Consider the following 288,358-nt stretch of genomic DNA (forward strand, 5'->3'; position numbering starts at 1 on the left):
TTGCTTGTAAGTAGAATGTACTTTAAAATGATGCATGAGAGAGAGAGAGAGAGAGAGAGAGAGAGAGAGAGAGAAATGACAGTAAGTTGTATCTTTTACATGGTTCAAATGACTGAATTTTGTTATATGTTTATCAATGTGCATTTCTGCATTCTAATAGTGTTATTTTCTGTTTTTCCTTGGGAATACTATGTATTGTCGGTTTGAGGAATATATTGGGAATCTTCTGCTTTTCTTGTACTTATAGCTGTAATCAAGGATCAAATTAGAATTTTATGGAATCATGGTCGGAAACATGGGCAAATACGGAAATAAGGCTAAAAAGAAAAGAGAAAGAGAAGGATATGCATGCACAAGTTATGATATATGTGTTGTCAATGCATAAATGCAGAACATGCTTGCATGTATATCTGTGCTACTTTAAGTATAATATACTGCTTATCTAATATGGGTTTTTCTTTATTTTATTTTATTTAAAGGAAAAATTGAAAGAGAAAAAACCTGCTCTTACTGAGTCACTTGCACAAACTCTTCAAGCATTGCACAAGTCTGGCTGCTTAAGTCTTGTGGACATTGTTGAAGGTAATTGTCATTTTCTTTTAAATATTTTACTCTTCATGTTAATCTGTTTTGCACATAAGAAATCTCCATCTTTTCTCCGTCTGTTTTTATTGTCCTTCTTTATTGTGTATGCGCTTCTACCACTTGAGGTCACTCCACATTTCACTGTTGTATTTTGGTTGGTTGACTTCCGCAAAAGCCACTTCCATCTTCCCTGCTGGCGATGAATTTTATTTTGATTCCTTTCTTTTCCATTTACAGCTAGTTCTGAGATATTATTGATTTCTGCTCTTGTTTTGTGTACATGTAGATTTATGATGCAAAATGCATTGTACTTTAAAGTTGTAGTCTGGGTGGAATATTTGATCTTGAATGTTGCACTGTTTATTGCAGATGTTAAGACAGCTGTAAAAAACAAAGTTCCTCTTGTCCGCTCGTTAACTTTGAACTGGGTAACATTTTGTATTGAAACAAGTAACAAGGCCGTTATTTTGAAGGTGCATAAGGATTATGTCCCTATCTGTATGGAGGTAGTGCATTCTTCCCATATGGCCTCATTGATATATTGTTTCTCTGGTCTGAGTAAATTGACATTAGTTCTGTTATTTCTTTGTGATTGGTTCTGTTGCTGCCCTTGATTTATGTGCTGCGCTTAGTCTTAATCAACATGTTGGTTTTGTCACCCTCAGTTTGTTAACTGCATTATATAACTTAAAGGTGAAGAAATATATAGTGCTTGCACTATTCTCTAAATCATGGCGTGCAGGGTGAGCTTTGGTGGCATAAATAGAATGTGTTAATTGGTCATTCTGCTTGTGATTCGGTGGGCTATAATGTTCTTATGCATGTGTTTGTCCTAATTATGCCTCTTAAAATAAGTTCTGTCTATTCAAACTCTCCATTAGTTCTTCCTTTGGTTGTCAAATGGTTTTACTTGTATCCTATTTAAAAACTTTATACGTCATTGTTATTAAGGAAAATACAACAGAAAACAGGTTAACCATGTAAAATTGGAAGTTATTTCGATGACTTTTGTGGAAGTCTAACTCTGCTTGTTTATCCACAAAGTGTGGCCACCATTTTATAATAGCTTAGGGAGGGAACTCTTATCCATTGAAGGTCCTACTGTTCATCCTCCTCCAGAATCTGAAAAATAGATATTAAATTCAACGCATTTTTTCATTTTATATAGGAGTTTTTGTCCTTCCAATCTTACAATTTATTATCAGTCAATTTTGCAGCCACTAAGAACTTATTTTCCTAGCTCTTTGAAGTTTGAATTGTATAGATATATTGTTGTGCAAATGTATATTTGCTTAACTACTGCAACTATTACATCATGTTCTATATTCTTCACGGAGCTGATTGACATAAATAAATTGGATCCGCTGTAGAGCCTTAATGATGGGACTCCTGACGTGAGGGATTCAGCATTTTCTGCTTTGGCAGCAATTGCTAAGGTAGCACTTCATTTTGCCTTAGATAGTTATAGTGCATCAAATTAAGTTACTGCTGTTTTAATTTGCATATCACTTTCTTTGTTAGTCGGTTGGCATGAGGCCTTTGGAGAGGTCATTGGAGAAACTTGATGATGTTAGAAGAAAGAAGTTGTCTGAAATGATAGGGGGTTCAGGAGGGAATGCGTCAGGTGGCACAAGCTCAGGTTTGTTAATATTTCCAATATGCACCTTGTGATGACTGATCAGAATTCTCACTTTGATGTACTTATCTTTGTCCCTTATGTTATGATGCACCAGCTACAGTTCAAGCTGTTAGTGGGAGCGTGTCTTCTACAGAGGTGGGTTTGTGCTTACTTTCTAACTAACAATTTTTGCTCCTGATTTGGCAGTTGAATTATCTTTGTTATCCATTAAATGTTATTGAATTACATAATAACTTGGAAAATCTTATAACATATGTGCCTTCAGAAAGTCTGCTTTTCTTGCCTCTATTTCAACATGTGTAGCACTATTTTGGCAATAGTTGCCTCTTAACTGAGGTGGTTTGATATTATGAGTGATGAGACTTTTATCCTTTTCCTATATCTTTCTGTCCAAATTTTTGTTTTGTTATCCTGTTGAGCTTTCTGCATGGAGGGTTTATTATTCCCTAAATTCTACTTCACGCTCCTGAAATTTAAAATTTCAAAAATCAGAATTTAGTTGATGGCCAGTGAGAATGAGAATGTTGGAGCATGTCATTAAGTGTTGGCTTTATACTGTTCCTTGCTTTTGTTGCATTCTTAAGATTTGTGTTTTAGCTGCATTTAAATGATCATAGATTTTATTTGTATTTTTGTTGGATGTATATTTTGCAGGCATCAGAAGGATCATTTGTTAGAAGGTCAGCAGCAAGCATGCTTTCTGGGAAGAAGCCCCTTCCGGCAGCTGTAAGTGTTCTTTCCTTTACTCTTGATTGGTCTGGAATATTCTACCATTTGAGATTGTTACATGTTCCTCTTTATTGTACTGTTTCTTATCAGCCTGCTAACAAAAAAGGAGGACCTACTAAATCAGGCACCAACAAGAAAGGAGATGGGGCTGGGAGGACTGAAACTTCAAAAGCAATTGAACCACCTGAAGATGTTGAGGTTAAATACAATACTGATCGCATGTTGTTCATGTATATTGTCATTTGTACCAGGAGCTTCTTGATTATCAACATATTTACCGCCTTGTTTGTTTGGCTATTTGCAGCCAGCAGAAATGAGTCTTGAAGAGATTGAAAGTAGATTAGGCTCTCTTATACAAGCAGAAACTGTTTCTCAACTAAAAAGCACTGTGTGGAAAGAGAGGCTTGAAGGTAGGCCCCTATCTTTCTTCTAACTAGCAACTTGCTGATAGTATAAGAAATCTAATAATGTTTTTCTTTGAATCTTGAAACGGTCACGTACTTTCCCTTTGATATAGTCTGAACATTTCATGTAGTTATTTCCTCTCAAACTCAAAGGTGAAGGTTGCTAGTTTTTATTCTTTCTGATGACATTTGTGGTTTGTGCAAGTGAGACGTGAACCACAAATGTACAGATCTCTTGTTTTAATTTCAGAATTATATTGAAATGTGTTATTTGTAGGATGCAGACTAGTGTTGTAGATTGGTATTCTAATGTTTTGAGTGTGCCCCTCACTAACTTAAAATTAATGATTCTGGTCTTCTTTTATCATGCACTTGTGTGCATTTTGATATTACTTACGAGGCTGAAAGATGGTTTTCCCTAAAAGGTTTATGTATCTGTAAATTGCCTTTGGCCTTTTTGCATCTTGTAGCTGAACACCTCTTATTTATGTGGTGCTAAGCGTATTTGGTTAGTACCTTTATATGCAAATTGCTATATTTAACTTTCAGTGGTTCCTCAAATTACATAGATAAGAATTGATTGTTACTCCCTCCTGATGGAAAATCAAAATTGCTTTATATGAGATGATAAATTTGCTTTGAATAATTATAGTCATTTGTATGTCGGGACATTGATCATTTACAATGATGATTTGTGTGCAAGAACTATATGCATCTGAAGGTAAGTGCAAATGAATATAAATACTATAAGGACGTAAGGATTTGAACCCTGGTTTTCAGTTTGTAATCTTGGGAAGTGCAACTTACTGTTTGCAAGCTAGAGGTCTCACTGCTGAGTGTGTTTTGGTTCTCTAGGTTTTCTCAAGTTGTGGCTTTAATATCATTCATGAAAATGATTAATTACTTTTGCCCTCGGTTTTATCTTTTTAAGAATATTTGTGCGCACAATTGCTTATGAGTCAAGCCTGATTTGCACTGTCGATTAGAGAAAGATTTTAAAAAACGTAGTGTCATGAATCTATAATTTTGAAGATAGCATCATGCAACCATAATTCTGAACTCAGCATTATGTTTTGGGAGATGATATGAGGGAGAGGCTTGCGCCTTTGTGATTTCAAGGTTACAGGTCCAGAAAATGGAAACATCTTTGAAATTTTAGTGGAGGCTTTATACATTGAACCCTTTCTGGAACTATTGTGGGGTAGATTTAACCTTCTTTCATCTTAGATAGACTTGTTGATGGGCCTAGGGACCCTCCTTCAGTGGCCTTCAAAATTTTTGGGCTTGCACATGTTTGTTTCGCTTGCGCTAGATCTTTGCTGACCAAAAATTAGCTGGGCTTGGGAATGCATTTTCTTAAGGCCCTACTAAGCTTGGCATTCCTGAAAGATATAAATTTTAAAAATATATTTATTTTCTTTTTTGTTACTGGTGCAAAAATATTCAATTTTTCATGCTAAATTAACCCTCTTACTATCGACAGTTTCTTGTCATGAGAATGACTCTATCAATGTCATTTATTATTTTCATGTAAAAAAGTGAATGAATTAAGTCTGGGTTTGATTTTTTCACGGTTTCACTATATTGCCATAGAAGTAATTACCTATTTTATAGGTTAGCTTTCTAGTTTGAATTTAGTTTAATTTTCCAAACAATGGAATAGTGGTTACTACTGTAGTTACAATCATTTATGTATTTGTATTCTTGGGTATTTTGCAGCTATATCCTCCTTGAAACAACAAGTTGAAGGACTTCAGGGCCTCGATCAGTCTGTGGAGATTTTGATTCGTTTACTTTGTGCAATTCCTGGTTGGAATGAGAAAAATGTTCAGGTTTTTGAAGTTTTGATGTTTCTATATGAACGTGTTGTCAGTCTGTTCATCTTTAACAGTGTTTAATGCCCATAAATTTGAATAAAAATGCAGGTTCAGCAACAAATGATAGAAGTTATTACTTACCTAGCTTCAACTGCAACGAAATTTCCAAAGAAATGTGTGGTGCTTTGCCTTCCGGGTGAGTGAGATTTTGGATGTTTATTCTGTAATTTTGAATCATCACTAGAGCTAGAGTTTATAAAGATTTGTATCTTCGGTATTCACTTATTAGTTCAATTTGAATTTTCCCGTGCTTCTTAGACTGGAGATCTTTTTCGTCTTGGCTTTAGCTTAATGGGATTTCTCATTCGTATTTGACAGGTACTAGTGAACGGGTAGCGGATATTAAAACCCGAGCTCATGCCATGAAGTGCCTTACCACTTTCTGTGAGGCTGTAGGTCCAGGATTTATTTTTGAGAGAGTAAGTATACATGCAGCTTTTCGTACATTTGTCTGTTTGGCTAGAGCTAGGTGCATGCCTCAAACATCTGCTTTTTGAGCCTGTACATGGTGCATTGACTTAAGCTGATGCTGGAAATTCTCTATTTGCATTTTCTTACTTGGTCTTTGTTAATATGTAAGGTCTCTTTTGTTGTAGCTTTACAAGATCATGAAAGAGCACAAGAATCCTAAGGTTCTTAGTGAGGGAACATTATGGATGGTTACAGCAGTCGAGGATTTTGGTGTTTCACTTCTGAAGCTTAAGGTTTTTCCAGCTCTTCCTTAAATGTGTTTCCATTTCTTCGTTTGTGCCTATAATTTTGCACAATATGTTGCTTTTTTCGGGCCAATAACTTGTGTTAAGTGATTCATGAATTGCTGTTTTACAGGATTTAATTGATTTCTGTAAAGATATTGGGTTGCAGTCAAGTGTGGCTGCAAGCAGAAATGCCACCATTAAGCTTCTAGGTGCTTTGCATAAATATGTTGGTCCAGGTGAGTGGTCATTTTATCTGGAACTTTCTTCCTTCCTCATATTCATATTACTTATAATTTTTATTTACCTTTCATTTTTCTTCCTGCAGATATTAAAGGGTTTCTTTCTGATGTTAAACCTGCATTGCTTAGTGCACTTGATGCTGAGTATGACAAAAATCCTTTTGAGGTAATGCAAGCTAATTATCATATTTATTTTTTACATCTATTTTTTAAATTTTGGTATATTTTATTTATCACATTTGTATCTGCCTTTTCAGGGTGCTTCTGCTGCTCCAAAGAAAACAGTTAGGGCTTCAGAATCAATGAGTTCTGTTTCTGCTGGTGGGTTGGACAGTCTGCCACGCGAAGATGTTAGCGGAAAAGTAACACCTACTCTGCTGAAGAGCATGGAAAGTCCTGATTGGAAGGTCAGCTATCAGCATGTGAAGCAAGGCTTTAACCATTGTGTTTTTGCTGTTGATCTGCGTATTGTGATTGATGTGTGAAACTCAATTTACAATATCATTTTCTCTATTATTTCTCCATATCGCAGGTTCGTTTGGAGTCAATTGAAGCTGTAAATAAAATTATTGAAGAGGCTAATAAACGCATTCAGCCAACTGGAACTGGTGTGGCTTCTTTTTTAAGTTTTATTATTACTTTAGATTTTATTCCAAAGTGTTTGGGAATTGTAGATCTGTAAATAAAGACATAAAAGCTATTTTGTCATGATGACCTTTTCCTTTGTTTATTGCCAACTCTGGTTTGATTATCAGGTGAGTTGTTCGGTGCTCTGAGAGGACGTTTGTATGACAGCAATAAAAATTTAGTCATGGCAACTTTGACCACCATTGGCGGTGTTGCATCTGCTATGGGACCAGCCGTTGAGAAGTCAAGCAAGGTTTATTATAGACCTATTATAAGCAATTTTTGAACTTTGTTTTTTATCTGTTTTCCTGTAGAAAGCTGAAACTCTGGATTTTTTTTCCTTGCAGGGCATTCTCGCAGATATTTTGAAGTGTCTTGGTGACAATAAGAAACATATGAGAGAGTGTGCTTTGACTACTATAGATTCTTGGTTAGCTGCTGTTCATCTAGATAAAATGGTATCTCATTGCCCTATCTTAATTTTGAATGAATTTATTATCTTGGTGCAAGTTCTAATGACTATTTCCTTGTTTTAGATCCCGTATATTGCAACAGCGTTGATTGATGCTAAGCTTGGTGCTGAAGGGCGTAAGGATCTATTTGATTGGTTGTCAAGGCAACTTTCTGGATTAAGTGATTTTTCTGATGCTGTACATCTGTTGAAACCAGCTGGCTCTGCTATGACGGTAACTTTTGTTTAGTTATTGTTTAAAATTTTCTAACCCAATTAATTTGAGATTGAAACATAATCTAGTTGTCCTGGACTTTTCTGAGTTAGACATGCTTGGGCTTAGGCAACAGTTGTGCTCATATATGGGGTGTGTTGGGAAATCCTTGTGTTCTACCCCATTATTTTTATTGAGTTTTGAGCTCTAATGCAACAGTAAGAGGTTGCATTAAATTTAACGGGAAGGGTTCTAACTGCCATTGTGTACATCTGATACTTATCACAGCCTGTAATGCAGCAAGCTTATGCATGCACTAGGACAACCTTTTTCTAATATTTTTCAGACTCAATTATCATCACTTTTAACTTGCTCTGATATTCTTTTAGGACAAATCATCAGATGTTCGAAAAGCGGCTGAAGCTTGCATCACGGAGGTCTTGAGGGTTTCTGGTCAAGAAACAGTATGTATACTACAATCATTTCCCATTCTTTTGAGATAATTTGAAATATGAACCTTTCCTGTATTTACACTGGCTTTGCAGGTTGAGAAGAATTTAAAAGATCTTCATGGACCAGCCTTAGCTCTAGTTCTTGAAAGAGTGAAACCTTATGGTGCATTTCAAGGTGTGGTCTTAGTAACTGGGATGACTCTTTTATGTTTATCTGTGCGTTTCCTCCAGTCCATAATTCTTTTGTTAAATTTACTCTTATCAGAATCATTCGACTCTGCTAAAACAATTTCCATGGGGCCAACATCCAAAACAAATGCAAAGGTTGGAAAATCTGCTACCAATGGTGTTCCAAAGCATGCAAATAGAATCACGTCTTCGGTGTGTATCTTCAATTAGATTTATATATTTTCTGAAACTTACTGAGGAAACTAATCACAATTTTCGTGACTTCATCAGAGAGCCATACCAACAAAAGGCTCAAGGTCAGAGCCGATGATGTCTGTCCAGGATAGAGCTGTTCAGTCTCAAGCTCTGTTGAATGTTAAAGACTCCAACAAGGTATTTTCTGTATAAGAGACTGAAACTTTCACTAGAAGTAAAATAGATTGGTTGACAACTGCATTTCCACATCGTATTCTCAGGAGGATAGGGAGAGAATGGTAGTCCGCAGGTTTAAGTTTGAAGAGTTACGGATAGAACAGATTCAAGATCTTGAGGTTTGTGTTTCCAAGTGTGCTTGCATTAATTTTTTATGGATTTTTTTTTTTTACCTTGTCCTGATAGTTTCTATAATATGCCTTGTTTGCAGAATGATATGATGAAATATTTCAGAGAGGATTTACACAGGCGGCTCTTAAGTGCAGATTTTAAAAAACAAGTTGATGGGCTTGAGATGCTACAGAAGGTGCTCAGCAGTTTTCTTGGCTACTGAAACCTTTTTATTGACGTTTTGATGACTTTTCATGTTTGAATTTGTTTTCTTCCCTACAGGCGCTTCCATCCATTGCCAAGGAACTGATTGAAGTTCTGGATATTCTTCTGAGGTGGTTCGTTTTGCAGTTTTGTAAATCCAACACAACTTGTCTGTTGAAGGTATTGCATCATTCGTTGCTACTGTTTATGAATTTGACACTTTATAAGATGAGAATATCTGTCCCTGTGGAATATACAGGTACTGGAATTTCTTCCTGAACTTTTTGACATGCTGCGGGATGAAGCCTACACATTGACTGAATCAGAAGCAGCTATTTTTCTTCCGTGCTTGATAGAAAAGGTTCTTTGTTAAACTTGCTGGCTTGAATTTTGATTCACATGTGAATATCAAATTATTACTGTTTGCCACAAGTTCATGCAAGATGTTTTAGATTTAGCTTGTATCTTTCATTTTTTGAGTTTTGCAAAGGATAGCAGAGTTATTAAACTGCACCTCCGTTTGCTGTTTGTCTATGCTGATGTGAATATTCTTTTTCAATTATCAATTCACTAGTTTGTTTACTTTGCTTCAGTTGGGGCATAATATTGAGAAAGTACGAGAAAAAATGCGTGAGCTTACTAAACAGATTGTCCATGCATATTCTGCATCAAAAACTTTTCCATATATTTTGGAGGGCTTGCGCTCTAAAAACAACCGTACACGAATAGAGTCTGCGGATCTTGTTGGATTCTTGATCGATCATCATGTCGCCGAGGTGCCATTTTGGGGCTTTCCTCCCCCTCTTTTAGTTACCCCAACCACAGCTTTCTCTTTCTCTCTCTTTTTAAATCTTTTCTCCTTGCTTACTTCATACTGAGCTTCCACTTAAATATATCCGTGTACTCTGTTTTTTCCTACAGATTAGTGGACAACTAAAATCCCTGCAAATTGTTGCAAGCTTGACAGCAGAGCGGGATGGTGAAACTAGGAAAGCTGCTTTAAACACACTTGCTACTGGCTACAAGATTCTTGGTATGTGATAATGGTGGTGAGCTGTTTGTGGGGCTGCTAATTTTTATTTTTTGGGCATCATGTTATCTGTATGTGTTTTTAATTGTTTGTGCATGATTTTCTGTAAGCTGCACAATTTTGCTTGCTTGAACTTGAGTTATGTATTGTTGATATTTGTTAATGTTCCATAAGTAATGTCCCCTTTACTCTTTGGAGATGATCTTCAAATTGTTTGTTTCTTAGCAATTTGTCTTAGCTTTCATTGAGTACTTCTTTTTCTTACCAGGTGAGGACATTTGGCGATATGTTGGAAAGCTTACAGATGCTCAGAAAAGCATGTTAGATGATAGATTTAAGTGGAAGGTCAGTATGAAGTTCTGCTATGTTACTTCTCTGTTTATATGCATTGAGCATAACAATCCTTTATTGGCAGGTACGAGAGATGGAAAAGAGAAAGGAAGGGCGGCCAGGTGACTCTAGAGCTGCTTTGAGACGCTCTGTCAGGGAAAATGGGTGTGTAATTTCTTGTGCTACTTGCTTTGGATTTTATTTTGAAGAACAAACTCGTGCTATTTTTGTCTTTCCACTGTATGTTTAATATTTCATGGTTGCTTAGATCATACTTGTAAATGGATGGTTTGCCTGGAACATTCTTAATATATTAGGTGTCATCTCAATTATCAGAAAATAAATTTATACTGGTCATTGTCAATGGATTAGGAGAATTGGTTAATATCTTGAGCTATTCTATACTTGGGGCATAAAGTATCATGCAAATTCCATTCATTTTTAAAATGTCACTAAGATTTCGGAACCCTGTAATATTGACATAGTAACACTTATATTAGGACATCTTGAGCCTTCTGTATTATATGACAGAACTTCTTTTGCTTCATTCAAATTTCTTTCCTTGGTATGAATGAGGCATCCTGTTCTCCCTGCATTATTTTGGTGTGACAGTGACATTGGACTCCAATGATTGGAGTACCATAGGGTCCATATCTGCTACTTATACAGTTGTATCCAAGCCAATCTAAACTGCTAGTTATTGTTATTGGTTTTAAAGCTAGATAGGCTTTTATAGTTTGTCCTTGTTCCTTATTTTGTATATATCCTGTGTATAAGAGGCAGTACCTTTCTCTAGGCGTGGGCAGGTTATGTGTTAAGATTACTTCATTACAGATGAACAAAAGATGTTTATACTGCCAATATATTTGTGAATTTATGCTTCTCAATACTAAGTTCTTCCTCTATGCCTATCAGGTTTGATTTAGCAGAACAAAGTGGGGAAGTATCACAATCTGTTTCTGGCCCAACATTTTTGAGGTATCATTGATTGTATAAGTTTTAAGTTGATAAGATACGCTTGCATACTTATAAATTTTGTTCGCTATTCTTCAAATTACCTATACTGCTACTCATGCCCAGGAAAAACTATAGTCCACATGAGCTTCACATGGATAGACAGATAATGCCTCATGCAGTGACTAGTGTCAGTGGGCCCACTGATTGGAATGAAGCTTTAGATATCATTTCCTTTGGTTCCCCAGAGCAGGTTTTTATTTTTTCTAATTTTGACCCTTTCTAGTTTTTAGTGAATCTACAGTTTTGGTCTGTTGTCCTTAAATGACATTAATTTTCCTGGTTATATGCATCTAAAGTTGGTGGTCAGAAACTGACAAGTGAGACGAGAACGATTTTCCTAGATATTGGAGAAGTTGAGGATTCTATGTTTGTTTTCCAAACTGCTCTGAATTTGATAATGACTCAACCTGTATTTGGCTTCATTATTTGGTGTGCATGTTTATAGCCTCATGCTTTTCTATATGCGTTTACTAGTGTCTAGAAGGTATAATCAAGTTAATATGATCTTAAATTTACATATCTATCAGCAATATTTTTATCCAGAGCATTTCTTTTTTCTCGCACCACTTTAACATAGCACTACATCTTTTAATTCTTTATAAGCCTTAAAACTCTCCTTGTGTTGTCTCATTTTTTGTTTTTTCTTGGGTGGAGGGGGCCATGTTATTTTCTCTTTTATTTGTGTATTACTTTTATGCATTGAGGTTCTTAATCATATAGAATTTCCACTTTGCAGTCGGTTGAAGGAATGAAAGTTGTGTGCCATGAGTTGGCACAGGCCACTGGGGATCCAGAAGGCAGTGCTATGGATGAGCTCGTGAAAGATGCTGATAGACTTGTTTCGTGCTTGGCGAGCAAGGCAAGGACTCTTTTTTTATTGATAAATTCTCCTTGATTTTCATTACTGACCTGTTCTTTCTGGCATTAGCATGTCTTCACCAATCCTCATGTTTCTCCAACGAACAGGTAGCCAAGACTTTTGACTTCAGCTTGACTGGAGCTTCATCAAGATCCTGCAAATACGTCCTTAACACACTCATGCAGGTGCTTGACTGCCTTAACATGTTGCCTTGTGCTTTTTCTGTTTTTTCTTCCCTGAATATTAGTGGATCTCCATAGTTGTTTTTGTAGAAAGAGAGTGGAGAGCAGGTGATCCTTGAGAAGGGTGATTTGTAATTACTCCAGAGAATTGATATCTCCTCTTGCTCATTTCTTATTGTGAATTGCTGGAATTTTTGTTTCACCAAGTAATTAATTGGCTTTGCTGCAGACATTTCAAAATAAGAGACTTGCTCATGCTGTCAAAGAGAGCACTCTTGATAGTCTAATAACAGAGCTTCTACTCTGGCTATTGGATGAAAGGGTTCCCCATATGGATGATGGTAGCCAACTGCTAAAAGCATTAAATGTCTTAATGCTTAAGATTCTGGTGATGGTTTTATATGAGATGCTTCTGTTTTCTTTTAAAATTATCATGTGTTTTACACTATTGTTAACAGGCGGTTGTACGTACAGGATAATGCTGATAGAACTTCGTCCTTTGTTGTCCTGATTAATCTCCTACGTCCAGTGGATCCTTCAAGATGGCCTTCATCTGCATCAAGTGAGACATTTGCTATTAGAAATCAGAAGTTCTCTGATCTTGTTGTCAAATGCCTAATAAAACTCACAAAGGTAATATTAATTGCTTCTTTCTTCCTTGTCTACTTAGTTTTAGGACTTCGTCGATTAATCAAGCAAAATTCAAACTTGTAGCACAAATAAAAAAGTTTGTGCTTATTCAAATGGTCTAAGAACTATGTTTTAATCTGATTTGAGTGAAGTGGTCTGGTTGATTGAAAGAGGGATATGTATTACCATCCATGGCAAGTCTAGTGGTGGACTGTATAAGTTGAGGATTTCGTTGATTGTCCAGGAACTGGTTATGCGGGCTCTTTTTTGTCTATAGGGAAGTGATTATTATGCTGACAACATAGTAAGCTGGGACATACATGCCCTAGTGGCCAGTAAATTCAGGAAACTCATCATGAGTTACTTGTGTTCATGCCAATTGATGTTGCATCTGTATCCTGTAGTTGTCTTTAAGTTTCCAGTTTACTTGAACTTAAACAATGATGGGCACTAGATGTTGGTTCTTGTTACCACTGTGATTTGACTATGGAAGGATATTTCAACCTGACTCAATACTCTTTAATGTCTATCTGTTGTTTGCAACCCTTAAAATATTAGGCATCCCGGCTTATCTCTACTGGATGGAAAAGTCGTGTCAATTTTTATTTTTTTTTGTCATTCTTTACTTGTGTCAGATATCATGTATGAATTTTGATGGTGCAGGTTCTTCAAAGCACTATATATGACGTTGATCTTGACCGCATCCTTCAAAGCATCCATATATATCTGCAGGAATTGGGGATGGAAGAAATTAGAAGAAGGTATAATGATCTGTGTGGCTCGCTTTCTCCACTTGTAAATGCATTAATCTAATCCATCTTTCTTTGTTGACCTGCTTTCTTCTGGTCTTTCCTTGACCCAAGTGAATTGCCTGTTACATTTATTTGCTTTTCTGTGTTAAGAGCTGGCGCGGATGACAAGCCATTGCGCATGGTGAAAACTGTTCTACATGAACTTGTTAAGCTTCGTGGAGCTGCAATAAAGGGCCACCTTTCTATGGTTCCTATAGACATGAAACCTCAGCCAATTATTCTTGCCTACATCGATCTTAATCTTGAGGTAATGAGTTAGCCTATGCAATTTCCTGCAGTTGCTGTATTTTGGCTGTCAATTACGCTGCTTATTTCCAATGGTTTGCAGACTTTAGCTGCCGCAAGAATGTTGACCTCAACAGGGCCTGTGGGCCAAACTCACTGGGGTGATTCTACAGCCAACAATCCATCATCTGCCACACATTCTGCTGATGCCCAGTTGAAGGTATTTTTTGGTAGTTTCATCTCTTAAGACAGTCTAGTCATCGTTGATCAAATGATTCTGTTCATGACATCTGTTTGTTTTTGTTTCCCGTGTCAATAATTTTCATTGCATTTTATACTACATACAGCAAGAGCTCGCTGCCATATTTAAAAAAATTGGTGACAAGCAAACATGTACAATTGGCCTATATGAACTATATCGCATCACACAGCTATACCCCAAGGTAAGTAGTTGATTTTGCGATTTTGGTGGACTTGCTACTGTTTATGTTAGGTAGAGATTGTTAGCGGCTTGCAATGAGAAGCGCTTTGTGCTTTCTCAACTTTTGCAGATGTTTGGATTATATTTTTTATTTTAATTTTTAATTTTTTATAATTTTAAAATTATAGGTTGATATATTTGCTCAGCTCCAAAATGCTAGTGAGGCTTTCCGCACTTATATTAGAGATGGTTTGGCACAGGTTAGTGTTGGGCTAATGTCTTTCTTTTTTTTTTTTATATTGAAGAACATATTCACTTAAATGTGCATTTTGCCTTACTTGCAGATGGAGAAAAATGCCGCTGCTGGCAGGACACCTTCTAGTTTGCCGATGTCAACCCCTCCACCATCTGCTCTTACTGCATCCTCCCCAGAATATGCACCTCTTTCTCCTGTTCATACAAACTCCATAAATGATGCAAAATCAATGAACACGAAATCCGAGCCAGCAAACTTTCATCTACCTCCTGCTTATTCTGAAGACAACAGAACTGTTAACACCATTACTTCAAGAGGTCTCATATCAGAGAATTCTTTGGCAGACCAAAGAAATGAGAAATTTTTAAGTGGAGGTAATGATAGTAGTACTGATTTTGCCTTTTGCTTTTTTTTTTTTTTTTCTTTTCCTTGTGTTTTGCATTAAACCTGAGAAGCGATTGTTTGGAAAAATGCAGTAACAACAGGAACATTAGATGCTATTAGAGAAAGGATGAAGAGTATGCAGTTAGCTGCTGCGGCTGGGAATCCAGATTCGGGAAATAGGCCATTAACAATTGTGAACGATAATTTGAGCAATGGACTCTCTGGTCAGGTTCCTCGTGCACCAGACTCTGTTGGTTTTGAAAATCCTGTACAGGGAGGGGTTCTTCCTATGGATGAGAAGGCATTATCCGGTCTCCAGGCGCGGATGGAGAGACTAAAAAGTGGTGCTATTGATTCTCTGTAGATTAAAACTGGAGGTAGCGCCATATACTCGGCATCTTTTATTAGGAGCATCTTGTATGATCCTGATCATGTAAATGGAGCGCAAATTACATTGTGATCAAAATGAGTTTAGTGTCGATACAGATATCATCTACAACCATCATTCTACACTGGAATGAGTTCCAGTTCCAGGCTCATTTTCCTCCTCTGATGTGAAATGAGTCCTGAAGAAACTTGCACTATCTAGCGATGTGCCAAATGATTCAGTGTGCTAGATTGCTTGTAGGCTTTTGTATATTATAGGCTGTTTTTGGCAGATGTGCAATTCCTTTTTAAGTTAATACAACTGTAAACAGATGTCAGGAGATTTGTTGTATACAAATGGGGGATTCGTGCATAAAAATGTTAAATGCTGTATCTCAGTATTCGCATCGAATCCAATTTTGCACAAGTTGTCAATGATCTTTGTGTACTTTCTTAATATGTTCAGAAAGTAATGCTTTTCCATTCTCGAGTCTGGAAATTTAGATTCGGCATTAGGTTAGAGTGGGATGATCCTGGTATTAATTTCCAGGAAAGAATAAGAATAAAGTTGAAACCCTGCCAAATTTCTAGCAAGCGTGTCAAATTTGGTTCGGTCTCTAGTTGCAGAAAGCCTTGCTATTTAGAGAAGCCCTCGTTTTGGCAATCATATGTGGTGTTGAAAAAGATCATTTTGTGGTCGGAATTACAGCAAGCCACTATCATGTTGGAAAGGGAACTCAATTCTCGGTCTTTTCGGGAAGTTGAAGCTGCTGTTGATAGCATATGGTTCCTGGCATCAAGAATGGTCCGTCTCAGTTCTGTAATAATCCTGATAAGCTTCTCTGTTGTTTCCAATTGTAATCCTGCTCTGGTGCATAGGAGGAGACCAAGGTCGGTTTTGAATGCAATTGGAATTTTCTGGACGGTGCAATTGGTTATGAAGATGGATAAAACTACGGCCTGGCAACCATGCATGGGTTTTGTTTAATTTATTTAACTGGCATATTAAGAATTTCCTATACAAAGAAAAATATAGATATATATTTATTTTTAATTATTACTTTAAAGAAAAATTTCTACTCTATTTTTCATTAACTAACATAAATATCAACACATAATTAATTTTCACTTTTTGAATTAATTATAAAAATATTTTTAAGTTCTAATATCAACATATTTTAGGTTTAAATTTCAAAAATTATAAATGAGCTTGTAAAATATATTAAAACACTTATTAAGAATATTTTAATAAAAGAATAGTTAAAAATAATAATATAATTTTCAGAAAGAATAAATTAAAAATAACTTGTCTAAAATTGGGGGAAGACAAGATTTTAATGAGAAATGTGAATAATGTTGAGTGCACTTTGATGCTTTTGTGATGGACAATAATTATGCCCCACACCAATCCATAATCAACGCAAATGAAAACAGGCTCCTCATTTAATGCTTTTGCTTCCTTTCATTGCCTACCCATTCCATTTATTGCCTCATTTTTTTTCAAAAGAAGTTTTTTCCCAGTCAAATTAAACGCCAAAGGTAACCCTCTTAAAACGACATCTCATATTAAATGAAACCGACTCTACGTGGCACTTAAGTTTAAGAAACATTTATTGCATTTTGGGGTTGTCCATTTCTTTTCCCATATATTTTCTTTTTAAATTTCAAACTACTTTATTTTGAGAGGACAAAATAAAAATAGAAACAAAGTAGTAATAAATAATGGATGTGGACAATGGCTTATTAAATGCAGGAGTGACTTGGCTACGACGTCCTGATATCAGCTTTGCAACGAAGACATACAGTTTGATAGAGACAGGTAAAAACTGACAGCAATTTAGAAATTCCACGTAATTTATTTATAAGATTTTGCAATTATTTATTGTATTTTTAATTAGTAATAATAATTTAAATATTACTACTATGAGTACCTACAATTTTAGGGAACCGTGAGTTCCTACATTTTAGGTTTCTTTGAATATTCTCAATTTCTTGTCATGTGCACGGCTAGTTGGTTCTTTGAATATTACAATTACTTTTTTTTAGGTAAAGTCTAAAAAAAGGAAATTTAATGGAAGCATAGCTATGGGCAAATGATACTTTTTGCGTTGTGGGTTTACAACAAGGTTTAGGAAAAAGAAAAATGCACGTGTCACTTTTTTTCATTATTTTAAATAAAAAAATTCGAACTAAAGAATATAAAAGAAATAGTTTAGTTAATTGCAAAAATTGATTGAATAATATTTTTTGGTTAAGCAAAAAATTTGATAAAAAATATTAAGGTAATTGATTTTTCAATCAATTGGCGGAAATTTTGAATTTATTTTTAAATTATATAAATAAATTAATTGAATAGAATTTCAAAAAAATCAGCGACCATAATTCTTGGATAGGGGTATTATTTTATAAACCATTTTAGTCATTAAATGAAATAAAGTCGTTTGAAATAAAAAAGAATCTAAAATATCATACTGGAAAAGTAAAATTGAGCGATTGGTCCTTAAAGGTAACATCTTTAATTACAAAAGTTATAATAACACTTGGTAATATGGTTGGTGAAATGTTCAAAGTTTGGTATCAATTAAAATAAGTGAATTTAATTATAAGAACGAAAAGATAAAATCTGATTCAATCTATTTAAATATGTATAAAATTTAGGAAGGATTATATTACGTAGTATTTTTTTTTTAATGTAAAATGAGACATGTGGTTATAAATAGTGACAAAAATATATTTTACCATTAAAAAGTTTTAATTGCCAAGAATTTAGCTATTTTTATAACAATCATCATTATATTTCTCATATTTGATAATATGGATTTAGAACTAAACTTTATTGTTTCACTGTTAAATCGATATCATCGAACTAATGATTTTTTAAAAATAATTTAGTAGTCAAATATTAAAATTAGAAGTTATTAAACTCGAAACTCACATTATCAAACACATACAATATGGTAATGGTGGCCAATCGGTATAAATGTGTTTGGATTCTTACAAATCAAAACTTTTTAACGGTGAGATACTTTTTTCGTTATAATTTATAATCACATGAATATTTTTTTTTAAAAGATCTAATTATAAGTCAAATAATGAATTTTACACTATTTAATAATTTTATTCAATTATTTTTAAATTTTAAAATAAATATATATATTTTAATTTATTTTTAAAAATATTTCTTTATAACAATTTTTAAAATTTTATAATAGAAAAATGATGTGGCAAGTCAATTTTACTTATTAACATAAAAATATCAGTGAGTCAATAAAAAATTTATTACATTTAGATGTAAAATATATAATTGAGCACGCATATGTGAAATTTTTAATGATCATATTATTAAGTCTGATAAATTATTTTTACAGATTTATAATTGTTATTTTTAGTAAACATAATTGACTTCACACGTCATTTCTTTTATTTTTAGATTTTAAAACTCGAAAGGTGTTTTTGAAAATAAATTAAAAGAATAAGTATTTATTTTAAAATTTTAAAATAATTAAATAAAATTATTAAAAATATAAAATATAAAATATAATTTATAATTAAATTTTTTAAAAAGACTATAAATTAAAAATTATCAAATAATAAAATTATAATACATTTTTATGTGATCATTCTTTTATAGAATCATAAATTAATTTTTATTTATGGTTTAGGTGGAGAAAATTAAAATAAAAACAAAGCAATGAATTTGGATGTTGACGTGGCTTTTATTAATAGAAGGGCTGGGGCTGTCAGCGTTGGAATGAAAATAGGCTCACGGGGGTGTACGGTAACATTTCGGCTTTTATTGCCCATTTGTCATTTTTCTTCTTTTATGGATCAATTGTTTAGGATTGAGACCCGCACATAATATAGATATTGTTTAAAATTTTAGAATATATATTAATTAATTTTAATATTATATTTTTTAACAGTTTTATCTAATTATTTTAAAATTTTAGAATAAATAATTTCTATTTTTAACTTATTTTTAAAAATATTTATTAATAACAATTTAAATTTTATAATAAATAACATGATAAATTAATTTTGCTTACTAATATAAAAATTATTAAATTAATAAAAAATTTATTATTATTTAAATATAAAATATGTACAAAAATGTACATATATAATTTTTTAATAGTCATATTATTAAGTCTAAGATAAATTATTGTTGTTGATTTATCATTATTATTTTTTTGGTAAACACATTTGACTTTTTATATCTTTTTTAACTATAAAATCTCTAAAATTATTATCAAAAATATTTTTAAAAATAAATTAAAAGAATAAATATTTATCTTAAAATTTTAAAATAATTAGATAAAATTATTAAAAAAAATATAATTCAGAATTTAATTTATAATTAGGCCTATATAAATTGATATTACCAGTATAATTGATACTATTATTTTCTAGAATTAAAAATTTATTATATAATTAAAAATTAATTTATTATTGAATATAATATTAACAATATAATTTAAAATGTTATTTTCTAGAATTAGAATTATTATTTAATTAGAGAACTATTTATTAGTTAATATAATATTAAAATATAATTAATATGTTATTTTTTAAAATTAGAGCCAATATTTAATTAAAGATGTAAGTTATTCATCAATAAATTAATACAAAAATATAAAATCACACATAAATTTGAATCTCATATGTTAAGAATAAGTATACATGTCAATACAAAAATCTTATGTATAAAAAATTAAGCATACATGTCAAAAAAATTTAAATCATTATTGAATATAATATTAAAAATATAATTTAAGATGTTATTTTCATGAATTAGAATTATTATCTAATTAAAAAACTATTTATTAGTTAATCTAATATTAAATTATAATTAATATATTATTTTTTAGAATTAGAGTCAATATTTCTTAATTAAATACTAATTTTAATTCTAAAAAATAGTATATTCATTATATTTTAATATTATGTTAATTAATAAATAGTTTTTAAATTTATTAAATTTTTTTAATTAAATAATGATATTAATTCTATTATAAAAATAATATATTAATTATATTTTAATTTTATATTAACTAATAGATAGTTTTCTAATCGGATAATGATATTAATTTCATTCTAAAAGATAACATATTAATTATATTTTATTATTATATTAACTAATAAATTAATTTTTAATTAGACAATGATTCTAATTTTAGAAAATAGCATCTTAAATTATATTTTAATATTATATTTAATAATAAATCAATTTTTAATTATATAATAAAATTCTAATCCTAAAAATAGTAGTATCAATTATAATATTAAATTATATGATACTAAAATTATAAATATTTTCAAAATTATTTTATATTATTATATTAATAAAATCTTAAAAATAGTTAGTTTGCTATTATTTTTTAAGATATTATAAATTAATATTAAATATTATAAATTTTATTAAAATGTATAACTTAATTTTATGATCGAAATAATAATAACGGTTGTACCACACATAGATAAACGACTCAGTTTATTGATAATTTACCAACTATATTTTATCAATTTACTAATCATTAATCGACAATTTGCTTCCATAAGATTAACAATTCACCTACAGTTTTGATATAATCGGTAATTTTACCAAAATTATCGTTAATAAATTGTTTTTCCTCCAAAAAACTATAATAACTTATTAACAACATGTAATAATTTACTGTTTTTATGTGCAAGTTATTGCCCCTCCAAATTTTTTCACAAAATATCAAGAATTAGCGAACAATTTATCGATAAAATTATTTTCAGTAACTACGATGATTTTACATTCCGTCCGTAAAAAACGGAACCAGGGGTACAAGTCTGACAGATGTTTCATCTGCAAACGGAAGGGACATTATGCAAAAAATTGTCCCAGGAGTCCAGAAAAGTCAGCAAAGATGATACAACAAGTTAGCATGTCCTTATCTCTTGCAGACTCTTTTGAAGAGGAAATAGAGTCCCTACTTTCAGAACAAGAAGATCTTACCCCAGAAAGCTTATTTGGGTTAGAAATGGAGTTCTCAGACTCCACAAAATCTTCACAAGAATCTTCTTCAGATTCAGACGATGGTGAAATACCAATCTTGATGATTGGTCTGCATGAAGAGAGTCAGAAGAATATTCGGAAGATGCAATACAATATCCTCTCTCCAACCCTATTATCTTCCTTCTTTGTTTCTCCTCCACCTCCGAAACTTTTCAATTTACTACAAAACCTCCTCCAGTCCATATATTCCCATACGGATACTATCCTCGGAAATACTCCAAGCTGTTCGGTAATAGCTTTCTTTGACCTTTGGAGCTCAAAGAAGCATGATGAACCCAATGGTTCTCCCATCGGAGTATTGGAAGCCCCATGATCAGTTCTTCAGGCGGTCAAACCTTCAAAACCACTCGATCACAAGAGCGGAAGATCGGAATTGATTCTTTCCCCGATTGCGTTGTATGGACGCACATCATTGGTTCAGATCTTCCAAGCAAGTTTTCCTCAAGCAAGTTTCTCTAAGAAAACTCCTCTCTCTTCTATACTCTCTTATGGCTTTCTAACTTCCTCATTTCTCTTCTCTTGATCCAATGGCAATGTTCTAATAGTTGCTACGATCTATTTCGGTGTAATCCAAAAGAGCTAACTCATTAATTTAAAGATCGAAAGAGTAGAAAGACCCATGGCTTGTCTTAGCGAGGATCTGTCCATGCTTTGAGTTCTGACGTGAGGATTATGCCATGAATAGCCGGTATTCATGGCATAATCATCCTCGCCATGGGTCTTTCTACTCTTTGGATCTTTAGGTGGTTTTGTTGCAAGCCTTTTGGACAATCAAGTCCCTTTGAGACAACCTTTTGAATAATTCCTGTTGATCACAGTCTCTTAATGGAAGAGAGTGTGAATTGCCAGATTTCTCCAAGTGTAATAGAGGTGGTAGTCTCTTTGTAGCCATGATCATATTGTTAACCTCGGGTTGTATTTCATCCTGGCGGAGAGGTGATGAAGGTATACTTTAGTGTATCATCACCATCATGTCCTCCAATGACATAGTAGAGCTTGGACATAGCGGAATAGTGTTTTTCCGGATCCTTCATCTTGAATGAACGGCATTTCGATCAAAAACTCTTGTTTACTGTCTTATGACAAGGTCATAACTTCAAGGAACTGGTTATGGAGGATCGTTCTGCTGATGGAGTCGTGAGTGACAAATTGAAGCCTAGTGTATTCAGTCGAGACCGAAACCAATCTCTTAAGCTTCCGGTAAACCTTGTGACAAATTCGGCAAGGACTTTTTTGAGTGTGGCCCCTTCAAGGGTCATCTGAAGATCAATCCATGCCAAGAATTCAGAAAGCTTCCAAATGGGAGCCGAGAGCTGTTCATGGCATAATCCTCATGCTGTAAACTCAAAGCATGGACAGATCCTCAAGTTAAGACACAAGCGGCCTCTTGCCATGGGGGTCTTTCTACTCTTTTGGATCTTTAAATTAGCTGAGTTAGCTCTTTTGGATTACACCAGAAATATATCATAGCAACTATTAGAACATTGCCATTGGATCAAGAGAAGAGAAATGAGGAAGTTAGAAAGCCATAAGAGAGTATAGAAGAGAGAGGAGTTTTCTTAGAGAAACTTGCTTGAGGAAAACTTGCTTGATCCTTATTCTCAAAGATCTCTCCTTATATAGAGTGGAGAGTCGGTAGAAAATATCCAAAGGTTAGTGGATATCCCACTAAGACTAATAATACAGCACTATCAAACAAAAGTTAGTGGATATCCCACTAAGACTAATAATCTGACGCTATCAAACAAAGGTTAGTGGATATCCCACTAAGACTAATAATACAGCACTATCAAAGCACTATCAAACAAAGGTTAGTGGATATCCCACTAAGACTAATAATACACTCCTCTTACATAATAAGGACAAACAATAATATAAAAGAGTGGCCGACAGTTGTATGTGGTCAGAAGACGTCATTATATGAGTCATCATCCATTGGTACGGGAGTCTTGCATGAGGGCTTCTTCGCGTACCACTGGTTAAGGTAGGGTCGTCCAGAGGAGTTGGAAGATCAGAGAAACAGAAATGTTCAATGGATTGTTCAGTTGATTGATGTCCATTGAAGGTGCAGACTAATGGTGTAGACACATTAGCTGTCCTTAATTCATTCCTGTACTGCAGGGCCCGTTTTAGTTCTTCTGTGATTGGTGGAGGAGCAAGGTGTAAAGGACTATTAAGTGTTCTCCAATAGTGACAGATATTTTGAGTTGCATAGGTGTCTTCTGATAGTCGGAGATAGGGCCTGTGTAATTAGACAGGTGTGGAATGGCCTCTCGAACATAATTCAGGATTCCAAGGAACTGTTGAATTTGTTTTGCTGATAAATTTTCTTCCGGAAAATTATCAAGTTCCTTTGTCAGGTGGGGACCATATGTGTACTGGCCATTCTTGAAATGCATTCCAAGAAATTCAATTTCTCGTTGGCCAATAAAGCTCTTCTTTTCAGATAGCATAATGCCATATTTTTGGATGATGGCAAGGAACTGTTGTAACAGTTGGTGATGGTCCTCTGCTGTTTCTGAAAATAGAAGGATGTCGTCGATATAGATCAAAGAAGAGTAAAGGATAGGCCCAAAAATCTCAATCATTGTCTTCTGGAATTGAGATGGGGCCGTCTTGAGCCCAAAAGGCATAACAGTCCACTGGTATTGGGCATTAGGGATACAAAATGCAGTTTTGTATCTCTCTGTGGGCTGGATACCGAGTTGCCAAAAGCCTGCCTTTAGGTCAAATTTGGAATAGTACTGGGCCTTTTGGATGTGGACCTTGAGATTTGAGATTCGAGGGAGAGGATATTGTATTGCATCTTCCAGAATATTCTTCTGACTCTCTTCATGCAGACCAATCATCAAGATTGGTATTTCACCATCGTCTGAATCTGAAGAAGATTCTTGTGAAGATTCTGTGGAGTCTGAGAACTCCATTTCTAACCCAAATAAGCTTTCTGGGGTAAGATCTTCTTGTTCTGAAAGTAGGGACTCTATTTCCTCTTCAAAAGAGTCTGCAAGAGATAAGGACATGCTAACTTGTTGTATCATCTTTGCTGACTTTTCTGGACTCCTGGGACAATTTTTTGCATAATGTCCCTTCCGTTTGCAGATGAAACATCCGGACTTGTAGCCGGTTCCGCTTTTACGGAAGTATTTGAATCTCTTTGGGTTCTTTTCCCGAACTTCCGGTTCTTTCGCGTGTATTTCGGAAATGATGTCCGGATTTCTTCTTGTGATTTGTATACGGTTGGCGGCTTTGCACTTGATCTTTAGGTGGTTTTTGTTGCAAGCCTTTTGGACAATCAAGTCCCTTTGAGACAACCTTTTGAATAATTCCTGTTGATCACGGTCTCTTAATGGAAGAGAGTGTGAATTGCCAGATTTCTCCAAGTGTAATAGAGGTGGTAGTCTCTTTGTAGCCGTAATCATATTGTTAACCTCGGGTTGTATTTTATCCTGGCGGAGAGGTGATGAAGGTATACTTTAGTGTATCATCACCATCATGTCCTCCAAATGACATAGTAGAGCTTGGACATAGCGGAATAGTGTTTTTCCGGATCCTTCATCTTGAATGAGCGGCATTTCGATCAAAAAACTCTTGTTTACCGTCTTATGACAAGGTCATAACTTCCAAGGAAACTGGTTATAGAGGATCGCTGCGATGGAGTCGGTGAGTGACAAATTGAAGCCTAGTGTATTCGGTGGGGCCGAAACCAATCTCTTAAGCCTTAGGTAAACCTTATGACAAATTCGGCAAGGACTTTTTTTGAGTGTGGCCCTTCAAGGGTCATCCGAAGATCAATCCATGCCAAGAATTGAAGCTTATCCTTCCATTTTGATGGTGGCAAGTCATCAAAAGTGAACCAAGGTCCTGCGCTGGTTTTGGCCTTGGGTTTGGAGCTCCGGTGGGAGCAAAGAATGACCGAGCATCTTCATCTTCAGTTCTACTATACGGGTGGGATCGATGGCGAAGTGTTCATGAGAATTTCGGTGATGTCCACCATCTCCGAATTGTCCAAAGAAGATTCTGAATCATCTGGTGATGAGAGATTGCTCTGGAAATTTGTCTTTAGGTGCTAGAGGAGGAGAGGTTTTCTTTCTTTGGGTTTCCGAGTTTTTTGGGTAAAGGTGAGAGAATGTGCCAAAGGGGCTGATAAAGGGTTTCTTGTGGTTGTTCGGTTGTGAAAGAAAAGGGAAAGAAGAAAAGTATGAAGGAGTAATAGCCGGGTGAGGTTGAAGGCTGGCGATATGAATGTTGGAATTGTAGCAGACTGGTCTTTCCTGAGATCATTTTCAATTTGATCTATTTGCTTTTTCAGCCGGGAAATCTCCTTTTGCTTTTGCATGAAAGAGGGGGTAATTGGTACGAGGTATCCGGAGTTCTTTGTCCGGAGCTTGATACTTTCTTTGTGGGGATGAGTACAGTTGCAAGACTTCTTGTGAAAAAGTATCCAGCTTGTGATCCATATTTTGAACCAAGTGCAGTGCTTGATCCAGTTTGCCATCTATCTTCTTCAAGTAAGTGTTTTGGACAATAGAATTAGATGTCGCGATTGAGAACTTCTTGAGGGGGGTGTCGGTTCTAGGTTTCCAGAAGGTGAAATCCGTGTAGGAAGGATTTCAGATCTTTTGTTCTCTGTTTTTCCCAAGGGAGGGAAATCCTCTGGTTGTAACATGAAACATTCTTGAACCAAGGGTTGTCTGATTGTGGAGATGAAGTAGGTTCAAAAGTTCGTGGCGTTGTTATACTGGCCCAACGTTTTGTACCTCCGTACAAAGCGGGCGGGTACCGGTTTCGACCTATAAACCTTTGGATCTGACTCAATCTTCATTCTGCAAGTTGCAGAAGGGGGTTTGCCATATTCAATGTTGAGCTGTGCCATAATTTCTTTGAACTCATCATAAGAAACGTCAATGACCGTTTTCCTTCTCCCGGCAAGAAACTCAATTGCCTCGTCGAACATTGGCGTTGGCTTTTTATTCTTTTCCGGGAACCATCCGGATCCCGATCATCCGGCTTAGGATGAATCTCCGAACAAGAAGTATCCGAGAGCGTCTTTTGGATTCTTATGCCGAAAAGGTTCGGATAATCTATGTCATCATGACATAGGCATTCGCTTGCACATTTGGGCTACATCCCGGACAAAGTGTCCTCTGACTTGTCGGCATAAATCCGGTTGCCGGATGCTTGAAAGGAGTGAATAGGGACCTTCTCCCTAGGCCGTGATCTTGGTTGTATCATTGATGCTTGGAAAATTGATGGTGCCGAGGAAGATTCCTCAGTTCTTGTAAAGATCGTCTTATGATCCCATCCTTTTGCTGTATAAATAGGGGATCTGTGGCTTGAACTGGTTTTGATTGAGATGCCTGGAGCTTCTCATAATTTGTTACCCACTCAATAGGAATTAGTTTACGTAGGTCTTCCTTTTCAAGCTGTCGAGGAGCTTGAACTATTGTAGGGGTTTGACCAGAATCAGCCATGATGTACAAAGCATCTGATGAGGCTTGAAAGCCTGGGATCTGCAGGTTAAGTGCATGATCCTGCAATCGATAAACGATCTGATGATGAAGAGTCGCTGAGAGAGCATTTTCAACTTGACTAGCTCCGTGATTTGGACTTGTACTTTCAAGGCGTTGGATAGATAAGGATCACTTAGAGAGAGGTTAAAGTTTGGGAAGAAAGTCAAAACAACACTACCAGTGTTGAGTGTTGTGACTATTGTCCCAATCACTGCATGCTCGTACTTGAGGTAACGAGTGTCCAAAAGCGACATCCGTCTTTGTAACAGGCAATCCCATCCTTCCATGATAGGAAAGGACAAGTCTCACGACTCGAGATGGAGATGAGAATAGCCTTACTTCCGCCATTGTTCTATGAAAGAAGTGGGGATTTCTAAAGTAACATACCGCTCTTGAGAAGTAGCGATGAAGTGAACAACGAGAAAGTGAGGAGGATTGAACATATTCTTTTATGGTGAGGGGTTTTTTGTGGATGATTTGGTTAAAGGCTTTTCTGACAAAATTTTGTTTCTTGAATATGTTGTAAGGGTTGATGATAGGTACTAGAGTATCTTCTATCTGTACGTTATCAGGAATATGAGAGATCTCAACAAGATGATCTATCTTGTTAGATATAGTTTTCTTACAAGAGGGAGATAATTGAAGGGTAGAAGTATGCGAGGTAATCTCGGTTGACATGGTGTTTAGGGTTTCTCTTCTTCTATCACCAAGGCTCTGATACCAAATGGGAGCCGAGAGCTGTTCATGGCATAATCCTCATGCTGTAAACTCAAAGCATGGACAGATCCTCAAGTTAAGACACAAGCGGCCTCTTGCCATGGGGGTCTTTCTACTCTTTTGGATCTTTAAATTAGCTGAGTTATTATTAGTCTTAGTGTGATATCCACTAACCTTTGTTTGATAGTGCTGTATTATTAGTCTTAGTGGGATATCCACTAAGACTAATAATATGTTTGGAGATTCATCCTAAGCCAGATGATCGGGATCCAGATGGTTCCCAGAAAAAGAATAAAAAGCCACTGCCAATGTTCGACGAGGCAATTGAGTTTCTTGTCAGAGAAGGAAAAACGGTCATTGACGTTTCTTATGATGAGTTCAAAGAAATTATGGCACAGCTCAACATTGAATATGGCAAACCCCCTTCTGCAACTTGCGAATGGAGATTCGAGTCGATCCGAGGTTTATAGGTCGGAAACACGGTACCCGTCCGTTTTGTACGGGAGGTACAAAACGTTGGGCCAGTATAACAACGCCACGAACTTTTGAACCTACTTCATCTCCACAATCGACAACCCTTGGTTCAAGAATGTTTCATGTTACAACCGGAGGATTTCCCTCCCTTGGGAAAAGCAGAGAACAAAAGATCCGAAATCCTTCCTACACGGATTTCACCTTCGAAACCTAGAACCACGACACCCCCAAGAAGTTCTCAACTGGCGGACATCTAATTCTATTGTCCAAAACACTTACTTGAAGAAGATAGATGGCAAACTGGATCAAGCACTGCACTTGGTTCAAAATATGGATCACAAGCTGGATACTTTTTCACAAGAAGTCTTGCAACTGTACTCATCCCTGTCAGCAAAGTATCAAGCTCTGGACAAAGAACTCCGGATACCTCAGCCAATTACCCCCTCTTTCATGCAAAAGCAAAAGGAGATTTCCCGGCTGAAAAAGCAAATAGATCAAATTGAAAATGATCTCAGGAAAGACCAGTCTGCTACAATTCCAACATTCATATCAGCAGCTTCAACCTCATCGGCTATTACTCCTTCATACTTTTCTTCTTTCCCTTTTCTTTCACAATCCAACCCAACTTCTTCTTTCCAGACTACCCTTGGTGTTTGATTTACCACTTATCCCCTGAACATCCAAAGCATGAAAGTGAGTTATGGTTTCTATGGTGCCTATCTACAGTCTGTCATCATGCTATAGAGGTGCCTATTATGAATCTCTTACACTTCTTCAATAATGAAACTAACTCGGGGTCTTATCCATGGAGATTCCTTACCTGGTTCAAAACTCCATACCAATGGACAGGAGATCTCCTTAAACTTATTCATGGGCACCAGTTATTCTCAGACAATAATTCCAGAGCTTCGGAATACCATGCTATTTTCATATTACACAGGCCCTATCTCCGACTATCAGAAGACACCTATGTAACTCAAAATATCTGTCACTATTGGAGAACACTTAATAGTCTTAGTGGATGATGACTCATATAATGACGTCTTCTGACCACATACAACTGTCGGCCACTCTTTTATATTATTGTTTGTCCTTATTATGTAAGAGGAGTGTATTATTAGTCTTAGTGGGATATCCACTAACCTTTGTTTGATAGTGCTGTATTATTAGTCTTAGTGGGATATCCACTAACTTTTGTTTGATAGTGCTGTATTATTAGTCTTAGTGGGATATTCACTAACCTTTGTATATTTTCTACCGACTCTCCACTCTATATAAGGAGAGATCTTTGAGAATAAGGATCAAGCAAGTTTTCCTCAAGCAAGTTTCTCTAAGAAAACTCCTCTCTCTTCTATACTCTCTTATGGCTTTCTAACTTCCTCATTTCTCTTCTCTTGATCCAATGGCAATGTTCTAATAGTTGCTACGATCTATTTCTGGTGTAATCCAAAAGAGCTAACTCGGTAATTTAAAGATCCAAAGAGTAGAAAGACCCCCATGGCAAGAGGCCGCTTGTGTCTTAACTTGAGGATCATCCATGCTTTGAGTTTGACATGAGGATTATGCCATGAGCGACTCTCGGCTCCCATTTCCGAAATACACGCTGAAGAACCGGATGGATGATCCTCGAGTTAAGACACAAGCGGCCTCTTGCCATGGGGGTCTTTCTACTCTTTTGGATCTTTAAATTAGCTGAGTTAGCTCTTTTGGATTACACCAGAAATAGATCGTAGCAACTATTAGAACATTGCCATTGGATCAAGAGAAGAGAAATGAGGAAGTTAGAAAGCCATAAGAGAGTATAGAAGAGAGAGACAGAAACTTGCTTGAGGAAAACTTGCTTGATCCTTATTCTCAAAGATCTCTCCTTATATAGAGTGGAGAGTCGGTAGAAAATATACAAAGGTTAGTGGATATCCCACTAAGACTAATAATACAGCACTATCAAACAAAAGTTAGTGGATATCCCACTAAGACTAATAATACAGCACTATCAAACAAAGGTTAGTGGATATCCCACTAAGACTAATAATACAGCACTATCAAAGCACTATCAAACAAAGGTTAGTGGATATCCCACTAAGACTAATAATACACTCCTCTTACATAATAAGGACAAACAATAATATAAAAGAGTGGCCGACAGTTGTATGTGGTCAGAAGACGTCAATATATGAGTCATCATCCATTGGCTGGGAGTCTTGCATGAGGGCTTCTTGCTGTGCCCTGGTTAAGGTAGGGTCGTCCAGAGGAGTTGGAAGATCAGAGAAACAGAAATGTTCAATGGATTGTTCAGTTGATTGATGTCCATTGAAGGTGCAGACTAATGGTGTAGACACATTAGCTGTCCTTAATTCATTCCCTGCATCGCAGGGCCCGTTTTAGTTCTTCTGTGATTGGTGGAGGAGCAAGGTGTAAAGGACTATTAAGTGTTCTCCAATAGTGACAGATATTTTGAGTTGCATAGGTGTCTTCTGATAGTCGGAGATAGGGCCTGTGTAATATGAAAATAGCATGGTATTCCGAAGCTCTGGAATTATTGTCTGAGAATAACTGGTGCCCATGAATAAGTTTAAGGAGATCTCCTGTCCATTGGTATGGAGTTTTGAACCAGGTAAGGAATCTCCATGGATAAGACCCCGAGTTAGTTTCATTATTGAAGAAGTGTAAGAGATTCATAATAGGCACCTCTATAGCATGATGATCGTAGATAGGCACCATAGAAACCATAACTCACTTTCATGCTTTGGATGTTCAGGGGATAAGTGGTAAATCAAACACCAAGGGTAGTCTGGAAAGAAGAAGTTGGGTTGGATTGGGAGTGAGAAGATTTGTTGAAAAGTTGCCAAATAATGGAACATCATGTTTCGGGCAAAGTCTGTGACTTGTTTGGTTGTAAGGTTGTTGGGAAGGTCTGGTGGTGAAGGAGGTTGCAGGTTGGATCTGGAGGATGAGGAGGCCATAAAGATTATGGGAAGATTTATTGTAGAGGTGAGAAGAACTATAGGCTGATTCTGAGGCTTAGAAAGTCTGGATAAGAAATCCGGGATTAGGTTTCTTATCCCTTTTATATGCTCAACCTTAAAGTCATACCTCACGAACCATGATTTTAATCGCAATAGTTGGGGCTCGAGGCAAGGTCTTCCGGTTGGATTCAAGAATCTTGGGAAGGAAGAGTTGTCCATCCGAACCGGAAGTGCTTTGTCCAATCGGGAAGAATTCAAACTTTTTATCCCGTGCACTGACGCGAATTTCCTTGTAGGTTGTGTGATAATGTTTTTCCCAAGAGGAAAACTGACCCGATGCATATCCACAGTTGTTCTTTGTCGTGGAGCTTTTCTAGGAGGATGGCCCCCCATGCATAGTCAGGATGCATCTGTTTGGAGAATAAGTTCTCACTGACGGGATTGTAAGAGGTGGCGGATTGTGGGCCGAGCTCTTTTAATTTTGACAGACTGTTGTTTGTTCCGCTCCCCATGGAGGAGGGTTCTTCTTGAGCATCTTTGAGAGGTGGCACGTGTAACTAGACAGTGTGGAATGGCCTCTCGAACATAATTCAGGGATTCCAAGGAACTGTTGAATTTGTTTCTTCGATAAATTTTCTTAGGAAAATTATCAAGTTCCTTTGTCAGTGGGGACCATATGTGTCTTGGCCATTCTTGAAATGCATTCAGAAATTCAATTTCTCGTTGGCCAATAAAGCTCTTCTTTCGGATAGCATAATGCCATATTTTTGGATGATGGCAAGGAAACTGTATGATTGGTGATGGTCCTCTCTGCTTCTAAAAATAGAAGGATGTCGTCGATATAGATCAAAGAAGAGTAAAGGATAGGCCCAAAATCTCAATCATTGTCTTCCCGGAATTGAGATGGGGCCGTCTTGAGCCCAAAAGGCATATGATCGGTATTGGGCATTAGGGATACAAAATGCGTTTTGTATCTCTCTGGATACCGAGTTGCCAAAAGCCCGCCTTTAGGTCAAATTTGGAATAGCATCGGGCCTTTTGGATGTGGACCTTGAGATTTGAGATTCGAGGGAGAGGGAATTTGTTGTCTTGAAGGAAATGGTTTAAGGGTTTGTAGTCTATGACAAGCCTCTTCTTTCCTCGGATTCTTTCAGACCTTTTCTCCACATAAAAGGCTTGGCAAGCCCATTGTGAAGTAGTGGGCTCAATTAAACCTTCGTGATGTCGGGCATTCCGATCGGGCAAGGGCTAGGTCTCATGGGAGACATTCCCATGTGTGTGGCTTTAGTAGGGTTAATGTCTTCATTAAGTTTGAAGGGGAGGCCGATATAGAATTGTGGATTTTTCCACGGAGGAAGATGATGTTGGAAATGTGAATGGGATTACGGGCCAGGCTGAAGGAATTTTTACGTGTATGAAAGGAATGGAGGAATAGTATTTCACGAAATGATTTGAAGTTTCGATGTATGGCCAAACTGTCTCTTGAACTTTATACCTGTTGGAAGGATTTGGAGCTTTTGAGCTTGGTGATAAACATCAAATCCTATCAGAATATCCTTGCTTGGAAGATCTGAACCAATGATGTGCGTCCATACAACGCAATCAGGAAAGAACTGAATTCCGATCTTCTGTCTTGTGATCAGAGTGGTTTTGAAGGTTTGACCGTTGACTGCCCTGAAGAACTGATCATGGGGCTTCCAATACTCTGATGGGAGAACCATTGGGTTCATCATGCTTCTTTGAGCTCCAGTGTCAAAGAAAGCTATTACTGGAACAGGCTTGGAGTATTTCAAGGATAGTATCTGTATGGGAATATATGGGACTGGAGGAGGTTTTGTAGTAAATTGAAAAGTTTCAGGAGGTGGAGGAGAAACAAAGAAGGAAGATAATAGGGTTGGAGAGAGAGGATATTGTATTGCATCTTCCAGAATATTCTTCTGACTCTCTTCATGCAGACCAATCATCAAGATTGGTATTTCACCATCGTCTGAATCTGAAGAAGATTCTTGTGAAGATTCTGTGGAGTCTGAGAACTCCATTTCTAACCCAAATAAGCTTTCTGGGGTAAGATCTTCTTGTTCTGAAAGTAGGGACTCTATTTCCTCTTCAAAAGAGTCTGCAAGAGATAAGGACATGCTAACTTGTTGTATCATCTTTGCTGACTTTTCTGGACTCCTGGGACAATTTTTTGCATAATGTCCCTTCCGTTTGCAGATGAAACATCTGTCAGACTTGTACCCCTGGTTCCGTTTTTTACGGAAGTATTTGAATCTCTTTGGGTTCTTTTCCCGAACTTCCTTGCCGTGTATTTCCGGAAATGATGTCCGGATTTCTTCTTGTGATTTGTACAGACGCAGTTGGCGGCTTTGCACTTGATCTTTAGGTGGTTTTTGTTGCAAGCCTTTTGGACAATCAAGTCCCTTTGAGACAACCTTTTGAATAATTCCTGTTGATCACACAGTCTCTTAATGGAAGAGAGTGTGAATTGCCAGATTTCTCCAAGTGTAATAGAGGTGGTAGTCTCTTTGTAGCATGAATCATATTGTTAACCTCAGGTTGTATTTTATCTGGCAGAGAGGTGATGAAGGTATACTTTAGTGTATCATCACCATCATGTCCTCCAATGACATAGTAGAGCTTGGACATAGCAGAATAGTGTTTTTCCAGATCCTTCATCTTGAATGAACAGCATTTTCGATCAAAAAACTCTTGTTTCTGTTGTCTTATGACAAGGTCATAACTTCCAAGGAACTGGTTATGGAGGATCGTTACTGCTGCTGATGGAGTCGGCAGAGTGACAAATTGAAGCCTAGTGTATTCAGGCTGAGACTGAAACCAATCTCTTAAGCTTCCGGTAAACCTTGTGACAAATTCGGCAAGGACTTTTTTGAGTGTGGCCCCTTCAAGGGTCATCTGAAGATCAATCCATGCCAAGAATTCAGAAAGCTTATCCTTCCATTTTGATGGTGGCAAGTCATCAAAAGTGAACCAAGGTCCTCAAAACTCCATACCAATGGACAGGAGATCTCCTTAAACTTATTCATGGGCACCAGTTATTCTCAGACAATAATTCCAGAGCTTCGGAATACCATGCTATTTTCATATTACACAGGCCCTATCTCCGACTATCAGAAGACACCTATGCAACTCAAAATATCTGTCACTATTGGAGAACACTTAATAGTCCTTTACACCTTGCTCCTCCACCAATCACAGAAGAACTAAAACGGGCCCTGCAGATGCAGGGAATGAATTAAGGACGGTAATGTGTCTACACCATTAGTCCGCACCTTCAATGGACATCAATCAACCGAACAATCCATTGAACATTTCGCTTTCTCCGATCTTCCAACTCCTCCGGACGACCCTACCTTAACCAGTAAGAAGCCCTCATGCAAGACTCCCGACCAATGGATGATGACTCATATAATGACGTCTTCTGACCACATACAACTGTCGGCCACTCTTTTATATTATTGTTTGTCCTTATTATGTAAGAGGAGTGTATTATTAGTCTTAGTGGGATATCCACTAACCTTTGTTTGATAGTGCTTTGATAGTGCTGTATTATTAGTCTTAGTGGGATATCCACTAACCTTTGTTTGATAGTGCTGTATTATTAGTCTTAGTGGGATATCCACTAACTTTTGTTTGATAGTGCTGTATTATTAGTCTTAGTGGGATATCCACTAACCTTTGTATATTTTCTACCGACTCTCCACTCTATATAAGGAGAGATCTTTGAGAATAAGGATCAAGCAAGTTTTCCTCAAGCAAGTTTCTCTAAGAAAACTCCTCTCACTTCTATACTCTCTTATGGCTTTCTAACTTCCTCATTTCTCTTCTCTTGATCCAATGGCAATGTTCTAATAGTTGCTACGATCTATTTCTGGTGTAATCCAAAAGAGCTAACTCAGCTAATTTAAAGATCCAAAAGAGTAGAAAGACCCCCATGGCAAGAAGCCGCTTGTGTCTTAACTTGAGGATCTGTCCATGCTTTGAGTTTACAGCATGAGGATTATGCCATGAACAGCTTTATTTATACAAATTCTTATTCGACACGCTCTAAATTAACTTTAGATATATATAAAAAAAAAATTATCATATTCTTTTAACTCAATTATCATAATTTATAGAAATTAGAAGTGAAACAATGGGTTTTAACATTTAAGGGCATCCTACTTGTAAACTAACAAAAAGATTGGCCATTAAAAGAAAAGGAGAAAATAGGGAATAAGATTGGTACGTACATACAAATTCCAATGCCAAAGCATAAATGAATTAATAATATATCAAAGTCATATGCTATATCATATACATCCAAGGATAAATAAATATGAAGTCACATGCTATTTCATATACATCCAAAACTCAAGCTTCTAATAAATGCATACTTACTAATTTCTATTGACTACACCACTAAGTTTTGTGAACCCATAAACAATCATCACGCTCCCCCACATATATCTCCTAACATTGACCTCCCCTCAATGAAAAAATAAAATAAAATAAGATATTTTTTTTATTCACAAAATCAAAATAATGGCTAGAAAATAGAAAAACAAAAGTATAATATAATAATTGTCTATTTTGCAATTAAACTTAAGAAAACAATAATCTCTTGGTAAAATCAAAGTGATGCATTGAGGTCAATCCGGGGCTTCTTCAGTGATAATAATGGAGATGGAACAATAGAGTTGCAGCGAGGGCATTTAGGGTTTGTCTTCAATGTCATCACATACATCAAGCAGCCAGGGCATGCAGCAGCAAACATCCCACTACTACTAGAACACTTGTTCTTTACTTTCTCACCACCTCCACTATCATAATTTTCTTCTTCTTCTTCTTTTTCTTTGTGTTCCTCTTCTTCTTGTGAGGGTAATGATGGTGAGTGATGTCTCTTCTTGATTATGGTTTCTTTTTCTGCTCTTTTTAGAGCAAATCTCACCTTATCAAGGGTGCAAACACTTTGGCAATGATCATTAGATGGTACGAGCTTTAATTCTAGCCTGCTTTCTTCCAAGAATTTCAATGGTAGAGAGTCTTTCTCTTGGGTTTTCCTATTTTTATAGCTCTTGTTGTCAAGTGACGATGATGATGATAACGGTGAATTTGGAGAGTTGCATCTTTGTGAGTATATCATCTCTGTCTGCACAATCCATTCATTTTCAGTTAATTACTCTTAAATTAAATACAACTATTCTATATTTAACACTTATTTTATGTAAAAAGAAATATAATGTATACACTCAAATTAAAAAAAGAAAAGATTATACATATTATGAAGTGGGCGGCCTATTACCCTTTTCATAAATTATAAAATATAAAATATATACATAAAGTAATTCTTCTTGACAAACAAATTTATTAAACATGGATATTAACATTTTAATATAGAACTCCAACAAAATAAATTAAGTGATAATTAATAACGAAACTCAGGTATTCTATCAAACTATTGGTGACACAGATGCTACTTTATCAATTGTCATGTATATATATTTTAAATTTAATACTTAAATTACCAATGAAGAATTCTATTCCTTAGTGGTCTTCAAAATTCTTTAAAAAATAAATAATGATGAAGTGAGTCTTGTAATAATAATATTGATGAAGTGAAACTTTTCTTACAAAACATTTGATGATTAAAAGCCTAACCTATATGTTAAAGAACAAGAAATTTCTTTTAATGCAGTTTTTACCAGAAAAATAAAGGTTTTAAGATAAAAATCAGCATAGCAGAAGATTAAGAAACAGAAAAAAGAAAAGGATATTCAGTTGCTTTGTACAAAATATACCAAGTTATTAGTTATCTTTAATTTATCTTATAAAGAAAAGCAAGAACAAGGAGGGAAAAGAAAAGAAAGAAAGACTGACCTTCAAATCAAGAGACATTTGGAGGTGGTGGAAATCCTTGAGATCCAAATCTCTATTGTTCCTAACTTTAGAAAACTGTCCAAGCAAGTCCCTTGTTATCAGAATTTCTGATGGGTTGCCGCCACCACCACCACCTCCACCACCACTCTTCACCATTGAACTCACTTCTGCTGCCATTTCTGACCCAAAACCTTTTCAAACCTTCTTTCTCTCTTTTCCCTTTTAATTATTGTAAGATAGAGAGATGGAAAGGTTATTATGAAAGAGAGAGAGAGATAGAGAGAGAGAAGGCAATAAATAGAGAGATGGCTGAATCAAACAAGCAAGTCTATTTAGAAAAATGGAAATGAGAAAGGATAAAAGAAAGAAAATAAAAACAAAAAACAATTTAATGATGAAATGATGAGTGCTATTACTATAATACCACTACAATGTTAATACTTTCAATTGGATTTTTCTATGATGTCATGGTATCTAATGCCTTCTTGTTTTGATGTTATCTTTTGGCTACTTGGGCTCCTAGAATTGAATTGGTTATAATCTTCAATTTCTAAATTATTCTTTTAATAGAATATATTTTATAATTTAATCTCTCATATGTTTAAATTTTATTTAGATTATTACATGCCATACATAAACATATTAAATAAAGAAAAATAATAAAAAGCGTTCTAGAATTATAAAAATATTTAAATATTTATTAGTTAAATTATATAAAAAATTAACGTTTTAAATGAAACACTCAAAGAATCAATTTTAATTAAATATTGAAAGCACCCTTTAATAATAATTGTATGATAAAATCTTTGATAAAATATATCTTTTCTCTGATAAATTAAAAAGTATTTCTAATAATAATTTTAAAAAATATTTAAATATGAAAATAAAAATTATGTAAATTCAAATAGTTTATTTGTATTTTCTACAAATATTAATAATTTTAATTTTTTATTTTATTTTCAACTTTGGTCAACACAAAATAGAATTAAAATATTAATTAATAAAATATTTAACAGTTTATAGTATATATTCAATTCAAAATAAAAATAAACTTTAATTATAAAAAATAAATTAATTTCTTACTTTATATTTAAAAAATAAATCATGTACTGAAATTCTATTTTATGATATAAATTATTTAGAATAGAAATTCAATATTTATATATAAATAATATATTAAAAGATATTAGTAGAAAGAAATAAATAGAAAAAAAAGGAGAAAATAGGGAATTGAAAAAGAAACAATGAATAATAATAATAATAATGAGTTGATGGTGGTGGGGATGAGAGAGGCAGAAGGTGATGGTCATTAGACGTGAAGATGAAAGAATGAAGAAATTGGAGACATGTCATTAATTGCATGCATTAATTGATTTTTGTACTCTTTTTATTTTTATAAGCTTTTGCCATTATTATTATTATTAGGTAACTTTGGTCTTGGTTCCACGTCTCTCTCTCTCTCCCCCTTCTATTCTTCACTCACTCCCCCACTGCTCTGTGCGTGTGGTTTCAGTGGGTCAAATCTCCGCGCATGTATGTAACACAACAGCATTTCTCATTATTATTGATATTTGCAAATTTGTTGCCTACTCCACCTCATTAATTACAACTTTTTTTTTTTTAATGTTATTTTGAAATTTCTCCTTTTGTAAAAAAAAAAAAAAGAAGAAAAAACTGATTCTCTCTCTTTTTATTTATTAAACCTTTTTTAGAATTTATTATTTATATTTTTCAATTAATTTTTAACTATTAATAGAATTATTACCGTTCGATTAAGATATTAGCATGCTTGAGCTAAAACTCGCGAAGCATGAGGGTTTGACCCTTCTTAACTTTTGTTTAACAATATATGCGGTAAAATATATTTTAGACTTAGATATACTGTGTATTATGTATCTAATGTTCAATACGCAACGTGACTGTTTTCATTTAAATGAGAAAACTAAATTTTAATACACATGTGTGAGAGAGAGTTTTAATTCAAATATAATGCTCTACTTGTATTGCTGATTTAAAACGTAATCGCAAATTACTTCCAGTTGTTTGGCTCGATTTTTTCTATTCTCAATTCTCTATCATTCAGAACTTTAAATTAGATTCTATAAGTTGTTATTTTTCATTTTTTTTATTTTTTATTCTCTGTTGTATAATATTGTTGTTTTTCATTTTTTTTCTTTTTGGTATATGATACATAAATTATGTATATATGTAGATTTTGAAAATTTATTTTTAATAAATTGAACTTCTTCCTTCTTTCTCCATACTTCAGACATTTAAATCAGATTCTACAAGCTTTAATCATTCTTTTAAAATATGATTTCATCATTATGTTTATTAAGAATATGATAACAGTTTTATTGCTGGAAAATAATAAGTTCATTATGTAGAAAATTGAGATTCATTATATAGAATATTAAAGTTCATTATGTATGAATTACAGGTTCATCATTTTATTCATAATTTTGATAACAATTTTATCTTTGAAATTGAATATATACATTTTGTAGCATATTGAGGTTGATTATATATGAACTATAGGTTTATCAGTTTATTCATAATTTTGGTAACAATTTTATTTTTGAAATGGAATAGATTTATTTTATAACACGTTGAGGCTGACAGAATATGAACTATAGTTTCATCATGTTGTTCATAATTTTAATAACAGATTTATTTTTAAAATAGAATAGATTCATTTTGTGATATAATGAACCTTATATTATTAACAGATAAATATAGAAGTTTTAAGTAATAAACATGATATATGTGCATAAAAATAAATCAGTATTTATGGATTATAATGAACATGTTCATTATCTACAAATAACATGTTTATTAAAATATAATTTGAGATTCATCAAATTCATAATACAATTTTATAGTTTATAGATTCGATATTCATAATTTATAATTAATAGGTTCATCATCTACTAGAAATAGATTCATATATATAATATAAATTCATTAATCATATTGTATAATCAAAAAGTTTATCGTACATATATAAAATTTTTTAGAAGAATATTTTTATAAAAAAAATTAATATATTTATAAATAACAAAATCTATATCAAATATTGATTTTTCAATTATAAACTTTAGTTTCATAAGATTTAAACTATAAGTTATTTAATATCTTTTTCACTATTTTTGCAAGCAATTTATATGATTATATTGAAATGCTATTTCAGATGAATATGAATATATCTACAAAATAATGATATCTATAAAAATTTTAAAACTTGAAAGATTAAAATTGAAAGACAAAAAAATTTTAAAGATTGTAATTTTAAGAATAGGAGAGTATATGTAAAACAAAAATGCAGGAAAAAGTAAGTGTATATAAAACAAAAATTGGAGAAAGAAATAAAAGTTGATTTTTTAGTATTTGAGAAGACAATCGTGTATTTTGGTTGAAGTAAAAAATTGTATATTGAGCATATGATTCTTTTTTATTTTGATTGTGGGTAAAAATCTTCAATTAAGCTCATTTTTCTTTAAAAACACGGGGACTACACGTGTTAATGGTCCCATGTATATAATGATAGATATATTTAGATCTAGGATATAAAAATTCAATATATGTAGTATACGCCCAAGTGACAAGAAAAGAGGTCCGAATCAACAAGTAGATATATTTTACCTAAAATACTCCTTTTACCAAGATTTAAGAATAAGATTTTTCTCGGTTTACACTTCTTTGAGATTTGAGAGCTTCTCTGTCTAAGTTATACTACATCCTCACTGCACACCTTTCTTCTCTCACATGTCACTTAAGCTACCCTATTATGGGCTATCATTATATAAATACATGTTCTCATACAGTATTTTTCTCTATCCTAGTGTATTCTATATAATGAAGGAGTAGGCTAAAGACACTCACCAAATACCCTACACAAACTAGATCACCCAACCAACTCGATCATCTATATAAATATACATCTTTTCCTCAATTGTAGGTTTAATTTGTGGATTAATGTCTTTAGATGATGTACTTTTAGTGTTTTGTAGTTTCATTTTGCAAGATTACTCTTTTCTAGCTTTAGGGCAGACTTGAAAATGTGGCTTTATCTACCTTTCGAGCTTGTCGAAGTCTTGTGGGAGTCTGTCACCTGCGAGTGTAAACAAGAGAGCGAAAAAGTTTTTAGAGTTCTAGTGGAGGGAAGACGATAATCATTCTTGTTTAGATTATTTATCACAATTGATGTGTTTCTCTAAAACCAGAAAATGGGTGGTGGCTTTTGATGGTGTGCCAAGCTTTTTCTATTGATTATATTTGCTTTTAAAAACTGTATTTTACTAGTTTAAACCTTGCTTTTCTCATGACATGGCTTGAGTTTTAGGAGTACTTTAAAGATTGGTTGCTAAAGGAAAAAATGGATGGTGATTTCTGATCTCTCATATTGATGGTGCTCTTGTGAAAAGAGAATTATGGTCTTGGCGACATGGATATTTTTTAAGGATCAAAATGTAATTTTATAATGTTAGCAGGCTTTGATTTTTCATGTATGTTTTTGGATCATGTTCTTTATGGCCAGGCTATGGGCTAATCCTTTTCTTTTATATCTTGTGTTTTTAGTGAAGGAAAAAGGTCATAGGAAAGGAAAAATATCAGAAATATTTATTTATTTTATTAAATTTATATTATTTTTTATATTTTTCATTTATGCTGTATTAAAATATAATCTTTTTTTTAAAATTTAAAATTTTAATTGTTTTTTAATTTTTTTAGTTGTTCTTTTAGATAAAAAAAATCGAAAAATAACAAAGAATAACAAAAAATAACTAAAAAATAAGTACACCATAAAATTAAAAAAAAATTAAAAGAATATAATTTTTAAAAAAAATATTTTATATAATAAAAACGATATTTTACTAACTTTAGGGTAATCTTAAAACTCTAAGAAACTAGAAAGACCCAACATAAATTCTGTCCCAATTGGCAAACATGATCCAGCAACAACATATCGTTAAGCCCATAGTAAATAATAAAGTATCTAAATGATAGAGTTAATTTTTATCTTATTAGAATAAAATATTAAAATATTTTGGAGAATAAGTATACTGACATACTTTATACTATTTTTTTTGTAATTAAAGTATTTAGGAGTTGAAGGCATTTTTTTTAATTATTCAATTTATTATATATTTTAGTTTCCTATAAATAAGAAATTATTGAAAATTGATAAATTATTTTTAATTTTTAGTATATTATTTTATTAATTTTAAATAAATTTAATGTTGATATCAAATTAATTAATTATTAATATTCTTAAACACTATAATTGAATTATGCTAATAACGAAAAATCATAGCAAGTAAAAGTATAACTAATTATTTTTTGTTATAAATAGATATGTAATGTTGTTAAAATTAACATATCGTTTCAATTCTTATACAACTAAAAATATTTATGGAAATTTAATATGAAATAACTTTGTTATATTTAATTAAAAAATCATTCAATTTGATATTTAATATATAAGTTTGAGGATCATATTAAACTTGTTTTAATGATTGAATTGAACTGAATAACATGAAAAACTAAATAAGGGATAATAGTAGTAATAGAATAAAACTCAAGAATGTAATTATTCAATTTTCAATAAGAGGGATGAAATTGCTAATATGGTAAAACTTCGAGGGAGAAAAATATAATTTGCTCTTGTAATCCTAACAGAAGACCGCATTCTAACTGCAACTTCTCATATAACAATGTCTGGGTATATATACACAATACACTTCTTTTGAGGGGAAAAGGTGTAAGTTTTACCCTTAAAAATAGCCTCTCTTTTAGTTTTATTTTTTTTATTTTTTTTATTTTTTATGTGTGATGCTGTCCGTGTAAGATATTAATGACTCATGTAATTATAATAAAATATCACTGATTAAACTCTATTGGTTAATTAAACGTTGTGAATTGAATATTTATGATGATAAAGGTTATGACACGAAAGGTTGTAACCATCCGTGCTTTGATGGAAAGTTACCATTAGTCTATAAATAATATTTGGTCATCTCTTTACATATATCATAAAAAATTATAGTAAATACAAAAACTAAAAGATTAGAGTATCCATTAATAAGATAAGAAGAAAAGGGAGAGAAATCATACTCTATTAAACATGGATCAATGTATGTTTTCTTCTTTCTATTTAATGGTGAAAAACATAAAATTCTAGATCAATAGGATATTATAGTTTACTGTCCAATGAACAAAACAAGAAAATGAAAAGAAAATTTATTCTTTAGATAAATTTACGAAAATATGAAAGTATTCTATGCTCATTGCTGTTCGTCTCAAGAAATTTTTTGCATAATCCTTGTCTGATTTGTAAAAGGTCTGCTATGCATTATTATCATGCAAACAATTTTTTTTTTTATCCCTTTGATTTTGATTAGCTTGCTAAAGTTGCTAACTGGGTGCACAAGTAACCCAATCCAAATCTTATTTTGTGGCAGTGACTTGAGAGATTTTTCATCATTGCATGAGATTCACATCCAAGTTAAACGCCTCTCCTATCAGAATTGATAATCCTGAAACTTCAATGCTACCAAACTGTCCATTTCTGTCCAAGCTAGTCTCCACAACAGGGTGCTTGCCACTCAACTTGTATCCCTTTGTAATGTGAACCTGATGTGCTTTCAATTTCCGGGCCTTTGCCAACCCAATGAAAGTTACCTTATTGATGATCCATTTCTGGCTCAAAGCGAAACTTCCATTCTCAATTTCTGATGAAACAAATAGAGAATTCCCTCTACTTCCACCATAAAATCGGAGGAAACTCCATTTCCCTCCAAGTTCGCCCATCCCCACATCCTCTCCACCATCCAAGAACAATTCACCAGAACTATTGCATCCATTGCTGCTCACAACAACCAGGAGCTCGAATGGCGTCTTTCGAGCAGCTTCTGTTGTCATCGCTTCCCCTTGCATTGCCAGAATATTACCTTCTTTGACATGCACATTAATCTCGTCAGCTGGTGCATCGAGTGTCACGTACTTTCCTGGGCTTGAGCTTACAGAATTAGAGTAATTGAACAGACTGAACCAGTTTCCTTTAGGGAAGTATGCATCAACCGATGATTCTCCTCCCTCGAGCACTGGCGAAACCATCACACCCTTACCAATCAGAAATTGGAAACTGATCTCGTAAGTGTTGACATCTTCAGGGAATGAGAAGAAAAGGGGCCTTGCTATAGGTGTTCCTCTGGTATGTGCCTCGTACATTAGTGTGTAGAAGTATGGAAGTAACCGATAACGCAGCCCCAGCACTTTCCTTGCAGTTGCAGCAACTGAATCCCATAGATAAAGCTCTTGACGAATACTGAATTTATCCGAGTGATCTCTTGCAAAGGGATAAAATGCACCCAACTGCAAGAATTTTGGCATAGTTCAAAGATCAGTTATGTACAGCTTTAGTATATGCATAGCTAGAATTTGAACCCCTGACTTTCTGCTCTCACACACGACACATTCTTTTGACGAGATATAATATTTTTACCTGAATCCAACGACGGCAGAGTTCTTCACTAGTATTCCCAGAAAAACCACATATGTCAGCACCAACCATTGATATGCCAAAGAGTCCAAAGTTCAGCATGGTGGGAATGGTGTTGGCCAAATCAACCCATGTGGAGGCAATGTCTCCAGTCCAGTGAGCTGTGTACTTGCCAGAGCTTACAAAAGTGGATCTACTAAGCACAAAAGCCCTCTTGCCAGTCACATCTATTAGAGCATCATGTGTTGCTCTAGCTTCTAGCAGTCCATATAAGTTGTGGACATCATATTCTGTAATGCTGCCAAAATGTAGACATGTTGCTGGTGTTGTCTTATTGTTAATCGGCCTTTGGTTCCCTGCATTGTTAATCTTGTAAGGGGGATCATCAAGGGTAGAGGATGGAGTTGGTGGTGAAGTTATGAAATTGGAAATCTCATTCATGTCAATCCAAAGACCATCTACAGGAACAATGTCTCTGAACCTTTTGATCTCATCTCTCCAGAAGGTGTTGGTGTCAGGTTTTAGAAAATCAGGAAAGTAGACAGGTCCTGGCCAAACTTCTCCCAAGTAAGGCACACCATCACGTTTAATAAAGACATCGGCTTCCATCCCTCTGGTATAGGTTCCATAGCTATCATTCAGACTGATACCTGTGGAAGAAAGCATCATAAGATTTCATGACGGGGTTTTACTTCAGTACTTACCTGGGAAATTAAGGCTTATGCTTATGGTTACTCACCAGGATCAATAATGACGACGTATCTTTGACCATTCTGATGAAGCTTGTCAACAAATTGTTTCATTTGATCGGCAGGAAAGTTGACAGGATCAAAAGTGAAATCCTTATATGCGTCCATGTAATCAATATCAGTCCACATAACTTCAAGAGGGATACCAGCTTTTTCATAGCCAGCAACCACTGACTCAACATCTGAAAGGTTCTTGTAACCATATCGGCACTGGTGAAACCCTTTATACCAGAAACAAGAGGAGATAAATTAGAAAACAACAAGAAAGAGGAAAAATTTAACATTTAAAAAAAAAGAAAAAATTTAACATATGTACATTCCATAAGTGATAGATCATATAGCCCAGTAAGCCTGATTTACCAACTATAGATTCAGAATTGCCCATTACATATTGAAATGTTAGTAATAAGACTAGCATGGATGTCGGTGATTCCCGCCTGAATAAAATAACTGTACCGAAAAATATCATAACCGAAATAACTAAAATTTTTTATAACCAAATTGAACTGATCCGAGTCTTTTTACTATTATAGTATGGTACTAGTTTTTTAGTAAAAACTGTACCATAACCGTACTAGAATCGATCCGTCTTGTACTGATCTGGACCAAACTGTAGAACTGAATTTTTTACATATATTTATTAATAATTATTTACATTATATAAATAATACCTATTAAAAATAACTATAATATTATAAAATACTTTGTACTCTAAAAAAATATATTTTATATTTATCATTTTATATAATTCAAGCAATTATTATCGGAACAAGATAATTAAGGACTAATTATATATGGGTGAGGTTGTAGGGAGCTCAGAAAAATCTGCATATGATAGTGAGTCAAGTGATACGGAAACAAAAAAAGAGATTGATGAGTTCTTTCTAGAGGAAGAAGCGCAACAAAATTTGTCTAAGAAATCTGAATTGGATAGGTACTTTGAAGAATTTGCAGAAAAACTCACCACTGATTTCAATATCTTAGCATAGTGGAAAGTGAATTCAGTAAGGTATCTTATCTTATCCAAAGTTGCACGCGATGTATTAGCTATCTTAATTTCAACACTGGCCTTTGAATCTGTATTTAGTACTGGAATACGAACTTTAAGTCAATATAGAAGTTTTTTACTTCATACAACAGCGGAGGTCTTCATTTGTTGTCAAGATTGGCTTAAAAGTTCAAATAAGTCTATCCAGCTAGAAAAATCACTAGAGGAGATTGGAAACATAGAGTCGGGTAACATTTCTTTACTTCCTATGTTGATGTTGTTAAGTTTTATTAATGTAATTTTTTATTTTATTGCAAAAATTATTTAAAATCTTGAAATTGATGAGTCCCTTATACCAAGATTAAATGTGGAGTGCTGATTTTGAGAATAGGTAATAACATTTCTTTGCTAAATTTATGTATAGTATATATGTTATATTAATTTAATTTTGGTTAAAATTAAGTTATAAGAAAATGCTAGTTCATTTTATTAGCTAATTTATTTATTTTTTAATTGTTAGGGCGTGTACTAGTGTTGTTGCTATTCTTCTCTTGTGGAACTGATGTTTTTTTTTTGAATTTGGAGTTATTATATTACCGTTCTAAATTGCAGTTTATACTCTTTAGAGCTTCTATAATGTTTTGGACTTGTATTTTAATGCTACATAAAGTTTGTAAATTTATTTATTTTAATAATCGACATCTGCAAAATATTTTTATGCTAGCATTAACATATATTTTAATGGTTTGTATTTGAATATTGAATGAATAATTATACTTATAAGTGACTGAATTGCAAAACAGATTATGCAAGAATGTGATCACAATTCTAATTCAGATTTTCATACTACTTTCTTTAGGTTGGTAATCGTATTTTCTCTAAATATATTTGATTAAAAATGAGATTTAAAATTACGTTTTTTAAATTTCTTAGAATCGAAATAGCACCGAACCGATTGTATTTAACCGTAAAAATTGATACAATACAGTACGGATCCATTTATTTTTGGTATAATACTGGTACCTTCAATTTTAAAAGAACTGAGATTTGGTATGGTACTGATGATTTATAGATAACCGAATTGGACCGACTCGTGCTCAACCCTAGTTAGTAAGAACAATTTCAATATCTACAAAATTACCAGTAATTACCAACTTAAAGCTAATTTTAAGAAAAAGAGGTGGGTTTCGAACTCGAGTCGTTATATAAATTTATTTAGAGCTTTTTTGATTTAAGCGTTCGACGATCAAGACCAGGCTATATAGATTTACTTAAAGCTTTTGATTCGGTATTTCACAATAGTGTCACCAAAATTTAACTTATGAAAACCTGTATCCAGTTAAAGCAATAAAATAAATTGAAATTCCACTGTAGGCTATTAGTAGTGAAAAAGCAGTTAACATTTAACTTTTTTTTTTTTTACTTCAGATAAAAAATGGCCCTAAATTGAAAATATTCAACAAACATATATGGGGCCTGCACCATTATTCATTTTTAATAAGTTTATCATTATTGAGATAAATTATTATCTAAAAGTTTAGTTTGAAAAGTAATTGTACAACCATTGTTAAAACAAATATATAAGTATCAATTACAGCTAAACATGTGAAATGGGACAATGAGGATTTGCAATATAATAAATACAATAAAACAACGTAGTAATTATAAATTTCGAGAGTTTTTTTTATCAAATTTTGGTATATACATATAATTGAAATGTCAAATATATAGATCATTATTTGGTGTCACATGATACCGGTGTCATAAAATTTTGATCTCTAATAAAATGTAAGATTAATATTTTTTTTTCTTAATAACTTATATAATCGGTAGAGTAAAATATAAAAATAGCTGAATTTTTCATATAATATTATTTGTAATTGATAAAAATATCAATTTATTATTTTATTAGTAAATTTTTATCCAATAGTTATAATTAAATCTAATAAATTTAATAGTTTAAAATATATATAATACTGATGACATGTGACACTAAATCAATTATTCAAATATATTATTAGAAAGTTGGTGTAGTTAATTCATTGCAAGAGTTTTCATTGAGGATCTTATTATATTAAATTTGATATAACTCACTTGCATAGTGTGCTCATTTGAGTTTACTTTATATTTACACTCTTTTTTCCTTTGTGGGATTTTATCTTATTAAGTTTTCTTCACCAAAGGTCTATTAATGAGGCAAACTATGGGTGAGAACTTTTATTTGATCATCTTTAATGAAACCCTTTTTTCTCAAAAGAAAAATACCTGAGTCCTATATTCTGGGAAGAATTTTAAATTGCCTACCTTGTATTAACCATTTTCAACAAAGTTATTACGAGCACAAGTTATAATTGCATTCATGTTAGTGGGTCATATTTGTGGTATTAAAATATAAGCATGGTATAATTTGGTTCAATCTAAACAAAATTTACTAAGTTAATTCTTTGAAAACTATAAACACAAATGTATGTATCATTTAATTTTTATTAATTAAGTAATTCGTGTGGTAATATATTTCCGTTTTTTATTCATTAAATAAATAAATATTTATTTATAAATAATTAAGAGTATAGATAAATAACTTTTTAAAAATACAACATTTTATAAATGCTCAAAAGATTATCTTAATACCAAAAATTTAATAACTTAATATTTTTTATGTCTAAAATAAATATCACATACAAAATTTTATTTTATATATATCTAATAGGCTAAAGTGTCAATTTGCATCCTAAATTGGAGTCAATAGATAATTCACCCAATTTTTTATTTTCTGGCTAATTTATCCAGCTATTTGGCAAAAGTGGCTAATTCACTTTAAGCAAAGTATTTAATTTACAAAAAAAAAAAAATTCAAACTGATCCTTAAACTTCACATTAAATGTCAAGTTATATAAAAAAATAATATTTTTACTGAGTTATACAAAATTTACTTTTAACATATTTTAATTCTAATATCTAATATAAATAATTAAATAATATTCTTTATTAAAAGTTTGTAATTAAATAATATTACTAAATCACATATAATTATGCTTTTATAAAATTAGAATAAAATATTATATTGTAGCAATATTCTTAATTTCTAATGAAAATAATTTAATAATAATTTTAGTCTCAGACTTGGTCCAAATTTTTAAAACTTGATCGGGTGAGGACACTATATTTGATTTAATACTTCTAAAATTACTTAATTTATTATGATAATACTTATTCAAATATTTTATTAAAATCTTAATATTTATTATTTATTAAATTTACTTAATTATTTTTATTTTTTACTACAATTATTAATTATCTTATTAGTAATTATTAATTTTTATTAGATATTCAAATCAAATTATATAAATTAAGTAAATTTACTCTAACTCAATTAAATAATATTTATATAGAATTTGATACTTATTATAGTTTAAAAGCTAAATTGAATTTTATGCAATTAAAAATTTTAATTGGTGTAATGGGTCACTCTTAATAACTTGCCTCCAAGTTTAGGGGCCAGATGAATCCTTTACCATATATTATACCAAAAGAGGACTTAATTTTTAAAAGCATAATGAGGTCAAAATCCAAATGCATATAATTTGTATTATATAATGGTTTAGGATAAGATTAGTGTTAAATATTATATAAATATTACCCTAAATTTCAAGTGCGTACGCAATGTGCCTATTATATGGCCTCCAAAAAACTATGGTCTAAAACAAGAATAATATGTAGGGACAAAGAAGACTTACCAAATGACCAGTAAGGCATAGGCGCAGGCCGACCAATGAGCTCTGTGTACTGTTGTATAACCATATCCGGAGACGGCCCACCAAAAATATACAGATCAATAACACCCCCGATTATCTTGTAACTTATCCTGTCGCCGCCGTAAACTACATCCATCCCGTTACTGTTCATCACCAGAACACCGTGGCTGCTCCCCGCCGGCATTCTCCCGTCCCCTGACGGTGATCGGACGTCCAAGAAAAACGGGTGGGAACCATAGAGATTAACATCCTGGACAGAACTTCCAATGTCAGCATTCCACAAAGTCAACGTCTGATTAGGCTGCAGCCTGAAAGAGCTCTTTGTGTGCTCCCCAATTCCATAAAGGTTAGACCTGTCTTTGGGGAGCGAAGAAGAGAGCTGTAGATATTGATCCTTAAAGACCAAGAACGTGCCGGGATCCCCCGTGTCCGGCGACGCGTCGAAAAGTACGTCCCCGTTGGATTTCCGGGACACGGAGAAGCCGAAAGGCGTCGTGCTGTGGAGGGTGAAAACGAGGTCTGATGTGGGGGTGGAGAGGATTCTGTTTTCGTACAAGGCACGGTGGGTCGCCGGAGATTCTTCGACAGAAAGGGTTTTCAGGGTGGAAGGATGGGTTGGACGGGGAATGATATCTTGTGGGATCTCCCATCTCTGTGTTTTGGAATCTGTTATTCTGATTCTGAGACGTTCTTTTGTTTCAAAGCTGCATTACCAGAAAAAAAGACCAATCAAGATTAGACACATGACCCAACTGTAGATATTTTTCATATATAAATATATGTACCTGGCCAAAAGATTGAGACTTTGAATATCAGTTCCATAAATAGAGGAATTCCTGATAAGGCTAAGATCAGCTTTCAAAGACTTGTCTGGTAGATTAATAGTAACAGAGTCAATTGTGTAGCCATGCCCAACAGCTTCATATTCTTGTCCACTCAATAATGGAATCCAGTAAGAGAGAAACAAGATGGGGAAGAGGAGAAGTAGGAGATGGTGAGAGTAAGATAGTGTTGGCTTAATGTTGTGCCTTACCATTTCTGTGAATCTTTTAGGTAAGGAAATTAGTAGCAGACTGGTAGTGGGTATGCCTCTATTCATAGAAAAGAAAATTGTAATGACTATGAAAGTCCAACTTTTAAAATTGACCTTCTTAGGCCCACAATCCTTTTTGTTTCACCTTTGATTTTTAGATTCTTGGTTTGTTGTTAGTCCTATCTTATGCAAGTGAAACATTTAAATCTTAGGACATGATGATAAAATATGATTCAAACAAAATAAAATATAAAGAAATGGTTTCTTTTTAAAATTTCAGAAATGATTTATTTTAACATAGTTTATGCTTTTTATTAATATATAATTTATGTTTGAGATAGAAAAAGAGTAAATGTGATATAATTAATCAATGCTCTATTTTGAAATTTATTTATTATTATTATAAGTACTTTGATTTATAAATTTTTAGAGGGCGAGTAATTAGTCGATTCGGTTCAAATAAATAAATATTATATATATATATATATATATATATAAACGTAGCAAAAACACATTCTTAGTATTACGGATAAATTAAATTCTTAATACTAATTTATAATTAACAAAATAACGTAAATAAAGACTTTAACCCAAATTATGATTTTTATTATATATGTGTAGGTTAGATTTGCTATTTGACATTATTTCGGACTCCATAACATTTTGTTGTTGTTATCAATAGTCTTATATTTATATAACAACTCACTTGCATCTTGTAATGCAATAATTTGATCATTCTAATATCAACCTTTAGATGGATTTAAGGGGTTATATATATAATACTTGTGAATGAGTCTTCTAGTGTTCTTATTTTCATTTCTAGATTATATTTTAAAGTGTTATATGTAGATGGTAATTACTTTATAATAATTATATTTAGTTAATTGAATAAATATATTATATTTTTCAAAAAAGTATTAAAATAAAAAAAATTAACAATATATACAATATATTAATATAAAATTAATTTAAAAATTTTATGCATTTTATTAGAATAAAAATTTAGCTATAACTTATTCTAACAAATTTAATTATATCAAATTTTAACTAATTTTGTTTTAATTAATATATATAAGTCTATAAATAGATAATACAAAATTCAAATGAACAGAATATAACTAATTTAAAATAAGCATAGGGATTCGCATGTCAGAATTGGCGGCTGATTGCAGAATATATGAGAAAATAATATAAGAAAAGAAAAACCGAACTAAACCGAGAAAAGAACACTCTTGGCCCAAAAAAAGGCTCATTTGGTCATTCTGTAACTAGACTGGTAACACCATCTGGCATCATCCCCACCACATGAATTCCCAAAAGGAAGAATCAAAGCATGATTAGCCATCCGATGTCCTCAGCTATAAACACGTGCAATCACAAGAGAAAAAAATAATAAAATATTATTTTTCTATTTTTATACAATTTTAATTGTTTTTATTTCTTTCATTATTTTTAATAAACTAAAAAATAACTACACTATTATTAAATATTATTAATTTTAAAATATCCTTCAGGCCTCTTACCAAATCAAGTGTAATTATTGATCTTTCTAAAACAAGTATAAGGGGTCATGTTTACTTGAGAAAAGTATACACATTGAAGACAATAAAATGAAATAAAAAGGGTTGTATACTCCCTCGAAATTATAGTTTAGGGTCTAAAAATTTAGTTTTAAGTATTTTAGTAAATGGGTATGAAAACTTTTATTTAAGAATTAAATAAATTTAAATTTTTATAAAAATTATGAACGTGTCTATTATACTCTTTATTTAAATTTATTATTTATAAAATTCGAACAAATATAAATTTTTAATATAAAAAATTAAACTTCTTAATTTTTATATATTTTTTCTGTTTTACTAAAGAAATGCCTATATTTACTATTATCGTCGGCTTATTCAAACTACCATCAATACCATTACTATTAATTTCATTATTTTTAGTTAAAATTTAGATTTATTTAGTTTTTAAAATAAAAGTTATGAGTCTATTTATTAAAATAATTAAAATTGGACTCATTTAGCCTTTAAGTACAAGTTCGAGGAGGTGTTTGATCATTTCTTCCGATAAAATGTTATTTAGATCCATAAATAAGCTGAGAATTAAGTTCAAGAAGAAAGGGGAAAGGAAAAGGTAAAAAAAACAGGACGAAAATGAGTGCAAATAAATACTTTCGGTTAAAGGAATACAAAATTCAGGAAATAAGACTAAAAGTACTTGATTTAAAAATATAGATCTAAAAAAGCCTTATTTTGGGAAAAGAAAAATTCAGAGCTTCAAATGAGCATTTGGTTTTTAAAAATGTTAAAAATATATTGAACTTTTAAAAATATATGAGTGTGTCTATCATAATATTTATTTAAATTAATCAAATAAAATAAAATTCAAATGAATATAAATTTTAATATAAAAAATTAAATTTTTTTACTCGTTACATTTTTTAAATTTTTTCTATTTTACTAAAAAAATATCTATACTTTACTACCATCATCGATTTTATCAAACCATCATTAACAATATTGTCATCAATTTTATCATTTTTAGTTAAAACTTGGATTTATTTGGTCTTTAAATAAAATTTATAAATTTATTTATTAAAATAACTGAAATTGGACTCATTTAGCACCGAGATAGAAATTCGAGGAGGTATTTAAACTTTTTTCCCAATAAAATGTTACTTAGATCCAGAAATAAGCTGGTAATTAAGTTCAAGAAGAAGGGGAAAAAAAGAAAAAAAAAGAAAAAGAAAAAGAAGAGGACGAAAATGAGTGCAAATAGATCCTTTCAGTTAAAGGAACACAAAGATCAGGAAATAAGACTAAAAGTATTTGATTTTAAAATATAGATTTTAAAAGAGAAATTTACATTTTATGTCTTTTTTTTTACGATTTTTTTTAATTAACATTTATACGCTTTCCCACGATGACCATATGACTATTAGTGAATATTAGGTCATATTTTATTCAACAAATCATAATATTATTAAATATTATTAATAAGAGTTTTAATTAAACCCATGAACTACAATCTATGGAAATATTTTTATTTTTAAGTCATTACAAAATGTCTAAGATATTTAAAAATAGATGTCTTTTTACTTACTTACGTTTTACTCTCTTGATTTACTTTTTTTATATTTTTTATATTTTTGTTTATAAAGAAAAGAGAACAAATAATTTTTAAATCAAAAAATAAATAAAAATAGTTGGAGAGGAAAGCCGATAGGAATAGGAGTCCACTTGTATTGTCTATTAACGGAGATGTGCATGGTCTAAATCAGACAAATATAGAGATTTTTTTTCCAAAAAAGCTTTTTAATATCCATTAATAAAATATTTTTTATAAAAACTAAAATAAAGTTCAAATTTTTATTTATTTATTTTTTATTTAAAAGTTATTTGCTCATTTTTTAATAAATAAAAATAGAGATACTAATTAAAATACTAATTCATTTTAAGGAGAATTTTTAATTATTGTTATTAGACAAGAGATTCATAATGTTAGATTTGAATAATTATTTAATGGTGGAGTTAAGTGAATGAGCGCAGAGTAGAGCATGTTATTTAATGATTAAATTTCGATCCAAATAATATCAAAATGATTCAATCATTTGATAGATTAGAGCTTAGCATTTATAAATTAATTTTATTTTTTGTCCTTTAGTAATATGGGAGTTTCATACTACGTATTAAGTGATGATTTAATTTTTCTACTCAGTAGTCATTTAAATTGTCATTCTTCCTTTAAAATATGATATTAATTTGAAATATAGATATACTATCGTACCAAGCTATTGAGATTGGATAGCCATTCAAAGAAGAAAGCCAAGAAATTAAGGAACTAAACATCTATCTTAATAGAAAGTTGAAAAATTATAAATCAGGTCAATGTAGAATTTACTAATGGAATAGGACTTAATTCTTATCAATCTCAAAATGACTAAAACTAACCACTTAACTAATTAAATTTTTAATATTAATAAATTTCAAGATTCTAGTAGTGTTATTTGAATTTTTTTTTAATAACATAAAATCTCTAACACATAGTGATTTAAAGAGTCATATCTACTAATTAATTTGGTCATGACTATGAAAGCACTAAGCAAATAACCATAAAATTAACTTTATACCACTCCTTTATATTTTAAATATTAATTTGATCAAATAAATCTAAATAAATTAATTATAAAATTATTATCATAATTTAATACAAATCATATTTAAAATGATTTTTTAATAACACAAAATTATATATAGAATATGCAAATGAAAATAATGATATTACTAAATTAATCCACATCGAATTTGTTATTTATTTATTTTTAAAATTAAGTCCTGTAAATATAGTAAGTTGAAAAGATTTAGAATATTATATAGTATATATATATATATATATTTAGTTATTGTTAAGATGATATGATTTATGTTTGGTTGATTTTTTTTATCTATAAAAATTATCTTCAATTTCTATCCTCAAATTAATTTTGTTATTCTTTTGATCTCTACTTTAATTCTTTTATCGTTAAAAATAATATTTTTATTGGATCCATAACCGAAATAAGAAGAAATTTATTGTCCATATTTGTTTCAATTTTAATTTTATTCATTGATTTTTATTTATCTTTTATTTATTTAATATTATTTTTGTAACTGAATATTTTTTTTAATTTTTGGTTGATGTTTGATTGATGTGTGATTGATATTATGCCTTGTATGATTGATGTTTAATTGATGCTTGATTGATTTCCAGATCTATAAAGAATTATCTTTAAATTTTTTTTAAAACCTTTTAGATTTTGGTCTTTATAAAATGTTCAACTTTATTTAAATTTTATGTAAAATAAATTATTTTGGTTGATGTTTTGTTACTCTTCAGATTTATAAGGATTTATCTTCAATTTCTTTTACTTTTATTGTTATTTACTTGTTGAATAAGTTCTAAAATATTAGTTTTTTTTTTTCTAGAAAAAATTATGTTTCAGTGTTGAAAAATATTTTAGTAATTGAGTTTCAAGTTCATATTATTAATTTTCATCCTTTTTAAATAATAATAATAATAATTTCTATTTTGAAGTTGAAAGAAAAAAAAAAGAAAAAAATATTAATATAAATGAAGTAAAAGTACATAGTGGAAACAATTACTTTTTCCTTTAATTTAAAAAATTAATTTTCTTGCAATAAAAAGATGCATGTGGTAAGCAAATACATGAATAATTAAACAAATATATTTGCTTATAAAAAATAAAGATATCTAGAATAAAAAGAAAATATATATGTATAATAAAAAAATAAAAGTAATATATGAATAATTAAGCAAATATTTTCTTTATAAAAGATAAAAAAACTCTAAAACAAAAAGAAAATACATATATAGTTTTAAAAAAGAAACTCGTACCTTATAGTCATATTCATCGTTTTTTTTTTATAATTTCTTCATAAATTGAAAAAATGTATAGTAATATCATATTCTTGCAAAAGAAAATTTATAGGAATTTTTGTGAGTTTATGCTGTTAGAGGTATAAATCTTAGTTAATTAGTTGATGTAAAAAAATAAAAGAAGAAATTAGACTCACATAAGAATATCAACTCTAAAATAAAAATAAAAGCAATTATTTGTAAATTCAAAAAAAAAATCATTAATTATGTCCCATTTTCATGATTTTATTTCTGTTGGATGTAAAGAGACATTGTGAAAAATGAATCACATCACAAATTGACATTGAGAAAACAGAAGGCCTATTTTTGCAACAGTTTTCACATAAAATTGAATTTTTGTAATTTTTTGTGAGGTAAAAATGTAATAATTGTTGTAAAAGGGATATTTCTATAAAGAATCCTATAAAATATCATACATATGGATTAAAGGTTTATTCCAGGGGAATAGTAGCCTCTGCTTGAGATATTTCTAAACAATGAGCAAATCTTGTCAACAGGGCATAATGCTACAGCAATGAACAAGCTTGAATAAATCACATTTTTTACCTTTTTTTTTTTACACTCTACAGTTTTATTTTATTAAGTCTTTATATTTTTATTTTTGATTTATTATAATTTTAATAAAAACAAAAATAAAATATAATGGCTTAATAAATAAAATAAAAAGTCAAAGATTAAAAAATATATTTTGCCAATATTACATTTGTAAGTTTATATTGTATAGCTAACAACCACCATGATTGGAGCCTGGTGGCCAAGGCATTTGTGCCCCGGGATCGAGACTCACCTCTTCCTCCTTTTAAAAAGATATTATAATTATTAAAAAGAAAGCTGACAGGTTGACCAATCGTGCATTATTGACTCAAGAAGGTGTTCAAGGCTCAATAATAATAGAAAAAGTTTCATAAGAAACATACATATGTGAGAAAATGAAAATTTTCAGTAGTCCACTACATATTTAGGAGTAACCCTGGAGTAATGCACAGACGGAAATAGAGTGTTGTGATGGTTTAGGCCTCTTACTTTGTAAATGGGCTATATGCCCTCATCTCACTCAAAAGAGTTTAATGAGAAAGAAGAGCTCTTGAGTAGATTCAAAACGTTCCTTTAAAATTAGGGTTATTTACATAGATATTTTCTTTTTTAAGTATCTATTCCATTTTTACCTCCTAACAAAAAGCTAACAAAAATATGTTTTTTCAAAGAATGGCAATTATAAATTTACACTCAAATCAATACATACTTAAAAAAAGAATATTTTACTACTCCATTTTTTAAAGAACTGTAACATCTTTTCTTCCATCGTATATTAGAAATATCGACAACGCCATCTCCTCACTTCATAAATTTTCAGAAAATAACAGAAACAACTGCAACAGTCCTCCTTCAATCTGTAAAAGCTCCACCTTCGTCCTGTAACAGTAAAATCAATGTAAAAGCTCAATCTTCATCATGTAACAGTAGAATCAATGTAAAAGCTCTATTTTCTAAAAACTTCATCTCAATATAACATGAACTGATCCTCCTTTCATTTTTTCGACAAAATATTCTGCTATATAAATCTGAAAAATCAACTATACATAGATCTCAAGATTCATTCAGAACAAGATATTAAAAGATAATTATTTTCAATTGAACAATCAATAGAAAAAAATAATTTACGGATCTAGTTTATTAAATATATAGAGAAAAATAATATTGTACAACATAATATAATGATTATGAAAAAAATCTAAAAGAAAGAGAAAAAAAGTCTGATTTTGTTATTTATTTATTAGGTGTAGATATTAAGTCAATGACTTGTTTATTAAATACTAAGTTAATAAGGTATTCTGAATTTTTCTCTTAGGCCTACTCTTAGATTAGACTGCCTAAGAAGATTCAGACTCGAAAATTCTACTAAAAATTCGGCAAAATCTACTCTAAAATATGGACGTTTACCCCCGTATAACGGGTCCCGAACCTGCTAGAAACATTTCGAATATTTTGCAATTAATTAACAAGAGTCAGGCCACCAAAACTGCATTATTTTTCTTCGAATCCGTAACACCATAGATCACAATTAATTACAGACAGTCCGACATAATATTTATTTCACTACTACATCTACCACAAAATAGAGTCTAATCCTACTAATTAATTTATAATATTTATATCTAAGTCATAATTAATTAAATCTAATTAAATTAAATTATCTATAATTGATAATTAATAGCAACAATATTCTCTAAAATTATTAAGGTCCAAATAAAATTATACTGTGCTAAAAATCTGAAATCCTGCGTGTCCAGAAAACACCGGGATTCAAAAGCCGGTACTGCCAACGGTGTCGAATTTTAAATCTGGAAGCGTCCACGTGAAGCTTGAATTGCAGGGGGTCCAAAAATGCAAATGCTTTGGCCGAAAGCTCGCCGGAAGCACCGGATCGAGGCCGAAAAGTCTCGACTCCAGCAAGGCTGCACACTGCTGCCAACGGGGGAAGCTCGGCTCAGGAATTTTTGATGGTGGGGAGCTTTCGGCCAAAGCATTTGCATGCCACCTCACCAATCCTACCGATAATTCTAAGGGTTCCATGCAATAAGGGGCTAACTCGCCTTTTTTACCAAACCGCATCACTTTTTGCATAAGAGACGCCTTAAGAATACATACTCGCCAATACAAAATCTCCACGTGCTCCCACTTTGGGTTCGCATAATTCCTCTTCTTTCTGAAAGTTGTCTTCAGCTGCTCGCTGGGCAAAAAGGAATCTTCTATGAAATGAATGATTCGGACCAACTCCGGTCCTGCCAAAATTCAATTAGCCAAATTATTTTTTAATGACATGACATCCACATCACATCATTCACGTCACATCATCCATCTGGTTGCAATAATCGATACAAAACCATGCCATCCTGACACAAAATTTCTCATCGACTGAAATCTAGAAGGTCTCCTCTATATAATCCAACATGGAGCCTACTGCGGCACATATTCATTCTCACAGCAACTCAGCTTGTCATCTAGAGAATCCCAAGTTAATACGATTTACTTTGAAAGACTTATTTATTTACTTTATAATCATCATTGATAAAAATTATTATTATCCTTTATAAAATCGTAAAATCTCTAGTCATTTTTCTTTATATAAGACTTTACAATATTGCGCACCAGGGTGATGATACCCCCTATCACCAAGGGTTGTATGCACGATATATAATGCATGTCCTAAAAATGAGTCATGGAATTGTGCATGCCTAACAATGAAATGCCATAATGAGCTCTCGCGGAACTAGGTGCAATATTGTATTTGAAAACACGTTGTTTTATATAGAAAAATAAATAGTGTTCGCTTAAGTTTCTCTGGATTCCGAGTGTCTGAAAAATACGCCATTCTTATGCTTCTTACAACCACAAAACTCAATCATATATGCTCTGACCTCTGCTCGATATTCCACTTACTAACTTCGGCTTTACTCATTAAGGCGATACTTGATACGATGGCGAGACCCTTTATAACACGACTGCAACTACACTCAGGCAGTTTATTTTTATATTTACCTTTTACTATCTACATCAGATTCATACCGGTACGCACGCGGTCCTGATGCAAATCATCAGGTGGCATGTTCTACTACCGTCTCATCCCGAATATAACCATTAATTAATTAAATAAATAAATAAAATCTTAATTCATTTAATCAGAGTTGCATGTAAAACTCTAGCATGACACACATGTGAAGCAGATATATGACTTTAACTTACAGTTCTGACAACCTCCTAACCCTGCTCCGATGCCTCGGGTGGGGCGAGCCGAACTGACAGATTTATCTAATTACAAGAATAATTCCATCAGAAAAAGTAAAACATTTAATAAATAATCCTAGGACTTCTAGAATTTACTGTCTAAGAATTTTCAACTTGGGTAAATTCTCGAAAATTTGACAAAACCTCCCTAAATACAGATGTTACCCTCGTAAAACGGGTCCAGAACCTGCGAGAAAATACTTCAAATATATCAACAATTTATTTAACAGGAGTCGGGTCACCGAGACTTCATTATTTTTTCCGACTCTGCCACACATCACAAATCACGACTATTGGCAGATGGTCCGACTATTTTTCTAATGCTCAACACAATAAATAAACACATAAATTTTCTCAACAAACTCTAAAATCTATGGGCTAGAAAATTACCGAGACGCTAGATTACTCAGTCGACTCGCCTCCAGCCGCTGGAGTTCGACCGACGATCCGAATGCGCCTATGGACTCGAAACAACGCGTTGATGATGAATCCAGTTTCTGATCTTTTGGTCCGACCCTCAATCATCCGAAGAAATTACAGACAATCTCGGCTATCGATTTTCAAATGGAGTCTGATCGCCACGAAACCGGTGCCATTGAAAAGCTTGAGCTGAGGAGAGTCCAAAAATGCCCTCCGATCATCCATCCCTCGCCGGAACTCACGGGAAAAAAAGCCTAAAATTCCGGCTGCCTTCACCTCGCCAGAACTCCTTCCTCCGGCCACCAAAACCGACGCCGCTACTCCCAAAAGGAAGCTCTCAACTCACCAATCAAAAAGAGACCAACCCCGCCGCCATCGGTTCTTTGGGAATGCCGAACGGTACCGCCCTTTCTTTTTCTTGCATCTTCGCCGACGTTGTCGCCCTGCCGCCACTTTGCTCGCCCCGACGGCTTGCCATGGACACTGCACTTTCTTCTCCTCCTTTCTCTCTCCTCTCGATTCTCTTCTTTCAACTTTTTAATTACTAACAATCTCACCCTGTAAATTTCTAATTAATCCTCCAAATTTACTTTAGCTTTTGAATTAAGCTCCTATTTAATTTAGGCCAAATTAAGATTATTGAAAATATATAATTACTACTTATTTACCCTTACTTTTAAAAGTAAAATTACCAAAATGCCCTTACTGACACATTTAATTATAAAAATACCAACCATATAAATTTTCATTTAAAACCCTAATTTAAAGTAATTATATTTTTAATCCTTATTCCAAAATTAATTGTCAATTTAATCCTAACACTTAATTAAAATTTGCTATTCCCTAATTTATAAAAATATTATTGACTAATTATTTCATAACTTTCAAATATAGAATTTAATTTATATACTCATATAGGAACACAATTAAATGACCAAAAACATTATTTATTGCTAAAAAATTTGCTTAATCAATTTATTGAAAATCAAACTAATTAGATATAGAAAAATAACTCTCTTATTTTTATCTAGTATTGAAATTCTATTTTAAATCATCCCAATTCAAAATAAAGTAATATTAATTTAAACAAAAATTTATTATTATTAAAAGAAAATTCTGGGTATTACACTTAAATCTAGGTATCGGATTTATTTTATATTAGCATTTTAAAGTGAACAGATTTATGAGGCGAGTAGGAGGAAGGTACCCAAGAAAGGAGGTACGTTGGTACCCGAGCGGGAAGTACTCTGGTACCTTAGCTGTTTTATCTTCATATGTAAGACCAAATCAGAGTCCTAAATTATTACCTAAATCTAGGTGTCAGATTTATTTTTATATTAGCATTTTAAAGTGAACATAGATATGAGGGGGGTGGGAAGCTTACATTGATAAGCTTTGTTCATTTTATGTTAGACAAATGTGGGGTGATCACTCATAAATCCTAAGTTGATTTTAATCCCTCAGACATGCGTGGTAAAAGCCTATAAAACCAACATAAATAGAAGAGCCTATAAAACCAACATAAATAGAAGAGGAGAGGAGAAAAGTTCCAGAAAGGGATTAAGGAAATTGGGACGATTAAGGGAAATTAATTACAACCATGGCTTAAAAAAGCCTCAAAACAAATTAAATAAATAATTAACTAAACTAATCTTAAAAGTCTAAAGAAAAACGCTTAGAATTTCTAAACCGGATAACTAAAATCTTTCACTATGAAAAAATTTAGATTAATAAAGGAAATTAACAAATAAAAGTACAAATAATCAAACAAATTTATAAAATAAAGGAAATTAGAAAAATAAATTAAAAACAAGATTAAATATAAAAAATAATAATATTAAAGCTATTGGAAGTGAGATATCTGCAAATATGGGTGAGATTCAAAAACTTTTTATTTAATTTAAAGACTATATAAGAACTATATGCACTTAAGATACAAAGATATATATAATATATATATATATATATATATATATATATATATATATATATATATATATGCACCTATTCTTACAGAAAGTTTTTTCTAAGAAAAACCTTTACATAATAAAAACTATCAAGAACTAGAGTTTAAAGAAAAAAAAGAAAAAGCGCTTAACAAAGAATTACTTAAAATGAAAAAAGAAATATAAAAGATGCAACAACTAACTAGAAAAATATTTGCTATAATTCAAGGTCTTAATTTAGAGATGCATTAACCAGATGAATCTGTAGCTGAGAACTTGTATTTTTCAGAGAAGAGAGTTTCTATCTTACCTTAGTAGGTTGTTGTTTAGGTTGTTCTTTTCTTTTTTCTCTTAACCTTATTCTGTTTCACATTTTTCCTGAGAATGTTATATTTAAGTCAATAAACAAAAATGGAAAACATTTTAAAGATGGTGGGAAGTTACAAATGACTGCATAAGCATAAAAAAAGAATTAGGTAGATATCATACTTCTTAATCTTTGGAAGGAACCTATCCCAGTTCTCGTTTTGAAGTGTCGGATCCTTTTCAAGCTATTCTTCATCACGAGAATCTGCAAGAGAGGAAAGTCAAAACAGAGGAAGAGAGTTAGCTTTTCGTGAAAAAGCAGAAAAGAAAGAGATCTTGTATAACCTTGATATGGTATACTTGATGCAGTTTATTCTGGATGCAATCTTCCACAATCTTTCTGACTTCAATTTCAAGGATGATATAAATAAAAATCCAAACATGATTGATTTAGCTTGAGTATCAAAATTACAAGGATTGTCAATTTACATGTATAGCAGCTTGTCAAAATCTGAAGTGCCTGCATCCAATAAATGGTTAAAGATAAGCCAGTGAAGGTTCCATATGCTCCCTCCTCTGAGGGTTCCATTTCCAGGTTGGAGAGGGGATTGGAATAGCTGGGGTTGGGAAAAAAATACATAAAACTAAGAAATTGCACAAATCTTCGAAGTGGAAGAATTTGGACCCACAAGATGCTGCCTTCTTTTAACAAATCTCTCCTGCGAGCAATTCTAGAAATATCTTATGCCACTCGCTCTTGAAGACTTAACTTTCAAGTTATTTGCAAACAGCAGATAATAAAGATATACATTTCAGGCTTGTTTCTAAAGAATGATTGAAGGAAAAAAAAGTTCACTATAACTAAACAAGTACAGACGCTTGAAAATTATAGAAGACTTAAAAGAATATGATAATAGAATTGATCACTTAAATAAGGAAAATATACTTGAAGCAGTAAATGAATATCTTCTTGCGGACCAATTTGCCAATCTTGATAATGTCGCATTGCATCTCATTATGCAGGATTTTGATTGCCTATTAATTGTCACATCAAGTAACACAATTTTTGAAAAAAAAAATAAAACCACCATATAAAAGAAGGTACAAGATTAATAAAAGTGGTACTCTTTCAGAGCAGATTTCACCATTGGCCACACTTCTTGCAAGTATTTTTTCTGTTTAGTTACCAAACAGAAAAATATAGAAGTGCTATATTCAAACAACCAGAAAGGAATAAAAGGGAAAACAATTAGTTACCAAATCGATCGAGCTGTGCGTTCCCGAGTTGGTGGCTTAAATACAATGTGTGATCATCAACATGCTATACCAAGAGTTGTTGCTGGCGTCGACAGATCTTAGAAGCTGGAGTTCCAGGTGTTCTGACTGTCATCTTTCTATTACAATTTGCACTTGTCCTCTGATTGAGACCAAATAAAAGTACAGAGATATTGCCTCTCACAGGAGAGAGGCTATGGAATTAGTGTTTTGTCTCTAATCTCGGTGTAGAAATGCATCACATAACTTAATGAAGATACTAAAGGAAACTAAAAATCAATTTTGATGAGCAATAACAGAAGTAGATAAGCAATCGATACATCGGCTCAAATAAAGAAATCAATCAATCATAATCTGTTTTCAATCGCAAGAAAATCTAAGAAGAAAAAAGAAAGAAACAGCCTCTAATGTAACAAAACAGCACCAAAAGAAAAGCTAAAGAAAAAGAAAAAGGGTAATAACAGACAGACAGAATTATTTCGTAAGTATAACCTGCCATTTCAATTTACACAAGGAAAGATCATGAAACACAATGTTTCCTTCAATTTATAACCATTTTAGGCTTCGACCTTCCTTAAGGAAATAAACTCAATAAACAAAAACAATATTCACAGAAATCTCAAGATAATAAGAACAATGCAAATCTATGCAGCAAGCTTGTCAAACAGAATCACAGAGAGAGAGGGAGGAGTGTTTAGAAGAGAGAAAAGAGAGGGAATGGCTTCAAATGATTTTGCAGGTATTTTTAAAGAGAATTGTCTATCGAAAGAAAACGGGCAACTAATAGCTTTTGAATTTATGATCCCTAACGGCTAGTTTTTTTTGTTTTTATTTCAAGGGAGAAGGTGCATTTTTGCCCTTGACCATTAGATTAGCCCCTAAACTACTTTTGGGCACAAACTATCAAAAATCTATTATTGACATCTCTTTCTTCCAACCTTTCTTTTTCTTCTAAATTAGAAAAAACATATTTAATAACAGAGAATACCAAAATTTTGCGGCATGTTTGGTGCAACTTTACTTGAGTCATCCGAGAAGAAAAGAAGGCATTTGAGTACAAAGGAGGCCTGTACGACAGATAGAAAATATTTTGAGCAACATCAATTTGGAAACTGAAATCAGTAGAGCACCAATAAAACAAAAACAATCATCCAATGAAGTAAAACGATAACAATTCAGTAGAAGCGCTAATTTGGCAAATATTTGGTGTTTATCTTAATTCAGTAGAGTCGCATCATCCTCACGATCTTAGGGAAATCAATTCAATAAACAAAAATAATAAGAACGATGCAGATCTATGCAACAAGCTTGTCAAACAGAATCAGAGAGAAAGAGGGAGGAGTGTTTTAGAGAGAGAGAGAGAGAGAGAGAGACAGGGGGGAGGAGTGTTTAGAAGAAGAGAGAAAAGAGAGAGAATCGCTTCGATTGATTTTGCAGGTATTTTTGAAGAGATTTGTTTGTCTTTCTCTTTAATGAAAGAAAAGGAAAATTAATAGCATTTGAATTTGTGAGCCCTAACGGCTAGATTTTTTTGCTACGTTTTATTTCCCATTCGAATAGCTTGTCGTTAGCGTGTGTTTTGTGCTGTGACCAATAGGATTTAAATATTGTGAGGCCTAACGGCCCAACCAACCTTGGCATGGTGATCCTTTTTCCCCTTATAAGCAAAACCATGAGATGCAAAATCTATTCGAGGTAGGCAAGTTCGTTTATGTTTCACAATCGCATTTTCTTTTTATTTTTTTACAAATTATTTTTGGTAGCTTTTAAGCATCAATAATCTAAAAAAACAAAAATGAAAAGCATAAATTATTTCACATATTTAACCAAAACGCATTTAATTATGATTACAAGTCATTAACTGTTTTATAGCGATATTTTGAATGTAACGAAAAACTGTAAATTTGATGAAGTGAGCAAAAAATAGTTAAAAAGTATAAATGATAGCTATGTCACTTATATCTATTTGGTATCTCAACTAAATAATCATAAAAAAATAGTAATTTAAGTAACTATTAATAAATCAGGCAATGATACATTTATATTTTTCGGTCATTTTGTGTTGATGCAGCAACCAGATTTTTTATATAGCTTTCACATTCCCACCGACCTATACATAATTGATCATAATAAACTTAAAAATTATAATCTTCCAAACACAAAATTGCAAGGCATGAGTTCAAAGTAGAGCAACTAAGAAAATGTTCAACATCTAGGCAGGATTAGTTGTGATTATTGAGTTGAAGTACGAAATGGATATAATATTTATAATTATAGTAGCATTTATGTATTTTGCCCGCAAAATACTAATGGTTGATTATTGTATATTTATTTCAGAACAAATGAGTCCTATTTCTCCTGTACACACAATTTGCTAAAGAATATATGTATGCATATCTTTTTGGACCAATTCATAATCAATACATAACGTACTTTCAGAAGCTGCAGATGTTGACTTGCATCTGCTCGAAGAGAGGGTACATTGATGAGGAACAGTTCTGCTAGCTTAAACAATTCTCTGACAATCTTATTCTTAGGATATTCTAAAGGAAAAGCACGGAGCGTTTCTGATCATTAGTATACACCACAAGGTGCCCTTTCTCAATCAGATTTGATATGCTACAAGCATTCGCATCTGGACTCCCAACAGTTCTTAGTATTGGGATTTTTTTTTTCGCTCAACAGCTAGCTTCTGCCATTTCCTTGCCAATATGAGAAGCTTCTTTGCAACATGTTTGATTTTACAAACACTAGGGTATTGAGATGCTCAATGACTGCCCAATAGGAAGTGGGGAGGGTGTGGCCAAAAGGCCTGCATATTCTTGTCTCTCTCTAATGAGGGATTAAAGATTTTAATGATTGATTAATTCTTAATGTAAAAGGAGATACTCTTCTTTACATAATTCAAGAAACATCTCATTGTTAAGATACACCAATGGAACCACAAATTAGACAACAAAATGACCCTTATCGGCAAGCAATGTAAATTCTCTTCGTGTTCCTTGCTAAACCAATCATTATGTTAGTAGCTATTGCAAAAAAAGGTTGAGTAGGAATGCTCCATGCATTTTTCATTACAGACATAACCAATTCAAGAATTTATCCTTTTCCCCTCTCATCAATGTTTGGAACGCTAGACAAGAAACAAGTGACAAGCAAATTAAACACTAACCGTAAGCCTGAGTGAAATAATCTTGTACTGCACCTCAAACAACAAAACAAGAAAAGAAGTGTACAATCTTGTAATGCAGCTCAAAAACAAAAGTGTACAATCTCGTACTAGAGTAGCTTGGTTGAGCACAAAAGAGAAAGCAGAGGAAATCTCAAGAGTTACGTTGTTTTATGAAAAAATAACAAAAATACCTCTGTATTTTTATGTTTTGACATTGTTACAATCTAGTTTTACTTTTATACGTTATTTTTTTTCTTTCACTTCTCTGTCGTTTTTGTTGTGCTCAATTTAAAAAGAAAGTTGGTTTTAAAAGGCACTTGTCTTGCATGTGACATTGTCCAGAGTTATGTAGAGCATAGGTTTTCATTGATATTTGGTTTATGTGTAACGTGTTTGGTTATCTTCAATTTCTTTTCTTGAAGAAGATAGAAAATATTAAAAATTAATTTTTTTTGAAAATATATATTATAAATAAAAAATAAATTGAAATTAATAAAAACTTAATTAGATTTTCAGCAAATTCATTATTGGCATCACTAAACAATATGTAGAACAATGGACATACCCTAACGAAACAAGACTAATTTCAAAAAATTGTTATTAATATTATTAGTATATAGTTATTACTATATATAAATATAAAACATAATAATTTTAGAATGATAATAATACATTTTTATCTTTTCACAATAAATAAATAAGACTCTAGTGAAACTCATTTTTATGTCATCAACATTCTTCAATTATTTGATATATTGGCATATCATGGGAATTCAAGGATACATTTGATAAATTACGTATATATATATATATATATATATATATATATATATATATATATATATATATTATTGGACTCATATATCTTATGTTAGTGTAACTAAATTGCAATGTTTTCTTCTTCTTTTTTCTAATAATTTATTTTGGTTTATCTATGTTGTATTTTCTTTACGAAATTATTTATTTGATATAATAAATATAATTATATTTATTTTTCTAGTAAAATTTTCATATTTTATTTATACTATCATCTTTATTATTTTTATATTTCCTTAATTTTTTTTAATATGGATCATATGATATGAAATAATATTTTCAAAGTCTTCAACCTACTTTGTAATTAAAGTGTTTTGATTAAAACAAAATCTTTTCCTTATTTTATTAAAAATATTTGATACACTTACTCTTACTTTTTAATAATGGCTACTTTTAATTCTGTCAAAAAATAATAATAATCATAAAGTAAAGAATTTAAAAAGGAAGGTTTAATATCATAAATATAAAACTAAATGTGAGAAATTTTTATATAATTCTGTTGATAATTCAACTTTTCTTTGGAGAAAATAATATTTCAATTTTAATAGAAATTCTTTTCGATTTGTCCTTAGGATAACCTAGGAACTAGAGCGTATAATTAACACAAAAAATAATGGCAATACGATATTTTAATTATTAGGAATTTTTTAAATTTTTTTAATATATATTTACAATTAATTTAGAGTGTGGTTGATAGAATCTTTATAGATGACAAAGCATTATTTAAAAATGTACATTCAAAATTCTAACTCGAAACCTTAGCTAAATTAGAAGTCACATTTATTATTTAATCTATTTGACTTTGAATGAAATTTTTAGCATTTGAGCTTGCTTGGAAGCCTATTTACAGTCAAAGAGTCTGAAGAGAAAAAAAATTACTAAAGGACTATTTGGATTAGAAGAAAATGCCCATTAGAAGAAACTATGATATTAAGGTGAAAACACAAGATCATTAATCAGTAGCCTCATTTTTCAGAAAAATAGAATCATCCAACAACACTGCTTTTGTTTTCTTATCTTCAACAACATTGGAACTTAAGATGATCCCTTGTCTAAATTCCATCTCCGTTCTTTTATTTGCTTTTTTTTTAGTTATTGACGTTTTTTTTATTTGCTGTTTTTTTAGTTATTGTTAAAAGTTAATTATATAAATTAATATTATATCAAAACTTACATTAAATAGTCTTTTTATATATTTATAACATAACTTAATCTTTTCATACATTAACTTAAGATTTTATATATCAAAATAAGTACGTTGTCAAAATATAGTAACACATGTCAAAAAGTTTTTATATTTTAAAATTTTTTATGTATATTAATTGACATAATTGTTAATTTTTTTTCTATTGCTCCGAAAAAACTAAGAATCGATATATTTTTGACAAATGGTAAAATAAATTATTTATTAAAATTAATATAATATAATTTTTAAAACATAAAAATTGTTGAAATATATTAGAAATATCGACAACGCCACCTCCTCACTTCATAAATTTTCAGAAAAGAACAGAAACAGCTGCAACAGTCCTCCTTCAACCTGTAAAAGCTCCATCTTCGTACTGTAACAGTAGAATCAATGTAAAAGCTCCATTTTCTAAAAACTTCATCTCAATAAATTGATCCTCCTTTCATTTCTTCGACAAAATGTTCTGCTACATAAATCAGGAAAATCAACTATACATAGATCTCAAAATTCATTCAGAACAAGATATATTATAGGTAATTATTTTCAATTTGACTCAATAGAAAAAAAAAATAATTTACGAATAAATATATAGAGAAAAATAATATTGTACAACATAGTATAATGATTATGAAAAAAATCTAAAAGAAAGAGAAAAAAAAATCTGATTTTGTTATTTATTTATTAGGTGTAGATATTAAGTCAATGACTTGTTTATTAAATATTTTAAATATCTATCTTAGAAAAATATTTATTAAATATAATAATAATTTGTTGAATGATATATATATGGAGGCTTGCTAGTTTTCATACAATACATTGGTGAATGGAATCAAAATATGAATTACATCAATTTTGATATAATATGAATGATACTCACAAAAGAAAGTGACTGCAATAATTTAATACAAATACTATTAAATCAATTGAGGATCAACCAAACATTAACCAGACTAGAAATCAAGTATTAAATCCAAGAGCACATATCCGCCTCTCAAAATAGAAGACAACTAAACACGACTATTCTACAATGAGCTCAAAAAGACAAAACCAGATTGCACAAAATATTCTTTGTGCATAACAGTTTTGAATCAAGAAAAGAAAAACAACTTCTTCGATTCAGCCTTTACATTCCCAAAACAGAAATATAGCGACAAATGAAGTAGGTCTATCAGGATAAAAAATAGTAATAGAAAGAAGATCAACAAATGGAGAACATATAGAGTATTTCAGATGTACTTGAACATGCTATTTTAATAAGCAAGAAAGTGGCATAAGAGGAAGAAGTAGAAAGCAAGAGTCAAGAAGTATATGTGATATCAAACATAAGGTATTCAGAAATAAAAAAAAGTTTAGGTATACAAAGACAAACTCACTCTCCAAATAGTAATCAGCTTCTATGGTCTTAACAACCACTTCTAATATTTTTTACAATGCTTGGATGACAATTGCAAATGAAAATTAAGAGCTTTAAAAATGAAAAGATAACAATATTGTGATTTGAAAGCTAAAAAATACACATATATGTCTATTAGAAATAAGACATAGCGATCAAAGATAAACAACTATAAAAAATCATTAAAAATTGCATAAAAATAAAAATATCTCCGCATCAAAATGGTCTATACTTCTTAAGATATAATAAGGGAAATGAAAGATGATTACGGTACATTTGTAAATTACTTAAAATATTAGGGATCAAAGGAAAAAAATTAGAAAAAATGAGAGAAAAACCAGAAAAATCTTATGGGATGTTGCCGAGCTACTTGTTCATGATAAAAAAAATCAAATCCCAATTCAATTGTGGAGCTACAAACGGAAGAAAATCTCACATTCTTATATGTATTCATGACATTTCAAGCTTCAATAAAAGAATGAATTTGATGTATACCAAAAATAATAGTAGACAGAACTTTCCTCAAATTTACCTATGGAGGAACACTTCTTTCAACAAGCACACAAAACGCAAATGGTAAAATATTTTCTCTAGCATTTTGAATAGTAGATTCTGAAAATTATGCATTTTGAGAGTGAATTTTCAGAAATTGAAGGAGACATCTAGGGTGAGAAATGATATGTGTATTGTAATCGGATAGACATGAAAGCATCAAAACAGCAACACAAAAGGTTTATCCGGAAGTAAGCCATGTGATATGCATATTTCATTTGAATAATAATCTCAAAACAAATATTTCTTTACAACAGCAAAGGTATACTGTCACACCCCTATTACATGCTAACCAACAGACATTAGCCAGGTAGCATACAAGCATCGTAGACTATATACTATATGTAGATAGGTCAATATGCAGATTGTTAAGAATCAAGGCACAAGGTTATTAACATATAAACATATGATTATACTTAAATATCATTTAACAAGTATTCAAAATATCTTTTTATGCCTTACAAGGAACACTTCCATATACATTACATAACTGCATACAAAATGCATCAGGAGGAGACTCCACAAAACTGGCCCAACCTGAAAGAACTGCTAAAAGCTAGACTTCGGATACAACCAACAGATGCACTACTATTTACAAACCTGAAAAAAAAATTTTGTAGAGGGGTGAGCCTCCAGCTCAGTAAATAAATAATCAACATAATCTATATCACATACACTTAATACAATTTTCACCCAATCATATAACTTACCATGATTCATAATTTAGGCATAAATTCGTACCATTTTACTCAATTCATTACAACCATCATAAAAAAAAAATACAATTCAGCAATTATGGTTAGTTCGCATGGCTTGTGGATCCCTTTTAATGTGCTGCTCCGCCTCATCCTCACCTATCGCACACGTAAGCTGCTTCGCCTCATCCTCACATTACACACTTTTATAGCCTCTCTAGGCTTTAGCCTCCCAAGGCTTTATATATATATATCACATGCACATACGCACTTAACATCACAATTCAATCATTTCACTTATATCATATTGAAGCTATAACAATTGTTCCATCCAACACCAATCATTTCCATCTCATTCATTCAAACATAACACAATATTAAGCAAACACAACCATTCGAGGAAAATTTGATTAAATATATTAATATAGCAAATATTAACTATTTACTTACTCAAAATACATTTATTCCTTCAGCATAGAAGAACCTTCTTTCTCCACAACTTCCTTTCCAGGCCTTTGAGTTCCTATTAATACATTCATCAATTTTTATTTCATGCATATTCCAAATATTCATGTAAATGCTAGTTCTAATGCATTACATGATCATCCCCTCTCTAATACATGATCATCCCCTCTCTAAGAATCTCAATTACTGTTTTAATATCATATAAACATGTTCCATCTAGCTATATACTAATTTAACTCAAATTAACATCAAATAAATTGCATAAAACTAATCTCCAACATCTCTGTTTTCTAGATAGAATTTAGTACCAAAGTATATTTATTGTTGGGCAAAATTGGCTTAATACAAAAGTCTCGTATTAAATAGACATATACTTTTATGTGTCTAGTTTCATCTGCAAAAAGAATTACTCAATTCCAACTTTTATAGATTTAATTATTCCTAATCTGTTCGCTCAATTTAAGCAATGAAAACGGCAAAAATAGCAAAATCACAAAACCACAAAGTTATACAGGAATCTTCAAAATTTCCATAGACACCAATTAAGCTTAATTTGGACTTATATAACGCAGGTTATACCCAAAATACAGAACATCAAGGTTGCTGGAATTTTGACAGTTTTCTTTCTTGACATACTTAAACTTAAATCAAGCTTAATCCCTATGCAATCATTCAATACTCTACTAATTCATGATAATCAGACCTTTAATTAATCAATGAAAGCATCAATTGAAGTTTTTCCAATTTATAATCAAAAACCCTAATGACAAATTAATAATACTCAAGTAACAACTCATCAATTTCAGCTTTTGGGTTGCTAATATGCTAAAATCCTTTAGCTTTAGCTTGGCTCCTTCAATAGTTGGTAAAAAATTCTATTTTAATCTTAAGTTCTTCTAGGTATTTCACTTCTCTCTTTCTTATTCCAGATTTTGAGTTTTTGGCCATATACGAATTTTAGAGAAATGAGAGGTAAAATGAGCTTGCTCATGATTCCAATTTCCAAGATTCATCTCTCAATGCCACTACCTACTTAAACTAGTTTTATCATCCTAAATTAATTCTTACTAACCATACATAGGTACTAACTTTTAATTGTGTCTTTTAAGTCCAATCTATTTATCGAACCTTCAACTATTGGTTCAATTAAGTCTTAAGGCATCGAGTATAGCAAACATGAAAATCAAATGTAAAAATAATAATAATATTAAAATAACAGTAAATATGATAGCAACAATTATATCATTAATTATTACTATTGAGATTTTTTTTCGCTCAACAGCTAGCTTCTGCCATTTCCTTGCCAATATGAGAAGCTTCTTTGCAACATGTTTGATTTTACAAACACTAGGGTATTGAAATGCTCAATGACTGCCCAACAGGAAGTGGGGAGGCTGTGGCCAAAAGGCCTGCATATTCTTGTCTCTCTCCAATGAGGGATTAAAGATTTTAATGATTGATCAATTCTTAATGTAAAAGGAGATACTCTTCTTTAGATAATTCAAGAAACATCTCATTGATAGGATACACGAATGGAACCACAAATTAGACAACAAAATGACCCTTATCAGCAAGCAGTGTAATTCTCTTCGTGTTCCTTGCTAAACCAATCATTCTGTTAGTTGCTATTGCAAAAAAGGTTGAGTAGGAACGCTCCATGCATTTCCAATTGCAGACATAACCAATTCAAGAATTTATCCTTCTCCCCTCTCATTAATGTTTGGAACGCTAGACAAGAAACAAGTGACAAGCAAATTAAACACTAACCGTGAGCCTAAGTGAGATAATCTTGTACTGCAGCTTAAACAACAAAACACGAAAAGAAGTGCACAATCTTATAATGTAGCTCAAAAACAAAAGTGTACAATCTCGTACTAGAGTAATTGAGGAAATCTCAAGAGTTACGTTGTTTTATGAAAAAATAACAAAAAATATCTCTGTATTTTTATGTTTTGACATTGTTACATTCTAGTTTTACTTTTATACGTTTTTTTTTCTTTCTCTTCTCTGTCATTTTTGTTGTGCTCAATTTAAAAAGAAGATTGGTTTTAGAAGGCACTTGTCTTGCATGTGATATTGTCCAGAGTTATGCGGAGCTTAGGTTTTCATTAATATATGTGTAACGTGTCTGGTTATCTTTAATTTCTTTTCTTGAACTGTTATTTATATGCTGAAGAAGATAGAAAATATTAAAAATTAATTTTTTTGAAAATATATATTATAAATAAGAAAATAAACAAAAATTATTGAGAACTCAATTAAATTTTCAGCAAATTCATTATTGGCATCACCAAACAATATGTAGGATAAATATTCATCAAATAAAAATAATGGATATACCATAAGAAAAAAAGACTAATTTCAAAAAATTGTTATTAATATTATTAATATATAGTTATTACTATATATAAATATAAAACATAATGATTTTAAAATGATAATAATATTTACTCATTTACATTTTTATTTTTCACAATAAATAAATAAGATTCTAGTGAACTCATTTTTATATCATCAACATTCTTTAATTATTTGATATATTGGCATACCAATTCAAGGTTACATTTGATAAATTGAAAATCATAACCCTAGAAAAAGAAATAGAAGGAAGACAATCAAAACCACCATAGAACTAAGTTTGATTCTGAATCATTCTTCCATACTCCCCATTAAATTAAAAAGAAAAGAAATTGCTAATATATGTGTTGGTGTGCATCTGCATTACTTATAATGAAGTCATGCTTTTGCTTGAACCTATTAGCATCAAGAATTAGGGTACTATTATTGCCACACTCTGTTGTATTTATAAGATTAAACTATTTTTTTTGAAATGAAAAGACAACTTTATTCATCAATAAAAAGAAATTATTGGACTCATATATCTTATGTTAGTGTAACTCAATTGCAATATTTTCTTCTTTTTTTTTTTTTTTTGTAATAATTTATTTTGGTTTATCTATATTATATTTTATTTACAAAAATTATTTATTTGATATAATAAATAATAATTATATTTATTTTTTCTAGTAAAATTTTCGTATTTAATTTATACTATCCTCTTTTATTATTTTTATATTTCTTTAATTTTCTTAATAGGGATCATATGATATGAAATAATATTTTTTAACGTTTTCAACCTATTTTGTAAGTTAACGTGTTTTGATTAAAATAAAAAAAATTCCTTATTTTATTAAAAATATTTTATAAAGTTACTCTTACTTTTTAACAGTGGTTACTTTTGATGATTGTGTCAAAAAGAACTCAATGGCTACTTTTTATAGACATTTACGAATTATTAAGAGGACTAACAAATAAAAGCTCTATGAATAATAATCATAAAGTAAAAATTTTAAAAGGAAGGTTTAATATCACAAATATAAAACTAAGCGTGAGAAATTTTTATATGATTCTGTTGAGGATTCGACTTTTATTTGGAGAAAATAATATTTTAAATTTAATAGAAGTTCTTTTCGATTTGGCCTTAAGATAACCTCAGAACTAGAGGGTAGAAATAATGACAATACGATCTTTTAATTATTTAAAATTTGTAAATTTTTTTTACTATACATTTACAATTAATTTAGAGCGTGGCTGGTAGAATCTTTATAGATGACAAAGCATTATTTAAAAATGTACATTCAAAATTCTAACTCGAATATAACTATAGATATGGATGTAATTGTCGCACTACGTTATGAATTCAATTCATATATTTATTTTAATGAATGAAAAACCCTTAAATCTTGAAATATATTATATAATGAGACGAGATATGAAATGCTAAAGAAACAAGAATTAAAGATAAATAAACCAGAGCAATAACAAATAAAAACCATATATTGAAAGATCAACATACATGAAAGAAGTATTTCTTTGGTTTGATTTAAAGTTTGGCATATTTATTAGGGCCTTTAGAACGAAGCTGCTGCTGGCCAGAAGAGCCATGACTGCCGAATGCTAGAATTTCTCAAGAAGCTTTTTCAAGAAGACTTTATGAGTATCAACTGAGTCGGGAAGAAACAGATTTATAGGCAAAAAGGTCTCTTACAACTTGAATATTATTATAGTTTTTTTTAATATATATGGTCAACACAATTTTAATTGGTCCAATCTCTTTTTCGGGTATATGCATTTTCAACTCAGAATAAATATTCAATTTTCACGTGGCTAATATTTAATTGCATTTTAGAGGTACTAAACACTTGATCAATTATAATAATAATTTCTTACTTTTGATACATTTCAGCCCTAAATGAAGCCATAAAAAGTATTTTCTTTTGAGAATAAAAAGTCTTTAGATTTAAATCTTTTCTTATCTATTAGGTAAATTTTTATTTTTATAGCAAACATAAATCTTATGTTGTGTAGTCCACAGTGTTGACCCTCTTTTTTTGAAATATTCCTTCCTTGTATTAAAAACATCCCGGATTAGCTTGTTATAATGAAGGGATTAATAAGTTAATTTTTTCAAGAACTTGCTGCCAAAATTATGTCTGTTCACCATATAACAACCATATCATGTAAGATTTGTGATTCATGTGCGACTGGGGACTAAAATCAAGAGTCCAATTATATGGACATATGATCTAGTCAACTGGGGCAATTCTATGGGTATATGAGCTACAGATGGAAGAAAATCTCACATTATTAAATGTATTCATGACACTTCAAGCTTCAATAAAAGAATGACTTTGATGTATACCAAGAATAATAGTAGATGGAACTTTCATCAAATTTACCTATGGAGGAACACTTCTCTCAACATGCGCACAAAACGCAAATGGTAAAATATTTTCTCTAGCATCTTGCATAGTAGATTCTGAAAATTATACATTTTGAGAGTGATTTTTCAGAAATTGAAGGAGACATCTAGGGTGAGAAATGATATGTGTATTGTAATTGGATAGACATGAAAGCATCAAAACTACAAAAGGTTTATTCGGAAGTAAGCCATGTGCTATGCATATTTCATTTTAATAATAATCTCAAAACAAATTTTCAACAGAAGTACAAAGAATTTCAAAATTTTTTTCTTCACAACAGCAAAAGCATACACAATAGAAAGCTTTGAATATCACATGTCCAAGATAGACAAGGTAGATAGATGTATAAGACCTTATCTAGAAAATGTCGGCTACCATAAGTGGAGAAGAACACACAACATCAACAATAGACACACAATTTTGATAACAAATATAGCTGAATTAATGAGTACAAAAAATAGAGGAGTAAGTCACACAAATTGAGATTTAGCAAAGTCTACTTTCACAAGGTTGACAAAGAGAGCAAAAGAAACACTCAATGAAAATTACATACACTCTTTGAAAATGAAGGTCAGACTTACAAACTCTAAATTATTCATAATATTAAATTATATATTAGTATATCCTGATTATATTTTTGGTTTACTTTAATTATATGTTACTATTTAAATACAGAATTGATAACTAGAAAAATAAAACACACAATCTGCAACATCAATTCATAAAAACTAAAAATTGTATATTTGAATAAATTAGAAATAAGTTATAAATAAATAATTGTTTAATAAAAAACTTATGAATAAAAATGCATTAAAAATAATCTACAAAATTAATTTATACATTTAGATTACATATACTATATGTTTTATAAAATATCATGTAGATTTAGATCTCATACATTTAGATTTCATATATTATATATATATTATAAATTACATGTATGAACAACTTAGAATTCATAAATTTAAATTCAAAACATTTAGATTTCATGTATGTTGTTTTACATAAATTTTTCTATTTTATAAAATCAAGTAAAAGAAAAGAAATTTAACATAAATCTACACTATGATTATAGATCACAAAATCAACAAATGAACTGTACACAATATATAAATATGAGAAGGCATGTACAGTAAACCTAATAATAGAAATATGTATATGTAAGAAATCTTAAATTGACCAAATACCATATGCCAATATGTTATAACAATATTTAAGAAAATGCATTAAGAGCCATATGCTGTTTGCTCAAAATACTTCATAAAAGAGATGTTACTAAAAACATATGAAATAAGTAATAGAAAAAATTACATCAATATGCTATTGAAAAAAAATTCTTCAGTATATATCCAGTATAAATAAGAAGTAATAGAAAATCACATCAATATGCTGTTGGAAAAAATATTCTTCAGTATACGTGAAGTATATATCTAGTATACATGAACGATATTTACAATATAAATAATAAATAAATAATATAAAAAAATATAAACATACAAATATAAGAAGTGAATGAAATTAAGCTTTATGAAAATCCATTTCAACTCCAAGACTCGAAAGAAACTAAGTATTTTTACATCATATATCTTTTTTCTAAAAAAATAAAATAATAAAGTCAATTATAGAAATAACAAAAAAATATATAAAACACAAAAGAATGAGAAGAAATTACTTGTTCTTCTTTTTCATTCCAGCATTCAACCATAAATTAAATTCAACTTGCTTACTAAAATTAGAAAAAATAAACAGTTTATCATTAAATGAATAAAGGCCACACATCACCAACTTAGGACTTTTTTTAGCATTTCCACCTTCGGAAGAACCGAACTCAATAAAAAAAGGTGACTTAACTACAAAACTAAGTTTAATATGCTTTTAGAATCAACTGATATATTAACACCAGAGCTTGAATTAATAGTACTATAATGTAAAATCAAAAACCTGCAAAAAAAAAAAAAAAACAGATCCAACAATCAACTCAAAATATACAACAAAAAACACAAAATCAGCTTACCTTAACAGCCTTCGTAGCATTGGCAAGTGTTTTTTCAAAAACTTTTGGATCAATATCGTCAAAAGAAGATCCAGAACTAATTTCAAATTTCATATAATTCTTATAAAATAAATTAAAATAAATTAAAATTAAACAGAAATAAATAAAAGATAATAAAAAATATTAAATATATTTATCAACACCAATATCTTCTACAACTTCATCTCCAACATCATGAGTACCACCACTAGTATCTATTATACCAGCATTATTATTGCTTGTACCAACATTACTACTACCACATGTACCAACATCAACTTTATCATCACCCATATTGTACTCCTCATACACAATCATTCATAAGTCTCTATTTGGATGCTAACAAACATTCCATAATTTGTTAGAGACCAAAATCAAACATAATATATTAGATACACTACCGCGGACAGTTTAGAATTTTAAATAATTTAAAATGAAAAGTAAAAATTAATTGCAATAGTCCCGAAGGATGGAGAACCTAAGTATCACCTAAAAAATTCAAAATTGAGATGTCAGCCTCGAGAGTGAGTTAAAATCATATAATCCTATAACAGTTACAGTCTCCTCAATAAAATATTTATTAAATCAGAATAACATATCATATTATATTAAAACATGTGTCATGCCATAATTTAGAAAAATATAATTTAAATATTTATGGGACGAGTGCCTCAGCCCTAACCCCAATACTAGTAGTCTTTCGACTCTCTTATTCTAGCATGAGAGCGAAGCTCAACCAAGGTCCTTAAATCCAGCATGGACACTTGATTCCCAAATAAGTCGGCGCCCAGAGAGCAACATTCGACCAGGAACCTTCCTCTGGCAGTCAAATTCTCACAGCCTAGAGAGTTATACTCGACTAGAGCTAAACCCAAAAATAACCTTTTACTACCTCTCTCCGATTAATACCGATAAATGTTCTACTGTCGTCTCATCCTGATGTCATAATCATAGCATCAATTAAAATTATAAATAAAATATAATAAGCAAATATAATTTATTCAATTAACATATTAGGAATTAATATTTAATAGCATCGAGCATAACAAACATGAAAATTAGATGTAATAATAATAATATAATATTAAAATAATAGTAAATATGATAGTAACAATAATATTATTAATTATTATTATTAATCAATTAACAATGCATATTTAGCTTAGACATAATGTAAAGACAGTTGATTATATATGACTTTAATTCACAGTTCTGCCGCATTCTGCAGTCTGCTCCTATGCCTCGGATGGAGCTCGCTCGATGGATGGGTTATATATTCATGAAAATACTGAGTTAATAAAGTATTCTTAATTTTTTCCTAGACTCCTATATTAGACTGCCTAAAAAGATTCAGACTCGAAAATTCTACTAAAAATTTGGCAGAACCTCTTCTAAAATATGGACGTTTACCGGTCCCGAACCTGCTAGAAACACTTCGAATATTTTATAATTAATTAATAGGAGTCCGGCCACCAAAACTGCATTATTTTTTTCCGACACCGTAACACTACATATCACAATTTATTACAGACAGTCCGACATAATATTTATTTCACAACTGCATTATTTCACAACTACATCTATAATTGATAATTAGCAACAATATTCTCTAAAATTATAAAATTATATCATAATTTTAAGGTCCAAATAAAATTATACCGAGCCGAAAATCTGAAATCCTGCGCGTCCAGAAAACACCGGGATCCAAAAGCAAAGCTCGACCAACGACCTTTACTCCGAAAACTCACTCTACTTAGCTCAGAGAGTTAAACTCGACTAGGGCAAGTCCTAAATTTATATTTTTATATTTACCTTCTACAATTTACTGTGTAAGAATTTTCGACTTGGATAAATTCTATCGAAAAATTGACAGGAACCTCCCTAAACACGGACGTTACCCTCGTCGTAAAACGGGTCCAGAACCTGCCAGAAAATACTTCAAATATTTCAACAATTTATTTAACGAGAGTCGGGTCACCAAGACCTCATTATTTTTTCCGACTCTGCCACACATCACAAATCACGACTATTGGCAGACGCTCCGGCAATTTATATTTTAATTAACAAATCTTCACAATATTTTTCTAATGCTTGAATATAATAAATAATTATACACATAAATTTTCTCAACAAACTCTAAAATCTACGGGCTAGAAAATTACCGAGACGCTTGATCACTCAGTCGACTCGCCTCCAGCCGCCGGAGTTCGATCGACGATCCGAATGAGCCTACGGACTCAAAACAATGCGTTGATGATGATTTCAGCTTTTGATCTTTCGATCTGACCCCCGATCATCCGGAGAAATTACAGACAATCTCGGCTATCGATTTTCAAACGGAGTCTGATCTCCATGAAATTAGTGCCACTAAAAAGCTTAAGCTGAGGAGAGTCCGGAAATGCGATCCGATCATCCATCCCTCGCCGAAACTCATAGGAAAAGCCTAAAATTTCGGCTGCCTTCACCTCGCCAGAACTCCTTCCTCCGGCCACCAAAACCGACGCCGCTACTCCCAAAAGGAAGCTCTCAACTCACCGATAAAAAGAGACCAACCCGCCGCCATCTACTGGAATGCCCGAACTGCCCTTCTCTTTCTTGCATCGTTGTCGCATTGCCGCTTCCGCTTTGCTTTGCCGACGCAGGGCGCCCGATGGCCCCGCCATGACTCGCACCTTCTCCTCCTCCTTCTCTCTCTCCTCTCGATTCCCTTCCTTCCCCTTTTCTTTTCTTTCTTTCCTTATCGATATTTAGCCCCTCAAGTTTTCTTCTTTTCCATTTAGTCCTTTAACTTTTTAATTACTAACAATCTCGCCTAGTAAATTTTTGATTAATCCTCCAATTTTACTTTAGCTTTTTGATTAAGCCCCTAACTATTTAATTTAGGCCAAATTAAGATTATTAAAAATATAGAATTAAATATAGAATTACTACTTAATTACCCTTGCTTTTAAAAGTGATATTACCAAAATGTCCTTACCGACACATTTAATTATAAAAATACCAACCATATAAATTTCATTTAAAACCCCAATTTAAAGCAATTATATTTTTAATCCTTATTCCAAAATTAATTGTCAATTTAATCCTAACACTTAATTAAAATTTGCTATTCCCTAATAAATTCTTTTATAAAAATATTATTTACTAATTCTTTCATAACTTTTAAATATAGAATTTAATTTATATACTCATATAGGAAAAAATTAAATGACCAAAAAAACATTATTTATTGCCCAAAAAATTTGCTTAATTAATTTCTTGAAAATTAAATTAATTAGATATAGAATAATAACTCTCTTATTTTTATCAAGTATTGAAATTCTATTTTAAATCATCCCAATTAAAAATAAAGTAATATTAATTTAAATAGAAATTCGTTATTAATTATTACTAATATTATTATTATTATTAAAAGAAAATTCTCGGTATACACCTAAATCTAGGTGTCAAATTTATTTTATATTAGCATTTTAAAAGTGAACACAGATATAAAGCGTGTAGGAGGAAGATACCTAAGAAATGAGGTACGTTGGTACCCAAAATCAATCCTAACGGGAGATACTTTGGTACCTTAGCTATTTATCTTCACATGTAAGACCAAATTTGAGTCCTACATTATTACCTAAATTTAGGTGTCGGATTTATTTTTATATTAGCATTTTAAAGTGAATACAAAATATTAGGCGTGGGGTGATCACTCATAAATCGTAAGTTGATTTTAATTCCTTAGACATGCGTGGTAAAAGCCTATAAAACCAACATACATAGAAGAGGAGAGGAGAAAAGTTCCAGAAAAGGGATTAAGGAAATTGGGACGATTAAGGGAAATTAATTACAACCATGGCTTAAAAAAGCCTCAAAACAAATTAAATAAATAATTAACTAAATTAATCCTAAAAGTCTAAAGAAAACCGCTTAGAGTTTCTAAACTGGATAACTAAATCCTGTCACTATGAAAAAATTTAGATTAAAAAGGAAATTAACAAATAAAAGTACAAATAATCAAGCAAATTATAAAATAAAAGAAATTAAAAAATAAAATTAAAAAAAAAGATTAAATATAAAAAATAATAATATTAAAGCTATTGAAAGTGAGATATATGCAATATATGGGATATGCAATATATGGATGAGATACAAAGATATATATATGCACCTATTCTTAGAGAAAGTTTTTTTAAGAAAAACCTTTACATAATAAAAACTATCAAGAACGAGAGTTTAAAGAAGAAAAAAAGCGCTTAACAAAGAAAAATAAGTATATTACTTAAAAAATGAAAAAAAGAAATATAAAATATGCAACAACTAACAAGAAAAATATTTGCAATAATTCAAGGCCTAATTTAGATATGCATTAACCAGATGAATCTGTAGCTGAGAATTTGTATTTTTCAGAGAACAGAGTTTCTACCTTACCTTAGTAGGTTGTTGTTTAAGTGGGACTATTGCGTATGGTTTCTTTTCTTTCCTCTTAACCTTATTCTGTTTCACATTTTTCCTGAGAATGTTATATTTAAGTCAATAAACAAAAATGGAAAACATTTTAAAGATCAGGAAGTTACAAATGCCTGTATAAGCATAAAAAAAAATTAGGTAGATATCATACTTCTTAATCTTTGGAAGGAACCTACCCCAGTTCTCGTTTTGAAGTGGCGGATCCGTTTCAAGCTCACGAGAATCTGCAAGAGAGGAAAGTCAAAAGAGAGGAAGAGAGTTAGCTTTTCGTGAAAAACCAGAAAAAAAAGATCTTGTATTACCTTGATATACCATACTTGATGCAGTTTATTCTGGATTTGCAATCTTCCACAATCTTTCTGACTTGTTTTAAAACCCTTTAAACGAAGCCATAGCAGCCACAATGTTTCCCTATTCAATTTCAAGGATGATATAAATAAAAATCCAAACAAGATTGATTTAGCTTGAGTATCAAAATTACAAGGATTGTCAATTAACATGTAGCAGCTTGTCATAATCTCACTTGCCTGCATCCAATAAATGGTTAAAGATAAGCCAGTGAAGCTTCCATGTGCTCCCTCCTCTCAGGGTTCCATTTTCCAGGTGGGAGAGGGGATTGGAATAGCTGGGGTTGGGAAAAAAATACATAAAACTAAGAAATTGCACAAATCTTCAAAGTGGAAGAATTTGGACCCACAAAATGCTGCCTTAACAAATCTCTCCTGCGGGCAATACTAGAAATATCTTATGCCACTCGCTCTTGAAGACTTAACTATCAAGTTATTTGCAAACAGCAGATAATAAAGATATACATTTCAGGCTAGTTTCTAAAGAATGATTGAAGGAAAAAAAAGTTCACTATAACTAAACAAGTACAGACGCTTGAAAATTATAGAAGACTTAAAAGAATATGATAATAGAATTGATAACTTAAATAAGGAAAATATACTTGAAGCAGTAAATGAATATCTTCTTGCGGACCAATTTGCCAATCTTGATAATGTCGCATTGCATCTCATTATGCAGGATTTTGATTGCCTATTAATTGTCACATCAAGTAACACAATTTTTGAAAAAAAAAATAATGAAACCACCATATAAAAGAAGGTACAAGATTAATAAAAGTGGTACTCTTTCAGAGCAGATTTCACCATTGGCCACACTTCTTGCAAGTATTTTTTCTGTTTAGTTACCAAACAGAAAAATATAGAAGTGCTATATTCAAACAACCAGAAAGGAATAAAAGGGAAAACAATTAGTTACCAAATCGATCGAGCTGTGCGTTCCCGAGTTGGTGGCTTAAATACAATGTGTGATCATCAACATGCTATACCAAGAGTTGTTGCTGGCGTCGACAGATCTTAGAAGCTGGAGTTCCAGGTGTTCTGACTGTCATCTTTCTATTACAATTTGCACTTGTCCTCTGATTGAGACCAAATAAAAGTACAGAGATATTGCCTCTCACAGGAGAGAGGCTATGGAATTAGTGTTTTGTCTCTAATCTCGGTGTAGAAATGCATCACATAACTTAATGAAGATACTAAAGGAAACTAAAAATCAATTTTGATGAGCAATAACAGAAGTAGATAAGCAATCGATACATCGGCTCAAATAAAGAAATCAATCAATCATAATCTGTTTTCAATCGCAAGAAAATCTAAGAAGAAAAAAGAAAGAAACAGCCTCTAATGTAACAAAACAGCACCAAAAGAAAAGCTAAAGAAAAAGAAAAAGGGTAATAACAGACAGACAGAATTATTTCGTAAGTATAACCTGCCATTTCAATTTACACAAGGAAAGATCATGAAACACAATGTTTCCTTCAATTTATAACCATTTTAGGCTTCGACCTTCCTTAAGGAAATAAACTCAATAAACAAAAACAATATTCACAGAAATCTCAAGATAATAAGAACAATGCAAATCTATGCAGCAAGCTTGTCAAACAGAATCACAGAGAGAGAGGGAGGAGTGTTTAGAAGAGAGAAAAGAGAGGGAATGGCTTCAAATGATTTTGCAGGTATTTTTAAAGAGAATTGTCTATCGAAAGAAAACGGGCAACTAATAGCTTTTGAATTTATGATCCCTAACGGCTAGTTTTTTTTGTTTTTATTTCAAGGGAGAAGGTGCATTTTTGCCCTTGACCATTAGATTAGCCCCTAAACTACTTTTGGGCACAAACTATCAAAAATCTATTATTGACATCTCTTTCTTCCAACCTTTCTTTTTCTTCTAAATTAGAAAAAACATATTTAATAACAGAGAATACCAAAATTTTGCGGCATGTTTGGTGCAACTTTTACTTGAGTCATCCGAGAAGAAAAGAAGGCATTTGAGTACAAAGGAGGCCTGTACGACAGATAGAAAATATTTTGAGCAACATCAATTTGGAAACTGAAATCAGTAGAGCACCAATAAAACAAAAACAATCATCCAATGAAGTAAAACGATAACAATTCAGTAGAAGCGCTAATTTGGCAAATATTTGGTGTTTATCTTAATTCAGTAGAGTCGCATCATCCTCACGATCTTAGGGAAATCAATTCAATAAACAAAAATAATAAGAACGATGCAGATCTATGCAACAAGCTTGTCAAACAGAATCAGAGAGAAAGAGGGAGGAGTGTTTTAGAGAGAGAGAGAGAGAGAGAGAGACAGGGGGGAGGAGTGTTTAGAAGAAGAGAGAAAAGAGAGAGAATCGCTTCGATTGATTTTGCAGGTATTTTTGAAGAGATTTGTTTGTCTTTCTCTTTAATGAAAGAAAAAGGAAAATTAATAGCATTTGAATTTGTGAGCCCTAACGGCTAGATTTTTTTGCTACGTTTTATTTCCCATTCGAATAGCTTGTCGTTAGCGTGTGTTTTGTGCTGTGACCAATAGGATTTAAATATTGTGAGGCCTAACGGCCCAACCAACCTTGGCATGGTGATCCTTTTTCCCCTTATAAGCAAAACCATGAGATGCAAAATCTATTCGAGGTAGGCAAGTTCGTTTATGTTTCACAATCGCATTTTCTTTTTATTTTTTTACAAATTATTTTTGGTAGCTTTTAAGCATCAATAATCTAAAAAAACAAAAATGAAAAGCATAAATTATTTCACATATTTAACCAAAACGCATTTAATTATGATTACAAGTCATTAACTGTTTTATAGCAGTATATTTTGAATGTAACGAAAAACTGTAAATTTGATGAAGTGAGCAAAAAATAGTTAAAAAGTATAAATGATAGCTATGTCACTTATATCTATTTGGTATCTCAACTAAATAATCATAAAAAAATAGTAATTTAAGTAACTATTAATAAATCAGGCAATGATACATTTATATTTTTCGGTCATTTTGTGTTGATGCAGCAACCAGATTTTTTATATAGCTTTCACGTTCCCACCGACCTATACATAATTGATCATAATAAACTTAAAAATTATAATCTTCCAAACACAAAATTGCAAGGCATGAGTTCAAAGTAGAGCAACTAAGAAAATGTTCAACATCTAGGCAGGATTAGTTGTGATTATTGAGTTGAAGTACGAAATGGATATAATATTTATAATTATAGTAGCATTTATGTATTTTGCCCTTAAAAATACTAATGGTTGATTATTGTATATTTATTTCAGAACAAATGAGTCCTATTTCTCCTGTACACACAATTTGCTAAAGAATATATGTATGCATATCTTTTTGGACCAATTCATAATCAATACATAACGTACTTTCAGAAGCTGCAGATGTTGACTTGCATCTGCTCGAAGAGAGGGTACATTGATGAGGAACAGTTCTGCTAGCTTAAACAATTCTCTGACAATCTTATTCTTAGGATATTCTAAAGGAAAAGCACGGAGCGTTTCTGATCATTAGTATACACCACAAGGTGCCCTTTCTCAACTGTATTTGATATGCTACAGCATTCTGCATCTGGACTCCCAACAGTTCTTAGTATTGGGATTTTTTTTTTCGCTCAACAGCTAGCTTCTGCCATTTCCTTGCCAATATGAGAAGCTTCTTTGCAACATGTTTGATTTTACAAACACTAGGGTATTGAGATGCTCAATGACTGCCCAATAGGAAGTGGGGAGGGTGTGGCCAAAAGGCCTGCATATTCTTGTCTCTCTCTAATGAGGGATTAAAGATTTTAATGATTGATTAATTCTTAATGTAAAAGGAGATACTCTTCTTTACATAATTCAAGAAACATCTCATTGTTAAGATACACCAATGGAACCACAAATTAGACAACAAAATGACCCTTATCAGCAAGCAATGTAAATTCTCTTCGTGTTCCTTGCTAAACCAATCATTATGTTAGTAGCTATTGCAAAAAAAGGTTGAGTAGGAATGCTCCATGCATTTTTCATTACAGACATAACCAATTCAAGAATTTATCCTTTTCCCCTCTCATCAATGTTTGGAACGCTAGACAAGAAACAAGTGACAAGCAAATTAAACACTAACCGTAAGCCTGAGTGAAATAATCTTGTACTGCACCTCAAACAACAAAACAAGAAAAGAAGTGTACAATCTTGTAATGCAGCTCAAAAACAAAAGTGTACAATCTCGTACTAGAGTAGCTTGGTTGAGCACAAAAGAGAAAGCAGAGGAAATCTCAAGAGTTACGTTGTTTTATGAAAAAATAACAAAAATACCTCTGTATTTTTATGTTTTGACATTGTTACAATCTAGTTTTACTTTTATACGTTATTTTTTTTCTTTCACTTCTCTGTCGTTTTTGTTGTGCTCAATTTAAAAAGAAAGTTGGTTTTAAAAGGCACTTGTCTTGCATGTGACATTGTCCAGAGTTATGTAGAGCATAGGTTTTCATTGATATTTGGTTTATGTGTAACGTGTTTGGTTATCTTCAATTTCTTTTCTTGAAGAAGATAGAAAATATTAAAAATTAATTTTTTTTGAAAATATATATTATAAATAAAAAATAAATTGAAATTAATAAAAACTTAATTAGATTTTCAGCAAATTCATTATTGGCATCACTAAACAATATGTAGAACAATGGACATACCCTAACGAAACAAGACTAATTTCAAAAAATTGTTATTAATATTATTAGTATATAGTTATTACTATATATAAATATAAAACATAATAATTTTAGAATGATAATAATACATTTTTATCTTTTCACAATAAATAAATAAGACTCTAGTGAAACTCATTTTTATGTCAATATATATATATATATATATATATATATATATATATATATATATATATAAATATATATATATATATATATATATATTATTGGACTCATATATCTTATGTTAGTGTAACTAAATTGCAATGTTTTCTTCTTCTTTTTTTCTAATAATTTATTTTGGTTTATCTATGTTGTATTTTCTTTACGAAAATTATTTATTTGATATAATAAATATAATTATATTTATTTTTTCTAGTAAAATTTTCATATTTTATTTATACTATCATCTTTATTATTTTTATATTTCCTTAATTTTTTTTAATATGGATCATATGATATGAAATAATATTTTTCAAAGTCTTCAACCTACTTTGTAATTAAAGTGTTTTGATTAAAACAAAATCTTTTCCTTATTTTATTAAAAATATTTGATACACTTACTCTTACTTTTTAATAATGGCTACTTTTAATTCTGTCAAAAAATAATAATAATCATAAAGTAAAGAATTTAAAAAGGAAGGTTTAATATCATAAATATAAAACTAAATGTGAGAAATTTTTATATAATTCTGTTGATAATTCAACTTTTCTTTGGAGAAAATAATATTTCAATTTTAATAGAAATTCTTTTCGATTTGTCCTTAGGATAACCTAGGAACTAGAGCGTATAATTAACACAAAAAATAATGGCAATACGATATTTTAATTATTAGGAATTTTTTAAATTTTTTTAATATATATTTACAATTAATTTAGAGTGTGGTTGATAGAATCTTTATAGATGACAAAGCATTATTTAAAAATGTACATTCAAAATTCTAACTCGAAACCTTAGCTAAATTAGAAGTCACATTTATTATTTAATCTATTTGACTTTGAATGAAATTTTTAGCATTTGAGCTTGCTTGGAAGCCTATTTACAGTCAAAGAGTCTGAAGAGAAAAAAAATTACTAAAGGACTATTTGGATTAGAAGAAAATGCCCATTAGAAGAAACTATGATATTAAGGTGAAAACACAAGATCATTAATCAGTAGCCTCATTTTTCAGAAAAATAGAATCATCCAACAAAACTGCTTTTGTTTTCTTATCTTTAATAACATTGGAACTTAAGATGATCTCTTGTCTAAATTCCATGCTCCTAGTAATTGTCTTAACCCTATTGATTTGCACAGGAATGCTTCCAGAGCTGGGTTTTGGGCGCGGTCATGTAGCACAATTTCTGATACAGTAGAAAAGAGAAAATTTAAACAAAAAAACTGATATTAAGGATTGATGATAGGTAAATCTCTGCTTATTCAATATAAAATGATAAAAATAATACAGATGCTATTTCTTTTTCTTTTTCCTTCTTGAGTTATGGAGGTTGTACAAACTTTAGACTGAAAAAGAATACATATTAGTTCACTAATAGAAGCTTTGGCATGTCACTGATTAGGTTTAAATAGTTCATTATGCATAAGCATGGACAGTAGACATATTTTGAGCAAGAAATTGTGAGATTGCAAAAGTATTTGTGTAACGCCCATGTCTGATATGGATGTAACTGTCGCATTATGTTATGAATTCAATTCATATATTTGTTTTAATAAATGAAAAACCCTTAAATCTTGAAATATATTATATAATGAGACGAGATATGAAATGCTAAAGAAACGAGAATAAAAGATAAATAAACCAGAGCAATAACAAATAAAAGCCATATACTGAAAGATCAACATATACGAAAGTAGCATTTCTTTGGTTTGATTTAAAGTTTGGCATATTGATTATTAGGGCCTTTGGAACGAAGCTGTTGTCGCCCAGAAGAGCCATGACTGTCGAATGCTAAAATTTCTTAAGAAGCTGAGCTTTTCGAAGAACACTTTATGAGTATCAACTGAGTCGGGAAGAAACAGATTTATAGACAAATAGGTCTCTTACAACTTGAATATTATTATAGTTTTTTTTTAATATATATGGTCAACACAATTTTAATTGGTCCAGTCTCTTTTTCGCGTATATACATTTTCAACGCAGAATAAATATTCAATTTTTACGTGGCTTATATTTAATTGCATTTTGGAGGTACTAAATACTTGATCAATTATAATAATAATCTCTTCCTTTTGATACATTTCACCCTAAATGAAGCGACAAAAAGTTTTTTTTTTTTAGAGCAAAAAGTCTTTAGATTTAAATTTTTTCTTATTTATTAGGTAAATTTTTATTTTTATAATGAATATAAATCTTCTATTGTGTAGTCCACAGTATTAACCCTCTTTTTTTGAAATATTCCTTCCTTGTATTAAAAAATATTTTTTATACTGATTAGCCTGTTATAATAAAGGGATTAATAACTTAATTTTTTCAAGAACTTGCTGCCAAAATTATGCCTGCTCACCATATGACAATCATATCGTGTAAGATTTGTGATTCATGTGCAACTGCAGATTAAAATCAAGAGTCCAATTCTATGGTCATATTACCTAGTCAATTGGGGCAAATTATTAGGTGGTTCGCAGACTACTGTGTACCACGTGATAAAGGGACCTTAGTACGTGTGGAGAAAAATGTCTCGGCTTTTTTCATTTGCTATTTTTTTAATTATTGATAAAAGTTAATTATAAAAATTAATATTATATCAAAACTTACAGTAAAATTTTTTTTGTATATTTATAATATTTCTCTTAATCTTTTCATACATTAACTTAAGATTTTATGTGTCGAAATAAGTACGCGTATCAATATAAAAATTTTATATATCAAAATATAGTAACACATGTCAAAAAAATTTCATGTTTTAGTTAATCGACATAATTGTTAATATTTTTTTTTTATTTTCTCTATTACTCAGAAAAGATTAAGAATCGATATATTTTAGACAAATGGTAAAATAAATTATTTATTAAAATTAATATAATACAATTTTAAGAAGTCTTCATATACTAAAATTTTATATTATAAGTAAATGAAACTAAACTTTTTCTAACAGATTTAACTAATTACGAATTTCATCAATATATAACTAATAGTTCTATGACCAAAAGTGTTGTGTTTTTATGGACATCAATATTTATTATTCATAGGCCAATATTTATTATTAATTGTAATGAGATTTATTTTTTATTCCGTCATATTTTAGATGTTCATTATTTTAATGAAGAATGTTCATCATTTATGATCTGCATGTTTATTAATTTATTCTTATTAATTCAATAGTTATAGCTTTATATATGTTTTTTATATCACTGTGAAATATTATTTTCAGATGAAAATGATATTGATTTCTTATGCATTGTTTTTATGATGAATATTATAATTTTTTTTATGATTCACATAAGCATTCATAATTTATATGCATAATATTCAATAGTTTGTTAATAGATATTCATCATTGATGAACATTATTTTCATTAATTGATTCAAAAGGACATATATAATGTAGACATAATACAAATTGTTAGTAAATAAAATAAAACATCAAACTAAAATTATACTACAAATATTTATATGGGGTATAAATATTTTTTCAACAAAATAAAATTCAAATAATGAATACTTAACGTTTAAACATTGAACATTCAATACACATATAATGAATTTCAGTTCGGATTTAATAAATATAAATTATTATTCTCAGATATAACAACTCATCAACTAGAATGCCAATTGATAGATAACTCCCAATTAGAGATATTTGAACCCAAATCCTCTGTTGAATCTATTTTAAACGGTTTGAAGTCAATATTTTGTCAAACGTCTTTGTTTCAAATCTAATTATTACTACCTCTTTGAACTCGCTAAAATTTCCTTTTCTTTTTTGGTAAATAGAAATGAGAACTAGTATTAAGAGGGGCCCAAGGCCCAAGGCCTAAAAAGAGTACTAAAGAAATACAACATGAGTTTAGTAATTAAACAAAATGCATAATACCCAAAAGGGTAAAAGTTTGCCCGCATAAAGTCTTCCAAACCAACAAACATGGGCTTATTATTCCACAATAGCCACGGCCCATAGGCTTGGAAAGACATAGAAAATTACCATAATACCCTGACCTGAAAACCTCCCTTCCAAAGGTCTCCAACGTCATCTTCATGTGTTTCAAACACATTCTGTGCATTATTTTCATCATTTGATTCCTTTTTCTTTTGTTGTTTTTTTGTCTTCCTCATCACCTAGTATAAAAACTCCTTATTAGTTCATATATGATGCAAACCTTCTTTGGAAGAGAAGATTACTCGCCAAGATCGATACTTATAAGGTTTGCCAAAAGATATTTGCGGAACTATCACCCTTATTTATAAAGAAATAAGATCAATAGCTACAATGGGATGAACTTAATTAATCTTAGAAACTAATAAGTTAATAGAATTAAATTAAGGTAGAAGTGAAATCAAAACCTAAACAATAAGCTTTAATCTCAAGAACACTTAAAGAATCTCTTTAAGCAAAAATAAGGTTTTCTATTCAATCAAAAATCTATTTTATGCTTCTGCAGAATTATATAACTCTATTTATAGAGTTTAAATAATCCTAATCCTAGAATGACTAGGATATGCAGCCAAGACTCCTAAATAAACAAAACTTGAAATACAAGAGTAGCAAACTCCTATTTTGACTTGCACTTGTTAAAAGAAGACTCCTATTTTGATTTGGATTTTGACTTTGAATATTCAACCTTGGACTTGGGCTTTACGTTTGGGCTTGGATTCAACATAAATAAGATATGATCTTCATGTCTTCACGTTGGGCTTTAATCCATGAATGAAATACAATTAATCAAAGTTGAATCTCGGTAGGACTCCTAATTGGATTAGGATTCCTAATGGAAATAGGATTCCTTTTGTCGCTTGAACTCTTGATGTCATCAGGACTCCTTGTTGGATTAGGATCTTTAGTAGAATTAGAATTCTTTGTTAAAGTAGGATTCCTTGTGCTACATGGGTTCTCATCAATATATGTCATTGCAGGCAGAAGTAAATGAGAGGAATGGCATACTTATAGGCAGTTTTTCCCTCCTCTGTTGTTGCCTTGTAGAAGCACCAATACCATGAAACCTCTTGTTGTGGCCCTTAGCACCACAAACTGTGCATGTCATCATAAAGCCCTTCTTGGTGACCTTGCCATTTTTTATCAAATCCTCCATCTCATCTTCCTCTAACCTTCTCTTTTTAGCAGGTCTGCGTTTTCTAGGTTTGATTGGTTGGAGGGGTAAGACTGGTGAGGCAGTTGCCTTGGGCCAAAATTCCTTACTGGTTGTTGGGTTAAGCAAATGGCTATAGCATTTTAGGTATGTTTCAACCTTGTAGTAGTCATGTATATAAAATTCAGGGTTTTCATTATTATACCAAATTTCACATACAGCATGACAACAAGGTATTCCAATTAGATCCCACCTCCTACATGTGCATGTCATTTCTTATTTATCAACTATAAACTGTCCCCCTGGGCCAACCACTTGAAACCTCTCACCTATAGACCACTCTGTTGTAAACATCCAGCAAAATTTTTTGGACTTCTCTAGTTTTTTCAAGATCTTAGGGAAGTAAGCAGATGCCACTCTTTTCATAGCATCCTTGTTCTTATGTATCATCTTCATTAATTTTTTTCTTATAACCTCATTCATAGCTATCACACCCTTGGTTCTAGCATCTAAGATAAAATTGTTAAAACACTCACATAAGTTGTTTAACAACATGTCACACTTAGCATTAGTCCTAAAATGAGATCTAGACCAGTGATGAGGAGGGATGCTATTCATGTAGTTATGTCCTTGATGTGATGCTGATGCAAACTTCTCTATTATCATTTGAAATATTTGGACATAACTTGCCCTAGCAGCATCCAACACAAGTTCTTTTAACCCTAGACTATTAAATTTCTTTTTAAAATTATTATGCACATGTCTAACACAAAACCTATGTTCAAAATTAGGAAATAGTTTTTCGATGGCAAGAATAAGACCTTATTCCAAAATAACAACACACAATTAATACTATTATGCCAATCAGTCATGAAAATATATGAAGGAATAGAAAAGGAAATTGTGAAGAGTATTTACCTTCTGCCTGTCAGTCATGAACACCCAATGATAACTGTTTGTTATCCCCAAATCTTCAGCCAGCAGCTCCAAAAACCATTTCCAGTATTGCTTGTTTTTAACACGCCATGCCACTAGATAGATGCAGTCATTTGCATCTAAAGCAACAGCTGTGAGAAGCTGTCCTTCAAATACTTTCAGCCAACACCCATCCAAAGATATGAAAGGCCTACAAAAACTTAAATCCTTCCCTCAATGCAACAAAGCACACATACATATTGTTAAAAACACCTTCATTTTCTAATCAAAAACTATTGTGCTTCCTAGATTACTTCTCAACAGTTCTAGCTTATAATCATGAAGTCTAGAAAGTTGTTCTGTCTCATCACCATTGATAAATCTCAAAGCAGCATTTCTTGCTCTCCATGCTTTAAGTCTGAATACATCAACACCACAGTCTTCTATTACAGCTTGTATGATCCCTTGAATTGCCCAACTAGGATCAGCTATGAACCTTTCAACATAATGTTAAGCTATCCACTTTGCATTAACATGCCTATTGTACGCCTCTCTTAAACATGTGTGAGTGAAAGAAGCTGACTTGATCTGCACTATTTGTTTGTCTGTGTTCATCAGGTAAGCCCAAATGAAGAACTGACATCTTTTCTTGCATTTAGCCTTGCATTTCTGCCTTGTATTTGGACCAAATATTACTTGGTTTCTACTTTTGATTGATGAGCTCTTAACAACATCCTTGAATTGTTTGAAGGAACTGAATAGCATTCCAATCTTGAAGTTGAGATTCGCCATGTCAGTCTCCTCATTAAACACAGGCCACATGTGCTTTCTTGAATCTGCATCACTGTCTTCAGATGAGGAGCATGACAACAGCTCATCTGATGGAGCATATATTGTGGCATCTGTTTCTTCAGATAACTTCTCAGTAGGTTGCCTAGCAGTTCTAGAACCAGATGGTTTGTCCCTCTCAAGCTCCTTATCAACAAACTTATCAAACATGGCATCATCATTAACATCTTCATCCCTCAAGTCATAATCAGAATCCACAAACTTACTGTCCTCTGAATCTGCATCACTATTCTCCTCCTTATAGCTGTCATCATCCATATTTTTCACAGCCTCATCCCCAACTTCTTCCCCATCTTCTTCCCCAGCTTCTTCCCTAGCTTCTTCTATTCTTTCAAACTTATCCCTATTAAATATATGCATCAATTTACAATCCTCCACATATATTGCCATTTCTAAAGTATCACTATCAGTTTCAAGGCTTCTCAATCCATCATTCATACTCTTTGTAGGATCCTTCCACATAATAATCTTTGTTTCAGGTTTCATTCCTAGCTCTCTAGCCATTGAATCTATTTCTATCTTAGACATCTTATCTAAACTACAAAAATCAACAGCTCCTATATCCCATAGCTTAGGGTGACCTCTATCATCAACTCCATAATCATGCCAATACAAACTGAAGTACTCAAAATTAGGCACTGCAAAATAAATTAATTAAACAAACCTTAACTACTTTAAGAAAAGCAGTATTAATAAATATCATCAACATTCAACCAATAAAAAGGATTTAGAGAAAACCCTAGCCCCCTGTATTATTAACTTCCAAAGAAATGCAGCATGCATTACGCATTCAAAGATGCAAATTTAAAATGGATAGAACTTCAGTTCTTTTAATAACCACAGAATAACTACAGGCGTGCTTTTACTTACAGTATACTGGTGGGTCTTCGGCTTTCTTCCTTACTCGCCAGTCAAGTGTCATTGCTTCCCAATCTCGCAATATGCAGCTACAGTTCTATAAAGAAACTATGAAGTAGAAGGTCAGAGACTAGAGGCTCGAAGAGTGTTGACAATGGAGGTAGAAATAGAACGGTTTAGGTTGATTTGTGAGGTAAAGTGGTTACTGTTGGGTTAGCTTATAGGAGGAAAACAATTTGTCTCAATTATTTAGCTCAATATCTCTTAATTTGTTAATTGTTGACTTGGATAAAGTAAATGACTCCGCAACAGATGTGGCAAGTGGTGTGTGGTCCTTTATAAATCCGGCGACCACATCAGCAAATAACTGCAGGATTCCTCATTGGTACTGGCGGAAGAAACAGAAATAATAGGAGGGGTACCAAAAAGAAATAAATTGAAGGTTTTGTACCAATTGAATATAAATGACTAAGGTTTGGTACCAGCGGGACATTTAACCCACAAAAAACACAAACGAAACAACTAAGATCAACATAAAACCTAATCAAACCAATAACAAACACTAGATAAACATACACAAACACATAAGAACAAAAAATAAAGGAGATTGGAGCGAGTTTCCGGTGACAAGAACCACTAGAAACTAACCCTAGAGGAAAACCCAATCTAGGGACTGCATATGATAACTTTGTAAAGAGAGAAAAAGCTCCTGGAGAGTATGTCAGACGACAAGTTTTTTTAAACTCGCCAAAATTTGTTTCTATTTTATATTATAAATATTTTATATGTTTAGATAGATAATAAATATCGCACTTGATAAATAATTATTCATATTAATAATATTTGAATAATAGAGAGAACATCTATTTACCGAAGAAAACAAATGAATATGATAAGTTTTTATTGAATAATATAAAATAAAAAGACAAGTATTTATAGTAAATCAGAAGTAAAAAAAAAAAAAACACCAATGAGGAAAAAGAGAGAGGAGAGGTATTTGCATTTATAATTTAATTTGTATTTTTCTGACACATATATTTCCAAAGGATATTTAATAGGTTCAGAAAAACTTTGTTTCTTGTCAAAATTACCCTATATTGATTAGGGAAACTACCATTTTTATTATTTTCCTAAAATATCCAATTTCTAATTGAAAAATATTTCTTATGATATTATACGAATTCTTTTAATAAAATAAATTCCTATGATATTTACAAATCATTTTAGTTAAATTACAATTTTTTTTTTTTTTTGCACCTAGAGCAGCTTAAATTATAAGTGCCTTTACTCTTGAAAAAGGGATAAATAGGGATTAATTACTTTCTATTTTGCTATAGAAGTGTACATAATTTGATGTATTTGAAGATCATCATCATCATTTTTCGTCCAAATTTGCATTGGGCTTAACAGATGTTCAAAATTAACAGTTGGGTTCTCTGTAGGATGAGTTAGTGCTCAGAATTGTTGAACTATGGAGTCATTGCAAATCTGAAAAGCACTAGTATTATGAAGTTATTGTCAATATTTTCGATCCTAACTAATAACCGATATAATCCTACATTAACCATTTGCAATCTTAGGTTTGCTTTGGATGTTTGATCCTGAATGCTCCTGGCAAAAATATACATGTTTTAAAAGAAAATGCGTGCCAAAGATACCTGAAGCTCAATAGTTTTCACCCTTCATATTCCAACTGTGTGACTCTGAAATCAGACCAATACAAGAATTTTTATCCAATTTCCATGGATGGACCTATGTTCTTGTACAATACAATGGATGTAGCATCACAGATATATAAATATGTCTAATCCAGTCAAATTTAACATACTTATCTTAGGTCTGCAAAAACTTTCCAGGAAATGGGAACAGCTCTTTCTTGGCTGTTCAATTACTTGCAATCTATTTCTTAGAGACCTACTGATATATTTAACAGAAAGAAACTAATTAAGTCAAAATACAAACTTCAACTAAGATCAGTTCTAGAAAATTTTATTCTAAGCAAAGGGAGGAGCTTATCTACAAATTGGGCTTGTTTATACCACAAATCCAGGGCACTTTCAGAATTGCATTCCGAGATCCAACTTGAACTCCTTTCCTACTGGTAATGACAGTCCTGTTATTTTAACAGTTCGAAAATGTTCACTGCTCTCTGTGTAAGCCTCTGGAACTGACGCTTCACTCAAATTTGATCCTTCTGTTATGTCTATCTTATGTGATTTCACATCCTGAGCCTTCTCCAATCCTATGAAGGTCACCATATCTATTATCAGATTCTGACTCAATGCATATCTTCCATTCTTAACCTTTGATTTAAGCGACACAGTGTCCCCTTCTTTTTCACATTTGAATCTGACAAACGTCCAATCCTTTCCCCTTGCCATCTCCAATTCATCTTCACTATCTAAGTATAGCTCCCCGGTAGTCTGCCCATTGCTGTTGACAGCCACCAAGAGATGGAATGGCGTCTTTCGAGCAACTTGGGTTGTCATTGCTTCCCCTTGCATAGCCAAAATAGTACCTTCCTTTACATGAACTTGGGGACAATCAGCTGGTGCATCAAGCAGGACATACCTCCCTGATTTCACACTGATCGAGTCGGAGTAGTTAAAGAGGCTAAACCAGTTCCCTTTAGGGAAGTATACGTCCATTGCAATCACATTTGCCTCTACTATTGGTGATACCATCACACCCTTTCCAATCAAGAACTGTGAATTGATCTCATAAGTGTCGACATCTTCAGGGAATGAGAAGAGAAGAGGCCTTGCTATGGGCGTTCCTTTTGCGTGCGCCTCGAACATTAACGTATAGAAGTATGGAAGTAGTCGGTAGCGAAGACCAAGAACCTTCCTAGCCGATGCAGCAACTGAGTCCCACAGATAGAGCTCCTGACGGATAGATTTTACGTTCGAGTGATCTCTTGCAAACGGATAAAAAGCACCTACCTGCATTTGCACAATTCCTTGTTAACAATTGCTTACATTCACAAGACAGAACTGAATTATACAAGTGAAATTGAAGTAGTTGCATTTTACCTGAATCCAACGGCGGCAGAGTTCTTCAGTAGTATTACCCGTAAAACCGCAGATATCAGCACCAACCATTGGTATTCCAAAAAGTCCGAAGTTCAGAATGGATGGAATTGAGTTAGCTAAATCATCCCAAGTGGAGGCAACGTCTCCTGTCCAGTGAGCTGCATACATTCCAGAACTTACAAAAGTAGATCTAGTGAGTACAAATGGCCTTTTACCAGTCATTCTAATCAAGGCCTCATGAGTTGTTCTGGATTCCAACAGTCCATACAGGTTATGGACATCATATTCTGTAACATTACCATAATGTAGACATGTTGTTGGAATCGTCTTATTATTAAGTGGCCTCTGGCATCCTGCATTGTTAATCTGGTAAGGAGGATTATCAAGAGTAGAAAGTGGAGTAGGGTCAGAAGTATTGAAGTTGGATAGCTCATTCATGTCAAGCCAAATTCCATCAGTATGTAGAATATCTCGAAATCTCTTGATTGCTGCATGCCAAAAAAAATTTGTTCTTGGGTTCAAAAAGTCAGGGAAGTAGACTGATCCAGGCCAAACTTCTCCCAGGTAAGGAACACCATCACGTTGAATGTATATGTCAGCTTTTAACCCTCTAATATATGTCTCATAGGTATTATTAACACCAATACCTTTGGAAAAGAAAAAAAGAACAAAATAAATAATTCAGATACATTGTCTTTATATTGCATCAGGAAATTTTAAAGGTCCTGCAATTAAGATGCAGACATTTGACCATGAACTGCCATTACTGGAAGAGTATCAGCTCAAAGGACCTTCGGGTTTAACTGGGACTTACCAGGATCAACAATAACCACATACTTCTGACCATTCCTGTGAAGATTGTTAACAAGATTTTGCATTCGTTTCACAGGAAAATTAGTGGGATCAAGAGTGAAATCCTTGTATGCATCCATGTAATCAATATCTGACCACATCACTTCAAGAGGAATGCCATGTCTTGCATAGCCATCAACCACTTCCTCAATGTCAGCAGTGTTCTTGTACCCATATCGACATTGGTGAAATCCTTCACAGGGAAAACAGAGAAAAGGGTGAAGATATAAGGAAATAGACATTAAAAAGGTCTCGAGCTACGTATTGTACTAATCATTAACATAATTCTACTATCACTTCGAAGTAAGGAAATTCGTGCATTGAAAACTATGGTACTTACCAAATGACCAATAAGGCATAGGTGTAGGCCTACCAATAAGCCTTGTGTACTGTTCTATCACCATGGCTGGCGAGGGTCCAGAGAAAAAATATAAGTCAATAACACCACCTATGACCTTGAAAGTAATCCTATCATCTCCATAAACCACGTCCATTCCATTGCTGTTCAGCAGTAAAACCCCATTAGTTGATCCTGCAGGCACTCTGCCATCGTCAGAGGGTGATCGGACATCCATATAGAATGGGTGGGATCCATAAAGATTTTGATCCTTAACTGAACTTGCAATGTCAGCATTCCACAAAGTCAGGGTCTGATTAGGCTTTAATTTAAAGGTACTCTTTGTGTGCTCTCCAAGGCCATAGAGGTTAGACCTATTCTGAGGAAGTGAAGATGTAAGTTGGATATACTGGTCCTTAAAGACCAGCAAAGTGCTTGGATCTCCAGATTCCGCAGGGGATGCATCAAAGAGAACATCGCCAGTGGATTTGCGGGTAATGGAGAAGCCAAAAGGGTCAGTGTCGTGGAGGGTGAAAACAAGGTCTGAGCTGGGGTTGGAGAGGACCAAGTTTGTAACTGAGGGAGGGTGTCTCTGTCCCATTAACCTGTGATGGTGGTACATGTGGCGGTGAATGATTTCTTTCGGGATTTCCCATCTCTTGTTATCAGAATCTGAAATTCGGACTCGGAGACGATCCTTTGTTTCGAAGCTGCATCAGAATTTGAGCATGTAAATGCATCAATCACTTGTAAAACAATAGCAGAAATATCATTTTGACAGACTACTGATTAACAACGGCAACGGCAACAAGAAGAAGGAAGTCCTGTTGAGTATCATATCAAAAAGGAGAAAAAAAAAAACAATAAAAGGGAATTCAATGAACATGAATATCTAACTGATAATTGATGGTTTAACTATAATCACAACAATAACAAGAACAATGATCACGAATATCTTACTGGTATAACTACAATCACAACAATAACAAGAATTACTGGTGCACTATAATCATAACAATAACAAAACTATAATGATATTGAATGTCTTACTAACAATAAATATGATCGCAACAAACAAACAAAGAATTGCAAAAGTTGCAAAAGAGAAAATAGAAAAACAATGAACAAGAACATACCTGGCAAAAAGATTAAGATTCTGAATATCAGGTCCATAAACAGAAGAGCTCTTGATCAGGGTAAGCTCAGCTGCCAATGACTTGCCTGGTAGATTATCAGTAACATAATCAACCCTGTAACCGTAGCCGACTGGTTGATCGAGTTGGGCATATAATGACAGAGGAATTAAGCAAAGGAGGACAGAGATAAAGAAGAAGGAGCGACTGAATATCGCCATAACTGTGAAGTTATGAAGATATTAAAGAACTTATCTCTTTTATATCCTAAAAGAAACAACACAGAATAGAACTGCTCTTGCAAAACTCCACGAGAAATGCGACTACATTTTAGCTGCACACTTTATATTGCTATAGGATTTTCTTGTTATGTAGAATACTGACTTCTTTAGATTCTTATAAGGTATTATCGGAATATGTATAATTAATTATATTTAACTAGTATATATATATTTTAATTTTACTTGCGTCTTTAATATAAGATATTTTTATTTTCTTTTTTATTATTTTTGTTTTTTTCTAAAAAGATAACATTTGATCATAATATATAATGAAATTCATGTAAATAATAAAGTGTGTAATTATTTATCCTGTTTTGATTTGCCATACTAACTTTATAATTGCAATATTATATTTGTAATTATTAAATTATTATTCAACAATATGTATCAGATTTATATAATGTACGAGGCACGTATTTAAATCTTCATAAAACGAACAACTATCATGCTTAAGTGACATGTTCAAAACTTGGTAATGCTTAAGTCTAAATTATGTTTCTGGTCAACGTATAAAGGCTAGGATCCGTTTGAAGATAAATAAATAAAAAATGAGACAAAAACAGAGTTTGTGCAGTGTTTTTTTTTTTATATCAAAAACATCTTCTTCTTTTTTTAATCTTTTATCTCTTAATGTAATTCATTATAAATTAAGAAATGATATTTTTTTTATGTTTATTCTTGTATGAGAGTGTTAATTCATACATTTTTATAATTATTTATAACCAAATTTAGTACTAAAAATTAATATCTTTATCGAGAAATCCTATTTAATTGTTATTAAATTTTGGAACTCGTAGACTTTTGGCCCATTATTGAATTCTTTACCTATAAATAAAAAAATTGTTAATGATGCTATAAATGAGAATGCAAGTTGGTCCAAAAGCAGCTATGGTATTTTCTAAGAAATTACAGCATATTTTAATAAAGCGAGAAAAAAAGTATATAAATGAAGAAAAAAGAAAAAAAAAAAAAAAAGGTATGGATATTGAAGCATACTTTTATGATGTAGAAGTCAGCAATGTGTACTCACGGGACGTAGAGTTAATTGACGACCAAATTAAGAATAAAGAATATATTAAACTTATAAATTTAAAAATATCTTTTTAAGAATAGAACACAGACAAAATCATACATAAATAGATAGGCAGCAACTAGCTAGTCTACCTCAACACTCCAATTAATCAATTAATAGATTTGCGCAGATAGATAGCTAGCAACTAATCAATCTATGTCGATACCACTCCAACAATTAAATATCAAAATAAAATAGATTTAAAGTCTATAAACCTTATTCTTAGAATAGAATAACAATCTTTAGTCTTTAGTCTTTAATTTTCCAGTACTCTCTCCGTCTTTCACTATTCTTTGGTTATCAATTACATTCCTATAAGTCTTTTGATAATGGTAATTAATTTCTCAAGCTTTTTAATTACGGTAATTTAATTACTAGTTCATGAAAATGGCTAAAAATTACTACAAACAATAATAATATATTATTATTATTATGGTTATTGTTATTATTATTACAATTTTAACCATGTTGTTTCAAGATGTCGTTATTATTTGCATAACTTTTATATAATTTTAATAATCAATTAATTTGAGAATTAAATTTAATTAAATTAAAAATACAATATACAATATACTAAGTTAATAATATGTAATTTAAAACTAAAATGAAATTTGAATGAAAAGTAAAATTATATAATAATTTATAAAGAAAAAGTACACAAAAAAACCTGGTAATTATGGGCTTTTTCACTTAAGTTTTGTTGTCATACTAAAGTTTGCGACTTCGTTTCTCTTTCACTTCAGTATTCTTCCAGCTAATATTGTTAATTTTTATGTTATAATATTAGTAAATATTTATTTTTTCTCTAATAGAGTCATTTTTAAAGTAATTTGTTATCGAATTGATTAATGAGATACTCTTAAATATATTATAAATTTATCTGAAATTTTATTTTATATTGTTTCTTGTAAAACTAAAAAATATATTAATTTTATGAGTCATAAGTTCACTATAATTGGTTGTATGATAATCACTTAGTAAAAAAATTTATTATTAAATTTCATATTTTTATTGATATAAAATCATAGAATTTTAGTGATATTATCAAGGGGGCACTAGAGTAGAAAGAAAATAAAACTATAAATTTTTTTTTAAAAGTAAAAGTCACATAATCATACCTTACTTCTTGTGCTTTTTTTTTATTTTATAATATAAAAAAATATAAAAAATGATGAAAGTAATATATATTTATTCTGATTTCGATTTTGGACTCAGAACTAAATGGGTCTTAAATTAATAATAAGAATAAAATTTATGGTACATGGGGTAAGAATTTATCTCGGATGCTTGAAAATCAAAGAAACAAGTTAAGTTGGATTTAAAAAAATTTACATTTTAAATACGATATAGGTGTTTAGGTGAATTCAATTTCACAATTTCAATTTGTGGTCTAGCAATAGTATGACTCTGTTGAAATTCGAATTACCCAAAACGGAAAATCATAAGTTGAAAGAATAGAAAAGCAATTAAAATATAGTTCAATTTTAATGGATAAATATTAATTTGTTAAGAACCTAATCAATTCCTGGACATAATTGAAATAACTTTTCAATTCAGGTATTATAATGTAAAAGTCAGAAAAGCTAAGTATGGGCTTTCTAATGAAAAATTTAAATTATTAGTACAAGGGCATTATGGTAAATGAAGAGAATCATAACGGCTAGTTAGACTAGTGTCTAGTACCGTTGGATATGTGAGAAACCCAGAGCACGCTCCCCGAAGTATGCTATCACCCCGCACACACATGCTCACTCTCCTTTTGATTTCTCATTGCTAAAGCAGAAAAATAGAAAGAAATTCTCTTTTAAGATCTTAGATAAGTAAAAAATTCCACCTTTTTTTTCTTTTTTACTTGCCATATACAGAATTTGGGTTTTTCAAGTGATTTCTCAATTCAGAGGGCACAGCTGAAGTGGGTTTTGTTTTCTTTTCACCACCATGAACATGAACATATTCAAGAAGAAAACTTCTCCTAAAGGTATCAACTTTACTGTTTTCACTGTTTGGTTAATACCCATTTTAATTTTCTTGTGAAATGAGTAGGTAATTGGGGTTTTGCTCTATTTTAAGTCTAATACTTATTAAAATCGTCTACATTGGTTCTTGATCTCCAATGTCGTTCTGCGTGTGCTTCTAGTTTTTGAAAAACTAGCATAACCATGAGTTTTCTTTGGCCAGAAAGTATTCACCTTTTGGTTTGTTAGCTCAATTTGATTGGCTTTACTTTTGTTTCTTTTTCTTTTCCTTGTTTGGGTAGAAATCTTTTTTCTTTTTTTTTTTTTTGAAATTTTTGCTTAGTTCTGGTTTTGCAAATTAAGTTGGTTTTGCAAAATTCTTGAATGGCTGTTGTTGTTATTTGACAGATGCTCTCAGGACCAGCAAGAGAGAAATGGCTGTTGCCACCAGAGGTATGCATCTCCTTTTGATTGAAATTATGCTTTCTCAGTGCTCTGGCAATTTGGCAACTCTAGATGAATGAAATATCAAATATAGAGGCTCAAAGTTGAGTTAATTTTAATTTCTACGTACTCAACAAATGTCAATGTTAGGATAGTCCAACTTTTGCATTTCAAAATCATTTCGAACTCAGAGATAGGCAATCCATCACTTGAAAACTTTATTTATTTTTATAGATGTATTCTATATAATAAAATGTCACTATATTTTAAGAATCATAAGACTTGGACATCATGACTAGGATCTAAAATTGCAGCTCCAATAGTATGACGCTTAATTTTATAGCTCTCCTCGTCTTGGTTTTGAATTCATTTCTCCCCCCGACTATCCAACATAAATAAGTACATTGGATCGATCTGTCATTAGACAGGTACTTGAAACATAGAGAATCATTTCTGAAATTTGGAATATTATGGATATTTTGTTTCTTTTTTTCTAAAAGTACAGATAATGATCAGTTGTAATGAGCCTCCAACTTTCAAGACTTGCTGTACACTTGAAGAAGAAAAAAGAAACATAATTTGTTACTGGCAGGTTCCTCTCTTCTGCCCTTGAATTTTGTTCAAGACGCTATGGATCACTAGATCATGTTTCTTGAGGAAATGCAGGCAAACCTGGAAATTAGTATTCACATTCTTGGACGGCCTTCAAAACAAGCAGAGTGTTTTGAACTAGCTTTAGGAGTATCTTTTTGAGATTTATAAGAGAGAAATTAAGCAAAGAAACAATTCCACACAAATTAAAGCTTTCTGAACCTTGCAGTGCTGCTGATTATGTTTTTTTTCCTCTTTCCTCTTTTGTGTTATAGGTATTGAACGTGAAATTGCATCTCTTCAACTAGAGGTATGTTACTCTTACCGTTGTGTTAGATCTATTCAGTTGGCCATCTTAATTTGTTAACTTTACTCTCTTATGCAATTCAGGAAAAGAAATTAGTGGCAGAGATCAAGCAAACAGCTAAAACTGGAAATGAGGCAAGTTTATATCTTTTTCCCTGAAGTAGTGACCTGTGGATTTAGTCTTAACCTAGTTGAAATTATGAAAAAAGGGATATGGTCACTGTTCATTATTGACTTACCAGTTATTATCAATCTTGACTACTGTACATTTTTCACTTTTATTTGGCATTAGTCTTCTTTCTTTATTCAGGATATGCAGCTGTTTAAGGCATTTAACTTCCATTTCCAGAAGAAGTCTGGCTCTTAATATGGGCTAGTTATAAATAAAAATAGTCACATTGCATTCCTGCAAATCTTTATTATGGAATCGACCATACTAAGAATCATAATATATTAGAACCTCTCTATAGTTATACTTTATGTGGAAATAACCTCTATACAGTTATAAAAAGTTTTCATCCAAATATGAGCTAGTTATAAATAAGACAAACTCTATTATAATAATTATATTCTTTTAGATTCTGCCTTAGAAAAATTTGCCTCCACATTGTAATAATTCTATGTATATTTCTAGAAGCATATGCTACGCTAAATTAAAGATTTAAAATAAAATAAAATAAAATAATTATGTAAAATAGTTTGGTATAACGATTTATTTTTTATAGTTGTTACCACATCTTTGAACTTGCGGTTACATAATAACTCTCTAGCATGGGCACCTTTTTGTTGAATCAAAGTATTTTTGAAATTGTATTTATCTTTTTTCTTGATGTAACATTTACTTTTTGAAATTTTGTCTATCCATTTTCTTAACATATATACTTGATTTGGCATGCTCTATAATTTGTTATACTAAAATAGTGCATATTTTACCTTTACATTGCTTGTAATAAGGATATTTACCTTCAACAGGGTACAATTTTCTAAATTTGTTATCTTTAGATACCTTTTTGGACCTATTACCAACAATAGATAGCAATTAAAAATGTGTATCCATTTTTTATAATATTTTTCATGGATCAAATTTATCATGGCAATTCTTCAAAATATAAATTGTGTCTTCAAAATGAAATCTGAGAAGTGAGATTTTGACCGAGGGTTTTACATAATCTTCTTCTGTCCAAAGATTGATTCATCAAAATAACGAGCCACCATTGATCTCAACACATCTGAGATTGCCAAATTTTTGGTGGTTCCTCTATTCATTACTTTTCCTTCTTTTTATTGTTGGATATCTCGTTTGTACACATATTCTTTTTGTTTCTCGAGCCTATATAATGTGAGTAACGGATAGAGTTCAAGGAGGTCAAATATTAATTTTTAACTTTAGCATAGCAATAAATTTAGTTTGGTCCAAGAGTATGGAGAAGTTGTATTGTATGGATTGATATTTTCTTGTTACGCACTAACCTTGATATTTAAATGGTTATGAGGGTGACAATTTTTGCAATTACAATTTCAAATATCAACTGGAATGACGCGACAAAAGTTATACCCTTTTATGGGTTTATCCAGTTTCAACCATAAATGACCTGTATAAATGTGGAATAAATCAAGGGAAAATAAAACATGACGATTGTCATTGTAGAGTTATGGGAATATATTGGTTTGTGTTAAAATTACAAAAATCATGCTTCAATGAGCTTAGACAGTGTTAAATTGCAGTCTATGCATGGATGATGCAAAATTTTTGCTTTATATTGAATGAAGTGTTTCTTCACTTTTTTGGTAATCTATTTTCTGCATTCATTTGTGTAGGCTGCTACTAAAATCTTAGCACGACAACTGGTTCGGCTACGGCAACAAATAACAAACTTACAGGGTAGTCGTGCCCAAATCAGAGGTGTAGCTACTCATACACAGGTTGTTTTCTGTCATCAAATCTAATTGATGATGTTCTATAATTTGTATTTGTAAGTTTCTAACCATGCATGGTTTTCAGGCTCTATACGCCAGTACTTCAATTTCTACAGGGATGAAAGGTGCAACTAAGGCAATGGTAGCAATGAACAAGGTCTTAAACTTAAGTTTGCTAAATGTATTGTTATTTTTATTATTCATCTCCTGCTTATGAGATAGATCACTGAATCAATATGCACTGCTTGAATTTTGTTACCTGGTCCAGCCCCTTTAAGAAATGTTAGAAATGATATACGAAAAGTTACATAATTTTTAAATCATTAATTCTTAAACAATTCCTTGGCTGACGGAATTTTGTCATTAAGGTGTCCATATTTTTACTTCAGATTATACTTGTAGTAGTATATTTCCTAATGATTATAAGACCAATTCTTGCCTGACAGCGTTTGTCATTAAGGAGTTCATGTTTGTATTCAGATTGTACTTGTAGTAGTGTAATTCCTAATGTTGATAGATGAATATAAACTTATTGTTAGTCTTTAGATGAGTAATGTTGTCATCTAATATTACTGTGTGCCTAGGTCGTAGCACATACGTCAGAGTGTTGGTTGAGCTTTTTCTTTATTTCCCTCTCAAATGTGTTTAAGCATTCGAATTATGTTTAGGTATTTTTCGCTATTGACTAATTCTTATATCACTTTCTAACCTTCTGTTACAGCAAATGGCTCCTACAAAACAAGTTAAAGTAATAAAAGAATTCCAGAAGCAGTCAGCACAATTGGACATGACGGTAATACTCTTTTCTTTATATGATATTTCCGCTCTCCTTGGTATCTCTTTGGTCAATTCTTACATGTCTTTCTGCAATATATTTCTTGCATCAAAAGGCTAGGCCAGTACATAATAATTGATGCACAGAGACTCAATCTGCTTTAGTTTATCAAGTCCCACCAACACAAGATGAAGACTGCCAATGAATTAGTTGGAAGAATCTAATGTGTTGCTGACTTCATTGCTGAATTTATTCTAATGTATTTGGGATATTTTATGTCCTGCTATACTTTTTCTCAGATTGAGATGATGTCGGAGGCTATCGATGAAACTTTAGACAAAGATGAGGCTGAAGAGGAAACAGAGGAACTTACTAACCAGGTGAGACATTGTCAGCCTCATGTTACTTACCTTTTAGATTAAGGTATTGCTCCTAATGTATCTCTAATTTACATGAACCTGATTTAGGTGCTTGATGAGATTGGCGTTGACATTGCATCTCAGGTACTCATAAAGAATTTGACCATCTTAAATGATTCATATATTCTTTTAATAACCACAACCTACAATTGTGTAATTCTGATTTTATTTTCCTTGACAGTTATCTTCAGCTCCAAAGGGCCGAATTGCATCAAAGAATGCTCCTAATGTTGTTAAAAGGTATATCTAACCCTTAACTTGAAGCATGGTCCATTACTAAAGTATGTTAGTGTTAGTGAATAGTCTAGGTTGTTGCAAGGTATGCAGTGATTATATGTTTTGAGGTGAGTTCCATTATCAACCTTGTCACATAAAAAAACACCGAAATGAATCTCTTTTCTGGGAAATGGAAAGAGGAAAAACAAGCATCACTTTCTGTACAAGCACAAGAAAAAGAAAATGTTGTCCTTTTGCTACAGACTAACATGCTTTGAACTTTTTGAGTGTAAATGTTGTTGCATTTCCTTCTATCTACACTTGGATAGAATGCCAATTTTAAAATGCTTGTACAAGTCTCGCATCTGATGCTGTTGTTTTCGCTATTTATCAATATGCAGTTGCTAAAATATCTATAAGTCTACTACCATAAAATATTCTTGACAAATTGATGTTCACGAGCATATGCATCATATATGCTGGAACTGTTGCAGAATTTTGGATTTTCGAATCTTTTAGCTAGTAACATTGGACTTACTTTTCTTATTTCAGAATTTTTTCAACAGATTTTTCTAGAGCCTTGGATATATATAATCTGAATGTGACAGAAGTCATCTGTAAAATCATTAGCAATGTTTCTTCTTAAATTTGTTGGGGGAGGGTTTAAATTTTGGAAGCACTAGTAAAACTTGGTTCCTGATGAGTTTTACTGTACCTTGAATGCAGTGCTGAATCTCCTGATGTTGAGGATCTTGAGAAAAGGTTGGCTTCCCTCCGACGCATCTGATCTAGAAAAGCATGGTGGTCACACCTGTGCAGCACAATCTAATTCCATGTAAATTTCCCTACAAAAGAATGGCATGCATGCTTGCAAGAAGTAGAATTACATTACTAGGATCACCATTATATGTTCTAGCTATATATTATATATAAAAATGACTGAATTACTGTATCTTTGACAATAACAAGTGCTATAAATGAGATCACTATGCCACACTTGGCTCATTTTCTTAATTGTGTTGAAGTTATCTGTAAGGCCTTTTTTCTTCCTTCCTTTTGAAAGACAGTATGGAAATTTTACATAAACATAGTTTCAGTAAGGATCCATATTATGAATTATGTTAAAACAGTTCAGATTGAGTGTACCTTTGTTCAAGATATTATTATGGAGTGCGTGTAGGTAGGGGACCAACCAACTGTGGCTACATTGAAAATGATCTCACTCTATTTTTGGGTTAATTTGTATAGAATCTGATAGTTAAAAGATATGTGCATTTACTGGCACACTTGCATAGCATCATTTCTACTTTGGTATTTTGAACTATTTCTTTTGAAGTGCAAGTTGGAGCAGAAATGAACTTGTGCATGGGCCACAGATTCTTCATTCAAAATGTTCATATTTATTGTACAAAAGTATATAAAATTATCAAAAAAATAAAATATTCAGGTTGGAAGTTAAATGTATCTAGATATTAAATTGAAAGTGTCTATTGGATTAAATCAAATGACTAATAAATACAAATTCAGATACATAAATATATATTTAATCTAATTGATATATTTATTAAATTTAAAAAAATTATAATAAAATATAAAATATTTATTCTCAAATCGAATCCATATTCTTGGGCTCACTAAAAAGCAGCCGAGTGAGCTCAGAACCAAGAGAAAGAAAAAAACAAAAGAAGTCTTCCTTGGTTGACACACACAAAGAGGAATCAAAAACCATACCATAGGCTGAATGCTGATGCTGACTGTTGAATAATATTAATGTTTTTCTCTGTCTGAAAAACATTTAAAAGAAATTCTAAAACACATCTTTTTCAAACTTGAGGACTTCTTCTAGAACTTCTACCATTTCTTTTTACCACAGTAAAGTTATTTGATTAATGAAAAGTATATAAAATTTCTCCAAGTTTATAATTATTGCCATTTATTTTTGTTTTTAAATTAATTCTTTTATTCACATACATACACAATAATATTAATTATTATTTTTAGAAGGTATTTTAATATAATATTCTTTATTTATTATTAATATTATTTTAGTAATATATGTTGGTATTAGATTAAATATGTTACTTTTAACTATAGTTAAAAGTTAATTTACTAGTTGGTATCATATTAAAAATAAAATTAAATATTATTTGTGAAATTGAAATTATTATTAAAAATATAATTAATTACTAAGATTAGATCGGTAGTAAATAAATTATTAATTATAGATACTAGATTGTTAAATTATCAATTTTTATATTTTATAGATGATATTTATAAATTTATAATATTTATTAAAAAATTAAACCGTTAAAAGAAAATTTGTTAAATTTTATACAAAATTGGTGAAAGAATATCAATAAAAAACGAACACTAGATTTAATATAAAATAACGAGTTGAAACAGAAAAAGAAAAAAAAAAAAAGGAAATTTCGACTGAGTTTATCCGATCTGGCTGACAGAGACAAAAGGTTAAAAGGAAAATTCCTCTAACTATACTTTATTTAATTATATACACCTGATGTACGTATATATAAATATATGTATATGTTTATATATGTATATACCTGGTACATCTATAAAAACCTCTTAATTTCATTTCATTATTTTTTGACCCAAAATCAAAGACATCAATATTTTTTTAATCAAATTATCATAAATTCGGGTCCTAATCTAAACCTCCACCGGATCTCCTTGTTTTCGTCACATATCAAAGTCTTCTTCTTGTTTACAAATCCATTGGTTTAATCAATCCTTCCTCTGTTGTTGTTGTTGTTGAAGCATCTCTTTTCTTGATTTTCAAGAATCGAATTTTCTTTCTTAAGGCAGAATTGGTCAGTTGTTCTTATCTTTTAATTGTCCTTTTCTTTTAACAAGAAGGAAGATTTAATTTGTGTTTTTGAGCGTTATCTGACGTTTAATTATTGATAATTTTTATTTTTATTTTCATTTTGGATTACAGGAGTTTTGGCTCTTTCCATCTCGATTCCTCCTGTTAAAAGCGTTACTAGGTGATTGTGTTTCTTCGTCTATTATTCCAGGTGATAAACTATTTTCCAATTTCTTTTCTTTTTTTTGGTAAAATTATTATTTCTTTTCCTTTTTTCTTTTTTTTTTTTTTCTTTTTTTTGCTTTTAGGAGTTTTCGATATTGACTACTATAAATCTTAATATATTTGTGAATCGGTTTGGAATAAATCATTTGCAGTAATCTTTTTGTTTTTTGTTTTTTTTAAATAATTGAATTCTAGCGCCTATTTCTTCCCAAACCTCAGAACTGAGTAAATAGAATTTGGTTGAGTTGGTGGTCTTTGAACAATATGAGATGGATTGGTTGAATTAGATTGTAAGAAACACGTTTTGGTTTCATGTGGACAAACATTGGTTGAACATTTGAAGCAGAAATGGTTTTGGGTAATTCTACTGGATTGGTCGCCTTATGTTGAGTGATTTCATATTGCAGCCATGCAGGGACAGATTATGTGTAATGGATGCAGGAGCATTCTTCTTTACCCGAGAGGAGCACCAAATGTCTGTTGTGCATTATGTAGTACAATTACTGCTGCCCCTCCTCCAGGTATTCTACTTTCCCAAAGAAACTTATTTAACCCTTTTACATTGTGTTTTTTGTTTTGCCAGCTTTTGTTAGGTTTGCTTTCGTTTCTTAATTGTGGGTGCCATCCTTTTGTTTTTCCTCACATTATTTTGTGGAAATTTGATTAGTGAAAATGCTGAAAGTAATTGATTGGGATCGAAGAATTGATTTTCCTGATTATGCTGCTAGTATATGAAGTTTCATTTGCAACAATTCAATTGGCGATTATCTACATTTCTTAGTTTTGTATGAGATAGAGAAATTTGTATACTCTTTTCTGAGTTAAGTATTCTAAGTTTACAAATGGGGAGAACAACCAATTTGTACCATCTGACATCATCATAGAGTCGTGGATTCTAAAGTTATTTTATTATTACATGCCAGTAGTCATGGATGATTAGTCCAGATCAAGTGCCACTTCCCTAACTTCGGTTTGTATGCTTTGTTTTTTTTTAATAGAAATTGGCCTCTCTCATAAAAAATGTATTTTCAACCATGTTCAGTTCCTTCTTTACCAGGCTTTGTTAAAGTAGAACGGGAAAGCATATGAGAATTGGTTACTACTTGAAACTGGAAATCTACTGAGGAGGTTGTGCAAGTGATGCTTATCATTCTCATAGTTTAATGATTGTAAAATATGCTTAAGAAAAAAATTTCTTCTTTTATGATTTAACTTGCTATAAAATTCTTATTGTAGCATTTGTTGATTTGTGGAAATGCACTAGCAAAATAGGTTTCTTTGGCAATTATTGCCAATATAATACAAGTAAAAGAAACATTTCTAGATTAACAATGGGCCCAGAATTTATGATTTTTTATTAAACAACTTGGCAAGCATAGCAGGGGCTGGCTTCTCAGTTTGCCTAGTTGGTAGCGTTCTGTCAGTTATAATTTTTGTTTGTCAACTGTACTCGTTAATAGATGTAAACTATAAAGCACTGCCCATATGCTATGTTGGACATCTGCATCCTAGGGACAATTAGTTCTCTGTGAATATTTAAATTATTGCATTGTAATCGATATATGAACATCGACCTGAACATTCCATGTGAAATATGCTTTCTAAAATGGCTGTGGCCTTAACTCTCTTGAGGGGAAGTATTCAAAACTAATTCTTCAAATCTGTGTCAGGTAGATAACTTTAGAACCTTAATTTAATATGTATATAGTATTATGACATAAAACCATATTTTGATTTTCTAAGTTTGCAAGATTTTCCTGCAGGGATGGAAATGGCTCAACTCATATGTGGAGGTTGCAGGACATTGCTAATGTATACACGTGGGGCAACAAGTGTGAGATGCTCCTGCTGTCACACAGTGAACCTTGCGCCAGGTATATCTAAAAGCTAAACAGTAAATGAAAATAGTTCTATTTATCTCTTGACTGGCTTAGTTTAAGTTTGCTTTCTTACTAATTTTATCTGCTTTATAATAAATGAAATAATTTTGGGCCTTAGAGTTTGTGTAGTGAAAGAGTATAGGATGGTAATTGCTTCGGAAGAGGTCAATTGCCCTTGGTTTGATAGCAACAAGGTCTCAGTGGTACTTTTCCTTGGCTTAACTAGCTAACTACTGAAAAGTGCAAAATCAGAACGATCAGTTGGATGTTAAGCCATCCAACTTCATTGGCTATACTCTGGAATTTAACTGTAGAAGAGTCTATGTTCTTTTTCTTAGATGAGGTTACACATGGTGATCAATCTATTTCCTAAAGATCTCTTATTTATTTACTTGAAAACATATTCCTAGTTTTAAGAGATAATTATGTTTTAGTCTATCTGTTTCCATTATCTCTCTCTCTCTCTCTCTCTCTCTACTCTGTGTGGATGTTTCTGATTATGAAAAAGATAATTTCTATTGTTATTTCCTCCTAAACATTTTGCAGAACTTTTGAACCATTTTGAGTTAGGGAATTGCTGTTTCTAAATGGCCTTTTGTAGAATTTAGTGCATTTTTTATCTTTAATAGTCTCATCCTTAGATCCCTTTTAGATTCTCCTTTCTATGTGGAAACTGGGAGCTTGTTGAGTAGATTTCTTCGTGACTAAATTACTAAATGACACAAGCTTTTTGAAGATGGCTGTGATGCAATATTTCTTTGCATCTGTTTTACTGATCTATATCTATCCATTTGGCACCGTTATATTTCCAGATTGCATATTAAAGTGTAATAAGAAAAACTCTTTTATTTTCTTTTGGGGATTATACTAATTTGTTTTATCTTGCTTTTTGGCTATTTATGCAAAAGTGTCTGGCCAGGCTGCTCATATCAACTGTAGAAATTGCCGTACAACACTTGTGTATCCATATGGGGCTCCATCTGTTAAGTGTGCTCTCTGCCACTATGTGACCAACGTTAGTGTAAGTATAAATTGTACTAAGGATTAAGTTCTTACTGTACTTTGTATGTATACTCGAGCTTTGAATTTATCTTCAATTACAGCTCAGGTATTATAAATGTTATCTTGACATAAGTTTCTATTTCCTTACGTATAGACTTCATACTCCAATTTGAAATAGGAATAATAGGAAATTTTATTGTATGACAATGATCTTGCCCTTGCTTATATATATGAACTCATTCACGTCAGTGGAGTACTTAATGCTTCAAATACATGCTTGCTCATTTATAGAAATCTGCAGCCGAGTCATCATTCCTAGATAATTGGACATAAATTTCTTTTGTCCCACTGTTGAGGAATTTGAACTCTTAGATCTGCCTATATGGGATAAGCTAGTGAAATAGTTACAGATCATGAACTGAATTCAATCCCTCATTACTTGTAAACTTTAATTGGTAAAACTTTTGTGGTTTTACTTTTAGACAAACCCTGTAGTTAGTTTTCCTGTGTCTAGATATCTTGCATGGTTAATCTTGACAGTGCCTACAGATTTTCAGTAATATGGATGAGACTGTTATATTTCAACAAAATCGTTACTCTTATTGCAATTAACATTAGTTTCTCAAAAGTCAGAATGGAAAAACTGTTTCTGGAGCATGAGTAGAATTCAACTTAGAAAACTGAGCTATTGGCATGTTGCTTTTCCTTATGAAAAATATTAACCTTAGGGCGATGATTTGGCCTTTAGGGCTGTACGTGGGTCAGGTCAGATGGGTTGTACCTGACTGCCAGACCAAACTGATTACATTGGTTCTGTTTAATGGATTTTTTTTAATAAATGGGAAATTCAGAATTCTCAGGGATGGAAATGAGGGGCTGTCTGCAAAACCTGGATTTAATCAGATAAAATTTTTGTAGGTTCATTGATCAGTGCTTAACAGAAGAACTTTATAAGTTTCCAAAAATTCAAGATACCAGGCTTTTCAAGTTTAAAAACACATTTCTTTTCTCAAGAAGAAAATTCAACTGATTAATTGATGTCAAATCTATTTCATGAAAATAAGCGGAGAAGGAAAATGCTTTGAGATCAAGTGGAGTTAAATTCAAAATAAAAAAACAAATATAAATGAATTTTAGAAATAGAATAAAAAAATTTGATCTCCACAGCATCTTGTTTGGTTTCATCTGTTTCTTTAGTGTTTTGATCTATTATTATTGGTCTAGTACCTTCTTAATGCTTGTTGTTTTGGGTATATAGATAAACAGATATATAGATTGAAGTTTTAGCAAAAAAGAGGAAAAACAAAAAGAAGAGGAAGTGAATGGATTGAAGTGTAGCAGAGTAGGCACTAAGACACAGGGTTTTCACTTGAATGAGGCTGGATAAGAATGTGAAAGTAGGGCTTCCAAGGCTATAAGCTGTATGTCAATATGTAGGTATAAAACGATAGTCTTTAACAAATTAAACATATATGGGTCAGTTCGGGTTTAAATGAACTGCGCAACCTTAAATCTGAACTTAAACTGAAAAATTTCAGGTTAATGTCAATCTAGTCCACAACCTGTCCAATTTGACTAAAAATCATAATGTTTGGGTCAATTTTACTCCGGTCCATCGGTTTCAACGGTTTGAACTAGTTTTTGTGTACCCCTAGTAGGCAATATGGATGGACATTCTTCAATGAAGCGAAACTGGATTATTTTCATTTTCATTATCCGCTTTTCAAGAAATTATGTGATGCTTATCTTATGCTTGTATGATGAATGCTTAAAACATTTATGCCATACATCTGGCCTTCCCAGTGCCTGCAATGTGAGTGGCTTCCTACACTGGAATCTCTTCCCTTCCCATATAAAATTTGCTAGATCATTATATTTAACTGCTTTCTCTTTATTTCTTAGGGAAATGGTTTAATATCTTATGTTTTATCATTTCGCATGTCCATTTTATATATGCACTTTCTGTTTGTGATGAAGTGTTGGCTGTTGTCCTTGTGTCAACAGAAGCATCTCTATTTTCATTACTTTTTTATCATCAAGTCATCTGTCAGTACTGATTGTCCTGTTCTTGTCTGTCCTATATTCTACATGTTGCAGATGGGTAATGTGAGGGTTGCGCTCCCAACGAATAGACCTAACGGTACAACTGGAATGACACCATCTACTTCAACAGTGAGTAATCGAACTTTGCTAAACTTGCCTAGTGATGTATTTTGGTCTGTTTTGACCTATCTGGTGCTTACTAATTTTATTATTCTACTTATCATGTCATTCTAGCAGTCGACATCCCAATCTCAAACTCAAACTGTTGTTGTGGAAAACCCTATGTCTGTGGATGAAAGTGGAAAACTGGTAAAAATTTGATTATTTCTGTAGACATTCTTTTTTTCATGTATGCCTATCATTCATTTGCAATATAAAACATGCGGTAACAAGATACCTGAATGTTGCAGGTGAGCAATGTCGTCGTCGGTATCACAAATAAAAAATGATGCGGTGAGATTTCGAGATCTTACTGTCTATATGATAGGAAACAATCACGGGGATGGATATGGAAATTGATTGTGCATATTATCTCAGAGATAGCTATAATTAACATTGAATTTATAGGACTACTGCAAATATATGAGCTCTTGGAGATATTTGAAGTGTGGATGTACATTGTGTGGAAGGGAAGTGGAATGGGCATAGTTTCCAGTCCACTCGATTGCCAAACTGGACTGTTGTTTTGGGCATCTTTTTTTCTTTTTGTTTTCTCTTATACCAGAGAATTGTGCTTATCTTCTGAAAACACAATTATATATTTGAACATGCCATTTTTCTAACACAAAACAGTTGTGAGGCGATATTAATCCCGTTCAGGGTAATATTATATTATATTTTCATTCCTTTCCAATTTTTTCAGTATTTTTTGTACCACAGAAATTAGGAATAGAGAATCTATATCAAGGAAATGTCTAACTGTTGGAATAAAGATATCCATTGTTATGGGATTTGATACATTACGGTCAATTTCATTGATAAATTAGGTGAATGCACGGAAAGAAAGGGATTCGAACCCTCGGTAAACAAAAGCTTACATAGTAGTTCCAATGCTACGTCTTGAATCACTCAGCCATCTCTCCTGCATAATGATTATGGCCCTGAACCCGACTGAATTGGTTGAATAGGTATGGTGGTTGTTCTGTAATGTTCTTAACCTCTCTAGGAGCATCCTTGATGATGATTCGGTATACAGGCACCTAGCTATTCTCTTTTCCGATCTTTCTTTCTTAACTGAACTTCCGTGAGGAATCTCACTACGACCTTCCTCGTATCTGGATACCTAGATATGCATTGGCATTTTTATTTTAAGAGTGTCATCTTAAGAAATATTTAAATATAAATAATTTTAAAAATTTATTTAATTCTAATTGTTTATATTATATTTTTCTTTGCGAGTGTTAATGGTTTAAAATTTTCTTTTCTTTCATTTCTTTTAAAAAATTTATTAATAGAAGTAGAAAAAGGTTTGTTGCATATTTATTAATATTAAATAAACAGTATGGAGAGCTAAATTAACTTGTTTTAATTTTATATTTAAAAGACAAAAAGAGTATTGGAATCTTAAATTTGACATTTTGATGTTGTAATATGTTAATTGTGGTACTTTGCACTGTTGTTTATTTCTGGTTTTTGTTTCTAAGATCATTTATATTGGAGCAGTAAACATATGATGAAGAGCTCTTGGTCAGATGTACAATATTCATATTTTTGATTTATGATCTGCCATCAGTATTTTCCTTTTGTATGTTTACACTAAACAGATAAACATAATTTGTGATTTTAATTGTCTTCTAGTCTATTTTTGCATACAAACAAAAAGAAAATCTGGGTATAATTGAATTTAGCATTGGCACTTGGAACTTGAAATCAGTTAATTTGGATTAAGGCTTTAGTTCAAAGGGATGTTTTTGGGGAATATGTCCCCTCAAGTGCACTATGACATTGTCTTTGGTATTGTGAAATTCATAAATTTATTTATAAATTACTATTGTTTTTATGTTTGGTTTAAATAAAAATTTATGTAAAATTGTTTTATTAAATTCTTAAAATTGGTTATAATCAAATCGAATTTTATTAAATTTTTGCAGAAATTCCAAATAATTCTAAATGTATAAAATTATTTTTTGTTATGAAAAAATTACTTTCGATTTAAATATACTTTTTCTTTTTTATATATTCATAATAATTAATTATTTTTTAGTAAATTTTAACCAAATATTAATCGAAATTTATTTCTAAAAAAAATAAAATTTTTGTATTAATTTTCTAATTCAAATTTATCCCTTTGAAATTTGATTACTTGTCAAAACTTCTGTCACAAACACCGTTCATATTGTGGTCCAGCTATTCCCATTGTGCAAATTACATCTTCTTTTAAATAAAAATATTTTCTTAACTTAAATATATAATTTTTTAATTTTGCAAAGTACATATAATAGTCTATTGGTATTGATTTCTTGAACTAATGGCATTCAAATTTGGACAAACAAAACATGAGCTAATGAGCTTACAAATTCATGCCATTGGTTGCTATATTTCAAAGTGGTTTGACGGTTGGCCAAAATCAAGTAACCAAAGATTAACAAAGAATAAATATACATTTGATTATATTTAATATTGATTTATGATCTAATTCAACCTTTTAATTGAAACTAATAAAAAATCCAAATTAAAAGAAATGAGCATTCCTAATTGAAGGTAATCAAAACAGAAAAACTAAAATTAAAACTAATTAATTAGGTGAAAATCCCACATCTTTTTTTTTTTTTTTCTCATTTGGTTTAAGTATATGGAATGTTAAATTATTTCTCCAACAAGGTTTGATGAATCTTAGGTTAAAGTAGCCAGGATAAGTGTGTATACATATATAAGATAAATTTGTTTGTCAATGGTAAGTGATGATTAACATTGCTTCAGCAAAAGAAAAAGGAGAAAGAAAAGCCTTAAATTTTCTTATCCACCATACCAATAAGAGAAAAATAGAAAATTTGATGGTTAGACCACCCAAAGAAACTCTCATGGCTTATTAGACTTGATAAATGATTTTGGTTCATCCATTTTACTAGCTCATGCTAAATTTATATATATATATATATATATATATATATATATATAGGCATCATCACCTTGATCTATTTATCTTTTTGTCACTTTCTTTTGTGTACTTGTTCATGGCTCTAGTAAATGCAGAAAAACCTGAGGTTGGGTCATCCCCCTCTAGCTTGGGGCCAAGGAATAAGAGTTGGGTCCTTTTGATGTTAAGATTTGTTGCATTTTTAGCCACAGCAGCTGCAACAATTGTGATGGCAGCCAACAGGGAAACCAAAACCTTTGTTGTTGCCACCATTGGGAGTACTCCAATTAAAGCCACTGTCACTGCCAAGTTTCAGCATACCCCTGCATTTGTGTAAGTGTTTTCCTTAATTTCCTTTTATCTTTTCTATAAACACATTGGTATTGATCATGTGAGCATATTTTGTTTTATTAACCTCAAATAGCATGAAAACATAGTTTCTTTATGTTCCATGGCTTAGTTGCCAAAAAGAAATATCTTGGACTATATATTTTCTTATCAAATGGAGCAAAGTAGTTTTGAAATTTTAAATTTTTATATTTTAATATTAATTTCAGTTTTAGCATTCAGTAAAACTATTCGTTAAATTTATTGACATATCATGAATTTTGGCAACAATAGAAAAAAGCTGAGTTAACATTAGAACTGTTGATTTATTCTATTACTAAAATATTATTATTTAAGCACATAAAATTATTTTTATTTTCTAACTTTAGAGTTTTATCAACATTTTAGTAATAGGAGTGTTAATCGTTTTTTGATTATTTTATCACTAGAGTTCACATCAATTGAAATTAATATAAAAATATGATACTTAAATTTTTTAAAATTTAAAAATTACACGCTAAATTTAATAACAAGTCGCAAAAAGTACAGAAATATTTTTGGCAATTAAACCTTAAATATTTAATAAACTCCTATAATTTCTTAGAAAATAACTTGTTATGTTTAGAAAAATAAATAAAATAAACAGTAAATATCTCCCACCCTGTTCAAGCAGAATAACCCTTTCAAATTATAAAGATGTCCTCACTAGTAAATGTTAATTTCCATTAGCAGAATTAATCACAATAAAAAAAAAAATCATATACAAAATTTAAGGATGATTAAAAATAATGTCCCAATTTGTAATTGCTAATCTTTTGCAGCAGAGGGTTTGAATTATTATAATAATGGTGCAGTAATGGATGATGATGCAGGTTCTTTGTAATAGCAAATGGAATGGGCAGTATCCATAACTTGGTGATGATTGCAGGGGACACATTTGTACGGAAGTTTGATTATAAAGGACTCCGTTGGGTCACAGTTGCCATTTTAGATATGGTAATCAATCAAATCCTACCCTTAAACCACATCATCATCATCATCATCATTTTTCACCATTAATTGAACTCTGGATTGGGAGAAATTCCCTGTATGATTCAGTTCATCAAGCAGCACTGTGCTGCATTGTATATAATTATTACTTTCAGATATGATATGTTGCTTTTTACGACTGGCCTTACCGGTCGGTTTGAATCCGGAATCGGACCGGTCAAAATTGAATCAAAAATGGTTTAAATTGGTATGGAATTGGTTTAAATCCGGTTCTTTTTCAGTTGAAATTGGAACCGTTGATTTCACCCCGTAAAAAAGTTATTTATAAATTTTTACTTTATAAATATTTAATTTATTTATTACTTTTTACTATATACATATATAATTTATCTATTATCTCTCTGACATTATAATTATTTATTATAATTATTGGATTAGTTTGGCTTAATTACCTCATATATAAAAAGCGATTTACGCCAATTCCATATTATCATAGAACTGTAAACAGGCGGCTCCGGTTCACGAACCGTGGCCAAGCCTAGTTGCATTTATACTGAGTTAATATCATTGATTAGATCATTTTGCGAACTGAGTTCGATTAAAACGGGAGAAAGTTAATTTTTTGATCTCTAATACTGAGAGCTGGGTCATGCAGTTGACAGCGGCACTGATATCAGGAGGGGTGAACGCAGCAGTTTTCATGGCAGAGTTGGGGAAGAATGGGAATTCACATGCAAAGTGGAATAAGATTTGTGACAGATTTGGAAGCTTCTGTGACCATGGTGGTGCTGCTATCATTGCTTCCTTCATTGGCCTTCTTCTCATGCTGGTTATTAGTATTATTTCCATCATTAAGCTTCTTAAACCAAAATCACCCCTTGTTGATTCTCATGTATTAGCCCCTTAATTAATCAAATATTCTCTTACAGCACTCTCAGTTCATGTGCTTAATTATGCTGTGATGTAATTCTTGGACTTTGTTTAGGGTTTGTAAGTTTTTATTGACAGCTTAATTATAATGTCACCAAAAGTTTTACATGTGTGGAGGATTTGTGGTCAAACAATATTTTCTATTGGCTTAGTGCTCCAAGTGGCTCAAATAAAGTGTAGGAATATAAAAATAACAGCATATGATAACTGAAATAAAAGAAACTCAAAGCCAAAGGTTAAACCCATTTAAAAAAATAATAATACCATTGCTCAAAATTTGAAAAAAATATACATATATATTTAGATTTTCAAAACTTATGAAATTGTAATAAAAATATAATATTTAATAATTATGATTTAGTGTTATCTAATCTATTTGTTAATCTATATTTAATATTTTTCAATTAGTTTTAGAGAGGTGTATTCAATGAAGAGAATTAAAGACTCTGATTGAAATTTAAAAGTTAGTATTCAATAGTAACTTTTAAAAAACTTTATATAAGTAATCGGCATTTAATATCGAATTTTAAAATTTTTTAAAAAGTCTATGGAAATTATAAAGTATTTAATTATAAATTTATGTAAAGTCTATAAGTTAGTATTTAAAGAGTTATTGACTTTTATAGATATATATTTTTAATGAAATTTTATATATATTATGAATAAAATTTTTTAAATTTTTTTTTTATTTCTTTTTAGAGTTTCAATAGATATTTTTTTTTTTAAAAATTCAACTTTCTTCTTCTTAAGTTTTCTTGCATTTACTAATAACACTTAAAAGCTATCCATTTTAAAAAGTAAAAAATTAGATGAAACTTAAAAATTAAAAAATTATTTATAGATAATACTTTCTCATACTTATAAATGCAAAAAGAAAGAATAATTAATTACAATTTTTTACTTTAATTTTAAGAGGGACTCTCATAAGAAAATATAAATTCTAGATAAAGAGTCTATAGTGATTTTTGAATAATTGTTTTGAGCAAACAATCCCATCATAGACTTTTAAATTTTATTAGAAAAGTAATTTGAATAATTATTTTTATTGGTAAACGTGATTATTATTAGTTTAGATATTTATCAAATACGTAATGAATAAAATATAATAGATATGACTTGAATTTAGTAATAGAAATGACTTTAATATTTGTGGAGGCCTTTGCCAAGTCACTAACAATAAGATTTTTTAATTTTCAAAATAAAAAATTAAAAAATATATTAAATATCAAATAATAAACTTACTAAAAAGAGGTACAACTCATGAGAACTAAAGAAAATTCTTATGTCACTATGGTATTGATCTGTAGCAGAAAGAAAGGAAAAGGTATTATGAGGTTGTTTTTAAGAAATATTTTGAAATTTTTTTGGAAGAATATGAATTAATTAACAGTAAAATAAATAATTATAATAATTTTCTTTTAAAAAAAGGAACAAAAAATTATGTAATAATACTATTATTTAGGAAAAGATAACAACACTAATAGAGTTAATTACAATATTATTACCACTAGTTCGTATAGTATGTTGATGTATTTGATTTTCGATTTTAATTTTGTAAACTAATTTTACCATATCTTTATTTTATATATATTTTATTAAATTATATTTTTTAAATTTTTGTATATTTTCTTTCTCAATTTTAATTCAAATTTTTTTTTTAAAAATTTTTATACTATAATGTATATGGAAATTTTATAAATGAAGGTCTTCCTAATTGAGGGTTCCTAGGCAATTGTTTTAGTGGCCTATTCCATTGGGCCGCTCCTATTTGGTGGTTTAATTATAGATTATTGTTTTGGTGAAAAAATAGTATTTATATTGTGAGGTAAAAAATTTAAAAATAAATATAAATTTAACATATAACAAAAAAATAAAATCTGTTGTTTTGTATATGAAATTGCAGATATATGTGAAATAATGTTCATAGTAAACACATAAAAATAGAATTGATTAATTTAATTTTTAAATAATTTAATAATAAAAAATAATAGTATGTAAAAATCAATAAAAATTAATAAATTTTATTTAAATTCATGAATGTAAAAGTCATTAAAATACTTGAACTCTTTAAAATAATTCGCTTGAAAAAAGTCTATAAAAGTATTTAAGAATCTTAATTAATACATTCCTTTATCTCTCTCTAAAATTTAGATTTTTATGAGTCTTATAATAATTACTCGTTTAACATATAAATTATATCAGTTTTTTCTATTATCATATTTTAAATTTAGAATGATTATTTTTTAATTTTTTTAAAAACTCTTATGTATTACTCTATGATACTTCACTCATCGATCGCTTTTGCTTAATTATTAAAAATAAGTCAAATGTAAATAGTAAATATTATAAATATAAAAATGATTTTGGTCACTTTAATTTCTTTTGATTAATATAATCTTTGTAGTCAATAAATGACCCAAACCATGTTTAGGAAGTTTGTCTTTACTTCTTAAAAATTTATGTCAATCTTAAGAAGTTGACTAACAAGGTTGACAATTGAATGCATTTGAACTTTAGTAAGAAGATATGTCTTTCTCAAAGAGTGTTAATATTATGAAAGCTTAATTGCTAAATAGATTATACTTACCCTTCATTTTATTATTCTTAATTATTTATTTTATCATTCTTGAAAGTTTGTAAAATAAATAAATAAATAAATAAAACAAGTAAAAATCATTTTTAAAATTTGTAAAATAAATTCGAGAGTTTTTAGAGAGTTTTAGTGTTTAAAATATTCTCAATCCAGAGCTCAACAAGAAAATCCCATTAGAGAATAGATCAATACGAGGACATTAGAATTTGGCTAGGGGTTTTTTTAAATTAGTCCTTTATGTATTTTTTTTTTCAGAAAATGTATAATCAAGTTGCAAACTAAATTTTCTTAAAATATGAATCTTTTATTTATAATCTCTAGTGGACTTGTGCTAGCTGGACGAACTTCTCCTAATAAATATAATATCTCCTTAACTTGTAAGTATTTAAAATAAAAAGAAATATATAAAAAAAATAAAAACTTATATACTTACTATAAATTTTTTCTTTTAACTTATTATATTTTATATAAATTAATTTTATATGCATTGCGAGTAGGGCCGTAAATAGCTCGATTTAATAAAAAAAAGTTTACAAAATTATTCATTAAATTAATGGAGGTGAGTTCGAACTTCTCAGAATTTGATTTGTTAGATCGCGAGCTTATTTAGGAGCACGAGCTCGGTTTATTTAGAGAGCTTGCAGATGGATTTATATGATCAGGATCGTCTAATATCTCACATTTAAATTCAAATTAATTTTACTTTAAAATTTAAAATTACATAAATATTATATATTGCATGTATAACTGTAATATTTATTTTATAATAATAATAAATATTAAAAATATTTAACAAGCTTGAATTTTTTTTCATTATATAACTATTCAATAACTCGTTCAATATAATAAATGAGTAATTTATGAATGAGTTCGAGTCACTTATAAGCTCAATAATTTTCGAACGAGCTGAACTCAAACTTTTACTATAATAAACCGAATTAAGCTCAACTTGAACTTATCAAATTTATATCATTACAACTATTATAAAATATATAAATTTAATTCACTTTTTAAGTCAACCATATAAAATTATACAATTAACTATTAATAAAAAGTAATAGTAAATACGAGTTCAGTAGAAATAAAATAGCTAAATTTCAAAGGCAATTGATTTAGTCAATATAAATTTATCCTTTACTTATATAAGAAGATTAAATTTAATTCCAAAATTATGTTATATATGCATATAAACAATTCAGAATTATTATTTTAAATAAAATACGAAAAACTAATTAAAATTCCACATAAGATAAAAGGAAAGGCGCGCATGCTTTAAAAAAAAAAAAAAAAAAAAAAAAAAGGGAACCGAGGTTCATACTGATTTCCGTTAAAAACAGCGTGCGTTCGCTCGCTCCTCTCTTCTTATTCTTTCCATCCGGAGTTTCCTGACTCGCTCACTGGATCCCACACTCCTCACTTTCTCTCTCTTAAAATTAACGACTTTCTCTCTCTCTCTGAGATCCATCCAACCAAATCAACTCCCTCTGTCCTTATCTCTCTCTTCTTTCTAAGATAGTAGTATTTTATTTCTTTTCTTACTCTTTATTTTCTTTTCCTTTTATTATTTACTATAAATACTCAAAATATTAACTAATATAATTACATAAATTTATTTTTTCCCATTAAGCATCTTTCTAATTTCCAATAGCAAGCAAGGTATTTCCTTTAAAACCCTTTTTTTTATCAATAATATTAATCAAATTCATTCCCCAATTTCACCTTTATTTCCTATCAATTCTACTATTTTGGGTTTTTTTTTTTTAATATTTTACTGTTTATTTAGGTGAAAAATATTAAATAGTAAGTCAATTTAGTTTGTTTTATTATTATTATTTGAATTGATCTTTTTGACTTGGCAATGGGAGTTGAAGAAGAAAAAGAATTTAATAGATGGGTAGTTATATATAAATATATAGAACTTTGAATATATTTAGTTTCCCATTTATGTCATGAGAATATAGGAAGTTTTCTTTGCAGAGAAGGAGAAGGAAACTGAGGATAAAAATTGAATCTTTCTGTGATTTCCTTATTTTAGTAAAAAAAGGATTTCGAGGATTAAGTCAGGTCTTTTTTTTTTTTTCTTTTTTAAATCTTTGTTTTTATTTAATTAATAAATAAAAACTGGAAATTGATTTTCTGCATTCATTTAGTTAGTTAGGTCAGAGATTGATGGGTTATTTTTGCAGGTAATAAAAAATTCGTTCTTTCTTTTTTCTTTATCACAACACAGCTACAATGGAACAGTTTAAATCGATTCCAGAATCCCATATCAAGGAGGTTAGAATTTTCTTTTCTCTCTTCTTTTTCTTTGGTTTTTGGATTCTCGTCGTTTTTTCAGTCTTTATTTGCTTTGCATGCTTATGTGGTCAGTCATTGATTGATTGATCAAAGTTTTGTTTTTGATATATAACCCTATGATCATATCTTGTTTCTTTGCTGGATAGAATTGGTTTGCTTTCATGGGAATATATATGTATATATATACGTAGAATTGGGTGTTTATGGTGATGATTAAAAACATGGCTCATAGGGTTAGAAATTATTTGAGGGAGATGCAAAGATATTTTATTTTATTTACTTTTCAATCAGCCTTCTGTCATTGGCTGCTAGTTTTCAATACCACATTATTGGGATTGAAGATTTGTGTTTGTTGTATTCTGATTAGAGCATAAAGTTAATATCTTAGCCCATTTTCCTTGTAAAAAGTTGGATTACTCTCTCCTTAGGGTTCGTGGAGAAATAAATAATTCTGATTCTGCTGATGAAAATTTGAGTTTTCATGGACGTGGTAATATAACGATGGCTTACCACTATCTCAACAATGTGCACATGTTAGTAGAGGGAATAACTAACTATGATGTTGGGCACACTTTCAGTGAATTTCATCATGTATCCCTCAACTGGCCAGTGGCTTATTAAATTTTCTGTTCTGCAATTAACAAGTGAAACTTTAGATTAACTATGTTGCAATTAATTCATCTTGTGCTAGAGTGGCTGTACTATAGGAAATACAAACTGGTTTATTAGTGCTCTAGTTGGCTAATTCTGCATATAATTATTTGTCATGTAGTGGTGACAAGAATCTACCTCTATAACATGCTTGAAATTCAATCTGTTATTGTTAATATAAATGAGTGCTCTGAACTTCACAATTCAAACCTTAATATTTAATTGCTGTTAAGCATATGGCAATGGATTATGAAGGTGGTTATATGATCCGATTCATGATTTTGCAAATTCTCCTGCCCAGTTTGTTTGGATAGACCATCAACTATTATAGTTTACTCTTCCATCTTCTCTTCTCTTTTCTACTTACTTCCACTTGTTTCTGTGTCTAAATTGTTTCTGCAATCTTTTCCAGTTGCTATTTTGTTATTTTTCTCCTGGCACTACATGTTGTAAACAATAGCGGTGTTGCATACCATGATGTGTGCTATTGGAACATGGCCAAGCATATGAATTTGAAATTCAGTGTAATTATGTAATAAAGGGCATTTTGCAGGATCTATCTTTTAAGCATTCTCCAAAAAGTGACAACATACATGAGGGTTCAGGGAGTCCACGAAATAGAAAGGTACAATATGTTGATGAAATTTTCAAAATTGAGTTGCTGGGCTGTGCAGTAGTATGCCGTAAAGAAAAAGAATGTCAGAGGGGAGGAACTCATTAAGATCTCTCCATTGTATTTAAACCTTCCATTACTGGAGTAAAAATAAAAAATGGATAGAGTTTGGTAATATTTGATAATTTTTAAAAAATCATAATACAAATTATTGCAAATTGATCTTTCACGGAATTTTAAAATAAATATACCTAATGTAATCTTATAAGATATCAAGTTTTGAGATGGTACCATGAGTATGACTGGAAGGCAAGTTTTCATGAGATATTTGGTTCCCAGATTGTGCATAATTAGCTTTAGCCTTCTTCTGGTCAAATCTAAATACAGGACCAACAATCCCTTAAATTGCTCTGTAATATTTAATTTTATTTTAACTCCTGATGTTCTATAAATATCATCGTCAATTTGTTTCAGGTAATAGCCAGATGGAATCCAATTGAAGCTTGCAGACCTAGCATTGATGAAGCACCAGTATTTTATCCTACAGTTGAGGTATTTCTTTTGTCAAACATGCAGATATTAAATATCATATGCTATGGCAGTACTAATACCTGTTTCCGTTTTCTTTTTTCTCATTTATGACATATATGATGCTGCATTTCTTTAGGAATTTGAGGACACACTTGGTTATATATCAAATATACGTGCAAAAGCAGAGCCATTCGGTATATGTCGAATTGTCCCTCCACTTTCATGGAGGCCACCTTGTCGTCTTAAGGAGAAAGATATATGGGAAAATGCTAAATTTTCTACACGAATTCAGCAAGTTGACTTGCTTCAAAACAGGGAACCCATGAGAAAGAAATTTCGAAGCCGGAAGCGAAAAAGGAGGCGGCATTCAAAAATGGGAGCATCCAGGAGACGTGCCACTTCTTGTTCAGAAGCAAATGCTGCTTCTGAGGCTGATGAGAAATTTGGTTTCCAATCAGGATCAGACTTCACACTTGAGGAATTTCAGAAATATGCTGATCACTTTAAAGCATGTTACTTTGGAGTGATGGACTCAATGGAGGATGTAAAGCCTGGGATTGAACATCAGAAATTGGAACCCTCTGTGGAGGAAATTGAGGGTGAATACTGGCGGATTATTGAGCAGCCGACAGACGAGGTTGAGGTATTGTGGAAAGTTTTTTCCAATATCCTTATATGATTTCTGAGCTTTTTTAGTCAATATTCTGTCATGTATCATGGTTTATACTCTAAATATTGCAGGTATACTATGGAGCTGATTTGGAAACAGGAACCTTCGGAAGTGGGTTTCCTAAGGCTTCATCGATGGCGATTGAAGGTGATTCAGATCAGTATTTTGATTCTGGTTGGAACTTAAACAATCTCCCACGCCTGCCAGGTTCTGTGCTATGTTTTGAAGAAAGTGATATCTCAGGAGTTCTAGTTCCTTGGCTGTATGTTGGAATGTGCTTATCATCATTTTGTTGGGTAGGCCATCGCAACTGCTAATTTTGAACCCCCACGAGAATATAATAATGAATAAGAGAGAATTTTTTTTGAGTTTTAATCTTTGATTGGCTTCAACACTACAAAAGGCGCACATATTTTTTTTTAAATATTTTCATTCTTTTAAGCTTCCATCTCCTTTTAAGATCACGATCAATGTTAGTTAAAATTTTTTGGGACCTCTGTAGACTGTTGTCCCCTTCCCCAAGGGGCTTTTCTGGAACACAGAGAACTCAAATAGTGGTTATGCAAATGAAGCTAGCAAATAAGGACTTTTCCCTGAAAGAATTTCAGGAGAAGTTCTGGAAATGGACCTTTACCTATCTAATAGGAAAAGATGTCAAGTCTTTCTTTTTCCTATTTACGATGGTTAAAACAATTTACTATTACTACCTCTTGGCTGGGGCCACCAGCTAAAGATTTAAATGAAACTTGTTTTAGGCATAAGTTTTATAGTTTGGTAAACAATTAGGACTTTTCCGCATCTATTATGTTAGTTTGTGCAGTTAGCCATGGTTAGATATTCATGTAAGCATTCATATATGCTCTTCTATGTATAATCTATAAGGCAAAGCACCTAGATAAATGTTATACTCTTCTTTTTTTCTCTTTTTTTTTTCCTTCATAATGTTTATTTATTTCTTGAAATTTCAAGGCCACTATTTTACTAATGCTTTTTCCTGTCTAACTGCTTTTGGAACAGCATGTTGAGGACCATCACCTATATTCACTAAATTACTTACACTGGGGCGAGCCAAAGATATGGTATGGAGTACCTGGAAGCCATGCTGCCAATTTGGAGAATGCAATGAAAAAGCATTTACCTGATTTATTTGAAGAACAGCCTGATTTACTCCATGAACTGGTAAGAAGATGAGTGGTTTTTTATATTATTATGCTTGGATCTAAAGAAAAGATGTTTAACTCAGAATTGGATTATTTTAATTTTCTTACAAATATCATGGGGTCTGGGTTGCTCAGGGGTTTGGGGTTGGTGAACTGAAGGGATGAGGTGGGACAAAATTCAGCTACTTTCCTATTCACTGAAGGGACGCCATTCCATAATAGCCATTAGATTGCATGTCCTTATCTCAAAGTCAAGCTCACCATTTTTAATATATTTTTGCTTCTATGTCTATTGAAAAATGAAGTTTCGGCAGCATCAACACTGACACTGATCAGTTATGGGTATATGAATCAGGAGTTCTAGGTAACGTGGTTTTGGGAAGATGATTAATTACAAAAAAAAAAAAGATAAATAGTTAGATGGGTGTTTAGATATTTCTATCAGTAGTTTTGCAAATATATATTTTCATTTTCTTCTGCTCTTTAGCCAAATGAAATTGTTGTGCTGTTGTCCTGATAAAGCATGGATGGCAGATTATACTAGAAAGTATAATTGTGTTTCCTTGATCATCTAGTCAATCATTTTACATCATTATGAGAAGGCACCTGGTGCATCTTGACACTGTTCTAATATGTAAATTGTAAATGGACTTTGTTTATTTTATCAAGTGTTCACCTTTATGATTGTGTTGGTCGGTTTTCAGTTGTCAGTTGTCACTTCTTCATATAAAAGTACTGCATTATGAAATCATTTGGTCTCTTTTATTTTTATTTTGTACTCTATCTTGCTGTTGTATATCATTGGTGGTTTCATCTTCTTGGGCAGGTAACTCAACTATCTCCTTCTGTTCTAAAAGCTGAGGGTGTACCAGTATACCGAGTTGTCCAGCACTCTGGGGAGTTTGTTCTTACTTTCCCCAGGGCGTACCACTCTGGCTTCAACTGTGGCTTCAACTGTGCAGAAGCGGTTAATGTAGCTCCTGTTGATTGGTTAGCGCATGGGCAATATGCAGTTGAGCTCTACAATAAGCAGCATCGAAAGACATCGATATCCCATGACAAGCTACTACTGGGATCAGCTCAGGAAGCAGTTCAGGCCCTTTGGGAGCTATTACATCTTGGAAAGGAAACTCCTGGAAATTTGAGGTGGAGAAATGTCTGTGGAAAGGATGGGCTACTTACCCAAGCAGTAAAGGTGCCTCTCTCTTCTCTCTCTCTCTCTCTCTCTCTCTCTCTCTCTCTCTCTCTCTCTCTCCTCCGAATTTGCACACCTTCACATGTTTACGTGCAGTATCTGGATCAACATTTACTTGAGCATTATTTACAAGACTAATTTCTTTTATGATTATTTTTAACAGACAAGGGTACAGATGGAGGAGGAAAGATTGCAGAACCTTCCAACTCATTTAAAATTGCAAAAGATGGAAAAAGACTTTGATTTGGGTAATGAGAGAGAGTGTTTCATGTGCTTCTATGACTTACACTTGTCAGCTGCCAGCTGCAAGTGCTGCCCTGAACAATTTGCGTGCCTTAAACATGCAAAGGATTTTTGTTCATGTGAAAATGACGAGAGTTATGTCCTTGTCCATTATACGGTAGATGAATTAAATAGACTAGTTGAAGCACTGGAGGGAAGTTTGGATGCTATAAAAGTGTGGATTTCTAAAGAATTTAGATTGGTTTCTGAGGCTGACAATGGTGCTCATGAATGTAAGGTGGAACAGAAGTGTGATTTGTTCCAAAACAACTATTGTGAGCAGAGTGAAAGTCCGTCTTGTTCCCCAAGAACAGAGGAATTACTGGGTACCAATATCTCTTGTTCAAATAGTCAAGTTTCTTCAGAAGTGACACAGTCCAATAGCCATGATCACATCTTTAACAATGATGCTATGATCCTGAAGAATAAACCTGTGGTCAAGAAAGAGAGTTGCATTGATTTGAATCTTGATTTTATGTCCGTTGATCATGAAAATGAGTCTTTCGATGCATCTAATAGCTCTGGTAACAAAGTTAGATCAGATGTAGAGACAAATAAGTCGAGAGGTAAGCAAGATAATGTCAGCAATTCAGACACAGCAAAAGGAAAAGATTTACCACAAGTTGATCGTGATTGTAATTCATCAGAATTGCATGAATTATCAAATGAAGACCACCCTTCATCATATTCACCACTTGTGGGGGATACTTGTGGATGTAGTAAAAAGTTGTTTGGAGTTGATCTTTCTGTTCCACTGTCTTCAGTGGTTCAATCAGAAAGCCTTGAAACAAGAACAATCAATAGTTCACATGTCAGACTATCCATAACTGACCTAGTTAACCTATCCTATAACTTTGGTTCATTTGTTGAACCTATAAATTTTGGTTCTATTATGCTTGGAAAGCTTTGGTGCAGTAAGCAGGTCATATTCCCCAAAGGTATGTTACTATTTCTTGTATTTCTTTCTGAATTCTCTTTGTTTTATGTACTTTCTTTTTATGCATCAGAGACTGGGGTCCTATTATTTACAATTTCAGTTGATGTTGCAGGATTTAGAAGTCGAGTTCAATTCTTGAGCGTGCTTGATCCCAGGAAATCTTGTAGCTATATTTCAGAAATTGTGGATGCTGGACTCCTTGGCCCTCTTTTTAAGGTGAGTTTTTCCCCAAAATAGGGTGTCTTAATGCAATTGCTTATAGGCTTTAAATGGCAATATAGAGTTTGAATATTAAATGTGCAGTCCTATTTGGAGCTCTGTTTGAGCTCAGTTTAGGCTCTACTTACCAATTTAAACAGCAGCCCGCATGCTTTATTATCTTGTACTGCTCATGAGCATTCAATTCTTGCTTATTTTCTATTTGTTATATTTGGTGTTTGGAATTACCATCTAACTATGATAAAACTAAAGAATTGAAGACACCTGTTACCCTGAACTAGAATGTGTAACATAAACATCACAGCCATTGAACTGTACAAGTTTTCAAGTGGACTTTTATGTTCAGCAAGTAACAATAAACAGTAGCTCTTGCCTTCATAAACCTATTGACTACACATAAATATGGAGCTTCTTTTTGAAATAGTCAGACTGCATATTGAACTCAGGTTGGTTAAGCTAATGAAGGATCTTGAAGGAAGGTTCTTGGTTGGTGTTGTGAACAATCTCTACTAGCTTTGGTTGAATCAAAGCCTATGCAGTTTCCAGTTTGAAATCATGTTGTATGGCTGTGTTTGTACTGTAGCTTAGATATAATACTATTCTATATCTTGTTTCATTGATGAAAAGACAGATCGGTGCTTGAATAGTTCAATTTATTATCGTCTGAGTTTTAAATTGTTTTTGGATTTTAGGTATCTTTGGAAGAATACCCAAGTGAAACATTTACAAATGTTTCAGCAGAGAAGTGCTGGGAAATGGTGCTGCAACGACTGAATGAGGAAATCATGCGAAGGAACACCCTAGGAGAAAGAGGTCTGCCTCCTGTGCTGCCTTTGCAAAGTATTAATGGGCTTCAAATGTTCGGGTTTTCCACATCACCCATTCTTCAGGTAAAGCTACCTTGCTGTCTACATGCTTAAAATCACATTAAGCGTCTGCTTTGCTGTAGAGATTTTAAGTAACGACAACCACACAAGTTAATTTATTTATTACAGAGTTTGCAATACCATGCTTCTTACTTTTGGTGGGTGCTTGTGTAGGCTCAATGGAACTCGATCACCTGAAACTTGCTATTGTGCAACATAAGACCTAATAACCATGTATTATTAATGAAGCTCTTAAAATCTGTTGATTGTTAAAAGCTGAATGCATTACCTATTTTATGTGAAGGGGCAACAATCAAAAGATATGTTCTTTTCCACTTGAGTTGCATTTACCGACTCCGCAAAAGAAATTAGAAAAAGAAGAGCATGTATGTAACTATGTATAGTCTTTCAGATTCTGAATATCCTAGACGCAGGCCTATACTTCATCTGTTTCCCATACACTATGCACTGAGGAAATAGAATGAATACTTCATCCCCTTATGCACATCTTATCCATGTTAGGTGATCACATCTTGTGCATGATGAAAAATCATTCACTTGCGCTTATAGGGTAAATAAACCATGATGAAAAATCATTCACTGTAGCATCTAAATATGAACTTTTTCAGGCTATTGAGGCTCTTGATTCGAATCATCAGTCTGTGGACTACTGGAAAAATAGGCTTGTAAATTTGAGCACCACAAGTGAAGTCAAGCAATCCCTGATTGGACTGGGTTGCAATCCCGTAGACCCAGAGGATAAAATTGGCAATAATGTGATGACAAAATATCCAGACAATCTAAATGCACAAGGTCATTCAGATGAAGAAGAAGAAGTGCAGCACATTGTGCGAGGACTATTCAAGAAAGCGAATTCCGAAGAGCTAAAAATAATGCGTAAGGTTTTGTGCAGCGATACACAAAGTGCTGAACGGAGAGCTGCATTAACAACATTGATGGAGGAGATCCAGAAAACAAGTAGATAAATAAAACAGATAACAGTAGGTCTCACCATTCTTTTTCAATTTTTTTTCTTTCTAAATCATTGAGGGTAGCATTGGCTAATTTTCTCAGTTTTTAGGCCCATTCTTTCAAAGATTCATAACAGGACAGAGGTCCTGGGCATTAGATGTGAACAAAAGTTTGCAGCATGCCTACTCACTACATTGATAGAGAATCTTGGTTTGCTGATGGTCTTAGCTTATAATAGAAAGGATAGATGTATACTTTAGGAACAGTTTACTAACACTTATGAAATATATGTTAGTAATTAGTCTTGATTCATTTATGAGTTTGATCCTCAGCTCTAATTTTTTTTCTTTCTTTATTTTGTATTCTGCTATTATTTACCCTTTTGGATGTTCGTTTACATACCCAGAGAAAAAGAAAAAAAAAAAAAACAGAAGCAAGTTGGAAATCAACGAGGAAAAAAATTTAAAGAGAGAATGAAGAAAAAGATAAAAAAAGAAATATTCTGTGATGATTTTCTCTGAATCCAAACAATAACTGTTTTAATATCCATATAATGGAGATGAATATTAATTGATAATAAACTAAAGCCACCACCATATAACTTGTACAAGCAGTATAGCAGAAGATTGGTCCAAAACTATATCAAACCATAAGAAAATATCATTTGAATTCAGAAACAAATTTTTCTATTCCATATTTCAACTTCACACACAACCCATTAACAACAAGAATATTATTTCCTGATTGCACATCAGTAAACCTAAGGCAATACAAAATGTTTATGAACAGAAACTGATAGTGGAATTAATCTGAAAATTTTTAAGTACAACCAAAAAAGAATTTACAACAAAGGGTGCTCTAATACAAGATGATATGGCCTAATCCAAGGAAACAAAATACCCATCCAAGATTCACCATCACCATCATCTCAACCTTGATTTTCTACTAAGACCCATCAATGTCGGAGACTCAATCTTTGACACAAAAACAGCACAAAACACCAGAAAAGCAAAAAACCCATCCAAGATTCACCATCAGCATCAACAATCAAGATTGATTATTTGAATCTTTGGCACTAAAAAAGCACAAAACACCACCAAGGAAACAGTCCAAGAAATCTCAACGCACAAGCAATTAGCAGTATTAGATTCATTGTGATCGCTAATCAACTCCCCCTTAGGCACAAACATACCAGGCGGTGGCCTAGCCAAGACTTCAGGCTGAGAAGGTTTAGGGTAAGCATCACCATAGACAGAGTAATCAAGAAGAGTAGCAATGCCATGAACAGCAATAGTATCACTACTAAAAAGATCAGGATGAGAAAGAAGAGAGTCATCAAGGGTAAAGTTGGAGATCGAATTATTAGTAATGAGTATGGACTTGAAGGAGAGTAATGTAGGAAGGCGAGAAGACAGATTGAATTGACAAAGATCAGAGAAAGAGAGGCGTTGAGGGACAATATGGTAAGGGAAAATGAAAGGGTCAATGGTGATGGTGGTGGCGATTGGAGATGGAGAGTCATCGGCGGGAATGAAAAGGGTGGCGGAGAGAGGGAGAGTTGCTGCGTCTGCAACGGAGAGAATGTTCACCCAGCTGTTGAAATCTCCTGCGCCGATTAGTGCATCAATTATGTTGTTGAGCTGCTGTTGCCGGTGGAATTTTGGGGGTGGCGCTAGTGGCAGTAAAGGAATGGTGGTGGTAGTGGTGTTGGGTGGTGGGAGAGGAGTAGCGGTGGGGGAAAGGGCTGGAGTGAGGGTGGCGGTGCTGGTAGTACGGAGGAGGAGGAGGAGGAAAAGAGAGAGTAGTTGTTGACACATGAGAAAGAAAGATTTTCTTGAAATGGGGTTTCCTTGATTTTGTTTTGTTTTGGCTTTTGCTTCCAATAGAGTAACATAATACATATAGACTGAGATGGAGAGAGAAGTGTCTCCGATGCATAACTAACTCTTCCCGCCTAAACACTATGAAGAAGACGAAAGGCCTATTTTTGTAATTAAAAAGAATATGAGTGGTATTTCTATATGATTATTTTAGCAGCTTTTCTTTTTTTTTATTATTTTTAATTTCCTTCTCTTAAGATTAAAATACAGACCATAAAGAGCTGAGGAAGTGTATCGCCTGAACCAAATGTATCCCTCCAGTGGTATTTCTCCTCTTTATTTCCAAATTTTTGGCATATTATTCATCATCATTTTAAAATTCATACTTTCATTATAACATAATATGTAAAATTATCTCTAAGGGTATGTTTAGTTAAGCTATTGTTGATAGCTAATTAATATCTGTGTTTGGTAAAATCACTTTTAATTACTGTTGTTTATATGTTTAATTACTAATATAAGTAGCAACTAATTATTTTTTACTTTTAAATATTTTTATACATTAATAATAAGTAATATATAACCTATTATTAATATATAAAAACCATCTTTTTAATTTTTTTTTTTGTAGCAATCCTGATTCAAGAAAAAAATGAAAATAAAAAAATAATAAGAAAATATTAAGTGAAATAATTAAAAGATATATATAATATAATAATTTATTTTAAAATATCTTAGAGTAATCATTTTTATATTATTTTTCTTGCATTTAGAAAAAATTATTCTAGAAAAAAATTAAGAGCTGTAGTAAACAGAAGAGATGTGATTTTTACAGTTTTTTTTTTTAAGTTTAGGGTCTTAAAAATAATTATAAAAAAAAATGATTTGATGATTATGTTTAAATTAATAGAGTTATTCACAAAAGCTCCAATTGGGGGCTGATATATAAATTACGGGCTCATCTCCAATAGCTATATCAAACACCTTTTTAATTTCCAATAACTACGTCAAACACCCTTTAAGAATAGCTAATTGTCTAAGTTAATCGTGCCAGATATCATTTCTAAAGCTCATAGTACCATCACTACTAGTAGATTAATAACATACAATGCCATGGTTGGATCTCACATGAAATTAGACATGAGTAAAATGGGTTTCGTCGATTCTTGGATTGACCTTGTTATGCGATGTGCTACAACTGTCTTATTCCATTTTAATTAATGGTACCCCTGTTCCATCCTTTTCTTCTGAAGAGGTCTCCTGCAGGGAGACCCTCTCTCCCCTTAAAAGGGTCCGGCAGCCGAACTAAATGGAGACATTCACAGTTTCAAAGTGGCAAGACATGCACCTGCAATTCCTCATTTATTTTTTTATTTTTTTGCAGATGACAGTATCTTGTTCATCAGGGCAACTAGACAAGGAGAGAAAATAGCTTAAATCTTGCGCAATTATGGAGATGCTTCTGGGCGGAAAATCAACTTGGAGAAGTCGGAAATGTTAACTAGCAGAAAAATGTTGTAGAACACCTCAAGGAGCAAATCAAACAGTGACTGGGGGTGAAAGCAATGAATAAGCATAAAAAACATCTTAAGACTACCTACATTAATGGTAAATTATTATACATGTACTGCTAGCCTAAGCCTGTGAATACACTATTATTACTTTCTTATTGTTTACTTATTTATTTACTTGACTTTGTACTTTATCTTCTTTTTTTTATATAATTTTCTGTTCAGTGTTACTTAGTGAAATAAGAAAAATAGTCTAGTACTTCAGAAGGGATATTACTATGAATAACTCTATAATTCAGCTGAATTTTAAAACTTACATGAATTTTATGATATTATATATTGTTGTTATTATTATGCACATAACATAACAGCCACCAGCAAGAGGAGATTCTTTAGATTGATTTAAAAAGAAAAAGGAAATTCTGAGCATATATATATACATGAAATCCTAACCAATGTATCCCTCCGCCAACTCTAAGCTAACATTTATTTATATTAGCTTCCTTGTTCTTAAAAATACATGATCATGAAATGTACACAAACTTTACAAATCGGATCCACTGAAAGGACAATAATAACACACTGAACATCAGATTAAATTGAATTATAATATGCTTTTATACATATGATGTTCTATACCAGGCAAAGACCCACAAATTTAATAAAAGAAAGTGTGTTAACAAGTAACAAACCTCTACTGGATGGGAAAATCATGTGAGGTCATTCTCATCCAATGGTTCTTCTTCATCTTTCGCAGCATCGGTCTTGAATGCGTTGATATCTCCAGTTGGTAACTTTCTTGCAAGCTTAATGATCTGCAGCCAAATTATTCAAGTCAAACAATGCACTATCAATTACTCATACAGCAGCAGTAAGTGAGTTTATCATATCATTACATGACAGTCTAATACCTATTCTAAATGTCATCTAATCCAGTGGAAATCAGCATAGATTATGTACGGGGAACCACTAAGTTTAACAAGTCGCTAACGACATTAAATGAAATGGGAACTTGACTCTCTTGTAAGCTCAGTTGTGGTGAATACATGCTATGAAGTGAAACACACTAGTGAGGTATGAGGTGACGTTTGGAGCTGCAATTTCCCCAAACTCTAACATAAACAGCCAAGGCAATCTGGACATTTCTCCTATTTTGGAGAGGCACTCTGCCAGAGTAAGTACAATAACTTTATGGGAAAACAAACTGGTAGCTTATGTCATAAAAGCTCTAGCTCAAAAAAGCAGAGAGATGGATCTAAATATGATACAGCTTGGGAGGTGGGAGGTGGAAATTAGTAAAGGTTCCAAGAAAAAGAAACAAAATAGTCCAGATATTAGGTAATATTTAGCTTAACAGAAGGAGGAGCATCTTATACTAGATAAATTCCCTATAGATACATGATTAAACCCCCAAGTATTCAAATCAAGGCTGATGCATTTCATAAATTGATAAGAGTCGAGAGAAACTAAAGGATTTACCACATTGTCAAGATGTGAAATAGTGCTAGACTGAACAAGACGTTTGATTTCTTCAATGTCACCCTCTCTATAAGCAGAAAGCAATTTACTAACACTGCGATTCTGGTCACTGCTCAAAAAAGCATCAATCCTGCACGAACCAAAAGGCAGTATGTCAAATCGTTAGAAACTTTGTATACATAATGTAAAAAGAAAAAGGAGTAGTAATCCTCAGACATCTCAATTAATGTACAGAGACCAAGAGAAAGGATCTAATATGTAAGCACCCAACGTGAAATTTTGGCACAAATTAAACCATCTTTAGCCATGAAGGGGAAATTAAGCTTTAAACATCAAGGGAAAATATCCATAACTGGATCCTTGATCCTTCATTTTCGTCTAACTTTGGTGGAAAAGGGATTTGGACATGTTTGCTGCAAAGACATGTATATTGGACTAAATACATCATTTTCTTAGCGAAATGTATTAAGCCAACAAAAGTAACAGGTTTAAAATCTCTTATGCCAACTGTCTCCACCTTCTCAGAAACCAAGGCAACAAAGTTACAAGAATAATAGATTTCAACCCCTATGATAACTCTCCCTATATTCTTAGGGCCATGAATGGAGAAGCATCTACACTTTCCACAAGTCTATCCATATTATGAGATTCTGTAAAAGTATTCATGCCCATTAGCTTTTAAATAGTACAGCATATATATGAGCCAACTGTGGAGCATTTTCTCTAGGCACCTTATTATTTGTTGGATAATGTCAAATTGGTTATCCTGTAGTTTGGTATGGAAATGTGTAATATAAAGGTTTCTGCAGCAAAAGCTCACCAAGCAACATTAAGTGAATAGAGATGCAAAGATGCTGCTGGAGAGATAATGCTATAAACTTAAGAATGAAACTATAGGAAAAAATTAAATTTTGAAGTTTTTTTTTAGTAATTAGAGACACTGAAGGTATAACATGAAGGTGTTTCAGCAAGCATAAAAGTGTTAACTTTTTGGCACGAGTTCCGTATAACCATTTGCCTCTTGAAGGGACTATTTCATAGGCTCTAAAGGTATCCCCACGAGTAGAAATAAGCAGATATTTAAGTGCATTAAAATTACTTACTGTGAGCAATCATTGTAACACTGTTCTGCTTGCTTGAAATCATGAGCATAAAGATAAACGATGATCGCACTAAGATATGCCTGAAATAGAAAACATATTGGAAGATATTGATGTATGGCTGCAAAACTCATAATCAAACAAATAAAGCATAGTAATTGGAAGAAGTTGATTGGAATATAGTATACAAAAGAAAGTATCGCAGTTTGGGAGTTTGAGAATCAAATTGGAAGACAAGAAAAACAAAATGAACAGAAAACAAAAGGTGAACTTATCAGATAGAAAGGGAATACAAAACAAAAAGAAAATTAAAGATAGACTGGTAGAAGTCAACCTTGCACTGGCTGTTGGTGGCATTGCAATTACTAGCTGCTACACCCAGTCTCAACAAGATAGCTGCAGCATCTGTATACCTATAGGCATTGACACCATAATTAACTCTTATTCATTTAAGTTTCACTGCAAAAACATGAGAGCGACATGAACTGCCAGAAGTTATGCCATTGTCATCCGTTTCTAGAGGAATCATAAAACCAAAAATAGGAAATTATATATATACAATGTAAAAAGCAAACAGGATAGTATCAACACTTCAACCTCATCAAGGCATGGTTCCACAAATTTGCCTTGGTATGTGCATAGGTACCAAGAGAACAAAAATTAGAGAGCACAACTTAAGTGGAGGCAGAAAAGGTCTAAATTATTATCACAGAGAAGCATAGCACTTCTCCTTAGAATTAAAAAATTACCTCATTTGTCTTATTTCAACTATAAAAACCACTTCAAACTTTTGACCAACTACGCCTTATATAGCCAGTGTATTTGGTGAATCTCAATAACTGGGGAATAAAACTAGAGTAGCCACTCAAAATCTACATGGTAGTACCATGCAAAGGGATTTCTTTCCCCACTCTAAATTGTGTGCTAAGATAAGTTTCCATAAATGGATAGAAGTAAGGAATTAGCATAAAACCATTGTTTTCAAAGTTGTTCCAGTAGGTTCTTTTTCCAGATTCCTTCTCTTTTTCACGTTAACATATCTCTAATTCGTTTTATGTTTTAAATCTAGATATTTCGTATAGAACTCGAAATTGGATCTAAGATTTACAAAGTATGTAAGAGAAAAATGCCCTAAAAGTGACCCTGTATTTCCACCTGTTTTAACGTAAGGAATGTTTTTCAGTTGTGATCCAGTAAGGGACAACAGGGAATCAGCAAACAGCAAATATGGCAATCAGAGGTTAATTGTAAATGAGCAGAGCATCCATCACAATTAGTGCAAGGCAAGCAACCAGGATATCTAACTAAAACAAGGTATTGTGTGACCCATAACCTGATGCCAAATGCAGGGTTATAACAGTGTGCATATAGAAATACTAAGAAAATCACTACTTATATTCACAAAGCCTCTTTTGTAATTATTAACTTTTACCATGAGGACCTATAAAAACTTAGTGCAGTCAGTTGTGTTTCACTTCTAGGGAAAATGTAAGCCTTACTTCTCAAGTTTTATGTATACACTAGCAGCAGCACGGTATAGATCAAAGGCCATTTGTTCTTTGCCATCCTCTTCAAGAATAACACAAGAATCAGTATACAATTGAACAGCAGCATCTGGCACAGCATCTTCTAGAGCACTGCAATAGGGAGAAAAAAATGTATATCAATTAGGTTCCAAAATAATTTAGTTTTGCATGCAACTTAAATCTGAACTTTGTGTAATAATATTCCAGTAGCTATACTTATACTTCAAGTTCACACCATAAGAAGAACGCAGCAAAATAAGTATGAGCACAATACAACAACAATAACAACTACAACTACTACTAGTAGTGTTTTTGAAACAAAAATATAAACTATGTGTTTACCGAGCACCCTTTGCTAGAGCATCTGATGCAGGTTGTGACCTCCCACACTCAATGTACAGCTCAGATGCCTTTTTATAAAGATCAGCAACTTCATTCCAGTTGCGCAGTTCCTTTGCTAGAGCAGCCGCAGATTCCATATGCTTAGCAGCATCCCAGGGGCTAAGAACTCATAAAGGATATAACAAGAGGCAAAATCATGTACACACAAAACAAAATTTTAAAACAGTATTAATATATAAGCCATCACGATCAAAAAAACAAATTAACAAATAAATAATTCAGGATACGAAGAGAGTATCTCCTGTCCTTTAGAAGCCTTCTCGAATGCTTCTTTAGCTTTCTCATACTTCTTGGCAAGCCTAAAGCCATTAGCTACAATAAAACCAGCACTAATGAAGAAATCCTCCGAATATACGATTCTTATTTATTAACTTCTACTTTGTGGAGAATTTAAAACGAATGGCTGCCATTATGTTGATCCTATGAAAACCTAATCACAAAGCTTGAGAAACGGGCAAAGAAATCACTAACCAGCTTGCTCGTACAAAAGAGTAGCACTTTTCCAATCAGCACTCCACCTTGTAAGACTGAGTTTTGTTCTAAGGGAAAAAAGGAAAACAAGTATAACGATTACGGCATTGTTTGGGATAACTCATATAAAAGAAATTCGACCCATTCAATTATAATTTTAAGAAAAGAAAAAAAAAAAAGGAGATCATGTCAGTTGAAGCATGATTTCATTTCTTACAAAATGCAGGGGAAAAAGAATTTGAAATCTAGCAAATATAAAGACAGTTCCTGATCTAAAAACTAAACGAAGAAGACCCTGTTGCGTCTTTGTAAAGCTTTCATGTACTAAAATGTTATTCAATTATAGAGATTGGACGATCGTTGACATATGGAATAAACAGACAGACAGAGAGAAAGGGGCTCACAGTTTATCGGCCTTAGCAATCAACTTATCGGGATCGGAAGATGACATCTGTGTTTCGGTGTTTCTTTTTTCGTTTTTTTTCTTTCTCTTTTTTAATTTTGGGCTGTAAGTAGAGAAGGTGAAGCGTAGGCGAAGCAAGGGGCTGTTACTGCTGGATTTGGTTGTGTTGGTTTCGTGTTTGTCGTTGATCTTTGATTCTCATCCAACGGTCTTTACGCTTTCTCGTCTAAAGGAAGCAAGCAAATTACTTCTTTCGCTTTTCTTGTTATTAATTCTTTAAAAAATTCTATATTTAGATTAGTTTTTTCTTTATCGTAATTAAAGAAATATCTCAATTTTTTTTTTTAAAAGCATTACCTAACCTCAACACTTGAGTTGGACAATAAATAAAATATTCTTTAATAATTGATAATAAATAAATAAATTGAAATTAAATAGTTTAAATTTTATTGAAAATTTGAATTTAAAATTTAGAAAGTAAGTAATTATTTGATGGATAATAAATCTCAACCGTTGAATTTGAATGCAAAAATTAAAATTATACAAACATAATTTATCAATTTTAGGTTGAACATGTAAGAATTTTGATCCTAAATAAACTATCATACTCTCCTGTATAATAACTAAAGAATTACGAATGTATTAATGATTCTATCCTTTTATATTAGATCTATTTAAATCTCAGGCCATATTAAATTTGAGCTGAATTTAGCTGAATTTGAGATTTGGAAGTCTTAATTTGAATCTAGTATAATCTAATTATGCAAATTTAGAATTTAAAATAAGTTTACTCCATCCTTAAAAATATATAACTTTCTTTATATGTAATTTTATGAATAGATTAGACTTATTGATTGGCTTTTAAAAAATAATTTTTTAAATTCGTTCAAAATATAATCGAGTACGAATTAATTTAAAATAAAAAATATTTATATATTCAAAATAAACTATCCTAGCTCACAATCAGGATTATAAGACTATTAATGTGGTAAAAAAAAACTAAATAATGTGGTAAAATCTAAGGAGAAAAGGTGTAACTTGCTCATAGTGAAAACATTGGTCAAACACACCCTAAGCCATACTAAAAGATAGAAGTAGTAGTAGTAAAAGCTTAGGTAATAGTATTCCAAATCAAGCCAACCAATGCCTTTGGCTCATAAAAATTAGACCCAAAACAATTAGGTTTATAGTAGAACTCCCATGCAAACCATCAACACTACTAACCACCACCCTCCCACCCAACCACTCTCTCATTTCTTCACCTATATATGCACACATTCCTCTCTATTCACCATATATCATACCTTTAACCATAACCCGTTTCACCATTTCATGTATTAAAAGGTCTTAACCAATCTAACAAAACTATGGCTCCCAAAATCACCCACTTACTTAGTACCTTGGCTCTGTTTTTCCTCTGCAGCTACACTAACTCTTGCTTAGCCTCCCGCGCCTTGTTACCTGACATGGAAAACCCATCAGCAGCTATACAGTTTGGAGTGGATCCGCCTTCTCTTCTCAAGCCAACTTTTCCAGCACCGGGAACTACACAAACGCCGCCGTTTTCCTCCCTGCTCCCTACGCTTCCATCTTTGCAGCTCCCACTGATGACTCCTCCTCCTCCTTCTCCTTCTAGCCCATTTCCAGCCAGTCCTTCGCCGCCGGCTAATCCAGTTTTGGCCCACTTTCCTCCGATGACATTCCCGTTTCCTCGCTTGTTGCCTTTACCTAAGTTTCCTCCGTTCCCGTTCATCCCTACCATGCCTTCTGCTCCTTCACTTCCCACTGTTCCTTCCGGCTTCGTTTCTTCACCAAATGAAGGAGGAGAAGAAGGCAGCCCTTAAAGTTAATGCTGCCAAATAATTAATATATAGTCTCTATTATATGATCATTTATGTACTAGCTAGTTAATGAAATAATTTTATGATCAGTCTTCAGTTTCATATATATGAGCAATTTGAAGGTGGCAGGCAATAGAGTGAGTTATGAAAATGACGGTTCGGTTTGTTAAAATCCATAAAATTTATAAAATTTATTTATAAATCTAAAATTTATATGCTTTAAATGAAAGTTAATATAAAATTTTACATAATTAAATTTATATGAAATCAATTATAGCTAAATTAAATTTTAATAAAATAGATAGTTTTTAAATGAATTATATATTAATAAATTAATATATTCTATGACACCAAAATATCAATTTTAATTTAATTATTTCTATTTTGTTTTTTTTGTCGTATCTATTTCTGAAACGAAATAGGTTCTTTTATGCAGAATTGTACAAGTTCTCATGAATGTACTACAATTTCTTGAAATATGTTGCTGCCTCCTTAATTATTTATTTAAAATTAATTATAATTTGGTAAGAAAATTGATAATTACCTAATAATTAATTAGATGGTTAATCGAGGCGATACTTGTATATACCATAAGGAACAAATTACACTAAAGTATGCATTGAGATAATTGCACAACTATATTATGAGAGATGCCTGAGTTCGAGTTTTGACTTTTTTTAAAATATTAATATAAATGGTTATTTTTTAATTAATCTTATTTAATTATTCAATTTTAATGGTGATTGACATATAGCAAAATTTATATTTGTCAATTCTTATAATATGAATAAAATAGAATAAAATAGGAATAAGGTTTAATTTGACCTTCGAATTTTGTAATCAGATTCAATTTAGTCTTTTTTTTTTTTTTGCGATATGTTTAATCCCTAAACTTTTTGAATAAGTTTAATATAACTCTTTTTTAAAAGAGTGAAATCCACGCGCTGTAGTCTTATTTGACTATCCAACTTTTAACACCGACTCAATTTGGACACTTAACTTTTTATGCGGCTCAATTTAACCTGTTAAAAAATAATTTGAATTATAATAAATTTAATTGAATTTATATATTAAATATTTCTTATATATTTTAAGTTGATAAAGAGGTGGCAATGGTGTGATAGTATTGAATGAAAATTTTATCTATACTTTCATTTTTTAGTGATAATACTAGTAAGTTTAATTTTTTAGTGATAATGCTAGTAAATTTTTATTTACCAAGTGTTATTTATAGTGATGAAAAATATTGTTGGCGATAATGAATTAGTTTTGGTATTTTATTAGTTTTGTGATAATTTTAAAAAAATTTATATATTTTTTAATTTTAACTTAGAGAAAGAATAAATTTTAATTTAGTGATTCAATTTGTGACTGGAATTTAATTTGGCCATAATTGAGAAATTCAGAAGTTAAATTGGCCATAAAAGTAAAAAAGTGGTCAAATGTAAAACTGGAGGGCGAAATTGGATTTGATTCTAATAAAATATAAATATAATTAAAATTAAATGATAAAAATAAAATGAATTAAGGTTTTATAACAAAATAAAACTAAAATGTAAATTTGAATAACCATCTTATTTATGATCTACCTACGACATTGACAGACAAGAAAGACATGCTTTCATTACAAAGAGAGAGCAGCATTACAGTTGTTATTACTGATATTCTTATTCTCATCCTTTGTGTTTGTTAAGATCGATGCTGAAGATAATTAAGGGTGTAAGGATTAAAAAGAAGATTTTATTTATGGAGAAGCAGGTGTGTAAGGGAAAGGGAAAGGGAGGGGAGAGAAGGGGAAAGGAGGAAAAGGGAAGTTAGGGAATGGTGGAATGTTAGGGAAAGGTGGGAAGTTAGGAAGTGGAGGAAGGTCAAATGGAGGTGGGAATTGGAATGGTCCAATTGGAGGAAATTGTGGGAATGGTGGAATTGGTAGTATCTTCATATCTCCTGTGCTGCTACCTTCTTCTTCTTCAGGGCTCATCTTGCTGCTCTTCACTGTATCAAACTTCTGATCCATCTTTCCTCCTAAATTGTCTTCTTTCTCCTTCTCTGTTTTCTCAAGTGGGCGAGCATCAGTTCTTGGAGCAAGACTGGTGACCAGAATCAAGCTTAACATGATGATTACAAGGTTCAAGACCATCTTTGAGGACATCTTGGAAGTCATGTCTCTACAGCTAAATTTTCTTATTCTTTCTTTCTTTCTGAAATCATGCCCATGGCCGCATTGCTTGGGAGGGCTTGTGTGTATATATATATATATATATATATAAAGAGGATAAGCAAAATTGACGTATGTAGTCATTGGGAAGAGCAAATGATTACTAAATGTGAAGGTAATTTAATGAGAAAATTGGAAGGAGTGCCAAATTTTAAGCAAGCTCCTTGTAATCGATTTCAGCCAGTCAGTCCCCTTCACCTAAAATGCTGTGAGTCATCAGAAAGCTTGTGTATACAGTCATCAGAAAGCTTGTGTATACACGACAAGTAGAGATTGTGCATGCATGATGTCTCTAACCTTCTAGACTCTAATGCTAGAGTTTTGCTTATTTCACATGCATATACTCTTATGCTACAGTTTTGCTTATTTCACATGCATATAGAGTATCCATGGGAATGGTAACAGGAGTGTTGGTATTCGACGCCGAACCTGGTTAAAAGTAAAATTAATTTGTATTTAAATTTAGTATATATATTAAAATTAATAAAAAAATAACATATATGTATAAGTATTTTATATTTTAGTATTGATTCTATCATTTAAAATTAACGAATATGTAACGTGGGAATATACATCTAGTCTGTATAAAAGATTTTCTTGCTCGAATATATTTTAAATTTATTTAAAAAATTAATTTCATTATTTGGACTCATTTCAAATTTAATTAAAACTATCTCTATATTATTTAAATCCGTCCAAATTCTATTATATTTTATATTTATGAATATATTTTATAGATACTAATTAGATAATAAGTACTTTATCTACTAAAAATTCATCTATATAAATAAATTTGATAACAAAATAAGTACTCATTCAATAAACTCATTTAATGTATAAATATTAAGAACTCAAAAGATAAAAATTAAATTAATAAAGAAACTATTATAATAAAAACAAAAATACTAATTAGATAAAAAAAATTAACAAAATCTAAATCAATCAAATAAAAATTAAATACAAATAAAAAATATATATTTTCAAATTCTATCCAAACCCATCATAGATATTAAAAATTAAATATTTATTGATTATGATTATATACTTTTCAAAACGGTCCCGAATATCAAAAATTAAATCTGAACGCATTTATAAATTTAATTATATAGGGTCGGAAACCTAAACTATCCGTCTTGCTATCCCTTAATTATACAAGCCTTGTGGTGCTTTCCATTAAATAGGCACACATCGCAAACTATTTCAGACAAGAGGATAATGCAGAACTAGCTCTGGAACCTTTTATCATTAAGCAGAAAGCACTTCAAATCTTTGAAATCTAAATCTAAAACTAGCAAACTGAAATGGAATTATGCCATGAAATAATTAACAATTATAAGAAAAAGAATTAAGAGAATCAGAAAATCTACAAGACTGTAATGCATTTATACCAGCTTGTTCTAGTCATCAAGTTTGCATGAAAATTCTTTGGAAAATAATAAATTAATAATGGTTTCAAATGGTAAGGCTTAAACTAAATACACAAGCATTATATTGAACATTACATGATTTGAGAAACAGAGAGAAGCCGTAAAGATTATTAATAAATACTATCTACATCACAAATGCTTTGGCATTTACATGATAATGAATGAAAAAATTGGTTAATACATCTCACAAGCAAAAAGGAGCAATTACAGAATACACACAACAAAAGCCAGGTTATGAAACACATAAGAAAACAAAGACAGATAAGTAAAAAAGAAAAAGGGTTTCTCAATCCTCAGCTGTTACTGGTATTGTATGAGATTTTAAGAATTACTGCTAATGGAATGTTGAGAATATGACCTTGACTTCCAAAAAGTCCAATCCTTCCAAAGCTGGTAACAGAGCTGTTCATAGTTGCATTGATCATTATATTCAGGACCTGTTTCTCCCCACTGCATATAGAGAAGTGTGTTGGGGCTACCTTTACAGACACCCCATAAGGAGCACTCCATCCAACACTGTACGTCTCGTTGCCGGCAATATTGGTTATCGTTCTTTGAACTGTTCTAGACTGATCTAATTTTGAAATTGTGATTGAAGGCAAGTTCAGGTCAGCACCATTGATAGTTGTATTATAATCCCAACAACTTTGGCCTGTGTAGTTGAAGACAACAGGAGCAGATCCATTGATGCCGCAGAGAAATGACATATAGTCATCATAACCTGCAAAAAGCTAGAATATTACGCATCTACTTTATAATTTAGTTAATAGTTCGCAGAATGGAGGGAACAAAACCAGACAAATTTTGCAATAATGTTGATGTTTTCTCTTTTCTTTTGAGCACATTCTACTATGGCACTCAGCAGTCGCGACTTGGTTAACTTGAATATTCCATGTTAGATTCTTTCTTCTATCCATCCTAAAAGTTTGAATTATTTTCATACGTCTTCATTTCCAAGGTAAATGCATAGCAAACCAAGTAACTTTGTTTGAGAACAAACTATATCAGTTATTCTCAATATTGATTTCTCATTGAACAACTGACTTACTGGAATCAAGAATAAGTCCTGGATCCAGAGCCGCTGTTGCATTCACAAAACCACTGCCCATATCGAATGGAGTTGCTGGAGACATATTCTGATCTGGGTTGGCATAAGCACGTTGAGCCATTATTGGCCCACCATTGTTATCAAATAAAGAAGCCGTAGTGGAGAGTGCAGAGGCTATCGCTGAAGGACTGAAACTGGGGAATTTCTGCTTAATTAGTGCAGCAAACCCAGCAACATGAGGAGCAGCCATGCTTGTCCCAGACATCATTGCAAAGTTTTCACCTAGAGGAGATTAAGTTCATAGTGTCAGGTAGGTGTCGCATGTTATTTAAACCTTAGAGATGTATTTGCTGTTTGTATTTGTACCTTGGAATTCTACTGAGTCAGTGCCAAGAGAACTCCAAGCAGCCCATATAAAATTTCCAGGAGCTACCAGGTTAGGTTTCAAAATGTCGGCATTATCAAGAAAACTGTCTTCTGGATCTGGTCCTCTAGCAGAGTAATACATAATTGCCGGAGCAGAATTACAGTAGTTGGCTTTCAGTCCACCTGAAATGCTGGCAACTGCCCCAAATCTAAGGATTTTCTTCGTGAGTTCATCTCTCTCCAAAGAAGAATTGTAGTACTTGAGTAAAACCTGCCACAATTTATGAAAGCATTAATTAGTTTTCTCCTAGCACGTGTGTTACAAGTCTCTGTATATATATGCACATGCATGAGAGATAGAGGGAGGAACAGAGAATTCACTCCTGAATGCATGATTAGACCCAAAGATCTGAAATTGCACATAGGTTACTAACAAAAAGCCTCTAACAGCCCGAATTTACAGGATCTTCACCTTCGAATCATCAGGGGATGCAATTATGATGCCAGGCATCCTCATTGGAGTTGGATTAAGCCGATAACCAATCACAAAAGGATCCATATAGAACACAACACCAGTAGCACTAAGGTTTTTGGCTGTTTCAAAGGCTTGTTTGATGGTGGAAAGGCCAAGAACAAATCGAATTGAATAACTGCATATCAAGAGGTTTCCTTGGACCAGATCCTGATTGAAGTTACTGGAGTCTTGGCATTCACCCACATACATATCAGTGGCAGCTGTTGTGGCATTATTCAAAGCATGCATTGCTGATATCAGCGTGTACATTGTATCCTTAGCTGTTCCCGCTGAAGGAAAACAAAGAAAGTTAGTCTATCACCCTATAGCATTAAGTACAGAACTACTCAAGACTAGACAGGTAACAGAGTGATCAATGGGAACAATGATGATTAGAATCGGGGTCTCCTTCAAGCAATGCAGAAGAGTGCGGCAAATCATAAGGTCTAAATTATAGTAAGACCATGCTCTAAATTCAAATGAATATAGGAGGAGATGGGCCACATTTTCTGCATAGATATGGTAGAACAGAATAATATTTCACAATAGATAACAGTAAGACTTTTAAATTTAAAGTTGAACTGATACACAAAGAAGAGTAAGACTTAGGTGGGGACATATTCCTACAGTAGGTAAGTATTTCCCACAAACAAACTACGGAAATAGAAATCCTGTTGTGTTTAAAAAACCTATACAATTTTCTATTTCATATTAATAAAACATAAAGCTCTATGAACAACTGTGCTGAATCTTCACTTACAATACATGATTGACTACTGTGGTTTCTGTAAAATCTCTCAAGTAAGTTGCAGATCAAAATATTCAACATGCCAGGTATTCATTTTGTACTTCTCATCAAGAAAACCAACATCCAAAATATTGTTTTGAGCAATTATTGATAATTCTAGTTGCTACTCAACAGATTCAAGATCGCAAGTTTGATTTAATACCAAATGCTATTTACTGAAAATATTTATGTGGTTAAGATCACTTCCCACATTTTTTTACTTTCTTTTGGTGTTTTTGGTTATACTTTCTATTGTACATATATAGTATCAAGAACCTCAGTTTCATCACATCATCAGTATAAGAAAAATCAAGAAGAGATAAAGCAGTGCTTCAGATGATAAACTTACGTGCAAGTCCAACACCAGGAATGGTTAAATTGTTGCCAAGCACTATAGAGTTGGTGTAAACTCTGTCATGAGAAGCAGCTCCAACAGTGAAGATCCAAGGACTGAAGGAGGACACACTCTTGGGCGATGGTCCAGTATTGCCTGCTGCTTGCACAACAAAAATGCCAGCCTTCACAGCTGAGAGCAAAGCCATGTCTATGGGATTGAAAAATGTTGCAAGACCAGGAGGACGTCTGTTGGGAGTAATTGATAAACTTATGATGTCAACACCATCTTGAGCTGCCTGCAAAAGCACAATAACCACAGGTATTAGAAATAGCGTCCATTTAGGCTGATATGTCAAAGCAGGAGTCTGATCTCCATAAACTAAACATTGGTTTCTCAGCATAAATAGTATTGGTGATGAGTGTGAATTAAATACTAGCACGTTGAAGAAGAAGTGAAATAAAATAAACACTGAATAACTTGTGGAAAAATTTAAGAGGTCGGATTTATTCTGCCATCATCATTTTTAAAATTTAGAAAAGCAGAATGCAGCATGGCCCTATAATAAGAAATTGGTAGTGCTGAAGATGTGTTGACAACTTATTCTTTTCTTTATCTAATAATCTAGAGTAATCTAGAGCGTGCCAAGTAGGACCCTTGCAGGTAGTAAAACACTACCTCAAGAGTTTTAATGCAGTTGCACACTTAAGACTTGAACCCGAGACCTTAGTTAAGCTAAAAGAGACCTTATTATATTATCTACACGCTCTTGGGTACAACTTGTTCCACTCTCAAACCATACTGGGTAAACCAAAGAGAAGAGGCAAAGAATGGTTTGTAATGCTCAAACTTGTCAAAATGAGAGTAAGGTAAGGTAAGGTAATGTTTTATAAAATAAATGAAGGTTTTAGAAGGTAATATAGAGTTTTTTAAACTATAATTTCCTTAATTCATTGATTTGGTGGGTTTGATATTTGAAGGGTTTTGAAGGTTTTAAGAACCTCCAAGAACCCTACCTCCCAAATAATATTTATTTCCCAAACAAGGGTGAAGAATCCAAAACTTTATAAAACCTTAAAGAATATTAAAAATCCTCCATCCAAACAAGCTGTAAGGAAGCACTGAGCTAAGCATATGGTAACAAGAATGCTATCAAAAAGAAAGATATTCACAACCAGCTAGGTGGCACAGAAATTTTTGAATGGGCTATGTTTCCATGTTAAACATGTTATTGACATTGAAACTCTTTAGAATAGAAACTTTTGGACATCTCTTCTAAAATTTTAACAAAAGAAACATTTTTCTATTAGTTTTCATTTGTTTTTCAAAACTTTGAGAACTTTTTAAAGGAAATTTTCTTGTTTATTTAGATTTCTTACTTTGAGAAGGACTTTTTTCTATTTGTTTGACTTCCTATTTAGAGACGATTCTCAACTTTTTCCTACTTATATGATTTTCCTTTTATATTAATATTCATGTTTCTTGATTGTTTTATATTTAAGTCTTTTTATATAAATTTTAATTTTTTCATTTATTTTTTTAAAATCTAGCAAATATCAATTCGTATTTTAGTTGGCAAGTGTTTATCATATGACAAAATAGTCAATTAATTTTCATGGTTTTAAATTTTAGTTTTTCATAAATAATTATTGTTTATTTAATTATTGTATCCCCATGTTCTGTCGCATTTCCACTTTACATTTATGTGCAAGCTTGATAAACAGTACCACAGAAATTCATCAAATGCCGCTATGGTTCTAGACCTCTTTGCTTCTGGAAACTGGATATAATCAATGTAACATAAAAGAGGTCCACAAAAACAGACCAATTATAAGTTACCTGGTCTATTGCAGCAACAACATCTGCTGCAAAGCCTCCAAAACTCTTGTACAATGCCTTGTATACAGCAATACTGTAAAAGATAGCTTGCAGTTAGTGCACAAGAACCATTGTTGCAGGTAGTGACATTATGAAGATAAAATTAAAATATATGGAGTTCAGAGAAATAAAATTAAAATGTGAATATCAAGTACTAATAGTTCTTAGGAAACCATTGTTTCCTTTCCTTGGTAGTCAGAATACCTAATAGTTCTCTGCAGCAGAAAATTTATCAGAGCAGATGTTTTAGAGAATCTACAACAGAGAATTTACTATAAGACTATCTATTCCCTCCTGAAGTAATTCCATGCCATAAGCACAAGAGGACATGTATTACAAAATTATCTTTTCATCCTGGATTCTTTTCAGCTTAATCAACAAATTAAAATATTTATAGCAAATCAACCTTTGATATCAAGCAAGCATCAAGAAGCATCATAATTGACTGAGCAATCATCTTCTCTACTCTAAATGTTAAATGTCACATTTCATTTTGCACTTTGTGACCCTTTCAAATTGTTTATAAAAGTTAATAATAACTCTATATTACCTATGCAATAATTCTTTCTGGAATCAATCAGTTTATCATTTGGGTTCTCTGCTAAAACCTTAGCAAGACGTAGTTCGCATAAAAATAAAAGTCACTGTTAGAATGGAGCTTTGATTTTGCAATGATAGAAGTTTCAAGGAAAGCTCTATGTCTATTCCAACAAAAGCTCGTCTATTTTATATTTTCTTCTTCCATAACTTCACATGAAATTCCAGCGACTTAATTTTTGGATTAGGCTAATAATGAATGTTATGATGGATCAGACCATTGTGTTATTTTGCTCTATATTCCACTAAAATGTTCTTCCAATGATCAAGCATTGCAACATAATAATAATGCAGCCTACCAGAATGCTAATGTGAGCTGATATATTTTGTGTATTACTTCCACTAGAAAGTCTTGTTATATATCTTATGCATGCATTTATAGAAACCAAATGATAATAGCAACAAAGGATTACTGTGAACGAGGAGCCATCCCACTCGCATTTCCAAAGTGATGTCCTGCAACAATTACCGGAATGCCATGGTTTCCTGCAGCAACAGAGGCCGTATGCCTGTAAATAAGGGGAAGAATCATTAGCTGCATTTGGAAGAATTGGTTGAAGATTGATGTTATGATGCATAAGTGGAAACTACATAAGTTGGACACCAATCATCGTACTGATTCTTTATATCCTCACGAAGTAACTAGGCAACAAGTGGTTCATCCTGAGCATTCAGTAATTAATAGAGAACAACCTCTTGCAATCACAACATTGGTATCATTCTGCCTCATGAGAACAAGCTTTACCCTTTTGCTTAGCCTTAAAATAGTCTGGTATCCAAAACAAGTTCTTGAAAATCTTGAAAATCAAGAGATGGATCATCAAGCTTTTAGATGGATCATTAAGCTTCTAGATGGATCATCAGTCTTTCTATATTAAATTCATTGTTCTTGCAATGCAACCTATGTCAGTTAATATCGTCAAAATTTTAAAGAATCAGAAAACACTAAGAAACCAGACAAGCCTACCAATTTAGAGTCGTGCTTTTGAATAATTCGTGGAGGACAAAGGAGAAAAATAATGCTATCAAGTTTGTAACGATGATATATGAACACATGCACAAATATGATAACTGAACACCTAGAATAAATATATTGCACAAACTTACGTTCCATGTCCATCACCATCAAAAGGAGAAGCATAATCCTGAGTTGAATTGAAAATTCCCCTGGTGATAGCAGATGCTGCAAAATGACGTGCCGCAATAAGCTTCCTATTGCATGAACCAGAAGGGAAGTCTCGAGTAACCTCACAAACACCAGAAAAATGACCAGGAACTGGATATGAGTGCTCGGATACATCATCAGCAAAGCTCGGGTGAGTGGGATCAACACCAGTATCAACAAAGCCAATCACAATTCCTTCACCAGCAGTTTCATATCCACCTTCTTTGACCCATGCCCCTTTTGGAAGACCCAAGAACTGTGGAGTGTGGGTAGTTGCCGTTCTAACGGAGAAATCCAGAACCACATTTGCCACTTCTCTCCTCCTCAAAAGCTTGTCTGCCTTCAATTTTGATCAGGATAACAAAACTTACTATTAAAACAAAATAAGTTTTTCTTTATAAGGACAGACCTTTTGCTCTCATACTCTGTTTGCAGGAAAATTTGAGATGCAAGGAAGCAACTACGTAAAGAAGCATAAAACTCTTTTTTTAGTTGTATTTTAAAATTATACAGGTTCTGTTGTCGAGAAACTACACTAAGAAAAAGGAAAAAAAAAAAGAAAAGAAAAGAAAAAGAAATATTTGTAATGAAAGCACTGCCAACATATTTAGTGGCACAGTTACGGTCATAGCATGATAGTGAATTATGATGCCTAATATACCTGTTGTGGGGTCACAAGAACAGCAAATCCATTGATCAAGTAGTGATAACTGTACAGCTTCAGATATTTCTCCCCTCTCAGTACCCTCCTCAATATTGAATCATGAACGCGAGATATATATGAACCAGAGTTCCCGTGGGAACTTGAATTGCTCCTAAAAGAGAAAAAGAATGATCAAAAGCTTAACTTTTCAAGTGTCATTAGCTTAGCCATCTTCCTAAAAGGACCAAAAGTTAAACTTCAGTGGCAGTGTGAAGCATAATCGTACTGTTAGGTGATATTATGGATGAATAATACAGAAATACAAATCAAAATTGTAATAATAAACAAGCAATAATACCACCAATTGACACAGTGGTCAACTACGAATGTGGGGGAAAAGTTAAAAAGACAAATAATAACCCAAAAAATAAGAGAGAGGAGAGAGAGAGAGAGAGAGAGAGAGAGAGAAATAAAAATTTAGTTAGAAAAATTAGTAAGACATGAGAAATACAAACTTCCCTAATTTCCAGGCAATGTGCAAACAAAACTCCCAAAGAACCAAACAAGAGGACCCCATGAAAGATGTAACTTTTAACGGTCAATTACAATAAAATTCCACTTCAGCATTTTCCTAGTTCTTTTATTAGGAACATAAGCAATAGAACATGAGGAGGGAAAAAGAAATAAGAGGAGAAAGCACAAAACTCATTATATACATCACAATCACAAGAAAAATTATCCAAAGTTTCTTCACAATTGCAGTAAACAAGAAAACAACATAAAAAGCACAGCAATTTAATAAAGCAAAACACAGAGAGCAACATATTCAAGTAACTAGAAACAAGGAAATCACTTAAAAATGAAAGGAAAGATGTTCTTACCTTGATCTGTGCATTCTATTTCGTCTACCGGAAGGACTATGCCTGAACACATTAGTTTCTTTTCTAAGCTCTCCATCAAAGTAATGAGCAACTGGAGCTTGTTTAAGAGTAACAATGTAAACAGCTGCAGTTGCACTATCAGAATTATTATTCTGACATGAAACACCCACAATAATCCCCAAGCAAAAAACAACCATCAATTGCACCAAGTAAATCCTCTCCATTACAGAACAACTGAACTGGGAGCTGACTCGACGAAACCCAGAAACCAGAAACCCACAAAAATGAAGAAGGATACGATCTTTGCTTTGTTTTAACTCATTAACAGCAACTCATAAGCTCCACTTTCATAAAAAAAAAGCACCAGCCTTTTTCTCTAACCCAGAACCAGAAATGCAGAGAAACTTCAAACTAAGAACAGCTTCTTTGTTCTAGTGAAGTTTGCCCATTAAGCTTCCACTGAAAAAACAATGTGAAATTGGCAGAGAAAACGGAGCTGGGGTTTTAGTGGAGAGAAAGCAGAAAGTACCCTTTTGTTAACTTTTGAGAGAGAGAGAGGAGCAGATAATTTATAGCTGGATTATAGTATAAGGAAAAATAAAAAAGAATCTGCAACTTTCTTGGGCGCTGCGAATATGAACGTTTAGTTAAATAAAAGAAAAGCTAAAAATCACAGTATATAAGAGAAAATATGAACGTTTTCTTTTTGTTTTTTTTCCTTTTCTTGACTGTTGGGTCCTTTTTTTGTGTCCATTTGTGTGAATAATTTTATTTCCCTTTTATTCATTATATTTTTGCTTATTTTTCAGAATATTATTATCCATAAATTAAGCTAACATCTAATGTTTGCTAATATAGAACTGAAAATTTATAAATAGTGACCCTTTTTAGCATGAAACTTTCTTTCTTATGAAAAATTATATCCCATGTTCATAGATACTGTCATCATAGGTAATATCCCATGATAATGATATTCTTATTAATTTATTAATTCTACCACATCTATAGTTATAGTTTTATTAGAACAATAAATATAGTTAATATATTATAATAAAGATTTTCAACTCGACCTCGGATATTAAGCATCTAACTATAAGATTAAGGTTGAAGAATACTAATTACTACTGATATAATAAATAAATAAAACCTATTACATCAGCAATTAATTCTAATTATGAATAATAAAATAACAAACTAAGATTAAAAAGAAAGAAAATGGTGGGGGCATGAACGAAAATGATTGAAGATGTTTAGTTGATTTTGGCCCTCTTTTTGTTTTTTGTTGGAAATTAGTGTGGGTATTGCATCCCCAACGTTCTAATTTTGTAAGGTACCCGTGACCCAATTTTCCTTCTGTCTCTGAAGGCTGTAATCTGTTGTACTATTAGACAAATTTTAGTAAGTAAACAAAAAAAACAGGAATGTTTCTAGATTATTGTGGGGGGGACTCTCTTCTCTTAGTGGTGGAAAAGGCCACACTTTCTTGCCTTAAGTGCGCATGAGGTAGTCGACAATCCGGTAAAATCATTATAACCAAAAACATGATGATGAATTGGTGGTGTTTGTTTGCTTATAGCCCTAATCTAAGTGTTGTATTATAGATTAATTTTTTTTATTGCAAATTAGAAATCGGTTGGTATTCTTATTTATAAGAATTATAGGACCATTAAAGACTCGGTTGATATTTTTATTTTATAAAGATTACGATTATGTTAGAGATTAAATTTTTTGGTTGTTTTATCCATCGTTTTTTTTTATTATTTTCGTAATAAAAAGATATATGTATATATAAAAAAGTATTTGTATTTATCATGCGGTTCACAAGATTCATTAAAATAAAAAAAATTAATATTATATAATAAAATTATCAAATTTATATTTTAATGAAATATATAAGATTAATTTATTCGTTAATTGAGGTGATATTCGTATAATAGAAACATGATGTTTCAGATTCGAAACTTCAATTTCATTTTTAGTAATTAAAAGAAAATTCATTAGGAGTATGGCTGAAATATGAATCTACTATTAGGGGAGGACATAAAAAGAAATAAAACTCTTTATTTTCCTGTTTAAAAATATCAAATTAGTCGAGACTAATTAGTATTTAAAATTTAAAATTTTAATCAAACTAATTAACTAATTGAATTAGTCGGTTGATTGGCTTAATCGATTGGATTAATTTATTCAAAATAAAAACAGAAAATTAATCGATCGATGAATTATTAATCTGATTTATTTTGAAACTTAACTCATTAATACCAATAAATAGGAAAATGAACACTCACATTCTTACAACATCAAAGAATATTAATAACAGAGCAGATCTAACTTTAGAAAGTGGAATAGCACACTAGTGACTTACTTCTTCAGAAGAATCTCCACCAAAAAGATGGGTGATGATATCATGTGGATGTGAGTGAGTGGGCATGGTTTCCTTTCCTTTTCTTTTCTCTTTTATGTTGGCTTTGTCAAAGTGGTAGTGGGGTGGCTCATTTCCTCTCATGCCATCATTTCTCAAACTGTTGCTAATAAAATATAGTCGTTAGTGAGACTGGCATGCAACTTTTGAAGTCTCAATTAAAAACAAAGTAATTTTCACAGCCCTGATCTAGTCTTTTTTTTTTTATTATTATTAATTAATATTTTATTGCTCGTAAAAATTTTATTTAATATTATTTTAAATTAATTTTAAATATTACCTCCCTATTCATTAACACTTTTGTTTTTGTATTATTCATTACTATTTCCATACATTTCCATGTGACTTTCTCTGTCTGTCCTTTGACAATTCTGTTGCTTAAGAAATCAACCCGTTAGAGGCCAATTTCTTTTCTTGTTTCTTGGTTTGACAATTTTCAGTTATTTGACATGAGAAGAGACATGTTAGATTTTAGTGACATCATATTTAAGAAAATAAATATAGAAATTGTTATTAAATTGCTTGATGAAGCTGAGAAAAGATTAATATGCTAAACTAAGTTGATGTTGATGGGCCTCAAATATACTAAACTAAGCAGATTAAACTCAAAACTTTCATTTTTCAATAATAATCTCTCAAATATTGATAATCATTATTATTAATATAAAGTGTTTAGTAAATATATTTATAAAATTATTATTTATATATTTAATAATTGATGTATATATTAGTCAAATACTCTGAAAATATTTTATTTATTACATTCTATTTCTTTTTTTAAACTTTATAAAATCTTAATTCGGTCAAAAAATTAGATCAATATGTGTGGATGACGATGATAATAATAATAATAATAATAGCTTATAATATTTAAAGTTTTTTAAATTTAATAACCCAAATCTTACTTTGTTATAATGTTTGTGATATAATTCTTTTAAAACTTTTATATGTTATAAGTAAAGCATCAAATGTTAAGTAATTTTATAAATTTGATAATCATTAATTAAATATATATACTTTCTTGATATTTATTAATCATAGGAGATGTTTATAAAAAATAAAAAGATAAAGAAATTGAGTATAATATCATATGAGATTTATATCTTATAATAAATTTAAAAAGGCTTAATGTTCAAAAATTTCATATTTCTATGACATTTAACAATTTTGACTGAATTGAAAAATTATTAACAATTTTAACTAATTTTTAATTTTTATCAAAATTAAGGAAATAAGTCAAGACTTCCAAAAATCGCATTGGTTTAAAATTTTTAACCTTTTAAAAGTAAACATAAAATAATATTATTTCTTATTTAGTTTAGTGATAAGCATATAATTCTTAATAAGGCTGCAAGTTTAAATTCTAAATTTTACATATTTTTCATATAATTGTACATCAGGTCGAGCTATAGACTTAAACCGATGATATATACATATCTGAACACGTTTTCATCTCTCACCTCTTCAATCATTTGCATCAAATAAAAAATAAAGTCCCAATCCAAATTAATAATGGTAGAGGAAGGATTCAAGCACCAAACTTTCTCATGTGATTGCAGAATTTCCTCCATGCATACCATGTCTCCATGAATGCCCCCCAGGACATGAAGGAAATGGAAATCACAGATTTTGTATAAGAAAATTCATGAGGAAGTGGCTCTAGAATGGTGATAAAGTAAGAGCAAATCCCAAAATACTACAGATTATTGGCTAAGTGTCAGGAGGAAGAGAGAAACATTAAATCTAGTTACGTATTAAAATATTTTATAATTTAGTATTAGATTATTAATAATATATCGGTTTAGTATATGAATAGGAACATGCACTAAATCTAAATAAAAGAATTAATTTTATATTTTTACAGTTTTTAAAAGTTTTTAGGCTTTGTATTTAGTTTTTGGAATAAAATAATTATTTCTATTTCTAAACAAATTATAATCAAATGTTGGTGATAATGGATGGGTGGTCGTTGTTGGTGGATGATGGCGGTGGTGGCAATGACACTAGTGGGGATGGGCGGTGAGCGGTGGTTGATGAGTGTTGGTGGTAAGGCCCCGGGTGGGGCAAAATACATAATAAAAAATAGAACAAAAGATAGACAATTAAAAAAATATGTCATGTTTTAAAATATAAAATGATCATTCTTTAATTTATTATGACATAGATATTTCATAAAATTAGAAAATAATAATATTGTAAATAATTATTTTCTATTAAAATTTGAACCAGATTTTGAAATATTACTTTAAATGAAATAATTATATGATATTACTTTGCAATTGCTTGAATTAAATATAGTCTTAAGACTCTGTTGAAGCATGAACCATATATTAGACGCCGGATTTTTTTTTATAATTACAAATTTTATTTAATTTCAAATATATGATTATAATTTTTCTTATATATATATAATATAATAATATTAATTTTTAAAATTTAAATCTTTTTGACATGTGTATTTAATTTTTGATGCATAAAATTATTGTCTTGACATATGTATTTATTTTTGACACATAAAATTTAAACATGTGTATAATTTTATAATTTTTTCTATTAATTTATTGATTAATAAGTTACTCTCCTAATTAAACACCTATTCTAATCCTAAGAAATAACATATTAATAATAAATTAATTTTCTAATTAGATAATAATTAATTTTCTAATTAGATAATAATTATTCTAAAAAATATATTTAATTATATTTTAAATATTATATTAACTAATAAATTAATTTATTAATTAGATAATAATTTTTAATTATAGAATAATATTTTTAAATATTATATTATAATTTTTAATTCTAAAAAATAATAACATGAATTATATGATATATTAATTTACATAATATTAGAATTAGTAAATAAATATTTTAAAATAATATTTATATTGTTATATTAATAGAATTAAAAAATATTTAAAATATTTAAATATAATTAGTTTATTATTATTTTTAAAATATTATAATTAAACATTAAAAAATTATTAAATTATATTTTATAATTTTAATTTTATAATCGAAATACGAGTAAATAATTAATTATTACTAAATATTAAAAGTGACTCGTATTCATTTTAATAATTTAATATTAGTAATACGTGACACTCGAATAATCCGAAAGAGGTGGCAAGTAGGATAGAGAAAACACAACATGAAACCTACGGCTAAAGAAAAGGGTGACTGCAATACATATCCATTTTTAAACCAAGAGAAAGGGATAAACATATATAAAGGAAACAGGAGGGAAAACAAGGATCAAACAAATGGCATCGTCCTCATTAATGCCAACACTTGCATACTCTATTTCTCCTACTAATTTCAAGGGAATTACTTCAACCCCAAATCCATGGAAATTCAGAAGAATTTCTTTCCCCATTATTCGAGCAAACAGTACACTTGCTGACAGCTCTTCTCTCCTATATGCAGCCAAGCATACTGTATGAAATGATTCCCCAATTCTATACTTAGTTTATTTCTTTTTTAATGTATCCTTGTAATTCTCTGCTCATTTTGTTTGCTTTCATGGTTTCTTATAATACCCATTGCCGGTTTTCCCTTCTTACCTACACTTGGGAGATGTGAATGCATTTTAAGTGGAGATTAAGTAGGTTATTGATGTTTTTTCTTTTTTTTTTGGATTTTACAATTGGGCTTTGTTGGGATTTCGGTTAAGCTAATGGGTTTCAAACTGAAAGAAGAGAAGTACTAAGAAAGCTAAGGTGATTGTGATACCTAATCAACAATGTATTGAACTGCAATGCACCATGTAATGGCCATTTGATTGAAACAGTATAAATTGTTGGAAAATTAATTCAATCATGTGCTGACTTAGTCTCTCTGTTAAATTTTTCCCAACATAATTTTCTTGTAATCAGAATTGCTTTCCACACATGTATTTGTTATTTTCCTGGAAGAAGTTCTAAAACATAAATTAGTGTTTTATTTGCCGAGGTTGTCAAAATCTTATTACATAGCTCATGTTAAACTAAAAATACTACGAGATTATGATTGCGTAATCTACATTAATACTTGGCATTTCATTATAATGGAGAAGAAGAAAGAACATACAAGAAGGATATTTACGTCCTAGTCATATCAGAATTAATTATCATTTCTATGTGAGATTCAAGCATTATTACATTCATCAAGTTGATGAAATTTATTTGCCATCCATTTTTCTCATGTTATTTGCTTTAACTTCTAAATATATGTGGTTATTGGTGGTGGTTAATCACTTGAATATTCATTTGCAACTCGATTTTCTAGGTTGATACACACATAAAAAGTGGCATGGTTATTGGATTAGGGTCTGGACACGCTTCTGGTATGGCTATACAGTATTTGGGTCGGCAACTTCGTATTGGTGTTTTAAAAGATATTGTAGGCATACCCATGTGAGTTTATATTCTCCCTTACCATCATTAGAGATGATTCTTTTCTTTATCTTATCATCTGCCATGTCTTTTTTTTTTTTTTTTCCATTCAGGTTAGTTGTGTGCCACTTGATTTATTTGTATGACCTTCCAAGACATGGTTAAAGAACAGGAAACAAAGCCCATCCTTTTAGACTTGTCTGACTTTGCAAGTTTTGTTTTTCTTCTGCCTATGAATTACACTTAAACTCTCATATGTGCTAGTTTTTCTGTAGTCCTTTGCCTTCAGTCTTTATCTATGCTCACATTTAGGATTGTGCTCTTGTACTTCTGCGGCAATAATCTTTCAATATCCTTTTCATTATTCTTTCCATTTCTACTTCTAAATGTATGCGTTGCTTTCACTTCCTTCCAGGTCAATAGCAAGTGCAAGTGAAGCAGCAAAGGCAGGCATTCGTTTGGACCAATACCAAGATGGTTCTCAAGTGTGCTTACATTCTAATTGTGTTTTTAAGTTTCTTGCATTTCAGTATACAAGTTCCGGATGCTTTTGCATGTTCATATAACATGCAGAAAATGCTGAAGCAAAAGCTAGATTGAACAGGAGGAAATCAGAACTATCTAGAATCAGATAGATTGATTAGTCAGAAGTTGGAATGAAGAGACAAAATCTGTTGAAAAGTGAGAAGAATGGAAATCTATGGGAGCATTTATTGCACTAGTTTTAAGGATACGATTAGAATTTCTTATTTCTTGCATGATTTTGAACAAAGTTTGTTGACCCTTGCCACTATTTACTTTAAGTTGCTATTCTGTAGATTGATTTTGCATTTGACGATGCTGATGTTCTGGAAGAAGACACACTAATTGCAGTCGTTGGTCGCCAAAAAATGCAAGGTGAGGAGTCATTCATCCAAGAGAAGGTGAGTTTGTTGTTGTATTTCCCGCTTCCATGGAGTTTTAGAAAATTAAATCATTGCTTGGAGATTTTCAGAACCATATATGTGCATATATTTGATAGTCGATGTTTTTATTATAGAACATTCTGCATTGTTTCCTAAAATTTTCTCCCAATATGAAACACTCACCAAAAGCATTTCCTCTTTTCATATTCTCTTGCAGTCAATTCTAAATGCAGCCAGTAGGCATGTTTTCATGATCTCAGAAAAGCAGTATAAAAGCCGTCTAGATGGTTCCATACCAGTTTTAATTCAACCCGTAAGCAACTGAATTTAAATCAAAATCTTAGACTGCCAGAACAAGATTGATAATCGGATTAACTGAATTCGTTTTCTTTCAGCTGAGCTGGATGGAAACTGCAGAACAGATAGATGATTTGTTTTTAGGTGATGCAGAGGTATGAATATCAGAGCATGCATCACTGTGGTTAATATTTAACACTGATTCACTTTAATTACGAAAGTAAAAAATCTCTTGTATGATTGAAATCATGATACTGAGCTCCATAAAAAACTATATTGTCTCAAAATGAAAGCCTTGTATGCAAAGACCTGACTGAGGAATCTTGTTTTCTTACTTGAGTGTCAAATTAATGTTTAATATCATGAAAAAAATATGATTTGATTACTTAAATGAGCAGCAACATCTTGGCCCTCTAGTGCAATACAACAGAGACTGTTATTTGGATGGGATCTTGAGTAGGGAAAGAACCTCAATAGAAATATTTCTAGTCCTAAATAACTTTTAGTGAATTGCTGCTCTGTGAACTCAAATTAGTTCCTTGACTACTTGCCTGCTATTGACAGCCTTATATTTGACAAAAGGATGTGGAGTTTTGTGATTCAATTATTTATTTGAATTCTAACCTGCCCTTTTTCTCATGCTTTGGCATTCTGGTTTATTATCAAAGATATGGAGAAGACCTTCTATAGGGCAAGCAGGTCCGCTTGGAGGTGACTTCCCTCTTGTTACTAGAGAAGGTCACAATGTTCTTGATGTCATCTTTACGTCTCCAATACAAAGTCTTGGTAGGTTTAAGGAACTTGATTCTTTCTTATATAAATCTGTTTTTTTCTTTTTCCCCTTTCCTTACTTCAATTTTTTTATTCACTTGTCTGGGGTTTAAGATAACTTTTTCATGGCTCTCATAATTGTGGTTGCAGCTGAAGTGGCTGAAAGCCTTGACAAAGTTGATGGGGTTGTGGATCATGGAATCATTTCCAAGTTCCCGTTAGTCTCCTAGCTTCTTTGAAATCCCTAGTGTTTATATCTCTGTGTGTTTGAATTTCTTGTTTCTTGATATAAATTATATAATACATCAAGTTCTAAAATAATAGGCAGAAGGGTGGACTTTTGAATTTAGGAGTATTTGTGAAGTTGGAACTGCGATGATCATGATAATATTGGCATTAACAATATGAAAAGTTAAAATGTAGTATGTGTCTTCTATGAAAGTTGCTTGAGAAATGGTGGATTTTGACATAGAGATTGAATACTGAAAGCTTCTCTTATATGCCACATACTTGTTGGGTAACTTAAATTCTGTTAATACGGTGCCTAAACCAAAAAGAAAAGAAAAAAAAGAAAGAAAAAAGAGTTTTGTAATAAGTTTGTGCTTGTCTGTGTGGAAGGAGATGGTCCTCTCCACCTTTTCATTTGAGCTGATGGTTGGTTACCCTAATATGGCGGCTTGCTGATCCTAGATAATGTTCCAGTACTACTATATGCAAAGTCGAATTATGGTATTAAATGACTTTGATACACATGCCCAGTATATTCCTGTAGCTTCAGAATTATAGTTTGGGCATCCTTGAAACAGTACAATTTGCTCTAGTTTTTGATGAAATATTCTAGAAAAGTCAATCTTAAGTTCTATCCTACCCTTTACTAATTCTGCTTGCTGAGACCATACTCAAAACTCAAACCTGCACACTTGCATTTAATGGTTAAGCATTGTGGCTTGATTAATTTCTGTGCATGAACCTAGTGGAGAAAGCCGCCTTACTGATTCTATTTTGAACCGCATTCTTTGTTCTAGCTATGCTGTCATCAAAAAAAAATTTGAACTTCATGTACCAACAATTCGAGTAGTTGTTAAAAATCAAATATTGCAACATTGATAGATGCCAACAGAATCGAAAACAGTGCAGGAAAGTATGAAATTGCCTGCGATTGATGACATCACAAAGCTATATGAACTAGAATGTTAGAATTTAATTAGAAAAGGAATATATACTAGGTGGAAACATGCATTTGGAAATTCTTAGAGCTTTATGTACAGATATGAAGCTGAATATAGTCGTATTACTCTTGTAGACGGATGCATTTATGTATAGATATGAAGCTGAACACAATATCACATTGTTCACAAGCAAAATCATGTCATGACCCATGAATAACTTAATTTTTCATCTTGTTTGCAAAAGAGAACCTCTGGATACCTCATATCTGCTGTCAAGTTATCAGTTTGTGTGTATAAACAGTACAAACTGTTTTATTCTTTCTCCAAGAAGGCTTCAAATTACTGATACACTTTCTACCTTCTTGTTTGTTTCTTTTTTCTTTTTTTAATTTTGGTTATTGAACCACAGATGCAGTGCAGTGATTGCTTCTGATAGTGGGCTATACATTGTAAATAATCCCTCAACAGATGCAGAGACGGTTGTCTTGTGAGTGATGTTTCTGGTATTGTTCCTGTACACAACCCATCCTTTTGTGAAGATTAATACCGAGTAAAGAAGAAAGAAAGATAATTAGAGTTAAAAGATGTAAATTTATGGCTTTTTTTTTTCTTTCTTTTCCTGTGTGACTTATCACTGATATGTAACAGTATATCGGTTTGCAGTTGAATTAATTAAACCAGTCCTGAATTTTCTGTGTCATAATTTGGAATCTTCAACTTCTGGCGGTATCCTCCAGTTTAGTATGAGTTTGGTTTAAGAAGACATAGCCTTGGGATTAAACCTGCAAGTAAACTTCTATTGGTACAAGGATATGGATGTCTGATAAGGAAACATGTCTGATATGGATTCCACTCAGTCCAGCAGCTGTGGCTAGCATTTCACAACTTGAAAACTCGGTGTAAAGTAATAGGAAAAATAATAAAAATATCCATATTTTCTTTTATCAAAATTACAATATTTTTTTAATTTTTATTGTATTAAAATATTAAAAATATGATTTTTAATTTTTTTACAAACCGGTTTTGGTTAATTTTTATTTTTTCTTTAGATATATCATTTTTACTATGTAATTTTTTTTTTTAAAAATATCTTTTTTGTTCTTTTTTAAATTTATGGTGTGATTGTTTTTTAGTTGTTTTTCGATGGTTTTGTAGTTGTTTTTCGGCTGTTACAAACAACGGAAAAACAATTGAAAAATAATCACATCATAAATTAAAAAAAATAAAAAAATAGTATTTTTATTTTAAAAATTCACATAGTAAAAATGATATTTTTTTATTGATTTTAAACTATTATAAAAAGTTCCCAAATTAATAAACTACTCACAACTACTATGTTATAGCTTAATTGATGTGGGGTTCTACATACTCTCCCATATATATCACGCAAAAATTTCAAAATAGACTACATTTTAGTAGCGTACATGTTTAGATTGCTCGCTGAAACTCTTTAAAATTTTTCAGATATTATAAATTTTGAAAATCTTTGCAAATAAGTTTTCTATTTAATTAAATTTTATTTTTTACTTTGAGAAAGATAATATAATTTCTTATTATATTAATATTCTAATTTTAAATTATTTTATATTTAAAAGTTTCTTTGTATCTATGTTTTATTTAATGTAGAAAGTGCAAGATTAATTAAGTTGATAGATAATGTTACATATATGTGTCCTAAAGGAGCTTCATACACAAAAGGCATACAACCAGCAAAAAAATCCCTATATATGTGTATATATTTGGTAGTCAATGTTTTTATTATAGAACACTCTGCATTATTTCATAAGATTTTCTCCCAAGTGAAACACTCACAAAACTAACCAAAAAGTTTTCTCTTTTCATATTCTTTTGTGCTCGATTCTAAATGCAACCAACCAAAGATCACGAGTTTAAATCTTTAAATTGCATTTATCGTGCTCTAACATACATGTTTTAAAATGCTAGACAAATAGATGATATATTTTTAGGTGATTGTAGGGGTACTAAAAGACGACAATGTAGCTTAAGTTGTTAATTGGGCGATGCTTTTCGTGTTGGTAGATTTAGAGATGTTGTTACTTAATTCGTATGTGGTTTAGGGCCTTTACCCTCTTTACATTATAAAAAGAAAAAGAAAAAACCGACAATGTAGTTATATTAAAACTCTTGAAATAGTGTTTTGCCATTTATAAAAATTATATTCAGTACACTCGAGATTATCTCTAGATATATGTATAAAAGAAAAGATGTCAATGCATTATGGCTACTCAAATATTTATTAATTACCATTTGTGCATCGGAATGGCTCTTTATGGATTGAATAAGTCAACCATAAAGCCACTAGTCGAGTCCTTATTATTAACCAAAATAGATATACAAAACCTCCATGAAAATATAAAAGAATTTTCGAACTAATTAAAGTCATGTGCAAGTTTTTTCACTCATGAAGCAGCAGCAGGCAGGGGCGGAATACTCTGCTCATTCTTGAAGAAGTTATCTGGATCCACTCTCTTCTTCACTTCTGTCAGTCTCCTGAAGTTGTTCCTGAAATACTTATGCCCATAAACCTCAGCTTCCTCAAAGTTTGTCAGGTTGCTTGGATTGCTACCAATGTCAAGATCTCTGTAGTTTAGAAATGCCTCTCTTGGGTCCTTGCTTACGTACGGAGCCATTGAGTCGTACATTTCTCTTGCCAAGCTAATGTGACGGTTGCTCGCCTCTGTCCCTTCCTGGAACCACAACGTGAAGTACTGAATCTTGAACAGGTATCCAGCCCTGTGAGGAAATGGAGTGCTTGTGTCTGGAATCTCACTCATTCTTCCTCCGTATAGATTCCACTGCATCACCATCCCTTCTGTCTTCAGGAACATCTTCCATATCTTCTCCAAATCTTTCTTTGAGATTACGTCTTTCACGTAGTCTGATTTGCTTTTGAAAAACAGTTCTGCCGGGATGGTTCTATTGAGTAAAACCTCAGGAGGTGACTCAATCGGAAGATTGGTCCAGAACATTGTGGACTGAAGCCAACTCACTTGCTTGCAGTCTTCTTGCTTTAAACCCAATTCAGGAAACTTCTTATTCATCAAGGTGAGGAGCTTGCTGGTTTGTCCTAAGAATTGGCCGATGAAAGTTACTCTAACAGTCTTCTTCTCTGTCGCGTTTCTTGGATTCTGAACTTCTGGTTGTGCCCTTATGAAGAGTTCTTTATCTATTTTTTTAGCAACTTGTTGCCATTTATAAACAATACCAGTAGCACCTTGTTCCAAGGTTCTTTGCACTGAGAATATAGTCACTTTAGCCGGGACTCGTACTAATTTGATCTTCCAAGAAAGGATGACTCCGAAACTTGCACCGCCACCTCCTCTAATCGCCCAGAACAAATCCTCTCCCATAGATTTTCTGTCAAGGATATTGCCATTGACATCTACTATCTGCGCATCAATGATGTGGTCAACAGAAAGGCCATACTTTCTCATCATGGTCCCATATCCTCCTCCACTAAAGTGACCGCCGGCTCCAAGAGTAAGGCAGATTCCTGCCGGAAAGGCGTGAACTTTGCTTTTCTTGGCAATCTTGTAGTAAAGTTCACCGAGAATTGCCCCAGCCTGAACCCATGCAGTCTCAGAAGCAATATCGATATCTATAGATCGGAGATTGAACATGTCAAGAATGACAAAAGGAACGTCTGACATATAAGAAAGGCCTTCAAAATCATGGCCACCACTTCGGATCCTCAATTGCATGCCATGATACTTTGCACAAACAACAGTCGCCTGGACATGGGATTCATGCAGTGCTGTTACAATAGCAAGTGGTTTGGTGGTGGAAGGAGTTAAGAATCTGCGGTTTTTGATGTAAGCCTGTAAAACAGATTGGAAAGAAGAATTGTTTGGTGTGTAGATGGCTTCAAGAATTGGTTTAGAAGGTTCAACATGATTAGGAAGGCATTGTAGAAAGTTGTCAAGAACTTGATTAGAGGTTGCTAGTGATGAAAATAGCAACGCAACTAGTATTGCAAATAATGTCTGTGTTAGAGACATTTTCAAAGAGAGATTTCTAATTAATATGTGATGTAAATAACTAGCTGATTTCATGGCCATATTTATACAAGGAAAGAAGAGAAGAGGATAATGAAACTGCTAAGAAACAGGTACAAGAATCGTCTTTAGACTATGAACTACCTCTTGCCCATATCGGTTCAAGTACCCGTACCGGACTGGTCAAATTTGAAATCAAACTCGAAGGGGCTTTAAATTAAGAGGGCCGATTTAAGATTAATTTCTCTCGATTGGAACCAAAACTGTTGATTTTAAAATAAAAAAAAAAAATTCCGATTTAGAAATCAGAATCCTAAAACAAAATCTACTAATTTCAATTAGCTTAAAATTGTTACTTTTCAGGAGCCATAAAACCGTGAACCGCCGGTTTTTAAACTAAAAACTCGTATCTATAAAACCGTGAACCGTCGGTTTCTAAACCAAAACCTCGGATTGATATACGTGGCAGGTCTATCGTTTTTTTTTTTTTTTTGGAGGGGGATGGCTGGTCTATCATGAAGTCACAAATTTGAATCCTAGTCGGAGTTATTTAATGAAAAAAAATCTGTTGTTTCTGTCAGTCACTGTGAGGAAACAAATCATGGTCACATGGCACTTTTGATCCACTACAGTAACTACGAAAGCCGCCGTTGAGTATTTTATATTATTCTCAACACCTAAATATGGTTTTTATTGTGATTATTATAATATTTATGCATATTTTTTTAGTGTTCTTGACGATTTAAAAAATAATTATAAATTTTGTCTATTTTGAAGACGTAGTTATTTGTTGACTTGTTGAATGAATGACTACGGCTAAACTCAACTTTTTGCATACTTTTGTTGCCACTTGTTGATTGGACCAGTGCAGTTCTAAATGAAATAATAATAATAAAACTAGTCAATTATTACAATATTTAATTATTTTTTGAGAAAAAAGAATTAAATAAAAAGAAATTTAACGTCACAACATTCATACTCATATGCGGCTTTTTTAGACTTCTATACTTTTTAAGTTTAGTTCATTTAAAATAATAAATTGACCTTTTCAAATAATAATAATTAGAAATAATATAATATATGATAATAGATTGACTATTATTTTATAGCTGCTTAAAGCTGTTTTTCCAGCTTAAAGTTATTATTTTTTATACTATTTTAATTTAGTGTTAAAATGATTTTAGACTAAATTTATTAGTCTTTTTTTTTTTTGAAAATCTAATTTAGATAAAGTGAGGGCTCTTTGGACTTGTGTTATGATTGATGTTTATAATTTTTATTGATCAACTTGTGTTCATAATTTATAATTATATTTTTTTAATTTTTAATTATAAATATAAAATTATTAATTTTAATATTTTATTACCATTATTAAATTTTAAAAATCAAAATATTATTATATATAATAATAAAAAATGGTTAGAATTTAAATTTTGTGAGGTAAAATGTTATATACCTTAAAATATAAATATATACTAAAATATGATCAAGTCTTATATTTTTATGGAAAGATTGAATCATTACTAAATTTATTTTAATATCTAATATTTCATTATAAAAATATTAATATATTATTAAAAGATAAATTTAGTATTGTAATTAAAAAAGATATACTGAAAAAACAAAAATAAAAATTAAAAATACAATAGTAAATTATTAATAAAAAATAAAGAAATGAGATATCATAAAAAGAAAACTTGTGTTTATGTAGTGTAATTAAAACAAAACATAAAAAAGTTTATATGTATGTTAAGTGCTTAATGAATTGTGAACTCATATATATAATATAATAATTTTAATTGTATATTGAAAATTTAAATTCAAAATTTTTAATTAAATTAAAAAAATTTATTATCTCATCTATACGTTTTTAGATTCTTATCTTTTTTCAATAAAAAAGACTTGTAGCCTTCTCGCTGTTAAAAAAGAAAAAAAGTAATGATCTCAAATTTTACATAAGATATTTAATTACTTATTACCGCACTAACTATATATATATATATATATAGTTATAATAATTAATAACAATAATTTATTATATTAACATTATATTATACAAACCTATTGCACAATATTGGGATGATTAAAATTTGATAAAAATAGATTTTTATGAAGCAGCATACATCTTAAAGTTCATAATCAATGGGAGCTCCACTGTGGTCTTAATTCATTCACATACCTTCTAATTGATATATTGTTTCAAAGTTTTCAAGGTCATGAAGCCACTATTTTTGAACTCTTTTTTCTTTCTTTTCTTTTTATTTCCTTTATATAATATATATATATATAAATATGAGTTCTTCCATTTATACATGGATAACATTGACTTTGGATTTGAAGAAAACTATGGCCAGTTTTTCTCCTGTTTGATAAATTCAACGAACCAACCAATTTCTAGAAATTATTCTTCTTGGCTTATTAGTAAGTTCCAAAATTGTATTTATATGGCCAGTCTTAATTGAATTGAGAAAATAAGCTTTACTTAACTTTAGTTATTACTAAAAAATTAAGCTTACTCAAATTGTCAAAACTGATATGCAATTTTATAGAAATTATTATAAAGATATGATCACCTATAACGTCATCTATATATTCAATTAATAAAATAAAAAAATATTTTTTTAAAAAAATTTAGAAATTATATATATAATTAATTTGATCATTATTAAAAAGATATTAAAATGTTTGTATAATTTTGTAGAGAATGATAAAGAAATAAGTATGTAGATCATTCATCTTTCTTGCTAGAATTAGCAAAATTTTACTTTCATACAACAAATCCTAGTGACTTCATTTTCTTTTTTATGATGGTTTCAGTCACAAGGGAGGAATACTTTGTTCATTTTTGAAGAAATTATCAGGATCCACCCTTTTCTTTACACCAGTCAGCCTTAAGAAATTACCCTTGAAATACTTGCTACCATAAACTTCAGCTTCCTCAAAACTGGTAAGATTGCTGGGATTACTCCCAATATCAAGATCCCTGTAGTTGAGAAATGCCTCTCTTGGGTCTTTAGTCACATATGGAGCCGTTGTTTGGTACATTTTTCTTGACAAGTTTATGTAATAGTTGGAGGCTTCTGATCCTTCTTCATACCAGTATGTGAAGTAGTGAATCTTAAACAGGTAACCTTCTCTGTGAGGAAATGGAGTTTCGGTGTTTGAAATCTCACTCATTCTTCCCCCATAAGGATTCCATTGCATGCACATTTTCTCCACTTTGAGTAACATCTTCCATATGTTCTTCAATCCTTCCTTAGAAATTACCATCTTTACATAATCTGATTTGCCTTTGATAGATACTTGTGCTTGTAAAGTCCTATTCAGTAAAACATCAATGGATGTTCCTTTAGGGAATTGTGCCCAGAACAGTGTAGACTCTACCCAACTCACTTCATTGCAGTCTTTTTCCTGTAAACCCAATTCAGGAAAGCTGAGATTCATCAAGGAAAGAAGCTTGTCTCTTCGTCCTAAGAATAGGCCGACGAAAGAGGCTGTAATCGTCTTCTCATCCTGTCGGACAGTGCTGTTTGTAACCTGGGAGTTTATTCTGATGAAAAGTTCTTTATCTAGCTTGCTGGCAACTTGTTGCCACCGGTAAACAATATCAGTAGCACCTTCTTCCAGGGTCCTGTCGACTTGAAAGACAGTGACTCTGGCAGGGATTTGAACTAATTTGATCTTCCACGAAAGAATAACACCAAAGCTTGCTCCCCCACCTCCTCTGATCGCCCAAAACAAATCTTCTCCCATGGAATCTCTGGTTAGTATATTACCACGGACATCGACCAATCGAGCATCAATGACGTTATCAACTGAAAGACCATATTTTCTCATCATGTTCCCATAACCTCCTCCGCTAACATAACCTCCGAGACCCACAGTCGGGCAAACTCCACCAGGAAAAGCATGGGTTTTGCTTGCGTTGGCTATGTGATAGTAAAGTTCACCCAGAGTGGCCCCGGCTTGAACCCAAGCGGTCTCATTAGCAATATCTATGTTGATAGTTCGGAGATTGAACATGTCAAGAATGACAAAAGGGACACTAGACTGATAAGAAAGACCTTCAAAATCATGGCCACCACTCCGGATCCTGATTTGCAGACCGTGAGACTTTGCACAAATTACAGTTGCTTGGACATGGGACTCATGCTTGGCAGCTATGATAGCAAGTGGATTTAGTGTTGCAGAGGACAAAAATCTGCGGTTTCTAACTAAAGCTTGAAGTACGCACTGAAAAGATAAGTCTTTAGGTGTATAGATGGCTTCAGAGATTGGTATGGAGTGATGGATATGGTTAGGGAGGCATTGTAAGAAGGCATCAAGAACTGGGGCACTTGATACTGCTGAAACTGGAAGCAAGACAAGTAAAAGTAACTTTAGAACTTTCATTTTTTAAGGTGGATTTATTTTTCTATTGTTGTTCTTCTTATATATATACATCAACTTAGAACATTTGATTACTTAAATTTGTAACCTCGCAGCAGTGAAGATTGGAAAGGATTTTCATACCATAAAAGAAACCTTACAAGTATTGTGACCCACCTATTTATACATAGAAAGAGATCTCAGGTCATGACCTAAATTATACCGGATAACTGCACTATACGTATAATATTGCGATGAATATGTATATATTTAGAAAGAGATATCTAATTATAGAGAAATTCATAGATAGATTTAGTCTACCCGGTTATTCACAAACTAAATTAATTGTTGGTTATCATGTGATTTTATTTATTAATTGTTATATTTTTAATTTGTTGGATTTTAATAATGAATTGTTGATGCTAATAAATAAACCAACCAATGAAAATGCCACAATTAATAAATAAAACCACATGTTATAATGAAATTGATTTAGCTTATAGATGACACGGTAGACTGAATCTATCTAAGAATTTCTTTTAATTACGATGTAAATTCTATTGATAATACTTATCTACACTGTATACACTACAATGACAAAAATGGCTTAATATTGAACATGCTGCAAGATACCTCTTATTTCATCCAACTATCAAATGAATATAAATGGAAAGAATGAATAAAAAATATATATGGGAAGATATTATGTCCTAAATTAGCAATAAGGAGACTCTTATTTTGGCTTGTATATACACCATAATTAATAGGAGAGTAACATGTATGTATGTGTGTTTTATATTTTGATATTGTATTGATTTACATATACTTTATTTTTTAAAACTAATGAATATGTGTCAATTATCTATCGGTTTGGTATAAATAGAGACATACACCAAGCCTTTAAAAATATATAAATATTTTTTAATAAAAAAGTCTATTGGCGTGAAAAAATCTAAATTTCTAACTTTTCATAAAATTGAGCAATCTTTTTAATTTTAAAAATAAATTAAAACTGAAATTTTTTGACAAATTTAGCTAAGTAGTCATAATTAAATGACATATCACATACGAATTTGTAGTAGTTTAAAAAAAATATAAAATATTATTTTACATATCATTGATAAATTAATTAATTTCTTTTTTACTCAATACAATCATCATAAATAGTTATGATAAGAAAGCTAAAAAAATATTAAACAAATATATATTCATAAGCTGATAATATATCTTTACAAATCTAAATTAATATTTTTATTTGTCCAAGTAGAATAATCTAAGAATTTAACAGAGAATATACCATGATGAGCTAGACAACAATTTTTTTTGGATATAATCTTATAGTTATCAACTTAGTATGCATCTAGATATCCCAGTAATCTCTTTGCATTTTAAACTACATAATAAGGCTAGTTATCCCCTTGCACTCGTCATAAAAGTGAAAAGCACCTAGTGCAAATGAGAGAATTCGAATTCAAAACCGCTCACTCCCAAAAGTAAACGCTCTTACCACTTGAGTTAGGTACTGATAACCGAGTATCATAAGCCAACCTGTCCCACCCTAAAAAGGCGGGATTGACCAGAGATTGATATCCACTATGACCGGAACTCTAAAAGAATGTATTTTAAGAAGATTCTAATCATAGAATTCGAACCAATCTAGAACTCTGAAGATGAACAAGAGTATAAATCCCAATACGATTAGGACAGCCTACAAATATGGAGTTCTCTCCTAAATGGACCAGAAGACCTTCAAAGTCTATATAAGGAATGGGGATATCTCACTTATAGGTACATGTAATCTTACACACTTATACACTTTAGTCACTCTTACATAAATTACTGACTTTATTATCAAACTGAGTGGCCGGACAACCTCATTCGACGCTTTCTAACATTTTCTTGTAGGTAGTTTGGAGATTGAGGTCAGCCTTGTTCCAGCCAATCGGGTTATTATTTGGTGCTGTCTATGGGAAATTTTGTGCAAATGCTTTATTTTCCTACCTAACCAAGTAAATAACAACCAATCAAGGTCGGAGTGGAAATGTTCATCCACCAGAAACTATAAATGGAGCTAGCAATTCCCCGGCTGGACCACAATTTCCTTCGTAGATCAGTCAATCACCTTTAGGTCCGCTTGGACCTGTCATCCCGACCTCCCAACCTTGGAGGAGAAATCTTTTCAATAACTTCACACTAGAGCAAATTTTCAGTGGAAATTACACTTGGAGAGGTCCACTTCCAATTGAAAATCTTTCGGTTGCTTGGCAGAGGGAGATGGAACAAAGGCTGCCAGCACCTTTGTCTCAAGCTCTGATCTTCGCTTTGCCTGTCACGCCTCATACCCAACCTCCGGCCCCAGGTCTTCCTCAAAGTCCTTAGCAGCCATCACTAGAGGATGTTGTCACTATGTATAATCAACAGGTGGAAGAGATGAAAAGGTATTATGAAAGTATTTTGGCTCAGACAACTGCAAGGCAATCTACGCCAGTAAGTACCAGCCATACTCCTACAACAACTGAGCATGTCATAAGCATTGGCCTACCACCGACCATACAGATCTTGAGAATGACGAATACTCAGACCAAGGATAACAGATCTCGAAAGAGAAACAACCGAGTTAGAGATATATAAGAGAAGAGTTCTAGTTCTCAAATCCATGATTCTGCATAGATTGAGAATACTATCAATAAGAGAATTAATGATGCTCTGAAGAAGTATCGTGCGGGAAGGATAATGAGAGAGGTGGTCATCTCTAAGGGCAACGCTTTATGCCTGAGCATCTTGGTAGAACATTTTCGTGAGAAATTGAGGCTGTCGCCTTTGGATTCTTATGATGATTTGGGAGATCCACTAGGCCATGTTAATAACTTTAGTATTAAAATGAGATTATATAATGTATCAAATCCTATAAGGTGCAAGATCTTTCCCACAATCCTGAAAGAAAACGCTCAAAAGTGTTATCGGAGCTTGCCGGATGGCTCCATATATGATTGTGCTATGCTTGCTGAACTATTCAAAGCTCAATTCATTACTAGCTTTCCTCCGAAGAAGAGGTAAAGTGATATGAAGAAGTACATCTAGAGGCGTGATGAGAGTTTGAAGGATTTTGTGGAAAGATTCAACAAAGAAGCTGTCTAGGTCGAAAAGCTCAACTAGGATACAACTATTAATGTGATGACCGACAATACCTATATGAACAAGTTCAAGGACTCGCCAACAGTTGACCTACCAAAGTCATATGCCGAGCTCATGGACTGAGCTCACAGTTTTATCAGACTGGATGAAGATCACATAGTGGGAAGGAGATCCGAGTATGATAATAGTTCAAGAGGCAAATATGACCACCCTAAGCAGGGGTCTAGATATGATATAAGGAAGAGTGACTAAAGAAGCAAAAGTGAAAAATAATTTTTTCTTTTGAACATGTCAAAGACCAATATCTTAATGTGGGTTTAGAAGAATGAGGGTGATATTAGATGTCTGAACCCTATGAGGGAGTAGACCGCAGACGCGAGAAACAAGAACAAGTTCTGTAATTTCTATGATGGTTATGGTCACGATACCGAGGACTACATTCATCTTAAAAGGGTGATTGAAAGGTTAATTAAGATAGGCCATCTTAAAAGGTTAATTAAGAGGTTCATTATTGGGGGAGAAGGTCGATCTAGTAGAAGTAGAGGTTTTGGGGGATCCAAAGGATCAAGGGGTAGAGATCAGGAGAGGCCCCCAGAAAAGAGACGGGGAGAGATGAGATGTGAACGTGACCTTTGGCAGCGCTATGTTTGTTGCTAAAAGCTCCAAAAGAAAGAGGGGCCAGGTTATGATGGCCGAGCATGAGAAGCTGCCGGATATAGACTTCTCAGAAAAAGATGGAGAAGGGATTGAGATGCCTTAATAAGACGCCTTAGTAATCTCCGGATTCATTGAGAACTACTATGTAAGGATGCTGTTTATTGATCACGAAGTACAGTCAACATAATGACTCTAGAATGCTACAAGGCCATTGGTGGAGGAGTAATGAATCTGAAACCTTGCACGACACCACTTCTGGGCTTAGGTAGCCAACCAATGCAATCTTTAGGAATTACGGAGTTAACTGTGGAGCTCGGATAGGAAACTAAAAAAGCATACAGAATAAAAGGGCTAACTAAAAAGTGGCAAATTTCGTTCATGATAATCGACATCCCATTTGCATACAATATAGTCTTTGGACGACCTATGCTGATGGAAGCCAAAGCAGCTACGAGCATTCATTATTTAAAGCTAAAAATACCAACTTTCAAAGGGGTAATAACTGTGTTTGGCAATCAAAAGATGGCGAGAGAATGTTACCTTAGTGGGTTAAAGGGATTATGTCAAGCACTCCTTGTAAAAGCTTCATTACATCCAAATGAAGAAGGTACAACAAAGACAGAACCAATGAGGGAATTAAGAAAATTAAGTTTGGGAGGAGAGCCAGAGAAATCGATCCAAATTGGCACTGAACTATCGAAACAAATAACTCAAGGTATAGAGCAAGTGCTTATAGAGAAAAAGCACATGTTCGCCAGGTCGCCCTCCAAGATAGTTGGTGTAGATCCGAGCATCATCTATCATCAGTTGAATGTGAACTTGATCTCCAAGCCTGTCAAGTAGAAGAAGAGAAGTTTTGCTGCTGAAAGGCAGATCGCCATATTGGAGGAAGTTAATAAACTGCAAAAGGCAGGATTTTTTTCATTAGGCTAGTAATGTATCCACATTGTGTAGCAAATATAGTATTAGTAAAGAAGCCAAACAGAAAATGACGAATGTATGTAGACTTCACAGATCTAAACAAGGCTTGCTTAAAGGGTAGCTATCCTCTGTCCAATATTGATGAGTTGGTGGACTCCACTAGCGGCTATGAGGTTTACAGTTTCGTTGACGTTGCTTAGGGGTATCATCAGATTAAAATGTTCAAGTCAAATGAGGATAAGACTTTTTTGTTATAGATATTGGCACCTTTTGCTACAGGGTTATGTCTTTCGGTCTAAAAAATGCTGGAGCGACATACCAAAGGTTGGTAAACAATATGTTTAAAGACCAGATCGGTAAATCTGTGGAGGTGTATATAGACGACATGATCATCAAGTCGGCAAGGGCCGAGGATTATGCTAGAGATTTAAAAGAAGCATTCAACATCCTAAAGAGTTACCAACTTAAACTAATTCTCGAGAAGTGTACTTTTGGTGTCAAAGCTGGAAAATTCTTAAGATTTATGATCTCACAAAGGGGTATAGAAGCTAATTCCGAGAAAATAAAGGCGATCATAAAAATGAGGCCACCGAGCAACATCAATAAGGTGCAAAAGTTAAATAGCAAAATAATGCTTTTAGTCGTCTCTTGTTTGGCATAGAGATGTTTGTCATTCTTTAAAATTTTAAAGAATGTTAAGAATTTTGAATGGATATAGAAATTCCAGAAGGCTTTTAATGAAATGAAAATGTTCTTAAGCTGCCCACCCCTACACAGTAGACTGCTGAATGTGGAGACTCTTTATTTATATCTGGCAGCAACAAAGGAAACGATAGCCTCCGTCCTTATTAGAGAAGACGATGGCAAAGCAAAGCTGATATACTACACGAGTAAGATTTTGAGAGGGGCAGAGATTAGATACCCTATGATTGAGAAGCATATTATCACGACCCAATCTGTGGACCCGTGACCAACACTAGGGAATGGGTAGGTTTAAGGTCACCAAAACCCGTAGTAAGCCTGATTAATCGACAATTCAAATATACATACTATTAAACCAGCCCAATTGTGATTTTTTTTGGCAAAAAATATTAAACATGAAAAAACCGGTATTTTTAACACTAAATTAGCTAAGAATATATATCTTTTTTATTTTTAGAAATAGAATATAAGCATACATAATAAATTTTTCAGGTGACAGTTAGATTCTCTGTCATCCTTCGCTTGACAGCCCAACTTTCTTCTCCTTCGGGCTTATTGTAATTAATTTTTACTTTTATATTTTGAATTATTTAAAATTCTAAACTCTCCTCAGTATTGTACTTGGCATATCATGTTTAGATTTGGTCTTTAATAAGTCATGGAATGTTGCTAGTATCCAGTTGGAGATTTGAGCCTGTTAGCCTCGAGAGTGAGTTTAAATCATATAATCCTATAATAAATACAGTCTCCTCAATAAAATATTTATTTAATTAGAATAATATATCATATTATATTAAGACATGTTTCATGCCATAACTTAGAAAAATACAATTTAAATATTTATGGGACGAATGCCTCAGGAAAATCCTAACCCTAATACTAGCAGCCTTTCGCCTTACTTATTCCAATATGTCTGGTGCCTAGAGAGCGAAGCTCAACTAAGGTCCTTAAATCCAGCATAGTCATTTGATTACTAGATAAGCCGACGCCTAGAGAGCAACACTCAACTAGGGACCTTCCTCCGACAATCAAACTTCCACAGCCTAGAGAGTTATACTCGACTAGGGCAAAACCCAAAAATAACCTTTTACTAAATGTCTCTGATTAATACCAATGTACACACGGTCCTCATACAACCCATCAGGTGGCATGTTCTACTGCCACCTCATCCCGAAATTACAATCATAGAATCAACAATAATTATAAATAGTATAAATCGTAAGCAAACATAAATTATTCAATATCATATTAAGAATCAAAGTTGAATAGCCTCGAGTGGAGCAAACATGCAATTTATTTGTAATAATAATAATAATAATAATATTAATGATATTGATAATAACGAAAATAAATTTACTAATAATAATATTAACAATATCCATAATAATTATTAGTCAAATAAAATTACTAATAATAACAACAATAATAATCATAATAAGTATTAATCAATTAACATTGCATTTAGTTTAGACATGACAAAAGTACAGTTGATTATATGACTTTAACTCATTGTTCTGTCGCACTCTGCAATCTGCTCCTATGCCTCGGGTGGAGCTGGCTAGATGGACGGATTAGAAGACTGCCTAAGAAATTCAGACTCGGAAATTCTACCAAAAATTTGGCAGAACCTCTTCTAAAATATGGACATTTACCCCCCGTATAACGGGTACAAAACCTGCTAGAAACACTTCAAATATTCCACAATTAATTAAAGGGATTCGGGCCACCAAAATTGCATTATTTTTTTTATTCTGCAACACGCCACTGATCATAATTAATTACAGACGGTCCATCATAATATTTATTTCAGAACCAACCCACACAAAAATTTTCTCATATTTAAACTATTCAAACACAACCACATCTACCACAAAATAGAACAATAATTAATCATACAAATCAATTTGTAATATTTATATCTAAGTCATATTAATTAATTCTAATTAAATTAAATTATTTATAATTGATAATTAATAGCAACAATATTTTTTAAAATTGTAAATAATTTTTAAGGTCCAAACAAAATTATACCGAGCCAAAAATCTGAAATCCTGGGCACCCGGAAAAGACCAGGGTTCGAAAGCCGGTAGTGCCAACAGTGTTGAATCTAGAATCTGGAAGCGCCTACGCAAAGCTTGAATTGCGGGAAGTCCGAAAATGCAAATGCTTTTGTCGGAAATTCACTGGAAGCCACTTGATCGAGGCCGAAAAATCTCGGCTCCAGCGAGGCTGCACACTGCTGGAGAGGAAAGGGGGAAAAGAAAAAAAGGGTTTCCCTTTTTTTATAATTATTTATTATAATTAATTAATTAATTAATTAATATTATTTTATCTAATTTTTTAGGATATTACACTTGCTCTAGCGATCATTATAACGATCATCAAGCTCGAACAATACTTTCAAGCTCATATAGTAGTAGTTAGAACCAATCAAGTACTAAGAAAGGCATTACAGAGGCTAGAGACATCTGGACGACTAGTCCATTAGGCGATCCAAATGGGAGCTTTTGATGTTTCGTATGAGCCCAGACAAGCTATGAAAGCACACAGGTTTTAGCCAATTTTATGGCCGAGATGAGCATGCCTAAAAGTACGGAGAGCATGGATGAAGCCATTGTGAAGTGGACACTACATGTCAATGGAGCCTCTAATATTGATGGGGCAGGAGCAGGGATACTCCTTGAGGGTCCAAATAATATCCACCTAAGGAGCTCGGTATAAATAAAGTTCAAAGCTTCTAACAATGTTGTCGAATATGAAGCATTGATTGTTGGCTTAAAGATGACCCTAATAGTACGGACAAATCATCTAAGCATCATCAACTACTCACAGCTAGTAGAAATCAAGTAATAGGATCTTTTAAGTAAAAGACCCCGATTTAGCCAAGTATGTAAGTATGGCAAATGCTACTCAAGAGAATTAAGGAGAATGGCGGTCAATGGAGTATCATCCGAGTTCCCCAAGATGAAAATAAGGAAACAGACTTCCTAGCTAAGCTCACCTCCCAAGAAAAGCCTAGCAGTAATGTCCTGTTCTATATACTTGAGGAACTTGGCATTATAAATGAGGAAGTAATAATCATTGAGGAATATGACTAATGGATGATGGAGATCATACAATACCTTGAAGAAGAAAAGCTACCAGAGGATAAGAATGTTGCAACAAAGATAGCAGAGACCTCGACTATATACTCTTTTCAGGAGGGTATACTATACAGAAAGTCTATATCTCATCCTTGGTTTAGATGCATTACAAAAGAAAAGGCAAACTATGTCCTCGGAGAAATTCATGAAGGGATCTGTGGTGCTCATGAGGCAACTAGTACCATAGCTAGAAAAGCTATCCTCCAAGGGTATTTCTGGCCAATCATGTACAAAGTCGCAAAGGGTATATATGAGATAGACCTGTTACAAAGCTACAAGGGTATCTATGAGATAGACCTGTTACAAAGCTCCAAGGGTATCTCACATACCTGTTGCATTGCAATGTCCGATCCCTAGTCCTTGGCCCTTTGTAGCATGGGGCATGGATATCCTCGTACCTTTCCTTCCTGTAGTGGGGCAAAAGAAATTCCTGCTCGTAGCAATCGACCACGTCACATAATAGGTAGAAAATGAAGTTGTAGCCACCATCACAGAGAAACGGATAACTGGGTTTTTTCTAGAGCGAGATCATGTTCAGATATGGCATTCCTCATATGGTGGTGATTGAAAATAGAAAATAATTTGATAATAAATAATTCAAGGGGTTTTGCACTCGCATGAAGATCAATCTCAGATTCACCTCGGTAGCTCATCCCTAGACAAATGGGCTAATTGAGGTCACAAAATGAATAATCCTACAGGGGCTGAAAAAGATATTAGATGAAAAAAGAGGAAGCTGGGTTGACGAGCTTCACAACGTTCTATAGTCATACAGAACAACACCTAGAACGGCAATTGGTGAAACACCTTTCAAATTAGCCTATGAAGCAGAGGCCATGATACCAGTAGAGATGGGAATGCCGACCTTAGGAGTACAATATTATGATGAAAGAAAGAATGAAATAGCATATGAGAATATGCCTAGATTTACTAGAAGAGCGAAGAGCAGAAGCCAACGTACGAAATGAAGCTTACAAGCACAGAATGGCTAAATATCATGATTAGAAAGTCCGACCTAGGTCATGCTGCCTAGGTGTAATAGTAAATGAGAAGAGCTAACATTAACAAAGGAGGAGCAAATGTTGGCAAATTACAACCTTATTGGGAAGGCCCTACAAGGTCGTAAAGGTACTCAAAGGAGGTATATAACCGAGTTAGGACTAATGATAACCGAGTATTATAAGCCAACCTGTCCCACCCTAGAAAGGCAGGATTGACTAAAGATTGATATCCACTATGATTGAGACTTTAAGAGAAAGTGTCTTAAGACGACTTTAGTCAAAGAGTCCAACCTGATCTAGAACTTTGAAGATGAATAAGAGTACAAATCCTAATACGATTAGGAGAACTTACAAATATGGAGTTCTCTCCTAAATGGACTATAAGACCTTCAACATCTATATAAGGAATGGGGACATCACACTTACAGGTACATGCAATCTTACACATTTATATACTTTAGCTACCCTTACATAAATTACTAATTTTATCATTAGAGTGAGTGGCTAGACAACCCCATCTGGCGCTTTCTAACCTTTTCTTATAGATACTCCGGAGGTTGAAGTCAGTCTTTGAAGATCCTTGTTGATAGCTTATTCCAGCCAACTGAATTATCAGTTACTAAGTGTTAACAATATTTTTTTAATTACTTATTTGCACAAATTGCATAAAAAAGGAAAAACCAATCTGCCAGTCTTGGAATCTTTTAAATACAATTCTTATTTTCTAATTCGAAACTCTAATTTCTCAAGAAATTAAGTATGATTATTGATTTTAAAATCTAATTAAATAAATTATGATATTAGCATATACATGTTAATTTCATAAAAAAAAACTCTAATTTTTAAGCAGCATGACAAAATTGTTGACAAAATTTTTTAATTTAAAATCTTAATTATAAAATTATAGAGCTTGTATAATGTGTTTTTTTTTTTTCAGTAAAGCTCGACTTTATAATTATAACATTACTAAAATGAGTTACAAAACTTCTTCATTATTAAAACACGATCAATAAAATAGTAATCTCTCTTTTTTTTTTACGCTTTTGTTTTTAGCTATGATTGGGCAACAGCTTTTGTGATGCTAAAATTTTGGCTTATATTTTTAATTAAAATAAAAGAAAAATAAGTAATTTTTTTAGAGATTTTAAAATTTTCTCTAAAATTAATATTAATTTATTTTTATTAGATGTTATCAGAATTTTATTAGTTTATACAAAAAAATTTAAAAATTAAACACTATAAAAAGACAACATGGAAACAATAAAAAAATCGCTAATATAAAAAATTACGGAAATTTCAATAGGTACAATTAATTAAAATAGAAATAATTTGTGCTGTACCAAAAAATAAATTAAAGGATAATCTTTTGCTTATATTTTTCTTCTTCTTATTTTTTTTTAACAGGAATAACGCATTAACAAATTAAAAGGGGCTAATATTCATACTAGCCTTTAGATTTTGATAATTAGAATTTTAACCATCTACTTCCACCATTCAAAATTGACAACTTGGGATCTTGCCAATGCCAATTAGTCAAATTACTGTAACACCAAACATAAAACAAAGCACTATATAATAGAAGATTATGGACTTGTAACTGTCCCATCTTTGCGTTGCCTTCCAAATTAACCCACTTTCTCCATTTCCTGCCTAACTTGATTCACATCTTCTTCATTATTCAGGATCACCAAAAAATATTGATCAGCCTATTCTTTAGCATCAATAATGGATCTCAATTTTCTTTTCTTGATGTCTTTGCCTGCATTTGCTGTAATTGCTCTCTTTGCTTTCAAGATCCGATCTAAAAATGGTTCCAAGAACCTGCCACCAGGGAGTTTAGGATGGCCAGTAATTGGGGAAACTATTGAGTTTTTGTTTGGTAAACCAGAAAAGTTTGTTTTTGACAGGATGAAGAAATACTCTCCTGAAATATTCAAGACAAACATTCTTGGAGAGAAAACAGCAGTTATATGTGGTCCTAATGGACATAAGTTTCTGTTCTCTAATGAACAAAAGCTTTTCACTGCATTTCGTCCTCATTCCATGCAGAAGATATTTCGTTCATATCAATCTTCTGCTCCTCCTGCTCAAATTTCTCGCGAAGCTGAGATCAAAATGTTAAGGTCACCTGGGTTCTTGAAGCCTGAAGCTTTGGTTAGATACTTAGGGACAATGGACTCAATCACACAGCAGCATATGGAATATTATTGGGTAGGCAAAGATGAACTGAAGGTGTTTCCTCTTGCCAAGACTCTAACTCTATCTCTTGCCTGTCGATTTTTCTTGGGTACTCACGAACCTGACAAGATAACTAGACTTGTTGGCAATTTTGATGATATAACTCTTGGTATACATTCCATTCCTGTTAACTTCCCTGGAACCATTTTTAACAAAGCCAATAAGGCTGCGGCTGCCATCAGAAAGGAGCTAAGAACGATAATCAATGAGAAAAAGGCAGCAATGGAGACAGGAGGACGTATGCAGGATATACTTTCCCATATGATTATGGCCTCTGATCCTACTGGAAAACATATGCCAGAAGCTGAGATTGCTGACAAGATTATGGGATTACTAGTTGCAGGATATAGTACGGTGGCTACTGCTATGACTTTCTTCATGAAGTATGTTGGAGAGCGACCTGACATTTATGCTAAGGTCCTAGCTGGTAATTAGCAAACTTCACTCTTCCTTTGTGTATTTTCCATTTGATTTTTTCTGGTTAGTTGGGCTCTGGGGTTCAAACTCACAATCTCGCAGCCCTGGAAAATGATTTCAGTTCTATTTTTACAATATCAATGGTGTTCTAATTTTACTCTATTCTGAAATCCAGAGCAGAAGGAGATTTCAGAAGCTAAAAAGGATGGAGAACTGCTGGAATGGAATGACATTCAGAAGATGAAGTACTCTTGGAATGTAATGTACGAGGTGATGAGGCTAACACCTCCACTCCAGGGCACTTTCAGAGAGGCATTGACTGATTTTACTTTTGCTGGTTACACTATTCCCAAGGGATGGAAGGTAATTAACCAACTACTATAAGTGACATCTAAAATTTTATTGTTCAATCTGGTTCAAGTTGGACTCTCCACTCACCAATTCAGAAAATTCCCTTCAAATCTAAATAAAATTGTACATCTGATTGCTATCTTCCATGCTTGCAGGTATATTGGACTGTGAGTACAGCAAACAAGAACCCAGACTACTTCCCAAATCCTGAAGAATTTGATCCATCAAGATATGAAGATGATAAGAGACTTCCAGCTTTCACATTTGTACCATTTGGAGGTGGACCACGGATGTGTCCAGGAAAAGAGTATGCTAGATTAGCAATTCTGACTTTCATTAACAATGTGGTAAAGAGGTTCAAGTGGGAAGTTGCCATTCCACAAGAAAAAGTCATTGGTGATATGATGCCAACCCCAGAAAAGGGCCTCCCAATTTGCCTTATTTCACACTAAATTAGTTGCATCTTTGACCTCTTTCTCTCCTACTTGTCAAACCCAATCGCTTTCTCTCTTGCTTTGTGGGACAAATATCTTAGGGAAAATATTTAAAAGCAAGATTTTCATCCCTTTTCACCCTTTCTTTCTATATTTTAATTTGCAGATTTATAGATGATTAAAATGTACTTTTCATTTCATACCAAAATGAGAAAGTGTACTTTTTTCATTGAGAGTTCGTAAATAAAATAACAATAGTTAACTCACATTTGAGTTTTAGGATTGTAATGTTATCCGATACTTTCTAGATTTATTAAATTAACTCTGAATGCTATATTGACATAAAAGTATACTTTTCTTTTCTCCAATTTTACCATTGTGGTTTAATTTTTGTCTTTTTTTTTTCTCTCTCTAAAAAGGTGGATATGAGTTTTGGAGTCTCTTCTTAAAGTTGTTGCACTTTACTACTATGATAATTTTATAAATATGTTTGGAAAATATAGAAATATAAAAATTCAATTTAAATAAATTATATTTAGTAATGATATGAAATTCATAAAATTTTAACAATTGTCATGTTTATTATTATAATTTTTTTAAAAAAAAAACCCTTAAAATCTAGGTTTTAATTTCATAATTCTCATATTGGAGTCAATAACTAAAATTATACACACTTGATGATTCCCAATAACACATGAAATGACCAACAGTTATTGTTATTCACATCCACCACTATAATGTTATTCCCCCACTTATCAAAATCATCATAATAATGTTTTCTTTTCTAAATTATCCTTATCAATTTATAAATTTGTAAAGTTATAAATTTTGATTTAATTCAAAATTTATAAAATGTCTTAGACAATGGCTCAATTGTTTTTGCTTTATTGTTTTTATTCTGAACAAAGCCAAATGTCATTATAATCAAAGAGGAATGAACAGCTCCATTCTTTGTCATTGGTTTTCTTTTTCCTTTTCCTTTTTGTTTTTTAATCTCAAAGTCGCAAAGAGCATTTAGATTTAGTGGGCACATTATAATGGGAAAGAAGAGACTAAAATTGGCCATTCACATTCAGAACATAAAATACAGAAGATAATTCATTGAGCCATACACAACAGAATGTTATATAAAAATGTAACCTTCATCTCATCATAGGCAGAAAGATGGATATGTATTAAACAGAAAAAGAAAAAAGAATTTAAATTTAAATTTTCTTATATTTTGGATAACATAACATGCTATATTGACACAATTTTAATCATAATTTAAAATTTAATAGTTAAAATTTTATTATTTAATAAATAATTGAATATTTTTATTTCTAAAAAGATCTCGTTTGATTAGAATCTAAGGTTAAAAATTACAAAATTTAAAAATTATTTCTACACGGATTAACAGAACTCGTAATAGATGTTCCTAAATTTTATAAAATTAAAATATAAAAATTAAATGTCACCTAATAAAAGTGTAAAAATCTAATCCCAAAAAAAAGAGTAAAATTACAAGGAGCTAAATATAGATTATTCTATGAATTAATAGACATCTATCTTATAAAAATAGAATTGCTATGTGGGTCTTGTCTCTCTGACAAGTGTTTTGAAAGTCTCTCGTTATGTTGAGTGTTAACATTCTTTTGTCCTGTGTGGTAATGCTTTGCTGCTTTGTTCTCCTGTCCTTATGGCATCATCATCGGGAATCCTACCTCAGTGGAGGATCTCTACGCTCGATTGACTTTAGAAGAAGAGATATTTGAGGGTATTAGTTTTGAAGACGTTGCAAGCCACAATAACAAACTTGAGTATAAGTGGTGTTTGGTTGGCCCTTTTTTGAGAAATAGAGCCATCAACTTTCGAGCAATGAAAAATACATTGGCTACTTTGTGGAGACCGGTGAAAGGTGTTTGCATTAAAGATTTAGGGCCAAATTTCTACATGTTTTAGTTTTTTCATGAGCTAGACATAGCAATGGTTGTGGATGGGGGACCCTGGACCTTTTATCATAACTTGCTTCTTACTTATCAGATGAAAAAAGGAGATATTTCTCTCTAGATTCCATTATTCAGTGCTGCATTTTAGGTTCAAGTTCATGAACTGCCTTGTGGATTAATGTCTGAAAAGGTAACATAAAATATTGGGATGTGTCTTGGAAACTTCCTATCGTCCGACCTAAACAATTTCGTTGGTGTTTGGCGTCATTACATGTGTATCAAAGTTAAGTTGGATATTCGAAAACCATTAAAAAGAAGGATGAAGTTAAAGAAAGCTGGGGGAGAATGGACGTGGGTGTGGTTTAAGTATGAAAGGCTTCCAAACTTTTGTTTTCTCTGTGGGATTATCGAACATCTTGATAAATTCTTTGAAAAGTTTTATGATCTTCCCAACAAGAACATTGAGAAATTATATGGGCCTGAATTACGTGCCTCCAGCCGTAGACAATTTCAAAATACCGATGAAAGGTGGCTCCGGTCTACTTTTCAATTGAAAACTGATTCCGATCAAATAAGGAAAGAAGACCAAATCTCTGAGCTTTTGGAAACTCTGAAGTTTGGGGACAAGAAGTCAATCGGGGACCAGATCTTATTTCTTTCTAAAAGGAGCATAGAGTTAGTGGTCGTTAGACCTGTTCATGGGCCTGGGTACTCGCCCAGGCCCGCACTCCTCGGGCCGGGCTTGGACAACAAATTTTGTATATAAGCCCGGCCCGGCCCGAACCCAAAAAAAGCCCGTAGTCTTCAGGTCGGGCTTGGATTTTTATATAAAAATCCAAGCCCGACCCGGCCCAGCTCGATTAAAATCATCTTTTCACGCATAAAATATTTTATCTATTTACTGCCACAAGTCCATTTAATGGTAAAGAAATTATCATAACAAAGCAACAACAAGGACTTCTTCTTCTCCAGCATATTATGCCGCTGGACTTGTGGTAGAATGGAAGTAGGCCGTCTCTGACATACCTTTCTTCTTGGCTCTATTTGTCTTTTTTTTTTTCTTCTCTCCTTTTAAGATCGGCTTGCTCGTTATTGATGCCGCTCCGGCACCACGCCGACCGCATCCACCGCCGTCACTCACCGTCCTATGGACCTCCTTGCATGACTCACTTCACATGACCTCGACGTCAAGCTAAAAGCTCTCAGAGAAGTTAAAAACCAGATCATCGGTAACCTCGACGCTATCCCAGCCGTCTCCTCCATCTTTTTTTTTTGCTTGTATTGCAGAAATGTTACTTGTCAGTTAGAGTTAGATCTAGAAAATTGTTAATTTTTGTGTTACATGTGAAGTGATTTATTTATTTTTACAGATCTGTGCGGCCGCATTTTTCCAAATCTGTTCGTTTTCAATGGCTTTAGATTTGCCTAGTTATTTATATATATTGCTGTAGCTTGAAATGGAACACTCATTTTGTTCACCTCAAGATTCTATATGAGTTATTTGGATAATTTGGTTTTGGTGGATTATAAACTGAAATTTATATTTGATTATTTAAATGAAAATCTGATATTTTCTGTTTTTTTTAATATAATGCAGATTAAAATTTAGTTCATGGCTGAGGAACAAAATTCCATAGTACCCGAAAATGACAAATATAAACAGCCCATTGAGGATGGCTTTGCAGAATATGAAGTTTCCAAAAAGCGAGCAAAGAGTACTTCAATTGTTTGGGAACATTTTGAGCTAATCAGAAATGATACAAATGATGCCAAAGCGAAATGTAAGCACTGTAAGTCTATTTTGGGTGCTGCTACAAAAAATGGAACATCACATTTAAGGCGTCATTTAACTAAATGCTCAAAACATGGAAATGCAGATATTAAACAATTTCTTATAGGTAGTGAAGTATTAAGTGATGGGAGTAATTCTATAAAGAATTATAAGTTTGATCATGATGTATTGCGCCATTGCATTAGCATGTTTGTTGTTGAAGGTTCTCATCCTTTTACTATTTTGGAAGAAAAGGGTTTTAGGCGCATGTTGTGTAAGGCGTGTCCTCAATTTAGAGCATATAGTAGGCATACTCTAAAAAGAGACATTCTTTCTTTGTATGTGAAAGAAAGGGATAACCTTAGAGAAATGATTTTCAATGCTCCTGGTAAAATTTATTTGACAACTGATAATTGGAAGAGTCAACATACAAAAGTTGAGTATATTTTCATTACTGCTCATTTTATTGATGATAAGTGGAAACTACAAAAGAGAATTTTGAGATTTAGAGCATTAGTTCCACCTTATGACGGCCTGTGCATAGCTGATGAGATTGACTTATTTTTATCTCAATGGAATTTGAAGCATAAAATATTTTCAATCACTGCTGATAATGCTTCTTACAATGATACTATGATTTCTATCCTTAATGGTCGTCTCGCAACAAAAGAGTTCCTTGTATATAATGGAGAGTTTTTTCAAATCCGTTGTTGTGCTCATATCTTAAACTTAATCGTACAATCATGTTTGGATAGTATCAGTGATATTATTAATAAGATCAGAGAAATTATGAAGTATATTGATAAATCACAGATACGTAAAAAAAAAGTTTTTTGATGTTGCAAAGAAAAATTTTCACTTAGATGTTAGGAGAAGATTTAGGTATGATTGTCCTACGAGATGGAATTCGACTTATACAATGCTTGATAATACTCTTTACTACAAAAATGTGTTTGATTATTTTGGGACTAGAAGTCATGTACTTAGATCTTATGAAATCTCAGAAATTGAATGGAAATATATTTCTATGATTCATAAATTTTTGAAGGTGTTTTATGAAGTGACAATTATGTTTTCGGCTCATAATACTCCTACTTCAAATTTATTTTTTAAAGGAGTGGAAAATCCATTCAAAATTATTAGAAGTTGCAAATGAGCCATCTCACCTTCTATGCAATACTGCTAAGGCTATGCAACCTAAATTTGACAAATATTGGGCTAATTATAATGGAATTTTGAGTTGTGTTGCACTTTTAGATCCTAGATGCAAAATAAGTCTTTTGAAGTATTGTTATGGTAAAATATATGGGAAAGACAAAATGGATGAGATGGTAGAGAAAGTTATTACTACCCTTTGTAAGTTGTTTGACGAGTATAGACAAGAAACTAGTTCTAGTGTTGGAACTTCAAATGAGGAACCATCAAGTGGTGGCAATTTTGTTAGTGACATGAGGGATGAGCAATTTGAAGATTACAAAGAGTTTTTGGGTGAAACAACTACCATACATGGTAAGTCACAATCAGATCTTTATTTTGAGGAACCAACTCATAATTTGACTGAAGATTTGGATGTTTTGGAGTTTTGGAATAAAAGTTCAATGAGATATCCTGAACTCTCAAAAATGGCACGCGATGTTTTATCAATTCCGGTTACAAGTGTTGCTTCAGAATCCGCTTTTAGCATTGAAAATAAGATCATTACCGCTTCTAGAAGTTCTCTTAATTCTAAGACGGTTCAAGCTTTAAATTGTCTTAAGGATTGGATTCGTGCGGAAGATAATAAAAGTTGTTTATTTATAATTCAATCTATTTTCTGAATTTTATTTTCAAAAAAAAGTTTTATAATTGACTAATTTTTATTTTGTAAATTTTGTCTAGGTGATTTTACACCTAAATTTGAATCCGATAGCTCAAGTGAGGATGATATTAGTGATATTGATGCGAAGAAGAAGCTGAAATTATGGATTTTTAGGTAAGTTTATTATTTATATATTGATTTAGCTTACTAGTTATTTTTATTTATATAAAATACTTATTAATTTAAATATTTTTTATTTTGTAGGAAATGTGAATTTGCCTTGAAGGAGCTTCATCTATATTATTGTGCTTTTATTTCAGGTTTTGGAGTTTTATTTAGATGGTTAAAAATATTAATTGATATTTGTATCTTTATTATCATGATGAACATGATTATTGGGTTTAAATTTTGAATATTTGTATTGAAATTAGGTTTAAATTTTGAATATTTGTGTTGAAATTGGAATGAAATTTTGAATATTTATGTTGAATTGTTGGAAATGAACAGTCTAGTGGTCGTGAATATGTGGATTGGACTAGACATGGAAAGTAGATAATGGAACGAGGATCTCAATCTCAGGCGGGAAAAGAGCCTATACATGGGAAGTCAAACGTGGAAGGATTAGTTGTAGCAGATCCAATACAACATCATCGAGTAGAGGGCTTATTAGACAATAAAAAAGAAGTTGAGGAGTTAAGCCAGTCATTAATAGGCCAACGGGGATCAGAGATTGCATCCAGAGGACATGGCTTATGAGCTACACTTCCATGACCCAAAAAACTTGCAGCAGGCGGGCTCTGGTTATCAGGCCCGCCCAGAATTATGAGTTTCTTGAGTTGGAAAGCCCACAACAGCTTAGGGTCGTTTGGACATGGTGTCCAAATAAAGGCCCAATTTTATTTTTTTAATGGAAGTTGAAATTAGCAGAAATGGAGTTTAGACTGTGAAGGAAAAAGTTACAGTTTGAAGGTTTGTTTTTCGTTGAAGGAATAAACAATAGGGGAAGCTTGGCTCTTTTCTGGAAAAATAAAGAGATGGCTTAGCTTCTTAGTTATTCCTCCAAGCACATTGACATTGTGGTTTCATTTTCTGATATGGCTACTTGGCGTCTTACTGGATTCTACGGCTATCCAGAGAGACATCGCTGTCGAGAGTCTTGGAATATTCTCCGCAATCTCAGTCAAAAATCTAATCTCCCCTAGTGTTGTATTGGGGATTATAATGACTTGTTGGCTTAATTCAAGAAGAAAGGTAATTTGTGTCACCTTAATTGGCTCATCAATGGTTTTTGTAATACGGTTAATGCTAGTAGTTTACAAGATACAGGTATGAAGGGTTGCCCTTTCACTTGGGAAAAGGGTAGGGGTTTGAGGTCTTAGATTGAAGAGCAACTTGACAAAGCTCTGGTTTCGTCTAGTTGGAGATTAAATTTTCCTAATGGGGCTATGTTGAATATTGAAGTGGCTACATCTGATCACTTGGCAATCTTTCTCCATTTTCCAGTGTCAAAGTTTTATAAAAATCATAGATTTCGTTTCGAGAACAGTTGGATAAGGGAAAACGATTGCTCGAATACTATGGAGCAGAGCTAGTCCAACAGAGTGGGATTGTGTCCTTCTAGAATTTCTCAATGCGGTAGTGACTTGCAGCGTTGGGGTGAAGACATAAGGAAGAAATTCATTCTCTCAAATTTCAGAATGTAGAATTCGTATTAGTCAATTGAAAAAAGCTATTGGTCGCAATGTATCATATCAGATTGAGGCAGCCAAAAATGAGTTGGGTTTAATTCTAGCTAAGCAAGAAGATTTCTGAAAACAAAGAGCAAAGTTGTTCTGGTTGAAATCTGGCGATTCAAATACAAGATGTTTTCATGCATATTGTCACAGCCCGTATATTTCCCCTTCTCGCACGAAGGTTCAATGGCCCAGGAAGCCTCCAGAGTTCGCTACAAAGCAAGGGAGGATTCTAGAACATTCTAGAATCATCTGGAAACATCTGGAACATTTTAGAATAATCTAGAATGCATGTATAATGTGTAGATAAGTTGGAAGTGTGTAGAACATTCTAGATACTTAATCTTAGCCATTAGATCGAATGTATCATCACCGTCCATTGAGGAGGTGGAGGCCTATATATAGCTTAGAGAATTCATTTGTAAGGATCAAGCAAATCAAGTTGTAATCAAGCTATTCAAGCTTAATAGAAGAGCAAATAGTTTCTCTCTCTAGAAATTCTCTCTCTAAGCTTTCTTAAGCTCTCTTTTGTTCTTCTTGTCATCTTAGCTAGCATTTTTGCCTAGCATTTGAAGAGTAAGGCTGACTAGCTTACTTATTTCCGCGAGAAAGTAGCTAGTGCCGCACGGTTCGTTGGTAGCAAACACCAAGCCCGTGACAGTTGGTATCAGAGCAAGGTTAGACAATCGTTGAAATGGCAAAGACATCAGGAGCAAGTGAGGCTGCTAGAGTTCCGGAAGAGGTAAGGCAACTCCATAGTGAAGTTGTGAAGGACCAGCCGGAAGCGTCCAAGCCACCAAGGAAGGAGAGAGGAAGGTCGAGGGATGTTGTGTCTGACATGGAAGCCAGGCTAGCCAAGGTAGAGCTAACTGTGGCCGAGGGACAAGATACGTTCTGGGATTTAGAGCAACGCATCGGGGAGCTCGAGAATGGAAGAGAGGAGCTTCAAGAGGGGATGCAAGCTGCCTTGAACGAGGGGATGTCCAAGTGTCAAGAACAAGCCAAGACCATGGAGAAAACTCTCCTTGCCGAGGTTGTGACGTTGAGGGAGATGCTTGATGGAATGGTTGCTAGGTTGGTGGCAACCGAAGAAGAACTTATCCTTTGTAAGAAGGCAGCTATCCAGGGAGGTGGAAGTGTGCCGATGATAGTCTCCACTTCATCGAAGTTAGATGTTCCGAAGCCTAAAGCTTATAAAGGCTCGAGGAATGCGAAGGAAATTGATAACTTCCTATGGAGCTTGGAGCAATACTTCAAGGCACTTGGCTTAGTAGAAGAAGCCAAGAAAGTTGACGCTGCCGCACTCTTCTTAGAAGATACCGCAATGTTGTGGTGGAGAAGGAGGAGTGGCGACATGGAAAAGGGTACATGCACCATTAGCTCGTGGGGAGAATTCAAGGAAGATTTGAAGAAGCAATTCTACCCCGAGAATGCTATTCGAGATGCAAGGGCCAAGTTGCGGCGACTCTCGCATACGGGAAGTATCAAGGAGTATGTTAAAGAATTCACCGACACACTTCTTGAAATTCCCAACTATACCGATGAAGAAGCCTTGTTTGCATTCACGGATGGGTTGCAGATTTGGGCAAGGTTGGAGTTGGAGCGCCGTGGTGTCCAAGATCTCAACACCGCCATTGTCGTGGCCGAATCCTTGATAGAGATCAGGAGGCAAGATAAGCACAAGCCTGACCAAGAAAGGAACGGTAACGGAAAGAATGGGGGAGATCGCCACCACAAAAAGGAAGGCTCCTACAGGTTTGACAAGCCCAGAGAGGGAGGTAACCATGGCAACAAGGATGACAAAGGTGGAGAAAAGCCTCGTATTAAGTGTTTCTTCTGCGACGGACCACATAAGGCGAGAGAGTGCCCTACGAAGAACAAGCTCTCCGCGTTGGTCGAAGAAAGAGAGGAACACCATCGACAGCCAGAAGGGTCGAAGGTAGGATCGCTGCAGCTCCTTAGCTCCATCAAAACTAAACTCGAGATGCCCAAGTCCGAAAACAAGGGCCGATTGTTCGTCGAGACGAAGGTTGGAAGCCACGCGGTAAAAGCATTGTTGGATACCGGGGCCAACAACAATTTTCTCGAAGTAAAAGAAGCAGAAAGACTTGGCATCAAGTACTCGAAGGAGCAAGGGTGGCTTAAAGCTGTTAATTCGGCACCAAGTGCGACATACGGAGTTGCACGAAATGTCAACATAAGCCTAGGTGAGTGGTCTGGCCCCTTGAACTTTTCTGTTGTTACCATGGACGATTATAAGATGGTGCTTGGCATAGAGTTCCTGGATAAGGTAAATGCATTCCCACTTCCATTTGCCAACACCATGTGCATCTTAGAGCAAGGCAACACTTGCATGGTACCGTTGATGCGAGAAGCCATACTAAAAACCATGCAAATCTCGGCCATCAATTATCGAAGGGGGTAGAGAAGGCTCAGCCGTCATTCCTTGCGGCACTAAAGGAAGAAGTGGCAGTCTCGCCACAAGATAAAGTGCCAAAGGAGATAACAGGGGTCCTAGATGAGTTTGGGAATGTAATGCCTGCAGAGTTACCGAAGAAGCTCCCACCGAAGAGAGAGGTGGATCAGAAAATGGAGTTGGTAGAAGGTACAAGGCCGCTTACAACAGTCCCTTATAGTATGGCACCCCTTGAGTTCGAAGAGTTGCGGAGGCAACCAAAAGAGTTGTTGGATGCTAGCCACACTAGGCCATCCAAGGCTCCATGTGAACCACCGGTACTCAAGCAAAAGAAGCCAACTCTGAAGCAAGAAAGATGGCAAGCATCCCTTGTGGAGTCCGATTTTGCGAAGGAGTACAAGCCGGGAAAGGCAAACTTAGTGGCCGATGCGCTAAGTAGCAAGGCAAAGTTAGCTTCCACCACTAATGCTAACTTTCCTTCATTGGACCAAGGCAAGGTGGAACGAAACAAGCCCACCGAATTGTCAAAGCCATTCACCAAGTACAAGGGATGGCATGAGAAAGCCGACAGGGCATGTGCTCCTCTAACCAAGGCCGCCAAGAGAATGAAGAAGTGGGCGGATGGAAAGAAGAGTCATTCAGAGTTTGAGGAGGGAGGCTTAATGATGGTAAAGCTCCTTCCCCATCAAGGCCAAAGATTTGCTAAGAAACTTAAAGGGCATAATCGAGGCATACAGCGGAGACGCGACGAGGGCGTCGCCAGAATGAGTGGGGGAGAATGTCACAGCCCGTATATTTCCCCTTCTCGCACGAAGGTTCAATGGCCCAGGAAGCCTCCAGAGTTCGCTACAAAGCAAGGGAGGATTCTAGAACATTCTAGAATCATCTGGAAACATCTGGAACATTTTAGAATAATCTAGAATGCATGTATAATGTGTAGATAAGTATGGAAGTGTGTAGAACATTCTAGATACTTAATCTTAGCCATTAGATCGAATGTATCATCACCGTCCATTGAGGAGGTGGAGGCCTATATATAGCTTAGAGAATTCATTTGTAAGGATCAAGCAAATCAAGTTGTAATCAAGCTATTCAAGCTTAATAGAAGAGCAAATAGTTTCTCTCTCTAGAAATTCTCTCTCTAAGCTTTCTTAAGCTCTCTTTTGTTCTTCTTGTCATCTTAGCTAGCATTTTTGCCTAGCATTTGAAGAGTAAGGCCGACTAGCTTACTTATTTCCGCGAGAAAGTAGCTAGTGCCGCACGGTTCGTTGGTAGAAAACACCAAGCCCGTGACAATATGCATCGGCAAGGAAAAAGATAAATAATTTTGATAGATTGAAAGATAGAGATGGGAAGTGGCGCTCATAGGATGAAGGTTTGGTTGAGTTAGTTTCATCTTATTTTACTCAGTTGTTTCAATCTAATGGTATTGATGATGCTAAAGTCTTACATGCAGTACCTTGCAAAGTCACAAATACTCAAAATAAGGATTTGATTAGACCTTTTGTGGCAGATGAAGTAAAGAATGCAATATTCTCGTTGCATCCAGACAAGTCTCTTGGACCTGACGGGATGAACCTTGCATTCTTCCAGCATCACTGGTCTATAGTGGGGCCTAGTGTAATTGAATTTTGCTTATCATGCCTTAATACTTGCAATATCCTTGAAGGATTGAACAACATTTTGGTAGTTTTGATTCATTTTCATATGACAGATCTCCGACCAATTTTATTATGCAATGTCGTTGTTAAGATCATGACTAAAATGATTGCAAACCGATTGAAGTTTATTATGCAGGATGTGATCTCAGAAATGTAGAGTGCATTTGTACCAAATCGTTTAATCACCGATAATATTTTGGTAGCATTCCAAGTCAATCATTATCTAAAGCGTAAGACTCAAGGAAATGAAGGATAGGGTGCACTCAAGATCGATATGTCCAAAGCATACGATCGTATCAAGTGGAGTTACCTTCGCATGTCCTATTGAAATTAGGTCTACAAAATCAATTTGTGGAGCTTGTGATGCTTTTTATCTCTTATGTCAGATATTCAGTCTTGCAGAATGGTAAGGAAATTGGTCCAATCATCCTGGCGATCCACTATTGCCTTATCTCTTCATCTTGTGCGTAGAAGGTTTGTCTTGTCTCATTGATGATTATGTTTCTAGTGGGCGTATCCATGGCTGTAAGATTTATGAGGCTGCATCGGTAATATCGCATTTTTTTTTTCACCGACGACAGTTTTTTTTTTCAAAGCTAAAGAAACTGAGAGTTGTACGGTTAAGGCATGTTTACGATCCTATATGCGAGAGCATCAGGGCAAGTTATCAACTATGAGAAGTCATCAATATTGTTTAGTTTTAATATTCGCCCCACTTGTCAGAACTCCATTTGCAAGATTTTGGGAGTCAATTCTACATTTGATCACAGGTTTTATCTTGAAGTCCCTTCACTTATTAGCAAGAATAAAATAAAGATCTTTTCTTATGTGAAAGACAACACTTGGAAAAGAATCCATGGCTAGTAGGATAAGAAGTTATCTCCGTCAGGTAAAGAAATACTACTCAAGACAGCGATCCAAGCAATACTGTCTTATATTATGATTTTCTTTATGTTACCCATAGGTTTATGTAAAGACATTGAACGAATGATGAACAACTTCTGGTGGGGATCAACAAACAGAGACTCTTTTGGTATTAAATGGAAATCTGGGCAATCACTAAGTGCGCATAAGAATGCTGGGGGCTTGAGCTTTCTCAGATTATATGAATTTAACATTGCAAAATAAGGCTGGAGGCTTCTAAATGCTCCAAATTTTTTGTTTTCGTGTTCACAAAGCCCGATATTACCCTTCTTGCTCATTTCTTAAAGCTAAATTGGGTTCAAATCCGAGCTATTCTTGGAGAAGTTTGATAGCTGCCCAAAACTTAATCCGATGTGGAACTAGGTGGAGGATTGGTTTAGGGGAAAGGATTAAAGTATGGGGTGATGCTTGGTTACCTTACGAGGATAATCTAACTGTTGTAACTCCTTGTATTGAAGGTATGGAAGGTACTACGATTCATTTATCCTTCCAAATGCTAGGTGGAATTTTGCTCTGACTGACGCTCTATTCTCTGCCCAAGATAGAGATCTAATTGTGTCTATTCCATTGAGTATTTGTCATCATGATGATATGCTAATATGGAGTGGCGATAGGAAAGGCACCTATTTTGTTAAGAATGGCTATTATAAGATGTTAAAAAGTTGTTTTATTATTCATCAAGCTGCTCCTACCCCATGGCAGAAAACCTGGCAGCTAAAGGTTCTTGGGAAGGTTAAGAATCTTGTATGGCGAGCATCTGCCAATTGCCTCCCAACCCAAGTTGCCTCGAGAAGTCGTCAGGTTGATGTTTGTCACGACCCGACCTGTGGGCCTGTGACCGGCACTAGATAATGGATAGGCATAAGCCCACCGAATCCCGTAGTAAGCCTGACCATGCACAAACTTAATTAAATCTCATCTGATAACACTGATGTCACAATTTATCTTAACCATTAAATTCTACATATTTAATTCGGTCTACTAATAGAATTAGGCAAGACCCGAAACTATATAAAATTACAACTAATAAGTCTATTACTTTTACTGCGGAGAATCTAAAATTTTACAAGTCAAACATACCAAATCAAATACATCACCCGATGATGAAGGAGTTGGGTTGCTAGATAAGAATTGCGGGAAGACTAACAATCACATATCTGAAAAACAGTAAAATTGAGACTGTCAGTCTCGAGAGTGAGTTAAAATCATATATCCAAAAATAATTATAAACACTTCAATAACATATTTATTTAATTTGAAATAAATATTAATTCATGCAAAAATAAATGTGTCATGCCATGCTTAAATAAAAATAACTTCCACATACTACGTGACGGAGTACCTCAGCAGAACCCTAATCTCAACACTAACATATTGACTCTCTCATTCTAACAGAACTGGAGCCCAGAGAGCAAAACTCGACCAGGGTCCTTAAATCTAGTTCAGCCACTTAATTATTACTAACACTCTTAGCATTTCGACTCTCTTACTCCAATAAGACTGGCGCTTAGAGAGTGAAGCTCGACCGGGGACCTTAAATCCAATACAGTCACTTAAGTTTCCAAATAAGCCTTCCACATACTACGGGACGGAGTATCTCAGCCGAACCCTAATCTCAACACTAACATCTTGACTCTCTCATTCTAACGGAACTGGCGCCCAGAGAGCAAAACTCAACCAGGGTCCTTAAATCTAGTTCAGCCACTTAATTATCACTAACACTCTTAGCCTTTCGACTCTCTTACTCCAATAAGACTGGCGCCTAGAGAGCGAAGCTTGACCGGGGACCTTAAATCCAATACAGTCACTTAAGTTTTCAAATAAGCCGACACCCAGAGAGCAATACTCGACTAGGGACCTTTACTCCGGCAAACACACTCTACTAAGTCCAGAGAGCAATGCTCGACCAAGTCAAGTCCTAAATTTACCTTTTAAAATTTATCCTTTTACCCCTTTGCTATCAGTCTCGGATTCATACCGGTGCACTCATCAAATAGCATTCTCTACAGTCGTCCCATCCCGAGTCAACACGAAACAATAAAATCATAATGCAGAAAATGAAACTTATATAAATAGCGATTAAAATAACTAATTAAAGTATTATATCATGTAATCAAAATTATTTCGTAAAATCTCAGCATAACACATGTAAACAGATATATGACTTAACTCACGGCTTGGACGACCTCCTAGCTCTGCTCCGATGCCTCAGGTAGAGCGAGCCGAACTGACGGGTTATCTAATCACGGAAAACAATTAATCAATAATGTTGAAACATTTGACCATTAATCCTAGGTCTAGATTCCTAGAACTAACTGTCTAAAAATCTCGACTCGGGTAAATTCTACCAAAAATTCGGCAGAACCTCCCCTAAAGTACAGACATTTATCCCCCGTAAATAGGTCCAGGACCTGCCAGAAAACACTTCAAATATTCAACAATTTATTTTAACGGGAGTCGGGTTCCCAAGACTTCACTATTTTTTCTGACTCCAACACACATCATAAATCACGACCTATGGCAGACAGTCCGACAAATAATTATTTTAAGTCACAATAGTTTCTAATGCTCAACACAATTCAATAAATACATAAATTTTACCAATAAACTCTAAAATCAACGGGCCAGAGAATTACCGAGATATTTGATCACTCAGTCAACTTGCCTCCAGCAGCTGGAGTCTGATCGACGATCTGAATATACCAATGGACTCGAAACGACTCACTGATGACGATCCCCACTTCCGATCTTCCGATCCGATCCCCGATCATCCGGAGGAACTTATGGACGATCTCGGCTGTCGATTTTTGAACGGAGTATGATCTCCACGAAACTAGTGCCATTGGAAAGCTTGAGCTGAGGAGAGTCCGGATATGCCCTCCGATCATCCATCCCTCACCGGAGCTTGCCAGAAAAGCCAAAAAACGCAGCTGCCAACTCCTCGCTGGAACGCCCTCCTCCGGCCATCAAAGCCGATGCCGCCACCACCAAAAAGAAGCCCAGGCCAAGGGGAGTCGATCGCCACCCGACTCAGCCGCTAAAGCAGCCGAAAACGCCCGAAATGGCGTCCAGAAGCCGCTGCAACTTTCTTCGCGCTCACCGTCGTCGCCGCCGTTTTCTGAAGCTGTCGACACCACCATCGCGCTTGCCGATGCCAGCAGCACTTCCAGCCCGCTCCGCTGCGCGCCCCAACGGTCGACGCCGCCCGATCTTCCTCATTCTCTCTTCTCCCCGATGTCTTCCTCCTCCTCCTCCTTCTTCTCTTCTTTTCTTTTCTTTTCTTTTTCCCTCCATATCGACTTTGGGCCCCTTAACTTTTCTTCCTTACGATTTGGTCCCTCAACTTTGTTTAATTACAACAATTTCATCCTGCAAAATTTTCAATTAACCCTTAAACTTTTATTTAGCTTTTCAATTAAGCTCCTAACTATTTAATTTGGGCCAAATTAAAATTATTGAAAATATATAATTATATATTTACCCTTGCTTTTAAATGTAAAATTATCAAAAAGCCCTTGCCGGCATATGTAATTACAAGAATACCAAACATACAAATTTTCATTAAAATCCCATATTAATAAAATTATACTTTTAATCGTTATCTCAAAATAAATTTCTAATTTAGTCCTAACACAATTAATTTAATTAATCAATTTACTAAATATTTTCTAATTTAAAATTTAACACCGATAGCTAATTAAAATACCATTTTCCCTAATGAATATTTATATCGATTTTGGATGGTCTCGCTGAAGCATGTGATGTGCATTCTGCTGCTATTTTTTTTTTTTTTATTAGCAGCTGCTATTTAAGGATGTTGTGGGCATTGCTTCTAGCCGTTTTATTAGGTGTTCTTAGCTTTTCTTTAAATAAGAAAAAAATGATTTACTTATATAATAATAGTTTATATAAATTAATGAAAATTATATTTAATTTACTGATAATTGAAGTTAATAAAATGATATATAAAGTTACATTAAAATAATATCGACTGATCATATTTATAATTTAAATAAATTTGTATAATAGTATATTACTAATTTAGCAAAACCCAATACATAATTCTAGAATTTCACAGTTCCAGCATATTGATTTACTGCAGGGTTCATTTAGGACTAGTTCCATTCTTCTTTATAAACCTATAATGATCCCTGCAGCACCAAGGAAATTACATTAAAGTACAAGAAAATTAACTTTTATAAAAAAAATTACTGAGAAGAAAAACAATTAATTTGATAAGAAATCTAATTAATTTGATATTGGATTTATAAGTTTTATTAAATTTATTTTTAAGGTCCGTTCTTTTAGTAGAAAAAAAAAAGATAGAATATTTAAGAATAAAAATTTAAATTCATAAGAATATAATTCTAAAGAGAAAAAGTTCACATATTTTATTATATAAATAAATACCTTAAATTCAAAAAAAAAAAAAGGATTTAACATCATATTTTCCAATGGAAATTCATGTGTTGACCTAATTAAAGGTTTTGTTGGAATACCACACAAAAGAGCTAATCGGAGTAATTGTGTTGGAATTGGGTCTTTTCATATATTATGGCTTCGTCTTTTATGGTAGATGTTGGTGCACAAACTCTTTTCTTCTATTACTTTTTGAGAAAAATGGTTATTATATTATTTATTTAAAGGATGATATATAATTATTTTTGTATTGAAAAAATAGCGGTCGACCTACCTCATAAATAAATAAATAAATATTTAAATTTTTATGATTACTTTTAATTGTTATTGCTAAGTATTAAAATTATATGAAACTCTATTATTTTTAATAAGTTGAAGGAGTAGGTTTTATTAGGTATAGAGGAAGCATTGAATTGGAGTGTATCGGGACCTGTCAAATTAATTATTATAAGTATTACCATGAATTTGATTGAAAAATTCAATAATAAAAAGAGAACTTCATTAGCTTGTTATTTAATCCAAATTAGTACTGAAATAGAAATTTTATGTGATAATTGAAAATCCTAAAATGATAATTATAGATTTTTCTAATAGAGAATAAGAGTGACTTTTTAAAAAAAAAAAAATTAACTCACCAGGTTATATCAATGTATAAATTCTTGGCCTAATGACATCAAAAATTCAAACATTTACATCCAATTGCGAATTTGGTATATCTTTTTAATTTTTACTTAAATGGCTCGATTTGACTAATTGGTTGCAATTATAGCTAAATTAAAATCTCGTGTCATTATCAACAACACATTATTGTTATATATATTTACACATCTCACACGAGTGATCAAGATCAGGTTATAGATGAACATAAAAGTAAATGACAAGTGAAAATCATGAATCAAGAAGAAGAACAAATGATAAAATTATTTCTTTCTTCATTTTCGTCATAATTTTATGTATTTTTTTATGAGATAAATAATATTGATAAAGTAAAAAGAGATTAGTATTTAGAGTTAAGAGAGTAGCATCAATTTTAACCGAGATTTTAATTTGACTACAATCCCAATCAATTAGCCAAGTCAGGCCATTTAAATAAAAATTTAAAAAAAAGAGATAAATTTGTAAAAGAAGATAAATATTTAAATTTTTGATATCATTAGGCTTAAATTCTTCCGGAAATAGTTAAAAGAATGAAATTAGCTACTACTTTAACAATAATAGATAGTTCAATTGCAAAGTTTATTTTTAAAATATATATGAATTGATATTATTTTAATTAATTTATTACTTTTATGAGTTCTTCTACTAATTTAAACTGTAAAAAAGTAGCCGTTTGACATGGGTACCATGTAATTCAATTATATAAGATTTTTCAAGATACATCAAATATTTCCAATGGTCAAAGAGATCCATTTATGTATGTATAGTAATGGCCTGCACTTGCACATGACTTGAAGACCATCTAGACTTCCAACATGTGAACGGCAATATATGCTTTGTTTAGAGTTTTTATGTTTTAAAAAAATTAAATATTAAATTGAATATGTTGATTTCAATAAAATATTTTTATTATTTAAAAAAAATTAATTTATGTTCTTTTAAAAAAAAAATATATTTTCAAAACTCTTAAGTATTTAAATAATATAAAAGCATTTTTGTCTACCACTATGCCAAACGGAATTAAAAGATTAGAAGTAGTCCAACTCTCACCATAAGCATATTTTGCTTGATCTTCGGTAAACCATCCAACATCAAAAAAATTAAAAATAAAATAAAAAATGGTGTTTCTTATGACCCAGAAATCTATACCTAATCCCATTTTAATTATAATTTTGGTTAATTAAGAACCACTAATCAATTATGACAGCAGTCTTGGTCAAAAATTGTACACCAGAAAATGCTAAGCATGTATGAAAACTCCTCATACACACAAGTGTTTAAATAAATAATGTAAAGTTAATTAGTCACTGATTAATCTTGTGGGTAAATTTTATCTCTGCATCTCTATTTCATATACAATTGTTTTTGTTCAGTGTTTTTGTTACTAAATTTGCAAATATGAATTAGTTTCTACCATTGAAACTTTGACCTTTTTGGGTATGATAATCTTCTATCAATTAATCTTTATGAATACATTTCATTCAGATTTGTTAGGTATGTCCAATAATTTGTTACAAGTTTTAATAATTGTAACAATGATAATTATATAAAATGAGATAAACTAAGAGTCATAACCTCAATGGTTATTGCTTTTCATAAAATTACCAATATTTTTTGTACATTATTAACTTATATGAAAATAATTATAGTTTCATAATATTATAATTTTTATAAAGAATAAGAATTGTGAAAAATGTATAAAATTTTAGAAGGAATCAATTAGTTATCAGTCATTTTTAAATATAGATTTTTGATAAATAAGATTGAATATATTCATAAAAAAATAGTTTTTTTTTATTTAGTAATCTAAAACATGTCGGGTAGGACTTTTGCAAGTGGTAAAGTATTATTTTAAAAATTTTAACACAGCTGCATATCTAAAACTCGAACTCGATATTTTAATTAAGTTAGAAAAGACCGTTGCTATCTCATTTACATGCTCTTGGATTAAAATAATAATTTTTAAAACACAATATAATTACTTTTTTAAATAAAATAATAATAGAAATCACCTTAATTTATAACAGGTTTCACTCGTATAGACAAGGATTATGTGGTCATTTCTATATTCACTTTATTCTGAATTATTTATTTATTTATTTTCTTGCTTCTTTCGAATGGAACCGACCAAATTTAGATTGTAACCGTGTAAAATAGTCTTTTCACATTTTTGAACTTTAGCTTTCCTTTATTTTTATAATATGTATATACAAAACATGTCATGATTTACTCCAATTGGATTAAAAAAAATGTTCAAATTTAATTTGATTTTAATTGAGTTAAGAATAAATTTTATAATCCGCTGAATAATTTTGAAATGACTCAATCTAATTCGATGACACCTCTATATTTTAAATTAATAAATATTATTATTACCACTAAGGAAGGTAGTCTAGTGGCAAAAGGTGCTTCCACCATGCTATAAGAGTCCAGTTCTGAGTCCTTAGAAGGGCGGTTCTTTAAGGTATTTATGCCTCTAACAAGACAATCCAGATCAAGCATTTGTTGGGTCTATTTCCCTTGGTCTCCAAGTTAATACTGTGGTACGGGCTATGGCTCTTCGAACATTCCACAATGGAAGCCACCTCATTTGACCACACCCAACGAAAGTTGCTATAGATGGTCGTCTCTCTCTCTCTCTCTCTCTTTAGTTGACAAAAAAAACTTTAGCATTGTTATTTATATCCGAATCCTGGAAAAAAAAGGAAAAGAAATAAAATTTCTGCTCATTGGGGGTGATTTGGCCTACATAGTGTAAAAGAGGATGTAAATGTCAATATTACTTCTAAATCAAACTGATTTAATAAATAATGGTCCTAACAAGTTCATCAATTAATTAATCATAGACAATATTTTAATTCCCACAGCTAATACAGAAGGTATTATATATTGTGAACGTCAACTTGAATTTGGCATGCACCTACCAACATATATATATATATATATATATATACATAATTTTTATAATAAAGAAATAAAAAGAAAGAAACACAACTAATGAAACGACCAGTGGAATGAGACTCGGACCCTATTATTATGTTATTGTCCAATGTCTTTCTTTTGCTTTTTGAAGAATGAGAATAAGAATATGTATATGCATGGTTTGCATCACAAATTGTTTAATTAGCAGAAGGAATTCATTACAATTTGTATTCTTTTATTAAATGATGATAACACTTTCTTTTTTGAAATAGAATTATTTGTTTAAACAACCACCAGGCTACGGTTTGCCGGTCAAGAATGAGCTAACGCCGGACGGTGAAATTCGGGTTCGTATCCAACCTTTTCTGATATAATAGATAAAAAAAATAAAATTATTTAATTATATTTTCTTTTATATTTGAGATTTAACTCGAATAGTATTAATTTTTTTTATATTAGATGAGTTACTGTTTTTATAATAAGAATAAGAGAATAGTTATTTCTGTTGTATCGTTTTTTTTTTATTGAATTTGAAATGAAATATGAATTTTAATAATGTCGGATCAAAATAAAATATGCATGTTGTTTTAAATATGTTAAGAAATTAATTACAATTGAGAGCAAAATGGATGTTTGCATAGGCAGTAAAAGAAATATATATGCATAAGAAGCCATATGTATACTTGTAATGATGTAAGGCTGCAATTCATATATTTAATTTAGTTCTTTTAGAAGTATATATCTATATAGAGAGAGAGAGAGAGCCATATGTAAACTTTGAATCATGTAAGGCTGAAATTTATAAATTTTATTAAAAAATTATGTATAAAAAAAGGACTTTTATATATATATATATATATTGTGACCGTAAAAGTAATTTTTTTTAGAAAAACAAAATTCTCATGAAATTTCTTTAAAAAATAAAATCAAATTATGCATATAATCATATGGGGCCGGAATGCATTGAAAATTATGCATATATTCATTTTCATGTAATATAAAAAACACATTGAAAACTAAACCAACAAACTTGTTCAACATTAACTATCTTACTTTTTGAATTTGTTTTAGCTAATCTATAAAATATCTTAATTTTTTATTGTTTAAAAGATCCATTAAACTAAGTCAAACAAACCTAAATATTTTTTTTTCTTTAGAAAGAAATCTCTAAATACAGCACATGAAGATTTAGTCTTCATTTTATTTTATTTGATATATATCTTTTTTGTTGGTCAGCTCAAGAAAAGAAATTAAATTAATTTTTAAATTAGTTTTTCCATCTTATAATTCCTAGTCAAAAAACCCTGTAATTGATTTGGACATACATAAATTAAAAATTAAATTAAGCTACAAGGGTAGGGATATCTGGCTGCATCTTCCCAGGATATCAACCAGTAATTAAATTAATATTTTTATTAGTTTGCACCTATAAATTTAATCCGACGGTAGTTGCATATTTCGATGTTATTTGTAAAGCACCTATAAATTTAATCTGACGGTATATGCATACCCGATGTTATATATATATATTTGCTGCCTGTACAAAGCTTAATCTTGCCACACCTACTCTGTGCATACCATAATTCATTCAGTGTTATCTTTTCTATAGTTAGGAAAGTTAATCAAACTATGGAAGTCTTTCTGATTACTTGTATTTTAGCCTCTGTTTCTTTTCTTGTCTTTGTATTCAGGTATCTATTCAGTAATGACAGTTTCAAGAAACTGCCACCAGGAAGCATGGGATGGCCAATCATAGGAGAAACACTCGAGTTCTTGTTTGGCAAGCCAGAAAATTTCGTGTTTAAGAGAATGGAAAAGTACTCCCATGATATTTTCAAAACCAAGATCCTTGGGGAGAAAACTGCTGTCATCTGTGGGCCTAATGGACACAAATTTCTCTTCTCCAATGAACAGAAACTTTTCACTGTGTTCCGTCCTCATTCCATGCAGAAACTCTTTCGTTCTTCCTATCAAAATAAAGCTCCTCCGAAGGAAGCTGAGCTTAAGAACCTGAGAGCATCGCCTGCGTTCTTGAAACCTGAGGCGTTAGTGAGGTACTTGGCGAAAATGGATTCCATAACACAGCAGCAAATGAGAAATCATTGGGAAGGAAAAGATTCTGTCAAAGTCTTTCCTTTCTCCAAGACTTTAACATTAACTCTCGCCTGTAGATTTTTCTTAGGGACAGAAGATCCTGAGCGAATCGCCAGACTTGTTGGTCATTTTGATGATATTACTGTTGGGATGCATTCTATCACAGTAAACTTTCCTGGAACTATATTCTACAGAGCCAAGAAAGCTGTTACTGCTATCCGCAAGGAACTAATAGCAGTTGTTAAGCAGAAGAAGGAAGCCATAGCAGCAGGAGCACCCATGCAAGACATCCTTTCGCATATGATTGTCGCCTCCGACCCTTCTGGTAAATTCATGCCTGAGGCTGAGATTGCTGACAAGATGATGGGTTTATTAACTGCAGGGTACAGTACTGTGGCTACCTCCATAACTTTCTTTATGAAATATGTTGGTGAGAGGCCTGATATCTACAAGAAGATTCTTGAAGGTAAACATCATTTCTTCTCTTCCTGGCAGTGTTGCTACTAATATTTAGAGAAAAGATCATATTTAATATAACTAATAGGAATAATCAACAGGGGTCGTGCCATTAGGAAATCAAACTTTTATAACGATTTTTTTGTCTAATCTTAAGAATATTTCTTCATTTATACACTAGATTAATAGATGAGCGGCACATACAGAAACTATAAAATCCTAATACATACGTATTCATTTGATATATATATCTAGAATGAGCAAGAATTACCTGAATGTTTTTAGGCTATACTGTATGTTATGAACAACTGTAACTCACATAAATTAAAATGAAACCAGAGCAAAGGGAGGTAGCCTCAGCTAAGAAGGAAGGAGAGGTGCTGCAATGGGAAGACGTACAGAAAATGAAATACACATGGAATGCAGTGAATGAAGTGATGAGACTTACACCTCCACTTCAAGGAACCTTTAGAGAGGCCATAACTGACTTTACTTATGCTGGTTATACCATTCCAAAGGGGTGGAAGGTAAATGTCCACATCCCTTCCTATTCATGATTATTACATCTAATCTATCTTAATTAATATTTAACTAAGACTTGCGTATTAAGCTATAATATCATATCATTCTTTGACATTTACTAATGTTCATTATGGTTTACTATATTAAAATTGCCAGTCTATTTCAACTTCATTATTATATCTTGTGTACTTGGCACCACAATAATCTTGATTGTTTTATTGTTTTTTCTTTTCTTCAAAACTGCAGATATATTGGACTGTTACAACAACAAACAAGAACCCGGAATACTTCCCAAATCCTGAGGAATTTGATCCATCAAGATATGATGATGATAAAGCAATTCCACCCTACGCATTTGTACCCTTCGGAGGAGGACCCAGAACGTGTCCTGGAAAAGAGTATGCTAGATTAGCAATTCTAACCTTTGTCCACCATGTTATCAAGAGGTTTAAGTGGGAGTTGGAAATTCCTGGGGAAAAGATTTTTGGTGACATGATGCCAACTCCTGAAAAGGGTCTTCCTGTTCGCCTTCGACCAGCAAACTTTTGACTGCCTTTACATTATATATGGGTTTGTTTGGAGAAAATCTATACTTGCATGCAGAATGAATTGAGTTTTTTTTTATTTTCATCTATCAAATGGATGTTTGGAATTTTTCTTTTTTCACCCAGCTCAGCTCACAGTTAAACCAGTTAAGTTGATTCAATATTGTTTTGGTGGAATACCATCAGTGGTCCTACACGAACTTTCATTTCCTGTAATTAATAGTGCTCGTAATAATTAAAGTTTAGTCCACTTATTTCTGTAGCTTTCCTTGTCATGTTATAATGCCCTTGAGTATTGACTTTTATTTCAAGATATTTTTCTTTTATCAATAAGAAGGTCCACATGATCCTGCAGACATCTGCAGTCATTTGCCAATTCCCATCCACAACAGAGTACAAATGATAATCAGGATTGGCTACTTTTAACACGCATAACGAGCGCATATTAAACATCATGATTAACAAAATCCAAGTCTAGCAAAGATAACAGATGAATGTATTTTAAACATAGAATAATCAGTTCATAAGATGGATGCATCAGGAAATGGAAACAGGGCCAGCCCATCAAATACACAGAAATATCACTTCAATTTATCCAGCAAGAAACCATAAAATCAGCCTCAAGACAAATGCATTATGCAGCAGACAAATATATGGCAGGAATAAAAATAGAGCAGGAGAGAATGATGTGTACCCAAAATCCAGAATATTCTCTTGCATAAATTCAATTAAAATGCTTCACTGCTGAGAAGTATTGTGATGATCATCTGTGCTACAATAGCCTTTGGTATGAAATACTAAGCCAACAAAAAATATAGTACCATTACAGCATTAGCTCAAAATCCTAGACTGCAATAGGAGAAGGATACACATTAGCTCAAACCACTGCAGAACCACCCAACGTTAAACTAGATGTTGCAGCAACAAAGGAAAGTCAAAACAATACTTCACCAGTTGAGAGAACCCTTTTGCTATCTTCATCTGAGAATTTTCACAGCACACTAAAATGAGCCTGAAAACAAATTGATATGGCTGGGGTGAATTTCAAACTACAAGCGAAATACTCACAGACGTATGGAAGTAAAATGTAACAAGCAATTTAGAACCGAAACATTGCATATTAATAAATAAAGCGTATTTATTAGAAAAATATCCACTTGATGATTCCCAATAAGTATTGGCAAAGCAAGTCCTTGACACTAAAATCAAACAAAGCTATAAAGTCAAATGAATTCCTTGAACAAATAAATACATAAGAATTTAGTATAGCCATCTGAAGAAGCTTCACTAGTAAGAACGATTGACAGAAGCGCTTGAAATCAAACTCAGTTTGATCAACTAATATGCCTATTATACACGCAGGTCAAGCCTATCTAAATGGCACTATGGGCTTGGTTGTCATCTAGAAATGATTAAAAACAACATCTAGTCGTCCAGCCAAAAAGATGGATTAAGTAGCAAATTCATTAGGCCTGTGGTCCCAACTCCATCTCCATCATCAATAAAAGCAAAGTGCTACAACACTGGAATCCAGACAGCTCCAACTCTGAAAATAAGCTCAACTATTGCAAACACAACATCTAGTTGTCCAGCCAAAAAGATGGATCAAGTAGCAAATTCGTTAGGCCGGTGGTCCCAACCCCATCTCCATCATCAATAAAAGCAAAGTGCTACAAAACTGGAATCCAGATAGCTCCAACTCTGAAAATAAGCTCAACTATTGCAATCTATTAAGCACATAAAAGATACGTAGACTCAGCATATTAACTGAGGTCAAAGTGTAACAGGCAGAAGAAATAAAAGAAATGGAAAATTCGGGATTGATATCAATTTGCCAATTGTGTCCAACCCCAAGTCCTGTCAACAAATAGCAAAAGAAAGGTGAAGGGATGATTGGAATAGTAGAGGACCCCAACCAAGCTTGGAACAGGATCAGATCCTATGATCACCTCTAACATGCTCAGGTTTGGATTTGGGTGCCTTAGTTCAGTTGGCAATTCCATTCCTGAATCAAACCCTCATGCAATCAGGTTAATGGAAGATTGAATTTCATCAAGGGGAAATATTAATCTCAAATCAAATTATTTTGGCATTCATTCCCAATCTCTTCCAACCCACCTTAACTAGTCTATGTACACATTGCTAAACCTTGTAGTAACTCAGCAATGGACAAACCTTTGACAAGCAATTAGCAAAGTCCATTAGTCTTGAGAAAGTCTCAACATTTCTTGAATCCACGATTTTCATTCTCAGTAGTATCTCTAGAGTTTAGGACTCTTACTAGTGCAGTAAGTAATTGCCTTTATATGTTCCATAATGTCCTTCACATCTTTCATACACAAAAGTAAGAGAATCTAGCTACACTAACTTATCCCCGGGTTGGACAACTAACTCACCAATTTTTCATGTTTACACAACAAGCTGTAAGAATAGTTAAGGAAGAATCCTATAAAAACTAGTTCTTATCATGGAAAGCACACTTATTACTGAATTCATGTTGCACAAACAGAGATACGAGTAAAATAACTTAATGCAGTGTATAAATGATTGAGAGAGGACACTGTACACTTGTATAGTTGTATATGTAGATTGACCAAAGGGTTCGTCAAGACTAATTAAAAGTATAAATTTGCCAAATAGACACTAAAGCATCATATCTAAAGGAACGGAGCTAATTGCAAAGCTAGAAATTATCAATAATTCACTGCTCCATATTCCATATATAAACATACCCGAAATAACAAGCAATAATATCAACAACCACATGATTCAGAAATTTACAAAGAAAGAGTAGCAATAGCCAATACCTATAATTACTGCTGCTGATTCTGCTGTTGTGGATTATGAGGAGGAGGCATACCGGGACGAGGAGGTCCATAACCAGGTGGAGGAGGCATCCCTGGACGAGGAGGTGGTGCCATTCCAGGTCTTGGCGGAGCAGGAGGTCCTCTCATCATAGGCGGTGGACCGCCCTGTGGCTGCGGAGGCATTCCCATGGGTCTTTGCCCGAAATGTGGAGGAGGAGGCATGGGAAAACCCTGACCAGGTGGTGGAGGCCTAGCACCAAACTGAGGAAGAGGTGGACCGCGCCCCATAGGTGGAGGACCTTGACCAGGGAAAGCCATCTGTCCAGGTGGCCTAATAACAGGCGGTGGATAACTCATAGGAGGAGCAGAAAGTTGCGGGACCGGAGGACGCGAGATCTGAGGCTGCATCATACCAGGAGCGGGGCCACCAACACCTCTGACGGGACCAGCAAGACCAGGCTGAGCTTGAATAAGAGGAGCAGTAGGAATCCCACGGCCAGCAGCGCGTCCAATGCCGGGTCCCGCAACGGCAGTAGCAGAAACAGCCTTAGCGCGCGACTCTTCTTGAGGAGGTGGGCCTTCGACGGTCATGGAAATAACTTCTTCGCCGCGGAGGAGAACGAGGCCGAGAGTCCGGCGGTCTTCGCGCTCTTCGTTGTTCTTTTTGCCTTTGGCTGGTGGAAGTTTGCGAAACTCCTCGCAGTCACCGAGGACTAAATTCATGTGGCGATCGAATGCCATGAATTTGCCTACTAGTTGACGGCCGTCTTGAATTGTGACTCGCATTCTGTAGTTTATGTGTTGGAGCATCTTGGAGCTCTTCGACATCGACATTTTTATTAATCTAGGGAATTGCAGAATTTGGGGTTTTGACAAGAAAAGGGCGGAAAACGAAGGTTTTAGGATTTTGGAAGGGTTTTATTTCGGTACGGTGATGTGGAGAGAGGAAAAGAAAAGAAAATAAATTGTATTAATTTTCTTTCTTCGAAATTTTATTTTTTCTTTGGTGAAAATATTCTGAAATTCAAATCCCTTTACTTTTACATTATTCGTAAGTTCAATAATTTTCTTCTTAAAGGCAAACAACCCTTTATAATTTTGTTCCATCTCAATAGTTTTGATTTTCTCAAGTTAATATGAATAAAATAACTTGTATATAATTTTTATATAATAAAATTACTTGATAAGTTTTTGGAATTAGATCTTAGTTTAGAAAAATAAATTTAAAATTAAACTAAGCCTTTTATATAATTCTGAGTTCTGACATATTAATATGGAATTTAATTTTTTATAAAAGCAAAATGGATTAAAATATCTAAAATATTCTTTTCTCAAAAGCATTTCAGTCACTAAATATCTTTTGCTAATTTATGTATATATTAATTTTTTAGAATTAAAATTTTTTTTATACGTATATTTAATTTTTAAAATATAAAATTTTATTTTGACATGTGTATTTATTTTTAACACATGTGATTCAAATTTATATGTAATTTTATAATTTTATCTATTAATTTATTAATTCATAAATTATATTCTAATTAAACACTCACTCTAATCCTAAAAAATAGCATATTAATTATATTTTAATATTATATTAACTAATAAATAAATTCTATAATTAGATAATAATTTTATTTTAAAAAATAACATCTTAAATTATGTTCTTAATATTATATTCAATAATAAAATAAATTTTTAATTATGTAATAAGTTTTTAATCTTAAAAATTATAATATCAATTATATTGATATATTAATTTAAATAGTATTAAAATAAATTAACAAATAATTTTGTATTATTTTATTAATAAAATTTTAGAATTTAAAAAAATTAAAAAATTTAAAACTAGTTAGTTTGTTATTATTTTTAAAATTTTATAAATTAATATTAAATATTAAAATTTATCTTAGGCTATAAATAGGACATCTTAAGCATTGTCTCAAACACCTAGAATGCTAGAGAAACCTTAGATAAGCTTTGTAAACTCCACCCATTCTTTTTAAAGCTTTCTTGGATAATCAAAGCTATTCTTCCAAGTTTCCAAGTGACTCCTTTTTTCCATCCTTCTCACAACTCTCTTGAGCTTAAATTATTCCTTAGCTATCGTTGATAGGTTGTACGGGGCAAAATGTCACAAAACTTCGGTTTAGAGATTAGCCAAGTCGCGCGGCACTTAGTTAACTTACTTGACAAAGTCAAACTAAGTAAGTTTAGATGAGAGTTGGGAGCAATTTTACGTGAGCAAAGTAGGCAACAGGGGTTTAGAACTTGGGTAGGGTAGAGAGTTGAGAGCACTTGAACTTTGAAAGTATGGAGAGCTTTATTAAGTTTCCAACCTTTCTCTTGTATGTTCTTGTTGTTCTTGTATGTTACAAATGATGGATGGAGGGGGTATTTATAGGCTTCCCACCTCCTCAACTTGTGGCTAGGAATCATTCTTCTAGAATTCTCTACAAGTTACATATGTATAAGGCTTCCTTTGGAAGCTACTATATGTACAAACAAGTGAAGCTTCTAGGCAGCTCCTTGGCTTGGCACAAAGCCTTGCATCCTCCAACAATCTCTAGATCCTTCCCTTGATTTCCTTGGGCAGCCAACTTGGGCTAGGCAGCAGCATTAGACTGGGCATATGTTGGGCATATTTCTGCCCATGGACAAGCCTTGCCTTGCCCAAGATGAGGCGGGCTGTGACACCCTCCCCCACTCAATCTCTCGACGTCCTCGTCGCGCCTTGAGCTTCGTAGTTTTGGATATGCTCAAGGAATTGCCATAGCAAATCTTCACGTTCCCACGTAACCTCGCTGTCGGGAAAATTTTTCCACTTCACCAAGTATTCATTGTAGTTGGGAACTCCTCTTCTTCTTATCACTCTATCTACAATGATGCATTCAATCTCCTTATCGAACTCGGTGACAACGGTTGTTGGAGCTCTTCTAGATTCGCCACGGCTGGGGTCTTCCTTGTCTTCGTGGTATGGCTTAAGCATACTCACATGGAAGACATTATGGATTTTTAATCTCGAGGGCAGTTGGAGCTGGTAGGCAACAGCTCCAACGCGTTTTACGACTGGGAACGGGCCTTTATATCGCCTTACCAAGCCTTTTGTACTTTGCGGAGGGATTTGAACTGATTAGGCAGCAGCTTCACCCTCACCAAGTCGCCAGCGCTGTATTCCTTGGGGCGTCTCTTTACATCAGCCCACTTCTTCAAGCGCTTCGCTACTTTGTCGAGGCATGCCCTTGTTATATCTGCCTCTTCATACCATTCCCTTGCAAACTTATAGGCAGAAGGGTTGGCTCCTCCATAGCCAGCAGCAATGGCATTTGGCGTCAATGGCTGCTGTCCCATAATGACTTCAAAGGGACTCTTACCCGTGGACTCGCTCTTTTGGAGGTTATACGAGAATTGGGCTACGTCAAGCAGTTTTGCCCAATCTCGTTGGTGAGCACTAACATAGTGCCTTAGGTAGAGTTCCAGCAAAGCATTAATCCTTTTCGTTTGGTCGTCGCTTTGTGGATGAAAGCTTGTGAAGAAGTTGAGGTCTGTGCCCAGCAACTTGAACAACTCTCGTCAAAACTTGTCGGTAAACCGAGGGTCTCTATCACTGATTATACTCTTCGGTAAGCCCCACAGCTTCACAACATTCTTGAAGAAGAGGCGGGCCTGCCTCACTCCTGCGATCACGGGTAGGGATAAAAGTAGCATACTTGCTAAATCTATCCACGACAACCATGATACTTTCGAACCCTTCGGATTTTGGCAGGGCCACAATGAAGTCCACGAGACACTCTCCCACAGCCTTTCAGCGACAGGAAGAGGTTCAAGTAGGCCAGCAGGCTGTTATTGTTCCACCTTGTCTTGTTGGCATATAAGGCAGGTCCGAACATAGTCCTCCACATCGTCCTTAAGTTGCGGCCAGTAGTAGTTTTGCTGGACTAACGCAAGTGTGCGAGTCATGTTGGGATGTCCAGCCCACAAGGAGTTATGGCACTCCTTCAAAATTTCTCTCCGCAGGTTTCCCCACTTCGGCACATAGACTCGATTGCCAACAGTGAGGAGAATGCCATCTTTCTCCCATAATCGTCGAGTTTTTCCCTCGATTGCCAGCTTGATAATGCTCTTGGCCAAAGTGTCTTGCTGCATTCCTTCCTTGATTCGGCTAAAGAAGTCGCTCTTCAGCGTGCTAGCAGCAATGGAAGCCAACTCCGCCTTTCTACTCAACGCATCAGCGACAATGTTGGCTTTACCTGGCTTATATTCAAGCTTGTAGTCGAATTCGGCTAAGAAATCTTGCCAGCATGCTTGCTTAGGACTCAACTTCTTTTGAGTCTGAAAATAGCTTGTAGCTACATTGTCCGTTAAAATAGTGAACTTGCTGTCGAGCAAGTAATGTCTCCATGCAAGCGATGGGCCATTTCCTTCTCTTGGACAGTATACCGCCTTTCCGTTTCATTGAGCTTGCAACTTTCATAGGCGATAGGGTGCCTATCTTGCATAAGGACGCCTCCAATGGCATAATCTGAGGCATCTGTGTGCACCTCAAATGGTTTTCCGTAGTCGGGCAGTATCATGACAGGCTCTATTGACACGGCATCCTTCAAGGCTTCGAATGCAGCTTGGCATTCCTCACCCCAATTCCATACCTTATTCTTCTTGAGTAGTTCCGTCAATGGAGCGGCAATGGCAGAATAGCCTTTGATGAACCGCCGATAATAGTTCACCAGCCCAAGAAAAGATCGCAACTCTGGCACTTTGGAAGGAGGTTGCCATTCTTGGATGGCTTTAACTTTTGCTGGATCCATCATTAACCTACCATCTTTGATTCGATGGCCAAGGAACTCCACTTCTTCTCTCGCGAATGAGCATTTCTCACACTTCACGTACAGCTCGTGTTCGCAGAGTACTTGGAAGACTTGCTTGAGGTGTTGCATATTCTCCTCAAGACTGTTGCTGTATACAACAATGTCATCCAAATAAACAACCACAAACTTATCAAGAAAGGGATGGAGTACCTTGTTCATGAGCGTGCAGAAAGTGGCAGGGGCATTAATGAGGCCGAAAGGCATGACCAAGAACTCGAAAGCTCCATATCGAGTCACACATGCTGTCTTCGGCACATCACCAGGTGCAATGCGGACTTGGTAGTAACCAGACCTCAAATCCAGCTTTGAGAAATATCGAGCCTTCCCCAATTGATCGAACAAGTCGGCAATCAAGGGAATTGGTTACTTGTTCTTGATGGTAATCTTGTTTAAAGCTCGATAATCTATGCACATCCGTAGCGAACCGTCCTTCTTCTTTTGAAAGAGGACTGGCGCACCATATGGGCCTTCGATGGCTGGATATAGCCCGACTCAAGTAGATCTTGGAACTATTTTCTCAATTCAGCCAGCTTCGGAGGTGCCATGCGGTAGGGTGCCATGGCAGGAGGTTTAGCACCAGGCTCGAGCTCGATGTCGTGATCCACATATCGCTTTGGTGGCAACTTTTGCGGCAGCTTCAGTGGCATCACGTCCTTGTATTCGTCAAGGACTGCTTCGATGGATTGTGGCAAATGCGGGGCAGATTGCTCAACATCGTCCTCATCATTGAGCTCCCTCATAGTTGCGACGTAACACTCCCCGTTCTTGAGACCCCGCTTGAATTGCAAGGTAGAAATCATAGCGGGTTTGGATTTCGCCATGCTCTTCAAGGGGATCACTCTAAGCTTGGAAGCGTCGAGGATCACTAGAGAGCTCATGGAAGGGACCAAAATGGCATAGGCTTTACAGAAGAATGCTAGACCAAAAACAGTTTTAAAATCATCCATAGGCACAACAGTAAAGTCTAGCGTACCTTGCCAATAACCAACTTGCACCTTCATATTTTTTGCAATGCCATGCACAGGCTTTGCCTCCGAATTAACAGCCTTAATCGTGCCGACTCTTTTGGACAGCTTCAGGCCTAGGCGCTTCACCTCGTGCACGTCCATGAAGTTGTGCGTAGCACCCGTATCGAGCATGGGGCAGGCAGCTTTGCCCTTAATGAAAGCATCGACGTAAAGCAGGCCTCTCTCCTTGGAGACTGAGCGAGAGAGGAGCTTTGACAACGCACCTAAATGCTGTAGAGAACCCATGCCAGCTTGGGGTTCTTATTGGCAGTTATCTTTGTTGAATTCTGCCACGATGGCATTCATCACCTTTCGATTTGGGCAGTTCCTCACCTAGTGTGGTCCATCGCAAATGAAGCAAGGCTTGGGCGGCTTAGAGGCAGCAGGTTTTTCTTTGTGTGATGCGCCTTTGCCGTACTTTTAGTTACCGCCAGAGAACTTCTGGTAGCCACTCTCTTTGCCTTTGTTGAAGTCCCTCTTTTGGCCTCCCCCACTCTTGGAAGAGCTAGACTTCTTGCCCTTGTCTTGAGTAGATTAGTCCTTGAGGTTCTCCACTACGGTAATTGCTTCATCAAGGGTCTGCACTCCACGTCGCTCGAGCTCCATCTTTACCCAATCTTTCAACCCATCCTTGAAATCAAAGAGGAGCTGATCGTCGGTTAGGTCTGGAATCTCTAGCATGAGAGTCGTGAACTCCTTGTGAGGCATAAATTGCTTGCGGAGCTCGGTCTTCAACTGTTCCTACGTGTTGATTATGCAAAGTCCCTTCTCCCTATCGGAATGTTTCCTTCTCCACCAGAGTTAGGGGGAATCCCTTAAGAAGATGGCAGCATTGCTAATCTTTAAAAAGTCATCCGTGACGTTCATCGCCTCATAGTATTGATCAAGCCCGAACAAGAAGTTTTCCACCATAGTGGCGTTGCGCGTGCCATTGTACATGCTAGGCTTAGGGACTTTCAATCCGTGCGAGGCAGCGGAACTAGTAGTGGCAGTTGTGCTTGTCGAGGGTGGACTACCTTGACGAAGAGCATCAATCTCCCTACGAAGCTCTTTCAGCTCATCTCGTAGGGTACTTTGCTGGTCAGCGAACTCTTCTCTAAGAGAGCGTAGTTTTCCCCAAAAAGCTTTGCCAAGATCTTCGATCATGGCCTTGGCAGCCCTTGTGATCTCCATGTTTTCATGGATGAGGTTGTCAACCTTATCACTAAGCTCGCCAATAGTCGAAGTCACGCTAGTCAAATCTTTCTCAAGGCTAGCAACTCTGGACTCGACAGGCTCGCGTGCTGGAGCCTTGGATTTCCCCCGTTTAGGCTGTGATCGATGTTCCTCACGCCCGTGGGTCTACTCAGTGCGTTGCTCTTCCATCGCAGCAGCCACAATTCCTTCCTCGCTTGCCATCACTCGAATCACTTCCACCAGCGGTACCTAGGATTCAAACAGTTGCTCTGATACCACCTATCACGAAACTTCGGCTTAGAGGTTACCCAAGTTACGCGACACTTAGTTAACTTGCTTAACAAAGTCGAACTAAGTAAGCCTAGATGAGAGTTGGGAGCAATTTTAGGTGAGCAAAGTAGGCAGCAAGAGTTTAGGACTTGGGTAGAGTTGAGAGTTGAGAGCACTTGAGCTTTAAAAGTATGGAGAGCTTTATTAAGTTTCCAACCTTCCTCTTATATGTTCTTGTTGTTCTTGTATGTTACAAATGATGAACGGAGGGGGTATTTATAGGCTTCCCACCTACTCAACTTGTGGCTAGGAATCATTCTCTAGAATTCTCTACACGTTACATATGTACAATGCTTCCTTTGGAAGCTACTCTATATACAAACAAGGGAAGTTTCTAAGTAGCTCCTTGGCTTAGCACAAAGCCTTGCATCCTCCAGCAATCTCTAGATCCTTCCCTTGGTTTCCTTGGGCAGCCAACTTGGGCTAGGCAGCAGTATTGGGCTGGGCATATGTTGGGCATATTTCTGCCCATGGACAAGCCTTGCCTTGCCCAAGATGAGGCGGGCTGTGATAAAAAGCTGACTTATAAGATTATTACCTGAAAGAATCAAGTGATTACATGTACGTTAAAGGAAAATCTTTATTTTTGGAGGAAGGGTAAAACTCCAAATAAATTCTCTCCATGAAGCATAGGAGTTGGCATGAAAGGCAGGAGCAAAATAATTAAAGGATATAACTAAAAAATAAGCCCTTTGTAAAGTACAATTCGTTAGAGCATCAAAATGCCAACAAAATACCAATTAGCACATAGAAAACTAGGGCGAGGCATCTGCAAAATAAGAACATTTTCATGAGCAAGAAAATTTAATTTAACCAAATCCAAGTCCCAAATGTCATGAGCCCACAAATAAGAGGAAATTTTACGAACCGATCTGTGGGTTCGCGACCGGCGCTAGGGAATGGGTAGGCTTAAGGCCACCAAAATCCATAGCAAGCCTGACATATCACTAAATCAATTTAATACAATATTTATCCATTATGTCAATATTTCATTACTAACATTCAACCATACAAATACTATACATTTAATAGGTTCGTTGGCACCATTAAGTATTACCTCCTCGGTTGGTTTAACATGCCAAAATAAATAATAAGCTTCAAAATCACAACTGTGGAGAATCTAGATTTTTAATAGTCAGTCCTGCAAATAAAATTTATTATATTAAAACCTGAAAAATAAGGAAGTCTGGCTGCCAAAAAAGAAGAACTGCTGAAGACCTAGTTGACACTTGAAAAATTAGGTTGAGACTGTCAGTCTCAAGAGTGAGTTAAAATCATATATATATATATATATAATAATTATTTAAATAGTATAGAATATTACATAATGATAAATACGTGTCATATCATAATTTAAAACTATATAATTTTTAACACTCACGGGACGAGTACTTCAGCAGAATCCTAAACCCAGTTCTAGCAGCTTTTTGACTCTCTTATTCTAATAAGACTAGCACCTAGAGAATAAAGCTCTACCAGAATTCTTAAATCCAGTCTTGTCACTTAAATACCAATATAGTCGGCACCCAGAGCGCAATACTGCACGAGGGACCTTTCTCCAGCAAATCACAATAAAGAGTTGTGCTCGGCCAAAGCAAATCACCAAATATTTTCCTATTACCTAAGATACACACATGGTCCTGAAGCAACCCATCAAGTAGGATGTTCTACTGCAGTCTCATCCTGGATCACGTTACCATCATACATTAATAATATTTAAAATAGCGTAAATTAGAAATAATCTTAATTTTATTCAATGAATCATTAAGTATTAAAATTAAATATCAACGAATATAACAGACATAAATTTAAATGCAGTATAAACAACAATCATAACCATTATGAAATTATAATGGTAAAAATAAATAAATATTACTTATAAAAAATATCAATAATAACAAAACTAATTTAATTATAATAATAATCATAATAATCATAATGGTTGTCAATCCAAACAATGCATTAAAATTAGGCATGACATGTATAGTGATTACATGACTTTAACTTACAGTTCTAATAATATTTTTGCTCTGCTCCTATGCCTCGGGTGGAGCAGGCTGAATCAATGGAATATCTATTTACGGGAATAATTCAATCAATAAAAATAATATTTAATAAATAACCATGAGCCTATACTCATAGAATTTACTGTCTAAGAATTTCGACTCAGAAATTATACTGAGTATTCGACATAATCTTCCATAAAATACGAACGTTTATCCCCCATATAACGGGTCCAAAACCTGCTAAAAACACTTCAAATATTCATTACATATTTATCAAGAGTCGAGTCACCCATAACTGCATTATTTTCTCGACTCCATAACACACCACATATCACAATTAGTAACAGACAGTCCAACTTTAATATTTATTTCATAAACAACTCATAAATAATTTTCCTAGTATCTAGTTTAATTATTCACAATCACAATTATCACAAAACCAAATAATACTTAATCATAATAATTAATTCATAATATTTATAATTAAACTATCAATTAATTAAATTAATTAATTAATTATAATTAACAATTAATGAAGTTAATGATTTTTGAATAATTTTCAAGGTCTAAATAAATTTTACCGAGCCAAAAATTCAAAACTCTGCGCATCTGGAAAAATTGGATTCCGAAAATTGGTACCGTCAACGGTGTCGAAATTCGAATCTGAAAGTGCTTATGCGAAGCTTACGACATGCTGAATCCAAATATGTAATTATTTTTGCCTGGAACTCATCGAAAACTACCGGATCGAGGCCGAAAGATTTCATCTCTGGTTAGGCATAGAGGAGCTCTACAATGACTGCCTGATGGCAAAGAAGGGATGTCTTATGGTTTTTGGGCCAGGGAATCCGAATCCGGTGTCGATTTGGCCAGAATATGCCGGTAAGGGGTTGTACTAGAGGTGGAAGCTAGTGACGCCTCCTTTCTCCCTTGCTTCTCAACTTTTTTGATGAGAAAATGGGGAAAGAGTGAGGGAAGGGAAGAGGAGGAAAAATGCTGATGGCTGTGGTACTTGGTTGATCCTTACATATGTAATGTAGTGCTTTTGAGTACCCGTGTTAGTTTTATAGGAAATTGAGCGCAATGTGCTTGCTTTCTAGTTGGGTTCTTAGGATGAGCAACGCCAATTGCATTGGAAGAATGGAAGGCGGTATGGATTTTAGGGACCTTAGTACTTGCAAGGGTAATTATCCCAACTGGTACCAATACTTGGCACTATATATCAATTTGGTACCAAGACTTTAATTTGAATCGATTTGATGCTGACGTGGCATGCTGAGTAGGAATTTTTCAGGTGTTTTGCCCGCTCAGCGTGTGCCACGTCAATTAATGACGCTGAGCGGGAAAAATCCCATTAATTTATCCTAATTTCCCCTAATTAATCCTTAATTTCTCAAAGTTCCTAATTCTATTTCCCTCTCCCCTCTTCTCTCCTATTCCCCTCTCTTCTTCCCCGCTTTCCTCTCTTCTTCCCAGCATTCTCGCATTCCAAAATCTCTCCTTCGTTCTTTCAAACATATTGTGTGGAGTATGTTTGAGCATCTAGAGGCGATCGAGTTCAAGAGACTGGGAGGTAACGAGTTTAAATATAAAGAAAAGAAAGAAGATGAGAAAGAAACATCTAGCTCAGACAAAGAAGAGGTTGTTTTTCAAGCCCTGATGGAATTAAGGGGCGTAGGATTATGGTTATGCAGTATTGTATTAGCTGGTTTGAGTGGGGATGCAAAGGTATTCTTGGAGATGAGAAAATCAGATGGGGTATTGTCTAACCCTTCTTTGCTCAATCTGGATTCAAGTATTTGTGGTGTTATGATGGAGAAAGGATGTGTATTAAAGGATGTAAAAGAGCTTAAAGATTCAAATTTGCTTTCCTTCTTTCTTGTTATACCGGTAAGAACGGCGCATGATGCGCAGGAACTCAGGAGAAAAATGGGGGTGTTTGAGAAGATGCTGGATGGTTTGGGAAAGGAGGTGAATCTATTCTTTTCCGAAGTATTAGCTTGGAGAAATCAATTGCTTGATGGTATTAGATTTCGGAAGTAGTAACAAGGTTTATAAGTTTATATGTATTGTTTGTTCTTAATTTTGTTGTATATAGAGTTACTTCAATTTTATTTCATAGCAATTATAGGATCTTTTGTAAAGCTGCAAAGAAAATTTTAAAGATATAAATATATGGTTGATCATCTTCAAATTGTAAATTCTAAAAAATTGCATGTACAATCTCATTCAGAAATTAGATTTAGAACATGTTAAAAGAAGCTGTAAAAGTAGTGCATTCTAGTTACTGATGAATTCAGGAAAGGATGGATATAAACCAAAATCTAGGCAGCATTCACTATTCTGATACAGGTGGAAAAAAGGATCTAAGAAAACCATTACCCAAAATGGGCAACACTAACTACCACTTGAAACCAACTAATTGTCATAATCGAAGTTCAAGAAGAGAATAATCATAAATTCAGCCAGTGGTAAATTATGGTTAAGAAAACCATGTAACCTATATGGTGGACAATTCTAAGCAGGGCTAGTGTTAAAAGGACTAGTAGAAGACATCATTGTTGACACTAAGGACAATTCTAAGCAAAAGTATTAAGTAGTGCACTTTAAGTAATTACAAAATAGCAACTTGTATTAAGTGTGGAACACAAGAACATGACAAAATAATTAAATGATTTTATGGTCCTGATCAAAAAACAGTGTTGACACTGAGCACAATAAACAAGCATGTGAAATATGTCTTATGGACCACAAAAGCACCATCTGTCCTAAAAGCAAAAAACAAAAGTTCCTACATATAAACAAGTTCCTAATGTATTAAACAATCATAATGCCTAGCTAAGGCTTGTTGTTGTCTCCAAGACCAGCAGGCATCCAAGGCTTCTTCTTCTTTTAGGTTGCAGTCTCAACATTTTCTTTCCTCTTAGCCTTCTTAGTTATTGCTTGCACCTTATCTTTCCCCTTTTCCAAACTTTCATTTGGAGTAGGATTAGATCCAAAAGCTTTCTTTGATGCTGTTGAAAGAGATGCAGATCTAGGAGGCAGAAATGGCTTGTTGCCCTTGTTCTTCATTGTCTTGCCCTTGTTCTTCACTGTCTTGCCCTTGCCATTCTTCTTACTCGGCTGGGAGTCTTCATTCACTCCACTTGATTGAGTTGGAATATCACTTAGTAACTCATTGATGCTTCTTGTATTTTGATGAGGTCTTTGTGTTCCTGCAACAGTTTGGGACAAACTTGTCCAATGAAGATTAAAATCATCTAGATCTACTAGATGACTAGGTATGTCAAACTCAGTTTGGATTGACAATGAAGGAGTTACATTTTGCACCTGCATAAGTTAAAGTAAATATACATTAGGTTATTACAAATATATTTAGTTAAGTAAATGAACTTATTACCTGTGCAGTCTCAATTGGATCATTTTCTAAGTATTGGGCAGTTGGGGAGTTGGTCAGTAGGGTCATTAGGGAGTTGGTCAGTAGGGTCATTGGGGAGTTGGTCAGTAGGGTCTATCTGGTTTGCTCTTCTTTGTACCTAGTAAAACACCAAAATAATAATTTCATTATATTTTAAAGAAACCTAATATACAAAAGCTTGAATTGAAATTACTCTTACTTGTAATTTTTTCATCTTAGGCTGTTTTGATGTAGATTTGGCATGACCATGGTATCTCTTATTGTGGCCTTTAGCTCCACAAATGGTGCAAGTCATCACTGAGCCTTGTTTGGTTACTTTGCCCTTTTGTAGTACAACAATCATCTCATCTTCTTCTAATCTCCTCTTTGTAACAAATATGCCTCTCTGTTTTGGTTGAACTGGAGCAGGAGATAGCACAGGTGGTGTTGTGGCTCTTGGCCAAAATTCATAGCTAATAGTAGGGTTTAGCAAGTGGCTGTATGTTTTTAAATAAGTACTGACCTTGTAATAATCATCTAGATAATTCTCAGGATTATCATGCTTATACCATATTGCACACACTGCATGGCAGCATGGTATGCCAGTTAAATCAAACCTCCTACAAGTACATGTTTTGTCCTTAATGTCAACCACAAACTGCCCCCTAGGACCAACCACCTAAAACCTATCCCCCCCTGACCACTCAGTTCTGAACATCCAGCAGAATTCTTTAGACTTCTCTAACTTAGCTATAATCTTAGGACAATATTGACTGGCAGTTCTTTTCATAGCATCTCTCTTTTTGTGAATTCTTTTCATTAACTTTGTCCTAATGATCTCATTCATTGTTATAACTCCCTTAGTCCTTGACTCTAGAATGAAGCTATTAAAACATTCACAAAGATTGTTTAATAATATGTCACATTTAGGGGTTGTCCTAAAATGTGACCTAGACCAATGAGGGGGGGGGGGGGGGGGGTATATTGTTCATGTAGTTATGGCCATCTGTAGAAATTTCTGCAATTTTATCCATGATTTTCTGGAACATTGGCACATAACTAGCCCTACCAGCCCCCCAAACTAACTTTTTTAGTCCTAATGTATTAAAATTTTTCTTCAAATTATGGTGGACATGTCTAACACAAAATCTGTGTTCTGCATTGAGAAATATCTCTTCAATTGCACGAATTAAACCCTAATTAAGCATAAAAACCAATAAACCACAATTAACAACTCCAACATATATTAGTTCACATATATACTAAAAAAATATTAAAATGAAAGGATTAGAAGCTTGTACCTTCTGTCTGTCACTCACAAAGGTCCAGTGGTGACTGTTGTTGAGTCCCAAGTCAGCTGCTAGTAGGTCTAGGAACCATTTCCAGTTATCCTTGTTCTCCTTTTGAACAACTGCCCAAGCAACTGGATATATACAGTCGTTGGCATCAACTGCCACAGCTGTTAGTAGCTGCCCACCATAAATCTCCTTCAACCAGCAACCATCAATTGATATTAAAGGTCTGCAATACTTGAATCCATCCTTTAGGGCACCAAAACAAACATATAAACCCTTGAACACTTGTTCCTCCAAATGTAGCACAATTGTGGACCCAGGATTACTCCTTAGCAACTCAAGTTTGTAATCATGCAGTCTACCCAATTGCTCTTTTTCATCACCATCAATGAACTTCAAAGCAATGTTCCTAGCTCTCCAAGCCTTTAGCCTAGAGACATCAACTGCCATATCCTCTTTAACAGTTTGAATAATACATTGAATTGCCCAACTTGGATCAGCCCTAAACCTTTCCACATACTTCATGGCAATGTACTTAGCATTAACATGTCTGTTATAGTGCTCTTTAGTGCAATTGTGATCAAACTTTGCAGACTTGATTTGCACAGTGTTCTTATCATATGTCTTCAAGTAAGCCCAAATAAAAAATTCACATCCCTTTTTGCACTTTGCTTTACATTTTGTTTTTGTATTTGGACCAAAAATTACTTGATTCCTACTCCTTATTGAGTAGTTCTTTACTGGATTTTTAAACTGCCTAAAATTACTAAACAACATGCCTATCTTCAAATTAGGGTTGGCCATATCTGTCTCCTCATTAAAAATTGGCCATTTTACCTTCCTCAAATCAATATCACTTTCATCAGATGAAGAGCATGACCTAAGCTCATCACTTGGTGCATAAACAGTCTCATCTGAACCCTCACCTCCAATTATTTCTTTATTAACCCTTGTTCTATCCCTTTCTAACTCCATATCAACAAATTTTTCAAATAAATCATCATCATCTTCATCATGCAAGTCATAATCAGAATCAACAAATTCAGGGTCCTCCTCATCAGCCTTACTTTCAAACTCCTCACTATCATCATTCCCATGACCATCTTGTTCAATTTGTACCTCTTCTAAGCTAGTGCCCTCACTACTTAGCATTCTCACTTCCTCAGATGATTCAATATTATCAGCATGCACAACATTCTCGGTTGGTTCTAAATTATCTTGTTGCGTATTTACCTTATCCCTAGCATAAATATGAATCACTTTTGACTCATCAACACTTAAAGGCATCTCAATACTATCACTGTCATTATCTAACTTTCTCAAACCATCTGTGTCACTTTTTTTTGGATGCTTCCAAAACATAGAAAATGATGCAGGTACCAGACTCAATTCTCTGGCCATTGCATCTATCTCTAATCTTGACATCATATCAGCAGAACAAAAATCTATGCTCCCAACATCTCTAATTTCTGGCCTACCCCTACCATCTACCCCAAAACAATGCCATTCTATACTGAAATACTTTGTATCAGGCACTGCATATGGTAAAATGGATAAAACAAATCAATGACATTCTTTATATTACAATCACTCAATACAATGCAAATCAATAAGGAAAAGGGTTTCAAATCACGAAACACCAACCACCACAATAAAACACATAACAGAAGATCATCCTTTGCAAGTTACCAAAAACCAAGCACAACCATCAACATGCAACATACAAAGCACAAGAACAAAATGCAAGTTACCATTATTTTAACTGAAGTTACCATTACATACAGAGCACAAGTTACAAAATGCGAGTTATATGACTTACAGTACACGGGCTGCCTTTTGTTTTCTTCCCTTCGCCTCCATTCAAGAGACATTGTGCGATGCGAACAATGCTGTAAAACGCACACTCTGTAATGTGAAAATGTTGTGACAGTGGGGGTAACAATGCTGTAAAATGCACACTGGGGGTAACAGGAGTTACGAGGAAGAAGAAAGGGAAGAAGGAGAGATTTTGGAATGCGAGAATGCTGTGACAGTGGGGGTAACAGGAGTTACGGGGAAGAAGAGAGGGAAACGGGGAAGAAGAGGGGAGAGGGAAATAGAATTAGGGATTTTGGGAAATTAGGGATTAATTAGGGGAAATTGGGATAAATTAATGGGATTTAGGGATTTTGCCCGCTCAGCGTCATTAATTGACGTGGCACACGAGCGGTAAACACCCAAAAATTCCTACTCAAGATGCCACGTCAAGACGGGTCGAATTTGACTGTTGGTACTAAATTGATATATTTTTACATACGTTTGTTATCAAATCGATTCAAATTAAAGTCTTTGTACCAAATTGATATATAGTGCCAAGTATTGGTATCAGCTGGGATAATTACCCGTACTTGCAACAAGGCTATAGTTGGTAAACAGATTTGGCGGATGTTAACTAGGCCTGACTCTTGTATCTCGTGTTTTCTTAGGGTTCCTCATAATTCAATTTTATATGGTCGTTTAGGCTCCAATCCTTCGTATGTTCGTCCAAGTATTTTATAGGGTCTTGATCTTTTCCAAAGAGGTTTATGATGACGTATTGAAGATTACCTCATTCTTTCAAGTCATTTCTCCTCAAAAGACTATAGCATCAGGACTGAAAGATAGCGCGTGATTAAGCCAATATCAAGGCCTATGATATGTTAATATTTATGATAAAGCAAAGCAATCATCCTATTAAGACTAGGAGACTTAGGAGGTTGCACGTCAAAAAAGAGCTCATTTAACATTTTCAGCACAAAATGACGCCAATAAAATCCTGTTAGAATTGGATACACAAGTAGGCAAACAATTTAAAATCGGATCCAGTATCTCCTCACTAGGAGCAGAAGTAGTGTATGTATCAGCAAAATAATTCTAAACACCTCATCTGCTACAGTACCTTGGAAATTAGATACCCAGTGACCATCCGTTTGTAGAAGTCTGGTCATACAATTAGTACGACATCTCTAAGTTGCTTTTTAATGGAGAAACTTTGATTACAGTCCTTCAAAGCTAACCAAGAACACAAGAGGGTTGAGTCCAATAAATTTCATCCTTAAATGCTATTTTTTTTCTAGTTGGTTCTCTAAAGACTCAATGTTCCATTAGCATAGCTAAATTTGAATAGGATGACTCGGTGTTAGGAAAGGTAAGCCCCCCTTGCGTTGATTGAATTTGGCTTCACTGCGCCTTGAATCAATAAAAAAAGCTTATTGATTGGATTCACCCCACTTCATTTAGGCGAGAAGGGAGGCTGTGAGTCCATAATACCCACAACAGTAGTAGCACTGCATTTAAGTGTTTCAATCTGTTATTACAACTTTGCAATTTTCCATGGCAAGTGAAGAAACTTTTCAAAACCCCATTCTGAAGGTAAGGTTACACACTTCAAAATTTGAGTTATCAAAGGGACATAATTACTTGAATCACACTGCTGCTAAGGTAGAGAGATAACAACTTCATAATCATTTTCAGCAGTCCAAATTTCTTAAACCTAAAATTAAACATCCATCCAAACTCTGAAATAAAACATGAATTTGGTAATGATCTGAGTGATAGAAGTCTAAAAAAGTCACCCTTGCTGATAGAAACTGAAGTAACCATTTAAAGAACATATATACTTGTCCAATTTGCATTGAATCAGAACCTCTTGATATTGTCAGTTTATTCCATACAAAGTGAGGACCAGCATAAGGCAAACACATTAGATAATAATTTGTTACAGCTTCTTCGAAAGTAGATATTTAAGTGAAGGATCATATACGATCACCTGATTTATGCAATAAGAACTCATTAGAGTCCCCTCCAAATAACTAAAAGAATATCTTTCACTCAAGAATGGTTGATAGCTTGCAAAGTAAGTTCCAAAAGGTGTCAGGGGAATATATGAGGATTGCAATAATACCCAGTAAACTGCCACAAAGTCTTTACACCATTCACAAGAGCATCGATATGACCAATAGAGTAAAATTTCATGTAATAGAGATTTTCAAGACAAAATTTAGGAATAAAGTCCAATTTAGCCCCTAACCTTATTGCTCGGGTTTAATTTAGATTTTCTTAAAAAAAAATTGGACATTTTAACCCAAACTTTAGATATTTAGCTCAAACTAGCCCTATCTTTTATAAAGTTGAGAGAGTGAGTTACACACTCCCTAGAGAGAGCAGATAGAATATAACATTAAAAAAAATATATTAATTTCTATATTAAATTAAAAATATATATATATTGATATTTAAACAAAAATAATAAAAAAATATTGCTATAGTAATTTTACTGTTTTTTTCTTAACAATGATAGTGAAAAAAACAGTTACACTAGTACTGCCGAAGGCAGTAGAGATGAGAGTAATTTCAGCGAGAATAATGGTAATAATAACTATTTATTGCTTAATTATATTAATTAACTAAAATTATAAAATAATTTTTTAATAATATTATATAATTTTTTAATTATTTTTTATTTTCAAGAGAGTATTTCTCACTCTTTTTTTTTAAAATAAGGTTAATTTGAGCTAAATATACAAGGCTTTAAGCTAAAAAGTTCATAAATTTGAAAAATAATTAAATTGAACATGTGCAACAAGGTTAGTAGTCAAATTGCACTTTATTCCCAAAATTTACCCACCACTACATACAAAGAACATGTAATCAAAACATAGAAGAGATTGAAGGGAGCACAAGAGGAAAAATGTAACTTAGTTCCAGATAAAAACAACAACATGGGATCTTTAGCATGAATTAGGCATTAGAGTTCCTTAAATTCCCAAAAGGTTCCCAAGCCCTCCAACATTCCAAAAAATGCAATTTATAATTATTGATGAGACTAGAATCCAGCCTCAATTGATGGATCAATAATTAAAGAAGCGACAACTACTTACTTTTGATTTCTACTTTAATTTCTTAGTTGTATGGATTGTCTATTGCTTACCTCCTCCCTTGATAAGATGATTAATAAGCAACTCCATAGACTATTAACTAGCAATGCAAAAACACCTTAGGCTTACTCACTCGTTTCCTTGGGGCTTCGATCAAAAGAGACTGTCGTGATGGCATCATTTGTAGGCATAGGAAGGTGGGCTTTTTCTTAATTTAATACATTTAAAATAAAAATTATCATTTTAGGGTAAAAGTAAATAAAATTTAGAATTTAGAATTTAGAATTTAGAATTGTTTTAGAAATAAATTCTATTTTAAGGTATTTTTAAAAGTCAAAAAATAAATTTAGTCCTGTCTTTCAGATAAACTTTTTTTTTTTTTTTTTGCTTTTCAGTTTACTCAGATTACGCAGAGTAACCGGTTCAGCTAGTTTCATGTATGCAGCACTAGTGGAAACAACTACTCTTTATAAAAATAATAAAAATAATAAAAATAAAAGTTAAAAATAAAATATGACTGCTCGTCTTTTTTTATTTCTTTCCTTTTTTTCTTATTCTTCTTTGTTCTTTCTTCTTTTATTTCTATTTTTCTCTATTTCTTTCAGTTTTTTTTTTTTTCATTTCTTTGTTTCTTTCTTTACTTCTTTCAAAAAAAATCTCTTTCTTACTTTTAGAGTAGCTGATGAGTATTTTTCTGTATTTTTATTTTTTGATCGGTATAGAACATCTTTTCTTGTTGGAAGTAAAGAATATATTTTTGACTTTAAAAAGATAATAATTGTATGTATATTTTTTTAACCTTATATGACGATTTTTATAACTGTTTATATTTTTTTTTTTTGACTTTTTAGAATATTAATAATATTTTTTACTTTTGTAGGTATTATTAAAGTTATATAAGAAATCGTTATACAAGGTAACAAGTTGTATTTGTAATTTTTTAAATTAAATTTGTGGTAGTTATTATATTTATTTTTTTCATTAAGAAATATATCATGACTATTTTAAAGTAGTTTTATGCAAATTTAAATTAGCAAAATATACCTCTTTTTAGGATTTGTTAAAATGACCTTTAATTATAATATGCAATTTATGTAGAGTAAAGAAAGGATAAAAAATAAATATCTAATTTTCTGTAATTAGAAAAAAAAAATTATTAAATTAAGAACAATCCTTCATGATACTAAAGGATGGTCTATACAAAAAGGAAGAATATCTGTTAAATTTTAAAGATAATAAGGAATAAAAAGTTAGGCAAAGAGCTCAAACCTTTGAAGTTTCTAATGCAAATGCCACCATAACCACTTACTCAAACAATTCAACATCAATTATATCAAGATCATAAGATTTTAGAAAACAAATGTTTAAATTGAAATAATGAAACAACTATAAATTACATTAGCGACAATAGAGTTAAATTGACAATTAATTCACAATGAATTAGGGGGTCAAATAATTGAAGAAAAATAATTTGAAAAAAAATTAATGGAAAGTAAGGAAACGAAAATAAAAAGACAATTGGACCTTTGTGATCAATAATGTCGATCAACCAAAGGTGAAGATGAGAAGAAAAGATCAATTAATTCACAATGAATTAGGGGGTCAAATATTAAAAAATTAGTGTTTATTTGTTGCAATTAATTAATAATTTATTTAGATTTTTTAATAATTTATTTATTTTTTGTTTAATTATGTTTTATGTTATTTATAATATTTATATTATTGATACAAAAAATTATGGTAGGGCTTACCGGAGTTCCTGTGGTTATACATACTAGTGAATAATGAAGAAAAATGCGAGAATTATTAAACATGTTTGAAAACATTAAAATAAATTCTGAGGACAACAATGATGACTTGACTCATTTGATAAATCATATTATAAAAATTAATAATTGTATACAAGAGATTGTTTGGAAAATATATTTAATGACAGATGGTGAAAAATATAAAGTCCTTAAAACATGTTTATGTTATCCAAATGTACATGGTATCCTTGATTGTCTATGGAATAGCTATGAAGGTAGAGGAACTTATAAAAGACTTATTAAAGAATTTATTAAAGAGTATGTGAATTGGGTAGCAAAGAAGACATCTAGCTATTATATTGGCAAGAGAAATATATCACGATACTCTATATTGCCAAAGGTGAATTATGAGTTGCTTGAGAAAGATAAGGATAAATTAGAAAAATCAATTCATGTCCATAGGATGGATTTGTAATTATTATCATGTCTATGTTAATAAAATTTATTATATTTGAAATAATTTATATTTGAAGCATATTTAAAAGCGTAGTTATATTCATAAGAACTTACATGATAGTTATATTCATAAGAACTTACATAATAGAAATGATGCCTACTATACTGTCTTTGCTTATTTATTGGGATGGTGATACCATTTATACTTCAATGGGTACGTGTTTTGTTAATATATATTCAAAAGTGGTGACGCTAGATGGAGAGCTAAATCTTGCCCTATTGCTATACAACATAAAAAATACTTTGCAACTCACTGGCAATGCGGAAATTAAATTTTATTTAAAGCATCATTTGTTAACCATGGTGGGAATTTGATATTTACAACATGTAAAATTTGGGGGGAAGATGATATTGCGATTATGCATCACAATGCTAATCAATTTTTGGGGTTGCAATTTGTGGAGTTATTTATCGAACATAACGATGGTAGATCTACAGAACAAGTAGTGCAACCAGCTGAACCTCGATGTCGTAATTTTAGTGAAATTGATAGTTGTAGTCAAAGCGTAACTAACAATGCCCCTAAGCTCGATGACCATTTACAAGATATACTTAGACAAACGGGTTTATATGGATTAGTCCAGCTGAAATTTCTTCAATTAGATTAGCACATAATAACCGCACTTGTAGAGAGATGGAGGCCAGAAACTCATCCATTCCATCTCCTAGATGGAGAATGCACTATAAAGTTGCAAGATGTAGCCATTTTGACTGAACTTTCTATTGACAGTTATGCATTGATTGGGCCTACTAGATATGATTGGCCTGTGTTATGTGAGAGACTGTTTAGGTTGTGTCCTATTGCAGAGTCAATTAGAGGGTCACAGCTTCGACTATCATGGATTCGTGCTAACTTTGGCAACATACCACATGAAGCTGACAAAGAATAGTTCATTGTCATGCTAGGGCTTACATATTACAGCTCATTTCAGGGAGCTTGTTTGCGATAAAAGTACCAGATGAGCATCATTAGTCAACCTACTATATTTAGAAAATATTGGGACTATTCGTAATACAATTTAGGAGGTGCATGTTTGGCATTTTTGTATAGAGATTTGTGTATTGCATCAAGATATCCTCTTGTTTCACAATTTAGGGGAGCACTCTTTCTATTGCAACTATGGGCATATGAGAGATTTCTATTCATCGTACCAACATTGCATCACCCACAATTCTATCATGACGCTTTCCTTAAACGAACGTATTTTAATAATTTTTTAATTGTCTACCCAGCTATTTATATGCATATTTGATAATTCTACCTATATAATAAAATTTAGATGGATCGGTCATCGCATAGTTCATAGAGTAGCTACACATAAGATCCGTGAGATCCGATTTTGGTTTGATATATCTTATGGAGATAAGGTGTGTTCAAACTTATACTTTTACATTCCTACAATATTTAAGCATATTTATATTGTGTATTTGATAATAAATTATCTTTTTAATATTACACCTTTTCTTAATAGATTATATGGGAGTCATACACGCATGAGGTCATTAAGCGCCTTCTAACTGACGGCTTACATGGCGAGCTGTAGTACCACTAATATGTATTCATATAGTCGAATGGCACCAACCTGATAGAGTTTTAAGGCAATTTGATTTAAAACAACCAATCTCTAATCTGTCATAACAAACTGAGGCATTTTATTCTGTCGTGTTACATAATAATATCAATGTCAACTAGGTAGAACGACATTCTAGATGGATCGAAATATGGAATAACATAGCTCATTGCATAGTAAATAGGACACTATCAGATAGACCAATCGACCTGTCATATGTAGGTAGATCACATGCCGAGGTGCTATAATCGGAGCATCAGTCAATTAACTTCACCTTTATTTTATAATTAGATGCATATATCTGCAATATTATTATTTATTGTTTTTTTCATAACTTTTGTCTAGACTAATGCACTTGAGCATATTGGGATGACGAACTCCATCGAAACTACACATCGACTTGCCAGAAGTTCTCAAAGGCACTAAATGAGGATAGAAGAATTGTCATTATGCCTCCCCCACATCCTGCACTTGCTCCTCAGCCATTGCACAAAGATGTGCAAGGTTCCAACACAGAAGTTCCCCAACCGCCAAGACGTCGATGCAACATGTACAGAGAAGTACCTATCCCACCTAATGCGACATGTGCTATAGTGCTAGAACCAGTCTCATATCATAATCAACAGTTTTATAGAGCATCAACTTCATATACAGCTCCTTCTGCAATAACTACATTTTCAAATATTCCTATGCAATCTCAGCCAAACCCGTTTGTTGATCCATCAAACTTTATGGCAGATCCTTCTGCATTATAGTTCTCCGTCCCTTTTTTATCATCAGGTCCATTCACAGAGTGGGATAGAACCAATTTCACGCCTTTTCGACCTTCTCCTACAATATTTCGACAGCACAATCACAATCATAGCATTTAGACTCACAACTGACGCAGACACCATTAGATATGATGTTGTCATCATTTTTCCATTCACCATTTCAGTCCTCCATTCCGACAGCTTTTCATAATTTTCCTTAGTTGAGTACAATGCCAACAGATACATATGCAACTCCAAATGATGCCGGAAATGCCGATACTAATGCAGATAATCGCGACTTGCCGATGATGTTGAAGCTATTCATGATAGTCTTCAACCTATTCAATCGCGTGATTCCTTTTTATTAAGATGGATACTACACGTAATAATGCTTGAAGAGCTAGGGGGCTAAGATTAAATATCCATAGAAGAAATTGTGGCACATAAATACTATTATTATATATGTACTTGACCATTTTATGTAATAATTAAACTTAATTTAATCAGTTATCTTAGCTAACACATGAATTATCATAGAAAAATTATGAGATATGATAGTTATTAATTTAATAGTTATTTCATAGTATTTAACCGTGTCGTGGAATAACTTATTTTAAATTTATTATAATAATTTATCTTTTTTATGTACAGTAATTTTAATTTAATCACGTATTGTAATATTCTTTTTTATAAAAAAATTTATTAAAATTAAATTAATATTATGATTATGATTATCATGTATCCGACAGTAAAATTGATAGAGATTTTTCTCTACAAATTTTAAATTTGTCCATCACTTCAATTTTAACACTCATATAGATCAACAACCACAATAGAATAAACCTTACTAGAAGCAATAAACAGCCCTCGACGAAGAGGTCTGGTCAAACCCAAAAGAACACGAATCCGAAGTAAGCACCAGCTAACCCACGATCCACCTCCACCACTACACCAATTTCTGCAGTGAGTGTTTCAGCCATGTCATGGGACATAAAAGAGGACCCGAAAAGGAGCACAACCAAAACAGATCAGCAACGGTTTGATTTTTCCTCAATGGGGAGGAAGACACTAAAGACCGAACAGAATTGCATGGACCCTCAGAAAGCACCCTATTTTGTTCCAATACAGAACGGAATCGTAGCATAAAGTTAATTTCACCAACCATGTGTCCATTTCCAAACCATTAGCTTCACGATTAATCAAATAAGGGGACAGAAACCTTACAAATTAAACACTTGCATAATCGTTGAGCAGCGGCAGTAGGAATAGAGGAGCCTAGTAATTTAACTTATACTCATTTTAACTACCATCAAAAAAATTATAACTGCAGTTAATTAACAAATTTACTTCAACAGTCTTATTAATTGTTTAGTAAATTAGATTACTTATCAATTAATTTTATTAATAATAAAAATATCAATAATTTTTGAAGACTCGAGTATTTGAACCAAATTGCTGTCAATTGATTCATTAACTCGCAACTCAGAACACAAATTGTGTTGATTCTTCTTGGGTCAGTGATGGAAAAAGAAAAGCATAAAGATGGACACTAGAGGGGACACCAATAATGAAATCACTCAAATAGAGAGGGACAAACTCATCAATGGACGAGGGATCTTCTTCCATATAGAAGCCAACCTCCCAAAACGTACCCTAGAAGTTGCAGTGGACCGTTTTTTTAAAGTTGTTTCGAGTGTTATACTTTAACATCTCTTTTAATTGTTTATCTTTAATTCATAATCATAAGTCAAGCCGCAAGTGAAATTGCTAAACATGCTATAGTTTTAATCAATTCATCACATTTGTGTCCTTTCAACGTGGGTCCACATGATCTCTGCAAACAGATGCGGCGATTTGCCAACCAAAACAAGGTTCAGCTAGCTCTCAGATAATCAGGATTGGCTGCTTTAATACGCATAGACGAGTGCATATAAAACATCATGATTTATAAAATCCAAGTTTAGCACAGATGATAGATTGATGTGTATTAAACACAGAATAATCTGTTCATGAGGTGGATGCATCAGGAACTGGAAACAGGGCCAGCCCGTCAAATACCCAGAAAAATCACTTCAGCTTATCAGCCAAGATGCCATAAAATCAGCCTCCAAGGTGAATGCACTATGCTGCAGACAAATATAATAGTGCGGCAAGTCTGTCCGCAACATCCTGAAATGTTTTTTTCACATAAATTCAATTAAAATGCTGCACTGCCAAGAAGTATTTTCTGATGATCACATGTGCTACGCTAGATTTTGGTAGGAAATACCAAGCCAACATAATTTATAGTACCCTCACAGCATCAGCTCAAAAGTCCTAGACTACAATAGGAGAAGGATACACATAAGTGCAAACCAATACAGAACCGCCCAATAGTAAACTAGATGTTTCAGACAATGAAGGCAAAACTCAAACAAAGGCTTCACCAATTGAGAGAGCTCTTTTGCAATCTTCATTCTGAGAATTTTCACAGCACAACTACAGTGAGCCTGAAACCAAATTAATATAGTCGGGGTAAATTTCAAACTAAAAGTGAATTACTTATGAATATGTGGAAGAAAAATGTAACATGAGCAATTTTAGAATTGAATCTTTGCAGTATTAATGAATAAAGCACAACTATTAGCATATATAACCTTAGATATTCCAAACAAGTAATTGACGAACTCCTTGACAATAAAAATCAGAAGACGTTATAGAGTCAAGCGAATTGCTTTGTCAAAATCCCAAATAGAGAAAAGAATTTAAGTATACGCAACTGAGGAAGCTTCACTGCAATAAGAATGATCAAACAAGAGTGTATAAAGGCAAACTCAGTTTGATCAACTAATATGCCTATTATATAGGCAGGTCAAGCCTATGTAATAGCAGCATGGGCTCGAGTGTCATCTAGAGATTATAAACCCAACATCTATTTCTCCAGCCTCAAAGATGGTTCGTGTAGCTGGAAATTCCAACCAATAAAAATCCCAATGAACCTAAAAAGGGTATAAAGGCCCAGCAGAAGTTACTTGTTTTGCAAGACCCCGCTATAATTTCTATCCATATGCGTTCTGATCGCAACTCATACTAGATCCGGTTTTTTTTTTTAATTTGAAGCAAATTCATTAGGCCGCTGCCCCAACCCCGACTTCGTCATAAATAAAAGCAATATGCTACAATAATGGAACTCCAGACAGCTCCAACTCCAAAAGTAGGCTCAACCATTTCAATCTAATAAGCACACATAAAAGATATGTAAACTGTGCATATTAACCAAGGTCCAACAGTAAAAGGCAGAAGAAATAAGGGGTTGATAACAATCTGCCAATTGTGTCCAACCCCAAGTCCTGTCAACAAATACAAAAGAATAGGTGAAGAGATGATCGTATTAGTAAAGGGTTCCCAACCAGGCCTGAAACAGGGTCAGATATTATGATATCACCTATAACATGCTCAGGCTTGGATTAGGATCCTCTGTTCAGTTGGCAATTCCAATCCCGAATCAAACCCTCATGTTAATCAGGTCAATGGGAGATTGAATTTTGGCAATGTTAATCGAGAAACAAAATTACTTTGGACTTGATTCACCAACCTCTTCTAAACTATCTTAACTAGTCTCTGTACACATATTGCTGAAAAAAATTATGCCCATTTCATAGGAGAGAAACCTTGCAGAGGGTTAAAACGAGTAACCATATACTGCCATGAAAAAGAATATCCACACCCAAACCCCAATTTAAGGTTACACAATAGAACTCCTTTTAAGAATATCCAATAAGCATCTTCTTACTCCAAAGCACAATATTTTACACTCAAAAGATTAAATCATCAAGTAACACTTCCATGCGCACAGAAGAAAACTTTCATTGGTATGATAGGTTGATAATCGTCCAAGCACAAAGAATTTTCAAAGCATGATCTACTCCCAGCCTCATACTTAAGATCAATTTGAGTTGGTCCATCAAGGACTGATAAGGAGAACTGAATTTATACATTGATAGTAAGAGATAATCATCATCCTACTGCCCAGGCACTAGATCCTGAACATGACCACGCCACTGGTTCTTACAAACCTAGCCATCCACTTTTGCCACTGGTTCACAAGTATTGCTCCTAATGGACCCAATCCCATTGTATTGTATGCTTTTATGCACTAGGTCTATGAAAGTCCAAGCCTTAAATTTGAGTTAATTTGATTAAACTGGAGTTATTAGAAGGATGTAGTTTAAAAGGTAGTTTTGATGTAATGTGAATGGTGGCAGAGCAGGAGCTCCATATATTGGAACCTTATGGTGCTAAAGCGAAGTCCAACATGAAAGATAGAAAACATTTTAGATTTGATCTGGTGATTTGTTTCCTTCAATGGTATTTTATACATGTTTACCAGTTTGCATGTGAATGAAGAACAACTCATAACAAGTATGTAGAGCTCAATTTGAGTTTTGATACTGAACTATAAAGTAGGAGTCATGGAGGAGACTTGAGAAGGCATGCAGTCACTTATAAGTAGTGCGATAGATAGTTCCATTACTTTTTCTTTTTCTTTTGTATGAGGCGGGTTAGAATAGGGATTTCCAGGTCCATAAAGGACAAATCATCACCTGTTCTTAGTTCAAAACATGAAAGAGTCGGTCCATCAAAAACAAAAAGGAGATATTACTTTACAGATTGTTGACTGAAATGAAACTTTTTGCAGGTAGCATTCATGATGAGGGAATTTTTTTAATGATTTTTGTCATGATTAATTGATAGATTACTTTACCGTTTGTTTTAAGCTATCTCTTGCAGCATAGAAGGACGAGTTTCTAAAATGCATATTAGTACTTTAGCTAAAACTCAAGTTTAATGTACAAATTATTCTTCACGACATTTTGTAATTAAAATTAGCCAGAGAAATAATCCTTTTAAATATTTTCTTTAAATTTTTAACACTCTTTTTGGACCAATGGCACAGACTGTTGGCAATTCAGGGATATGCATGAAGAACTCTACGTTACTTGGTTATATTAAGTTTCTGAGGCACTTTCTAGCATGGAAAGTTATCTGCTAGATAAAATTTCTAAATAGAACATGTTCACGCTGAATCAATAGACATGGGGGGGCAACAATGAGTGTTTATAAACTTCTACTCTTAGGCCATATAAAACAGAATCAGATTCCCATGGCATCCATTCGCATATATGTCATGTTTCCATCTTTCAAGCATCTAATGTCTGAGCATGCCATGCATCAAAATGTTTTCAAAACAGGCAAAATCAGTTTTATCTCGCTAGCAATGAAGAACTTACAAAACCAACATTCACTAGAGGATTACGGTTAGTTACCTCAAGGATAACAAACTTTTAACCCTGTTACTGTTGAATTCTATGAAATAATAAAAACAGGTTTTCCATAGTGACTAGACTGAAGATACAGGTTCCCTTGAGAAATCAACAACTAAAAGCCAGTCACAAGAGTGTATACATAGATGGTCTAACATTTATACTAGCAAGATTCAGTTTGGTAATCGTTATCCTAGTTCACAGATTTATTTAATATAACCAGATAAGCACAAATAATGCAATATGCAAGGAAGAGAAAAGGAGGCTAAGTGAACAACAATTCTTAAACTACAAATTCAAGAAAGCTACTCGGGGAAAAAATTTCTGCAATCAATGGATGAATCAACAGATTAAATAGTCCCATTTCAGCTAATGAATTGCTTATATCACTAGCTAAACCTCAACATTGTAACAAACCTTATTGGAACTCAGCAATAGACAAACCTTTGACAACCCTTAGCAGAGCCTATTAGTCTTGAAAATGTCTTAGCAATTCATGAATCCACTATTTTTCATTCTCAGTAGTATCTCTAGACCACAATAAAGACTCTTACTAGTGCAGTAGGTAACTGCCTTTGTATGTTCTATAATGTCCTCCACAGTTTTCATGTATAAAAGTAAGAGAACATAACTAGCTAGACCATCTTATGCCGCTGTATTGGACAATTAATTCACCAGGTTTTTATGTGTACACGAGAAGCTGTAAGAATGATTAAGGATCCTATACAAATTAATTTTTAAGAACATAACACGTTTATCAGTGAAAGAATATATACGCTTTTAGACAAATTATATATGCTTTTAGAAATTTTTTTTTTTACTTTTATACGCTAATCTATACTATATACTGTTAAGTATATAATATATTTGAAATATACTCATAATATACTTCGATGATACTCTTTGTATACTTATAATATACTCGGAGTATACGACATACTATTAAGCTTATAAGTCCTTTTAAATATAAGTTGAATATACTTGTAATATACTCGATGATACTCGTTGTATTCTCAAAATAAATTTGATGTAAATTATTTTTAAAATTACTTTGTGCTTTTTCAATTTGTTCAAAAATGATTTTAGTTATCTAATTTGCTTAGTTGTTATAATCTCAAATTTGTTTTTCCAATAATTTTAAAAATCTGAACGGAAAAAACTCAATGAGAATCAGAGTATCATATACCTGAAATAAATTCATTATATACCGTTCACTGTAAACTTTTAAAATTATTTTTTATTTTCTCATAAAATTATTTTTTTATATAATGTATAATTGATGTATTTTATAAGATATATATTAAACATATAAAATATAAATACAAATCTACTAAATTTTAAAAATATATGCTTATGATATACCTATAGATATTGAATATATACTTTTTTCTAGATTTTCCGAATAATAGATCTGTTTTCTATGGATATGAGTTTTGAAATCCAATATTTACCTTACATAACTTAAAAATCATATAATATAATCATTTTTAAAGCATTTTAATATATTTTAAAGTAACACAAAATTAGCTAAATACATGTTTGAAATTGAATTTACCTCTTATATTGATGAATCTATCTTCATGAAATTTTTTATCTATAAGTTTTTATGTTTCTTATTGCATATTAGCGAATTGTTGATAAGATTACTATTAGATTTGTTATAACATCCTCAGAAAAAATATCGTTAACTATGAGATTTGAAAAGTTATTGCTATTTGATATGAGAATATCTATTACATAAGAATTTACATACCTTATGTTTTCTTCTTAATTTCCATCGTGGTGAAGAAAAATAGGCATTGGATCCATATCTATATAGAAATAAATATAAAAGAGGATTTCAAATTTGAATGAAAAAAAATTCAATAAGAGTCAGAGCATCATATACTTGAAATAAACTCGTTATATATTTAATACATATTGTAATCCTAATACATTTTGTGCGATAAACATATAGATAAAGTTTGAATTAATTTATTCAAATAATTGATCCAAAACTCCTTCAAAACTCAAATTCTAGTTTATATACAAAGACCCAAATTAATAATCATAAACAAGAATTAAATATAATCCAACCTATGTATGAAAATAAACATAAATATATATTTGAACAAACTTAATAATCAATAAAATTACACATTTTATTTTTAATTTAAGGTTAAGAATTAACATCTAATTAGCTAATCCTGAAATTTACTCAGTAATTAATAATTAGTAATAAAACAAAATAACACTAGAAGACAATGATGTTTGGCTATTAGAAGAAAACTAAAATAAATATATATGTATAAAAAAAAAAAGAATGACCGTTACAATCAAAAGCTAATTAATAATCTTGCATTATATAATTCATTTGAAAAGCATCGGGTGGCTCTGGTGGACCCGATAAATCAACTGGGCCAAAGAATTTTGTAACATTGAAATCCAAATTTTAAGAAGTACAGAAAATTGGTTGTTTAATGAGATTGATATTGTTGGAAGGCAAAGAGGATAAGAGAAATGCCAAAAAAAGATACCAACATTCTTTTAGATTTAACGTATAAAAGTAAGATAGACTGGTTTTGGAGTAATTTTATAAAATTTTAAAAGTGGAAATATAGAAATTAGTTGGATTATATTATAAGCATTTCTAGAAAATACCTCAATTTTTTATTGCTTAAAAGATCCATTAAAAACTAAGTCAAACAAACCTAAATATTTTTTTATTTAGAAAGAAATCTTTAAATACAGCACATGAAGATTTAGTCTGCATTTTATTTTATTTGATATATATCCTTTTTGTTGGTTAGCTCCAGAAAAGAAATTAAATTAATTTCTAAATTAGTTTTTCCATCTTATAATTCCTAGTCAAAATATCTTGTAATTGATTTGGACATACATAATATACGTACATTAAAAATTAAATTAAGCTACAAAAGAGGACATGTGTAGGATAGGGATATCTGCCTGCATCTTCCCAAGATATCAACCAGTAATTAAATTAATATTTTTATTCCTTAGCACCTATAAACTTAATCTGACGGTATATGCATATCCCGATGTTATTTGTAACAAAAATATATATATGTGCTGCCTATATAAAGCTTAATCTTGCCACACCTACTCTGTGCATACCATAATTCATCCAGTGCAATTCCATTCCTGAATCAAACTCTCAATGAAATCAGGTTAATGGCAGATTGAATTTCGTCAAGGGGAAATATTAATCTCAAATCAAAATTATTTTGGCATTCATTCCTAATCTCTTCTAACCCACCTTAACTAGTCTATGTACACATTGTTAAACCTTGTGGTAACTCAACAATGAACAAACCTTTGACAAGCAATTAGCAAAGTCCATTAGTCTTGAGAAAGTCTTAGCATATCATGAATCCACGATTTTCATTCTCAGTAGTATCTCTAGAGTCTAGGACTCTTACCAGTGCAGTAAGTAATTGCCTTTATATGTTCTACAATGTCCTTCACATCTTTCATACACAAAAGCAAGAGAATATAGCTAGCTACACTAACTTATCCCCCCCTATGCTGGAGAACTCACTAGTTTTTCATGTTTACACAACAAGCTGTAAGAATAATTAAGGAAGAATCCTATAAAAACTAGTTCTTATCATGGAAAGCATACTTATTACTAAATTCATGTGCACAAATAGAGATACGAATAAAATAACTTAATGCAGTGTAGAAATAATTGAGAGAGGACATTGCACACTTGTATAGTTGTATAATGCAGGTTGACCAAAGGGTTCGTCAAAACTAATTAAAATTTCAATACGGCAGTATAATTTCCCCAAATAGACACCAAAGCATCGTATCTAAAGGAACGGAGCTAATTGCAAAGATAGAAATTATCAATAATTCACTGCTCCATACTCCATATCTAAACATACCCGAAATGACAAGCAATAATATCAATAACCACATGACTGAGAAGTTAAGAAAGAAAGAGTAGCAATAGCCAATACCTATAATTACTGCTGCTGATTCTGCTGTTGTGGATTATGAGGAGGAGGCATACCGGGACGAGGAGGTCCATAACCAGGTGGAGGAGGCATCCCTGGACGAGGAGGTGGTGCCATTCCAGGTCTTGGCGGAGCAGGAGGTCCTCTCATCATAGGCGGTGGACCGCCCTGTGGCTGCGGAGGCATTCCCATGGGTCTTTGCCCGAACTGTGGAGGAGGAGGCATAGGAAAACCCTGACCAGGTGGTGGAGGCCTAGCACCAAACTGAGGAGGAGGTGGACCGCGCCCCATCGGTGGAGGACCTTGACCAGGGAAAGCCATCTGTCCAGGGGGCCTAATAACAGGCGGTGGATAACTCATAGGAGGAGCAGAAAGTTGCGGGACCGGAGGACGCGAGATCTGAGGCTGCATCATACCAGGAGCGGGGCCACCAACACCTCTAACGGGACCAGCAAGACCAGGCTGAGCTTGAATAAGAGGAGCAGTAGGAATCCCACGGCCAGCAGCGCGTCCAATGCCGGGTCCCGCGACGGCAGTAGCAGAAACAGCCTTAGCGCGCGACTCTTCTTGAGGAGGTGGACCTTCGACGGTCATGGAAATAACTTCTTCGCCGCGGAGGAGAACGAGGCCGAGAGTCCGGCGGTCTTCGCGCTCTTCGTTGTTCTTTTTGCCTTTGGCTGGTGGAAGTTTGCGAAACTCCTCGCAGTCACCGAGGACTAAATTCATGTGGCGATCGAATGCCATGAATTTGCCTACTAGTTGACGGCCGTCTTGAATTGTGACTCGCATTCTGTAGTTTATGTGTTGGAGCATCTTGGAGCTCTTTGACATCGACATTTTTCTTAATCTAGGGTTTTTCTTATTCTTCTTCTAGAATTGCAGAATCTAGGTTTTTGACAAGGAAAGGGCGAAAAACAAAGGTATGTGGGTTTTGGAAGGGTTTTATTTCGGTTCGGTGGAAGTGGAGAGAAAGGAAAGGGCAAAAGAAATTTAATATTTTGGCCTCACAAAGAAAAAACCCGATCTTCTATCAAAATGGAGATTTATTAACAAATTAGTTTTATTATAAGACGAGATTATACAATTTATTAATTAACTGTTTATTATATGTAATTAATAATATGTAATTTTTGGAATAAAAATATTTAATTATAAAATTATTCATTATTATATAAAAACGAATTTATTCTCATAAAATAATAGCTATAATTTCTACATAAAAATATTTATAAAAATAAAAAAAATTGTGGCCTGAGTAATTTATATTGCAAAAATAGTATTTACCTACTGCGGTTGTTTCTATATTATTATTCTAGGAAAAAGAAATTAAATGATTCAACTAGAAAATGATTGATTTTTAATTTTTTTGTTTAATATTCTTATTATTATTAGTATCTATATCTATATGTATTGTATACATTGAAGTGAAAACAGATTACGTGGAAAAACACTCCTAAAATTTAAATCTATAATTAGTGAAATAAAGTATATAAATCATTTAACTCAAATAATAATCTTTATACCCATACAGGTCGTCACTTTTGCTATTTTTTAGACATCAACTCAAACTCAAACCTGTTTTATTCGACATTGAATTGGCTGGAATTAGAGGTGAGACATCCTGAGCAATATGCACTCACTTCCGGAGAAGATCATCATCAGACTGGGAAGAAACACAGATGATTATAAGGCAGCAGAATCAAAGATAAATGAAACTGTGGAATCGGAGAAAGAGAAGGAACAAAAGCTGGACTAATGAATCTAAATCAAAACTGTATTAGCTTAACGAGTAGTTAGAAATATAATTCTTGGTATTAATACTTGCTTAGGTCTCTGAATATGCAGAAGATGTAAATTTGCTGGGAGTAAAACAGACATTGCTTTGCTGGGTTTTGCTCTGAAGAGTACAGTACTTGTGGGAATATAATTCTAATATCATGCTTGCTTTTCTTTTGAATAAAAGACTGTTAAGAAAGTGTTCTCATCAAATGTCAATGATGTTTCAATGGTGAGTCTGCCTGCAACTGTCTTTTTATGGCAGTTCTATATTTGATTATGTTGTGTGTTTGTCATAATCTTTCCAGTTATTTAGCAAGTTAGTTGTGTCAGGTTTTATATCAGGATTAGCAAATCAGGTGTCTTTTGTTATTTGCTTCAAGTATTGATTTCAACTTAGATTTTTTCAATTTTCACCTGAGTTGAAAATTTAGTTTCAATTCTATCCAATTATTCAAAATTGATATGAAAGGCAAGTTTCTTTTTGAACATTGCAAGCTGGGCATTTGCAGCTTAACGAGCTCGGACTTGAATTGGGGGGGAGAAATATTGTTGCATATGGTTGAAATTTATAAAAAAATTATTTTATTTAAAAAAAAAATAACAGATAACAAATTAAATAGAAATAATAAAATTAAAAATATATTTTAATTTATAAAGTATATTAACTTATTAATGTGAAATTCATTTGAAAATTCTATCTATTTTATTAGAATTTAATTTAGCTACAATCAATATTATACTAATTTAATTATATAAAAATTTAAATTAATTTATATTTTATTCATAACACATAAATATTTTAGAAATAAAATAAATTTTATGAATTTCAAAAAATATAATGTTTAATATATTTTTTTTAATATTTATATTAAAAATAATAATTGAACAAATATTTTAATCTCTCTGCTTTTAATTCAAATTTTAGGCTCCATTACATTCATTTTTTTCTGTATTTTATTTTAAATGTTAGCCTTTTTGAAAAATTGTCCTTTAGTCTAACCAATTATTTATTTTATGATACGATTAACCAATTTACTTTGTGATACGATCAATTATAGAATTAATAGTAAAAAGAGAATACTTAAATATGGCAGACATAATCTTTGAAGTATAGATTATAAGTTTAATTATAAAAAAATATCTTTAAAATTTAAAAAAAAAAAATCAATTAGAATAAATGAAGTTTGTAGCATAGATATACCAAAGTGTTGGTAGTTTTACAAATATAGAAACTAAGGAAATGTATATTTGTAGAGATTTTTTATTTTTATTTTAAAAAAAAAATTATAAAATTTGTAAGACATATTTAATTTATAAAATATTTTTTTATTTTTTACTTAGATAATATTTTAAAATATAAAAAATAAATTTAGAATAAATTTTGTGAAAATTCTTTTATTTTCATTTGAAAACAAATAATTTTTTATAAAGAAAAATATAAAAAATATAAATTTTTTTAGAAATTTTTAAATTTAATTATAATATTAAAATCTTAATTTTAATTTTGAAAAACATCACAGAAAAATATTATTTTTTATTTTTTATTTTTATTTAAAATTTTTATGGAAAATAGACATAAGTAAACAAAATCTAAAATTTCATTATTCTATTAAATATTAAAATGAAAAGTTCGTAACTAAACTTTAATAAAAGTTCGTAACTAAATCTTATGAATTAAATTATCTAATACTATTTAAATTTTAGAGATAAAGATTAATTCTTGAAAAAGCAGTACCAATTAACTGACATTTTCAATGATTTTTTGTTGAACAGATATATTATCAATGATTTAAATTTAAAATTAATAGATTTATAAACTCATATATACGGTTAGATTCTAAGAAATGACCGACGGTTGGGATAATCTTCTTTTCGTATATATATTTGAGTGAGGATCCTATTTTGTAAATTGGATAAATTTTAGGGCTTTTGGGTAATTATCTAACAATTGAATTAGCAAAAATATAAAAAAGAAAAAAAGTCCGTTGCTTATAGAACAGCAGAACTGCAGAAGGATCTTGAAATAAAATTCTAAATCTGCAGATCTAACAAAAATAAAATCAGTAGAAAGGAAGAATGGCAGCACCAGATCACCTCTTCACTCTACGAAACAACTTCTACTTGGGAGCTTATCAGGCTGCTATCAACAGCAGCGACATACCTAATCTTTCTCCAGACGACGTCGTAGAGCGTGATTGCATTGTTTATCGCTCTTACATTGCCCTTGGGAGCTATCAGGTTTCAACCCCTTTCCATTTTCTTCTGTTTATTTTATTTTTTGAACTCTAATTTGTGCTTCTTTATTAAATCAAAAAAATAATTGTTATTATTATTATTATTATTTTGTTTTGCAGTTGGTGATCAATGAGATCGACGATTCTGCGCCTACTCCTCTTCAAGCAGTGAAATTGTTGGCTTTGTATCTCTCTAGCCCTTTAAATAAGGTTTAATTGTGCTCGATCTCTAGCAATTTAATTTTTTCATTTCATGATTTGTTTTGTTTTGAAGTATGAGATCTGAGTCTGATTGTGTTTTTATTTTATTAGATTAATTTATGGTTCTTTTGTTTGGTTTGATTGGTAAGCGCTTCAAATTGAATTGGGATTTGTATATTGACTCTGGATCTACTGGTTTGAGTTTGGTTTTGGCAGTGTTTGATTTTTTAATGTGTCATTTTGGAATTGGCTTAGCATGCATAAAGAGAGATTTCGATTTTATTTATACCCTTTAATTTATGGGCCAAATCCCGGTTGGTCCTTTTTTCTATTGTGAATGTAAATTGTAATGAAAATGTGATTGGCATTATTTAGACTAAATCATGTGAATTTAATAAATTTTGATTCGTTTCAGAAGCTTCTCTTTTTGTTCAATTGAAAGAATGGAGTTCTAAGAACTTATGAGCTTTCCAACAGTGAGAATATACTAGAATGCAATGGAATTGAATTAGATTTTGGTTAAAAAATTAAAGAAGATGTGTAGTTAGTTATTATTTGCTTTCTTCTGCATGCTTTCTACTTCTTCAACGATTCTGCATTTTGATTACCAGTATAACCAAGAGAAAATGATATTAGGTTTGAAAGTCTAACTGTATATTATAATAATTTGGAACCTCGAGAGATGTATAGTTTAGCACTGCAGTAACTGGTTTCGAATTGTTCAGGAGTCCACTATTTCAAGTTTGAAAGGGTGGCTAGCTGATTCAACCTATGCAAATAATGCTACTTTGAGGCTGATTGCTGGAACCATATTCATGCACGAAGAAGACTATAATGAGGCTCTTAAACACACCAATGCTGGAGGAACCATGGAATTGTAAGTTCAATTTTGGCTTAGACTTTGTAATTATAGATATCTGCAAATCCATCCCTACAATGTTTAGCTTTTTCTTTGTTCTTATTCATTCTTAGAAGTGCCACTACTCAAACATTTATATTTTGTTGCTGTTAATCTGTTCTTCTGCAATGGTTGGTTGTTTGAGTCCTGAATCTTACAATCTGCATTGGGAATCAAGCACTTCCCTGACTATGCTACTAATTAGGAATTCTTCGGTGCATTTAGTACACTTTTGCTGGTCATGCCCTCAATCTCTTTACTCCTTATTGTCCTTGTTGAAGGATTAAAACGACTAGAGTTTTTGCATGGCTAGTTAGCTATTTCTAGTAGATTGATGAAGCTGATTGAAAAAGGAATTATATAGAGTTATGTGTCTAACTCTAGGGAAGGCATACTTAAAGGAGTATGGCTCCAAGCTTAGTAAGCTCTTTTGCTCAAACTAAATTCTTGGTTTCAGCCAAGTGACAGTAAAGAAAATGTAATGTGTTTGCTCATACTAAATTTATGGTTTGGAATAAGAGCTGTCAAGAAAATGCAACGTGTTTGGTTGTTGTGCTGAGCTATACAACAAGTGTTTTACATAAAGTGATTGGAGCAATCTGGGATTTGAATGGGAGTGTGTTCTCTTTCAATAATGAGTTTTTTGGGACATCATCTTAGTGTTTTCCAAGAAAAATGAAGAAAACGGTTAAAGTGCCAATTTACCCCCTGAACTTGGAGTCAATGGGCAATTAGCTCATATTTTAATTTCCTGGCCAATTTACTCAGCAACTTGGCAAAAATAGTCAATTCAGCTCAATCAAATTATTTAGTCAATACAAAATTCAATTTGGTCCTTTAACTTTATACTAAATATCAAGTTTTATAAAAGTAACTTTTTATCAAGCTAGAGTAAAATTAAATAATTATAGTGCAATCTACTATAATTATCTAATAAAAATAATTAAATAATATATTTAATTAAAAAACGTAAATTAAATATTATTACCAAACTCATACAAGATTATGCTTTTATAAATTTAGAACAAAATCTTACATTTTAGCAATATTTAGTCTTAGTTTCTAATAGAAGAATAATAATTTAATAATTTTTCAGTCTCAAATTTGGTTTAGATCTTGACCTGAAGAAAGCGGAACATCTATAAAATCATTTAATGTAATATTACCAAAACTTATTTGAAATATTTTTTTATAATTTTCTAAATTATTTATATGACCATCGGGTGAAGATCTCAAATACTAATTAAATCATTACTTTATTAAAAACTAAAACTAAATATTGTTACAATATAAGATTTTATTCTATTTTTGTAAAAGCATAATCTTATATCAGTTCGATAATATTATTTAATTTAAATTTTTTAATTAAAAATATTATCTAATTATTTTATTAAATCATATGAATAAATTGCGTTAAAATTAAAGAATTTACTTTAACTCAATAAAAATCCATCTTTATATAATTTGACATTCAGTATGAAGTTCAAGGACCAAATTGAACTTTTCGTATTGAGTAAGTCTTCTAATTGGGTTGAATTGACTATTTTTGCCAAGTTGCTGAGTAAAGTGACTAGAAAATTAAAATCTGAGCTGATTGCCCGTTGATTCCAAGTTCAGGGGGCAAATTGGCATTTTAGTTGTAAGAAAACTGATATGTCCTGTGTCTAAAGTTGTAAAGATATTTGTGTATGAAAACAAGTTTCAGGATAAATAATCATAGAGTTGCTTTAGCATTGTGCATGGATTAAACATCGTGTTTCTTTTTCAGGCATGCTTTGAATGTCCAAATATTCCTCAAGATGCACAGGTCAGATTTTGCAGAGAAACAGCTGAGGCACATGCAGCAGATCGATGAGGATCACACACTGACTCAACTTGCAATGGCATGGTTGAACCTGGCAGTTGTATGTGAAATTGTTTGTCATTGTAATTGTTACAAGGCATTGACAATATTCTAATAATCTATTATTGTGCAATTCAGGGTGGTGCAAAGGTAAAGGAAGCAAATCTCATCTTCCAAGATTTCTCCGAGAAGTATCCTATGACAAACTTGATCTTGAATGGGAAGGCAGTTTGTTTCATGCACATGGCAAACTTTGATGATGCTGAAACATTGTTACTTGAAGCGCTAAACAAGGCAAGTTAGAATTAATGAACTCTCTCTCTCTCTCTCTCTCTCTCTATAATTGGTAACTTCATGGCTTGTTTGCTTACCCATCTCTTTGACATATATTTACAGCTGTTAGTGGGTATAATACTGTAGCACATGCATAATTGGTGCTTGTATGCAGATTTTGTGATTTGTGTAAACATATACCTAAATTGTACAGTTTGTTGTCAATTTATTGCCATATGATTCTCTCTACTGTTTATGCCTTCATCACCTAGTTCCAAAAGTTCAATTCAATGTATAATTTTTTTTCTAAATTAAAAGTGAGTAGGGTTTTTGTTTTTAAACTGGCATAGGATGCAAAGGATCCAGAGACTTTAGCCAATCTGATAGTGTGCAGTCTACACCTCGGTAAACCCTCTTCACGCTATCTCAGGTAAAGTATCTATTCATGCTCTCCAAATTTATCCCATTTTCATGTTAGATTGTGAATAACGGAAATGGAAATGCTTCTTGAAGCCAAACACCTTTATAAATGCTCGTACGGAACATGAAATAAAAAGATGCATGATGGATAAGTCCAGCTGGTCATTTAGTGTGCTTATTCTTTTTGTGGTGCAGCTATAGTGATGAACTATTTTCCTGACACTGGCAAATAAAAAGAAACATTTATGACCTGCATGTGTGTAAAATAACTACAAAAGGAAACACCTGACAATTAGTTTTGAACAACATATCAGTTGCTTTGCTTATCCACATGTGATCGAAGTCACCTTGGGCATGATAACTGGCTTTTGTTGAAAGCATAACTGGGTTAATTTCATATCGACCCATGTGGTTAGGCTTCGAACTAACCGACCAAATCAAAGCTTTTCATTTGCCTGATACCTCTTGGATGCATGCATGTACTAGAGCTCCTGGTGTAATATTGTAGTGGGAAATGACTTCCTTCTTCTAACGATTGTTTTGCAGCCAATTGAAACTTTCTCATCCAGACCATATGCTTGTTAGACGCTCATCATCTGCTGAAGAGAATTTCGAAAGAGCAGTCCAATCAGTTGCTTGATATGGCATTTAGTTTTTGGAGAACAGCATTGTTTCACCTTGGTTACAGCTGTTCTCGTCCCGGTTGTGTAGACCTTACTACGAATATACAATTTTTCAGGGGAAAGAGTAATTGATATATCAAATGTTTGTACTGATCTCATTTTTGTTGTCATGGTTTTCAGTATTTGTTGCATAAATTTTTAAGGGGACATGCATCCTTTCCATTATCATTCCGCTTCTCCTATTATTACTAAACCTGAGAGAACTCTGGAAGCTTTTCAAAAATCTGGATTTGCATTCTATTTCAGAAGATTGTATTTGCTTATAAATAACGCTTTCAGAAATTCTTTCAGTTCGTTGTCGTTTCTCCTTTTTGAAATCTGGTGGAAAAGTAGAAAAAGAAAGAAAATAAGAAAAAAAGGAAAAGTACAGTAGAATATCTGGGGGTTACATTTTCTTTTCCTTTTTATCATTTTGAGCATGTGGTCTTAGTCTTTGTTTTTTCACTTTATTACTTTTTGATTAATATCATTATCATTTTTATTAATATAATAAAATTATTATATAGTTTATTGTACAATTAATTGTAATAAATTATCAATTAAAAGTATTATCATGCATTTTTAGTTGAATAAGAAAATAAGCTGAAATAGATTTTAAGACAATTCTATTAGTTAGTTTAATAGCATTTAATTGCTCAGGAAAAAGTTTAATAGTATTTTATAATTATTATAAAAAATAAAAATATTAGTTAGGATGGTTTGAAATGGAAAAGGAAATTAATGATAAAAAGTTATATATTAATAAATAAAAAAATGTTTAATTACATTTTTTATATTTTCTCCTAAAAATGATTACGTGGAGCAAGAACTAATTTAGCAATCGATTTCCTTTAGAAAAACAAAAAAAAAAACTACTTTAACAATCAAGATTTGTATTTTTCTTTTTGGCCCTTTTGGTACTTGGAGAAAGTAAATTTATGAAATCTTATTATCATCGTGGCAATAAATAGTGAATTTATGGAAGTATTTTATTAAATTCCTGAATTTTACGTATAATTAGATAAATATATAAAATACATAACAATATATATAAGATATACATTATACTTCCAAATTATTAATATATAAATAAAATGATATATATATAATATATATGTCTAATATATATTTAAATTAAAAATGACGGTGTTCTATAGATATAACTTTATATCTTTCTTATTTAATAATTAATATAAAATATTAAAAAGTATATATTCATATATCAAAACTGAACCCGCTTGATCATTCTAGAAGGAAAAGAATAAAAAAAATAAAAGAAAGACGCTAAAGTTACAAATTTGGTATTTAAATTTTTTCATCTTTTCTATATTAGTTCTAAATTATTTTTATTCAATTAAGTTTTTGAACATGCTAAAAATGTTCAATGTAGTATTTTTAACCAGTTTCACACTTTATTTGACTTATTTTGAATAGTAAATTGATTTGAATACTTTTTTTTTAAATTAATATTATATATTTTTTATATTTTTTATTTTTTTATTTTTATCCATTTTCAACACTATTTTTTTAAATTCATTTATTTCTCAAAAGATTAAAAGAAAAAATAAGAATTATTTTATTTTTTTATTCATTTAAATATAAATTAAAAAAATTAAATTTTATTTATTTATTCTTATACATTCACCTCAAAAGTTAAAAATAAGATATATTCTTTTACCTTAAAACTATTAAAAGAAGAAAGAGAATGGTATTAAATATTCTAAGAAGATAAATTTTAGAGATCAAAGATGATGAGTAAATATATTTTTTTAAATGAATAAAAATTAAAATAATTTAATCCAACATTTATTTCAGTACTAAAAGAAAATTTTATAAAAGCATAAGAAAATAAAAGAATTTAAGAGAAAAGAAAAAAATTATAAATAAGAATAAATAAAAATATTTAGATCATTTTATGTATAAAATAAAATAAATTATTATTTTAATTTATAAAATTTGTAAGAGATATATAATATAATATATATATTAATAAATTTATATATTTGAATAAAAATAATAATAATTAAAATTGCAAAATATAAAAAATCTAATAGTTAAAAGATACTAAAAATTTATAATTATTCCTTGCGTTACAGTATAATTCAGGTTCCGTTATCGAGTGTTGAGCAGACCAATGGCCTAAAAACCAAAACAAGTCCACATATTTCAGCTGACTTAACAAAAAAAAAAAAAAAAGGCTCATTCTATGATCATGGTCAGTTAACAATAATGGAGTTGATTCAGTTTGCTACTAGTTCACGTTCTCTATCTGTTCCTGTCCTCAATTCTTACTGCAACAAAAACAACAAGGAGAAGGAATGTGGTGAGTTTGTTAACTTCACAAGCACAAGCAGAATCAGAATCAGAATCAGAAGCAGATGCTATTACTCTGTAGTCACTAAAGCCGCTAGAAGGGATGAGGTGGAGACTGCGGTGGTCGTTGATAAACCTAAGTTTCGGAGATATCAAGTCTCCGAGGGTCATCCGGCGCCGTTTGGTGCAACTATTGCTGACGGTGGAGTTAATTTCGCTATTTATTCTTCCGATGCTGTTTCCGCTTCTCTCTGTTTGATTTCTCTCGATGATTTGACTCAGGTGAAGTTAGCATCTCGCTCTCTTTTTTCTTTTTCTTCTTTTAAATTATTTTACATACTGTATATATATATTAGAAAAAAGAATGAAAATTACTAATGTAACATTTGGTGATGCAGAATCGAGTTAGTGAGGAGATAGCTCTTGATCCAGTAAGGAATAGAACAGGAGACATTTGGCATGTGTTTCTCAAAGGAGATTTTAAAGATACGTTGTATGGTTATAGATTTGATGGAGTTTTATCTCCTCATGATGGACATTATTTTGATTCTTCTCAAATTGTATTAGATCCTTATGCAAAAGTTAGTACTGTTTACCTTTTTCTTTTCTATTATGATTTTATTTTCATAACAAAAATTTAACAGGAGTTTTTATTGTTTAATTTTGTGTAGGCAGTAATAAGCAGAGGAGAATTTGGTGTTTTAGGACCTGGTGATAATTGCTGGCCTCAAATGGCTGGTATGATACCCTCTGCTTCTCAAGCTGAGGTACTCATTCATTTGCATAATTAAATCACTTGACTTGTCTTTTATTCAATGCCTTTATTGTTAACCATACTAAGTTTTGCAATGAATTTCTGCACAATACAATGTGTTTGGAGTGAAAAGAATTGCTTGGCAAGTAACTATCCAGTTAAGAAAATGTATTCGCGAAATGAATTGATTCTTTAGAACCTGTTTTCTTTGTTTGGCTTGGATACCAATGTAATAATTTGGAATACATACATGCACATACAGACACACATATAAACATATAAACACAGGCACAATTGAGCTTGGTTGGTTTTAAATATAGATTGGATTACAAAAGTAAACCACTGTTTCAGGTTCAATTATGCTTGATTGATGTAAACATTCCAAGTCTCATTGTTGATATGCTTATGGAGTAGAAACCAAATTAAGTTGACTAATCCTCATTTGTTTTTTCAAATGATTGTTTCAGACTTTGCTTTAAATTTCTTGCAATTTAATTGCTTTACATTTTGTTTTACTATACTTATATTTGTGATATTTAGTCAATTTTCTTTCTGGTCTGACTTCTTATTTGGTATTTTTTATATCGAATTTGGACATTATGCAATTGGTTATTGCTTGAATGTGATATTAAGAATTTAGCGTTTTTATATTTGCAGTTTGACTGGGAAGGAGATTTACCATTAAAATATCCCCAGAAAGATCTAGTGATATACGAAATGCATGTTCGAGGTTTTACACGGCACGAATCGAGCAGGACTGAATTCCCAGGGACATATCTCGCTACTGTCGAAAAGCTTGATCACTTGAAAGTAGGTTCTGATGTACTTCTATCATGACACTTCCTTGGAAATTAATTACTTAATGATAAGAAAAGAGGAGCAGTATAAATACTTTTATTTCCTAAAGCTAACTGCTATCAATCTCATTATGCATCCTGTATATTCTTGACAACACCTACAACTGAGAAAGAGGCATGTATTATCGTCCACTTATCATTTCCATAATTTGGTTTTTCAAATTTGACCGAAAATCCTTTATAGCTTGATGTAAGATTCCATCCAATACTAGGTTAAGTTGAGATACATCAACGCACTGACCAGGGTTTGTGCAAGGCATACTCTTCCGCATCTTGGGAAGCCTTTTCCTTTTACCCCCTTCTTTATGAACGAGTAATATAATTTTCCCATGTCATTTTTTAAGTCTAATACTACTTTGCAAATTAAAGCATTCTCATTTCTCCAGAAATTGCAATTATTTGAAGTATAGACTATAAAGTTCTCATTATCTAGCTATGCAGATAATGGTGAGTTTGTAAGAAATAGACCTGGACATAACTCAGAAAAGAGGAAGCAGCTGAATGTAATGCATATATAATAGATGCCCCCCCATTCAACCTTATTAATACCTTCCTTTGACATTGTACTCCTCCCATAACAAACGAAGCCATTGACCCTAGGTCTAAAGAGATCCAACTTCTAAGCTCACTTGCTTTGAACCATAATAGCCCTTAGACTTCTTGAAATTGGTTATCAAATTCAGATAGAAATTGGCCCAAGTCTGATGGACTTGCTTGGTCTTAATTACCTGCTTTATGCTTCAGTTTACCTTAATTGCCTTTCGTTGCTGAAAAGGGAAGAGATGGAACCTTCATCAAGTATCTTCTCTGATCCTAATATCTATGGTGGATTATTGTACTCTTTTCAGCTAATATCATCTGGATCTTTCCTTTTTTCATACGACAGAGAGAAAAGAACATTATTCATCCTTTTCAGACTATCGATCTTGTGGCCTTTGCGAGTTGCTTGAAATATGTGGATCTCTTTAATTCCTTAAGCATTGCAAATATGACCTGGGAATTCCCTTGAAATGAATGAAATATATATTGGTATTTTCCTGAAGGCTTTGATGATTTAATTGGAGTTGCTGCTGTGCATCTGGTCACAAATTATGTAAAGTTCTTCAATTTCTTATGGGCATTTACTGATTTTCCAGGAACTTGGTGTCAACTGTATAGAGTTAATGCCATGCCATGAGTTCAATGAGCTGGAGTACTACAGTTACAATTCTGTCTTGGGTGATTACAAGTATGGACACTTTGACTTTTGATGGTATTTTTTGGAGTAGCATGCGAGATTGATTAGCTGGTGAACATTTCAGATAATTCAATGTCAAATTTGCAGCCCATAATTTACCCAATTCTGAAGATATAGGCTGTCCAAATTTTAGATACTTTGACAATGAAAGATTGCAACTCTGTTTCGGTGCTGATTACTTCACGTCATTTGAATTGAATGCTATCTTATGATTATCTTTTCTTTGTTGTCTTTCTCCGTCAGCTGTATCTAAAACTAGATTGACTTCTCTTGCACTGTAGATAGTGAATATAATTCTTGGTCATACCATAATCAAATGTCCAATCTTCTTCTGCCGTCATCTAGAAAATCTGATCATTTGCAATTACTCTGTTTTTTGTTTTTTGTTATGCTGAAACATTATATTATTTTTCATGTAGAATTATGGCAAATGGGCTCTGTGTCCTGAGAACTTATTACTTGCTAGAAAATCTTCAGGCTTTAATTGATATTTGAACTCATTTTGTGAAATACTGCATCTCAATATTATTTTAGGTTTATGCTTGTGAACTTTTTTTTTCTCCAGCTATTTTAGAATAAGACCAAGCAAAAGTTCTTCTCTATTGATAGTATGTTCTGGAAGGTTGAATTCGTATTTATCTATTTTCTTATGTAAAACTAAAACAAAAGACATAATAACATGTTCAATTATGTATTTCAGATAAGAATCAACATGAATCTGACCAACAAACTCTTCCACATTCAACTTCTAACCTCATCTCTTGTCCAGGATGAACTTTTGGGGGTATTCAACTATCAATTACTTTTCTCCTATGACTAGATATTCTTCTGCTGGGACTCGTAATTGTGGTCGTGATGCAATTAATGAATTCAAGTTTCTTGTTAGAGAAGCACATAAACGAGGAATTGAGGTTGTAACTAGTTGCACTGTGATATAATTTTCTCTTGTGAGGTCTTCTGAAAATTATTATTCACTTGATCAGGTGATCATGGATGTTGTTTTTAATCACACAGCTGAAGGAAATCAGAAAGGCCCTATCTTATCTTTTAGAGGAGTTGATAACAGTGTCTATTACATGCTTGCTCCTAAGGTATAGTGCTTGAAATTATTGCAAGTTTTTTCTGATGTTAAAGAATCATTTTAATACGTGGTAAAACAATATGATGCTTTACTTGTAGATAATTGTCCAACAGATGATTCTAAAGCATGAATAAGAAACTATACACCTGCATTTTCTTTTTCCGAGAGATCCAATATCTTGGCTAGGATTTAGTCCAGAATAAGTTAGCATATTGATTCTGATTCGTTCATCCATTCTGGCCTTTCTTCCCCATTTAAGTTCTGGTGGGTCCTTTGCACCTTAACTTTTTTTCCATTGTTTTTCTAAAAGAAAAAAGAAATAATACTTGGATTTTTGTGATCCTTTTGGAGAGTGCAATTTCAGTGAGAAAATATTGTTAAATAGATTTCATACCTACTTTCTAGTGGTCCATTTAGTGACCGAGATTGATCTATATTTGGTACATCATGTTTCCATAACTTAACTAAATATGTCAAAATAAATTAAGCAGATTAATCTATATTAGTTTGTAAGCCATTTTAACCATGGGGTCAAACTGTTATTCAAGATGTGTCCGTTATTTAGAACTTGTGTGTATTATCACTGAGCTAAGTTTTATGTTATGCCATATCAGGGAGAGTTTTATAATTATTCAGGTTGTGGGAACACATTCAATTGCAACCATCCTATTGTGCGCCAATTTATATTGGACTGCCTAAGGTAATTGTATGAGAGCTCTCTATTCTCAAGTTAATCCAAATATTATATGGGGAAAAGGAAGAAAACATATCATTTTTTCTGTTGATATTTTCTGGTGTGATGTTACGTCCATTTCTAGACACTAATACTTTTAGATGGTGAAAATTGATTGGTAAATCATTAAACTTGCAGTTAAAACCATGCCTTAAGAACTATTTTAAATGTCAAAATGAAGGTGTTCACATGTTGCTTACGCGGTCCCTGACTTTCTATTTTTCCTTAAAATCTTATAAAAGTGTATCATATAGCCCTGCTTTATTACTTATGAAACATAATTAAAGTGGTAGCTTGCAATGGAATTTATACTGGAAATCTCTAACTTGCCATGGCTGCTAAGGAAGACATTTAAGCAAGGGATACTCCTCTAATGGAAATAAACTAAATTAAAGGAAATTCGATAAAATAATGCTTTTAATAATACTGATTTTCAGCTAAATATTCTCCTATAGAACAGGCAGAGAGACACAATAAGTCTCAAGAAAGTGTTTACTTGTATCAATATAGGTGGAGACTATAATTTAAAAAGATACTTCTCCTTTTTCCTAATAAAAGATCTAAAGTTCATTCTTTCTTGAATTGAAACTTTCTTGCTTTTGCTATTGTATGGGTTAGAAGTTATTGATATTGCTTTCTTGTGCTACAGATATTGGGTACTGGAAATGCATGTGGATGGCTTCCGCTTTGATCTTGCATCTATTATGACTAGGGGTAGCAGGTTGTTATTACAAAACTCAAGTATTCCATTTACCTGTAATACAATCAAGGGCATTTCAGTTTCTTATATAGTTGGCACTGTTTTCTTCTACAAGTCTTTGGGACGCAGTCAATGTTTTTGGGAATCCAATAGAGGGTGACTTGCTGACAACTGGCACCCCTCTTAGCAGCCCTCCATTGATTGACATGATAAGTAATGATCCAATACTTCATGGAGTAAAGGTATCATCTTTAGGTTTCTTTCATTAGTTTTTGTTTGAAACTTAGGTCTAATGAATTAAAAATTTCTTCCATATGTATCCTTTTGTGAACTTCATGAATTAAAGGTTTGTGAGGCACCGCTACTTTTCATGCCTTGCCTTCCATAAGTCGTGTTCCTAGGCAACTTTACACCTTCTGATGTTCTCACCTCACAGCTCCAGCTAGTAATGGTGTTTGCTCTAGGGACAGATGTGCCTTGTCCATTAGACATACTCCGGACACATCTTTATTAACTATATTCCTGACACAAAACTCAATTGTTTTCAAAGATTGTTGTATCAAGCTTCAACTTGTGCTCCATTTGTCTGTTCTAACCATAAAGTTGCTGGTTAACTTTACTCTTTTTATAGTTTGAACAACTTTGGATATTTCTTTTTTAATTTTTTTTTATCTTTCTTTTTTCTTAAATATAGGAACAAGTGTAGTGCTATTGCAGTCCTCAGGCATTTGCTTTTATATTCATATCTTGTTTGAAAAACCTAATTGCACACTTTCCATACCTCCCTCCGACACTTCCAATTTTATTGCTCATGTTATTCCGATGATCTATCTTCATCACTTCATCCTTGTCAAAAGATTCCTCGACGTTTAATGTTCTAATTTGTCGAGTGTAATTAGCATTTTTTTTATATATAATATCGCTAAGATTTTCTAAATGACTATCATCAAATAGCCCATCATAAAAGTTTCTCCCACCTTAATATTCTTCTCTTTCACTAATATCTTCTGTCACTTTATGCACCTGATTAGTCTTCCATTTCCTTTCCTAGTTCAGGCCAGATTTTGGACATCCTACACTTCTCATGCACCAAGCTTTTCATAAATCTTCTCCGATGACTTCTGCTTTAGCCTTCACTTACTGCCTCCTTCAGAACTCTTGTTTGCAAATGCACGAGTTCCAGTATATCCATTTCCTTGCTTTACTCGATCAATTATAGTTTTTTCACCTTTTGTTTTCGTTTTCCAACTTTATTTGTTGTTGTTTCTTCTTCTAGTATTTTCATGTAATGGGTTGTTCCCCATTATAATATGACCTGTATTTGTATCATAATTTACTGGTAGGTAGTCTCATTCATTTATATGCCATGATATTTAATTGGTCCTAACTTTTTTTGCCATCTTTTTTAAATAGCTTGTAGCTGAAGCATGGGACACTGGAGGCTTGTATCAAGTTGGTTCCTTTCCTCATTGGCAAATATGGTCAGAATGGAATGGGAAGGTTGGTTTCTGAATGCAGTGCTGATATCCAAAATCTGTTGGCTTTAAAGTCATTCCTTAAATGCTCTTCTGTTTCCTTAAACTCTATAGTCTTGAATTTGGCATAAGTTCTATGGGTTCTGCATTTACAGCAAGGTCATAAATAGTGCCTAACTGTCACTATCATTATCAAGATTATGATAACTATTCCATTGTTATTGGTGATTGTAGTTGTGGTCTAGAGTCTTTTTATTGCTTTAGAGTCAAGTTTAGATAACTTTTTCATGCTTTTTCAACTGTTCGTTACATTATTATTGTGAGCATTTTTCTTCTTTAATAATCAATAAAAGAATGCCTCAGGTTTTTAGCTTTCCCACTGCAAAGAACTTGGGGATGTAATCCTCACATTTTTCATGATTACTTGTGGACAGCATAAGATAATAAATAGGAATACCCACACCCATAGTGCCTTCTTCTACCAGAGGCATTTTCGAGAGGAATCTAGAGTCTAGAAAATTTGAAAATAAGTGGTTATATATACTAGTCTTGGCCAAAATGAAATTTAAAAAGTTATATTGATCTCTTCTCAGAGTGTTCACCTTCATAGTGTCTTCAACCTCAACATATATACAATTCTTAGTTTTGACACCTATGGCTTTTTCCTTTATTAATCTGTAATTTTTCTTTTAAATTTCTTCCAAGGTCCTTGAACTGACAGAAATTCCCAATCCAGCATATTTTTTTCTGTTGGAAGCAACTTAGGTATGATTAAGGATCTTCTTTCAACTTACATATGTTTTAAGAATCTCCCTATTCAATGTTGCACTCTCAACATTTACATTCTCTTTTTAGACTCTAAAACGTAAAATGGTCCATAATCTCTCTGGTCAAACTGTCAACTATAAATAAATGAGTTTACTTTCGTATATGAATTTGAAGAATGGGGAAAATTTACAAAGGAGAGAAGAGTGAGAACAAGAGGGAAAAAGTGTGACTGCAAGAGCTCGGAGAAAAAGGAATTTTTTTTGCTTTATCTTTTATTATTTTCTACCATTTTTTTATTATGATAAAACTGCAATCTCCTAGAATTAAGTTTGACCATACTCTTGGAACATTTTTATGCATTTGCAATTTTTGAGTAAGATGTTCTCCCAAGTTAATTCATCTTTTCTCTCTCCTTTTCTTTTATCAATTCTAGTATCGGGATGTTGTGAGGCAGTTCATCAAGGGTACAGATGGCTTTTCTGGGGCTTTTGCAGAATGCCTATGTGGGAGCCCTAATCTATATCAGGTATGCCTTTATAGTGTTTAGTCTTTCTAGCATGTCAGTTACATTTTCTACTGATTTCACTATCTGCCAGTCTGGCCCTCTTTGTCTATTTACTTATCGTTTTTACTTATATCTTACATCTGTTTGAATGAAAAACTTATATTGGATTCTATCGAGTCTCAACCTATATTTACTTGGATCTTTCCTTGCTAAAATCTTCTGCAATAACTCTACTAACATTGTTTTTAGTTTAAATGAATTATTGATGATCCACTTGCCCCGAGATGACCTGGCCATGTGAGCTCAATTTTTATGGATAGGACATGTTGCTGGCCACTCCAAATAAATGAGAACTCTACTAACTTTGTTTTTGGTTGAAATGAATTCCATAAAATTTATAGAATTCATTTGCAAATCCTAAGTTTATGTATTTGGTTGAATTGAAAGTTCATTTAAAATTCTACTTAATTAAATGTATGGAATTGGTTATAACTAATTAAATTTTGTAAAATATGTAGAATTTCCAAATAAATTCTAGATCAATAAGCAAATATATTTTATAAAATCAAAATACCCCTTTCAACTTTACCGTTTTATTTTATTTTTTCTTTCATTTTTCTTTTATATCTTCCCTCTATGGATTCTTATGGTGATTATATTTGAAAAAAAATATTCATTTCATTTAAAGTGAATTCTATAGTTATTATTTAACACACCAAAAGAGGTATTCGTTTGCAAATGGATTTTTTTTTAAATCTGTTTGCAAATTAAATGAATTCCTTAATGGATTTTAACCATAGTGTAAATATATATTACTCATACCCTAGCACCTGGGCATGTTTACGCCTCTATACTAGCTTTTGAATCTATGTGATGTCTTCTAACATGCTATATAATCAAACAAATCATGGTATTTTCCAAATTATGTGCTGCAACATTGTAATCATGGTTTCTAAACAAATCAATGAATCAGGAAGGAGGAAGGAAGCCATGGAACAGCATCAATTTCATATGTGCGCATGATGGTTTTACTTTGGCTGATTTGGTGTCCTATAACAACAAAAATAACTTGGCCAATGGGGAAGACAACAATGATGGGGAAAGTCATAACAACAGCTGGAACTGTGGTCAGGTAAATTTAGTTATGATGGTTTCTAGGCTTGCCTAACTCCTATTGTTACCTTGAGTGGGAAGGTTATCATTTTCGTTTTCCTTGGCCTTCTATAATATGTATGAGGTTTAGGCACTGGAAAATGCCAAAATGTTTCTGGAGTTCACTGTTTTATTGAGTGTTTGGATGGAGACAAATGCATCCGTTTTAAAAAATCAGAATGTTTTCTTTAATTTGTTGTGTTGGTCAACGTGTTTTCTGGGGATCTGTGTGCATGCATGCTTCTGGAGCTTTTGGAGGATCTTCAAGTGTTATTCTACATAATTAGATGAAATTTGCATTTTTACTCTGTTTTCTTTATCTTCTTTCCTTGTACTTGTATGGCCTGCATACTCTTATCATGATTTTTCATGCAAGGTTACCCAATTTTGGCTGCAGCAAGTGAACAAGACACAAAAGAATAAGATTATGTGGCACTGCGACTCTTCCTTGTGTTTACACCTTAGAAAAAATTGGGCTATTGCATTCTGTTCTCTTTTAATTAAATTAGCAGAACACAGTTTATTTTGCTTGCTTATTCATGTTTACTCATTATGTTCATCAAATTACCACATAGGAAGGAGAGTTTGCAAGCATTTTAGTGAAGAAGTTGAGGAAACGACAAATGCGAAATTTCTTTGTCTGTCTCATGGTTTCGCAAGTAAGGTTCAGTTTGTACTCTCTTATATTAAAATTGAGATTATTTATGGTTTCTTGTAGCCCATTGACTGAAGATATTTGAGTAATGATAAGTTTTGGGCTAAAAATATTAAAGTTACATTTCTTTTTATTTCCATCAAATTTTGTAATGTATATAATTAATATTCTAAATATAATTAGGTATTTTCAGAAATAAAGATTAAATTTGAATAATAAATGTTGTATGTCGAGGAAAATTAACATATTATATTTATGTGTTCCATATTTATAAGATAAAAATATGTATTTATATTCAGGGAAATTCAGGGTGGGATCATGGAGTGGCTGCTTAAACCCACCCTGTCCTGGCTAGGGTATGGTTCCCATCTTATTTCCATCCCTATTAGTAAACAAACTGAGCTTGATTTTTTCTCTGACCAGGGTGTTCCGATGATATATATGGGGGATGAATATGGCCATACAAAAGGAGGAAACAACAATACATATTGCCATGATAACTATGTGATCTTCTGCTCCCTACTACTGTACTGAAATTTCGCCAGAAAGTCGTAATTCTGTGGACTAATTTTCTGCTTGGTGCAGATCAACTACTTTCGGTGGGATAAGAAGGAAGAGTCCTCATCAGACTTCTACAGATTTTGCCGCCTGATGACCAAATTCCGTCAGTGAGTGTTAAACATAATTTTCTGCTTATGCAGTTTTTTTTTCCTTGGCTACTTCTCCCATGTATAATGTGAGCTTTGATCTTGCAGTGAATGTGAGTCCCTTGGTTTGAATGACTTCCCGACAGCAGAGAGGTTACAGTGGCATGGCCATTCTCCTGGAATGCCAGATTGGTCTGAGACAAGCCGATTTGTGGCCTTTACACTGGTATGCTCTCTTACTGTTGATCATTGCACAAACACCCACCTGGACTTCTACTATGCAGTGCCATATTCTTATTAAACTGCTTTTGTTTCCAAAATTCAATTTCATGCATTGACTCAGCAAAGCGCTTAAGCAGTGGAGATTAAAAAGAAAATTACTTTTGGCTTTAAAATGCATTAATAATTATGGACATAGTTCAACATAACTTTGTATTAATGGGATTGTCCATGAAACAGAAAGAAGAATGTGTTTATATTCAATCAGAGCCTCCTTGGTGCAGTTCAACAATTCTTACATAATATGAGAGCATGTATATAGTTATAGTAGAGATATGTGAAACCAGAGGTTTATGATTAAAGAAGAAAAGTTAAAAAGTTCTAAAATTTTCTACTGTTTCTCTATAAAATATAGAGGTTTTTTTGCAGCAGGTTTGTTAGAATGTCTTAAGAAGATAATTTTCTTCTCGCTGCCACTTCTCTCAAGTTGAAGCAATAACCTTGCAAAGAAAATTGATATGAAGAGAAGTTTGTCTTGACATTTAACTAAGGCTAGGATGGGTGGGGTTATCCGTGTTGCCATCTTCTTGGATTGAGCTTGGAGACTTGAGTTACAAATAATATAGTACTTCATAAATGGTCATCTTTCTGAATAAATGGATGCCTCTCTTGCATCCCAAATGGCTAAATCTATGCGACTTTTCTTATGGTTTCAAAATCAGTGCTTGATGCTTTAAATCATAAAATTTTCAATAATTGACTAATACTGGATTGCTATTATAATCGCTCTAGTGTCTTGGCCATTAAAGTTCATGGCAATTGACTGATACCATAGTTGCTCAAGTGTCTTGGCCATTTTCTATTAGCTTCTGCATATTCTTAAATTCTTTCTGCTGAAATCACCTGTTTTTGATAGCCGGTGCTCAGCACTGGCTCTTGCTGCTGCAATTAACTCCTGCTGCGTATATATGAGGTGGACTCAAATTACAGAGTACTGTTTTCAATTCAGTTCAAAAGTTTTTTGCAAGCCTGGAATTATAGGAACGCCGTCTTCATAAGCTGATAACTTTTTTCTTCTTCCTTTTGTTTGCTTCAGAGTTCCTTACCTGTTAAATTGTCATAAATATTTTGTGTGGCCGGCCGACAATCTTGCGTGCTATTACCTCTAGCTTCTTGAGCTCGAGGCTAATTCATGATTCAATGCCCTTTTTGTTCTTTTGTATTTTTTTCCGGGGGCGGGCGCTTGTTGTTAGTTAACATCAATTATTTTTGTGTCCTCTGATCCAGAATGACTCGGTAAAAGGAGAGATCTATGTGGCCTTCAACGCTAATCATTTGCCGGTTACCATCGCCCTGCCAGAACAGCCAGGATACAGATGGCAGCCTTTGGTAGACACTGGCAAGCCTGCACCATTTGACTTCTTTTCCAGCGACATTCCTGACAGAGACATTGCTTATAAACAGTATGCTCATTTTCTTGATGCAAATTTGTACCCTATGCTTAGTTACTCTTCCGTAATCCTCACCCTTTCTCCAGACGATATTGCTTAAGCCTGGAACACAATTCGAAAGTTCTGCTTCAATATCAGCCGTACATATTTTTTCGAATTTCTGGGAAACCATTCATGGAGCCTAGTGCTATCTAAATTTACAATTCAGTTACTGTAATGGGAAGATAAAGCATGGAGTGAAAAACAGTTGCTATATTCTCAGTTAACTTTATTTCCCAAGTTACAAAATAAGGTAATATTTTGTTTGAGAGATTCAAAATATTTTGCAAATCCATTATGGATTTGGGAAATGTTTCCTGTTTGGGTTAAAAAATATATAAAATCATGAATTGTTTAAAATCCCATATCTACCAAAATGATGAATTTTAAAAGTCCAGGAGCTGGAATTTTGCTAAATCGCTCAAATAAGAGATTTATTCAATTTTTAAGGATCTTTCTTTTGAAAAAGAAAAAATATAATGGAACAAGTCTCACTCTTATCTTTTTTTCACTTCCCTTTTGATTTCTTTTTCTAAAACGCTTCCACGCCTAAAGCATGCTCTCGCTCCTCCCCTTTCTCCCAAATATGCAATCAAAATAAGGTTATATTTGGTAGAATGCGATGAAGCATGGAGTTACTATTAAAAATATATGTTTTATTATTTTTTTTATTAATAATTTTTTAATATAATATAATAATAAAAATATTGTGTAATTAATTATTTTTAATTTCATGTAATGTTTAATATACAAAAAAAAGTTATCTAGTCACGATTATTTATAATAATATTTATTTATTTTATTTTTTATTTTTATCAATTAATTTAAACACTTCCAATCGGTGATCAAATTCCGGTGATCGGTGATTGGATTTCCGCGATCGATAATTTTTTAATATAACTTTATTATTATTTTTAAATAATTTATTTTTATATTTTATTTTTATATTAATTATTATAAATAAATTAAATATTTAAATAAATTATAATTACATTATTATTATTTTTTATTAAATACGATATTCATTACTAAATTAATTATATTAAATTTTATTACTTAAATTATATTTATGCGTGCCCTAATTGTTTTCTCCATGTGCACATTTTCTCATAACAAAATTATGATATAACTGAAAGCGTGATGCGTGCATGAATAGCATTTTATATGATTGAATTGTTATCTGGTAATCGGTACTTATGTTATGAATAAGTAGAACTAATGTCAATGGGAAATTGTCTCCTACATGAAAACAATAACAAACTAAATTATTACATAACTAAGCAATTTTACTACTAAATTATTATATAAATAAATAAATAAATAATTGTCAGAAAGATAAACAATTGGAGTAAATTTAAATCATTATACATAAATAAATGCCTATTGTTTGTATATATACCTAAAGTAAGAGCCCATGTTATATGAGGACCAAAGACGGCCTAGTGTAAGCCCATTTCCTAGATACTCGTCTCCTTTATTCATAGCCGATTCTAGTTCTGCTGCTGCTGCCCGAGAGACATGAGCTCCTCACTCACAACATGCTGTCCTCCAGTATCAAGGAAGTAGATTTCAATCCCGATTTTTTAAAAACATGTTCTAAAAAATCGAATGGAAAGCACTCGTCGACGCCGCAAGAACCATGGGATACGCCGAGTTGCCGGAAGCGGCGAAATCGTCGAGGAGTTCATGAGGAATTTCCATCACGCGTAAGTTTCCTGTTAATAAAGATAAAGGGTTTGCCCTGAAACTGGTCGTAAGTTTCCTGTTAATAAAGGGATTCCTAATATGCTTCTTCAAGAAGATGAGGTGTATTAGATTAGGGTTTTGGTTGTTTTGAAGGAGATTTGGGTTTTTTCTTTTTGTGGTTTAGAAATTTGAGTAACGGATTTTCATGTATCCAAGTCTAAATATATATTTGAAGGTGTTTTTCTTTTCCTATGATTATAAGCTTCACTGCAACTGTTTTTAATGATACTATCCACAATATAATTTGCATTTCTTTTAATAATTATATGATTATAACAATAATGGAGTTGATTCAGTTTGATTTTGTGTTATTTTAAATTTAAATATATTAAAATACTGCAAAAACTATTTATTAAATATTTTAAAGTTCTAACAGATGAATCTTTTTCATCATTTTATTTCAATCATTTTTTACAAGCTTAACAGGACAAGGGTGCCTTTAAAAGATTCTTGTAATTCAAGAAAACAGGCCTTTAGAGGTTCTGAAAGGTCAGCAGCACTGCAAAATAGAATCAATGAGAAGAAAGAAACTATACCTGCGCCACAGCAAATGGGCATTCATCATATTATTAAGCTATTATCTGTTCAATACATATAATGAATTGGCTACTCCTACCACTGTATTATATTAGATAGTGAAAAGAGAGGGAAAAGAAAAGAAAAAATTAATCTTTGAACCCCCACTCACTTCCAAGAGACTAGAAGCACAGCTGAATGTCAATGTGCTGTTTGGGGGTCTAAGAGGTCAAATTTCTGCTATGAACTGCTCTCAAAATGTTTCAAGAAGCCATCACCAGAGGGGATCCATACCCGTTCCGATGTGCCTTTTGCCATCTCCATGCTACCTGTAAGCTCTCTTGGAGATCGGTGTGTTGCGCTGTCCAGTTCAGCTCGACCCTGATCTTAGTAGGGTCACTATAAACTTCAGCATAGTCACCAGGTCGACGAGGTAAATAGTCGACTTTGATGTCCACACCAGTTGCCTTCTTACATGCCTCCACAAATTCATTGACAGATCTACCTGATGATGTCAACCAGAAAAGTACACTAAGAACGAATAACCAGTGAGCACGAATAAAATGTACTAGAATCATTTGACAGTTCAAACTGTTTAACCCACCTTTTCCAGTACCAACATTGTAGATACCAACTTTACCAGGCATTGCCTTTTCAAGAGCTTTCACATGAGCATCGACAAGATCAGTAACATCAATATAATCTCTAATACAAGTACCATCATGTGTCTTATAGTCTGTTCCTTTAACCTGCAAAAAGGAATGGAAACACCAGATTGATGCATCAAGTCTTTCATACATCAGAACGCACAAAAAAGCATACATTTTTTGCTCAAAAAGTCTGATTGCTCTTAAATTTACATCAGAAGTTCATGAGCTGAAGGCACACCAGGCATTGTAATAACCCAGTCCAACTTTTCCCTGGAATTAGCAATCGTTACAAATTTCATACTATGAACAACTTCAGCATAAAGTCGATTATTATCCAGAAAGTCTGCTGACACTCCAAAATAAGCATTTAAGTAACAAAGCAATGCACAAATACAAGAAAATGATCAAGGTTATGTATAAGAGTGATGCCAACAAGGAAGATGCTACTTCAAGGCTTACATTTCCAGAATAGTAAATAGACAAAGAGAACGGAGGTTCTGCAAATCAAAGTAACATCAATCACCAAAAAAGCAGGTGCAATGCTTAATATTGGACTCTCCAAATGAAATGGCCTATTTCATAATTCCTCCTCAATGGTTCAAACGCATGCATAATAGTTTACATCCAGACACATCAAGCAAATATATAGCTTATCCAAATATATACATTTAGCAATATAGCCATAAAATAATTCAGCAGGCAGTTTGTAACTTCAATCAAAAAGGAAAAAGAACAAGCAAGGGTGAATAAGTGTACCTTCAGCCCAGAAATAATGCCACGAGCTGCATCAAAACAAGCACCAGATATACGTCCATGTTCTCGCAGTTCAGGTCTGGGAGCCTCACCAAGTCTGCCTTCTGGATCTGAACCAATTACATTGAAGTATCTGAAAGTCACACAAAAGAATCATCAAACTATAGATAGCCACTGGGAGGGACAATATTCATGACTGAAAATTTCAAATAGGAGAAGGACAAAGAAAAAGAGTGCTCAAATGCGCGGCAGAGAGAAAGAGAGAGATTTCACTTCAAACTAATTAAAATATGTATTCAATTCCTATAATTCACGTGAGTTACAGACCAATGTCTGGGTCCCATCAGCTAATTAAGGCTAACACATGAACTGTCTAGCATTTTATTTGCATATGCCCAAGTTTTGCCCTGCACATTCTCCTGTTTGTGAGGTGCTGAGAACCAAAAGCTACTAGCCTGAAGTCAGTAATATTCCAAGTGACAATGGATATCTTTCCAGAATACTACCATAGAAACAACAACTACTATGCATGACTTTGGTCGAACAACTGAATCAGGGTTCCAGACTTGAATATTTTTTTCTTGAAAGAAAAAATTAAAGTGAAAATAAATAAGAAATCGTATGTCTTGAGGTTATCAGTTATCCTGATTTCTGAAATTTCATATATTTCTATGATGGGAGAAAAGTTATGCCAAATCCAAGATTTGATAAAATCTGAAACAATGATAGACATACTTATCATGAAGCTGCAGATACCATTCATAAACAGTTTCATAAACACCTTGTTGTAATATGCCAAAAGGAGAAAAAAGAAGAGTATAGAAACCACTGCTCGTGGAACAACAGGCGTTTTTTATGGGGATTTCAAAGAAAACAAATGACACAAACCCCAAAACAGGAGAGTTATTCCATGTTAAAAGCAGCAGTCAATAGGTTAAAGCTCGTTGAATCAATAATTGAGTAGTTTCTAATAGTTAAAAACTCAAGGTACAAGTCTCCTTTTGTTCTGAATTCAGATTTTGCACTCACACAATAAGCAAAAATAAACAAATCAAAATTATCAAAAACACAAACAGAACGAAAGGTTCTTGAGAAAGAATTCAATGACAATATAAATCAGAAAATCACCCGTAAGAAGATTATCAATATAATAGAAAAGATTTAGAACAACTAGAGACTTCTATCAGAGTGTATTCCAATACCAACCTTAGTATCATAACTGCCATGTCAGAATTTTTAGAAAAATCAAGAATGATATCCTCTGCCATCTTCTTAGCTTTTCCATATGGATTAATTGGGACCTGAGATCATGGAGGCATATAGATCAGTCATCTACCAATAGAATACCTACGCATGTACAGTGGAATGTTTTAGCTCTAACCTGTGCAGTATCTTCAGTAATAGGCATCTTCTCAGGTTCCCCGTATGTTGCACATGTGCTTGAATATATTAAAGTCTTAACATCATGTGCAGCCATTGACTCCAATACCACCAAGGTGTTTGATGTAATGTTGTGATAGTACCTTCACAAACAAGATGAAAAATATCATGATTAGGATAGTTCAGATGATACAACATTAGTTGTCTAACATGAAGATTCAAATCACAAAAGAGGGAGATATATCCTAAAACAATTCTCAAGATTCCAACTAGATGTCCATAAATTCAGTTTTCCAGAAGCAATCTTCTACTGGACATTTCAGTGGAAACAGAATTCAGTGGAGGAGACTTAGGTTTTCCTCAATTATTGTGTACCGTGTATTATGCCTTTCAGATGCTGATAATAAATGAAATGAAGAATGGGAATCTGGAAGCAGTAGCATCACTAGCATGCTGCTAATCTATTATTGAAGATTGCCATAGCAAGACAGGCTCAGGATAGTTTGAAGAAGATGAACTGGGCCAGTGTGTTGCCTGATGGTTTTCAGTCTTTAAATCATATTTCAGAATAAGATTCACTGTTGGGTGAAGGTATACAACTCAGCGTCTTAAATGCGGTTTTGTACTTAAATGTGAACCAAGACAAGTATCACCATTTTTCCAGCATCAGAGGCCATTTGATTCTCCTTACTAAAATCTCACTATCCTCACAAAGAAAAAGCTCTAGCCTTCCATATAAACAAAAGAACAACACTGAGATGCTAACACAGAAAAAGGGTTCAAACATTATCATCCCCTGTCACCATTATTAACTGCAGTTCCTGGTTTCAAACTTCAATATTTAGTTATCCAATAACTCTCTAGCCAGTTTTGACACAGACAACTTATTCATTTTCTAACATCACCACAAGCAAAAGAACATAAAAGTTTTAGAAGACTCTTTTTAGGTCCAAGTTTTGCCAAAAACTTAACATGCCTAAACTTACTTAAGAGGATCCATAGTGCTTTCCCCAACATATGCAACAGCAGCAAAGTGCATCACAGCATCAAATGCGTTTTCTGAAAATATTTTATTAACCTGCAATTTCAGTGAAGGAAACAAGTTGCAGCATCCAAGTTCAGCTGTCCATAGTCAAAACAATGTCATTTATAATGATACACAAGGATACGGATTTTGAATTGCCCAAGTCAGCGTATATGAACTGAAGCCTCCCAGGTTCTGGAAATAATTCTTGTAGAACCTTTACAGCACCTAGGTTTCCCCGTGAAAGGTTATCCTGCCAAAAATAACAGAAGCCATTTTCTCTTATAAGGCCATAGCTATATAACATTGTAGACCTTTAAACAATACAAACAAAAAAGAAAAAAAAATTGCATTAAGTGAATATACCACTATGGTAACACGGTATCCATCCTTCAGAAGTCGCAATGAAGCATGTGAACCGATGTAGCCAGCTCCACCAGTCACTAGGACATGAACCACCCCATCTTCATGCAGAGAGAACTGGAAACAAGCCAGGCAAAAAATAAATTGCACGTTAAGAAAATTGCGATAAATTTCCATCACTGCTGTGACATGGACAACAAATTTTGCAAGAGCATGTGGGAAAAGGGAAAAGAAAAATGGATCTCACAACTGACACTTGAACAGCAGCAATTTGATGAGGCCCAAGTCTCCATTTCCTTTTCTATTGTTTCCCCAAAATTAAAATGACCCCATTTTCAGGAAGAGCCATATACTACAGCCCACAATTCATTTTATTGTTCTTCAAACATTGAAGTTAATAAACATCAGCAACCAAATCCACAAGTTGACATCTGATTAAATAGAATATTTATAACAATAATTGTCCAAAATCTAACGAAATACTGCATCCATCTATGCTGGTCTATCTGCTTAAATTATGAACTTATTTTTCCCTAAACAAGGGCATTACATCTCATGGAGGCTATTTAAAATGCATTGGTGCTTACATGCAGATGCTGCAACTTCAAACAAAGAAAAAAGAAAAAGAACAGGTACAATTCTTTAAACAAGGAAAGACCAAGCAACGGAAATGTGATTCTGGTGATACTGAAGCTGACTCTATTACAACAGGATACCTAGTGAACAGAACAAGATTGAACATAGGGTGAACCACTTACAGGGCTTGGGGTATTAAATGTTGGGGATTGCTTGAGCATAATAATGCATAAGGCTGTGAGGGCAGCAGCCAAAATAATCTTCCCCACAACATTACTCTTCCTTTTCGGGTCTGCGTAGTCCAAGCCTGCAACGGGCAAGAAACAAAGCAAAGTTCAATCTTACAGAACTAGAGGAAGAGATTCAAAATCGAATGCAGGAGCATAACAAAATAAGCAAATGTAGAGAAAAAACATACCTCCAAGCGGCATAGATCTGTTTGTCCTTTGCTGATTTCTGGCCCTGCCAAAATTTAGCATTTGGAGAATCTCTTCAATGCTATTATCTTCAATAGGATACAGAAGTATGCTTCTGTATCAACGATCCCACTAACAACTTCCTTCAAAAAATATGCCTTTTTATAGCCCTAATCTGCTATAAACGAAAATCAAGCAATTAGCAATGCCAATTCTGAATCACATTTACAAAAATCATAAGAAAACAAAAACATCCAGTTTATAAAGCAAAAATTACAAATATAAAAAAGTAAAAAAATAAAAATAAAAATAAAAAAGAAATGTTTTAACATGGAAAAGTAAAATGAAAACCAAAAGAAAAGGCTGGCTGGGCCCTATTTAAGCAAAAGGTATACAAAAGAGCAGAAAGGCAAAAAGTTCAAATGCTAGAAAGTATCAAAAATTTTACAGCAGAAGTAGCAAAGCATAAAATTCAAATTATAGTAATGAGAAAGAGAGAGAAGAGAGAGATGAAAGAAGTGGGGAGGGAAAGTTTATAACATTCAAGATCCAAATATAAGAAGAAAAGAAAAACAAGCTCAAATTTTGGGCATATATATCATTATTTTTGTCAGAACATGTCTGACAAAAGAAAATAATTTGAAATGCAAACATGAACAAGAATTTAAAAGAAAAATAAAACAAAGAACGCAAAGCGATCAGAATTTGGGGAAGGAAAAAAAAAAAAAGAACCCAGTAACAGAAACAGAGAAAGAAACCAAAAATCAAAGAAAAAGATTCAAAATTGGGCAAGATCCAAAACTACCTATATGCACATTTACATCGTGTAGAAACACAAGACCCAGTCAGCACTCTCCCTCTCTATATGCATATATATAGATATATATCTCTTAACAGGCCCAGAAAGAGAAACAAAGTAACAATGGCAGAACTAAGCACAAGGTAGATATATATATATATATATATATATATATATACACACACACCTGAAAGAAATAAAATATAAAAAGAAAGGCATTAACTGCAGTTGCACACAACCTGAAGAAAACAATACAAAACTTGCAAAACTGAAAAGGGAAATTTAAATAAGGAGAATCACAAGATCCACACATGCCATGTATATTCATAATACACATACATACATAAAAGGAAAAAAAAAAAAAAGGAAACAAAATGAATAAATAAAAAGCCAAGCGCGCACATCAAAGAAACGGCTACACAAACAAGATTCAATTAAAATCATTTGAAGAAAAAGAAAAGATCTTTACCCTCAACAAGACTATCAAAAACGTAAAGAGAGAAAGAGAACGAAAGAAACGTACAACAAACACTATATAAATATATATATATAATATAAGATTATATGTATAAATTGAAAGACAAAGAGGAAGAAAGGACCCAGTGGGTAGCAAATAAGAGAGAGAGAGAGAGAGAGAGAGTTTGAATATGAACAGAGGGAGAGTCGTAATAGGCGAAGAATTCTCTTTTGTTTCCATTTTGTCAAGCGTGTAAAGACGACGCTGCTAAAAAATTTATTTTTCTTCTGTAATAATAATAATTATTATTATTATTATTTTATTAATTTTTTAGAAATATTTTTTTAATCGGTCAGGGATATAGAAGGGTGAGGGAAGAGGCCAATCATGGTCGTCTCGAGCGGAGCGGGAAATGCGGGGCCTGGTCCTTTTGTGCTGTCGCTTGTAATATGCTGCCACCTCATCATCTTCTTCTTCTTCTTTCTTTTGCTTCACTTTTTCTGCACAGGGGACCCACTTGATAAAAGTAAATAAACAAAGGGTAGTTTTGGCCCTTCAGCTTGTGTCAAAATATCATAAAAAGTCAACAGATTAGGATTTTAGTCTCAATTAATCCTTTTCCTCTAATTAAGTGAATAAAAAAATTTAATTTTAATAAATTTTTTAATCTTAAGAACTTTTGTTTTAAATAATCGCACTTAAAATATTTAACAAACCTAAATATTGTAAAATTTAGTATAATTTGAAAATTAATCCAATGGTATCGTATAAATTTTTTTATTTATTTAATATAAACCTTAGTTGCTCTTAATATAGTTATATCTCATGTTGAGATGGTTACAGTCGCAATTGTATATGCTTATGAAGGTTCCACTTGGGTTTACGATGCATTGTCAATCAATTCATAACCTTTTTTAACATAAACAATGTATATTCAAACTCTTTTTACTTGTAGGAATATGTTTTGGATCTGTCGATTATGTTATGGTTGAAGTCCTACTCATGGCAATCTAGTGAAATTGGGAGAAGCTGTAAGTATTATTGTAGGTCAATCCATTAAAGAGTCGGGTACTCAACTAACATTAAAATATTTTGTACCGGCAGAATATTCACAGGGGGTACTGTAAAACATGTATCAGCCCCCTCTAATAGAAAAATAAAATTTAATAAGGATTCAGTTCATCCCATACATACACATCATGGTCATTCTGCTTTTCTATATTAAATAGACTTGTATGTAACTACTGAAAGTCACAAGTTTTTGTTCTAGCTTTAAGTAAAATTGCATTATTTTATTATCCATTTTGTTGCAAATATATTTATATTGATATTATAATAAACGTAGTATTGATGTTATATGATGTTGTTTTTATAGTTATTGTGCCTAAATAATGTGATCATAATGATGATGATTATAGTTGCTCATTTTTCTTTTCTTTTTATAAATAAGTTTTAAAAATAATAATGAAAAATAGATTTTAGAAAAAAAGACTAACGAATATAGTAATTTATTTATTTATTTATTTATTAGTATGTAGCGATAATTAGTACCATGAAAAGGAAGTCCTCTGAAAATTCTTTTCTTTATAGATAAACTTTAAATATTTATTTATATTTTAAACTTCGCCAAGGTAATTTTTATTTAGACTATAAATATTTTTTGACAAATTCTAAGTGGTGTATAATAGTAGAAAAAAAAAACTGAAAAGGATTAACTCTAAATAAGAATATATTTTATTTATTAAAACTGAAAAGAATAAATTGTAGTCGCTTAACTAAAAGAAAAAAGAAATAATTGATATAAGAAATTCATGATTTAAGGGCTTTTTTGTCATAAAAGTTTGTTTTCCTTTTTAGATCCTTCGATAGATGTTCGTGGGTAAAATGACCCTTTGTTTAAAAGTAAATATATAATAATAAATAAATAAATAAAAAGAAATACAGTGTCCAAGATCTGACAGCTTGTGATTAAAAAATGATTATTGTATCATTTCCTGGTTAACTAAATATTATTTTCAGGAATGTTTTTAATTATAAATATTATTAATGATTGTTATTATTGTTATATTAATTATGCAGGAGATTCTTTCTCCTTCTTCTTCTTCTTCTTTTAATTTTGTGTCCTCCCACCAATAACAATTTATGTGTTAATTTTGATGGTAAAAATGAGATTCTACTTGGAAGCTAAGAAAATAAAATTAATGTTTATTTCCAATGATATTTCTTAAAATTAAATAATTGGATTTTATATTAATATTTATTCAGATTAAAAATAATAAATAACACATAAAATAATAAAGATAAGATTCTATCATTTTCATTTAGTCACTTAAAAAATTTAAATTATATTAATAAATTTAATTCATCAGAGATTTTAAATTCGAATATCACTCCTTTTATATATAATTTAAAAGTGATTTTATATTAAAATTATAAGAGAATAGATGTATTTCAAATGGTTTGATCGTTTGAAATTTTAGTTAAAATTATAAGAGAATAGATGTATTTCAAATGGTTTGATCGTTTGAAATTTTAGAGGATAAAAAGGAGTAAATCTGATAAATAAATTATTTAAAAAATATATATTTTTTTTAAATTCAGTTGATTATAATAAAATTTTCTATCTATATGTGATTAAAAATTTAAATTATTTTGTGATCTTTATTTATGAAAATTAAGATTTTCTTATAGAGAATTTAATCATACTCTATAAACAAGAACACTATGCAATAATTGAATTGCAAATGTTATTATATTTATCTAAAAGATGATTAATGAAATATTTATCTTAAAGGTTACCTTTTTTAATTATGCATTAAATTGGATTTATGGTATGCGACAATGGCTTGCTCAGCATAACCATTATTTCTACACATATTGCTTTCAATATCTCCACAGTTGATTAATTCTAATTGAAAAACAAGTGGTTAATTAAATTAGGTTTCATTAATTTGTTATTAATTGAAGTCTTGACTAAATTTAACAGCTTTATAATGATATATTTTAATTTTGACATTATGATTTTATCATCTTATTTGTATAATTATAAGTTTCTCTCATAACATGTTATATGAATAAATATACTTCAGTTAGAATGTAAAATTAATTGATAAATATTGAAATCTATTTTTTGTAACTAGATTAGTACCTGTCCTATGGGCGATTTAATAATAAAAAATTAAAAAATATTAAAATTTATTGAATATAGAAAAATATTAAAGAAAGTGTATTAGATTAAGAGAAGTAAAAACTTTAATGGAAAGTTCATAGTGTGTCTATATATATATATGTATAAATTTAAATATTTTCTTGCATTTTGGTGAGTTAATAGATTTCATTAAGTGTAGTTAATTTTCTAATTAGATATTCAATTATTTGAATGGTATCGATAAGTTACAAATTTTTCTATAAATAACTGTTTAATATTTATAACCATCAATCATTAAATATTTTTATATTTTTTAAATAAGTAATTAATTAGTCAAAAAATTATTTTATATATTTATAATCAACTGCTATTTGATATGAATTACAATTTGTAATTTGAAGAATTTATTTTCTTATGATATAATTTTTTTAATAAAATAATTAAATTTATCATATGAGAATACATTATCAATATTTTTTAAATAACTATTTATTTAGATGCGTTGCAACATTTCGCGGGAAGCATGCTAGTGCCGTTAATACATACTCTCAATATAAAATCATCTAGGCTTGTGAGTTTATAAGATCAGTTTCTTTTATCAGTAAATTGTAATTAAATATTTAATATATGAATACAAATTGTGAGTATCGATTAAAATACATTATACTGCTAATTCAATATCAAATAAAATAAAATATAAAATATGAGAAATTAAAATATATAAATCTTATATATGTAAAATTGTATATGAATACTGCTAAAGTTAATTTTTATTTCATTTAATTGCTGAGTAAGATTTAGAAATTATTCACATAAACAGTTAATGAGATTCAATGATTCAGTTTGGATAAAGTCAAATGGCAAAAGTCAATATATACTATTTTTATTTTTAATACTTGTAATTTAGTTTTTCTATTTAAGATTTAAAATTTCTCATAAGCAAATTATAAATCAGAGTAATGAATAAATTCAATAAATTTAGTAAAATAAGAGGAAAATAAAATATAAAAAAATAGGCAAGATAGTTTAGTATGTGTATTCAAGTCTTGTTCAAAAAAAAACTACATCTAAAATATTTGTTCTTCCATTTCAATTCATTATTACTCTTTAATTTTCAAGAGCATTTAAAGAAAATCTCATGGAACAAGTACAAATAGTATTTACGCAAGTACACGGAGTAATACAAAGTGGTAGTCCACATCTGGGATTAGTTATGCAATCTGTGTTAGTCTTGCATTGAAGGGAGACTATTGGACCTCTTGCCTCCACCTTCACATGTAAGTCTGCGATCATATCCTTTTTTTCAGCATAGCATTCATACTACTACTTAGACCGTTCTTACAAATTATTATTTGTTAGATTTTATTTTTGACATGTGCATGTCTACGCTTGAATTAGTGCATGCAAACCCAAAAATGAAATTATTCATAATACTACAAAATAAAGGCAAAGATCAATACTTACAAGAGCCAATCAGCAGAAAATATAAAAAGAAAATAAACTTGAGCGAAGACATCTTAATTAATGTGTCAGTTATGATATTTGTTTTCTCTCTATATATATGTTTCTTGATTTGTATGTAATATTACCAAATTAAAGTAAATTTTGTTACTTTAAAATAATTATTGTCATTAAGAAATTGACTAAATTAGAACTGGAGATACAATATTACTAAATAAAAGTATATTTCATTGCCATGAAATCATTTGAGAATCATAAAGAGATTAGCTAAATTGGTTCCTGAGTTGCTATATATTGTTAAATTATTTAATTTTCTTTTTAGAAAAATTAAATAGATTTATTTTTTAGAAAAAAATGGAGAAATTTATTAAAAATTTGAAAGACTTTATAAAAGTAAATGCATATTCAATACTAATGCTTTTAAAAATTCTATAGAAATTAGCAATTATTCAAATATAATTTTTATAAAGTTTATACAAATAAATCAATATTTAAAAGTCATTTCTTTCATAAAAATGGTCATTGACTTTTGTAAAGATATTTGTGTACTTAAAATAATTTCTTATGTAGTAAAATATATACATAATTTAAAAAAGAAATTCTTCACTTTGTTTCAATATTTGAAGTGATATTTTTTTCAAACTCTATTTTTCTTCTTCTGAAATTCTCTTGCAATATTACATTCAACTTTTCATCTTAAAAAGAAATAGGACAAGAAAATCTAGAAGTTCAAATTATTCAAAACCAATATTTCTTTAATCAAAATTTTGTTAATTTAATTTTAAGATGGATTCTAATAAAAAAAATTCAACGAAGAGTTTAATAGTAACTTTTAAATTAATTTAATATCTATTTAGAAAATATAAAAAATATTTAATGATTGATGGTTATTTATAAAAAAATTTGTAAATTACCAATACCATTTAAATTAAATACCTAATTAAAAAATTAATTATATTTAATAAAATCTATTTACCTATTTAAATGACTTATGTAATCGGTCCACTCACCAAAATACAAAAAAAAAATATCTTTGAAAATTTTAGAAAAAAATTAAAAAAAAAAGGAGAGAAAAAGCAAATTAGAAAACTTACTTTCATATATGATAAGTGGTATTACATTAGACTTTATCCTATGTTTGATAAAAATGAAAAAAAAAAAAGATGAGAAGAGAAAATCAGAATGGAGAATAAAGAGTTAAAAGTGATTTTTTGGGGAATAAAGAGAAAATTATGGAATCGAAAGGGCAAAACTATCATTTTATTTATTTCTTAGAGAAAATAGAATGGAAAAAAGAAAAGAAGATAGAACTGTAATTACAAACTTATAAAGATATAAGAGGAAAATGGTCCAAAATACCCTAGCCGCCACCTATTGAGATCTATCTCTCTTTAATTGTTTTGTTTGGCTGTTATACTTATTGATGGCTTTTCTTTGATCTCATATATTGAAAACAAATTAAATTTATGATAAATATTTATTATTTTAAAATTAAATAAATAATATTTATAATTATATTATTCTAAAATTAGAATTTTTTAGTGAAATTTAGATTTAAGTTTTTATATTTAATATAACTTTTACAGGTATTCTTAATAATAAATACGATTAAATTATTTTAATAATTTTTAATAATTATAAATTATTTTTATTAAATTTTATTTTTAAAATTAATAAAATAAAATAAAATATATTCAAATATAAATTATATTCATAGTAATTATTTTACATGCTACAAACAATCACTAATAAAATTTTATCAAACATTTAATTTATTAGCTATTAATTTACCGGCTTTTAATTATATATTATCAGCCTTAAGTCATTAGCTACTAACTACTACTTGTATTAATCAGTTGGATAAAATATGCTTTTAGAATCCATATGCTATTATATAAGTGAAAACACTTTTTAAAACGATAATAATTTTTTAAATTAATATTTAAAAATAAATATATAATTAATATAGATTCTAAGGCAAATTATTATAAAACAATTTATAAAGAATTGAGAAGGCAAGCTATTAAACCAAAGAAATTATAAATCCACCTTTCAAATATTTAATGGCAACCCTAAATAGACTGTTTTTCTCTCTCATTTTCTTCCCTTCCTTATCTCTCCTCGCCTAACTTATTTAAAGGTGAAATTAATAAATTTCTTTTTGCGAATTATATTTAATTTTTTTAATTATTTTTTGAAAAGCCATTAAATATTTGAAATATAGTGTAAAAATCCTTGATTTATTGAAAAGAAAAGAGTCCCGTCCTCGCTCCCTTGAAGCTTACACTTGTCATCTTCTTTAAGAAGATACCAAAAAGTTTTGGTACTGGCCACGTCTCGAATTCCGAACCCTAACACGGAGCGCGCACCATCCAATTAAGAAGACAGTGTAACACACTTATTAATAAAGAAAAGCTTTTCAGTTTTATTCAATTTTTTAATTTTATTTTTATTTTTCATATTAAAAACTCAATATTTTTTAATAAAAATAAAGATAAAATAAAAATATAAAAATATAAAAATTTAATAAAATAAATTAAAATTTCAAAAAACTGAATAAAATACGATAAAAAGATTCAAAAACTTAATAATTGATTAAATCAGAAATTAAAAATGTTTAAGATGTTATAAAAGTGAAATTTAAATATTTATTAGGTTAAATTGAAAGTTAATATGTTCAAGTGACTAAATGATCAAAGTTTAGATTTTTACATATTTATTTTGTTGTGATTTTACTTTCAATTAAAATATAATAATTTACATTATAAATATTAAGTCATCTAGTTACATG

The 288,358-nt window shown here is 32.4% G+C and overlaps 23 protein-coding genes and 1 pseudogene across 44 annotated transcripts in view; 12 read left to right on the forward strand and 12 right to left on the reverse strand.

Moving 5' to 3' along the window:
* Positions 1-15,780, forward strand: part of LOC8261787 (protein MOR1) — a 22,837-nt gene extending 7,057 nt beyond the window's left edge. For both annotated transcript variants that reach the window (XM_048372494.1, XM_048372495.1), the window contains 45 exons: positions 1-6; positions 480-582; positions 955-1,091; positions 1,956-2,021; positions 2,107-2,224; positions 2,319-2,359; positions 2,879-2,950; positions 3,044-3,151; positions 3,258-3,363; positions 5,077-5,189; positions 5,283-5,370; positions 5,553-5,653; positions 5,831-5,938; positions 6,063-6,168; positions 6,258-6,337; positions 6,429-6,578; positions 6,704-6,779; positions 6,927-7,051; positions 7,146-7,256; positions 7,335-7,484; positions 7,853-7,927; positions 8,009-8,090; positions 8,181-8,296; positions 8,375-8,476; positions 8,560-8,634; positions 8,727-8,822; positions 8,909-9,010; positions 9,090-9,191; positions 9,424-9,606; positions 9,752-9,863; positions 10,129-10,205; positions 10,276-10,355; positions 11,106-11,168; positions 11,271-11,397; positions 11,944-12,066; positions 12,174-12,251; positions 12,478-12,636; positions 12,723-12,881; positions 13,542-13,639; positions 13,781-13,937; positions 14,019-14,135; positions 14,263-14,358; positions 14,525-14,596; positions 14,681-14,966; positions 15,069-15,780. The exon at positions 1-6 is cut by the window's left edge and continues 114 nt beyond it. In XM_048372494.1, coding sequence (XP_048228451.1) covers positions 1-6; positions 480-582; positions 955-1,091; positions 1,956-2,021; positions 2,107-2,224; positions 2,319-2,359; positions 2,879-2,950; positions 3,044-3,151; positions 3,258-3,363; positions 5,077-5,189; positions 5,283-5,370; positions 5,553-5,653; positions 5,831-5,938; positions 6,063-6,168; positions 6,258-6,337; positions 6,429-6,578; positions 6,704-6,779; positions 6,927-7,051; positions 7,146-7,256; positions 7,335-7,484; positions 7,853-7,927; positions 8,009-8,090; positions 8,181-8,296; positions 8,375-8,476; positions 8,560-8,634; positions 8,727-8,822; positions 8,909-9,010; positions 9,090-9,191; positions 9,424-9,606; positions 9,752-9,863; positions 10,129-10,205; positions 10,276-10,355; positions 11,106-11,168; positions 11,271-11,397; positions 11,944-12,066; positions 12,174-12,251; positions 12,478-12,636; positions 12,723-12,881; positions 13,542-13,639; positions 13,781-13,937; positions 14,019-14,135; positions 14,263-14,358; positions 14,525-14,596; positions 14,681-14,966; positions 15,069-15,340 — 4,974 coding nt within the window. In that variant the 3' untranslated portion in view covers positions 15,341-15,780. The remainder of the gene's footprint in view (positions 7-479; positions 583-954; positions 1,092-1,955; positions 2,022-2,106; positions 2,225-2,318; positions 2,360-2,878; positions 2,951-3,043; positions 3,152-3,257; positions 3,364-5,076; positions 5,190-5,282; positions 5,371-5,552; positions 5,654-5,830; positions 5,939-6,062; positions 6,169-6,257; positions 6,338-6,428; positions 6,579-6,703; positions 6,780-6,926; positions 7,052-7,145; positions 7,257-7,334; positions 7,485-7,852; positions 7,928-8,008; positions 8,091-8,180; positions 8,297-8,374; positions 8,477-8,559; positions 8,635-8,726; positions 8,823-8,908; positions 9,011-9,089; positions 9,192-9,423; positions 9,607-9,751; positions 9,864-10,128; positions 10,206-10,275; positions 10,356-11,105; positions 11,169-11,270; positions 11,398-11,943; positions 12,067-12,173; positions 12,252-12,477; positions 12,637-12,722; positions 12,882-13,541; positions 13,640-13,780; positions 13,938-14,018; positions 14,136-14,262; positions 14,359-14,524; positions 14,597-14,680; positions 14,967-15,068) is intronic.
* A 19,529-nt stretch (positions 15,781-35,309) lies between these two features.
* On the reverse strand, positions 35,310-37,244 carry LOC107262677. The gene is made up of 2 exons (XM_048373487.1): positions 36,930-37,244; positions 35,310-36,201 (listed from the first exon to the last, which is right to left on the reverse strand). Exons 1-2 carry the CDS (start codon positions 37,104-37,106, stop codon positions 35,683-35,685), a joined length of 696 nt encoding a protein of 231 aa, XP_048229444.1. The 5' UTR covers positions 37,107-37,244; the 3' UTR covers positions 35,310-35,682.
* Positions 37,245-43,157: 5,913 nt separating this feature from the next.
* LOC8261764 (alpha-glucosidase) lies at positions 43,158-51,037 on the reverse strand. Its single transcript, XM_002534196.4, has 5 exons — positions 50,708-51,037; positions 49,905-50,626; positions 45,170-45,400; positions 44,434-45,080; positions 43,158-44,303 (listed from the first exon to the last, which is right to left on the reverse strand). Exons 1-5 carry the CDS (start codon positions 51,019-51,021, stop codon positions 43,410-43,412), a joined length of 2,808 nt encoding a protein of 935 aa, XP_002534242.3. The 5' UTR covers positions 51,022-51,037; the 3' UTR covers positions 43,158-43,409.
* Positions 51,038-57,812: 6,775 nt separating this feature from the next.
* LOC8283925 (KRR1 small subunit processome component homolog) lies at positions 57,813-85,919 on the reverse strand. 5 transcript variants are annotated; one of them, XM_048373323.1, is made up of 7 exons: positions 84,184-85,919; positions 83,959-84,067; positions 83,808-83,880; positions 83,618-83,699; positions 65,113-65,191; positions 63,195-63,369; positions 63,032-63,114 (listed from the first exon to the last, which is right to left on the reverse strand). In XM_048373323.1, exons 2-6 carry the CDS (start codon positions 83,969-83,971, stop codon positions 63,335-63,337), a joined length of 282 nt encoding a protein of 93 aa, XP_048229280.1. In that variant the 5' UTR covers positions 83,972-84,067; positions 84,184-85,919; the 3' UTR covers positions 63,032-63,114; positions 63,195-63,334. The 5 variants fall into 5 exon arrangements, 3 of the variants coding, with proteins under 3 accessions (XP_048229282.1, XP_048229280.1, XP_048229281.1); XM_048373324.1 differs by lacking the exons at positions 63,032-63,114; positions 63,195-63,369 and adding an exon at positions 64,105-64,266; XR_007215621.1 differs by lacking the exons at positions 83,618-83,699; positions 83,808-83,880; positions 83,959-84,067; positions 84,184-85,919 and adding exons at positions 57,813-59,174; positions 62,854-62,921 and having other exon boundaries at positions 63,033-63,114; positions 65,113-65,595.
* A 12,353-nt stretch (positions 85,920-98,272) lies between these two features.
* Positions 98,273-102,645, reverse strand: LOC8283903 (alpha-glucosidase). The gene is made up of 5 exons (XM_002529834.4): positions 101,919-102,645; positions 100,786-101,492; positions 100,408-100,638; positions 99,594-100,240; positions 98,273-99,503 (listed from the first exon to the last, which is right to left on the reverse strand). The coding sequence occupies exons 1-5, from the start codon at positions 102,134-102,136 to the stop codon at positions 98,619-98,621; spliced, it is 2,688 nt and encodes an 895-aa protein (XP_002529880.2). The 5' UTR covers positions 102,137-102,645; the 3' UTR covers positions 98,273-98,618.
* Positions 102,646-104,968: 2,323 nt separating this feature from the next.
* Positions 104,969-110,905, forward strand: LOC8283905 (vacuolar protein sorting-associated protein 2 homolog 2). Its single transcript, XM_015725791.3, has 11 exons — positions 104,969-105,246; positions 105,632-105,676; positions 106,534-106,568; positions 106,649-106,699; positions 108,383-108,487; positions 108,567-108,638; positions 109,203-109,274; positions 109,556-109,636; positions 109,724-109,759; positions 109,857-109,915; positions 110,618-110,905. The coding sequence occupies exons 1-11, from the start codon at positions 105,207-105,209 to the stop codon at positions 110,676-110,678; spliced, it is 657 nt and encodes a 218-aa protein (XP_015581277.1). The 5' UTR covers positions 104,969-105,206; the 3' UTR covers positions 110,679-110,905.
* Positions 110,906-112,453: 1,548 nt separating this feature from the next.
* On the forward strand, positions 112,454-119,250 carry LOC107262100 (protein LSD1). Of its 6 annotated transcripts, none has more exons than XM_025159226.2 (9): positions 112,454-112,722; positions 112,851-112,929; positions 113,351-113,464; positions 114,695-114,817; positions 115,732-115,844; positions 117,923-117,997; positions 118,103-118,177; positions 118,279-118,321; positions 118,855-119,250. In XM_025159226.2, exons 3-8 carry the CDS (start codon positions 113,353-113,355, stop codon positions 118,315-118,317), a joined length of 537 nt encoding a protein of 178 aa, XP_025014994.2. In that variant the 5' UTR covers positions 112,454-112,722; positions 112,851-112,929; positions 113,351-113,352; the 3' UTR covers positions 118,318-118,321; positions 118,855-119,250. The 6 variants fall into 6 exon arrangements, with proteins under 6 accessions (XP_025014994.2, XP_025014993.2, XP_015581279.2 ...); XM_025159225.2 differs by lacking the exon at positions 118,855-119,250 and adding an exon at positions 118,436-118,721; XM_025159227.2 differs by lacking the exon at positions 118,855-119,250 and adding an exon at positions 118,436-118,721 and having other exon boundaries at positions 112,459-112,722; positions 118,106-118,177.
* A 1,758-nt stretch (positions 119,251-121,008) lies between these two features.
* LOC8283904 (CASP-like protein 1B1) lies at positions 121,009-123,299 on the forward strand. Its single transcript, XM_002529836.3, has 3 exons — positions 121,009-121,277; positions 122,144-122,267; positions 122,917-123,299. The coding sequence occupies exons 1-3, from the start codon at positions 121,042-121,044 to the stop codon at positions 123,166-123,168; spliced, it is 612 nt and encodes a 203-aa protein (XP_002529882.1). The 5' UTR covers positions 121,009-121,041; the 3' UTR covers positions 123,169-123,299.
* A 4,083-nt stretch (positions 123,300-127,382) lies between these two features.
* Positions 127,383-136,490, forward strand: LOC8283906 (lysine-specific demethylase JMJ18). Of its 2 annotated transcripts, none has more exons than XM_048372986.1 (12): positions 127,383-127,440; positions 127,971-128,061; positions 129,287-129,358; positions 129,821-129,898; positions 130,014-130,520; positions 130,619-130,843; positions 131,565-131,726; positions 132,534-132,902; positions 133,066-134,122; positions 134,234-134,337; positions 135,033-135,230; positions 135,836-136,490. In XM_048372986.1, exons 2-12 carry the CDS (start codon positions 128,020-128,022, stop codon positions 136,190-136,192), a joined length of 3,171 nt encoding a protein of 1,056 aa, XP_048228943.1. In that variant the 5' UTR covers positions 127,383-127,440; positions 127,971-128,019; the 3' UTR covers positions 136,193-136,490. The 2 variants fall into 2 exon arrangements, with proteins under 2 accessions (XP_048228943.1, XP_048228942.1); XM_048372985.1 differs by lacking the exon at positions 127,383-127,440 and adding an exon at positions 127,633-127,848.
* Positions 136,491-136,896: 406 nt separating this feature from the next.
* Positions 136,897-138,528, reverse strand: LOC8283907. The gene has a single exon (XM_002529838.4). The coding sequence runs from the start codon at positions 138,077-138,079 to the stop codon at positions 137,219-137,221; it is 861 nt and encodes a 286-aa protein (XP_002529884.2). The 5' UTR covers positions 138,080-138,528; the 3' UTR covers positions 136,897-137,218.
* A 1,437-nt stretch (positions 138,529-139,965) lies between these two features.
* On the reverse strand, positions 139,966-145,078 carry LOC8283908 (gamma-soluble NSF attachment protein). The gene is made up of 9 exons (XM_002529839.4): positions 144,892-145,078; positions 144,488-144,555; positions 144,244-144,328; positions 143,957-144,115; positions 143,588-143,725; positions 142,423-142,501; positions 142,092-142,171; positions 140,989-141,118; positions 139,966-140,324 (listed from the first exon to the last, which is right to left on the reverse strand). The coding sequence occupies exons 1-9, from the start codon at positions 144,936-144,938 to the stop codon at positions 140,220-140,222; spliced, it is 891 nt and encodes a 296-aa protein (XP_002529885.2). The 5' UTR covers positions 144,939-145,078; the 3' UTR covers positions 139,966-140,219.
* A 5,410-nt stretch (positions 145,079-150,488) lies between these two features.
* LOC8283912 (subtilisin-like protease SBT2.2) lies at positions 150,489-159,185 on the reverse strand. Its single transcript, XM_048373373.1, has 10 exons — positions 158,590-159,185; positions 157,727-157,880; positions 157,008-157,405; positions 156,314-156,409; positions 155,265-155,337; positions 153,441-153,723; positions 152,263-152,594; positions 151,791-152,061; positions 151,425-151,706; positions 150,489-151,097 (listed from the first exon to the last, which is right to left on the reverse strand). The coding sequence occupies exons 1-10, from the start codon at positions 158,811-158,813 to the stop codon at positions 150,670-150,672; spliced, it is 2,541 nt and encodes an 846-aa protein (XP_048229330.1). The 5' UTR covers positions 158,814-159,185; the 3' UTR covers positions 150,489-150,669.
* Positions 159,186-164,189: 5,004 nt separating this feature from the next.
* On the forward strand, positions 164,190-169,229 carry LOC8283913 (probable ribose-5-phosphate isomerase 4, chloroplastic). Of its 2 annotated transcripts, XM_015725801.3 has the most exons (9): positions 164,194-164,448; positions 165,278-165,405; positions 165,800-165,869; positions 166,203-166,307; positions 166,507-166,602; positions 166,685-166,741; positions 167,255-167,372; positions 167,508-167,574; positions 168,936-169,229. In XM_015725801.3, the coding sequence occupies exons 1-9, from the start codon at positions 164,275-164,277 to the stop codon at positions 169,015-169,017; spliced, it is 897 nt and encodes a 298-aa protein (XP_015581287.2). In that variant the 5' UTR covers positions 164,194-164,274; the 3' UTR covers positions 169,018-169,229. The 2 variants fall into 2 exon arrangements, with proteins under 2 accessions (XP_048229239.1, XP_015581287.2); XM_048373282.1 differs by lacking the exons at positions 166,507-166,602; positions 166,685-166,741 and having other exon boundaries at positions 164,190-164,448.
* Positions 169,230-170,740: 1,511 nt separating this feature from the next.
* Positions 170,741-172,595, reverse strand: LOC8283914 (berberine bridge enzyme-like 17). The gene has a single exon (XM_048373281.1). The coding sequence runs from the start codon at positions 172,543-172,545 to the stop codon at positions 170,947-170,949; it is 1,599 nt and encodes a 532-aa protein (XP_048229238.1). The 5' UTR covers positions 172,546-172,595; the 3' UTR covers positions 170,741-170,946.
* Positions 172,596-175,250: 2,655 nt separating this feature from the next.
* Positions 175,251-176,966, reverse strand: LOC8283915 (berberine bridge enzyme-like 17). Its single transcript, XM_002529846.3, has one exon. The coding sequence runs from the start codon at positions 176,932-176,934 to the stop codon at positions 175,360-175,362; it is 1,575 nt and encodes a 524-aa protein (XP_002529892.2). The 5' UTR covers positions 176,935-176,966; the 3' UTR covers positions 175,251-175,359.
* An 11,093-nt stretch (positions 176,967-188,059) lies between these two features.
* LOC8283916 (beta-amyrin 28-monooxygenase) lies at positions 188,060-190,197 on the forward strand. Its single transcript, XM_002529847.4, has 3 exons — positions 188,060-189,134; positions 189,300-189,487; positions 189,631-190,197. The coding sequence occupies exons 1-3, from the start codon at positions 188,195-188,197 to the stop codon at positions 189,925-189,927; spliced, it is 1,425 nt and encodes a 474-aa protein (XP_002529893.1). The 5' UTR covers positions 188,060-188,194; the 3' UTR covers positions 189,928-190,197.
* Positions 190,198-193,449: 3,252 nt separating this feature from the next.
* LOC125369862 (zinc finger BED domain-containing protein RICESLEEPER 3-like) lies at positions 193,450-194,445 on the forward strand. The gene has a single exon (XM_048373131.1). The coding sequence runs from the start codon at positions 193,450-193,452 to the stop codon at positions 194,443-194,445; it is 996 nt and encodes a 331-aa protein (XP_048229088.1).
* Positions 194,446-211,614: 17,169 nt separating this feature from the next.
* On the forward strand, positions 211,615-214,017 carry LOC8283918 (beta-amyrin 28-monooxygenase). The gene is made up of 3 exons (XM_002529849.4): positions 211,615-212,698; positions 213,028-213,215; positions 213,457-214,017. Exons 1-3 carry the CDS (start codon positions 211,768-211,770, stop codon positions 213,757-213,759), a joined length of 1,422 nt encoding a protein of 473 aa, XP_002529895.1. The 5' UTR covers positions 211,615-211,767; the 3' UTR covers positions 213,760-214,017.
* Positions 214,018-214,444: 427 nt separating this feature from the next.
* LOC8283919 (small nuclear ribonucleoprotein-associated proteins B and B'-like) lies at positions 214,445-217,500 on the reverse strand. Of its 4 annotated transcripts, none has more exons than XM_048372953.1 (2): positions 216,563-217,500; positions 214,445-214,736 (listed from the first exon to the last, which is right to left on the reverse strand). In XM_048372953.1, the coding sequence occupies exon 1, from the start codon at positions 217,394-217,396 to the stop codon at positions 216,569-216,571; it is 828 nt and encodes a 275-aa protein (XP_048228910.1). In that variant the 5' UTR covers positions 217,397-217,500; the 3' UTR covers positions 214,445-214,736; positions 216,563-216,568. The 4 variants fall into 4 exon arrangements, with proteins under 4 accessions (XP_048228910.1, XP_048228909.1, XP_048228911.1 ...); XM_048372952.1 differs by having other exon boundaries at positions 214,445-214,767; positions 216,563-217,499; XM_048372954.1 differs by lacking the exon at positions 214,445-214,736 and adding an exon at positions 214,874-215,456.
* A 15,089-nt stretch (positions 217,501-232,589) lies between these two features.
* LOC125369863 lies at positions 232,590-239,436 on the forward strand (annotated as a pseudogene).
* Positions 239,437-242,045: 2,609 nt separating this feature from the next.
* LOC8283921 (small nuclear ribonucleoprotein-associated proteins B and B') lies at positions 242,046-250,387 on the reverse strand. 3 transcript variants are annotated; one of them, XR_001535998.3, is made up of 3 exons: positions 249,386-250,386; positions 247,177-247,234; positions 242,277-242,609 (listed from the first exon to the last, which is right to left on the reverse strand). XR_001535998.3 is itself a non-coding variant. In XM_048372950.1 (2 exons), the coding sequence occupies exon 1, from the start codon at positions 250,217-250,219 to the stop codon at positions 249,392-249,394; it is 828 nt and encodes a 275-aa protein (XP_048228907.1). In that variant the 5' UTR covers positions 250,220-250,387; the 3' UTR covers positions 242,046-242,289; positions 249,386-249,391. The 3 variants fall into 3 exon arrangements, 2 of the variants coding, with proteins under 2 accessions (XP_048228907.1, XP_015581285.2); XM_048372950.1 differs by lacking the exon at positions 247,177-247,234 and having other exon boundaries at positions 242,046-242,289; positions 249,386-250,387; XM_015725799.3 differs by lacking the exon at positions 247,177-247,234 and having other exon boundaries at positions 249,386-250,385.
* Positions 250,388-253,115: 2,728 nt separating this feature from the next.
* Positions 253,116-257,811, forward strand: LOC8283922 (coatomer subunit epsilon-1). The gene is made up of 7 exons (XM_002529853.4): positions 253,116-253,399; positions 253,516-253,605; positions 254,322-254,473; positions 256,263-256,398; positions 256,476-256,631; positions 256,961-257,040; positions 257,577-257,811. Exons 1-7 carry the CDS (start codon positions 253,238-253,240, stop codon positions 257,668-257,670), a joined length of 870 nt encoding a protein of 289 aa, XP_002529899.1. The 5' UTR covers positions 253,116-253,237; the 3' UTR covers positions 257,671-257,811.
* A 1,977-nt stretch (positions 257,812-259,788) lies between these two features.
* Positions 259,789-272,505, forward strand: LOC8283923 (isoamylase 1, chloroplastic). 2 transcript variants are annotated; one of them, XM_048373009.1, is made up of 18 exons: positions 259,789-260,287; positions 260,404-260,586; positions 260,677-260,772; positions 261,417-261,569; positions 262,753-262,844; positions 263,623-263,764; positions 263,837-263,944; positions 264,549-264,634; positions 265,317-265,388; positions 265,483-265,609; positions 266,781-266,867; positions 268,044-268,136; positions 269,089-269,247; positions 269,843-269,926; positions 270,346-270,426; positions 270,508-270,590; positions 270,678-270,795; positions 272,076-272,505. In XM_048373009.1, exons 1-18 carry the CDS (start codon positions 259,922-259,924, stop codon positions 272,337-272,339), a joined length of 2,394 nt encoding a protein of 797 aa, XP_048228966.1. In that variant the 5' UTR covers positions 259,789-259,921; the 3' UTR covers positions 272,340-272,505. The 2 variants fall into 2 exon arrangements, with proteins under 2 accessions (XP_048228966.1, XP_048228967.1); XM_048373010.1 differs by lacking the exons at positions 262,753-262,844; positions 263,623-263,764.
* A 2,035-nt stretch (positions 272,506-274,540) lies between these two features.
* LOC8283924 (UDP-arabinose 4-epimerase 1) lies at positions 274,541-281,140 on the reverse strand. Of its 4 annotated transcripts, none has more exons than XM_002529855.4 (11): positions 280,971-281,140; positions 279,705-279,877; positions 279,469-279,593; positions 278,714-278,827; positions 278,493-278,600; positions 278,310-278,401; positions 277,325-277,466; positions 277,150-277,244; positions 275,947-276,076; positions 275,145-275,289; positions 274,541-275,045 (listed from the first exon to the last, which is right to left on the reverse strand). In XM_002529855.4, the coding sequence occupies exons 2-11, from the start codon at positions 279,763-279,765 to the stop codon at positions 274,804-274,806; spliced, it is 1,254 nt and encodes a 417-aa protein (XP_002529901.2). In that variant the 5' UTR covers positions 279,766-279,877; positions 280,971-281,140; the 3' UTR covers positions 274,541-274,803. The 4 variants fall into 4 exon arrangements, with proteins under 4 accessions (XP_002529901.2, XP_048228937.1, XP_048228936.1 ...); XM_048372980.1 differs by having other exon boundaries at positions 279,705-279,880; XM_048372979.1 differs by lacking the exon at positions 280,971-281,140 and adding an exon at positions 280,508-280,657.
* Between the last annotated feature and the right edge of the window lie 7,218 nt (positions 281,141-288,358).

Source organism: Ricinus communis, chromosome 4, assembly GCF_019578655.1.
Source record: "Ricinus communis isolate WT05 ecotype wild-type chromosome 4, ASM1957865v1, whole genome shotgun sequence".
Taxonomy (NCBI): domain Eukaryota; kingdom Viridiplantae; phylum Streptophyta; class Magnoliopsida; order Malpighiales; family Euphorbiaceae; genus Ricinus; species Ricinus communis.

Coding starts and splice junctions, on each gene's coding strand:
- LOC107262677 (XM_048373487.1), bottom strand. CDS start 37,106: ATGGCAGCAGAAGTGAGTTCAATGGTGAAGAGTGGTGGTGGAGGTGGT. Junction 36,202..36,929: donor AAATGTCTCTTGATTTGAAG/GTCAGTCTTTCT, acceptor TGGATTGTGCAG/ACAGAGATGATATACTCACA.
- LOC8261764 (XM_002534196.4), bottom strand. CDS start 51,021: ATGAATAGAGGCATACCCACTACCAGTCTGCTACTAATTTCCTTACCT. Junction 45,401..49,904: donor TATGCCTTACTGGTCATTTG/GTAAGTCTTCTT, acceptor TCTGGTATAAAG/GGTTTCACCAGTGCCGATAT. Junction 45,081..45,169: donor CGTCGTCATTATTGATCCTG/GTGAGTAACCAT, acceptor TTTCTTCCACAG/GTATCAGTCTGAATGATAGC.
- LOC8283925 (XM_048373323.1), bottom strand. Junction 83,700..83,807: donor TTCCTTCCAAAGATTAAGAA/GTATGATATCTA, acceptor TAACATTCTCAG/GAAAAATGTGAAACAGAATA. Junction 65,192..83,617: donor TTAAACAACAACCTACTAAG/GTAAGGTAGAAA, acceptor TCTGTCGTACAG/GCCTCCTTTGTACTCAAATG.
- LOC8283903 (XM_002529834.4), bottom strand. CDS start 102,136: ATGGCGATATTCAGTCGCTCCTTCTTCTTTATCTCTGTCCTCCTTTGC. Junction 101,493..101,918: donor AATCTTAATCTTTTTGCCAG/GTATGTTCTTGT, acceptor ATTCTGATGCAG/CTTCGAAACAAAGGATCGTC. Junction 100,639..100,785: donor TATGCCTTATTGGTCATTTG/GTAAGTACCATA, acceptor TTCCCTGTGAAG/GATTTCACCAATGTCGATAT.
- LOC8283905 (XM_015725791.3), top strand. CDS start 105,207: ATGAACATGAACATATTCAAGAAGAAAACTTCTCCTAAAG. Junction 106,700..108,382: donor CAGCTAAAACTGGAAATGAG/GCAAGTTTATAT, acceptor TCATTTGTGTAG/GCTGCTACTAAAATCTTAGC. Junction 109,916..110,617: donor GCTCCTAATGTTGTTAAAAG/GTATATCTAACC, acceptor CCTTGAATGCAG/TGCTGAATCTCCTGATGTTG.
- LOC107262100 (XM_025159226.2), top strand. CDS start 113,353: ATGCAGGGACAGATTATGTGTAATGGATGCAGGAGCATTCTTCTTTAC. Junction 117,998..118,102: donor TGACACCATCTACTTCAACA/GTGAGTAATCGA, acceptor ATGTCATTCTAG/CAGTCGACATCCCAATCTCA. Junction 118,178..118,278: donor TGGATGAAAGTGGAAAACTG/GTAAAAATTTGA, acceptor TGAATGTTGCAG/GTGAGCAATGTCGTCGTCGG.
- LOC8283904 (XM_002529836.3), top strand. CDS start 121,042: ATGGCTCTAGTAAATGCAGAAAAACCTGAGGTTGGGTCATCCCCCTCT. Junction 121,278..122,143: donor CAGCATACCCCTGCATTTGT/GTAAGTGTTTTC, acceptor ATGATGATGCAG/GTTCTTTGTAATAGCAAATG. Junction 122,268..122,916: donor CAGTTGCCATTTTAGATATG/GTAATCAATCAA, acceptor TGGGTCATGCAG/TTGACAGCGGCACTGATATC.
- LOC8283906 (XM_048372986.1), top strand. CDS start 128,020: ATGGAACAGTTTAAATCGATTCCAGAATCCCATATCAAGGAG. Junction 130,521..130,618: donor AGCCGACAGACGAGGTTGAG/GTATTGTGGAAA, acceptor TAAATATTGCAG/GTATACTATGGAGCTGATTT. Junction 135,231..135,835: donor CCACATCACCCATTCTTCAG/GTAAAGCTACCT, acceptor GAACTTTTTCAG/GCTATTGAGGCTCTTGATTC.
- LOC8283907 (XM_002529838.4), bottom strand. CDS start 138,079: ATGTATTATGTTACTCTATTGGAAGCAAAAGCCAAAACAAAACAAAAT.
- LOC8283908 (XM_002529839.4), bottom strand. CDS start 144,938: ATGTCATCTTCCGATCCCGATAAGTTGATTGCTAAGGCCGATAAACT. Junction 144,329..144,487: donor TCTTTTGTACGAGCAAGCTG/GTTAGTGATTTC, acceptor GTTTTATTGTAG/CTAATGGCTTTAGGCTTGCC. Junction 142,172..142,422: donor CCACCAACAGCCAGTGCAAG/GTTGACTTCTAC, acceptor TTTCTATTTCAG/GCATATCTTAGTGCGATCAT.
- LOC8283912 (XM_048373373.1), bottom strand. CDS start 158,813: ATGGAGAGGATTTACTTGGTGCAATTGATGGTTGTTTTTTGCTTGGGG. Junction 152,595..153,440: donor TCCTGGTGTTGGACTTGCAC/GTAAGTTTATCA, acceptor GTTTTCCTTCAG/CGGGAACAGCTAAGGATACA. Junction 151,707..151,790: donor TGACTCAGTAGAATTCCAAG/GTACAAATACAA, acceptor AATCTCCTCTAG/GTGAAAACTTTGCAATGATG.
- LOC8283913 (XM_015725801.3), top strand. CDS start 164,275: ATGGCATCGTCCTCATTAATGCCAACACTTGCATACTCTATTTCTCCT. Junction 165,870..166,202: donor AATACCAAGATGGTTCTCAA/GTGTGCTTACAT, acceptor GCTATTCTGTAG/ATTGATTTTGCATTTGACGA. Junction 167,575..168,935: donor GGAATCATTTCCAAGTTCCC/GTTAGTCTCCTA, acceptor ATTGAACCACAG/ATGCAGTGCAGTGATTGCTT.
- LOC8283914 (XM_048373281.1), bottom strand. CDS start 172,545: ATGTCTCTAACACAGACATTATTTGCAATACTAGTTGCGTTGCTATTT.
- LOC8283915 (XM_002529846.3), bottom strand. CDS start 176,934: ATGAAAGTTCTAAAGTTACTTTTACTTGTCTTGCTTCCAGTTTCAGCA.
- LOC8283916 (XM_002529847.4), top strand. CDS start 188,195: ATGGATCTCAATTTTCTTTTCTTGATGTCTTTGCCTGCATTTGCTGTA. Junction 189,135..189,299: donor TTATGCTAAGGTCCTAGCTG/GTAATTAGCAAA, acceptor TCTGAAATCCAG/AGCAGAAGGAGATTTCAGAA. Junction 189,488..189,630: donor CTATTCCCAAGGGATGGAAG/GTAATTAACCAA, acceptor CCATGCTTGCAG/GTATATTGGACTGTGAGTAC.
- LOC125369862 (XM_048373131.1), top strand. CDS start 193,450: ATGGCTGAGGAACAAAATTCCATAGTACCCGAAAATGACAAATATAAA.
- LOC8283918 (XM_002529849.4), top strand. CDS start 211,768: ATGGAAGTCTTTCTGATTACTTGTATTTTAGCCTCTGTTTCTTTTCTT. Junction 212,699..213,027: donor CTACAAGAAGATTCTTGAAG/GTAAACATCATT, acceptor AAATGAAACCAG/AGCAAAGGGAGGTAGCCTCA. Junction 213,216..213,456: donor CCATTCCAAAGGGGTGGAAG/GTAAATGTCCAC, acceptor TCAAAACTGCAG/ATATATTGGACTGTTACAAC.
- LOC8283919 (XM_048372953.1), bottom strand. CDS start 217,396: ATGTCGATGTCGAAGAGCTCCAAGATGCTCCAACACATAAACTACAGA.
- LOC8283921 (XM_048372950.1), bottom strand. CDS start 250,219: ATGTCGATGTCAAAGAGCTCCAAGATGCTCCAACACATAAACTACAGA.
- LOC8283922 (XM_002529853.4), top strand. CDS start 253,238: ATGGCAGCACCAGATCACCTCTTCACTCTACGAAACAACTTCTACTTG. Junction 253,400..253,515: donor TTGCCCTTGGGAGCTATCAG/GTTTCAACCCCT, acceptor TTTGTTTTGCAG/TTGGTGATCAATGAGATCGA. Junction 253,606..254,321: donor TCTCTAGCCCTTTAAATAAG/GTTTAATTGTGC, acceptor CGAATTGTTCAG/GAGTCCACTATTTCAAGTTT.
- LOC8283923 (XM_048373009.1), top strand. CDS start 259,922: ATGGAGTTGATTCAGTTTGCTACTAGTTCACGTTCTCTATCTGTTCCT. Junction 260,587..260,676: donor TATTAGATCCTTATGCAAAA/GTTAGTACTGTT, acceptor AATTTTGTGTAG/GCAGTAATAAGCAGAGGAGA. Junction 269,927..270,345: donor TCTGTCTCATGGTTTCGCAA/GTAAGGTTCAGT, acceptor TTCTCTGACCAG/GGTGTTCCGATGATATATAT.
- LOC8283924 (XM_002529855.4), bottom strand. CDS start 279,765: ATGCTAAATTTTGGCAGGGCCAGAAATCAGCAAAGGACAAACAGATCT. Junction 278,828..279,468: donor CATTTAATACCCCAAGCCCT/GTAAGTGGTTCA, acceptor GCTTGTTTCCAG/TTCTCTCTGCATGAAGATGG. Junction 278,402..278,492: donor ACTTGGGCAATTCAAAATCC/GTATCCTTGTGT, acceptor CTGAAATTGCAG/GTTAATAAAATATTTTCAGA.